Source organism: Papio anubis, chromosome 8, assembly GCF_008728515.1.
Source record: "Papio anubis isolate 15944 chromosome 8, Panubis1.0, whole genome shotgun sequence".
NCBI lineage: Eukaryota > Metazoa > Chordata > Mammalia > Primates > Cercopithecidae > Papio > Papio anubis.
In genome coordinates this window covers 131,464,124-131,752,481 of record NC_044983.1, presented here as the reverse complement: position 1 = coordinate 131,752,481, position 288,358 = coordinate 131,464,124, and the positions used below count along the sequence as shown (strand labels likewise).

The following is a 288,358-nucleotide window of genomic DNA, read 5'->3' as shown; positions in this document are numbered from 1 at the left end:
TAATATAAAAGAATGATCTCTTGATACAAACAACAAAATCTCAAATGAAATATGCTGAGTTAAAGAGACCAGACCATACCTTCTCATTACACACTGTATTATTTTATCTCTATAAATTTATAGAGAATATAAACTAATCCACGGCAAAAGAAGGCTGACCTTTGGCTTCACATGGACAGGTGAGAAGTAGTAACAAAGGGGCAGGTGTACAATTTTAGGAGTGATAGAGGAATATTTATTATTTTGGTTGTACTGGTGCTCTCATGAGTATATACATAGGTGAAAATGTACAATTTATACATGTGCAATTTGTTGTACGTAAATTATATCACATTTGTTAAAAATACACCTATGAAAATATAAAGAAAAAATCAGAATTAAACAGGAGCAAGATAACTCAGTTCCTTACATTAAAATAAAAGAAATGTATACTTTATAGAAGATGAGGCCTTTGAAAGGTTTTTAAGCAGGGCAGTGATCCAGTCCCATTTCCTTGCTAGAAAGTCCACCAGAGATTGCAGTCAGGGTGGGAGAAGGTTGAATTAAAGACTCACCCTCATTCCCATTTGTGCTGCCTGAGTCTTCAGTCTTTGTTGCCATGATTTCCCAGAAAGAAAAATGTACAACTTTCCAGCTGACTTGAGTTATGAATATGGATCTGTGCTCCACAGGCCAGCTCTTTGTTGCATGTCTAATGAGCAGAGCAAGGCTCCTGCAAAAGAAGAAAGAGCTGCAGGTGCAGGTGGGAAGCTGGCCTGGTGATGGGGGCAGGTCCACTCCAGCTGCTTGCCTCAATAAATGTCTTCTCTCTCTTAATACTGCGCATGCGTGTGCTGCACCATCTCTTCTTTCATAAAAGATTATTGATTGATAGTCAATTGCTTAACCCTGTAAGGAAGTGGAATGAAACACATTGTATGTTCACCATTGGAGAAGCAATATTTTGGAAATTTCTTAGTTTCAGGTCTGTCAGGTGTTGGAGCGTGATTACTCGCAAGAAATGTACATTTTAAAAGTCAACATTTGACGCGTCCTCCTTTGTTTGCTAATTTTCATTCTTTTTAATTTTTTCTGATGAAAACTGTATTTCGTCTGTACACAAATCCATGCATGGGCTCATATCTTTGCTCCTACTCTAGTTTTTGTGAGGCTAGGCATGGTGGTTCACACCTGTAATCCCAGCACTTTGGGAGGCTGAGGAGGGTAGATCACCTGAGGTCAGGAATTCTAGACCAGCCTGGCCAAACTGGTGAGTCTCCATTAAAAAAAAAAAAAAAGAAAAGAAAAAAAGAAAAAAGAAAACAGAGAGAGAGAGAGAGAAATGCCTTTTCAGTTTTTACCCTACATTTCTTCTGTAAAATTTTACCCTGATTTTCCCAAACCGCAAGATGTACTTGTCATTAATAAATTGTCCATCTCTTTATGACTACATTAGTAAATATTTATCCAATATGTTCTATTTCCCTAACATTTTTCCAGTCACTGAGAGTGAGACAATGAAAAAATATAGAAAAATAACAATTGTAAACGTGTTTATAATTTTCTGAGGTAAAAGAGAAAATGAAAACAATAATAAATAGCATATGTAGTATATTAGATGGTGAAAAGTGCATGCAGAAAAAACAAAACAGGGCCTAGTATTGTGGTTTATGCCTATAATCCCAGTACTTTAGGAGGTCAAGAGAGGAGGATTGCTTGAGGCTAGGAGTTTGAGGCCAGCCTGGGCAATATAGTGGGACCCCATCTTTACAAAAAATAAATATATAAAAAATAAAATAAGGAAGGATAATGAGAAGTGTTGGGTCTGGGTTGCAGTTTAAAATATGGAAGTGAGTAAGAATGACAGTTAAAATAATAATTTGAACAAAGACCTAGGATTGATTGAACCATGAGAGTATATGGAGTAAAAAGTTTCCAGGAAGTGGGAAACCATTGCAAAAATCCAGGTGTGGAATCACAGTGAATTTCTTTGCAGAAGAGCAAGAAGGCAGCACTGCCGAATTGGAGTGAAGGAAAGAGTGAGTGGTGAGAGATCATGAGAGGCATGACAGACCTTTGCAAGGATTTGTGTCCTTTTATTTTTTTCTTGGATAGACTATATTCGTAAAGTAGTTTTAAGTTCATAGTAGAGTTGAGAGAAAGGTACAGAAATTTTTGATATACACTCTGTCTCCACACATACATAGCCTCCTTCATTATCAACAGAATTTTGATTCTTACTGAGTAAAAAGTATTTGTGTATTTATGTATGTTGTTTTCTATTTATAAGAATGAGCTTACAGGATCAGGCTTCCTTAAAATGGCTGAAGTGTTGAGTACAGTCCAAAGCAGGAAAAGGGCTGCATCAGGAACAACTGGCAGATTGCTGCTGAATTAATATTCCAAACATGAGCAATCTCCAATCAGATTATTTGAGAGATGATGATGGTTTAGATCAGGGTGTTTGCAATGAGAGGATTGGTCAAATTCTAAATATTTTTGAAATACACTCAATCCAGTTTGCTAACAGATTAGGTGAAGGCGATGAGACCAAGTGGAATCAAGGAAGGCTCCAAGGGTTTATCCTGAGCATGCAGCAGGATACAGTTTATATTAGATAAAAAAGCAGAGTGCAGGAAGGAAGGGCAGGCTGGAACCAAAATATCCAGGACTTGTTTATGGACATACTAAGAGTTGACAGATTAATGTCCAACTGGAGATATTCAGTAGGCTATATGAACATGCATTTTGGAATAAGAGTCTGGTATGGAGATAAGAATTCGAGTCCACAATAATGGCATTTTAAGTTATGAATACAAACTATAAAATTGAAAGAAGGAATCTGAAGAGAGAAAGAAATCAAAAACTGAGTGTTTGGGCACTCCAGCGTTAACAGATCAGGGAGATGAGGTCCAAGCAGCAGAGGGGAATTAGAAGGAACAGCCAGTGGCACAGGAGGTAAATTAGGACAATTCCTTATCCTGGAAGCCTGCAGGAGAGACTTTGTCAAGGGATGAGACAGTACTGTCAAATGCTGCTGATTGGTCAGGAAGAAAAAGCACTTGGAATAGAAAATTAGATGGGTCTACACGGTCATTAGTGCTACCTCCATAGCATGTTGGCCTTTATAATTTGGTCATATTACTGCTCTCCTCATTCTGCTAGATTCTGACTCTACCATATCATATAGTCTTAGACTTTTACTTAAATCTGAAAAGTTTCCATGTCTTTATGTACAAAAAACAACATGGTAGCTACATTGTAGAGTGATTATGTGAGGATTAAATCATATAAATCATGCGAAACATTTAGAATCAGCGTTGGCACAGAAAAAGTGCTCTTTAAACATTAGTTGTACCTATTGCTATTATTGTTGGAGAATAAGATATTTACACCATGGTATAGATTTTTGTATCCCTGGAATATAGCAGGGTGTCTGGCACATAGTAGGTACTCAATAAATAAAAGACTAAAATCCTCAAATGTCTTTACTATTTCTTTAATCCCTCTGGTTCTCTATTTCTCTTTCTTAATTCAGAAATGGAACTGGAAAAATCATATATTTAAAACAATTAAGTGGCTACGTGTTAATGTTACTTTAATAGAAAGTGACAAAATCAGCAGTCATCTAAAAAAGTTGTCATGTGAACAAATCAATAATAAAGACTAATAATCATTACAGTTAAATAATTTCAAGAGCATTTTTATATTTATTGTCTTATTAAATTCTCATGCTCACCAATGATGTTGCTAATATTGTCTTTTAGCATCAGGTCATCTAAGAGAGGACTTTTACTTAAATATTACTCAAATTATATTTATTGAGACTATATTATTTTCCAAGAATTAAGTTACACAACTATTACTTATTCTATTTCACTGAATACTCATGGAGAATTAATGAAATTATATTTGGTTTTTCATGATTTGTCTATAAGTGGGAATGTCAAGGTTCTCATATTCTACTCAAAACAGCTTATAGCGTAGTCAAAATTTGCAAACTCAGAATTCCTGACCTAAGGTTAGGTACAGTTATTATTTCTCATCTGAGACTTCTCAACTCCAGAGATACACGATTTCAAAGAGATTCGAGAAAATTTGAAAGGCACCAATATATGAGGAGTAGAACTGGTGCCCAAGTAATCGAGTGGGCCTGTGCAGCCAGCACTCACAGATTTTAGAACCACAGAGACAGGTGCTGCCCTTGGAGTGATTGCTGTTGGAGTAAATACAGTTCAAGGATGAATAAAGTGTGAGAGATGAAACAAGTCCTGGGATATAACTCAAACTTGTTGTAAAAACAGACCTGCGCTAGAACCTGAGAAATGCAGAAGTGACTGCTAGTGCTGTTGTTTGCCGTTCCCTGGTGCCTTCCCAGGAGACATCAGTAATGGCGTGCCTTGTATAAACACCTTCTCCGCCAGAGGCTGTCACAGAGCTTTGGTAGTGACTCATTTTCTTCTAATTTAAAGCAAGCGTCATCTTTTACCTCCATTCTTGTTGCTTACTGCATTTCAAAGTAACTCTAGGCTCCCCAATCTGGTCAAATAACCAATCCCAAAGTCCCATCCCTGAATATCTATTGCTGGAGTCTATGAACCCACACTTACAGCCAATCTGCCAGTGGTACTTCTGCTGCTGTTCCTGCTGCTGGTACCAAAACACTCCTGCTGAGCAGAGTCCCAGGAACCCACAGGGATGCTATTGCTGCTGAAATCACTAACGGTGATGCTGCGGCTGATGCCAAAGTTGCTGCAAAGAGCCTGGAACTGCCTCCGGCTGTTGCTACTGATGGCAAAGGCACAACCAGAAGCTGGGAGAAACAACCTCCTCTCTCTGCCTTCTATCTTCCCATCAATTCGCCCCATTGACAGAACCTGGGGAAAATATTAAAAGGCTTCTAGCTCGCTGAAATTCAGAAAACACAAAAATATGCAAATGAAACTAAAGATCACAGACTAATAATAATCACAACGGTTACACAGGGCTAGTTGAATTCCTTGCACCATTGGTAACTTTTGGTATCACTACTTTTTAAAAACTTTTGTTCAATATTGAGAACCTCAGTCATCTATCCCAGATTTGCCAGAAAAATATAGAATGATAAATTAAATTTCAATTTCAGGTAAACAATGAATAATGTTTGAGTATAAGTAGTATCCATAAAATATGACATATGTCTGTGTATTATACATATATAATATATACATACTAAGTACATACATACACATACAGTCCAAATACTGCATTAAACATTTACACTAAAAAGCATTCATTGCTTATCTGAAATTCAAATTTTAACTGGGTGTCTTGAATTTTAATTTACTAAATGTCACAACTCTATCCCTTAAGGATACATGAGGATTACATAAGATAGTGATTTGCTCATACATTCACTACAGCATTCTGCACACAACTTCTTTCTCTCTCTCTTTCTCTGTTTCTCTTTCTCTCTCTTTCTCAACAGTGAGATTTTGTTGCAGAGATTACGTACTTACCAATATTTAAGTACCTATGTGTGCAAGGCACTCAGAAACACTGAAGACAACACTGGTGGTAAGAGTGGATACTATAACACTTGTCTTCTTGATTCAGAATTGAAATACTCCTTATCTCACCTGCTCAGAGCGTTGAAAGACACTGAATCTTAGTTAAACACCTCCTGAAAAATTGCCTGGAGCCAAAGACAGTTGCCTTGCCCAAGTCATGGCCCCTTCTAGGGGCAAAGCTGCTACCCACCTTAAATGACTGGGTCATGCAGGGGTACCCAAGCCAGGTTTCTTTGCCTCAACACAGAGCAGTTCTTAAGGGACATCCAGGTTCAAAGCTTCCTGTAGAATCAGCTGAGGTCATTGTTACGACTTTTTTAGACCAAATTCTCCCTCTGCTAAACCATGTTTTTCTACAATATTTCTTCTTACACTTTAAGCATGAGAATGACAGCATTGGTTTCCTGAGGAGTCGAACGTACAGAAGTGACTAGGCTACTACTGACTACCTTATGGGTCATAAATAGCCCATTTTGACTGCAAAACAAAATAACCTTTCTTTAAAATCTATTATGTTCTCATTCCTCATTGCTTCTTCAGCTCCTATTAGGAGCTCAGTGCATGATTATTGAATGATTATTGAAAAAATTGCTGGATGAGTAAATGAATGATGTCTATAAATAAGGGGCAGTCACACAGTAAAAGTTCAGTAAAATATTAACTTTATTCTACTGGAAGAACATTTTGTAAATCAAGGAATTTTCACTAAGTAAAGATTCTATGTACCACTTAAAAATTTATGAAATTTCTCTATCTTGGCTTAAACATAAAACCTCTTTGGGAAGCTAACTGAAATGTGTTTCTATAGTACTGCAAAATTGTATCTTTATTGGCTGAAAGGTAAAGTATAACAGAAAAATGTAAGAGGATACAAAAAATGCATGCTTTGTGCTCTTCCATTCTCCCTAATATTCCAATATGCTGCTTTGGCACACTGGCTAGATTTGAGACACTCTGAGACTTTATAGAATGATCAAACCATCATTCTACCCCTCGATAGAAATTTCTGTGAATTGTCATGATATTGAAATTTCAGGACTAATCACAAATATCAGTGGGCAGATTATTCTTCAACTTGCTGCATTTCATGCAGACTTATCATCTTGAAACATTCTACTGCCTTTTATACTGCGTTCTGCCTTATGATCTTGCTTGCTTGATTGTATGTTTCTGACATACACAACCCCTGCACAATTCTTAAATATTGGTATTTCTGTTTGACCGCATTTTCTTCTAACTCTACACACTCTTCCAGGCAGACACCATTCTTACTCTGACCACTTTTATTCCATTACTCACGAATCTGTATAGATAGATCAGGATCATCCCAAAAGCTGCAGATTTATTTATTTAATATATTGCTATAGATCTCTATGGGTATGTCTTATGCATATCCCCAGAAAGTATACAAATCCACTCTCTCTCCTCCACCTGTACAACTCAACTCCCCAACTCTCCATTTTCTGTTTTCCTTTACACCCATTTAAATTGGATTTTTCATTACCACATTTACACATGGTATAATTGACATTTTGTGGTCCAGTTGCATGAATTATATAGTATTTATAAATTTGTGTAAACACAACTCCAATGAGGATACAGAACCGTTCAATCATCCCAAGAAATTATATCATGCTGCATCTAGTACTGCAAATCCTCTCACACCATACCCCTTTGAACCCCAACCCCGCAAAACACTGTCATTTAAATGTAATGACAGTATGTAACGTATGTATGTAGTCACTGAGTCTGATTTATTTCCCTTTGCAATATATCTTTGAGATTCATCTATATATCCATAGCTTGTTCCTTTTTATCATTATTTAGTATTCAATTGCATAGGCCTACCATAATTTATTTACTCATTTGCTCATTAAAAGACATTTGGGTTGTTTACAGTTTGGGCACTTCAGAATAGAGCTGCTATAACATTTTGTAGAAGATTTTGAGTAAACATAAGCTTTTATTTATTTTAGGTAAATACCTAGAAGTGAAATTGTTGATAATACAAAAACTCTTTGCTGACATTTATAAGAAACTGTCAAACTACTTTCCAAAGTGACTCTGCCATTTTACATTCCTACCAGTGACATACCTGCACACACAATAGTGTACAAAGTGGGTTTCTTTCAGACAACATATCCTCTGATCTTGTACTTCTTGTACTTTTTCTTTGCATATTAGTTTTTTTTTTCCTGAAAATGTCTGAATTTTATTAGAAGTGTTTGAATAAGAGCTCTAGCTGCTTCACATCTTTGCCAGCAATTGATACTGTGATTTTTAAATTTTAGTTGTAATTTTGTTTGTGATTCTTATAGGTATGCAGTGGTATTTTATTTATTTTTTCATTGCATTTCCCTAATGTATACTGAAGATAAGCATATTTTCCTGTGCCTATTTGTCATTTCTGTATCTTCCTAGGTGATATGTTTGTTTACATATTTCGTAATTTTTATTTTCATTGAGTGGTTTGTTTATCGTTGAGTTTTGAGCATTTTTTTTTTTTTTTACGAACTTTGGACACGAATCAATTGTTGAATATTTGGTTTGCAAATATTCTCTCTCAGTCTGTATCTTGTATTTTCATTCTTTTAACAGTGTTTTTCACAGAGCAAATATTTTTTGTTTTAATGAAGTTATTAATATTTTATATTTTAATTGTAAATTACTTAGAATGTATTATTTAATTTCCATGTTTCCAGAGTGTATTAGTCCATCCTCACACTGCTATAAAGAACTATGTGAGATGGGGTAATTTATAGACAAAAGAGGTTTAATTGATTCACAGTTCCACAGGCTGTACAGGAGACATGGCTGGGGAGGCCTCAGGAAACTTACAATATTGGCAGAAGGGGAAAAAGGAAGCAAGCACATCTTCACAGGGCAGCAGGAGAGAGCGAGAAGGAGATAAGAGGAAAGCACTACACACTGTCAAACAACCAGTTCACTCACTATCATGAGAACAGCAATGGAGAAATTTACCCCCATGATCCAATCTACCAAGTCCCTCTCTCAACATTGGGGATTATAATTGGGGACACTGAGCCAAACCATATTTTAGAGGTTTTATAATTAACTTTCTGTTATTGATTTGTATTAAAGTTTGCTATGATGAGAATACATACATTTATTGTTTTAATTAGTTTTGTTTTATGACTTTGAATTATGGTCTATTTTTGTAAATATTTCATGTGCATTTTTTAATAATATGTATTTTGCTATTGTTTAGTGGGATGACTTATAAATGTTCCCTAAATTCAATTTATTGATGGTTTTGTTCCATTTTCTATATGCTTGCTGATTTTACATCTGTGTGAATCTTTTTATTAATTATTGAGATAAATATGCTGAAATCTCTAACTAGAAATTCCATTTTTTTCTTTCAGTAAAATGAGTTGATTTTTATATATTTTGAGGCTTTATTTTTAGGTGTCTTTACATTTAGAATTGTTATACGTTCTCAGTGAATTTACTGTTTAAACATTATATAACATTTATCTTTGTGTCTAGTAATTTTTTTCTTTCTCTGAAGTCTACATTGTCTGATGTAGACTTAATATAAACTTAATTTAAACTTTCCAGGTTTCTTTTGACTAGTGTTTACATAGTATATTGTTTTTGATCTTTCACTTTTAACCAGCACATACAATCATATATGAAGTGGGTTTCTTTTAGACAGCATATCCTCTAGTCTTACATCTTGCTTGTTTGTTTTTAAGTTTTTTTCCTGAAAATGTATAAATTTTAATAAAAGTTTTGCTTACATTTAATGTAAATTACATGTTTGCATTCATGCCTGTCATTTTAATATTTGGTTTCTGTTGATTCCCTCTGATTTTAATTCCTGTTTCTCCTTTACTGCCTTCTTTTAAATGCTTTAAATAATTATTACTATTATGTTTTAATCCATCTATTAATTTTCTATGATATCTTTGAATAAAATTTTCAGTGGGTTTTCTCGTGTTTACATTATATATTTAATTTTTCACAGTTTACTTATAATCACTACTTCACTATTCCAGAGAGAAAACTTATCACCATGTATCACCTTTATCTTCTCTTCTTATGTTATGGTTGTCACATGTATTTCACCTGCATGCACTGAAAACCTCATCAGAAAACATTATCTTCTTCTGGACAAAGTTTAGACTTTTGATATTATCACACATGACCCAGGTTCTGCTTATTTTTCTCAAACTATTGTTCTCTCTCTTTCTTCCAATCAGGTAGTTTAAATTGTTCTACCTTCAGTGGGTAATTAGGGGTATTATGAAATCATTTTCTGAGACAAATTGTACTTGCAGAGGAGTTATATACAAATCATGTGCATAATTTTAGCAATATTGTATTAGTCTGTTTTCATGCTGCTGATAAAGACACACCTGAGACTGGGAAGAAAAAGAGGTTTAATTGGACTTACAGTTTCACATGGCTGGGGAGACCTCAGAATCATGGCCGAAGGCAAAAGGCACTTCTTACCTGGTGACAGCAACAGAAAATAAGGAAGTAGCAAAAGCAGAAGCCCCTGATAAACCCATTAAATCTCGTGAGACTTATTCACTATCATGAGAATAACAAGGGAAACACTTGTCCCCATGATTGAATTACCTCCAGCTGAGTCCCTCCCAAAACACGTGGGAATTCTGGCGGATACAATTCAAGTTGAGATTTTGGTGAGGACACAGTCAAACCATATCAGGTATGTAGCTGGAAATAACAATGAGACATCTAAATATAGATATTGTTTTAAGTATAGAAAAGAGCTTAGGACTACAGATAAAGCTATTGGAGCATGAATGACATTCTACGTGACGAATTGGATGAAATTCTAAGGGGAGAGCACGGCATATAAGAACTGTGGTCCTGCCTAAGTATTAGGCATTCATATTGAAACATTTAAAGTTATATGAAGTTCCAATCAGAATTTTAAGAGGAAAAACAGTAAGCAGCAGAGAATGGTGGCATAGAAACTACCAAATAAATAAATAAACAAGCAAATAAAAGCTAACAGAAAAAGAGAGAATGTTCCATAAATGAGGGAGATATTCACATTTGACACATGACCTGGCCATTCGGACCAGGAACTCTCTCCCCCGCTTACTCTGTCTTCTTGGTTCAACATAAATTCCTCAAAATAACCACCATATTCGTTATGATTATGGAACTATTGCCTGAGGCCCCCTATATTAGCTTCACTTTTCAATTCCGTACAGTTTCCAGGACGCCTAACCTTCACAGGGACCCCTTTGAGTGATGCCTTTCTAAGCTCATACAGAACTTGAAAATGGGATTCAGGTAAAAAGGGATGCTTTTATAACAGTGAAATATCAGTCAGAGGTCAAAATGATTGAACACAGTGGTGCTGGAACAAGCTTTTACTGGCTCAGAAAAGCCAAATGTGCACATCTCTTGCCGATGCTGTGTTTGGATATGTCATGTTGGTGACTTGAAACTGTCTTTAAGTAGTATTTGCCACCATAGAAATCAATGAGTGCCATGAATCTTAGCTTTCTTTTTCTTTTCTTTCTTTTCTGATTTTTTAGGAGTGACACAGGCTGACTTTTGTCCCCATAAAGTTCATATATTGAAGTCTTAACCTCCAGTGCCTCAGAATATTACAGTATTTGAAAGCAGTCTCTTTCAAAAGGCAATTAATTTAAAATGAAGTCACTAGGGTGAGCCCTAATTCAATGTAACCGATGTTCGTTTAAGAAGGGGAGGGACACAGATATATAGAAGAGAGACCATGTAAAGATGCATTGAGAAGACTACCCTCTACCATCTAAGGAGAAAGCCCTCAAAGAAACCAATCTTGATGGCACCTTGGTCCTTAGACTTCTCACCTTCAGAAATGCGAGAAAATAACCATCTGTTGTTTAACACATCATGTCTACACTAGTTTGTTGTGGCATCCATAGCAAACTTATACAGAGAGTAAGTTGTCAAAGACTGATCAGCACATCACTGCCAAAGAAACTAAAAATTAAAAACCTTCAAAAGCGATGAAAATGGCTTACATGTTAATAAATAATATGTATAGCTTTAAAAACATTTTTTCACATTTATTGAGAGCTCGTTATGGGCCACCTGTTCTGCTCAACGTGAGTTATCACATTAATGGCAGTACAGCTCTCCTCAACAATGGCAGAGGTGTGTGGGATTTTAGGTGGGCTAAAGGTAGGAGTTCAGGGAGTGCTAGCAGAAATATCTAAAGACAGTAAAATGAGTTCTTATCCTTTGTTTTTACTCACCTGCTGTGCAACCTGAGACTGTTCGTTATAATCTCTAGTCCTCATTTTTCTTCTCTATAAATGGAATGGTGTGATTTGATGAGGCTGGCACCACAGGTCTCTTAAGAGTGCATTCAGCTTTGTCATATTTAAGTTTCTATTTCCATGATCTTAAACAAGGAAACAGCTATGAGTAATGCTGAGTACAGGCAAAAGGTATGGGGCTCCCATGGGGTTTACAGATAATAACCAAATCGAGAAAGATATGTATGAGCACATACTGGGAAGTAATATGAAACAAACAAACAAACAAACAAAAAACCCATTCTTCATCATAGGGAAAAGCAGCTGTCAAATTCCCTATCTTTACTCAGCACCCTCTCACTTAACCAGCACTCCTGCATCACTAATCAAATATTGAGCCACTCACAAAGGGAAAAGGATAATTTTGTTAATTCTCTTGAGGAAGATAACCATCACCTACTGCCTGGTTCCCCAGATTGCATTTCTGCAGCAACCATCTCCCAGAACAGTAGTTCTTGGTTGTTCCACTGGACTGCAGGAAAATAATCTATCTCTACTTTGTAGCAACCATGACCTCAGTCACTGGGATTACTACAGTTCTATGAGAAAACAATCTATTCTTTTCAACTATACACCATTTCTTTGAATGATGCCTGCCTCACAGTGTTATTCTGTCAATTATATCAGAGATTTGTTGGTTAGAATACATTCCACAGGTGTGTGTGTCTGTGTGTGTGTATATATCCTTTTTATTTTGGTTGAGCCTGCTTCGGAAACTATATACCTTCTAGTTTGCCTCTAGAATTTCATCCACAGGTTATTTTAGCCTCCTAAGACTATGACTATGAAATTGGATTCCAATCTCGTGAGGCCTGCCATCTAAGAATTTTATTATTATTTTTAAAAAATATTATTTAAATATTATTTTTAAAATACTATTTTAAAAAAGAATTTTTTTTTTTAAATTTTAGATCAGATGCAATGACTTCTGGGGACAGCTTGTCTACTTGCAACAATTCTAGTTGAATCTAATGGAATAAATATTTTAATTATAAATGGAATGACCATTATAAATCATTTAATCACTTTCTCTCTTTCTCTACCTACCTGCCTACTTATCTATCTACCTACTTACTTATATATTTATCCTTTAATTTCTACCATATGCAAGTCACCATTTTATGTCTTCATCATATAAAAATAAATTTGCAACCATCACTGTTTGCAAAGAAATTGAACTCTATTGAAAGTAGTAGTTGTATAAATAATGACATACCCGAGTCATTTATGCAAAAAGAGGAGCATATGCCCTTTTATACCACAAAGAAGTGATTTCTTGTCTGTACTATTTGGATAGGTCAAGTAAGACTTCCCAAAGGAATGTCAGGCTTTTCATTAGGTTGCACAGGAAATAGTATATGTAGCAAAATATTCCACTTTACAGATGAATACCAAAAATATCATGATGCAAAGATATGAAAATACCAATGGTATCAAGAAAATCTGGGTTCAAATTCCAACCCTGTCATTTACTGATTTAATACCTCTTAATTTATGTTACATTATTAGTAAGATAGTTTTCCCTCCCACAATACAGTAAGTATCACATTCTCAGGAAGTGGGAAAATAGTATCCAACAGGATGGCAATGTGGTATAAATCTTTGGAATACTATTTATAGACCACCTTAGCTCTTTTTGGTACTGTAGATGTTGCAAAATGAGTAACTACCCTTAAGCATTTTGTGAAATCAGGATGTCTTTCATCTTTTGTCCTTGGTTCAATTTGTTCCTACAAGCTACCTCTCCACAGCAAATCACCTCTTTACAGTGACCCACATCACCATTTTTGTAGCAAATTTCCTTGATAGATAAAGCTTCTTTCTTACATCCATTGAGAATATAGGGATGTTTTCAAGCCCATTCATGCAATGTTGGAAGCAAAGGACTTGTGAGAGCAAAATCGTGATTCCTCCCTCCTGTGACACCATACTCTGTGTGGTGCATGGCATTACTGTCCCTAATTCTTCCTTTATATAGCTTTTAATACTGATTTTTCATCTTTTCCCACAAAAGGAACATAGCACATTTGTCTATCCATTGATGATGAGTTTGAGCATGCGACTTACTTTGCCAGTGGTATTTAAATAGACATGTACCCAAATAAGGCCACTACTATTTCTACAATAACTGTAAGAACACATCCATGCTTCCTGGTACAAGGCAGCAAATGAGAAACGCTGACCAGACCAAGTTTTTTCCATTTAGCTCAGCAGAGCACAACCTGAATCAGTGAACTCCAGCCAACATGCAGAGCCATAAAAAATGTTTTTTGAACTTCTGAGATTCCCTGGATGCTTGTTACCTAACATTATCATGGCAACAGATAGCTGATACACTCTCCTATGACTGTGAGTATGAAAAAGCTCCCTAAAAATATGTGGACCCGTCTCAGAATATATTTTCTCTCATCTGTCCAACCTTTAGAGTTTAACCTACTTTAATCATTTTCCAACCTCTGGCTCAGAATCCACATATGTATTTCTATTTGTTCCAAAATGCTTATGTTTCTAACTTGCCATTCATATATGTATGTCATCTGAATCTACCCAATTAATATATTCCAAGTATCCTAGGATGCATCAATAGGAAATCACTAAAGGGACTACAGGCATAAAAAGGATAATAAAACATAAATTACCAAACAGACTCAAGAAGAAATAGAAAAATATATACAATTCTATGATTAGTAGCATTAATTTGTAACTAAAAACATTTTCACAAATTCTAATTTTGAATATGGAATCCTTCACGGGATAATTCTATGAAACATTTAGGAAAGAGATAATATATCCTTATGCATCATTTTCAGAAAATAGAGATGCAGCAGATGGAGAGAGACATATCCCAAATCATCTAGTGAGCCCATTATTATGCTGTTAACAAAATCAAAAAAGAAACTACAAGATACATCTGTGTAGTATGAAAAAAAAATTTTAATTCCAAGAAAGAAATCAACAAATATGTGTCATAAACATAGATCTAAAAATTCTTAACCAAACATTATCACATTGAGCATAGCAACGTAAAACAAATTTAACTTCTTCTACATGGTCAATAGGGTGTCTTAGTCTGTTTTATGTTACTATAAAGAAATACCTGAGGCTGTGTAATTTTTTTTTTTAATGGTTTGTTTGGCTCAGAGTTCCACTACCTGAAAGATTGAGTATCTAGTTAGGGCTCCAGGCTACGTGCTCCCATGGTGGAAGGCAAAGGGGACCCAGGGTATGCAGACCTCATGTAGCAGAAGAGGAAGCAGGGGGAGTAGGGAAAGTGCTGGGGTGATTTTTAACAGCAAGCTTTCTTGGGAACTAATAGAGTGACAACTCACTCACATACCACCATCAAGGGGAGAAAGTAATCTATTTACGAAAAATCTGCCCTCATGAACAAAACATTTCCCATTAGGCTTCACCTTCAACACTAGGGATAACATTTCAACATGGGATTTGAAGCGGATGAACATTCAAACTATAGCAAGGGTTTTTCATAGGAATGCAAGGTTTATTTGACTTGAAAATCAATCAATGTGACTTGCTCTTTTAACAGAACAAACGAGCGAAATAAGATGGCATTTTCAAAAGATGCAGAAAAAGTATTGGCAAAATTTAACACCCATTCATTATAAAAGCCCTCAGTAAACTAGAAATAAAGTGAAATTTCCTAAACCAGATAGGGATATTTATACAAAAAACTACAGATAACATAACCTGTGATGAAAGATATTAAACTTCTCCCCGGTAACAATATAAGCTAGATGAAAAAAATCATCTTTTACTATTTTTATTTAATATTATACTGATAGTCCTAGCAAACGAAACAAAGCAAGAAAAAAGACAAAATGCAAACACCGAAGAGTCAAATAGCCATTCAATGTGTGTAAATGTTAAATTATATAAGACAATTTAGTTCTAGAGGCCTCCTGTATAATATTATGCATATGGTGAACAACAATGTATTATATATTATAAATTTTAAGATAGTAGATCTATGTTAAGTGTTCTTATCACAATATAGATAGATAGATAGATAAATAGATAGATAGATAGATAGATAGATAACAAAACAGTTTTATTTTCTTGGTGGGAAAAATGACTATGAATGTAGTAACCCCTGAGGCATATACACAAAATGTTGTGAGCACTAATAAGTAAATGTGGCGAGATTGCAGAATACAAAGTCAAACTAAAAATATTACATTCCTATACACTAGCAATAAAAAATGCAAAACTGAATTAAAAGGAAAATACAACGCTTTACAATATAATTTCTATTCTTGAAAACTTGGGATAAATTTAACAAAATATACATAAGACATGAAACTCAAAACTATAAAATTGTGCTGAAGATACATAAAACCCAAGCACATGGAAAATAGATCATGTTTTGAACTAGAAGACTCAAAGTTATTAAAATGTCAGTTCTCCTCGCTTTTTTATATAGCTCCAACGCAAAACTAGTTGAGTTTTTCAAAGTGTTCTGTAAAATTGGACACGCTGATTTTAAAATGTATGTAGAAATGCAAAGAACACAGACTAATATAAAATTTTGAAAAAGAAGAGTAAAATTAGAAGACTCTGGTTTCAAGACTTACTATATACACAGCTAAATAATAATAATAGTGTTGTAGCGGTGTTAAGCTAGGCACATAGATCAAGAGAACAGAATAGAAATTTCAGAAATAGACACATTCATGGTCAATTGATTTTGACAAAATTGCTATGGTAATAGCAGAAATAACAGGTTTTTTAAATAAATGTTTAGAAACTAAATATTTGTACAGAGAAAGAAAATTGTAAGCTTTTAACTTCACAACATACAGAATAACAATTAAAAAAAAATTAAGATAGTGTCTAGCTCTGTCACCCAGGCTGGAGTGCAGTGGATCACAACTCACTGCACCCTTGACCTCCTGGGTTCAAGGGACCTTCCTACCTCAGACTCCCAAGTAGTGTGGGGCCATAGACACATGTCATCACTGCTGGATAATTTTTTGATTTTTTTTGTAGAGACAGAGTCTCACTGTGTTGTGCAGGCTTATCTCAAAGTCCTAGGCTCAAGTGAGCCTCCCACTTTGGCCTCCCAAAGTGCTAGAATTGCAGGGAAAAAAAAAAAAAAACAAACCTTGAAATGGATTATAGACCCAAGATAAAAGATACAATTAGAAAACTTTCAGATGCAAACGTAGGAGAAATCTTGTGGAGAGAAACAATTCTGTAAATGAAAAAGTAAAATCATAACACATATAAAAATTGGTGAACTGTATTTCATCAAAATTTAAAAATTTAGACCTAAAGTCATGGTTAGAAGGCAATCTGCAGAATACAGAAAATCATATGCAATCCATATATCTAACAAAAAAGTCATAACCATCAATAAAGAACTCTTTCAAATCAATTATTAGAAGACAAATAATCCAATTAAAAAGTAGGCAGAAACATACACTGCACCAAAACCTATACTAATGTTCAATAATCATATTTAAAAATAGCATTATTGGTCATCAGGGAAATGCAACCTGAAACTACAATGAAAAACCACAGTATATCTACCAGAATGGCTAAAATGTTAAGGCCAACAATACAAGTGCTGATGAACATGTAGAAGAATTTCAATGTTCACACATTGCTTTTTGTTAACATAAATAATACAGCCACCCAGAGAAACGATTAAGTTGGTGTAAAGTAATTGCAGTTTTTGCCATTAAAAGCAATGTTGAAAACCGCAATTACTTTTGCACCAAACTAATGGCAATTTATTATAAAGTTAAGCGTACACTGAGCATATGACCCTGTGATTCCATTCCTCTGTGTTATTGAATGCTTCTATAGAACCATGCTGAAGGTCACTCACATCTCCTTGACTCCCTGGAACTTCAGGCAATATAAGGGTAGTGTCAAAAAGATTATTTTCACTCGCTTTCTTTGCTCCTTTTTTGCTGCATGTCCTAAAAAGAAAACACAGTTGCTAATGGACAAATTAACACGAGCAAATAGAAAAAACAGTCAGTGAACAAGGCAAATTTTCTAGCAAGCTTGAGAAAATGAATTCAAACGGGCCTCATGCCACTGAAAGTGCTATGTACGTCTCAGTCTCCTGATTTTATTATGGAACAAGATGTTAAAAATTTGTCCTGAGTTTTTCTTTTCTAAGAGAAACTTGTATTTTCTGCTGAGATAATTCCTTTTCTCCTTCTTCTTCTTTGTCTTCACCTTCGCCTTCCTCTTTTTCACCTTCCATTTCTTCATCTTCACCTTTGTCTTCTTCAAATTCTATTAAGTTTAATATTCTTTTTCATAATCTTGTCTATATCTAGATATCATATGTGTGCCAAAAGTGTTTTGCATTTTCCCTTCTTTCTGTTTTCATTACTTATATTTTACTATATTTTTATTTTTTACTAGATTATCCCACAATCTAAATTTCAACATGTAATTGTTATATACATGTTATTAATATTATCTTCTAAATATTTAATAATATTTTGCCTCCACTCAAGAACCTCTTAATGATAGCCTACATTTTGGAGATAAGACCTACATCTATATGTCAGCACAAGCCATCTAGTCTTACCTTCTCAGTTGCTTATAATTTGCAACTCAATATGTTTTTATTTATTTTTTTATTTTTTGAGATGGAGTCTTGCTCTGTCACCTAGGCTGGAGTGCAGTGGCATGATTTTGGCTCACCGCAACCTCCACCTCCTGGGTTCAAGTGATTCTCCTGCCTCAGCCCGAGTAGCTTGGCTCACAGGTGTGTACCACCATACCCGGCTAATTTTTTAGGATTTCACCATGTTGGCCAGGCTAGTATTGAACCCCTAACCTCAGGTGATCTGCTCACCTTGGCCTTCCAAAATGCTGGGATTACAGGCGTGAGCCACCATGCCCGGCCTCAACATCTTTAAAATACAATGTATTATTTACATCCCAACAACAGTTTTATTTCTTCATTCTTTGATACTCAAATGAGAATGAGGCATCCAGGATTTTGTTAGGAGGTAGAAAATTGTTCTTCATTAAGTTTAAACAGGACTTATTTTGTTGTTTGAGTCATTAGCACAATCAGATTTTTTATTCAACTTCCCACCAAGCAATTAGGAGCTGTGAGTAGTTGAGGTGCATTTGCCACTAATTTGCTGAGTAGGATGTCTGCCCACCTACCACTTCCATCTCTCGTCATCTTCCTAAGAGTATCATGATTTTTAAAATATCTGTGTTTACCCTCTGTGTCCCACATGTCTCAGGGAAGGCAGACCTCTTCCCCAATTTCAGATCATTCTAAACAGCACAAATCCATTGCTATGGCCTATAATGTGAGCAGGCACACTGGCTTAATCTCATCAACAATGCCCACAAGAAGGTAATTATATCTGCATTTAGGAAATAAGATCTACACACATGTATCTGTTCTTATCCTTTAGTCCTGAGTGTGGACTCAGGAGTAAACATACATATGATCAAGGACGGAACAACGAAAGTAAAGGTAGATAAATCAGATAACCAGATATTTTGTGTGTGTGTGTCTGTGTGTGTGTTTTGACGTAAGCAAGAAGAATTTTGCTTTAAATGCTGCTGGTAGCCACATTGGGATTATAAAAGACGACATCCTCAGTAAATGAACATGCTAAGGAGGACACAGGTCTAAGGTAATCACAGAGAAGAGAGGCAGAGATCTGATGATATTGTTTCTTGAGCCTTTAATAACTTTGGACTCCCTATTATAATAAACAATATGTATCTCTCTTTCATTAAAGCCATTCACAGTTAAACTTTCAGTTACTTGCAGCCAAAAGCATTCTGATCATATGTACAATCATCCTTTAATATTTGAGAAACATTAGTTTCAGGACCCCCTACAGATACAAAAATCCACAATGCTCAGGTCCCTAATATAAAATCAGTTAGCATTTGCATATAACTATGCACATCCTCATACATAGTTTAAATCATCTCTAGGTCACTTATAATACCTAATAAAATGTTAATTTTATGTAAATAGTTGTTATACCATTTGATTTTTAAATTTTGTATTACTTTTATTGTTGTATTGTTATTTTTTTCATATTTTTAAAATTTAATTGTGTTTCTTTTGATTTTTTCATTTAATATTTTATTTTTAATATCTTTGGGTACATAGTATGTGTATATATTTATTGGGTACATGAGATATTTTAATATGAGCATACACTGTGTAATAATCACATCAAGGTAAATATGGTTTGCATCCCCTCAGGCATTTATCACTTCTTTGTGTTATAAACATTCCAATTGTACCCTCTCAGTTGTTCTAAAATGTACAACAAATTGTTGATGACTGTAGTAACCCTATTGTGCTACCAAATACTAGATATTAATCATTCTATCTGATCATATTTTGGTGCCTATTAATCATCTTCGTTTTTTCCCCCACCAACCCCACTACTCTTCCCAGTCACTGGTAACCATCATCAATCTACTCTCCACCTCCATGAATACAATTGTTCCAATTTTTAGCTCCCACGACTGAGTGAGACCAAGTGAAGTTTATCTTTCTGTGCCTAGCTTATCTCACTTAACACGTCCTCCATTTTCATCCATGTTGTTGCAAATGACAGGATCTCATTTTTTTTTTAACGGCTGAATAGTGCTCCATTGTGTATATGTACCATATTTTCTTTATCCATTTGTCTGTTGATGGACACTTAAGTTGCTTCCAAATTGTGGCTATTAGGAATAGTACTGCAATAAACAAATAAACACGGAAGTGCAGGTATCTTTTAAGTACACTGATTTCCATTCTTTTGGGTGTATACCTATCAGTGGGATTACAGGATCATACAGTAGCTCTATTTTTAGCATTTTGAGGAACCTTCAAACCCTTCTCCATAGTGGCTGTACTAATTTACATTCTCACCAGCAGTATGTGAGGTTTTGCCTTTCTCCACATCCTCATCATCACTCATTATTGCCTATATTTTGGATAAAAGCCATTTTAACTGAGGTGAGATGCTGTTTCATTGTAGTTTTTAATTGCATTCCTCTGATGATCAGTGATGTTGAGCACCTTTTCATATACCTGTTTGCTCCAGATATTTTTGATCTATGATAAGTTAAATCTGTGGATGCAGAACCTGAAGATACAGAGAGCCCACTGCAGTCTCCTTCAATAACTCTTCATGGTGCTTAACATTTTTTTTTTTTTTTTTTTTGAGATGGAGTTTCACTCTTGTTGCCCAGGCTGGGGTGCAATGGCACAATCTTGACTCACTGCAACCTCCACTTCCTGGGTTCAAGTGATTCTTCTGCCTCAGCCTCCAGAGTAGCTGAGATTACAGGCATGCACCACCATGCCCGACTAACTTTGCATTTTCAGTAGAGATGGGGTTTCTCCATGTTGGTCAGGCTGGTCTTGAACTCCCAACCTCAGGTGATGCGCTTGCCTCAGCCTCCCAAAGTGCTGGAATTACAGGCGTGAGCCACCATGCCCAGCCACAACATATTAATAGCATATTATCTCTCAGGGTATGGCACTTCCTTACCTCCACGACTGTATGTTCAACCTCTCTCTCTGCTATTCTACACCAAATGTATTATATGTTGGTTAAGCCAAAATAATTTTTATCATAAACTAGACTTCAAACCACATTTTCTCTAAAGTTATATCTAACACAGACAGAGACACTCCTCTTTCTTCAAGTCCAGATTTGCTTACATATCCCAACTTCACCTAAGCCCCTATAATAACCCTAACTTCTTTATATATTTGCTACCTGATATGGTTTGGCTGTGTCCCCACAAAAATCTCACCTTGAATTATAATAATCCCCACATATCAAGGGTTGGGGCAGGTAGAGATAAATGAATCATGGGGCAGTTTCCCCTATATTGTTCTTGTGGTAGTGAATAAGTCTCATGAGATTTGGTGGTTTTATAAATGGGAGTTCCCTTGCACAAGCTCTCTCTTGCCTGCTGCCGTATAAGACATGTCTTGCTTCCCCTTCACTTTCCACCATGATTGTGAGGACTCCCAGCCATGTGGAACTGTGAGTCAATTAAATCTCTTTCCTTTACAAATTACCCAGTCCTGGGTATTTCTTTATTAGCAGTGTGAGAACAAACTAATACACTACCCTCACCAGGCTGTGAAAATCTTGAAGAGAGACTTGTTTCTGTGAGAATCTTTGTGACTCTAGAATTTAATATTGTTTCTAACATAGTGACTGTTCTCAAACTGTTACTTAGATGAACTAAAAGACCAACTTCTAGCTACCAGACAGCTTATAGATTAGAAAATTTAGGGATAGAAAATATGCATTTTATTTTGTATGAATTCTTGGATAAATGTAATTCTTTTTAACATGAAGGATTCAAAAATGAATCATAATAAATTTTACTTTTTAGAGACTTTCCTAGTTTATAATATGTTGTTTTATGAACTGTCCTATGTCACTCTTAACTAATCACTTAATAAATACTTATCGAGTGAATACTATGTGCCTGGAATTTGGCTAGGTTCTGAGGATATGATATTGAACACACATGTAGTATTTGTTTAAAAGAAAACATAAATCAAATGTTCGCATAAACTGGAAAAGTTCTATAAAATAGAATTCTACCTGCTAAAATTCCTGTATAAAAAGGCCTGTTAATCCAGTGAAGGAAGTTAGGAAAGGGTTTTCGTGAATTGAGATTTTTAATGGTGAATAAGACTGATAACTGGGCCAAGGGGTAATAATGTTCTTGAAATATTCTGGACAGAATGCTCTGGAAATGATGTTCCAGAAAGAAGAATTCATTATGTACAAATCTCCTGGGTCAGAAGGAAATTTGCCCAGCTTAAGAGCATTACTGTTCTCCACTAGGGCAGAATGTGTTAGTGAAGGGACATGGTTTAGCAAGACTAATAGAAATACCTTCATTTTCTAAAAAGGGAAATGAGGGCCTAATAAAGTGTGAGTGTCTAGAATCATGATGAGTGGCTGAATCAAAATTCAAAATTGAGTTTGCTGGTTTTAGTTTTGCTGCATTTTTCACTCTAAGCTACTGTCTGTAAGGCTTGATTTGCCTCTCAGACAACTTAAAGTTTAGTGCAAATTAGACATGCAAACATAAACATGCAAAATAGACAGGCAGACGTTTACTACAAGCTAGGATGAGAAAGACACTGTAAGTTAGAAATAACTGAGTTATTATTTCTTACACAGGAGGAGAAGATAAAGTGCTCTTTTTTAAGAAATTTCTTACACAGGAGGAGATAAAGTCAAATTTAATATTAGTGGAAGACTTCAAGGAAAAGTATGCATGTCAGACATATGTCTAAAGCTTCATGATTCAAGGACAATTTACATAGGAACTTAAGTTCTGCAATCCAAATCAAAACATTTAAGGAAATAACCACCTCAGTACATCAAATAAAGACGACAGCAATGGGAAAATTATGAAACAAGCTTCCTAAAAAAGACATTTGCAAGGTGGCCTTGAAGGACGTGACCATAAATAAAAAGAAAGAAGAGGACTAAGAATTTCCAGGAGGACATTGCTTTGGAGAACCAACACCTGGCAGCAAATTCAAAATTATTTTCTTTTTTGCTTAATGGAAACTTTAAGAACAATAGACGTTGGGAAGAAAAAGCAAAGAGAAAAAAATATTGTTAAGTAGGGACTGATGAGAATCTTGCAAAATTAGCTGTGTCAAAATTTGGGATAAGCAACGTATCATTGGAAAATGTATAGTGTAGAAAAAAGAGCAAGAATGAGTACACTAAATACCTGCACCTTCATGTGTGCAAACAGGCACATACAGATACACAACTTCTTTAGTTCTTTACAAGATAGTGGGAGCCATCAATTTATTTCTATTCTTAGTACAGTCCCTGGGTTACTGTCATTCCTTGAAGATCAAGTTCAGGAACAGCAATAGCCATTTTTCTTTTGTCGTGGGAAGTCAGGGACCCCAAATTGAGGGACCTGCTGAAGCTGTGGCAGAAGAACATAAATTGTGAAGATTTCATGAACATTTATTAGTTCCCCAAATTAATACTTTTATAATTTCTTACACCTGTCTTTACTGCAATCTCTGAACATAAATTATGAAGATTTCATGGACATTTATCCCTTCCGCAATCAATACTCTTGTGATTACCTATGTCTGTGTTTAATCTCTTAATCCCGTCATCTTTGTAAGGTGAGGATGTATGTCACCTCAGGACCCTGTGATGATTGCGTTAACTGCACAAATTGTTCATAAAGCATATGTGTTTGAACAATATTAAATCTGGGCACCTCAAAAAAAGAACAGGATGACATGATGTTCAGGGACCAAGGGAGATAACCATTAGGTCTGACTGCTTGGGAGCCGGGCAGGACAGAATCATATTTCTCTTACTGCTGAAAATGGATAAGAGAAATATCACTGAATTCTTTCCCCAGTAAGGAATATTAATAATTAACAGCCCTGGGAAAAGAATGCATTCCCAGGGGGAGGCCTCTAAAATGGCTGCTCTGGGATTGTCTGTCTTATGCAGTTGTAGATAGGGATGAAACACGCCCTGGCCTCCTGCAGTGCCCTCAGGCTTGCTAGGATTAGGAAATTCCAGCCTGGAAAATTCTAGTCAGACCAGTTCTCTGTTCTTGAATCCTGTTTCCTGTTAATATGTTTATCAATGACAATGCATGCACAGTGGGACATGAAACTTCATCAGCAATTCTAGTTTTGACCTGGCCTTGTGACCTTGCCCTGCCCATTTGCCCTATGATATTTTATTGCCTTTGAAGCATGTGATCTCTGTGACCTACACCCTATTCGTGCACTGCCTCCCCTTTGAAAATCACTAATAAAAACTTGCTGGTTTTGCGGCTCAGTTGGCAACACGGAACCTGCCGACATGTGATGTCTCCCCTGTACACCCAGCTTCAAAATTTATCTTTTGTGCTCTTTCCCTTTATTTCTCAGACTGGCTGACACTTCGGGAAAATAGAAAAGAACCTATGTTGAAATATTGGGGGCTGGTTCCCCCGATATTCTTTATTGTACACATATTCTTATATTTTGTTTTTTTAAATCAAAATTGGAAATCAATGAATTCTTCATTATTGTGAGGCAGAATTTGAGTTCTATAAAAACAAATTTTGCAAATATTAAATGAGTTTTAAAGGCATATTTTCATTTGTAAAGCAGAGTTTATTGACCTCAGTATTACATTTTCTTTCTTTGCATTTGCCAGCTGAATATTTTTCTGAGCTTGAATCTCAGCATCTGTTTAATAAGTCACTTGCTGGAATGTGACATGATTATCAGAGGTTTTGTTTTCCTTGTATAATCTCAATACATCACATACAATGACTTTTTGTTAGCCTGGGGAAAGCTGGCAAGTCTGATAAAGGGAGGGAATGAGAAGCAGAGGAGAAAGGAGAAAGTGATGAGGGTGACATAATGGAAGAGGAGACAGGATCTGTTACGTGTTGACCACATGAATCAAGCCAGTTGTTCTTAATTATTTACCTTTTTTATGTGTAGCATAGCTCAATAAAGTACTAACGATACAAATAACATCATTCTCATTTCACAGATGAGTAAAATGATTCCAAAGGTGTAAATTCATTATCATACAGAATGAGTCATAGTCAAAATTTGAAATCAGATATGCTACTTGGAATTCACCTGATGAGCATGATTTTAACAAAATTAAATAAGCTCCTGTTTTAGTATGAACATTATTTTTCTGACAGTACAGACATATAATTATATAATTAATCAGAATAACAAATGATGTAATGTGTAAAATATTTTACTTTCTCCTGTTTCTTCTGTGGTATCTCATGTTCTGATTTGTGAAATAAAATGGTTGTGCTAGATTATTTTTAAAGTCCCTTTAAGTACTAGAATTTTATGACAGATGACTCTGGAAATTTGTGGAAAAAAATGGGGAATAATTTTGTGTATTTAGTAGAGCTACAGAAATTAATCCTGCTTTTTTGGAACCCAACACATATTCAAGAAAACTTAAACACTATATGTGTTCCAGGCTAACTGTTAGTTGCTGGGATGTAAACATAAAAGGAGTTGTCACTACTTTTCAAGAGCTCATTTATCTTAGGTTGGTGAAAGCTGTAATGGGGAGAGGAAGAAGAAAGAGTAAGTAAGGAAGCAAATGCAATTTCAGGTTGTCTTGAGAGCTCAAGGAAACGTCAACACCTACTTCCAACTGCCCTCAGGTTGCCATTAAAATTAACTAGCTTAATGATATCAGGAGATGCATAACCCATGATATTATGTCATTGGGTTCTCAAAATATGGTTGTTAAAGCATAAAATTAATTGCATTTTTGAGTCAATACAATGAATAAAACAAGAAGTGAGGAAACGTGGAATATGCAAACTATTCTGCTTACTTCATGTCGGATGAGAGGAAAGCAAGGATATAAAAGGAGTGAAGAAAAGAGTAAAGGTGATTATGTAAATAATTTTGAGATCTGGTGAGATCAAACACTTTTACAACTAGTTATTACCATAACAGAGTCGGAAGGATAGAGGCTATGGTCAGAAAGTGGGATACTTGATATTGAGATTATGAAAATTGTCAAGTTAAATAATGATAGGGCTTGCAAATGACCATGACATTGCCTTGTTGCAAATGAAGGGATGAAGTTCATGTAAAGGCAGGTATATACTACTTATGTGGATACTGGAATCACCAAAAATTAAAGTAAGAGCAAGGTGGAAAAGAGGGGCAGAGAACGTTGTGCTGAAATCTTCAGAGAATGAAAGGAGTGACCTGGTTGACAGAGTGGTGACCACATCAAGGAAGAAGAGTGAACAGTACAATGTGATGACAAGAGCTACAAATCTGGGTGGCTTTTGAGAGAAGTGGTACTTGTAGGAGGAGTTAGCCTTGGAGTGTAACATGCAGAATAAGGAATTCACTTCCTTCAACTTCTCATTCAGTGGTACTAGGGGCATGGAAGAGAAAATAGGTATTGTTGAGAAAGTTGCAGGGGAAACAGTGCCCTCCAAAAAAAAAAAAAGCAGTTTACCTTAGAGCAAAGAGCATTGTTAGTGATAGATTAAGCTTTTCAGATAGCAAAGTGCAAGCATTTGGGAAGATGATGAAAGGAAGTGGTATTAAATTAGGGATTTTCAGAGCAGTGAGGAGGTGATGACCCATAAGATCTCAGATTCTTATTACTAAGGATCACCCAGGTGTGAGTTCTGATGTTCTCCAAGGTGGATTGCTGCGTGGTGCCAGTTTTCCTAAGGAAGGACAGGTGAGGACCTGGTTAAAAATGGGCAAAGCTCCTAGTTTTCCTTCATCCTGGTCATCAGGGGAAGAATGTCATCACCACGGACACTTCCCATTGGTATCTTACTGACAAACAGTGCTTTTAGAATTCCGGCAAACTGGCAATGTCTCAGGAGACATACATGATATTTAAAACCTTTTCAGAATAAAACATTTCCCCTTTAGAATAGTGCTTTTTAAGAGAATATATAAATATTTCTGTGAGCCATATTGGGACTAAGAGACACTACCTCAAAATATGGCACAGTAGACGTCATTCTTTGACCTTCTCCCACCCTTCTTTTTGAGAGCTCACCATGAAGGAATTACCTGACCTTCCTCCCCTGAAAGCTGGTCGTAAGACTTTCACATGAAATATTCCCCCCTGGCCGGGCGCGGTGGCTCAAGCCTGTAATCCCAGCACTTTGGGAGGCCGAGACGGGCGGATCACAAGGTCAGGAGATCGAGACCATCCTGGTTAACACGGTGAAACCCCGTCTCTACTAAAAAAATACAAAAAACTAGCCGGGCGAGGTGGCAGGCGCCTGTAGTCCCAGCTACTCGGGAGGCTGAGCCAGGAGAATGGTGTAAACCCGGGAGGCGGAGCTTGCAGTGAGCTGAGATCTGGCCACTGCACTCCAGCCTGGGCGACAGAGCTAGACTCCGTCTCAAAAAAAAAAAAAAAAAGAAAAAAAAAGAAATATTCCCCCCAATACCCAGAGGGAAGGAATAAAGACACAGGCCAATAAAAACCTGAAAACAACAAGCCTTGCTAACTTCCCTCAGTTTATTATTGTTAGACCATACCATTTTATTCAATCATGCTTATAAATAGCTGTCCATTCTTCATCAAACCTAAGAATAAAAATAAGTTTTTCAGGGGTCATTAGGTCTTCATTTCTGAAGGTTTCTATGTCACCTAAAACTTTGGTTAAATAAATGTGTTATGGTTTTCTCCTGTTAATTCATCTTTGGTTTTAGGGGTGTCAGTCATCTTTGGCTTTAGGGGTGCCAGCCATGTACCTTGAGATGAGTGAAAAAATGTTATTATTTTTCTCTCCTATAGCCACATAAATAATTTTAAGTTTCCTAACAGCCATATTTTTTAAAAGTAAAAAAAAAAAAAAAGTTAATTTTCACTAGCATATTGTATTTAACTCAAAATATCCAAATATTAAATGTTACTGAAACAGGTCAGGGTCACTGGTCTCACTGTCTAAGATGTTATCCAAACTCGTCATCTCATGACCAAGAGAATTAAGGAGGGTGGACACAAAGGGTGAGGTTGGAGCAGAAGTTTAATAAGCAAAAGAAAAAAGCTCTTCACAGTGGAGAGGGGAGCCTGACTGGGTGCCGTTTTTACAGTGGAATTCAAAAGCTTTATAAGAAACTTCTTTTATCTCTGTAGCTGTTAGAGTAACTTCTCTTACCTGAAAAGCTGTCTGCACAACTCCCCCTTATCTATGTGGTAGTATGTCTCTAGGCAAGCACGGAGTGCCGCTTCTCTTGTTTGTATAACTGCGTGTTTGTTTTAGGTAAGCCCCCTCCTCACGGGCAAGTTCCCATGGAGTCCACTGTGTACATGTTTGAAAAGGGAAGGAAACTTTTTACTAGGAGCCTGCTAATCACACAAGGAACAAACGGCTTCTGTGCTGGACCTTGCCTGTTTATCTGTGCAAGTGCAGCCTGAGTTTTTCCTCAGGCTGCTCTATTTTTGCCTGTAGCTGTGATTTTTCAGGCAGGCTGCTTCTCCGAGGACCAGCCTTAACTGTCTACCTAATTGATTTTTCCTTTTCTTTTCCCTCATTACCATTTAAGCATGTAATCAATACAATGCAAAATTATTAGTGGAATAAGTTATATTCTTCTTACCATAGTAAGTTTTTGAAATTCAGTGTGTATTTTATACTTAATACATCTCCCTCGGACTAGCAACAATTGAAATTGTCAATGTCCATATGTGTCAACCAGATTAAAGAGTACAACTCTAGAACTTTATAGTCTGTTCACTATAGAAGAATAGAACAGTTCTAATGTAAAACACTAATTTAGCATTATTTTTCCAAAGCAGTAAGCATAACCATGGCATATTCCCACTTTGATCTCTCATGTTAAGAATTAAATCTTTTTCACACTTTAATAATGATAATAAGGTGAGCATTATGGAAAGTATATTTTCAAATTCATGTATGAACACTGAGAGAGTACAACCTGGTCAAATGTTAATGAAAGTCTGGGTTTAGAAGTCACCAATCTATCTAGCATGACTGTCTGGATCCTATTCTGATAGCCACAAGTATAAAGGAAACTGATGACCAGTTGATACAAAAACTAAGAAAATAAAGATCATGCATTATTATTAGCTCCTCCTTCCTTTAACCTCCCTTTTGTGTCTCTACCCTCTGGTGTTGGTATTTACACATAGATTCCACTGACACTTTAAAGCCAGCTATAGTTTCCTCTAAGTCTGTAATACTGTGATAATGCATAATATCTAGTGATATTCTGATAATCTTCCCGATACCATCTATTGGTCTGTGCCTCTGACTAGGTTTTGTATACTAGTATTAAACTGTTAAATAAAGTATGGTATTATTATTATTTTCATCATTACTATTGTAACAGTTATTATTATTATTAGGTATAATAATAATTGGTATAACTCAATGATGCTGACATAATTTGGAAGAAATGTCTTTTGTACAAACTATACATTGTTGTAGGAATCATTTTCCTGTTCTCTTGCTGATTTTCCAAATACAGCCTGGAATCTTTCACTCCATGCTTGGCCCATCAGGTAGTCTCTCCTCTTGCTAAGTGATGAGATTTGGGTGTGTAGACATATAATATCTTCCCTTTTTATCCCAAGTTTTGAAAACAACAAGTCAGAGAGATGGGTAACTATTATCAGCTTTATTATTCTCTAATATCAGTTTTTTTTTCTTAAATATTTGACCAATTCCTCAACCCTCTCCACCCAGTCTCAGACAGAGTTGACACTGGTGTCAGTCAGTGAAGTCAGACTGCTTGCCGTGTGACAGGAAGAGCAAGCCTGCCCTGCCCCCTGCATGGTAGAAAGAGAGAGAACCCAGCAGGGACTGAGCTGCAGTGGTACAGTTCTTTGTCCCAGTGTTACTTGGCAGATAAATCCTGTTTTTCTTCCCAAGAAGTAGAACTTTTTTGCTCTTGAGGGAAATGTGAGAAGTGCAGTATAAATGTTTCCTGCAACATCAATAACTGCCTGAGTTCCCCACCTCCCACTTCATGTTCTGGCAATTTTAGGCAGCTACCAGCCACCCCAACACCTTTCCTTCTACGGATGCTCAAGCTGTTCTCTCTGCCTCTTTCTGATTCACCTAGCTCAGTGGTTCTCTCGGTGGTTATGGAACCAGCCCACATCTCAGTGGTCTTACATGACTCGTGTGTTTCTCATCAAGCTCCACATTTGGAATGAAATGGTGGGGGTGAGGGTTGGTACAAGGCTGGGCCTGAAGGCCTTTAGTATCCCTGCATCAGGAGAAACAATTCCGTTCAATCACACACTCACTTTTAAGACTTCTGCATGCAAGAGACAAGCCCCACTTCTGCTCAAATCTCATCAATCAAAGCAAGTCACATGGCTATACCTGACATTAAAGGGAGGAGAAGTTCATTATATCATATGCCCAGAAGGAGCAGAAACCCGGACACATTTGGTGCACAGACTTAATGACAATCATAGGTGGCGAAGGGGAAAATCATATTCCAACACCTGTTACGCCTCTGCTTAATGGTTAAGGGAAATAGTACGAGGCAAGAGTAAAGAGTGAGATTGGGTCCACACCAAGTCCTCTTTCTGTCAGACATATCAAGGAGTCAGTTATTTAACCGATAGCTTCCCACTCTCAAGTTTCATTTGAGATAATAGGGTGATGGCTAATGGAACAAATTTTGGTCTTTCAGGATAAATTTACCTGCCTATCTTTGATTCTCGTTCACTGGTGGTGAAGCCTTATATTACAGACGGAATTATGCCTCCCACAAAAGTTCATAATTGAAGCCCTAATCCACAAGGTGATGGTACTTAGAGATGGGATTGCTGGGAGATTGTTATGTTTAGTTGAAGTCATGAGGACAGGGCCCTCATGATTGGGTTAGTGTCCTGATAAGAAGAGGAAGAGACCGCAGGTACTCCATTCCCATGGGGACAGAGAAGATGACTGTCTGCAAGCAAGGAAAAGAGCTCTTACTAGGAAACTGAATCTGTGGGCACCTTGAACTTAGATGTTCAACACTCAGAAACTGTCAGGAAATTTTCTTGTTGTTTGAAAAACCACTTCGTTTATGGTATTTTGTTATGGCAGCCTGAGATAACTGTTAAAGCAAACTCAGAGGCCTGAGAAGGATTCTGTACCTCTATATTTGAGTACTTGTGGACGAACTGTAACCTAGTTTAATACGCAGACAAGATTGAAAACCTAACTTAAGAGTATGTGCCTGTAACAACAGCTGAGTGTTGGGCACTCCCAGAAGCCATACTTCAACCACTCATAGACTGCTAATTGTTCAAACTGTGTTGAAATAAGGCAAACGCTGAACTGTAACCAATCCAGCTGTTTCTGTACCTCACTTCCTATTTCTGTACGTCGTTTATCTTTTTTTTTGTCTGTAAATTTGTTCTGACCACGAGGCATCCCTGGAGTCTGTCTGAATCTGCTGTGATTCTGGGGGCTGCCCAGATTTGTGAATCATTCATTGCTCAATTAAACTCCTTTAATTTAATTCAGCTGAAATGTTTCTTTTACCATGACTAATACACCTTATATACACCTCTGCCCTTCTCTGATTCTCAGCTCCGTCATTTGTGACAAGAACATCGTCCTTTCCACCCACCTCCCTCAAAGTGTTTTAGGGAGGAACTGAGTAACAAATGAAAACATGTCAAAAAAATTGCTTTGTGACCTATGTAAAAGTTACGCGAGTAGAGACCCTGCCTGTCATTGTGTTTCAGAGTCTCTTGTTTTTCTTTCTTTTTCTTTCTTCTTTGCTTTTTGACATGGAATTTCGCTCTTGTCGCCCAGGTTGGAATGCAGTAGTGCAACCTCAGCTCACTGTAACCTCCACCTTCCATGTTCAAGCGATTCTCCCACCTCAGCTTCCTGAGTAGCTGGGATGACAGGCACCTGCCACCACTCCCGGCTAATTTTTTGTATGTAGTAAAGATGGGGTTTCACCACGTTGGTCAGGCTGGCCTCGAACTCCTGACCTCAAGTGATCCACCTGCCTCGACCTCCCAAAGTGGTAGGATTATAGGCATGAGCCACCACGCCTGGCCTCTTGTTTTTCATTTGATATAGTTTGGTTCTGTGTTCCCACCCAAATCTCTTGTTGAATTATAATCTTTAAGGTTGGAGGTGGGGTTTATTGGAAGATGATTGAATCAGAGGGGCAGTTTCTAATGATTTAGCACCATCCCCTTAGTGCTGTCTCAGGATAGAGTTCTCACGTGATCCGGTTGTCTAAAAGTGTATAGCACTGCCCCTTCCATCTCATCCTCCTGCCTCAGCCATGTGGGATGTGCCTGCTTTCCCTTTGCCTTCACTATGTTTGAAAGTTTCCTGAGGATCCCAAGCCGTGCTTCCCATACAGCCTGCAGATCCGTGAGCCAATTAAAACTCTTTTCTTCATAAATTACCCAGGCTCAGGTAGTTCATTATAGCAATGTGAGAATGGAATAATACTTCATCTATGGAATTTCCTTCTTCCCAGCCTTGACCATCTTCTTGATCCACAGTCACATTTTGCTAAGGAGTGCTGGTGACATTAGGGTAACATGATCAGTGATCACATCATAGATTAAGGAGCTGCAGGAACACCAGTGAAAAGCATTCTTGCCAAGTTTTGTTGTTTAAAGTGAATTAGCATTCTCTGGAAAGTAGAAACACACCAGAGATCCCACAAAGGCCATGCATCAGTGGAGACTATCAGTAGACCTGGGTCAGAAGCAGCCCTGCACTGATGACCCTGTGTGATCTTGGCCAAATCACTTAGCCTCTCTGAACTTCGGTGGTAAAACTTGCTAAATTGAATTAATAGGAGCTCTTATCTTCCAAGACCATTGTGAGGAAAAAAGAAACAAAAATTCAAAGGATTCATTTGTTTGTATGGGGAAGCCCAGGAACGATGCTGTATTGGGAAGAAGGGGAGAGGTAAGCAGGAGTCCAGGCCCTGAAGAGAGCTCCAAAGCCCATGTCAGTAGACGCATGACCGAGGCTGGGGTTTCACCCCTTATCAATGTATCATACAATCACTTCTTTTAATATTATGAATTTTTCAGGTGCTGGAAATACAATATTCAAAATAGAAAAGGCCCTTGTCCTCCTGAGGCAATGCAAACTAATCAAATAAATATTTAGAATACCACGGAGGAAAATGAAGCCTGAGAATGCAATGAGGAAAATGGCATAAACGATGTGTGAGATAGAGCCATGCCAGATCTGAGGTGCAAGCATCTTAAGCAAGGAAAGCAGTTACTGCAAGAGCCCTGAAAGGAAAGAATGTTTATGTAAAAAGGCAAAAAATCTGGTGTGGCTGGAGCAGAATGAGTGAGGGAATGGGGCTGGGAAAGAAGAACGTGAAGGTAATCAGTTTCAAGTTTGTTGGCCTCGGACAGATAGTTTACAATTGACCTTGAAACAACCTGAATTTGAAGGGCGTGGGTCCACTTATATGTGGATTTTTTGCAATGAAATTTATACCAAGTATGCTTGGCTCTCCTGCCTTCCCTTCCACCTCCTTCACCTCTTCCATCTCTGCAACACCTGGGACAGCAATACCAACCCTTCTTCTCCCTCCTCCTCAGCCTATTTAGTGGAAAGACAATGAGGATGAAGACCTTTATGATGATTCATTTCCACTTAATAAATAGTAAATCTATTTTCTCTTCCTTATGATTTTCTTTTTGAGAAGAAGCCTTGCTCTGTTGCCCAGGCTGGAGTGCAGTGGTGTGACCTCACTTCACTGCAACCTTAGCCTCCTGGGTTGAAGCGATTCTCCTGCCTCAGCCTCCAAGGTAGCTGGGATTACAGGTGCCCACCATCACACCTGGCTAATTTTTTGTATTTTTAGTAGAGATGGGGTTTCACCATGTTGGCCAAGCTGGTCTTGAGCTCCTGACCTCAGGAGATCCGCTCGCCTTGGTCTCCCAAAGCCTTATGATGTTCTTAATAACATTTGCTTTTCTCTAGCTTACATTATTGTAAGAATACAGCATGTAATACATATAACATAAAAACTATATCTTAACTATTTCTGTTATCAGTAAGGCTTCCAGTCAATGGTAGGCTATTAGTAGCTGAGTTTTTGGGAAGTCAAGCTATATGTGGATTCTTGACTACACAGGGGTTTAGTGCCCTAACTCATGTGTTTTTAAGGGCCAATGTATTACATGGTTTAAATGTATTTCTGCTGAACGTCATATGTCATATGTGGTGGGTAGAGTTTTGTCATGGTTACATAAAATACCGTATTTGGAAGCACACCATGTCTGAAATCATAAGGCATCTTTTAAAAGGTAAGAAATCAGCCAGACATAGCTCCTGTACCAGTTCCATTCTTTCCCAGTTGAATGACCCACCAGCTACTCTGCTTCCATCACCACTTGAAGTCCTTGAAACCTATTGTAAGGATCATGCACATTCTCTGATTCAACCCAAACTTCTGCCTTAGTTCTTGAATGAAATAATAGCTACAAAGCTTTTAGAAGAGTACCAAGTACATTGATGTTAGCCACTGTCGTGTGTGTGTGTGTGTGTGTGTGTGTGTGTTTCTCCCCCATTGCCCTCGTGAGCTGGTCAGCATAACACTGAACAAAATCTTTAAGGTTCCCTCTTTGGATACCTGTCCCTAAAACAATGAGCAAGGACTGACCTAAATGTCTTTTTGGGTTCTTCTCCTCTGTGTGGCCAACAAACAGAAAGGAAGAAGGCATTCATAAAGTAATTCTGATTAGACTTCTGAAAGATGAGAACTTCAAGGAAGTAGTTTCCATGGAGCCCCAAAATATCTCAATGTTGAGAAAATATGTTTTCTAAGTTGAGAATGAAAAGTAGATATGAGATATGAGAAAGAAAAGGTGTGTCAGTCTCTGAGGGCTGCCTTAACAAAATCCCATAGACTCAGTGGCTTAAACAATGGAAATTTATTTTCTCACAGTTCTAGAGTCTGGATGTCTGACCAAGATATTTGCCAAGAGCTTTCTTTCTGGCTTGCATTTGGCAGCTTTCTGCCATGTTCTCACATGGTCTTTCCTTTGGGCATTCACAGAGAGAGGGAATGGAGGAAGACAGAGGGGGATCTCTGGTGTCTCCTCCTCTTCCTATGATGACACAAGGCCTATCAGCTTACGGCCCCACTAATATGACCTTATTAAATCTTAATTACCCCCTTAAAGGTCCTATCCCGAAATACAATTAATATTAGGGTTCAGAACTGTAATGTGAAAGTTGGGGTAACACAATTCAGTCTAACAGCTGGTTAGCATAGATAGATGATGATAGATGCTAGATAGATGATAGATAGATGATGATAGATGCTAGATAGATGATAGATAGATAGACAGATAGATAGATAGACATGCATACATATAGCTAGCCATCAAATTATTAGTCTTCTGCACAATTGGTTTTTGACATAAGAGCAAACTGAATTTTCTCTCCCAGCAACAACATTCACCAAAAAAAAAAAATATATATATATATATATGTGTATATATAATTATACCAACACATGAATGTTCACCATCAGTACATGTTTTTTATATATTTAAAAGTATATTTTATGGTAGTAAGAAAATTGATAATTTACTTCTGTTTTAGCAATTAATATTTAATGCGTTTAATGTTACAAAATCAAAGTTTTGTTCTTCTGGTGCTTTTACATTTAATTTACAAATCATCTTATTTTTTATTAGTACATCCAGAAAAATATTTAAAAGCTCATAAGTAACCTTTCCAACTTAAGGTTCATGACCTGCTTTAAACTTTATTTGTAAATTTAATGTGTTTATTTTTACTTTTAAGTACTTCAATTTTCTAATAACCTAAGTTTCCCAGATACTTAACCAATTTTTATAAATTCAATAGATCAAAATTATAAGTATCTTGTGATACTTTTCACAGATATAGTAAAATTGTCTTAGACTATTCAAATTAGAATGACAAGCAAAATCAAATTTTCTAATCCACATTTTAAATTGGAATCAAATTAATCTGTTAGATACTTTAGGATGTCAAATTATACTTTAATATGCCAAAGTCTTCTAAGTTATGAGTGATTAAAATGTCAAATAAGCTCAGGTTATTTCCAAACTTAACACAAAAATATTAACACTGTGAGTTATAATTTGCTTCATCATGTTCAGAATTAAATCTAGAATTTCCTGTGTTTAAACTATCACTCAGGCATCAATTTATTCATACAACCTTCAGAGCCTGCCATGTGCCAGGCACCATCTGAGACGCTTGATCTAAAACAGTAGGGAAAAAAAGACCAGTATCCCCAACCTTGTGAAACTTAAATGCAAGGGGGATGCAAAGCAGAAAGACCAACAAAGAACTACAGATTAAATCATGTGGTATGTCAGATGGAGATTACCATGAAAAAAGAACACTGGCTAGGGAGTTCCTGAGTTATTTTGGTGGCACTTTTACATAGCACAGTCAGGAAAGAGCTCCCGTAAATGGTGACAATTGAGGAAACACCTGGAGGAGGTAAAGAAGTCAGCCCATGGATATCTGGGTCGGAAGCACTCCAGGCAGAGGGATGAGCAAACACAGACGCCCTGAGAAAGGAATGCAGCTGGCATGGTGGAGGAGTAGCCCCAAGGCCAGTGTGGCCCAAGCATGGAGAATCAAGAGAAAACAGTAGGGGATGAGGTCAGAGAGAGAACGAGATCTAGGCTGGCTGGAGTTTTCCTGAGCATTTATTCTCAATGAGAAGGAAACTCAGTGCAGTGTACTGAGCATAGGAAAGACATGAGGTGTCATGATTTGATATGAGGTTGGCAGAATGACTCTAGCTGCTGTGTTAGGTGAGACTGTGTGTAGATAGATGGGGAACCCAAGGGCAGAAGCCAGAAGGCCCGTCAGAGGATCCTGCAACATCCCAGATGAATGACCATGGACGTTTTGACCAGGGTAGAAGCAGTAGAGGTGATTAGCAGTGGGATATATTAGAAAGGAGACCCAAAGAATTGACTGCAAATTCTAATCCGTTAGTGAAAGACGTTTGGTCTGAGCCACTGGCAGAATGAAATAAAGAAGACTGTAGCAGAAGCCAGTTTAAGGGAAAGGAGGGAATTTAGTTTGGGCCATAAGTTTAGGAACTAAATTAAATATCATGTGGAGACACAGTGTCGGGGTTAGATTTGTGAGCCCGGACAAAAGCAAAACAAAAATGTTCCATATTCAGCAAACTTGGTATTACCTATTTACCAAGCAAATTGGGGTTTCATATTAACCAGCAATTTCCACAGGGACATAAGAATTAGAGCTGTAAGTAGTAGGAGTGATTTTTTTTTTCTTACAATCTTTATATGGAGAAATATGGAAAAGATCTCTAAGGCCATGATCTGCAAATGATGTCTAACAGTTCACATCCCTGGGATTCAGCTAGATTTAGCTAATCTAGTTATTAAGCCAGTGATTGTTGTTGTTGTTGTTGTTATTGTTATTGCCTTTAACAATTTAATAGGATGCAACTTGTCCATTTATTGTCTGATCCTATCATCTGTTTTACATTCTTCCTGTCTGACAAGGCTATGATTCTCACTGATACTTATTTGATTGGGTTATATATTCACTTCTTGCTCTTTTTGAAATTAAGTTCCTACTTCTGAATGTCCAGTACAACTTTTCATCAGCATTTCTTTTTCTTTTGTTTTGTTCTGATTTTGGAGGTAAGCTCTGTCCTCTCCAGGCTCCTGTTTGAAGATACAAATATTGTGGGAAGGAGAAATACATTAAGATCAGTCATACTTTACTTTTTCTCAATCTGAGAGTTAAGGTGGCAAGAAATCCTTTTGGCTTTTCAAAAAGTGAACAGAAGTGTTCCATGTGAAGAATTAGGGTATCCAAAGAACAACTTTGCCTGATTAATTGTGGTGCTGTTAGCCGGATCAGGAAAGTAAACTTTTTCAGGCTATGACATAGTAGGGACATATATCTTCCCTTAGAGCTCAGTTACCCAAAAGCCTCCACTGTGATCAACATTCTTGAAAAGGAAAACAAAAACAAAAACAAAAAAACTCTTTCTAGAGAGTCCAGTTAGCTTTATGTAAATCCATATGGCAAAGGTGTGTGCTTTACTTGAAATAATTCCCCACCTTCCCAAACCACTATAAGATGGTCTTCACACAAGTTTAACCAATGCTTGTTTATGAGAAGAAAGAGATCAGCTGTTACCGGAAGAGCTATTGGAAGCTGGCGGTCAAATGTGAGCGGAGGCAGAAAGAGTGAAATTTACACACAGATTTAGCCATCTAGAATCACAATAAAATAACATGGATTTCTCAAGTAAACACAAATTTATTAAGAAGAGCCAAAGGCATTTAGTATCATTTACGCAAGGAAGCAGAAACAGGTTTATAATATGTATATGCTAAAAACAAATCTAGTAAACATGGCTGAATGATCAATTTTAGCACGCAATAAGTGCATTTTCAATGATATGGAAAATATTTTCTGAGAATTCCAAATAACCAAAGGTTTGCTATAGAATAATATATTATTGTCTCTAAAAGGATGCTTCAAATATATTTTCTTACAGTGCAAACAGGTCTAAGAAGGTTAGGTGGTGTTTTCAAGATTACATAGCATGTTAATGTAAAAACTTGAATTAAAATTAAGATTTATTCAATCACATTTTGGGTTAAGATTTAACTTTCTATTCTTTTTTTAACCACAATCTGATGGTAATATGATTCTTTATAAGTAACTTAAAATGACATTTACCATTTTCTGTACTTCATAAAATGCTTTATTTTTCCTTGTTTGTGATCATCTGGATGTTTTTTCTTTCAAGGACCATATGCCCTTTAGCCAATTTTAGACTTGGCTATTTTTACTACATCTTTAGTGTTCTCTAATTAACCAGATTGCTTTCTTTTCATTTTTCTTGTTAAGTCCTAATTTTAAAAAGCATTCTGTATGCAGTTTAGTGCATTTCTCCATGAAGTCAATCTGCGTTCTTATTGGTTGGCTGTACTATGTTCACTCCAATTTCTCTTGTATCAAGTAAAGAGCTTAAAAACTATTTCTTTTAATGATGCACTCTGTGTCTTTATGGGCATATATTTTGTTTCCTTTACATTCCCTCTCTTTTATTCTTAGTATAAACTTTTCAGACCTACAGATGAATGTAGGTATTCAAAAGATTAAAAAAATAAAATAATGTAGCACTATATAGGGTCCTTGTGGTCTAATTTCTACATCAAAATTTTTTCATGGAGGTATCATATTGGCAAGTGGAATATTTACAATCTATAAATCTAACATTTTTTCAAAGATACTGTTTCATTTCATTTTAGGTGATATCTGAATCATTTCTACCACAGTAGCACTTACTAAAGCAGGGGAAAATTGTTTATCTTCTATCTATAAGTCCCATGAAGGTAGAGGACTGATCCATTTTTTTTTGATTCCTGACTTCAGAACTGCCTGATACCCACAAGGGACTATATGTTTCATTTTATGATAATCTAATAAAAGAAACATCATTAATATAACAGGGAAGTTCAAGCACCGCCCGCTATATGGCAGTACTGAGGGCTAGCTAGACTTCTCATTTCCACTTCCCCCAAAGCATTCTCTTTTTCATGGTCCTGTATGTGGACTGGTGGTCAAATCTGTCTCAAGTGTGTTTGGAAGACTGTCATTACACTAACAACAACAACATCAGAAATCAAGAATCAACAGAGAAAGCAATATTTTCAGTTGATATTATCTAACTACTGAAAAGTTCATCACTTAATAAAATAGATTTTTTTCTCATTTTAAACATTTGTAATGTACGTAGTCCAGAAATATATCAATCATTTCTGTGTATTTTTTTAAATAAACTGCACATGCTGTAAGCTTTCCATGATGCCTCAAGATCACAATCACACATTGTAATTACCAAGTTATTCTGTCTAACCCATATATCATCTGTGGCTTCTTTTCACTGAAGCTGGTAGATCTGCTTGAACCTACATTCTATACCTTGTGTGAGGTTTAATGTTTGTCTTAATCATTCCTGGCTGCTATAGCAAAAATACTATACACTGGGTAGCTTAAAAAACAAACATTTACTTCTCACAGATCTGGAATCTGGGGATTCCAAGATCAAGGCACCAGCCTTGGTGTCCCGTGAAGATCTGCTTTCTGGCTTACAGATGGTGCCTTCTTTCAATGTCCTCATATGGTGGAAGTTATGAGGGAGGTCCTGAGGTCTCTTTTTTAAAAGCACTAATCCCATCCATGAGGGATCTGCCATCCTATCCAAATCACCTCTTAAAGTTCTCCCTCCAAATACCATCCCCTTAAGGGTTAGGATTTCAATATATGAATTTGGGGGAACATAAACAATGTATAGCAATGTTCCAACCAAAATGTATGCAGACCCGGAGCATCAGTGTCTGCCCTCAGCTGGGTTGTCTTCCCATGTGATTATCTTCTGTCTGCTGTAATCCTGCTCATTCTTCCTCCCAAGCATTTCAGACAAAGAGGGGAGGGGACTACATTGAGTTTCAGTGCAGGAGTTTAGGAGAGCTGGGTTCTTGGCATAATCAAGTTAGCAGAGTGAATTTGCATTTGTTTTTGAGTAGCAGAGGGATGAAGGTAACTAAATCATTTCCACCACATTAGTACTTACTAAAGTTGGGGAAAATTGTTTCTCTTCTATCTATAAGTCCCATGAAGGTAGATGCCTGATCCATTTTTTTTTGGATTCCTGACTTCAGAACTGCCTGATACCCACAAGGGACTAATGACTGAGTGAATGAAGGGAAGAATGAATAAGTAATCAACAGATAGGAATCTATCTCAACTGCTTTACTTATACTCAATCATCACAGCAATACTATAAGGTAAATGCTATTTCTCCCAGTTTGCAGATAAGAAACAGAAGTCCAAACGTTTTAAGTAACTTCCTCAAGAAAATTTACGTATCCAGGGCCCAAACCCAGGCAATTTAATCCTGAAGTCCTGCTTACCCTTATCATTACATGTGATTGTCCCTTCTGCCAATTTATCTCTGTGTTGGCATTAACTCAGACACCTTGAACATGACTCAGTCTCGATCCTTATGCACTGAACTCCCAACACTAAACACACACAAACACACACACACACACACACACACAAACATGCACTCACACATACAGAGTAGCTTTACTCAGTTTGTCCTGTTTTAAATGTATATGTATACAAATTATATTTCTGTGTTCTTAGTTCATATATATATATGTATATATATTTCTTCTCTCTATTGCAGTTAAAGTTACTCTAATTTTTAGGGCCTCCATATTTTATAATTCTAATGACATTTTTATCTAATAAGAAAAACAGCTTTGTACTAAATATACATAGATTCTTCTGTCTTGAGATAATGTGTTTCATTTTGAGAGTTTGATAGTTTCTGCGTTTTTCTCACCATTGTCAGATTGTCAATGCCAGTTTATCATTTCAAACATAAATCTAGTCTTAAATCAGTGATGAAATTTAAAACACTCATGTGCTAGTATTTGTGGATGCTACCATTTTCCAGTTTAGCAAAGATAACCTTTCTATGATTGGCTTGTTTTTCTCCAATTTCTTTTATATTACGAGTCTGTTTCTATGCTCTATGATTTCCAGAATTTTTTATGATGCAGAATTTGGTTTATGGCAGAGAAGTGGCAAAATCAGATATCCAGTTTTAATTATGTTATTATTTGTACATTCATGTGTTTTGTCTTTTATTCCTATGAGCATAGAGACACTTCTGTTTTGTTGGTTGTTCTATTCCCCATGCCTAGAATAGTGCCCAGCACATAGAAATCATTTAATAATAAATAAGTTTCTTTTTCAACTCAATTTATATAAAACAATTACATGTATGCTGTTTCCTAACTATGAGCATGGTGAAATTTAATTTGCCCCGAGAAGGAAACCAAGGTAGCAGAATGACCGATTATTTATTCTATGCCACGTAAACTTCAAGCACTGTGTTAGGCATATTATAGCTATATATAATGTATAATTCAATTCTAATAACTGTCCGGTAAAGTTATAGCACTTAGAAATAGGGAAACATTAGCTTAGATGTATTAGGTATTCTCATAGATTGTAAATGGCAGAATAGAGTCAGAATACCAAATCATTTTTCCTGATTTGTAAAGGTTTTTCATTCTGATGTTTCCAATGTGATTACCATAACAGTTCGACAACAACATGTATCAGTTTTCTGACAGAGACTTTGACCAGGGGAGAAGAAATAACCTGTCCAGCATGACATAGCTGGTAAGTACTTGAACTTGGCCCCAATGAAGACCTTTAATGGCAACCTTGAGTCTTGTCCCTCAAAGTGTAGCATCTCATCTGTATTAGCATCATATGGTAGCTTCCTGGAAACACCACGTCTGAAGCCCCACCCTGCGAGACTGGGAGCCTTCCTAGTGATGTGTCTCTCAAGAACCAAATGAGGTATCTGCATGGTAAGGATACAAATCAGGGTGGCAGGTAAGTAGGACCGTATACCACAAGAATCCCAAGGTAACACATCTGCCCCAAACCCATTCACTACAGTAAGTTGTGCTGATTCCTCAGGACATTACACATCTAATCTTCTGAGACCCAACACGTTCCAATTTAAGGCAGGGAGAATCCTGGCATACAGTTTCAAGACAACGCACACTTTATTACAGGAATTATAATTTCTTCTCCATCTAAAGTGAGATAAAAAGCTGATGGAAGATGCTCTTGGCACTCTGTTAATGGGTGCTAATTAAAGTCCTGCTTTGGGCAAAAGCAAACAGCTGAGGGAGGATTAACACAATAGAACCTCACAGATGGCTCCTGGAATAAGCAAGGTGGGCCGCAGAGGCTATGTGATTAAGATACAACATTATGGAACTTTTAGCAGCTGAAGCTGTTCTGTTCTCCTCATGTATACACAGTATGAAAGTAATTATTCATATGTAAATTGTGTGATTTCTTTTCTGTCTTCTTTAAAAAATGCTTATTCACTGTAAATGCAAACTCCAACAAGTAAATCCAACTGAAAATTAGTCTGTGGCTTCTTTTTTTTTATTTTCTTCTCTTTTTTTTCTGTTTCAAATGCCACCTCTTTTTAGATGTGGCTTTACAAATAGAAAGCACATAACATCTGGAACTGCTTAACATCAATTTCTTTTCTCCTTTATTTTTCTGTTCTATAACTGAAAATGGACTTTCCAATTTGCATCATGCTTTTTTCCTCCCTTTCCTTTATAAAATAAATAAATAAATGCCATCTGGTCTAACAGCACAGTTGCCAATTATCAGCCCGAGGCAATCCAAAACTGCCAGATAGTCAACGCAGAAAATATGGTTTCAAGAAGAAATGCTAACAGAGCCTTTGCTGTAGTATGGCTTGGCACTACGCCAAATTACCGCCCCATGCAAATCCTGTCTTATCTCCCAGGGACTTGCAAGAAATCCTTACAATCTGTGTTCTGGTATATTAGCACCTTGACTTACCTTAATGAAGACGTCTTGAAAACTCAACTGTTTGATAGTGGAACATATTGACAGCTCAGAAAATCAGATCAGCATTCTTCTGATGGAGCTGTGGAGTTCTCAAGTGAATGAATTTTCAGTTTGTTCATTTTACTGAGATCACAGTAGCTTTTTGATCATGGCCAGCAAGGAATAGAAGCCTTTCCCTATTGTACTCAGCTGAGCTACGGCTACGGAATGCAACAGATATTATTAGTCACTGATCGTCTCATCAAGAAATAATCACTTGGCCTATGTGATTTGAGTGCTAATTGGGTTTCTATTTAAAATTACAACAATGGAAGGTTTGGAATCATCACAGAGACCTTACTCCCCTGCATTCTATATATTTGAAACCCACTGAGTCCTAGAAATTCTACTGCCAATATTATTATGCCATTTCAGTCTTCACTGCTACTATTCACGTTCAGCCTAATAATATCCTATGCCTGCTTTCCATTCAAAACCTTCTATATGGTCTTTTATTGTCCAGTCTTCCTTCACAGCCAGTCTTTATTGATAAAAGAGCACAAATTTAGGGTCTTCTGAAAATATGAGTCATGCCATGTTATTCCTCTGATGGAAATGAGACACTTTTTTTTTTTAATTGCATTTAAGAATAAAACCCAAAATCTTTAAAAATGGGCTCAAGGATCTCTGTGATCTCATCTCTTGGACTATTTTGATCTTTTCACTATTTCTCTCCACAAACTGGTCTGTTGGATGTAAAAGATCAAACGTGTCTGCTTTGTTCCTGTCAATCATTCCTTTTTGTAAATTTTACCTAAAAGTAATTTTATCTGTGGAAAGTATAATACCTTTAAAACAACAGATATATGTATTCAACTGCAATTCAACAGATATGGATTGGGGTCTTACTTTGTTCAAGACAACATTCCTGGCTTTGATTCTGAATTATTTTTTAATTTTTATTTTTTGAAATGGGCACATAAAAATAATGCATGTTTGTGGGTTGCATAGTGATGCTGTCATACATACAATGTATAGTGATCAAATCAGGGTAATTAGCATACACATAATCTCAAATGTTTATTATTTCTTTGTACTGGAAACATTTTAATATCTTTCTTGTAGCTATTTGAAACTATGTAATACATTATTGTTTATTATAGTCATTTTACAGTGCTATAGAAGACTAGAACTTATTTTTCCTATCTAGCTGCAATTCTGATCCTTAAATCTCTCCCTATCCCTTTCTTCCCCCTACCCTTCCCAGCCTCTAGTATCCTCTGTTCTACTGTTTTCTTCTATGAGATCAACCTTTGTTAGCTTCCACATGAGTGAGAACATGCAATAGGTAACTGTCTGTAGTAGTCACTCAAATACTCTCTGAATTAATTCAGATTGAATGTTGATTCTGTCACTTCCTATGTTTGCAGTTTAGAAAAATATCCTAAAAAGTCTAAGCCTCAATTTCCTTATATACAAGATGAGATAATTACTCCTCAAAATTTTGCTGGGAGTATTAAAGAATATGCTTGTAAAGCTCAGTCAGTTGGTTTCACAAGAATGTCATTGCATACATTAATGTTAGACAAATATTTTAATGCTGGCTCTTTCACTTACTATCTCCATGACTTTAGTCAAATCTCCTAGACTTTTTAAGCCTACTTATCCATAGACTGGGATAATAATAATTTCAGAAGAGATTCCTTGTGAGCAATTAAATCATAAAAATATGGGTAGCAGAAACTAGCAAATAGTAAGTGTTCAATAAATGGTATAACCACCGTTTTACTATTATGGATTTGTACCATTAAAAAAACAAAAATGGTGAGTTCACTTTACATCACTAGTTTCAGAGAATTTTACTCTTATATTTCCCCCCGGCACCATTTGTTGTGCCCCTCACCTCAGTCCATTAAAGATACAAGGCTACATGTGAGAAGCCTGTACCACCATGTTATCAAAAACTTATTCAGGATCCTAGATTTATAGCTCTCCAAATAATCCTTTTGCTACTGTCTCCTTGCTTTCGGTTCCTATCCCGCCTCTCATTCCCCAGTTTCCTTGGTTCCAAACATATCGTATTCATACCTTGACCCTCCTCTGCTTAAAGCTCCTTAATCAGTGACGTGTGAAGTTTGCCACGTCAGTTTTGACTTTCCTCTAAGATGTTTCTTTCAGATTATGTCTTTCACCTTTTGTTAAGTAACCCACATTTCCAGCCCTGTCGGCGTCCCCTTCGGACACTGTTAGGTGTGCTGTGTGTGCTTTCCTAGCAGCTTCCCTCCATGCCAGCAGACATCAGACCACACATATATTGTCCACTATACTGTCTTCCTTTTGAGGATAAAGAACTGATCTATCTTGTTCACTCTGCACAGTGCCTGCCACGTGGTTTCTAAATCGATATGTGTTAAAAGAATAAAACCACAAGCTTGATATATCCCAATTTTATGTCCCCAAACACCTGTGAGAGACATTCGGTTCTGTTTGAGCCAGTCCTTGCAGCTGATCAAATATACATTTGAACATTGAGAAAAGACCTCTGTACGGGAAGGTCAGTATACACCCTACTTGCAACTTTTGAAAAAAGGGAGGGTGGGACTTATGTCCCTTCTCAGAGCATCATTTCTTCATCTGAGTAATAGAGATGACAGTGGTAAGTACATAAAGTTGTGTGGACTAAAACATTCATAAAGTATTTAAAAGAGAACTGTACATTAATTTTGTTCATCCTTCTTGTATTAAAGTGAAAAGAGGACATCTTACAGAAAGTTATAAAATATGCCAAAAACCATTTTAAATTGACCACTGATATCCATATGCCTGTTTTATAATAGAATGAGGTTGGAGTTCCCATCTTCCTTGAAGTGCTGTGAACCATCTGTATTGCATCCATATATCCGGGTGGAGATAAAGGATGGGACAATGTCCTTCCTGCCACTCACAGAGAATTGCTTTGAGCCTCAGGCATAAGACCTAATTATTGTTACTATCTCACTTTGCATAGATAAAAATGTTGTGATTGCTCATGAAATTAAGCAGCATCTTTTTCAATCTGTTGACATTGATTGGCTTGATGTCTTAAAATAATATAAAGGATAAAATGAAAATACGAGAGAACTGAAATAAATTCCAGGCAGTAGTTTTTATAACCAGGACTTTTCAAATTTCAGGAGTTTAGATGACCACTTTGTACACAGTAAAATCAGTAAGAGAGTGATAACGATAGTTGGAAAACTTGTATTATGTTTGTTAAATTATTTAGCCATCATAAATATTATGGCATTAAAAAAATGTCAATACTAACCAAAACCAAAATTCTTTCTTTCTGCAGGCAATAATGTTGGTATCCATTATTCATTGTGACATAATTGACTTTATCAATACAATGGCTTCCTATGAGGCAACTACACAAAGCACAGCATTATCTCATCCATTAACATGCAACTGGAGAGAACATCTGTTAGGATTGTAGAAGTTTTGAATGAAATAATTGGTGATACATTATTTGTCACAACAGTATTCATGTGCGTATTGCAACTTGAACTAACAAATTATATGTCTTCAATACATTTTATGGAACTTCTTTATTGATAAAAGAGCACAAATTTAGTAACTATTCAAAAATTTACATGGACCTAGTGCCTCCCAAAACATAGTTCTAGTGGCTGAGAATACACAGATGAATAAGTCATTTAAAAAAAAAAAACACTAACAATTATGAAGTTTACTCTTGGGCTAACAAGCAAATTGATAATAGTAGAAATATGTGGTAATTTTTGTCAAAGATATAAAATGTGGAAACACTACAGTGTCATCAAAATGCAAAAGGGGCACAGAAATCTGGGAGTAGGAGATTAAAGTAGGGGAAACTCTAGAAAAAAATATATTATTTGGGCTGAATCTCAATAAACAAATAGCAATACCAGGGCTGGTCATGAGAATGTAAGAGGGGAAGTACATTTTAAGTTTCCCTACTTAAGAAGAATATTTTTTTTTTTTTTTTTTTTTTTTTTTGAGACAGAGTCTCACCCTGTCACCCAGGCTGGAGTGCAATGGCATGATCTCAGCTCACTGCAACCTCTGCTCCTGGGTTCAAGCAATTCTCCTGCCTCAGCCTCCTGAGTAGCTGGGGTTGGATTACAGGCACATGCCACCATGCCTGGCTAATTTTTTGTATCTTTAGTAGAGATGGGGTTTCACCACGTTGGCCAGACTGGTCTCAAACCCCTGACCTCGTGATCCACCCGCCTCGGTCTCCCACAGTGCTAGGATTACATGCGTGAGCCACAGCGTCCTGCCTAAGAAGAATATTCCTAAGAAGAATAATTGAGAAGGCATAGTTTTATCAATTTCCTATATTGAGGGAATTTTAAATCACTTCTGGCTGCGGTGGTACATGTGAAGTAGAGACTGGCAGAAGGTATTACTTGACGTGATACAGACTAAATCATGTAAATTATAAAGGGCTTTCCAAATTAAGACAGGGAGTCAAAACTTTCCCCTGAAAGTTATGAGGAGTTATAAGGATTTTCAGCAGAAATGAGATGGCATTGGATCTTTGTTTTAAATTATTAGTTTGACAAACGTCTGCAAGGAGAATTAAGGAAACCCAGGTGTCAGGCAGAAGCCCAATGGAAGATGATATTATAGTAACTCAAGTGGGAAATGACAAGTCACTCAATAGAGGGATCAATGCATTAAAGAAATAGACTATGTAGAAACATTGAACAGGTGTGGTGGTATTTGGTAAGACTTGAAATTGCACGACTTGATGGGTAGTGCTACAATTATGAAATATGACAGGATGAGTACATTTGGATCACTGAGATGAGGAGATTAAATATTATATCTGAAGACATGTTTTATGCTATTAATTATAGTTGCATATGGTTTTTCAAAATTAAATCATAGTATACTTTCCTTATCTTCTTATGAAATCATTGGGTCTCACATTAGTGATGCTTTGCTTTTGTTGTATAAAAGAATTAGTAATTTAAAGTGAAATGAGCCATCAGGTATTTCTTCAGCCTTATTTTACAGATAACCAAATAAGGTTCAAAGAGAAAAAAAATATGTTCAGTTTCCATAACTCCTGAGAATAAGAATAAAGGCTGCCACCACATTAAATACTGACCAAATTATCTACTAATACAGTGTCAATTAAAGATCAGGGAACTCTACAGACTCGTCCTGATTCTTGCCCCTTTTCTAGCACTCTGAACATAAAACTACTCGTGCAGTCTTGTCTAGGTGTTATTTCAGTTTCTGAGCCAATCCTGAAGAAAGCTGGGAAAACAGACAAACAAAACACAGTCCCAAACAAAACATTATGGGACTTAGTTCAACATTTGTCAGTGGACAGAAGGCAGAATTTCTACGTGAGCCTGAAAACACCTAATAGAGTTTGTCTTCTGCCGCGACCTGCAGTGTTGCTTCTTTAGGAATGATTCTTTTCTTCTCTTGATTTCAGCCCCATTGGAGTTGCTTGCAAAGGGTAAAAGATACAGGCTGCAAGTTTCCGCAGGTGGGAGTTTAACTCCCCAGGGATGATGTTGGGTGAAATACTTATCTACACTTCAGTTTCCTTTTCCATAGAACAAGAATAATCAAGGTGCACGCGCTCAAGAAACGCGGCTGAGATCATACATATGACATGGCATGAGCTTTGGAAAAGGGAAACTGCCCATTCCCTCACTTTAACACCTGCCCATTAACTAATATTATAACTTGGCATAATATTTTTGTTGTTGTTAAACCCTCAAGTTTAATCTCTCTTTCTGTGTGCTTTCACATTACCCTGCACATATTCCTACCATGGTACCTATAAGAAGACATCATTGCAGATATTCGGTGGTGGTTTCAGAATTTAGGAGCTGAACTTCAACACTGAGTTTCCTGATCATCCACTGAACCCATTAATCTGCGTTACAAAAATTATTCCAAGTCCCTCTTTTTCCCTGATTATAGTCTATGAGATCATCTTCCTCTTTAATATTCCACTTTCTAGTTTCTTCCTGGTCTGAAGGCTGGATCTTTACCTGCTTGTCCAGGTCATGAAACACCACCTGTATCTGCCATCATTGAGGTCATTGCAGTTCCCAGTGAGTCCAGGTGCAGGAAGCCACCACATCAAGCATGGTCAGATTATCGTCATGACAACCAAAGCCAACCTATGATGGCTGCCCACATGAACAGTGCTTCCTTTACGAGGGATTTCTTGAGCTGTACATAGTTTTTAAAAATATTCTTTGGACACTACTTTGCACCCCTGGTTTCCATTGCCAGTGCTATCATGAGCCATAGCAGCCTCAGCATTCTCTGAGCCCTGGGAGATTCTCGTCTTCTCCCAGAAATGTTAGAAAGTCAAAGGCATGGGCTTTGGAACCAGACAGATCTGGGTTAAAGTGCCTACTCAGCTTGTGCAATAGCTGAGTGGCAATGTCTTTTAGTTAAAATACTAAATCACTTGGAGTCCTAGTTTGCTCATATTTAAAATGGGCAAAATGAAACTGCCTCACAAAGTTCTGATGAGCACAGGATGTGAAGCTGTAAGTATTGTCCATATACTTACATTCAGCAACACTGCTACAAGTTGTTCAAACCATTGTCTTCATAATGCTGGGCTTCACAGTGGAGTCCCAGCTGGCTTTTTGGGTTCTAGTCTTCACCTAGAAATCCATTCTCCACACAACAGTGTTTAAAAAATATTAATGATGTTAGTTTATATCTGTCTTTAAGCCCTGCCTTTCTTTTTTTTTTTTTTTTTTTTTTTTGAGACGGAGTCTTGCTCTGTCGCCCAGGCTGGAGTGCAGTGGCCGGATCTCAGCTCACTGCAAGCTCCGCCTCCTGGGTTTACGTCATTCTCCTGCCTCAGCCTCCCGAGTAGCTGGGGCTACAGGCGCCCGCCACCTCGCCCCGCTAGTTTTTTGTATTTTTTTTTTAGTAGAGACGGGATTTCACCGTTTTAGCCAGGATGGTCTCGATCTCCTGACCTCGTGATCTGCCCGTCTTGGCCCCCCAAAGTTCTGGGATGCCTTTCTTTCCATTGCATTGGCAGTGAAAAACAAACACACACCAGGCCAAGGCTCCTTCCTCTTGCCCCTGCCCCAGCCTGTTTCTATGACTCCCCACCCTGCTCAATGTGTCTGAGGCACACAGGTTTTGCTCCTGGCCCTTGAGCATCTCATACTAACGCCCAGACATACGGCTTCCTGCAGTTCCTCCAGCAGGAAGGCAGTCCACCTGGCTCTCTCAGGTCTCACCTCCTCTATGGCCCATGTACTCAGCCTTTGCTGCTCATCACCCTCTCTTCTATCTCCTTGCATTATTCTCTGCAAATAACTTCCCATTCTGAATTATTGATTTTTCTGGAAAGTATGCTTTATTGCGTACTTATTTGTTCATGATCTATTTATTTTTCTTTTATGTGAATGTCAGCTTTATGTGAAAAGGGGCTTTGTCTGGCCTGTTCCAGGATAACAGAGCTTTTAAGAATGTAGACACTGGAGTCAGACTTCCCAGGATTAATTCCTAATTTTACCTCTTAATCATTGTGTGGCTCTGGGTAATTTATTTACACTATTTCTCTTCTCTATAAAAAAAAAATCAACTTATTATAAAGTGCTTAACTGACAACAGTGCCTAGCACATAGTAAATTATTTTTAAATTGTATTATTATAATTGTTACTAACATCATCCCACCTATAAGAGATATAGGTAAACAGAGGTACTCAACAAATATCTATTAGCATAGTGTTTGGACCACAATTGGTGATCCAAAAATGGAGTTTGCTCATGTTGCTGTCAATGCAAACAACAATGATAATAATAATGTAATAGGGCCTTTCTATCGCTATCAGCAGAAGCAGCATTAAGTGTGCTGAGTATAAGAATGTTGAAAAGGTGCACAGAAACTATGAAACTGTACTATCTTTTCTTTTGTTTTTCTTATTTTTTTTCTTCGTAATGCCCAGATATTCAATACCTACAAGATGTTTTCAAGAATCAGAAAATAAAGAGGTTAAGAAAATAGACTTGTCCACATGGATAACACTCCAGTGCAGATATGAGCATGTAAGGTAATCACTCTGTTCTTAGAGAGATAGGAAGGGTTTTGAAATCTTAAAGAAAGTGATTCCCGCTTCTTCCTAAGGCGGGTGGAATGTTTTCATAGAGTAGGCACCCAATGAATTGTAGTTGAAATAAAAATTAGAAATTCTTATAGTGAAGAAAATAGAAAGGTGATTCCAGGAAGAAAGCAAAAAGGGATCGTGATGGCATAAAAAAAATTCAAGGAAACATGAGATCTAGGAGGATTTGTAACGCTGCCTAAGGAGTAGAAAACAGGGTATGGGGATTCAATTGCATATGAAGGCCAGACTAGCAACTGTCATGGTTTTGGGATGAAGTGTTATAGTAAATATCAATGGGGCAATATTAAAATTTTTAAAATATAGAATTCTAAAAAATATCTGGAATAATTTAAATATTTTAAATTAAATTAATAATTTTAATTATTTTTAATTAATTAAATAATAATATGCATTTGCTTTGGACAAGGGCAAAGAGAAGAATTTCATTTTGGAAACTTTTATAATATTCATAATTAGAATTGCTGGAAGGCAGCATCTATGAGGAAGATAGAAAGGAAGCAGATTTTAAGGGATTTAGGACAGAAGGTCAAACAAATTTGGCAGCGCTAGGGATGTGAATATTGAGGGAGGAAAAAATCCAAAGAGATACTGGTATTTCTATTTTGGAAGATACATTTTTTTATGCCAGACCTGTATATAGGGACTACAAGGTTAGTGATAGCCCAGTGGTATAATATTCTGAATTTGAAAGTGTTACTTTTGATTTGTGATGAATTGACCTATAAATTTTTAATTTGTTAGTAATTTATTAATGGTTTCCTACGTGAATATGTTTATGCAAGGGCTTTTACGTCGGGTAATTATGTCAGTTTGGTTAGGACAGTCTTTGTTTTTGACTTACCATACTGGAATAATTATTACTATCACCCCCTTTTCTTTACAAATGTTTTCTGCTTTGGATCGTAAATTATATGGTGACTTAAGTTATAAGGAAATACAAAGCTAAAAAGTTGAGAAGTCTCTACCTCTTAGGAATTTATAATACAGCGTAAGAGGTAGACATCTTTGAATAAAATATTTTCTAAAAATTGTTACTAGAATAAAATCAAATGTGTGAAGATTCTAAAGTCTGGAGTAACTGTTAATTTTTATCCCGGCTGCACGGGCACTGCTACCTTGATGCTGAACCAGCAGATGGCATGTTTTTACAAGGACTTCTCACTGAATGTCATTCCAGAAGGATGGCCTCAAGTAAGGCCTAGCATGATGTCCTAGACATCCTGAAAATCCTTGCAAAAACAGTGTGAGGTAGGTATAATTATCTCCACTTAGAGAGCTGGAACCCAAAAAGCTGAGCAATAAACTAACTTGTCACGTGGAGGCAGATTTGAATGCCTGAAGGCTGATGTCAAAGATTCTTACCTTCCACTTTTCTTCTACTTCAGAGGACCACAGCCTTGTCTGGAGAGGCTGCGTGGAGAGATGCATGAATGCAGGTCTCTCAAATGAGGGTCCACGCAGTACGTCGGTGCAGGAGAAGGAAAGAAAGAAGGAAATCACTCTCATCAGGAAGGGTGATTGCTGTTGAGCAAACACGAGTGAAACCCACTTACCATCTATTCAGTTAAGCTGACATAATATTCAAAGTGATCCAGGAGGATGTTATAATCAACAGTGTCAAAAGTAGCATGAAGATCAAGCAAAATTAAAATATTCAAACTGTCAGATGCCAATTGCATTAATAAATCGTTAAAAAGAAAATCTCAGGCAAATGCTGCACTGCTGTAAGTGATAAAAAGCTGGATTCAAATTGCTCTGGGAGATGATGTCTCTTCCTTAAAAAGAACTTGTTATGGCTGGCTGTGAATGTTCTGGTCCAAAGAGGCACATTCAGTACCTGATCCAATGGCTGCACGTAGCACAGTAGTTTATTTCTTGAGACTTAATTGTACTCTTGAAAGAGTAAGGAGGGAAATTCATTCACTGAACAACCATTTATTAGTTTTTGACTCAAATGAGCACGATGACAGGTGCTGTGTGTACAGAAATTGCTAAGATACAACCCCTAGCTTCAAGATACTTATGGACAAGGGGACTCAACATTTTCCTTAAACTTATTAAATAATATAATACTTAATGTCAAAAGAGTAGGGATATTTGAGAAAAGCCGGAAGGAATAGGTATGGCCTCTGTCCTTAAGAGTCTTGCACTCCCTTTGAGAAACAAAAGGAAGTGACAGCTGCCAATTTCTTAAAATATGCTTCGTGGGATTTTACTCAATGAAATAACCACAGCATTTATCATCCAGACGGGACCTTTACAAAAGACAAGGACTATTATTAATGATTACATTAGGACAACAGATGTAAACTAGCACACAATAAATCAACATATAGGCTATGTGTTGATTGCCTGTGATCACCTGTGAATCATAGAACTCAGTATGAGAGACTAAAACTTCCTAAGAATCTGGGATAAGTTTATTTGGACTTGACAAGCAGTGTGAGTGTTACATCCCATACTCTTTAAAAGTCACTTTTCTACCAGGAAAAAAGAAATTTCTCATTTGGTTTTCAAACTGTAAAAAGGTTTTTGATCACTTTTTTTTAGCTTTGAATCAGATTCCAACTCTTTGTGTGATGGAACAATTCTGACTCTAAAGATACAAACTGTTGAACCCATATCACTTTATTTATCCCGTTAGTCAATCATGAAAATTGTTCATGTAGATCTTGCTTTTTGAGAGTGTTTATGAGCTTTTCTAGATTCTTATCAACTTTTTTGTCTAGTGCTTCTATCAGTTGTTCAGAAAGAGGTGTCAAAATCTCCAATTATTAATATTGATTTATCTATTTCTTCTTTCAGTTTTATCTACGTTGCTTCATATATTTTTGCAGGTGTGTGATTTGGTGCACGATTAGGATTGCTATGCTTGTTTTTTTTTTTTTTTTACCCTTTTCTTATTATATAATATATCTCTTGGTCTATGATATTTCTTTTGCTCTGATATCAAGTTTATTTTATATTGATATGGCAATTTCTGCTTTCCTTCATGTAATATCTTCATAACATAGCTTTCCTTATCTTATCATTTTCAGCCTGCCTATATTGTTATATTTGAATTGAATTTCTTGTGGACAACATATTGTTAGATCACATGTTTTAATATACTCTGACATTCTCTGTCTTTGATATATTTAGACCATTTACATTTAATGTCATTTATATGTTAAGACTTGCAACTGCCTTTTTTTCTGCTTGTTCTCTCTGTTTTTCCATTCTCTGTTATTTGTTCCTTCCTGTGGACTACTTTAACATTTTCTTAGAGTTCTACTTTTATTTATTCATAGTGTTTTTGGGTGTATGTTGTTTATAGTATCTTAAACGGTGAATCTAGGTATTGCATAGTCTATGGTGCTGTTATTTTACCAGTTCAAGTGAAATACACAGGATTTACCTACTTTATACCCCTTTGTCCTCTCGCATTTATAATAATGTTCTTAAGTGTTTTCTCTACACTTAACACCTCTAAGATGCTGTTATGATTTTTGCTTCAATAGTAAATAATACTTAGAAAACCTAAGGAGAAGGTCAGACATGATGACTCATCCCTGTAATCCCAGCACTTTTGGAGGCCAAGGTGGGTGGATCACTTGAGGCCAGGAGTTCTAGACTAGCCTGGCCAACATGGTGAAACCCCATGTCTACTGAAAATACAAAATTTAGGCATGCATGGTGGTGCATAACTGTAATCCCAGCTACTCAGGAGGCTGAGGCAGGAGAATCATTTGCACCTGGGAGGCAGAAGTTGCAGTGAGTTGAGATCAAGCCACTGCACTCCAAACTGGATGATGGAGTGAGACTCTGTCTCAAAAAAGAAAAAAAATAAAACCCTAAGGAGATGAAGAGAAATCTAGTGTAATTACACCTGATTTTGCTTATCATTTTTTTTCCTTCCATCCTACTCTTCCAAGGTTCTTACTTGTATTATTTTCTTTCTGTTTAGAAAAGTTTCTTTAGTCATTATTTTTAGGGTGAATCTACTGGTGACAGATTCTCTTAGCTTTTCTTCATCTTAGGACTGATTTCCTCCACCCCACCCCACCTTTCATTGCTGAAGATAATTTTACTCAACACATGATTCCTAGTTGACTTCTTTGTTTCCTCTAAAGACTTGAAAAATATTATACCCCCTTCGTTTTGGCTTCCATTGCTCCTGATGAGAAATCAGCTCTCACTTGAATTGCTGATTTCCTCTAAGTAAAGTGGTGTTTCTTTTTGACTGGTTTCGAGATTTTTCTTTATTTTCAGTTTTTATAAATTTGCTTATGTTACTTGGTTTTCATTGAGGAGGTGGAAGTACATTGTGCTGGTTAGGGTTCACTCAGTTTCTTCTACATCTGAAAATGTATGTCTTTTGCCAAGTTTGCAAAGGTTTCATTCATAGTTTTGAGTGCTTTTTTAGACCTGTCCTTTCTCCTTCCCTTCTGAAACTCTTGTGACACAAATTTTATATATATATTTTTTAATAGTCCCAGAGGTCCTGGAGACTTTGTTGATTTTATTTTTTATTTTCTGCCTATTGATTAGATTAGGTAATTGGCATTGTTTTCTTACCCAGTCACTCACTCACTCTTCTATTCTGTTCATTCTGATGCTGTGCCCATCCACTGAGTTTTTTATTTGTTGGATTCTTCTTTATATTTATTTATTTCCTGGAAGTTTCTAATCCCGTTCTAAAAATTTCTATTTTTTTTCAATTATGTTTGCCATTTCCCATTACAATGTTTTTAGGATGGCTACTTTAACATCTTTGCAGATAATTTTAACATCGCTGTCATCTTGATGTTGACATGAGTATTAGTTTCCTAGGATTGTCATGGTAAATTGGCACACACTTGGTGGCTTAAACCAAATAAATTTATTCTTTTATAATTCTGGAGATTAGAAGTCTGAAATCAAAGGTTCAGCAGGGGCATGCTTCCTCTGAAAGATCTAGGGAAGAATCTTTTCATGTGTCTTCCACCTTCTCATGACCTTGTGGTGGTATAACTTCAATGTCTGCCTCTATCCTCACATGACCTCTTCTCTTAGTGTTTCTGTGTCTGGTAAGGACATTATCATTGGATTTAGGGCCCACCCTCATCCAAGATGACCTTACTTTGAGATCTTTACCTTAATCTGCAAAGACTCATTAATTCCAAATAAGTTCACATTCTAAGGTTTTATGTGAACATAAATGTAGGGGTCTACTATTAAACCCACTATAAAATTTATGGATTGTATTTGTTACTTAGTTGGAGATTCTTCTGGTTTTTGTTATGACTAGTGATTTTCAGTTATAACCTGGACATTGTAGATATTATGTTAGTTATGAAACTATGGGTATTTTGTAATAATTTTGTGTTATCTGACTGATGTTGAAATTCCCAGTAAAGGAAGTGAAATTTAGCCCCGTCACTGCCCAGTAAGGGTAGAAGAAGTTCAGGCTCCCCACATAGTTTCCACTGATAGCACAAAAGGGGGCTAATTACCTCCACTGGAGATAAAGATTTTAGCTATTGCTATTGATTTGGCTTTCTCTGGAACTACTCTAGTGGGAATTTGGAGGCATCTCCCTATAGTCTGGTGATAGTAGAAATCTAGGCTCCTGCTTGGCCTTTGCTGATATGAGTGTGTGGGGTCACCAGTGATTCTGTGTGTTTGGCAGAATTATAGCAATTATTGCCTCAAGTCTTCTCTCTGCAGTGCTGCATGCTTCCCAGTCCTTCGGCTAGAAAGATCAGGCTGCTTTTGTGGCTTTGCCTGCGCCCATGGGAATTTCTAGGTCGCCATCTTCTTCAGTGTTGTGTCAGGGATACGTGAAGCAAAAAGGAAATTCAGAGACCTTGTCACTGTTGTTTCTTAGCTCCTGAGTTTTCCATCTCATCTGCATTTATCTCTCCACCTTCCAGAATGTTCTTATGTCATATGTACACACACACACACACACACACACACACATACATGTATTTCTTGATGGAAGAAATAAGAGAAAAGTACATGTATTTCATCTTTCTGGAAGTGGAGGTCTCTCTGCGTATGTACTTTAGAAATACAGATTCCCAGTCTCTATGCCTAAACTTGACTCAGTAGCTCTAAATCAGAGTTCATGAATCTACAGTTTAAACAGTCTCCATCAAGATATCTAGTCACATCTAAATTTGATCACTAATCTTTGATTCCAAATACTTTAAAGAATTATTTGATTCCTGCAATTTATGGATAAGGGCTCACCTTATCTGCAAATAAGCTCAGCACAAGGAAAAAATAAATCATTAAAATGAGTTCCCATCAAGACCAGGCCGGTTTCATAACCTTCAACAATTTTTCATACATTTGTTTGATTTCTCTAATGGCTTTATAACTTTTCTAAAGAAAAGCCTGGATATCATGTTAATTCTATATTTATCTTTGCCTGTTCTCTCCTTTTAAATTTACTATGTACATAGTAGATGCTTAGGAAATATTTGTTTAATTAATAACCTCCAAATAACTCTCATCTTCACACCATCATGTGTTTTTCAAAAGTTCAATCAGTAATAATACAGCACCTGCCAAAAAACCTTCCCAGAAGACTTACCAACTAGAAATAGCCAGAGAGAAGTTAAAATGTTGCTAAAATTACAATAGACATTAAAATTAATTCCAAATGTTTGAATTTTGGATACGTAGAGATTGATTCTGAAAGTTAGGGAGTCTCATCAGACATCAGAGCATGTCATACCCCACATTCACCTTCCATGATACTCAGAGTCTACACTGGTCAGGAAAAGAAAGAACTATGCCTTTTCTCCTGCTTTGCCCCAGAATGCCACCATCATTCTTATGCAGGAGTTCAAATACTAGAAGAGTATAAGCAGTCAGACAAGGCATCATCACAGTGATGCCGCATAGTTATGAAGTATGTTGCATTCTTATGACACTGTATTCACAGTGCACAGAAATTTTTGAGATAGATAGCCAGAGTTTAAATCTCTATTTCACTATGTCCTATCTTTGAGACTAAGCCAAGCTATTTTTCCCTGAGACTCCATTTCTTTATTTGTAGTAACTTAACAATAATGGTCTCTATCTCGTATGATTGTTCTGAGCATTGGATTCATGTAAGGATATTGATACATGACCAATAATCAGTAAATGTAAGATGTTTTTTCCATGACCATCTTGCTTTAATATAGAGTCTTTTAGAAACCTAAAACTAAAAACCATCCTGGCATGTGTAGTTCAAAGGAGAAAGTTATTGGTTCAGCTAATGGTAAAGTCAAGTGACAAGGGTAGCTTGCAGCAGGCTTGCATTTAGATACTTAGACAATTTGTCTTGTACAGCACCTCTTCATTGTTTCTTCATGTGGAGTCAAAGATGACTCATGCAATCGCAAGGATTTTTTATCATGTGCTCTCGTAAGAGGGAAAATGCAGTCTCATTAAACATGCTAATCCCTGCAAAAAGAGTGTAATATATTTGAATGCATCCCTGGGCCTTGGACAACAGGGTAGAGCAACAGGGTTCTCTCTCTGCAAAGTCTGAATTATGATTTTATCCACTCCAATGGAGGGAAAGTTGGGGGTACTGTGGTTGATAACTTTGCTTGGTGAAGTCAGACAATTCCAAAAAAGTTGCAGGCAATAAAGGAGAAGGATTAGCATATTAAGAAATTGAAGAAAGGGATGTTGGTTAGGAATCAATTAGAAACATCCACTATAGTCCACCTATAAGTCCTCTAGCATAAACACATACCATTCTTTCCAGTTATATAATTTTTTAACTACCTACCTGATATAATACAACCATTGCATGTTAAAACTGAAACATAGTTCATCTATCCTCACGGCAAACAAGCTAAAATCAGCATTGAGATCAAGGCTCAGGCTTTCTGGCACATGTATGTTGAATGACTTTACAACATCCCACAGAGAGTGGCAGAAGAAAATCAGAAAAAACTTCCTGTTTGACAAGGGGAGAAAAGGGTCCTATGTAGCATTGCCCAGCCTGTGGTCCAGGTGGTGCTGATGGAATGACTGCTTGGATCAGACCATCAACAATGCCTCCCAGTTCTGCTCTCCAGGACAATCTCTTTAGTCATTTCCCTGAACAGCATTATTTGAGAGGCCTATTGGGGAGGATTTTCATAACTGAAAAGAACACCAGGAAGTATATGTCTTCCCTTTTGGAGGTTGTGCTGTTTTAAAACGCATTTTCACTGTATGTTTGGAATTCGAGGGCTATCTACTATTTAACAAGATTACATATAAATACACACACACACACACACACACACACACACACACACACACGTATGCACATATATTGGTCTTTGTCCCTGGTTTCTGACACAGAGTTCTTAAACCCAATTTTCGTAAGTGATTATTGTAATAGAAACATCTTTATTATGATATTTGTTTTTTTACAAAGCTTCTAAAACCCTTGAAGATTTCTAAACTGTTATTCATAACAAGCCTTTTTGGTCATACCTGCATTTATGTTAATGGGGTGACTTAGAGTGAGATCCCAAACAGCCTTCAGGTGGTGCTGGTTACCAGAAAGACCAAGTGATCAGAGTCTAAGAATTGACTCTCCCTTTGGCAATCTTCAGGAAAGGTAGGGGTTGGGGGCTGGAAATCAAGTTCTATAAAGCCTCTTGGACAATGAGATGAGCTTCTGAATTGCTGAATGCAACTGCATGCACAGTCACCTTCTCAGGGCCAGAGGTCCTTCTAGACCTTACCTTATGTACCTCTTTATCTGATTGTTCATTTGTATCCTTTATAATTGTTTTAAAAACTAAGAAACTGGAAAACATAAGTGTTTGATTTCTGGGAGCCGTCCTTGTAAATTAATCAAACCCAGGAGGGGGCAGTAGGAATCCTTGTTTGAGCACCTACTATATGCCAGAAATAGACCTAAGTGCTAGGAAGAAAAAATAAGGAAACAGAAAAGAGTCTTATTTTCATAAATTTATAAAAAGGGTTGAAAGAAAACAGATAATCAAGCAAATGGATACTATATTATAAAATTAATAAATTCCATTATATGACTGATGTAATGCAGGAAATGGGGGGTAGTAAAATCACAAAATTTCTGTAACAATCTGAGAAGTGTTCTGTTAGCTCACAGTATTTTAGCCTGAAAATTAAAGATGAGAAGAGGTTAATCATGGAAAGAAGTAGGAAGAGAGAATCCTAAGTAGAGGGAATACTAACTGAAAAGGCCACGAGCAGAGGGAAAACTTAGCAAGAGAAGGTCAGTGTGACTCAACCACATGAGGTGACCACAGTTCTGGAATGAGAGGCAGGTAGATGAATTAAAAGTGAAGATGCACATTGACCTTCTAGGATGCATGGGCCGTATTACCAGTTCCAGTTGAAGACTTCCGTGATATTTATGGAGCCACCCCAATCCATTCCTGGCTCTCATTTTTCTCCTCTGTCAATTGTGCATCCCTTGACCCAATTCTGGTGGTGTGACTGTTAAATACAAGATCATCTCTCTGAAAAAAACTTTCATCCAGGAGATCTCCAAAACAAACACACCATCACATCAGGGTGTAGTTGGGTGGTGACAGTTTACACAGCTTATAAAGAAAGGATAAAGCTGTTGCAGGACTTTTTTCTTAGTTCAGCTAAGAGCCGGGTCCTTATCACATGGCCATGAAAAATTAGGTTCGCAGATGACTTGATGGGTGAGAATAATAGAATTTATTGGGCAAAATGGAAAAAAGGGGGAACGGGAACTCTCCGTAAGGTCAGGGTTCCCGCTAGTGTAGGCTTCCCACATCATAGACTGAATTTCAGGTTCCAACCAGGAAGAGGAAGAGCCAGGTTCCTATTCACTGCCAAGAGCATGAACTTCTGTGGCTCCACCCCAGTGCGCATTCCTCCCAGTGCATAGGCTGGTTGGAGATGTGAAAGGGAGCCGCTTCCCACCTGGCTATCTCAAAACTTCACTGAGGCCCCATGCAGTGGCCCACGCCTGTAATCTCCCAGCACTTTGGGAGGCTAAGGCGAGTGGATCACCTGAGGTAAGGAGTTCGAGGTCAGCCTGCCCAACATGGCGAAACCCCGTCTCTACTAAAAACACAAAAATTAGCTGGGAATGGTGGCGGGCGCCTATAAGGATCCCTTGAACCCGGGAGTAGAGGTTGTAGTGAGCGGAGATTGTGCCACTGCGCTCCAGCCTGGGCAACAGAGCTAGTACTATGTCTCAAAAAAAAAAAAAAAAAAAAAAAAAAAAAAGGAAAAGAAAGAAAGAATAAAACACAAACAAACAAACAAACACCCCATTGAGGAATTCTGTCCTAGGAGGAAGACAAAGAGAGGTCTGTAGAACCTGGAAGGTAATGGAAGGCTAGAGGTTTAGGAACTATGGAGATCTGTGCCCCATTTGCCTGTTGCACCCCTGTACTGGGAAGGTTCTAGTATATCGGTGAAGAATTAATAAAAAGACCAGAGGCCTCTGAGAGCTTTGCTAAGAAACTCTGCCAGCACTGAGACCCGAGGACTTCATTCCAGCGCACCGTGGTGGAAAGAGCAAAGGCAAGGGTGGTGCCCAGCGGTGATTAAAGACCACACCCTTTTTTAATTTTGGAGGAATGGCCTTAGCTCTCAAGAATGACAGGTAGCCCCCATATGACAGACTGAATTAGCCACTGACTTGGTCAGTGGGGGCTCAGGTTTAATTTGATTTAAAACAAACAGAGAAACTATGTTTCCATGGATCTAAATACTATAAGACAAATTATTAGGATCTCTTCAAGGAAAACTAAGACATTTTTCTGGATCACGAATGTTCTTAAATAAGGTAAGAGCAAAGCATGTGTACAGCCAATTATCACCTTAGGAAATGAAATAAGATTTGTCAATGGGTAGGGAGCATGGGGAGAGTTGAGCGAGAAACTATTTAGTTGTGAATTGCCAGATAGGAAGATGGACAAAGTGACCCTGAAATAAATTCCCGATGATAATCCCTGGGACAAATAACTCCTCTGATTTCAGGCAAGGAGGCAGGAAAGGAGAGATGAAGAAAATGCTCCAGAAACCATTTTTGTCTATTTGAAAATAAAGAGAAATACAATAAATAGAAAAAAAAAATCATCTCTTGCTAATTTTTCTATTTCCTACAGAGGGAGAGATGGTAGCAGCTCCCTTACAGACCACTTTAACATGTAAGTAACACTTCGGAACCTTTTGATTTGAGGAATAAAAACCAACTATAGACTCCATCAAATGTCAGAGAAAATTACTTTGTTCCAAATGGGCTATCTTTAGCCACATTTGTTACAATCTATTACTAATTCTATGGACAGTGCATGAATTAGCCTCCCCTTAATTGGCAGTTCCAAAGAAGTCTCCCCAGGAAATTTCCTTCTAAGGGAAGATTTAAAATTCCATTAGCAGCAATGACAATATTGTAGCCAAGAGGAGGTGGAGCTGGTGTTATCTTTTGTTTAAAATATTCAGAGTAATTGATGAGAAAGCTAGAGAGCCGGAGCCTGAGCAAGAGTGAGACAGAGAGAGCAAGAGTGAGACAGAGAGAGCAAGAGTGAGAGGCCTTTGGCTGCGTGATTGATAATGGAACCTTTCTAATTACATCAGCCCTTTCCAGAGGAGACAGGTCATGGAACTTATAGATCCACAGCTGCAAGTTTAAGAGTTTTTTGACAAATAACTATAATTTAAAATAGAATTATTAAAAGATAAGACAGATGTGAACAGCTTGTTTCTTTTTTCATGTAGGAGTCCAAGGGAGATAGGGGAAACTGCTGCTGTAATGGAAGTAAGTGTTAAAACTTCAGTGACAGGGCTTGGGTTGGGTGACATTAGATTACAAAGCACTAAACCAGTGAAACTGAGATTACCTTTAACTCCATGAGACAAATGTATACCCTCCTATTTTCCACCCTCTCAATATGACTTACTTTAAAATGGTATTTTATTGTCTAATTGTTAACAGCGTTCATGCTCCTTATAGAAGTTTACAATAAAATAATAAAATAAAATATCTTCCACAATCAGCTGTCATGGTGAACTTCTGCCAAAGTATTTTTCCCCTTTATAAATCGTTTTAAATAGTTAAGATTTACATAACCCATGCAATAATCTGATTTTGTTCCTACTTGGTACTAAAATACATTTAGTAATGCCATTAGAAACACTTTATACACTTAATTTTAATATGTCCTGAGTGTCCTATTTTGACATTTGAGTTTTGTAAGTCTGTTTTTAAGTTGAATAAAAGAAAAAAATCGACTAACCAAACATACTTTTTAAGATTTGCTATGAGGAGTTTCATTTGTTTACGATTGTAAGTAATTATCTGATAAATAACTTTATTGGATAATATCAGTTTTCCCAAATTGCTTTTCAAAACCTTTGTATCTGTTCTGTACCTTCACCATACCTCAATAAGCAAGAACTAATTTCATATTTGAAGTCTTTCTGGCTCAGGATTTGAACTTTACGAAATTACATGATGTTTCCTCAACCCAAGTCTTGTATAAATTCATCTCAAAGGTGAATCACTAACTAGCAAAGGCATACTCAGGTTTGGAAAACGTCTGCCTTTCAATCCAGGAGTCGTTAGGTTTTCTATTTCAGTCCTAGTTCTCTTCAAATTCCATTGATACGGGAGGGGGGCAGGGAAGTGATGGGTAGAGAAGGGCAGGGTCCCTGGCGAGGGCTCCACCCCCAGGCCTGTGCCCACCTAAGTGAGAATAGGCACACCTATTTTTGTGCCCAAATGTTACATTTTCCAAGACCACTCTGGACTGCCATACCCCCCATCCTGTGCCCATATAAACCTGAGACCTTAAGCAGACACAGACACAAGTAGCTGGCCATTGAGAGGAGCAGAGGAACACACCGGCAGACACTAGCAGACCAGAATGACATGGATGCCAAGGGAAGTTCAGCCAGAGGTGGTCAGAGAAGAGTTCAGCCACTGCATGGCCTGACTCCATGGGAAGACCACCTTTCCACACCATCCCCCTTCCAACTCCCCATCCACTTCCCTAAGAGCCACCTCCAACACTCAATAAACCTTACACTCAACCTTCCAGCCCACTCGTGATCTAATTTTTCCAGTACACTGGGGAAGAACTCAGGCTGTCACACTGGCCTCCTGTGCTTGTTGTAAGTCAGAGGGTCTATTGAGCTGACTAACACAAATCATCTGCAGACGGCACAGCTGAAAGAGCACAGTGTAACCCATGGCCACTTGGGCTTTTGGAGTCCTAGACACTGCCATGAGGCTAGAGCCCAAAAGCACTCCCCACGGTCTCTGCACCTGCCCATCTGCAAGCTCCCACTAGGGGTTTGAGCAGTGGGGCACCCTAAGAAGTGAGCCACACCCCTGTCACATGCTCTTCCTGCGAGGGGGATAAGGGAACTCCCCAGTTCACCATGTTTCATCAAAGTCTTCCTACATTAACTGTAAAAGAAGCAGTAGCAGCTCTTGGCCCTACCTTAAACCATCAGAGTTTGCATGATCAGTCTTCTAATTTTGGAAAGTTTTGCTTCGTTTTTCTCCTTTGTGAGAGAGAGTGTGTGTGTGTGTGTGTATGCACATTTGTGTGTGAGCACGTGTGTGTGTGCATTTGTATATTGCTTGCTGTATTTACTGTTGGACAAGTGGTAATTGATGATTTGTGGAATTATTTGCATTGATAAATATTATTTTTCCTGCTAATATTAATACAAATAATAGCCAATTTGCACTGAGTGCTTTTATGTGTAGGTTGTGAAGCTGGTTTTACCAACCTAGCTGTGGCTTAATACCCTTGAACAAGTTTCTATACCTCTCTGTATCACAATTTTATACTCTGGAAAATGGGAGGCAATACTAGATTTCTTTCTCATGAGTTATGAAGACTTTATAAGATAATGACAATGAGGTTTTGTTTTTTTTTTTTTTTTTGAGACAGAGTCTCACTCTGTCACCCCAGCTAGAGTGCAGTGGCATGACAATGAGGATGTTTTACAAAGAATAGCAACATGATAAATACTTGTTAAAAGGAAAGATGGTTGGATTCTCTCATTTTGCTGATAAACGAGAGTAAATCTTGACATTTGTTCTGACAAATGCACACTGCACATGCTATGTCATTTGAGCTTCATAGCACTGTCTGACATGTATCCTTATATAGACTGGAAAATTGTGACTCTAGGAGATTAAGTCACATGCCCCTGTCCTCACTTGTAACCAAGTCAGTATTCAAAGCCCGTCCCTCTCCCTAGAAGACCCATGGGTGACCCTAATGCATCACTGTTGCCTTTCTTTATCCCCAAAGCACATTCTCCTGCATTTGGTTTTCTTCCAATTTTGGCCTGGGTACTTTTTTTGATTTGTATTGGCATGGCATTGTGGCTACCTAATAGAAGATTTATTTTTTCCTACAATGTGTATCCCTTCCTCTGGAGTTGGGTTCTCATGACATTTCAGTTGTAGAAAACATTCTCTTTGTTCAAGTCTTGTCTCCTGCCTGCACAAAAGTGCTCATAATAATGGAAACTCTCCCATGAGACATGGGATCTGCCTCTACCACAAATCACCTGGGGTATGAAAGCTTAAGGAAATACCATAGGCAGTCATGGATGAATCAGGATATTTTCTGCAAGATTTACCTCCTACATTAATTCTCTAATCAGACAACTATACTTCATATTCCCATAAGCCCAGTTCAATATATTAAATTGAATTGATTATTTTTAATATGTAGTTCATATTTGGAATTGCAATAGTTGCTGTGGATAGAGAGGCTCAAGGCAAATGAACAGGGAGAAAATCCTTACTTTCCAAAGTAATATCAAATTGCTTCTTTGGAACATCTGGTTCAGGTCCCTGGATAATACCCATTCTCCCCCAAATATTTTCTGATCTACAGTCCCATGCAATCATCCTTCTACAAAGGCTACTTTAACAGCAACTTGCCATCCATTTATTCAGGTGGTCATCTGAGTAAATAAATCCTGAATAACTGTTGTGCCAGGCACTGTTCTACTTGCTAGGGAAATATCAGTGAGCCAAACAGAAACAGATCCTTTTCTTTCAGAACTTATATTCTACTAGAGGAAAGGGACAAATAATTATTAATAAGCATGATACATGTGTAGATTAAAAACCATGTAAGAATAAATAAGTGCTTTGGTAACTATGTGCATGGAGTAAGAGGCATCAAAAGACAGACTGTAGAGAACCTTACAGCGGTAACTAGAATGGGTCACATGAGTCTAATGGAAAGCTTGGGCTTGAACAAAGACTTGATGGGGATAGAGAGGAACTACAGCCAGTAGAGAGTTGGGAAAGAGCATGCCTGACAGAGGGAAGACCAAGGGCAAAGGCATAGAATGTTCCAGAATTTGAGGCCTTGCTGGGTAAGGCATGTTGAGCAATATGGTATTTACTTTGAGTAAAATGGGGGCTCATTAAAGAGTTCTGAGTAGAGAACTGATGTGAGCTGACTAATATTTTATCATTGGAGCTCATTGGTGCCATGCTGCTTTGGACTGAATGTTTGTGTCTATTCCAAATTCATAAGTTAAAACCCTAACCCCATGTGATGGTGTTTGAAGGTGGAGCCTTCAGGAGATAATAAGGCTAGATGGGTTAACGAGGGTGGGGCCCTCATGATGAGATTAGTGTCCTTTTAATAAGATGAAGAGGACAGAACTTGAGCTTAGCTCTTTCTCCATGTGAGGACATAGCAAGAAGGCAGCTGTCTGCAAACCAGGAAGAGGGTGCTCACCAGGAACTGGATTGGCTGGCACCTTGATCTTGCATTTCTGGTCTCTAGAACTGCAATAAATATATTTCTGTTGTTTATGTTACCCCATCTATTGTTTCAATTTTTATTGTAGCAGCCTGAACTGACTAAGACATGACCCTTAAATGAAGTTATTGATTTTCAATTATCGACAATCCTGTCAGACAGTAGTAGTATCTCCTCTTACAGATAAGCAAACAAAGGTTTTAAGAGATTAGATGCCCAAGGAGTGATGCCCAAGGAATGACATAAGTAAAATCCAAATCTACTAAAGCTGCACCACACAACACTGCTTCTTACCCTTGTCAATTTTCCATGTGTTTCCTCAGACATCTGCAATCCCACCTCCCAGCTTCTTCTGGGGTCTCCTTATCTTTTAGAGCTGAGCTTAAACTGAGCCTCCTCAGTAGGGTCAATCCAGAAAACCCTGGTTACTGCTGCAAGTTCTCCCCTATGCTGGGCATGTAACAACCACCCCCTCTTTTTTTTCATAGTTCTTATCACAATCTGTATCTATTTATTTGTTTACTTACTGATATTCTATCTGCTACCTCACATATAAGCTAAATTACTATAATTGATTTGTGAATGTTGCAAACCTAGCACAATGCTTGGCATTTTGTGGGTGTTAAATAAGTATTTATGAAAATGGAAAATAATGAATACTTAAAACAATATCACAAGAATAAATGGAAAGTCAGTTTCATTATTTTTACAATTAAAACAAAAATGCCTCTTGTATTAATCAGTTTTCATGCTGCTGATAAAGACATACTCGAGACTGGGTCATTTATACAGGAAAATGGGTTTAATGGACTTAAAGTTCCACATGGCTGGGGAGGCCTCACAATCATGGAGGAAGGCAAGGAGGAGCAAGTCACATCTTACATGGATGGCAGCAGGCAAAGAGAGAGAAAACTTGTGCAGGGGAACTCCTCTTTATGAAATGATCAGATCTCATGAGACTTATTCACTGTCACAAGAACAGCATGGGAAAGACTTCCCCCCCATAATTCCCTTATCTCACACTGGATCCCTCTCACAACACATGGGAATTTAGGATGAGATTCGGGTGGGGACACAGCCAAACCATATCAGTTCTTTACTGTCTACAGACCAAAAGTTCAAGCCCTTCCTATATACATGACCCTCACAGTCTACCACCAAACTCTTGATCTCCCTACTGAAAAATATCTCTGATATGTCTGAGCCATTATTTATCTTTGATGAAGCATGTAATTTCTGATGCATTTGTTTCTTCACTAGAATTAAGTTTCTAAGGTGCAGAATCTGTGGTTTAGTTCATACTTCAAATTTTACTAACTCAATGGACATAGAAAAGTACACAGAAAAATACATTATATATAATGTATATAATGTATGGTGTATATAGTATACTTATATATAGTACAACGCATATGTACATATACACGTATATACATATAGTCATACTACATATAATATAGTATATAGTATATTATATATCTATAATTATAACATATATAGTACATATACTATATTATATATAATTATAATTATAAATTAAAATATATATTATGTAATATCAAATTGAAATGTTTAAAATTAGAAAGAGTCTATTATATTAATGTTGGACATTCATGTTGTTCTTCCATGAACTCAGGATGTTGGTCACTCTCCATTAAGTATTACTTAAGCCACCATTGATTCACCCGAGGGTTCTCTGCAGTAGGTACTATGACTGTAACCTTGTTTTAGAAATGAGGAACCTGAAGTGAAGGAGGTAGACATTTGCCTAAGAACGCCTATGTGGGAAGCAGTGGGAAGGGCATTTGAACCGAGGTTGTCTGTCATAGGAGCCTATGCAGTTAAACACAATGGAACAACTGCCTCCTCATTACACATATAGTAGAAGGTAATGCTGTTCCTGTTTTCCAGATGTGAACTCTATCAGGAATGATAGGGTACAAAAGCCCTTGTTATTTCTGTCAAATAAACTTCCCTGCCCTGGCTTAACTTTGTTGTTTTTGTCTGAGAATTGTAGATTCTAGAATTTTCAAAAGTAGTTACACTGAAATTTTATCAATATGTCTATGAGAAGCAAATACACTGAGCTCTATGCAAGTTTGTGTAAGAGCAAAAAGCCAGTGAGATTTGCCCCCCAGGAACTCCCAATAGAAATGAGACTTGCTGAGCTAAATGAGACTATGTGTTAAAAATGAAAGCGTGGAGGCCTAGAGAAAGCCAGAAACTCGTTGTGTGTCACAGACAATGAGATTTCCCCTGCCTGGGAAGCCAGTTCTTCTGACTTCACTGCCTTAACCTCTACCCCTCCCTGAAAGAGCCAGGTAGATCTGAAACCATTAGTTTGGTATTAGAACAAGCTGAGTCATCCTCTCTAAAGTGACGTTAAAGAGACAGACATGTGCAAAAGGTCAAGTTGCTTAGTTGAAACAGAGACTTTCTTTTATTTGATTATTATGATAATACTGACAGTTATAATAATCTCTGCCACAGAACTGATGCTGGCTATTCAATAACAATTGAATAACGTACCACAGCTTTTTGACACTGCTGCCCTGCTTAATGGAAACACTGTGTAGAAACACACATATACACAATTATGAAAGTCTGGCAAAGGAATTACTGCAAATGCAGAAAATCAAATAGCGCATTAAGATAAATGTTAAGCCTTAAAACTACCAAGAGATTTGAGGAAGCAGGGGGTCTAGAATGCCCCCTACCACTCCTAGTGTGAGAAATCTTATGTAAGAAGATAAGACTGGGTGCAGTGGCTCACGCCTGTAATCCCAGCACTTTGGGAGGCTGAGGCGGGTGGATCATGAGATCAAGAGATTGAGACCATCCTGGCCAACATGGTGAAACCCTTTCTTTACTAAAATACAAAAATTAGTTGGGCGTGGTGGCGCATGCCTGTAGCCTCACCTACTGGGGAGGCTAAGGCAGGACAATCACTTTAACCTGGGATGCAGAGGTTGCAGTGAGCCAGGATCGTACTACTGCACTCCAGCCTGGTGACAGAGCAAGACTCAGTCTAAAAAAAAAAAAAAAAAAAGATAAACAATCAGTGTTAAGAATACTTAACCTGTTCCTTCTGGCCATAGCTCTTGGCTACTCCAGAGGAACCCCGCTATATTGTAACAGATATTTGTCAGAGCCCGGTGTGGGCTGAGCAGGTGGAGAGGCCATGCCTCCAGGAAAGGATGAGTCTAAGTGGACACAATAAAAAAATATGTGGACATGTGCAATGGTCTGTAATGAATGACTAAAAAGAATGCTAAAAATGAGGTTGCTGAAGAAGCACTATGTGAAGACGCTGTAGCTTGAGAGGAAAACGGGTACAGGTTCAAAACTAGAAAATATGTTTTCCAATCATTTTTACAAAGCCCAACATCAACTTTGTATCAAGCTCTTTCAGAGAGTACAGATCAAAATACAAAAAATGCTAAGGCCCCATCTTTAAGAATATTACAATGCAATAATGGGTAGGGAGAAACATAAACATTTGCAATATAATACGATCTTTGCAATACAAAAATGGTGCTCTGTGAGCTCAGAGAAAGAGCCCTTCAGTTTGCCTGAGCGAAGCAAAAAAATTTTTTTTTCACTGGAGAAAAGATACTAGCTTAACACTAAGTTGAATCTAAGACCAAATCAAATAAAAGGGGATGATTTAGAGCATGCAATAACATAGTTGATGGAGGCGGGAGGTCACAGACAGTTGCATGGAGTAGCAGCACACATTTGGGGTGGGGAGTTGTAGGTAATTGGGCAGGAGAAAATTCTGGAAGAGCCAGGGCCACAGGCAGAGGCCTTACATGCTTACAGAAAGAAACTTGCTCTGCTCTAGAGAGAGTGTCGGGGCATGAAAGGGTCAGGGAGACCAGACTAACCCCAAAGGGGAAGTTGAGGACATGGATACTTCTAATAAATGAAATTTCATTTTATAGACTGTATATATTAAAGAATTACAATATGAAGATATAAAACTTTTTAAAGATTATACAGTTTTCATTATTTTCAGCAACAAAATCACACCATGTTGGAAACATTTCAAAGGATCATATACAATATGCTGTGTATTTAATGAGTTCTTGTGGTAAAAGAGCTATTCATCACTAAAATGCCATCTTTTCCCTAAAGATGTGGCTATGGATACAGAGATAGACAGAGATACAGAGATATAGATAAACACGTGTATATAGATATGGGATCTAATATAGATTAAAACATAGATAAAGATTTAAATAGATGTGTAAATAAATAATTATTTGTATTTAACTTCATATAAACATACGTATGTAAAGACAGATAAATATAAACAGAAAAAATTGATATACATTTATCATTACACAGATATAGATATATACTGTACCAGTCAAGCTTTTCATAAATATAGAGAGAAGAGAAAGAAAAAAGATAGAAAAGAATGAGATTTCTCTTAAGGAATTTATTATTGCGATTGTTAAGACTGGTAAATATAAAATCTACATAGCAAGTCAGCAGATTAGAAACTCATGCAGTTTTTCTTGAGGCAGAATTAAAATCTTGAGGCAGAATCCCTTCTTTTCCAGGAAAGCTACGTTTTTTGCTCTAAAGACCTCTAAATGAATGGATGATACCCACCTGTATGACGGAGAATAATCTCCTTTACTTAAACATAATTGATTATAAATGTAAATCACATCTACAATATACCCTTACAGCAATATCTGAACTTGCGTTTCATCAAACTGCACACTATAACCTAGCCAAGTTGACACAAATTTGACCATCACATATATTGCTAAATATAAGATAGAGAGAGACAAATATTTACCTGTTTTAATCAATTTTTAGAGTAATGTAAATATCTATATATTTATATTTATATACCTCTGAGATGAATACTTAGATCTATCCATCTTTGTCTGTATTTAGAGACATAGACATGCAGGCATGCATGGATATCTTTATCTATCAAGATATACATATCTACATCTATCAAACTATCTGTCCATATCAATATAGAAATAGATGGATACATAGATGCAAAGACAGATCATCTGAATTTTTTTTTTGAGATGACATCTGGCTCTGTTGCCCAGGCTCATGTGCAGTGGTACGATCTCAGCTCACTGCAACCTCCACCTCCTGGGTTCAAGCGATCCTCCTGCCTCAGCCTCTTGAGTAGCTGGGATTATAGGCATGCGCCAACATGCCCAGCTAATTTTTGTATTATTAGTAGAGACAAGGTTTCACCATGTTGGCCAGGCTGGTCTCAAAGTCCTGACCACAGGTGATCCACCCGCCTTGGCCTCCCAAGGTGCTGGGATTACAGGGTGAACCACCGCTCTCAGCCAGATAATCAAATCTTAGGTAGCATACTAGTAATAACTACATCTCAACACAGAAAATGCCAACCAGTGTGGGACATTTGTATAGAACCAGGGCTTCTAGTTGACAGTCAAAGCTGCTCTGGTATGTTAAATACATATAATTTATCAACACAGCCTTGACTGGATTGCAGTATTTTAGGGAGGGTTTGAGAGCAGAGTTTGTACCTCAGCTTCTGTGAATGATGTCCAGTAAACACAGAGTTCGTCTGATGATGGTCCCACTGCTGCCTCTTGTATGCACTAGACATCACAGTTTGCACAGCTGCCACCTCTGAGCCCGGGCCTCAGTTTTGCAGTCACGGACACTCCAAAGACTTCCAAAGAATCTGTCATGAGATTACCAAACAATGTCACACAGTTTAAAGTTTGACATCATTGCCTACTATCTCATTAAAAGTCCTTTAAAGAGTCTACTGTTTATTGTCTTTGTTTAATTAATGTCACCATATCAATGACATACTGTGATACTTAAATGACTGTATGTCATAATAGCTCAAAAATGGATACATGAACGGCCCCCAGTAGTTAGACAAGATTGTGAAATTTCCATCCTTCTTTCAGTAGGGTTTATTGCTCCTTGTCAATTCTTGTAGAATTCTTACTATGTTCTTTTCTTAATTTTAGATGGAGAAAATCATATAAATCAAAGCCTTCTTATTTGCTCCCTGCACAATTTACAGAGCCCTGACTTGTGGTGCTGTGCCACAAGGGGCCTGCAGAAACTGAAGGGTTGGAAGAATATTGCTGAGCAAGCAAGAAGATAGAGTGGTTATGGAGAAGCCTGTGGAGAGAGAATGAGGCCAGACCATAAAGATATCTGGACTCCAGGTTAGGAATTTTAATTTTGAATGCGTGTGAGGGACGGGTAGGGCTTCCAGGTTAGACTCCTTTTGTATTTTGTGAGGTCATACTGGCCACAAAGTACATCTTGTGGCTAGAGAATATTTATCATGCTATTACAATGAACCAGGTAAAAGAGGGGTTGGAATCTAGGGCAAGCCTGAGGCGAAGAGGTCAAGGGGTCACTGGAAATCTTATGTAATGAGGAAGCATATTGTGACTGGTTGTTACCTGTGTTTTATAAACTTTGCAGCTGCTTTAACTAAGATGGTAACAGACCCTCTACTTACATATTATGCAGATGCTGGCATAGTGCAATTTCCAAAGTCTATGGGTACTCAGAAACTTTTTCAGAAGATTCTCTCCTCTATGGCACACGAGAACCACAGCCATCAAACGATGCCAAGTGTGTTCTAAAGCATGGTGTTGGTGGCTTCTGCCGTGACTTACCCACCTGGAATAGCACCTAGTATAACACTGGACTCTAGACTCTAATGGAGCAGTCCCATCTCTTGCTCTGGCATTTATTAGCTTTATGATGTTGAGTGAATTTTCTTCACTTTTCTGAAGGATCAGAAAAGATTCTTATCCTCTGATGTTCCCTATACAGTGCAATAAGAATTAAATGGACTGATGTATGTCATAGCTATCACAATATCCAACACAAAGGATGTGCCTTCCACACCATGCTTCCTTTGCACTCCCCTCTTTAAATTTTACTGATATTATATCAATAATCTCATCCTATGTGATTAGAGAACAAAAATATCAGAGCATTGCACAAGCCACACACAGAACAGAACATTTTTTAGAGAGTCACTAAGATTTAAAATATCCATCTTAATTAAACAACAGTATGCCCATTTATGCAAACCTAGCAATAGACTTAACCTGAATTCCATTGTCACAACCCAATAAGTCAAACTAAACAATTACCTTTTTATAGGCATCCTTGTAATTGCAACAAAGCTTTAAGGTCAGATTCTCAGGGAGACCTATGCTGTGAATATTAAAAGCATAGATTAATCATATAAAATTGCTCTTTGTATTGGTTAAAACAAGCAAATATTGGCAATATCGTTTGGCTTAACTTACTACCATCTCTGAGGTGGATTCTGACAATTATGTCAAAACTCAAAAAAATAATGACCTTTCTCTCACCTACATACAGTTTCATTTTTTATTCTTTAATTTTTTGTGGCTACATAGTAGGTGTATATATTTGTGAGGTACATGAAATATTTTGATACAGGCATGCAATGGTTAATAATCACATCATAGAAAACGGAAAACGGAGTATCCATCCCCTCAAGCATTTATCCTTTGTGTTCAAACAATCCCATTGTACTCTTTTAGTTATTTTAAAATGTACAATTAAATTATTAGTGATATATAGATATCATCTCATTGTAGTTTTGATTTGCATTTCTCTGATGATCAGTGATGTTTAGCATCTTTTTGTATGCCTGTTTGCCAGCCATTTGTATATCTTCTTCTGAGAAATGTCTCTTCAAACATTTTGCCCATTTTTCAATCATATTATTAGACAATTTTTGCCTATAGAGTTGTTTGAGCTCCCTGTATATTCTGGTTATTAATCCTTTGTCAGATGGATAGTTTGTAAATATTTTCTCCCATTCTCTGGGTTGTCTCTTCACTTCATTGATTGTTTCCTTTGCTGTGCAGCAGCTTTTTTACTTGATGTGGTCTCATTTTGTCCATATTTGCTTTGGTTGCCTGTGTTTGTGGAGAAATTTTTTCCTAGACCAATGTCCTATAGAGTTTACTCAACGCTTCCTTTTAGTATTTTCATAGTTTGAGGTCTTAGAATTAAGTCTTTAATACATTTTGATTTAATTTTTGTGTAAGGTGAGAGATTTGTTAGTTTTATTATTCTTCATATAGATATACAGCTTTCCCAGCACCATTTACTGAAAAAACTGTCTTTTCCCTAATATATGTTCCTGACACCTCTGTTGAAAATGAGTTCAATGTAGATGTGTAGATTTGTTTCTGGGTTCTCTATTCTGTTCCACTGGTCTATGTGTCTGTTTTTATGCCAGTGCCATGCTGTTTTTATTATTATAGCACTACAATATAATTTGAAGTCAGGTAATATGATTCCTCAAGTTTGGTTCTTTTTGCTCAGGAGAGTTTTGACTATTGTGGGTCTTTTGTGCTTCTGTATAAATTTAAGGATTGTGTTTTATATTTTCATAGAGAATGTCATTAGTATTTTGATTGAAATTTTCATTGACTCAGTAGAGTTCTTGGATAATATGGATATCTTAACAATAATAATTCTTCCAACCTATGAATACAAAATATCTATCTTGTTGTGTCCTCTTCAATTTCTTTTATCAGTGTGTTATAGTTTTCATTATAGAGATCTTTCACTTCTTTGGTTAATTCCTATGTATTTAATTTTATTTGTGGCTATGGTAAATAGTAATACCTTTTAAATTTCTTTTTCAGATTGTTTACTGTTGGCATATAGAAACGGTACTAATTTTCATATGTTGATTTTTTTATCCTTTAACTTTATTAAATTTGTTAATCAATTCTAATAGTTTTTGTGATGGAGTCTTTAGGTTTTTCCAAATATAAGATCATATCATCTGTAAACAAGGATAATTTGACTTTTATCTTTCCAATGTGAATGGCCTTTACTTCTTTCTCTTGTCTGATTCCTGTAGCTAGGACTTCCAGTATTAATTGAATAATAGTGATGAAAGTGGGAACCCCAGATGTGTTCCAGATCTTAGAGGAAAGGCCCCATTCAATATATTAGCTGTGGTCCTATCATTTATGATCTATGGCTTTTATTATGTTGATGTATGTTCCTTCTGTAGGTGGCCATTTTCTTGAGGATTTTTATCATGAAAGGATGTTAAATTTTATCAAATGCTTTTTCAGCATCAATTAAAATGATCATGTGGTTTTTGTCTTTTATTCTGTTGATATGATGTATTACAGTAATTGATTTGCATATATTGGACCACCTTTGCATCCATCGGATAAATCCCACTTGGTCATGATAATTGATCTTTTGAAATGCATTGTTGAATACTACTTTGCTAGTATTTTATTGTGGATTGTTGTATCAATATTCATCAGAGATACCAGCCTGTAGTTTCCTTTTTGGTATGTCTTTTGTCAGTTTTTAATATCAAATTCATAATGCACTTTTGTAGGAGATGAGTTTGGAAGTATTTATATTTGCTCCTATTACAGAATAGTTTGAGTATGATTGGTTTTAGTTCTTTTTCAAAACTTTGATAGGATTCAGGGGTGAAGGCATCAGGTGCCAGGCTTTTCTTTGCTGGGAGAATTTTTATTATGGCTTTGATTTCATTACTTGTTATTGGTCTGGTTAGGTTTTGGATTTCTTCAAGAGTTAAATCTTGGTAGGTTGTATGTGTCTACGAATTTATCCATGTCCCCTAGATTTTCTAATTTATTGCCATATAATTGCCCCTTTTTTTTTTTTTTTTTTTGGAACAGAGTCTTGCTCTATCACCCAGGCCTGGAGTGCAGTGGTGGTCTCAGCTCACGGCCTCCTCAGGTTCACCTGTTCTCCCTCTCCAGCCTCCCGAGGTAGCTGGGACTACACAGGTATCTGCCACCATGCCTGGAGATTTTCTTTTTTTTTTTTGTATTTTTCCCAAGTGGGGGTGGGGTTTCACGGTGTTAGCCAGGATGGTCTTGATCTCCCCACCTCATGATCCACCCGCCTAGGCCTCCCAAAGTGCTGGGATTACAGGCGTGAGCCACTGTGCCCGGCCCATACAATTGCTTCTAATAAGCACTAATGTTCCTTTGAATTTCTGCTGTATCAGTTATAATGTCTCCTTTCTCATCTCTGATTCATTTATTTGATACTTTTCCCTTTTTTATTATTCTTTAGTCTGACTAAGGTTTGTCAATATTGCTTATCTTTTCAAAAAGCCAACTTTTGTTTTTGATTTTTTGTATTGTTTCATTTATTTCAAATTCATTTATTTCTCCTCTAATCTTTATTATTTCTTTTTCATTACTAATTTGAGATTTAGTTTGCTCTTGCTTTGCTAATTCTTTAAGATGAATTGTTAGGTTACTTATTTGAAGTTTTTCTGCTTTCTTGATGCAGGCACTTGTAAACTTCCCTCTTAGTACTGCTTTTGCACATTCCATAGGATTTGGTATACTGTGTTTCCATTATCATTTTTACAATAAATTTTTCAAATACCTTCTTAATTTCTTCCTTCACCCACAGGTTGTTCAGGAACATATTGTTTAATTTTCATGTATTTGTATAGTTTTCTAAATTCCTCTTGTTATTGCTTTCAAATTTTATTCCATTGTAGTCAGAGAATATGCTCGATACTATTTCAATTTTTTGAATATTTTAAGACTTGCTTTGTGATCTAGCATATGGTCTATCCTTGAGAATGATCCATGTGCAAAGGAGAAGAATGTGTATTCTGTACTGTTCAGAGAAAGATTCTGTAAATATCTATTAGGTCCATTTGTTCTGCTTCTTTGTTGATTTTCTGTCTGGGAGATCTGTCTAATGCTGAAAGTGGAGTGTTGAAGTCTCCAGTTCTCATTGTATTGAGGTTTATCTTTCTCTTTAGCTCTAATAACATTTGCTTTATATATCTAGATGCTCCAGTGTTGGGTGCATATATATTTATGATTGTTATACTGTCTTGCTGAATCACTCCTTTATCATTATATATGACTTTTTGGTGCCTTCTTACAAGTTTTGCCTTGAAATCTATTTTGTCTGATGTAAGTATAGCTACTCCTGTTTTTTTTTGTTTTGTTTTTTTGTTTTTTTGTTTTTTTTGGTTTTCATTGGCAGGGAATATCTTTTTCCATCCCTTTATTTTCAGTCTGTGTGTATCTTTCTAGGTGAAGTGTGTTTTTTGTAGGCAACAGATCATTGGGTCTTGTATTTTCACCCATTCAGGCACTTTATGTCCTTTGATTGGAGGGTTAAGTCCATTTACATTCAATGTTATTATTAATAAGTAGGGAATTACTCCTGGCATTTTGTCATTTGTTTTCCTGTTGTTTCATTGTATTCTCTTCATTTTTTCCTTTCTTCCTGTTATCTTTTTAGTGAAGGTGATTTTTCTTCAGTGTTATAATTTAATTTACTGCTTCTTATTTGTTGTGTATCAGTTGTATGTTTTTTGATTTGAGGTTACCATAAGGCTTGAAAATACTACGTTATAACCTATTATTTTAAACTTATGTCAACTTAACACTGATTGCATAAATTAACAAACAAACCAAAAGAAAAACTAATAAAGGTTACACTTTAACTTCACACCTACCACACACACTTTTTAACTCTTTGTTGTTTCTCTTTATGTCCTATTATACGATTTCTTGAAAAGTTGTTGTAGTTATTATTTTTTATTGGTTTCTCATTTAGTCTTTCTACTTATATGAGTACTTGACACAGCACAATTACAGTGTTACAATATACTGTTTATTCTCTGTGCTGTAGCCAGTGAGTTTTGTGCCTTCAGTTGATTTCTAATTGCACATTAATGCCCTTTTTCTCAAATTGAAGAACTTTCTTGTAGGACAGGTCTGGTGTTGATGAAATCCCTCAGCTTTTGTTTTGCTGGGAAGGTTCTTATTTCTCCTTCATGCGGGAAGGATATTCTCACTGGATATTCTATTCTAGGGTACAAGATTTTGTTTTTCTTTTTTTCTTCAGCAGTTAAATATGTCTTGCCACTCTCTCTTGGCCTGAGGTTTCCACTGAAAAGTGTACTACCAGACATATTTGAGCTCTATTATATGTTATCTGTTTCTGTTATATTGTTTCTTTTAGGATCCTTTCTTTATCCTTGGCCTTTGGAAATTTGGCTATTAAATATCTTGAGGTCATCTTCTTTGGGTTAAAATCTGCTTGATGTTCTATAACTTTCTTGTACTTGAGTGCTGACACCTTTCTGTAGGTTTGGAAAGTTCTTTGATATTATCCCTTTGGATAAACTTGCTACTCCTATCTCTTTATCTATTTCCTCTTCAAGGCCAATAACTCTTAGATTTGCTCTCCAGGGGCTATTTTCTAGATTTTGCAGATGTGCTCTCATTGTTTTTTATTCTTTATTTCTTTTGTCTCCTCTGATTGTGTATTTTTAAATAGCTTGTCTTCGAGCTCAGTAATTCTTTCTTCTGCTTGATCAATTCTCTATTAAGAGACTCTGAGACATTCTTGAATATGTCAATTGCATTCTTCAGATCTAGAATTTCTTCTTGATTCTTCTTATTTCAATATCTTTTTAAATTATTTCAATAGTTTTGAGGAATACGTGTTTTTTAGTTAAGTGGAAAAATTCTTCAGTGGCAATTTCTGAAATTTTGGAGCACCCATCTCCCAAGCAGTGTACACTGTAGCCAATGTGTAGTTTTTTATCTCTCACCCCCTCCCTGCTTCCCCTCAAGTCCCCAAAGTCAATTATATCATTCATATGCATTTGTGTCCTCAAAGCTTATAAGGTCCCACTTATAAGCAAGAACATACAATATTTACTTTTCCATTCTTGAGTTACTTCACTTAGAATAATTATATGCAACTGCATTCAGGTTTCCGCTAATGCCATTATTTCATTCCTTTTTATGGCTGAGTAGTATTCCATGGTGTATACATATGACATTTTTTTAATCCACTTATTGATTGGGCATCTGGCTGGTTCCATACTTTTGCAATTACAAATTCTGCTGTTATAAACATGCATGTACAAGTGTCTTTTTCATATAGTGACTTAGTTTTTCTCAGTCGATAACCAGTAGTGGGATTGCTGGATCAAATGGTAGTTCTACTTTTAGTTCTTTAAGGAATCTCAATGCTGTTTTCATAGTGGTTATGCTCACTTACATGATCACCAGGAGTGTAAAAGTTTTCCCTTTCCACCACATCCAAACCAACATCTATTATTTTTTCATTTTTAAATTACAGTCATTCTTTCAGGAGTAAAGTAGTATCACATTCTGGTTTTAATATGCATTTCCCTGATAGTTAGTGATATCGAACATTTCCTTTTCTTTTATTCATGGGCCATTTGTTTACCTTCCCTTGAGAACTGGCTTTAAATTTACATGATAGAATGCTGAATTCCTTCTCTATGTTATCTTGAATTTATCTGAGTTTTCTCAAAACAGGTATTTTGAATTGTTTTTCTGAAAGGTTACATATCTCTGTTTCTCCAGGATTGGTCCCCTTGTGCCTTAATAAGTTTCTTTGGTGAGGTCATGTTTTCCAGGATAGTCTTGATGCTTATAGATGTTCATTGGTGTCTGGGCATTGAACAGTTAGGTATTTATTGTTGCCTTCATAGTCTGAGCTTGTTTGTTCCCATCCTTCTTGGGAAAGCTTTCTAGCTATTTGAAAGGACATGAGCCCTAAGCCTAATAATGCTCTGATTTTTTTTCCAGACTCATACAAGTACTGCCTTTGTGGTCTTAAATTAGATCTAGAAGAATTCACTGGATTACCAGGCACAGACTTTTGTTCTTTTCCTTTACTTTCTCCCAAACAAAAGGAGTTTCTCTCTGTGCTGAGCCACCTGGAACTGGGAGTTTGATGATGCAAGCAACCCTGTGGCTACCATCACTGTAACTGTGCTGGGTCAGACCTGAAGCTAACAAAGCACTAGGTCTTGCCCAAGGCCCACTATAACCACTATCTGGCTACCATCTGTGTTTATGCAAGGCTCTAGGGCTCTATAATCAGCAGATAGCAAAGCCAGTCCAGTTTATAGACTTCCCTTCAGGGCAGCAAGCTCCCTCTGGCCCCAGACAGGTCCAAAGAGGCTATCTTGGAGCAAAAGATTGGAGTAAAAAACCATAGAAATTTACCTGATATACTATTTACTGTGGCTAAGCTGGCACTCAAATCACCAGACAAAGTCTTTCTCACTTTTCCCTCCCCTTTCCACAGACAGAGGAGCCTCTCCTTATGGTCACCACCACCACCAGTCAATGGGGATATTCTATTAGGTCACTGCCAGTGTTCTCTTAAGGTGCAAGGGCTCTTTCATCAGTTCGTGACGAATGCTGCCAAGCCTGGGGCTTACTCTGCATTGGGCTCTCCTCTGCCTCAGGGCAGGTCCAGAAATAATGTTCAAGAGCCTAGGCTAGGACGTGAGGACCCCAAGATCCTCTTTATTGCTCTATCCTACTGTGGTTAAGCTGGTATGTATGGTACAAGACCAAGTCCCCTTAACTTTTCGCTGTGTTTGTTGTTGTTGTTGTTGTTTTGTTTTTGTTTTTGTTTTTCCCAAACAGGAGGAATCTTTCACTGTAGCCACTATAGCTGGAACTGTGTTGGGTCACACCTGAAGCCAGCATGTCTCAGAGCTCAAGACCCACAGCATACAACCTAGGTATCACTGCTGGTTATTCAGGGCTCAAAGGCTCTTTTGTCAGCAGATAATGAATCCCACCAGGACTTGTTTTTTCCCTTCAAGGCAGCAAGTTCCCTTTTGGCCCAGAGTGTGTTTAGAAATACCATCCATGAGCTAGGATCTGAAACAGAGACCTCATGACTCATCCTGGCGTTCTATATTACTGTGATTGAGAGGCAAGACAAAGTCCTCTTTACTCTTTGTTCTCCTCTTTTCAGGCAAAAGGAAGGAGTCACTTTCATTGCTGTGAGCTGTGTTGCCTAGGGTTGGGGGAGGAGTGACACAAGTACTTCTTTAGCTGTCATGACTTGTGTCTCCCTAGGTCATGTGCCTCCCTAGTCCATTGGCTCTAAGCCCAGCCCAGCACTAACACTTTCCTAGAAATTGCAGTCTTTGTGTTCTAGACTGTCTTTCAAGTTTACCTAGGACCCCAGAGCACTTTGGCCCATGGTGGCCAGGCTTTCCAAGAAACCAAAGTTCTGCCTGCTGAGACGGGCAATTCCCTTCTGGCTAGTCCAAATGCTCCCTCCTTGTGTGGATGTTGGCTGAGCCCAGCATGGCCTTTCTCTTCACTGTGACCCGGCAACATTGAATTCAATGTAAAGTCCAGCAGTCATTTCACCCTCACTCCCACAAGTGCATAGACTCTCTGTGCTGAATGGTCACTGCCAGTGGATTGGGGGGCGGGTAGCATTGATTAGTCAAGACTGTATCTCCTATTCTTTTAAATGCCTGTCTCAGTGATGTGAAGTTAAAAACAGGTACTGTGGTTCACCTGATTTTTGGTTCTTATGATAGTGCTTTTCTCTTTTCTGTATGCAGATAGTTGTTAAAATTTGGTGTTTCTGTGGGACTGGGAACAAATTGTGTAGGTTTCTATTATGCCATCTTGTTCTGCTTCCTAAGCTTCTTAATATGATCCTATTTTTATAAAAATTCAATACCCAATAGAATATAGGGCACTGAGTATTTACTACAAAATGAACAAAAAATAGACATGATTTTTATTTCCAGGGAGTTTTACAGTCAATGGCATAAACTAAGAGTTATAAGTGACATTAGCAAGATACCCTACTAAAGTTTCCTGGTGCTAGTCAGCCAACAGAAATAAACCAAGACAATGAAAAAACAACCATATTTCTGTTGGAATGATTAAGGAAATATGCTGGAGAGAACCAGAGGAGTGACTAAATTCTTGTAGAAGATGGTCACCTAGGACAGCAACATAGAATGGTGAGTGAAGCACTCTACCTCTACCATACCATCTCCCAAGCTGGGATCATTGTTAGGCTGGAGACTTCCAGAAGTCCCATTGCAACTGGAGATGCCTGTAGTCCTTGCTACAGGAGAGTCTCACAGTCCTCACAGACTCCAAATCCAGTTCTGAGAGTCACTTGTAGATCATTCAATTGCATTGCCCCAGAATAAGAGCTTAGGTTGAGGACACCCCATCCTTGCAACCCAAGATGGCTCCATCTCGAAACTGAACCCACAGCTACAGTATGTCCTTGCCCTTGGGGCCAATGGCCACTGCTTCTCTGTGTCCCTGAGTCTCCATCATCATTTTACCATGCTCAGGCAGGTCACTGCAGCAACTGGCCATGGTGACATGAAAACTAGGTCTAATGACATGGCTCAGACCCCATGTGTGAACCTACATAGAACCCCAAACCCCAAGGAAAAGGGATACTTGTAGAGTGAGAAAGGTGACACACAGCTGGCTGGTCCACCATGCCTATACACACCTGTGTACATCCACGTACAATATGTCCCACCTGACCACCGGTAGCATGGTAGCTCAGGTCCCTGAAGAGTTAATGACACAGTAGGCCAGTCCATGGGTCACCATGCTTAACAGTCAGAGCAAAGATGACCCCATCCCATGGAAAGCCCATAGCATAGCAAGCTGGTCCATGAAGCATGCACATTTTTGGCCTGACAGCCAGTGTGGCACCACTTCCATCAGCAAAAACTAACTACTGCTCTCACTCCTGTCACCTAAGCCACTGACACCATCACAAATATCACTGATGTGGATTATAGCTGAGGAAACATCACAGAGACCACACTACTGAGTCTAGCCAGAATCAAACCAATGCACTACACCCATCCAACACCCTAGGACCCATCTACATTAAAAATATCTTCATAAAATAAAAAAAGGTGACTGTTCCACTCTATGTGCAGATGTCAAAGTAGGGACCCAAGAAACATGAAAAAACAAGGAAGCATGACACTTCCAAAGAAATACAATAATTCTCCAGTAACAGACCCCAAGTAAAAGGAAATTTCTAAAACACCTGAAGAGGAATTCAAAATGGTGATCTCAAGGAACCTCAATGAGATATAAGACAACACAGGCAATTTAATGAAATCAGGAAAACAATCCATAATCTGAATATGAAATTCAAGAAAGATAGATATATAAAAGAACCAAACAAACCTTGGAGGTGAAGAATTCAATGAATAAAATAAAAAGTACAACAGAGAACTTTAGCAACAGACTAGATCGAGCAGATGAAAAAAAAAAAATCTGAAGTTGAAGACAGGTCTTTAAAAATAATCCAGTCAGAGAAACAAATTAAATTTAAAAAGAATTTTAAAAGCCTATGGGACTTATGGAACACTATTAACTAAACAAATAAGTATTTACATTATAGGAGTGTGCAGAGAGAAGACCTGGAGAAACAAATACATTTAAGAAAAGAAAATTTTCTAAAGAACAACCTAATGATGCACCACACAAAATCTGCAAACATAAGAAAAAAACAAGCCCCAACTTTGCACAATGAAGAAAATATTAAAGCTCAGAGCAGAAATAAATAATATAGAAACTAGAACATCAATTTAAAACATCAACAAAATGAATAATTGATGTTTTGAAAAGATAAAAAGATACATCATAGCCAGATTTATTTAGAAAAAAGAGGAAAGATACAAATTAATAAAATCAGAGGTGAAAAAAGAGACATTACAGCTGATACCACAAAAATACATAGATTTAGAATAGACAATTATGAACAACTATACATCAACAAATTTTCTAATGTAGAAGAAATTCTCGAATACATACAACCTTCCAAAATTAAATTCTGAAGAAATAGAAAATTTGAGCAGACCATTAACAAGTGAGAAAATTGAATTGATAGTAAAAAGTTTTCTAACAACAACAAAAAATGTTCAGGACCTGATGTCTTTACTGAGGAATTCAATGAAATATTTGAGGAAGGACTAATACCAATTTTTCTCAAATTATGCCAGAAAATTTAAAGAAAAGCAATACTTCAAAATTCATTTTCGGAGGCTACCATTACCATTATATAAAAACCAAACAAGGATAAAAAAAAAAAAAAAAGAAAACAAAAGGTCAAATAAACTTGGTGAGTATAGATGCAAAAATTCTCAACAAAATACTAACAAACCAAATTCAACAGCACACTTAAAAGATTATTCATTGTGATCAAATGGGATTAATCTCAGGGATGCAAAGATGGTTCAACATAAACTAATCAATAAATGATTTATCACCTCAACTGAATAAATTACAAATATTAAATGATCATTTCAGTAAGTGCATAAAAAGCATCTGACAAAATTAAACATTCTTTCACAATAAAACCACTCAACCAATTAGGTGTAAAAGAAAAGTGCCTCAATACAATAAAGTCCATATATGACAAACCCACAGCTAATACACTGAATGAGGGTAAGCTGAAAGCTTTTCCTCTTAGATCTATAACAAGACAAGGATGTCCACTTTCACTATTTCTACTCAACATCGTACTGGAAGTCTTAGCCAGATCAATTAGACAAGACAGACAAAAATAAAGGGAATATAAATTGGAAAGGAGCAAGTAAGTCACTGTTTGCAGACAACATGATCTTATATTTAGAAAAACCTAAATACCAAAATATCTCAGAACTAACAAACTAACTCAGTAAAGTTACACTACAAAAAAATTAATATACAGAAATAATTAGTGTTTCTACATGTTAATTGTGAACTATCTGAAAAAAATTACAAAAACACTTTTATTTTAATAGCTACAAAAATAGTAAGATACTGTATGCTGATTTTGTATCCTGCAACTTTCCTGAATTAGTTTTTCAGTTCTAAGAGGTTTTTGATAGAGTCTTTAGGTTTTTCCATATATAAGATCATGCTGTTTTCAAATAAGGACAATTTTACTTCGTTCTATCCAATTTTTATGCCCTTTCTTTAGACTAATTGCTCTGGCTAGGACTTCCAGAGCTATGCTGAATAGAAGTAGTGAAAGTGAGCATCTTTGTTTTGTTCCAGTTTTTAGAGAAAGAGCTTTCAGTTTTTCCCCATGCAGTATGATTTTAGTTTTGGGTTTGTCATATATGGCCTTTATTGTGTCATGGTACTTTCCTTGCAAAATTATGTATATCTTGCAAATATTGTGGTACTTTCCAAAAATTATATATAGTTTGCAAATATTGTGGTACTTTCCAAAAATTATATATAGCTTGCAAATATTGTGGTACTTTCCAAAAATTATATATAGCTTGCAAATATTGTGGTACTTTCCAAAAATCATATGATCATTTCCACAGATTCAGAAAAGCATTTGACAAAATTCAACATCCTTTCATGATATTGAGAGTTTTTGAAAGTATTTTGTCAAATACTTTTTCTGTATCTACTGAACTGATCACATGATTTATGTCCTTTATTCTGTTGAGGTGATATATCGCATTTATTGGTGTATGTTGAACTATTCTTGTGTTCCTGGAATCAATCCCACTTGATCGTGGTGGTGTTCTCTATTTTTTGATGTGTTATTAGACAGTTCACTAATATTTTGTTGAGGAATTTTGCGTCTATTTTCATCAAGGATATTGGCCTGTAGTTTCCTTTTCTCTTTTTTCCTTCCCTGGTTTTGGTACTATCAGGGTAATGTTGGCCTTGTAAAATGAGTTAGAAAGTATTCCTTCCATGTTAAGTTTTTGGTGTAGTTTGAGATGAATTGGTATTATTTCTTCTTTAAAACCTGCATAGAAATCAGCAGTGAAGTTATGCAGTTCTAGACTTTTCTTTTTTAGGAGACCGTATTACTGATTCAGTCTTGCTACTTACACCTTGAAGAAACACTGTCTAACAGTGGCTATATGTCGGAGAAAAGGTGATGATGGTATGTACATCAACTTTCTAAATAAACAGGTGCGGAGGCATGCATTCTTTGGCTGTTACATATGATAAAAAATTTCTTCTGGGTCCTGCTTGTTTGAGTAGCCTCGTTTTCAGCCTTCTTATAATTATTTCAGCTACCAAAAATCCTTTTACTAAATCTCCTTTTTTTACTTTAGTTAGCAAGAGTTGCTTTCTATTGCTTGCAACCAAGAAACTTAATGATAAAAGTCATTATTTAAATGTAATTAGAGTGTGGCAATCAGTGTGCTAGGGCTTTTACTAAAGTTTGTGAATTTAATCCTCACAAATGAAGCTTGAATAGTGTGAATCACTCCCATTGCACAGGAAGAAAACTGAAATGGAGTGGGGGTGTTGCTTAGAAGTTAAAGTCACAGTCCTTGGAGCTGAGCTACTTCAGAACACAGTGAGTTACCATCATTTTTTTCTGGATTGTTTTCATTGTCTAATAAATGGAAATAAAAATAGCATTAATCTGAAAGGGGCCTTATGAAAGTTAATTACTTATACATGTAAACCAGTTAGATCAGTGTCTGGCAATTACAGCTTCTTAGGAAGTATGAACTACCATTCTTACTGGATAGTTCGGCGAAGTCCTTTGAGCTGAAAAATGTCAGAACTGACGTCAAATATGACTCTTCCTAACCCCAAAGGCTGATCTTTTTTCTTGATACTTTTCTAAGAATTCACAAGTCTTACATTCAGGAAAACACTTTCCTGAGTAGATCCCTTGCCTACCTGGAGTTAAGTTTATGGGAATGACTCATGCTTCTGTTTTCCCTGATGTATCCATAGAAATGACAAGAACAGAAAGAATTTGATAAAATATCAAAATTGATAGCAAAGCATCAAGAGTAACAGCTTCCATTTATTTATTGTTTCTATGCGTCAAGATATATTAAAGAGATATACAATTAAGACTTACAATAACACTATGAGGAAGGCAATTTTTTCTTGAAAGATACAAGTGTATTAATAAGTAGAACTCTTCTTTATTTTTTTATAAAATGAAAACAGACTGGCTAATTGACTTATATCAAAAAAGGCACACCTGTAATCCCAGCAATTTGGGAGGCCTAGGTGGGAGAAATTTGTTGATGCCAGGAGTTCGAGACTATCCTGGGCAACTAAGTGAGACCCCCATCTCTACAAAAAATAATATAAAATAAATAAATAAATTAGCTGGGCATGATGGCATGTACCTATAGTCCCAGAGACTCAGAAGGCTGAGCTATGATTGTGCCACTGTACTCCAGCCTTGATGACAGAATGAAACCCTATTATCAAAAACAAAACAAAAAAACAAACAAACAAACAGAAAAAAAAAACGGTATGATTGTGAAGGCTCAAGTATACTCTCTTGCTAGTAAATCTGATGATGAAAAATGTCCTTATTTATGCAGGAAGGTAGACTTTCTGCCACTGAACTCCAGGTTTAGACAAATTGATACACCAAGTAGTTGCAGACCATGAAAGCGGGCTTGAACTCAGGCTGTGTGGCTCCGAACTGTTCGGAATACTATGGCATATACTGCCTGACAACTGTAGTGGATAGGGCTTCACTCAGCACACAAAGTTGCAGACAGAAGACCATGCTCAGAGAATAGCCAAGAACACATTTCTCTATCTCATTACTGGCTGAGGTTCACTTCACTTTCCTTCCACAGTCTTCCCTTGAACGTCTCTCCTGCTGATACCTGAATCCCACTTGTCCCCTCCAAACGGAGCCCTGAAAGTAAACTCTTTCAACTCTCAAGTTGCTTTTCCTGAAGCTTCACTTTCTGCCCCAGGCTTTGCCTATTTCAAAGGTGGTTAAGTATCCACTCTCAAGTGCCAACTGAGACGCACAGATAGAAGCTTTTGCAGGAGTGGAATAGGCCCAGTGAGTGGACACACGGGTGGCCTAGAGTCATGCTGGGTAACTGAATGCCAGTATTGAGACCATTAGACTCAAACTAGAGCCTGCACTTGACTTACACTGTTTTCCTTACTTAGGATTGTTTCAAAAAGCCAGCAGCCTGAAACGAGACGCAGAGGACATCCATGTCTGTGTCTTAGAATAACTCAGAAAGTCACAATCGATAGCCATTTGCATTGTTTTTAACTGTTGTTTGCTTTTAGACCGAAATGAGAAACTTAAGAAATATTTAGCTCCGGAAGATAATGTACATCTCACTGCAGGCAGAAAATCTTGCAACCCAAGATTTGTGCATTTGTAAGTACAGTATATGACATTTATGTGGATAAATAAACACATCAAAAACATCAGAAGAAAGCAGACTCTGAACAGAAAGCTCTCCTTTGTCCAAGCCACCTCCACTCAATCATCTTCAATAATACCACATGAAGCACGAACACCATTCTCCCTCGGTGTTTAGAGTTAGTATTGATCATCTTTAAAGAGTTAGAAGGATGAACATTTGTGGAACACTTATTTAAAAAATAGAATTTTTACTTTGAATAAAGTAAAGCATCATAGGCAGGATTTCTGTATATATTTTTCAGACTCCTTGTAGATAATACCATAGTTTTGTCTTATGACCAGTTCTGATAGATTTCTGGCAACATCTTGGAGGTTATAAGGGATGCGGATTTCACATCACTGTGTAATGTTACCATCTTGTGTGCTGTAGTTTAAAAGGATCCCCTCTAGCTCCTCAAGGGTGGCCAATGTGAAGTTATGAAGAGGTGGGGCCTTCAGGAGGTGATTAGGCCATGAGGCCTCCTCCCTTGTGAATGGGGTTAAGACCTTGATTAAACAGGCTTTACACAGTCATCAGCTCATTTCCCCTTTGCCTTCTGCCATGTGAGGACACAATGTTCCTCTTCTCCAGAAAATACAGCAACAGGCTCCCTCTTGGAGGGAGAGACTGGGCCCCTCGCCAGACACTGAACACCCATGTCTGGACCTGGGATTCCCCAGCCTCCAGACTGTAAGAAAATAAGTTTCTGTTTTTTGTAAACTACTCAGTCAGTGGTATTTTGTCCTAGAAGCACTAACAGACTAAGACAAAAATTTTACTCTTCTATGCTTACACAATAAGTATTCATTTCCTATTGTTTGCATATTATTAGGGTACACGCTTTCTTTAGAATACTTGATAAAAATTAACTGTCATTTAGTGCATAGGAATGTTTTGTAACATTTTCTGAGTTTCTCAGGACATGGCATCTTGTCTTTGGTGAGGAAAAGCAATCTCCCAGGTGCACGTGTCTTTGTATGTTGCTGTTCACTGTTGCTGCTGCGGCTGAGGGCCATTGTGGGCTGGCTGCCCCAGTAAGCACATCTGTCTCCACTAGTGATTGTAGCCACTGCCCTTACTCCAACCAAAGAGATGGTTACTCATCTAGCTCCTTGGGTCATAGGACTCCCAGACAGCTTTGCTATCTAAGATGTGAACATGTCTAGAAACTGGATGTTTTCTGTTTTGCTCATGTTAATTTTATCATGGAAGCTGCCAGTAAGAGGGTGGAGGAAGATAAAGATAAATATGAAGATAAGAAAAAGAGTAAGAAAAGGTGGAGGAAGGAAAAAAAGGAAGGAAAGGGAAGGGAAAGGAAGAGAAAGAGAAGGGGAAAAGGAAAGGGAAAGGAAAATGAAAGGGAAAAGAAAGGGGAAGGAAGGAGAAGGGAAGGAAGGAAGGGGAAGGGAAAGGGGAAGATAAGGGAAGGGAAAGGAAGGAAGGAAGGGAAGGGGAAGGGAAGGGAAGAAAAAGGGGAACAGAAGGGAATGGAAGAAAGGGATGGAAGGATGGAAGGAAAGGAAGGAAGGGGAGGGAAGGAATGAGGCCGAAAATGGAGGCCGGAATGGGAATGGAATGGAAGGAATGAAATGAAGGAATGGAAGGAATGGAATGGAATGGAATGGAATGGAATGGAATGGAAATGGAATGGAATGGAAGGAATGGAATGGAATGGAATGGAGGAAGGAATGGAATGGAAGGAATGGATGGATCTGGAATGGAATGGAATGGAATGGAATGGAAGGAATGGAATGGAATGGATGGAATGGAATGGAATGGAAATGGAATGGAATGGAATGGAGATACAGGATGTAATGAAAATGAATGGAATGTGGAATGAGAATGAAATGAATGGAAGGAAATGGATGAGAAGGAAGGAAGGAAGAATGGAATGGAAGGAAGGAAGAAGGAGGGCAAGGAAGGAATGGAGGGTGGAAAGGAAGGAAGGAAGGAAGGGGAATGGAATGGAAGGAAAGGAAGGAAGGGGAGGGAAGGAAAGGAAGGAAAGGGAAGGAAGGAAGGAAGGAAGGGAAGGGAAGGGGAAGGAAGGGAAAGGGAAAGGAAGGAAAGGAAGAAGAAGGAAGGGTTTTCAGTTGCCATCAGCTTCCAGTATGCTTTGAAGTAGTTGGGTCAGTTCATGCCTACATGCAGTTTTCACAGACGCTGGCCATATTCATCTCCAGAACCAGGCCTATCAATGCCCCTCTTACTCTCTTTTGTTTATTGTTCAGTCCAGACCAAGCTGAATTGATGAGGCCACAAGACTCAGGGAAAGCAAGAAATTCTCCTTGGACTTCAGGGCTAAACCACAAGCACCAGCCCAGGCTTTCTAAGACTCTACATGCAGGCAGTGAGTTTGTACTCTTTTACGTTAGATCAACTTTTTGATTTCTAGTCTGCTATCACTATCATCTTGTATGTCCATAACTCCCTTATAAATCCTGAAAGAAGCCAGATATATCAGTCAGTTGTTACCATAATAATATTCTATAATAGGCAACACAAACTCAGTAGCATAAGACATAAATCATTTATTCTTTCTTGTTCATGTATTTGCTAGTCAGTTTACTGTCCAACTGCAGTATTCAGCCCAGATCTACTTGGTCTTCCTAGAGCCAATGGCTCCCTGGGGTGCCTGTTGTTATGGTGATGGCAGAAGTACAGGAGGAGTAAGTAGAAACACTAGACCTAGTCTTGGAACCTTTGACCAAAATCCCATGCAAACACAGCGTAAATGAGATCGACTTTAGTAAGAGTAACTGCAAAGTCATATGGCAAGAAGCCAGGATACTAGGAGGAATAAAGAACTGAGAACAATAAAGCAACCCACCATAGGTGAGATCAGGCATTACTAGTTGCCAATAATTACTCTATTAAATAGCACTAAACCTTGGCCCATAGCGAAAATTAGGCACCATACAAATCACTGTCATTTTTAAACTGATAGAAAAGTGGGTAGGTTAATAAATCAGAGTAAAACTGTCATTACTTATTAATAATAATTTCATGGAGGATTCAAAACTGAGCCTTACTATTGTAACCCAAATATTTTAAATATATATTTTTATATTCATGTATAAAAACATGTACTATACAATATATAGTATATATAATACATAAAACATATATTTTATTATTATATGTAATTGTATATGTGATATAATGATTAAAATATAATATATTAATATATAATTACATATGATAAATATTTAATTTTATATATATTATATATAAGATGGTACATTATTATATGTAACTATTATATGTAATAGTCATATATAATGTATAAGAATATTGTATATTATAATAATATATAATTATTATATATAATAAAATGTATCATGTGCAACTATTATATATGACTATATGATATATCATAATATATAATTATTACTATATAGCTATATTATATATCATAATATATAAGAATATGATATATCATAATAATATATAATTATATAATGAAATGTATTATATACAACTATATATAATATATAACTGTATATAATAATTATATATTATTATGATATATCATATTCTTATATATTATATATAACTAATATATAATAGTTACATATATAACTATTATATATAATAGTTACATATAGTTACATATTATAGGTGATATGTGATATAATGATTAAAATATAATATATAATATATTACTATATAATTAAATACATATGAGAAATATTTAATTTAATATATAATATATTGTATTATATATAAGATGGTAAATGATTATATGTAACTGTTATATATTATACAGTTACATATGTAGCCATTATATATAACATGTTTTATTATATATATATAATAATTATATATTATTTATAACTACTATATATAATACTATATAAAATATAAATGATACTATATTATATATTATATATTAACTACTATATATAATACTATATAAAGTAAAAACTACTACATAAAATATATAATATTTTATTATATTTAATATATTATAATATATTATATAGTATTATATTTATATATTGCATATATTATGTATTACACATATACTATATATTATATATTATATTATAGAATTTAAGCGATTATATAAGACTATTAAATATTATGTTAGTTATATATTATATAATACATCATATTATATATAACTAATATATTATATAATGTATATTATATAACTATTATATGTAATATATTTATAATATACTTATTATATATTTTTGCTGAGAAAATAAACTAAAAACTAATTTACTAAAGAGTTTCTCTCTTTTTCCCTGAGCAGCTTTTCTTTTAAAGTAAATAATGAACAATATTCTTGGGTAACTTGGAACAATATAAATTTTTTCTGGCTGATACACGTTCTTATTTGTAATAAAATAAAGAGAAACTTCCAGTGAATTTGACTAGTCTCAGAAGGTCTCCAAATAATACATCAGTTGGATAATTAGAAACATCAAATACAGATTGTACAATGATGAATGATAACTTCATAAAGACAAATAAAACCTCTGCTGATTTGTTGGCAAGGAACCTGGAAACTATTAAGAACATTAATGTCTTCAGAAATCCAAGGGTCCACCTCATTCATAGCGCACTTTTCCTTTACTGATCACTGTTTGAACATCCACGGAAGATGAAGACCCTTTCTTAAGAAAGACTGGGTGGGTAAGTAGGTTGTATCCAGGATTAATCAGAGAATAGAAAGTGTGATATTGTATCGTTAAGAATAGCAATGTGGAAGAAATAATGTTAAGAGCATGGTGGAAGGAACAGGACCTTACCTAGATTTTATCACCTATATTAAATTATGGATATAGGTGATTCTGGGCGGAGAGACGAAGTAAAAATTTACTATATAAACCGCAATTCCATTTTATTAAAATTGAATCTCCTTCTAAATTTTCCACTTAAAACTTGCTTCACTTACTCTCTGCATTCTTAATCATGGTAGAATGCTACCTTCTAAATTAGTCTCCCAAATAAAAGGACATCTGTGTGTGTGTGTGTGTATCCTTTTATTCTCACTGATTTATCCTTCTGATTCCCACTTTCAGGTATAGCCTGGGTTCCACTCCTAGAATACAACACGGAGGATATTTCCTTGTTGTATTCTTCTAGTGGAGCCCAGGCTATACCTGAAAGTGGAAATCAGAAGCCTTTATTGAGTGAAACAGGGGGAGGCTGGGTTAGGAACTAACAGATATCTAAGTGAACAGAAAAGATGACAAAACATTACATGTCTTCAGGAGTGATAATATTCCACTAAGGGAAAAATAGAGTAATTTTAGCCATTTGATTTAGGCATGTGTACTTGAATTTTCATTTCTGTTCATTAGTGCTCCAGACCCCTGTTCTGAGTCAGTGAGAGGGGAAGATGCAAGACTCCCACGTATAACCTGCGTGCAGTCCTCAGTGGGTGAGGGAGTAATTAAGATGGACTTGAAGTTCAACACAACTTGATTATATTTTAGACAGCCTTTAATTAATTAATTAATGTTTTCCTGGCCCTCGGCTCCTGATCTCCTCTTTCTTAAAGCATTTACTTCAGAAAATTTTCAATTATAAATTTGTTATCCACTCCTTTTGGGATGTAAATCTTCCAACCAGTTGGACTATCCAGTAACATCTTTCTTAAGGAGTGGAAGTCATTTCTTTGAAATGTAATTGTGCGAGGAGAGAGCACATCCTGTCTTCTGGTATGTGCAGGAGGGCAGGAGCCTAACTTTAATGAGTGCCAATTAGCAAACACAGATAGCCTAATCACACAGACCAGCCTCCTTCCTCACTCCCTCTGGTACCGTTCCACTGGTTCACACCAAACGGCAATAGACTAATTCTGGAGGGAAATAAAGGAAGTAAACTCGAGTGAGACAGATGATCTTCCCGTTCCAACTTGGAGGACAAATAGATGATCAACGGAATGAATAAGAGAATGTGAATGAGGGACACGCAGGCCAGGCACGGTGGCTCACGCCTGTAATCCCAGCACTTTGGGAGGCCAAGGTGGGCGGGTCACGAGGTCAGGAGATCGAAACCATCCTGGCCAACATGGTGAAATCCCCTCTCTACTAAAAATGCAAGAACTAGCCGGGCATGGTGGCGGGTGCCTGTAGTCCCAGCTACTCGGGAGGCTGAGGCAGGAGAATCGCTTAAACCCAGGAGGCAGAGCTTACAGTGAGCCGAGATCATGCCACTGCACTCCAGCCTGGAGACAGTGGGAGACTCCGTCTCAAAAAAATGATAGAGGGATACACAGATTGATATTGAAGCATGGGCCAGCCACATGCCAGCTGAGAAACTGCTTTTATTAACAAGGTACCTCTGTTCTTTTGCTGCAGTAAGGATTCGCTTTGATGGTGGAGAAAATATACCAGATAAAGTTGACGCACCAACAACGTAAATTGAGCAGTGTGGGTGTTCAAGCAGATTAACCTGAGGCCCATCATCTTTCCAGCAAACTCTCCTCCTCCCCTTGGGTCTGCAGTCATTTAAAGGCGTCTCTCCATCGGTGCAGCTTCTCAAGTGGAACCTCCAGGCATCCTGAGCTTTTCCTCTTTCTTTTCCCCGACCTAGGGCTTCCTCTCATTCCCCAGCATAGCCTCAGGGTGATGCCAAAGCGAAGATAATCAGAACCCTTCTCCTGTGTTTTGCTTTCTGAACTAAAAGACACATGGATGAAAAGGGAATCGTTTGAATGTGTAATTCCAGTAGGTGTTCAGTTCGCTTACACATTAATGGTTGACTTCTCGTCCGATAGCAAAAAATCTGCCTCTCCCACTTCCTCCTTGCCTACTTTATGGCTCTAGAAGGCAGAGTGGGAATTTGAGTTTATGAAGAACTATGGTGCCAAGGCTGTGGATATAGTAGTCCGCATACATCATATTTATTTGTCCATTTATCCTGGGGAGAAAAATCATCTCCTGTTTCAAAAGGAAGAAATTAAAACTCATAGGAATTAAGCAATATGTTAGAGGTCATGGAGATTGTAAGAAGCTGAGTCAGGATTTAAAACCAGGAACTCTAGGCTCCAGTGCCAGTACATTTTCCAAGAACCCATATGTAAGACTTTTTCCGGGGTAATTGTCTTTTCTAATATATGCATTTTTTTTCCCTCCACCTCTTTTTCTTGTCTCCCCAGTGATACCTGGGTTCATTAGGATGCTGCCCCTTTAGCTGCAGGTGACTCGTTAGGCATTTGAGTGCCTTGCATTTGTCAGCAATTCAGGTTAACTTGCTCTTTCTAGTAAAATCCTTTCTAGCAAAATTCTTTCCTGTTGCAAAAATTCAATAAAAGCTGAAAGGCGAGGAGCAAGATTAGAAGGCTGAAAAAGGAAACTAGATAACTAAGGAAGAAAAGTCCCAACAAGCCCATATTTCTCTCTCATTGGAGAGTTTGTGAAAGGGCCAGATTGGCAGGAATGAAAAGGAAAGTCCTTTTTTATTAAGCTCACCTGTATAGTATTATCTCTTCAGAGGTGTTTATGAAAACATTCACACACAGTAAAAGATGCCTCTGTAGACCCAGTTTTTATTGAATTTCTTCAGCTCTCCATCAAATTTTAAAATCCCTGTCTATTACTCCATCTCTACATAAATCATACCCCGTGTCCATTAGATTCTGACTTAGCTGCAATTCTCTGCAGCTCCTGGTAATTTGATATAGAATTGTGTATCACGCTGAAAAGGCACCGCTATCCTGGCCTTTCAAATCACCTGGGGATGCATGGCAATTGTCTTGTTTCATTTCATGGGGGAAAAACAAAAACAGAATCTGGAGGAAAAGAAAAAAAAATTACTGGCAATTTTATTACCACAGAGCCTCAATTACTTAAGTGCTAATGACTCATCCTCCTACTTAAACACCATCTTGATCCTGCTGCTGACAGTACTCAGAGGCTGCCTTGGCCTTCCGTGTGGCTGATCTTCACACCCTCAGGAAAGAGGAGCTGGGCAATCACAGAGCTGGGGTGATGGAGCATTATCGTTGTGAGTGAGGGAGTCAAACACAGTGACTCAAAGGAGGTGCCACTATGGATTTCAGAAGCTGAGAGTTGAAGGCCGCCCTGGATATCACTCCCTAGTATCATGCCCTAAACCAGATTTTATCTTGAAGGGCTTTGATGGTACACAATGGGCTGCTAGTCTTCAAAGTTTTACAAATTAAAAAAATGCTAATGTGTTTATCTCCCAAGCCTATTGTCTTCTTATGCTACTTTGCTCATTCATTCAATAGTTATTCATTTATTTAATCAGTTAATAACCACAACGAAACAATGGAGCATCAACCATGTGCCAGTGGAATGTAGGTGCCGGGACGTGATGGTGAATAAAATGGACAGGGTTCATGCCCTTATGTATTTACATTTCAATGAAAAATGCATGTAGGAAAAGTATTGACATACATAAATTCAGCATGTGAATGTTATATAGAAGTCATAGGTAAGGCGAATATGGTAAAAACTTTCAAAGGTCTTAAGTTCAAAAACATGATAAATTATTATTTGTGGGGTATCGTAGAAATCTAACCTGAGTGAGGTCACATATTGACATATGGATTTGTTATTTCCACCAAAACTGTCCATCAAAACAAGAAGGTCAGTGTATCGGTGCAGATGTTTATCAGTGTCTGAATACTGAACTGGCACAAATCACAGATACCACCATTGATCCACCAGAAAGAAAAGCTGCTGTTGTGGGTAAGGTCAAGTAAATCATAATAGAAATCAAGTAAGCATTGACCTCCCTAACTGGAACGGCCCCTGGAAGTTATGTTCTCCCTTCTTTTCTGAATATTCTGTTCTATTGGCGTCACTGCCTTGGGTAGTATAGGAGCATGTTTTTCCCTGGTAAATTTTTTCAAGACAATAGTCACTCACACTTCATGATCCCTTTGATCTCTAGAAGTTATTTTAATTAGAATGAGTCTCTCCTCTGGTCCTCATAGCCCTACTTCCACTTCCTGCCAGTTTCTCCCTTTACTGTGGTGTTCCCTGATGCCTACCTACACTTTTGCTATCTCTTCTGGAGCAATCAGCCTGCATCGTGGGCACTGAAATTGACCAAGAACTTTCCCACTGCTCTCCTCCCCTTCCTCCACTGCCCTGGACTGTGGCTTTTCCTGCTCCTCTTCATCTTTCTACTCATCAGAGAAGCCTGTTTTTAGAAAGCTGAAGTTTCAAAGGACCCTGAAGTAGAGGTGCACTCTGTCCCTCATTGTTCTCCCCACAAAGAGGATGGGATGATAAACAACTACTAGGAGTCTCTCCCCCAGCACCCAGAAGTGATTTAGTGGAATGTCTCACAATAAAAAGAGATGAGCCAAAATACTGAAGCACCTCAGGAGTGGATTTTCTCAAGTAAGTGGTTGTGGGACTTAGAAAACAAAATTTAGAGAAATACACTTTGCCAAGCAGGATTAGTCTTTACCCAGGCAAGAAGAAGTTGAGCATGAAGGCCATAAGCAACTTGGTCAACACAAAGGAATTTTCCATTGTAAGGCAAGAATACTCATAAAAAGTTTCAGAGGGCTGGGCATGGTGGCTCACGCCTGTAATCCCAGCACTTTGGGAGGCTGAGGTGGGTGGATCACCTGAGGTCAGGCATTTGAGACTAGCCTGACCAGCATGGTGAAACCCCACCTCTACTAAACATACAAAAATTAGCCTGGCATAGTGGTTATTGCAATTCCAGGTACTCGGGAAGCTGAGGCAGGAGAATCGCTACCCGGGAGGCGGAGTTCGCACTGAGTGGAGATTGCATCATTGCACTCCAGCCTGGTTGACAAGAGCAAAATTTGGTCGAGAGAGAGAGAGAGAGAGAGAGAGAGAGAGAGGGAGAGAGAGGAAGGAAGGAAGGAAGGAAGGAAGGAAGGAAGGAAGGAAGGAAGGAAGGAAAGGAAGTAGGTAGATAAAAGAAAAGAAAAGAAGAAAAGACTTCCAGAGGACTTGGGAGAATATTCTCTCAAAATCATTATGTCTTAATCAGTCTTGTGCTGCTGTAACAGAACACCACAGACTTGGTAATTTATAAAGAGAAATTTATTTATTATAGTTCTGAAGAATGAGAAGTCCAAGATCGAGGTGCTGTCTTCTGACGAGTGCCTTCTTACTGTATCCTCACATACTGGAAGGTGTGTAGGGGAGGTGGAAGGGCAAGACAGAGATAAAAAGCCGTGTTCCCACTTGGCAGAAGGGAGAGAACCCAAGCCCCATAAGCCCTTTTAATAGTGGCACTACTGCATTCGGGAGGGTGACGCTCTCATGACTTAAACATTTCATCAGGGTCCCTACCTCCTGACAGTGTTCAATTGTGGATTAAGTTTCCAATACATGAACTTTGGTGGACACATTCACATTATGAGTCTGTCATTGGCAAGGGAATTACAGGTCAGCACCATTTGCTGAGTATCATTATTCTCTAGAAAATTTCACTTATGGTATCTTATGCATTCCCCACAGCATCCCTTCAGACTGAAATTACTAGCCCCATTTTTCAACAGATTTCACTAACTCAGGAAAGCCACAGGAGTTAAGCCATTTACCCACGCAGCCAAATACGAAGGGCTGAGATTTGAATTTAAGTCGTGTCTTACTCCAAAGCCTGTGTTGTTTACTTGCTCACATGATCCCTGCCTATCTTTACTTAGCATCTAGTATGCTTAATGCCATTTAATGGGTATAACATCCCATTTACATTTTCATTTCCAAGTAAAATATGTAGAAAGTATGAATATGTCCATTGAATAACTAGGGGAATTAAAGTTCAAAGACTTTAATGAATATGTCCAGATCATAGCACTAGTAGGCAGCAGAACGAAAATTTGAATTTATCTCATGGGGTTACAGAGATAATTACCTCTTTGTTACAAAAAGGTAATTACTATGTGTCTAAGCCAACAAAATGTGTTTTTCATGTACTATTTCTTGGGGTAGCTACAAAATACATTTTGTTAGCTTAGACACTTAGAACAAATGCAGTAATTGTTCATTATTGCAGATATGCACACTTAAGCTACTTTAGATTAATCTATTCTTTGGAAAAATTTTAAAATTCATTCTGCCTGATTATTCCCTTTTTCCCTTTCTCTCTAGGTTCAATTTCATGGCACTCCAGCCTCAAGGACTGTGATTTATTCAAAGGGTGAACATCTCCATATGTAGTATGCGGCATTGAGTAGTGAAACAAATGTGGGCTTCAGGGTCAGACATTTCTGGATGAGTATCCTGATTTCATGCACTAGCTCTTTCATCTTAGGAAAAGCCTTGGACTTCTCTGCCATAGAAAATGTAAAATAGGAAATTTTACCTATCCCAAAACGTTGTTGAGAGTTTTATATCTCAATGTGCCTACCCAAACTTGATGCTTAGTAATACATGTTACTTCTGCTCCCAGCCTCATCCTTACTTGGAAATCATGTTCAGAGACTGAAAGACAGTGCAATAGCCATTGGAACCACTGGTGATTTTTATTTGGTATATTTTTCCAGTTCTCTTTCTGGGAACACAGTATTAGATTGCTCTTCCCTACCTCTGAAAGTTTGTCTTATCCATGTGTCTGATAGATAAATTATCCATGTGACTGATAGATAAATAATCGATGGAAGCTTTTCACCATATTCACCACATCTACCTCACTTCATGGCCATAATCTCCAAGTGTGTATCAAATTGGAGTCTCTGTCAGTGGGTACTTGCACAACTGCAGGAGGCAGGATCCCTCAATGAGCTGGATTAACATGAGGCATGAATAAGAATAATGCTGGTGTTGGGATAAGCTACAGACATTTTATTTAACCACAGTATAACTTAAATATCCTGACTGATACAGGAAACATCTACCGTGACTTTTCCTTATATTTCATTTTTCACCGAAATGGCTGGTGTTAACGACTCACTTCTGTTTTCTTAGCGGCTCAGAGGAGCATGGAAGCAATCTGATCATGTAAGCAAATGATTTATCACTCCCTTTTGGCCCTAAGCAAGGATTAGCCCTGTACCATTCATCTCTCAAGATATAATTGGACTTAAAATTAAAACTGCATTACCTTTTAATTCACTGAGAGAAAACTGGAGGTTTTGACTTAAATAGCAGTTTCAAGCAAGGTATCTATTAGGAAGCTGTGAAAAATTATTCCAGCCTGTTATACTGAGAGCCAACATGGGAAAAGAATTGTTTTTCAAATGGTACACACTGAGCCTAAGGCCCTGAAGACAAACTTCATGATTGGAGGTGGATAGCAGGCTGAGCTCTGTGCCCATCCCCAACTTTAGCCCAAACTGCTTTATCTAAATCTATTATGTTTATTTATTTTGTCATGAGATTTTCTTTGTAAAAAACTGTCATTGCTTATATGAATCCCCTGCAAAGGGCATGAAAGAGGAGGTTGGCTTTCAGGAATCAGGAACAAACCTAGGTCAGCACTGGGTCCAGATAAACCATGACAGTTAAGAAGAGTGATGAATCAGGCCTCCTCCTTTTCTCTGTTTTAAGCTCATCTTAGTCTGTTCCCTGATTTCAGAGATAAGATCAGTCCAATAGGGATGGAACAATTGCCTTTGGCTGCTTCAGAGTTTGGAAACCAAGATGTAAGCTCCTTGTTACTCAAAGTTTGGGCAATAGATGTGCCTTCTAGGTTCTCCAGAAGGCAAGTGCAAACATAAATTTCAGAGTGAAAAAAAGAGTAATACCTATGCAAGGAAAAGAGAGGGGCTGAGAAGGTCAGCGAGACCTTCACAGTACATACAGCAAAGTCTCTGCCAACCCAGTGGGAGTCCATGGAAGAAGGACTCTGCAGCCTGGAGTCTTACTGTGATTAGAAATAGCCAGACCGTTGTCCCAATACCGTGCTCCCTCATTGGCTGGGAGTGCTACCGCTTCATTTGGACAGTTGAGGTGGACTTTGATGAAGCTAATGCTGGTGGCTACCAGCTGGCCACATTCTTCAGCAAGGGGTAATGAGTATTTTCTTGAAGGGGGATCTGAGTAGCACCTGTGTCTGCCAGAGTGAACCACTGGCCTCACCATCACCTGGGAGCTCGTATCCCACTGGAGAACTCCTGCATCAGGATCTGTAGTTTAACAGATATCCAGACACGTTATTTTGCACTTTAGGATTTGAGAGGCACATAATTTGATCTAAGGAATACAAGGAGGAAGATTACATGCTATGGCCAATCAGGAAGAGTCAGAGTTCCTAGAATTCATTTCAGCGACTTGATGAAATAAATCCTTACCAATTTTAGGACACATAAGAACCATTGAAAGAGCTTGCTAAAAATGTAATTCCCAGACCTCAAACCCAAAGATACTGAAACCCAAAGTTAGCACATCTGGAGTGGACCCGGGACTGGTGCATTTCAACAAATGCCTAGGTGTTTCTGAGGTCATTAATACATGTTTTAATTCTGGACAAATGCTGATCTTTTGAGTGGAATTCTATACTTTTCATTACCACATACCAGTAGCTGTGAGGCTTTGAACAAATTAATTATACATTTTGTGCTTCAGTATCCTCAAGTATAAAAATAGTCCCAAATGGTTGCGGTTAGGATTAAAAGAGAAAACATTCGCTTTTACATTGTTAAAGAGGAGAATAAAGAGCTAAAAACAAAGCCGAATTGATTTATTTTTCAATCCAGGGTTTGAGGGTCACTCGAGAAATGAGTTTTACCAAGTCTCTGCAGCCAAAAGCAGAGAACTAAATATAGAAGCATAGAAAGGAGTGAATTCCAAATTGAGAATGATTATACGAGTTAAGTTCATGAAGTTTCCCATGGGACTTTCCATTATTCTGAGCCACAAAAGTGCAGGCATGCTTTACCAAAGGGTGCAGGAAGGACTCTTTCAGCATAATGTGGGGCTCAGCATCTCGTGGAGTCACTTTCAGATACACATTTTTGGTATGTTGACTTTTTATCATGGCAGTCTTTATGCAAACACCTATCGAACACCTACTTTGTGTTAGGCCTAGAGCTGGGTACCAGGAGTTCCATAGAAACAGTGGAGCCCCTGCACTCATGAGCTCACGGTGTGTGCTGTCGTTTGAATATGGTTTGTTTGGCCCTATCAAATTTGATCATGTTGAAATCGGCCCCTTGCCCCCCAGTGTTGGAGGTAGGGCCTAGTGGGAGATGTCTGGATTATGGGAGTGGATCCCTCAAGAATGGCTTGGTGCTATTCTCACAGGAGTGAGTTTGCACTCTTAGTTCTTGTGATAACTGGTTGTTCAAAAGGTAACTCCTCCTCCTCTCTCGCTTCCTCTCCCATGCCATATAATCTGTTCACACAGCTGCTCCTGTTTGCTCTCTGGCAATAAGTAGAAGAAATCTGAGGCCCTCACCAGAAGCAGATGACCGTGCCATGCTTCTTGTACAACCTGCAGCACCGTGAGCAAAATAAACCTCTCTTCGTTATAATTAGTCAGTCCCAGGTACATCTTTCTAGCAGCACTAAATCAGGCTAAGATACCATGGAAGTCATGGATACAGGTAGCTGCAGTCCACTTGTTCCAGGGGAGTAGAAGGAGGCCACTTAAGCCTGAGAGCTGAGGTAAAGAGATCAGACGCTCAGCCACATTCCTAGCCCTGAAAGATGGCTCGGACACTTTTTAGCCGAGTGACACGGGCAAGTGACTTAACTTCTGTGTCAAAGCCTCCTCATCTGTAAAAGGAGAATGATAGCAAGCCTACCTCATATGCACTTTTATGAATATTAAAGGAGCAAATTTACATGAATTACTTAGAATGGTACATGGCATGTAATAAGCACTTAATAAATAGTTGTCATACTAGCAAACATCCATTCATTCAATGGAATAAAATTCAGCCACTGCAGATTATACCTCAGAAATATTCCAGGTTAAAACAATACACTGATATAAATGCTAATGCAACACAGGAAAGTCTCAATACAAAATTGCAAATAGTAAGTGCTAAGAAAGTCTTAACTATTCTTATTACTTAAATCAGATTGGGGAAGTTGTCTCCGGCAGATACACAATAGGTGTTCCAGAAATAGTAGTTTCCCTTCCTTGCTTTTCTTTTTTTTAACTTTTATTTAAGTTCGGGGGTATATGGGCAGGTTTGTTATATAGGTAAACTTGTGTCATGGGGGTTTGTTGTACAGACTATTTCAACACCAAGGTATGCTGCCTAGTACCCATTAGTTATTTTTCCTGATCCTCTCCTTCTTCTCACCCTCCACCCTCCAATAGGCCCCAATGTGTGTTGTTCCCTTCTGTGTCCATGTGTTCTCATCACTTAGATCCAAAATAGCCAGTATAGAATAGAACCAAAGTTTCCTTGGTTTCAAGCGTTAATTTTCATGGGTATCTGTGGTTTTACGTTTAATGGTCCGGGGACACCAAGAAGCTTTCTGTTCCCATTGTACACCCTCTGCTGCCTCCTTCTTTCATGCCTTTGGTCATGATCCTTGAGCATCAGTGCTTCTCAAGCTTCTGGGAGGGTTAATTCTTCCTGGCCATTAAGACTCCTTGAGAGTATCCTGCAGAAAGCCTGGAGCTAGCCCTCCTCTGGGGTTCTTGTAGCCCTTGGGAACTTGTACTTTCATAACACTCACTAAAGCATTGTAATGGGTTCTCTCTGAGAGTCTGTGTCCACCCATAGACCATAGTGTTCCCAAGAGCAGAACTATAGTTTGTCACCTCCACAGCTCCAGGCACTGGCACCAGACTGGTGTATTTTTCAGTAAATGTTGAATAAAGGAATGAATCTTACTTCGAAAAAGGGTGACCTTCACACTTCCACACTTACCTTCTTCATCTATATCTTCTCAAGTCAATACTTATAGCCTAGTTTGCTATTATATTTCCCATTTTCCCACCTTATTTCAAAACCCAACCTTTGCTTGGAAATCTTGTCCACAGTCTGTCTCCCTACAGGTATAGGTTTTAGAGTTAGTCATACCTTGCTGAAAATCTGGCATTAGCCTGTTCTTGCTAAGTAGCCTTGTGCAAGGATTCTCAATCTCTTTCTATTCCTTTGGTTTTCCTAAATAGGGGAAAAGTGAGAAACACAAGAAAACGTTAAAACAGAGAACTAAAAATGCACGTATATAGTGTAATAAATATTGATATTTAATTAAATATGCTTAATATAAATATGTAAAAGTATAAAGATACCGGTACTACAATGTCCAGCATGTATTAAGCACATTTGCATTACAACTGTAACACTGCTAAAATGATTAATCTACTATTGCATTTTCATAGCAATGGTTCAGCATTATTCTTTCTCCTAATTTCCATGTGAATATTTCTCTGCATAGGTCACAATTACCTCAAATGTAATTATCTAAAACTACTCATAATCATTCTTCCAAACCAGTTTCACCTAACTAGCTAATGTCATAATCTCCTTTCCTGCTGCTTAGACTTGACAACTAAGACTTGTTAACACCTCTTCCTCTCCATTGGCCAAAGTTCTAAGCTACAGGTAACAGAATGCACTTTAGCAATTTTATGTGGAAGAAACTTATGAAGGGACACTGACATAACAGGGTCGGGGGATGTCTGTAGGGAATACCCTTTCCAGGGAGGAGGAGTATTTTAACACTGAGATTGTTTGGAATTGCTGATATGTGATGATAATAAAAAGCAGACTAACTTTTGGTTAATTTCATTATTGATTTTAAATTCTCTGCAAATATTGTACCTGCTTATTTCCTGAACCTGGGGAAGACTGTTCTTCCTGTCCCTGCACCTATGATATTCTGCTGTTAAGTGATATTTGGTAGTTCACAGAATATTTGGGATGGACTTATGAATACACACACACACACACACACACATACATATATATATAAACACACACACACACACATATATATATATATATATATCCAGGGCTTTGGGAAACAATGCCCCCCCACCATCTGGTATTGTTAAGGGTACTATTTTTGCTAAACCCCCAATAGAGAATTCCTCTGCTCTAGTAGAAAACTGAGCAATGCTATGCATTACCTCTAATTCTAGAGACCTTCTGCAGTATATTAGATATGCTACTATGTCAAAGGAATAAATGCCCTATGCTTAATCTATATTTTCAAAAAGCTCATTTCCAAATCAAACACTCCTAGAGAAGATCAAGCTGGAACAACCAACATCTCAAACCTGCACACTAGTAGCATGAAATGTAGGAATGCAGTATGCACATGTACACAGGCAGTTCTTACTTTCCATAACATTGTATTACCTGAAACTTGTACATATTAGAACTCTGTCTTTGTGTTTCACAGTTCCCTGATCACTGCAAGAAAACCTGAAAATCAAGAACGTAGCTTGGATATGCATGAGTTTCCATTAACATAGCGTCCTACCAAAACATGGAAAGGGGTTCATACAATTTAGAACATTCATAAATGATGGATTTCTACTAAATTCTCCCAAACATCTTCCAGATATTTGTCACATTTTGTCAGCTCTACCTCCAACATGTTTCTGCCTTTCTGGTCTCCTCTCATGATTGCAGGTCAGACCCTCGCCCCACATCTCACTGACACCTGCAGTAGCTTTTCGTCTTGCCTTTCTGCCTCCCTGCTTCCAGAGTAAATTTTCTGACTCATGATTGTGATGATGCCCTATGATCAGTGATGTAACTCCATCTCCTCTTCATTATCTGTGTAACACCATCTGTATTAGCACCACATTGGGTATCACATTTTATTTCTTTAAGTAAATCTCTCTTAGTCAAAAAAATTAAGGGTGTTTATTGTAAGGACTATTGAGTAGCTCACTAAACAAAAATAATTTTTGAATAATTAGACATCAAATAATAGAAAATGGTGTGGTCCAGGAATCTTAGGGGTGAGAAAAGGAGGCTAGATAACTTTTGACTCTACTGTGGTCTGTCTTAGTAAAGACTTGCTTCTTTCTCATGAAAAGTAGACCAGATCTCTAGCAACACCTGGACTGTATCTCCAGGAAGAGAGAGAAGTATTTGTTTACCTTGTTCCCTTTTTTATAATAACAAACATTCCAGGAAATAATATCAAACTTATATAGCATTATGGAAGTGCTTGGCACTGTTTTACATTTTTTAACCTATGTTTACTTATTTTTTCTTTTTCTTTTTAGCTGATACATAATACTTGCACATATTTATGGGATTCAGAGTGAAGTTCTGATGCATGTGTGCAATGTGTAATGATCAAATCAGGGTAAATAGCATATCCATCACCTCAAATGTTTATCTTGTATTTGTATTGGGAACATTCAAAATCTTCTATTCTAATATTTTTTAAATGTACAATAAATCATTGTTAACGATATCCATGCTACAGTGCTATTGAACACCAGAAATTATTTCTTCTATCTGTAATTGTTCATAACCAACGTCTCCCTTTCCTCCGCTCTAATGACCACAATTCTGCTCTATACTTCTATGACCTCAGCTATTTTTGACTTCCACATATAAGTGAAAACATGTGCTGTTTATCTTTCTGTGCCTGACTTATTTCACTTAACACAGTGTCCTCTAGGTTTATCCATGTTGCCATGAATAACAGTGTTTCATTTTTTTAATGGCTGAATAGTATTCAGTGTGTGTACATATCACATTTCTTTATCCATTCACCTGTTGATGGACATTTAGGTTGATTTCATGTCTTTACTCTTGTGAATAGTGGTGCAATAAACATGGGGGTACATATATCTGTGGAATATACTATTTTGTTTCCTTTGGATAAAGACCCGGTAGTGGGATTGTGGGATTGCTGGATTATATGGTAGTTCTATTTTTAATTTTTGAGAAAGCTTTAAAGTATTTTCCATAAATGCTGTACTAATGTATAATCCCACTATCAGTGTATCAATGTATGAAATTTTTTATTTCTGCATCCTCTGCAGAATTTGTTCTTTTCTGTTTTATGATAGTAGCCATTCTAACTGGGGTGAGATATCTTTTAATTTTCTTTCTGTCTTTTTATTTTTACTTTTTTGTGACAAGGTCTTGCTCTGTTTCCCAAGATGGAGTGCAATGGTATGACCACAGTTTACTGTAACTTCAAACTCTTGGGCTCAACAATCCTTTCACTCCAGCCTCCTGAGTAGCTGGGACTACAAGTGAGCATCACTACAATTGGCTAATTATTTAATGTTTTATTTTGCAGAGATAAAGGTCTCACTATGTTACCAAAGTTGATCTCAAATCCTGGCCTTAAGCAATCCTTCTGCCTCAGCCTCCCAAATTCCTGGGATTATAGGTGTGAACCACCTCACTCAGCTGTGAGATAACATCTCACTGTGGTTTCGATTTTCGTTTTCCTGACGATTAGGCATAATGAGTATTTGTTCATATACCTGTTGGACATTTGTATCTTTACTTTGAAGAAATGTCTATTGAAATCATTTGTTTTATTTTTTTAATTTTTTTAATTTTTTATTTTTTTAGATGGAGTCTTGCTCTGTCTCCCAGGCTGGAGTGCGGTGGTGCAATCTCAGCTCACTGCAACCTTTACCCACTGAGTTCAAGCGATTCTCCTGTCTCAGCCTCCTGAGAAGCTGGGATTACAAGTGTCTGCCACCACACCTGGCTAATTTTTATATTTTTAGTATAGACAGGATTTCATCATGCTGGACAAGCTGGTCTCAAATTCCTGACCTCAAGTGATCTGCCCAACTCGGCATTCCAAAGTGCTGGGATTACAGGCGTGAGCCACCACACCCAGACTATTTTTTAATTGAATTATTTGTTTTGTTACTGTTGAGTTGTTTGAGTTCATTGTATATTACGGATATTAGTTCCCTGTTGAATGAATAGTTTCAGATATTCTCTTCCATTCTCCAGGTTGTCTCTTCACTCTATTTATTGTTTCTTTTGCTATACAGAATCATTTTAGTTTAATACACTTCCACTTGTCTATTTCTATTTTTGTTGCCTGTGCTTTTAAATCTTACCCAATAATATATTTGTCTAGACCAACATTTTGAAGGATTTTTTGGATTTTTCTTCCAGTAGTTTTGTAATTTTAGGTCTTTCATTTAAGTCTTTAAGTCGTCATAAGTTGGTTTCTGTATATGGCGAGAAAAGGGATGTAGTTTCATTTTTCTGCATATGGATATCCACTAATCCCAGGACCATTGAAGAGGTTATCCTTTCCCCAGTATGTATTTACTGGCTCGTTTGTGAAAAATCGGTAGACTGTACATACACAGGTTTATTTCTGTGTTCTCTGTTTTGCTCCATTGCTCTATGTTTCTGTTTGTACCCCAATATCATGCTGCTTTGGTTACTATATCTTTGTAGTATCTTTTGAAGTCAGATGGTATGATGCCTTCAGCTTTTATCTTTCTGCTCTGGATTACGTTAACTATTCAGGTCTTTTGTAGTTATGTATGCATTTTGAGATTTTTTTGTCTATTTCTGTGAAGAATGGCATTGGTAATTTGTTAAAGATAGAAATAAATCTGTACATTGCTTTGGGTAATATGGCAAGTTTTCACAATAGAAATTCTTCCAATTCATGGGATGGCTTTCTATTTTTTTGTGTATATTCTTTTTGATTTATTTCATCAGCATTTTGTAGTTCTATTATAGAGATATTTCATCTCCTTGTTTAAATTTTTTCCTAGATATATTTTTGTAGCTGTCATAAATGGGCTTATATTTACAATTTCTTTTTCAGCTAGTTTATTATTTGCATACAGAAATGCTACTGATTTTTGTATGTTGATTTTATATCCTGTAACTTGACTAAATTTGCTTACCAGTTCTAAGACATTTTTTGGAGATTTTTAGATTTTTCTTTTCATAAGATCATGTCATCTACAAAGAAAAACAATTTGACTTTTTTTTTTTTTTTTTGGTTTCCCAATTTGTTTCCCCTTTTTTCTTTCTCTTCCCTCCTTGCTCTGGCTAGGACTTCCAGTACTATGTTGAATAAAAGTGGTGAAATGGACATTCTTGTCTTGTTTCAGATCTTAGAGAAAAATCTTTCCGCTTTTCCCCATTCAATATGTGAACTGTGGATTTGTCATATATTGCATCTATTGTTTACATATATTCTTTCTAGTATTATATTTGTATGAGACGATATTTATCATGATAGAGGATGTATGATATATTTACTAAATATATATAGTCTTTCATTCTGTTCATGTGGTATATTGCATTTATTGACTTGCATATGTTGAGCCATTCTTACATCCCTGGAATAAATCTCACTTGATCCTGGTTCATTATATTTTTATGTACTGGTGGATTTGCTTTGCTGGTATTTTAACAATTTTGCATCTAAGCTTATTAGAGACATTGGCCTGTAGTTTTACTTCTTGTTGCATCCTTGTCTGGTTTTGGTTTCATAGTAATGCTGGCCTCACAGAATGTGTTCATTGAATGGCCTCAAAGAAAGAATTTCTTTGTTTTCAATTTTTTATTATCATTTGAGAAAAATTGGCATTAGTTCCTCTATAAAAGTTTGATAGAATCCACCAGTAAAGCCATCGGATTCTGAGCTTTTCTTTGATGGAGGACTTTATTATTGATTCAATCTTGTTATACATCATTGGTCTATTTAGCTTTTCTATTTCTTGCTGGCTCAGTCTTGGTAGGTTATATGTGCCCAGGAATTTATCTATTTCTTCTGGGTTTTCCAATTTGTTCCTGTATAATTAATACACCAACATTCACAATATTCTCTAATGATCCTTTGTATTTCTGTATTATCAGTTCTAATGTGTACTTTTTTGTTTTATTTATTTAGGACTTTATTTTTTTTCTTAGTCTAGCTAAAAGTTTGTTGATTTTGTTTATCTTTTCAAAAAAATAACTTTTTGTTTTGTTGATCTTTATATATTGCTGATTTTGTCTCTTTCTGGTTTAGTTTTGTTCTGATCTTTATTATTATTCTTTCTTTCTATTATCTTAATTTTGGTTTGTTACTGCTTTCCTAATTCCTTTAGGTACAATGTTAGGTTGTTTATTTGAAATCTTTCTCCTTTTTGGATATAGGCACATATTGTTAAAACTTTCATTACTGCTTTTGCTGTATCTCATAAGTTTTGGTATGTTGTGTTTCTATTTTTAATTTTTTCTAGTTTTTTTTTTTTAATTTTCTTCTGAATTTATTTATAGACCTATTGGTGATTCTGGAACACATTGTTTAATTTTGATGTATTAGTACGGGTTTCAAAATTCCTCATGTTATTGATTTTTAATTTTATTCTCTTGTGGTCTGAGAAGACACTTGATATGATTTTGAGATTTTTAAATTTGTTGAGACTTGTTTTGTGGCCTAACATATAGTCTGTCCTAGATAATGTTCCATGTGCTGATGAGAAGAATGTGTATTTTGCAGAATATGTATATGCATTTTTGATGAAATATTCTGTAAATATAAGTTAGGTCCATTTTGTCTACAGAACAGTTTAAGCCCAATGTTTCTTTGTTGATTTTTCTTTCTAGATGTTTTGTCCAGTGCTGTGAGTGGGGTACTTAAGCCCCAAACTGTTATTTTATTGGGGTCTGTTTTTTCACTTTAGTTCAAATAATATTTGCTTTAGAAATCTGGGTGTTCCAGTGTTAGATCAATCTATCTATCTATCCATCTACCTACTTATCTATCTACCTATCTATAATTACAATTGTTATATACCCCTGCTGAATTTATTCCTTTATAATTATATAATGACCTTTTTGGTCTATTTTTTATTTTTTCACTTAAAGTTTATTTTGTCTTATATAGCTCCTCCTGCATACTTTTCATTTCCATTTGTGTGGAATATCTTTTTATATCTATTTGTTTTCAGTCTATGTTATCTTTACAGGTGACATGAGTTTCTATAGGCAGCACATAGCTAGGTCTTGTTTTCTTTCTTTAAAATCCATTCAGCCAGTCTACATCTTTTAATTGGAGAATTTAGACTATTTAAACTCAAGATTGTAATTGATAGGTAAAGAGTTACTCTTGTTCTTTTGCTAATCCTTTTCTGATTGTTTTGTATATCCTTTGTTCCTTTCTTCTCTTTATTGTTTATCTTTGCAGATTGGTGTTTTCCTATGGAGGTAACCTTTTGTTTCTTTTTCATTCTCTCTTGTGTATCTGCTCTACCAATGAGTTTTATGTTTTTGTATGTTTTTATGAATGTGAATGTCATCCCTTGCTTCCAGATATAAGACTTCCTTAAGCATTTCTTGTGGGGCTAATCCAGTGGTAATGAATTCTCTTAGTGTTTGATTCTCTGGAAAAATATCTCTCCTTCATTTATGAAGGATAGCTTTGCTGAATACTGTATTCATGGATTGTAACTTTTTATTTTTTTATAGCATTTCAAATATATTATTCTAGTCCCTCCTAGCCTGTAAGGTTTACACTGAGAAATTTGCTGTTATTATGATGGGAAATCCCTTATATGTTACTTGACACTTTTTTCTTGCTGTTTTTAGAATTCTCTTTTTGTATTTGTCTTTGGACAGATTAATTATATTGTCCCTTGGAGAGAGATCTTTTTAGATTGAATCTATTTGAGGCTTGTTTTTAGCTTCCTGTATCAGAATGTTTATATCTCTCCCAGGACTTGGGACGTTTTCAGCTATCATTTTATTAAATACGCTTTCTGTACCCCTTTCTATCTATTTTTCTTCTGGAAGACTCGAATGTAAATATTATTTGCTTAAAGATATCCTGTAGATAATAAACACTTTGTTTCTTTTTTTTTTCCCCCTGACTGGGTTATTTTTAAAGGCCTAGTTTAAAGTTCAGAAATTCTTTCTTCTGTTTCATGTAGTCTGTTGTTGAAGTTCTTGATGATCATTGCATTAGTCAGGCTTCTCTAGAGGGACAGACCTAATAGAATATATGTATATATGAAAGAGAGTTTAAAAGAGAGATTTAGCCCATACGATTACAAGACAAAGTCCCGCAATAAGCTGTCTACAAACTGAAGAAGAAAGAAGGCAGTAGTGGCTCAGTCCAAGTCCAAAAGCCTCAAAGGCAGGGATGCCAACAGTGTAGCCTTCAATTTGTGTCTGGAGGCCTGAGAGCCTCCCAGCAAACCACTGGTTTAAGTTTAAGAGTCCAAAAGCCAAAGAACCTGGAGTCTGATGTAGGAAGAATGGACAGGAGGAATGGAAGGAAGCATCCATCCAGCATGGGAGAAACACGAAAGCCAAAAGACTCAGCAAGCCAGCTTATCCCACCTTCTTTCTCCTTTCTTCCAGCCATGCTGGCAGCCTATTGGATGGTGCCCACCCACATTGAGGGTGGGTTTTTCTCTACTAATTCACTGACTCAAATGTCAATCCCTCTGGCAACACCCTCACAGACACACCCAGAACCGATACTTTACCAGCTAGTTAGGCATCTTCTAATCCAATCAAGTTGACACCTAATATTAATGATCACAAGTATATTGTGTATTTCTTTTATTGAATTATTCAGTTGTAAGATATCTCTTTTGTTCTTTTTTTATAGTATCTATCTCTTTCTTAAATTTTTCATTCAGATTACGATTTATTTTTCTGAACTTTTAAATACTGTAAATCTATGTTCTCTACTATCTCATTGAGTTTCCTTAAAATCATTATTTTGAATTTGTTTTCTGGCATTTTATAGATTTTGTCTTCTCCAAGGTCTATTGCTAGAGAATTATTGTGTTCTTTTGGCAGTATCATGTTTTCTTGCTTTTTCACATTTCTTGTGTCCCCATGTTGATATCTGTGATCTTGTGTAACAGTCACTTCTTCCAATTTTATGGGGTAGCTTTCATAGGGAAAGACTTATTTCTATGGGCATGTGCTTCTTTCCTTGAGTATGTCTATTTATTTTTATTTAACTTTTATTTCAGTTCAGGGATACCTGTGTAGGTTTACACAGGTAAATTTGTATCATAGGGGTTTATTGTACAGATTAATCATCTCCCAGTTATTAAGCCTAGTACTTATTAGTTAGTTTTCCTAGTCCTCTCCCTCCTTCCATACTCCACCCTACAGTATGTCCTAATGTCTGTTGTTTCCCTCTATGTGTCCATGTGTTCCCATATAGATGCATTTATAGTGTCAGTTGAGTTGAGTGCTTTGTCTTTGGCTTTGGGGTGATGCAGTAGTCTAGTCTTTGTATTATTTCTTCAGCTTTAATCATTTTCAGAGTTCTTCAGTGGCTTATGTTGGTGGGATTGCTGAGGGGCCTTACTAGGAATGGAGACAACAGATGGTCTGGTCCTCAGGCTTCTGGAGGGTGAGTGATGGTGGTGGCAGTGATAGGCACTGTTAAGGTCAGTCCTTGTCTATGTTTATTAATTTAATGTTTACTGTAAATTTATAAGATAGATACTATTTTCCCCATTTGACCAATAAAGAAATCAAGACATAAGGTTAAACAATTTGCTTGCATTTCTGACAACTGGGCACTTGTATTACTAACCACATTACTTGTTCCTAACCACCTCACTATACTATTTCTTAAGGGTATTAATTTGCCAGATTTAGGAAACATGCAATCTTGCAACCTAAACCAATTACAAGTATAGTAACTGTAATATTATTAACAAAATATCAGCTTAGACCACATATGGAACATCTATGAGAAAATATTTTCTACAGAAATGGATAATTGTTCCTGAAAGAAAATAAAGGTCCTGGTTATAAGAGTCTCACATTATAATATACGTTATACATTTAATGTATATTAAACTTCTCTAAACTATCTCTTTCATCTTGTTTCTTCTCAATTCTCTCTCATTTACTCTTTCTTTTGGCCTTCTTACACATTCATGCCACTTGTCCTGATGGGGTACAAGGTTCTCTTCTTTCATAAACTTCCATTCTCTTACTTCTCTTCTCTCTTCTTTTTCAAAAACCACATTTAACTGGCCCTTAACCATTGAGTTATTTGTCTTCCTGAGGGGCCTAAGCAGTCTCATATCATGCTCTACTAGCACATAACACACCTTATCCCAAAACATTGCAATTGTCTGATTCATCCATTGGACTGTGTTCTCCTTTTGACATTTACTCATCTTTGGACTCTGTAACCAATTGATTATACCAGATGATTGAATAAAGAGATGAACAAAGAAATCAGATGAAATAGTAGCTGTTCAATAAAATCTCTTAATCATTGACTTATTCCTTACTTCTTAGGGTACGAAAAAAAATAGTTATTACACATATACTAGGTTCTATACCACTGTGCAAACTTAACCTAAAATGGATAGCTTTATGAATCTTCTTCATAATCAATAAGTTACAGATGGAAAAAATAAACTCAGAGAAACTAAAGAAGTTATCTAAAGACATATACCCTCTGGGTCACTAATCTACAATTGAATCAGGGTCTATTAGACTTTAAAATATAGTTTTCTTCCATAATACTGCACTTTATATAAGAATAACCATAGGCTTCTCTAAAGAAAAGTGATTCTGATCAATGATTTTCCAACTTGTCACAAACTCTCTAAGCACATACAACAGAGATATAACCTGATCATCTAGTTAACAAGTAATGTATTGATTAGCCAATTGATAACCAAGAAACCACAAAGCAAACCCATTAACTTGGGGATCAAATCACAAAGGAAAACCTGTTGTTTCCAAAAATGTTTCTATTTGTTAATTTGTGTAGCCTGAACTTAGAAATTTATGCACTGTATGTGTGAATACAAAGTCACCATGTTTCAAATGATAATGATATCAAACTACTCAAAACCCTGAGGTGCAACTGTGGCACAATATCCCTTAGCTGTGGTTTTCAAAGCCAGTGGCATGTTTTATAATTGAAGAGTCATTTGGAACCCAGGGAGCATGCTTCCTTTGTCTTTACTTATTTAAAAATCTCATGTTGTCCTGTTTTCAAATAGGCTTTATTCTTTCCTTTTTTTTCCCTTCCATTGTGTGTCTTCAGTAGAGGAATATACCCCTAAGGAATGAGCTGCTAAATGAACCTAGTTTTAAAAATCCTAAATATGAACGGGCATTGTTTTAGATAATTATTTATTTATTTGTTGCCATGATACTGCAAATGCTTGCTATGCTACAAGAAGTGGGAGTCCAGGTGTAAACACAAGAAATCCTGCTTTTAAATTTGCTGTGCTATGAATTTTTCAAAATTTAATATGCATCCAAGCATAACTAGTACAATTCAAGGAAAAAAATCTATAAATCAACTCATGCAAAAAACATCTGCTTACAACAACTTCCACCCTTTAATAGAAAATCCTACAAAGACTCAATCAACAAGACAAGACTCACACAATAGAAGGATAGTCCCTGCTCATGAGAGATGAGGCTGGAAAGGCAAGCTGCATCTGCACATCTCCACCTGGCAACACTGTGAAATGTGGGTGCGAGTCAGTAAGTGAGGGGTGGTTATCTCTTGGATTTAGGGTCCACCTGGACAAGTGTGGGTGCTACAGAGACTGTTCTGACAGAAGCATACAGAAAGAACTTATCTGAATCAGGGGCAAAGTAGGAAGTGACACTGGTCCACATTCTTAATTGCAAACAACAAAATATTTGGTAAATGTAAGCAGAAAATGTACTTATTAAAGGATCCTAAAGTATCTAACACATTTCTGGAAGATTCAGAGACTTAGGCTTGAGTGTCAGCAGTCAAGAACAAAGGATACCCATATACCTCCAGACTCTCATCCTAGTTTGCCATGACTGTCTCTAGATTTAAAACTGAGAATCCCATGTCCTTGCAGCCCCATCAATTCCAGAAAAACACAGAGATTTGGTCACTATCATGGCAGAACTGGGTTCTGTACCATCTTAGATACTGAGCATAGAATCTTCCACTACAACCACAGATAACCATTCCTCTAGGAAGTAGTTGAGGCCACTGCTACTACTTTCATTACTAGAATTAGTCTGGCAGGGCTTTTGCTTCTTGGTGTTCCTAGTTTCTGATCAAGTTGGGAGCACCTAATTAGTAGATCCTGGGACCCATCAGTAAGGCCAGATGGGAAAGAGTTTACCTGGAGCTCACTGGTTAAGAATAGGAGGATTCTCTAAACGCATAAGAGGGATTTACATGTTGGATTGTCTCAAACAATGACAACTCTCAACTTCAGTGGCTCTTGCAATGGACTCAGTGAGAGACCTGTGAATATTTGAACAAAGACTTGAAAAGGATGTCAATTGTTTGAGAAAGATTTAGAAGGAAATTTCAAAAGTTCAACTGGATAAATATGGCTGAGGCAGAAGAACCAATTGTCACCTCAAAATTTCTAGATTATATATCAGGATGTATTTTGTTGTAACCTACTAAAATCAAGACTTTAGGAGAAAGGTAATGAGGTTAGTGTCCACTGAGCTTGAGATGCCTCTCAGGCATTCAGGTGGAAAGGCTCTTTTGGCTGAAGCTAGCAGAAGTGCCAAATTATCCCTAAGTCGTGGGTGGGGGATGAGGATTATTGCAGCTAATAGACGGTATTTAATGCAGCCAAGGTAATGAAGGTAGAAACAGCATTTGAACCTAAATCTGATTCTAAGCACCTGTTTTTCCCTGTACTTCACACTACTAAAATATTAACAACAAAGACTTTGCATTATCTGTGTTCAATGGCATACATATGTAATTTCTGATTTCAGAAGAGGAGAAGGAAAGCAAAAAAAAAAAAATAATAATTGTCTTGAAAGTGACATTTCTCTATGGCAATCATCTAAAACAAATTCAAACTGAAATATTATTTTTATTTTGCAAATAATAAAAGTGAGCTTCTGCAAAATTAATTTGCTCAACATTACCTAGCTGGTAAACTGAATTAGATGAACTTTTATTCCTCTTTTTTGTATTGAAAGCTTATGACTTACAGTGGCAGTTTTGAAACCCTGGACTCTGGACCAAAAGCATCAGCATCGCCTAGGAACTTACTAGAAATGCAAATTCCCTGACCCCACCCACATCCCACTGAATCAGAAACTCTGGGAGTGGTGCCCAGCAATCTGTTTTAGCAACTCTCCAAGTGATTCTGACGCATGCTCAAGTTTAAGACTACTGGTACATTTATTACATCATCCCAGATATGAGGACAATTAAAAAGTGACTTTTCTTTTCCAGGTTTGGATGAGATAAATATTGTAAATGAGATGCCATTTATAAAGCCCATAGCAGAGTGCCAGGTATATTTTAGATTCTAAATTACTCTAATTGAAATATGATGAACCTAATAATTCAAATAGTAAACTAAACTCTACCAAAGGCATTTTAATATACTTAAACTAAAATAAAAAAAATATTTAGTTTAAATTTAATATACATTTAGGTGTTTGGATTTTCAATTTTTTAATAAAACTTTTCATGGCTTTCACTAATGTAGAAGTGTTGCTTTACTAAGTCTATTTGTCTTTTGGCTTCCTTATCAAACCTTTATATAACAAGAGTTAGGAGTCTGAACATCTGAAGTGGATTCTAGGATTCTGAGGAGCCCAGTTTTATTTGTTTCTGCTTCTGATGAAGTTCTGTTACTAACACACGTTCATTTTCTGTTAATACTGGAAGTCTAGCTCCAGAGGTAGTACATTTTGGCTCACTGAAGACAGTTAAGAAAAGACTTCACATCCCCTCCAGCACCTGTTGTTTCCTGACTTTTTAATGATCTCCATTGTAACTGGTGTGAGATGGTATCTCATTGTGGTTTTGATTTGCATTTCTCTGATGGCCAGTGATGATGAGCATTTTTTCATGTGTTACTGGGTATATACTCAAAGGATTATAAATCATGCTGCTATAAAGACACATGCATGCATATGTTTACTGTGGCACTATTCACAGTAGCAAAGACTTGGAACCAACCCAAATGTCCATCAGTGACAGACTGGATTAAGAAAATGTGGCACATATACACCATGGAATACTATGCAGCCATAAGAAAAGGATGAGTTCATGTCCTTTGTAAGGACATGGACGAAGCTGGAAACCATCATTCTCAGCAAACTATCGCAAGAACAGAAAACCAAACACTGCATATTCTCACTCATAGGTGGGAATTGAACAATGAGAACACTTGGACACAGAATGGGGAACATCACACACCAGGGCCTGTCGTGGAATGGGGGGAGAAGGGAGGGATAGCATTAGGAGATATACCTAAGGTAAATGACGAGTTAATGGGTGCAGGACGCCAACATGGCAGATACATACATATGTAATAAACTTGCACGCTGTGCACATGTACCCTAGAACTTAAAGTATAACAATAAAAAAAAAAAAAAAAAGAAAACGCTTCATGGCCACTTTTGTCGGTAATCCAGAGGAGATTCATGAACTGAAAATAAGAAAGCATGAGATATGTTTTTAGATCCCCTCCAAACTTGAGAGTCCAGTTTTCACCGAAGTGTGTGATACAATGAGAGGGATGTTAATCAGACATACTTCCCACATTCTGGGCTCAATTTTGCTCCATTCTACCTGGGAAACCTTGGTGCGGTAACATAATGCTCTACTCCTCAGAGTCTTCCTTTATGAAATGAAGTACTTGGTAGAACAGCAAAGGCTCCTACTAGTGCCAGCATGACTCTTGAAAAGAAAGATTTACCAAATAATAAAGAAATATTATATAAGGGATGGAAGAGAATCTAATCACTACCGTGTTGTGTTTTACAGAACAGTGTAAATTGTTCACCTGCAGATGCAGATGTTATTCATTACTCTGTAGATAAATTCAGAAATGTAGTTTACCCTGATTTAGCATTATGCCTAATTGTTTTGAAGGCTAGTGCAATGAAGTCAGCCCTATGTGCTGCTTTGTTGTAATATTTAAAAGTGAGTGCTGCACTGATTCCAGCGAAGTTTCTCTGTAGGAAAATCTTCTAGGTTTGTAGCCTCAAGACTCAGAAATGAAGGAATTGCTACACTGGAGGATCTAATTATAAGAGGTACCTTTTTATTATTACTATTCCATCACATCCTTTGGGCCATTCAAGTTCTAAAACTCAGTATGTATATGTATGGTTTCTAATTCTCAGCATAACTGTAGAGAATTTAACAACCCATCTTGCAAATGAAGACATTATATCAAAACAGAGAAATGAGCTGCTGAGTTTGCCATAGGAAGTAGAAGATATAACTTGGATTTAAACTCACTTCCACTTGACTCTCTCTCCCAAAGATGAGAAACTAAGCAGACTCAGTTGAGCATGTACGATCTGCTCTATGCCAAACCTTTTATATTTATTTACCTCTGTGGCTGCAACACCTTTCAGTAGGTCTTACTACTAGCACTATACCACTGGATAGGAAACAATTTGCCCAAGGTCACAGCCTTGGGTAAGGTGAGACTTGGCTCTAAATCTAAATGTTGAAGTCCATTCTCCAAATGCAATGCAAAGCATATATAAAGTCCAGCAGGAAAGTCACTGATTAAATAATGAAAAATAATCTATGGGCATCTAGCCAAGAATGAATATAAGGGATTTTGTAATTTCTTCTCACACATGGTATTTTGCAATATTAAGTAATGATGAAGCCTGAGAAAATATTTCACTATACCAGAACAAAGATTTTTGAAAATCACCTTTAAGATTAGTTGCTTGCCTTTTAGTAGATATCAGGTATTCCCTGCCCTTCAGGGACACATAGATCACATTCCAGATAAAAAATATGTTTGAAGAGAGATGTTGTGCCTCAGTACGAGCCTTTTTCCTTCTGATTACGTCTGTTCTGGAAATGCTAAACAACTATTCCATTTTGTTGCAAACAATTGTGGGTGTTGAGTTACCCATAAGAAAAAGTAAAGAAGATTAAATTTTACAGTTTTTAAAAATGAAAATAAATTATTTGAAATTTGAATTTGCGTCCCTGGGGACTGTGAATGTATCTTTTTCAATGTTATTGGTGATATTATTAGATAAAGCAGTTTTAAGCCTAAAATAAATTGGGCCAGTTCCTTCTTCACTTAACAGATGAGAAAAATGGTTATATCCTATGTAACAAACCTGCATGTTCAGCACATGTATCCCAGAACTTAAAGTAAAATAAAAAATAAAAAAAATTAAAAAATGGTGACATCAGGTTGTTCCAAGGTCATAAAACTAGTTAGAAGTGTGACTCACTTGTTCTGTTAGTCTTAATCATACCAAAATTTGGATTTTATACTGCCATGCAATGTAAAGAACTAGGCTTCAAACCCCAGCTTTATTTATGTACAAGCTGAATATTTTATATGATATTTGCAATGATTAATTGTAGTTGTCAATTTGACTAGACTAAGAGATACTCAGACAGCTGGGCAAACATTATTTCAGGGTTTATCTGGAAAGAAGTTGCTGGAAAAGACTGGTATTTGAATCAGTGGACTAAGGGAGATCCACCCGTATCTAATGTGGGCAGGCATAAACCAATCCACAGGAGGCCTGGGTAGAACAAAAGGGCAGGAAGGCAAATTTGCTCTCTTTTCTGAAGCTGGGAAATCTATCTTCTCCTGCCCTTAGACAGCAGACGTACTCCAAGTTCTCCAGCCTTTGGACTCTGGGATGTGCACCAATGGCCCTCCAGGTTTGCAGGCCTTTAGATTCTGACTGAGAGTTACATTACCTGGTTCTCAGGCCTTCAGACTTAGACTAAGCCATGCTACTGGCTTCCCTGGATCTCCACCTTATAGGAAGCACACTGTGGAACTTCCCAGCCTACATAATTTTGTGAGTCATTATAAATTATCTCTATCTATCTATCTATCTATCTATCTATCTATCTATCTATCTATCTACTTATCTATTGATCTATCAATCTATCGATCTATTGATCTATCTATCTATCTCCTGTTGGTCATGTTTGTCTGGAGAACTCTAATACAATATTTACCTTTTACTAAACTAAATTTTTTTAACTTTAGGACATGTGAATAATAAATACTTCATAAGGTTTTTGTGACAATAAAATAGTACATGTACATATTTTTGGTACAATAGAAGAGCTCAAAAACTTTTAAATCCTTTCCCTTCCTCCCATTTTTCCCACTAAATTATAAATAGTTACAAAAAATAGTATACTGCATAAATAGCTCTCTGAGTCAACCAAGAGTTTCCTGAGCATACCCACATAGCATATCTGTTGTTTTTAAATCGGGATGTCTCTTTGTATTTCAGAAACTTGGAGCAAACCTCTCTTGACAGATAAACTCTCTTGGCAGCATATTTATTTCAGGGATGCTCATCTCTGGCCTGCATAGTGGAATTACACAAGTAACACAGAACCACTTGATATGGTAAGCACAGATGACAAGTGCTGATGAGGTTAAGGAAAGACTTTGAAAGGAAATTAGATAATCTCCATTGAAAAGGAAAATAAACCTCAGGGTTATATACTTCACAGAAAGATTATGTCCTTAAAAATTCATGAATAAAAGGCTCAGCAGAGAAGAACCAAGGTAATAGTAAGTTGGAAGAGCCCATGGGCTCTGGTACCATAGAACTAAGGCATGAGTCTGAGATATATAACTTATGCAAGTTGTGGAAATGTGTCTGAGTGTATCAGTTAGCTATTGCTGCATAACAAAATACCTCAGAACCTAGTGACTTAAAATAATGTTACTTATTTTTTCTTAAAAATATATGGGTTAGCATGGTGGTTTGATAGATCTAAGTTGGGGTTGGCAGAATTTACTCATCCATCTTTGGTTAGCTGCAGGTTAAGCAGGCAGCTTTTCTTATCTTGATTGGTCTTTCTCAAATGTCTAAAGTCTCAACTGAGATAGCCAGGCTGACTCAGCTCTGTTCCAGATGTCTAACCTCTCCCAAAGGCTATCATGTACCTGTTATTATACTGAAGGCAGAAGAACAATGGAGATAAAAGAAATACACAAGGCCTGTTGAAGCTTAGGCATGAGACTGAGAGAAAGTGTGTTGCACATTGGAACTGCAGAGTCAGTCTGCACGAATAAGATCCAGATTTGTGTATTTCATTATAATAATTATCATTACTATTTTCTGGATAAGGGAAATGAACACATGTGGATTGAGAATGGAGGGAGTATGTGTTTTTAAAAGGAAATCGAAGCGATATCACCAGAAAAGAAAACAGAGACTGGGTAGTCAAAAAAAATAGCAATTGTCTACAACAGATGATATATTCTCCATCTGCATTTCCACAAAATGATATTATACCCCTTTTTATGCTTTTGTAATCATGTATTTTATTCTCATGTATACAGTGTTTATCACTTTCTTGAGCACAAAGAAAATGAACTATATCTCATCATGTTGGTGTCCCTATCACTGTGCATGACACATAAGTATGTCTTTGTTACATCTATTTTTTAAAGCTATCTTGTTAGGAGTTTTAATATCCAATTCCTTGGTTGTTAAACTCAGAAGAGACATACACATGATTCTCTTTTTTCGTAATTTTTATTACCTCTGGATTCACCCCTATATTTTTATTTGGTCTGTAATCCTGGAGAGTTGGATGAAACAGAAGCCACCTTGGCCCTGATGAGAATCAAGTCAGGCTGCCTGATTGTTGGGGTTATTCTACATATTCTCAAGATTGAGACTCACATCTCAATCTTGAACAGACAAGTTCAGAATTTTATTTTCTTAGGGTGCTAGTAAATAAAAGAAGACAAAATGTTAAATCCTAGAACAAAATCCTAGAACAAATCTGGTCTATGGATACTACTTCTAAGTTTGTATATGTTGGTTTCCCATCCTAATTTTAGATAGTTTTTCAAGCAGATCAAGATTACCTCACTAGGAAAAAAAAAGAAAAGAAAAAAAAATCTGATATCACAGTGCTAGCTACAATGGAAGGAAGGAAGAAAGAGAGAAAGCATACCAACAAGGGTAGCTGATCAAAGTTTGCAAGAGAGAGTTAACCATAAGAAGAAAAACCTATTAATATTTTCACTTTTTCCTGAAAGTTTCAGATACACTATATCACATAACTTTATTCCCTTCATCCAAATCAGAGTTTATCTCCTTGGCTTCTCCTGCCCAAGGTCCTCTTTGGACTCTTGTTAAGCCCCCACCACTACCATGGTGACCAATTCTGCAGGGACTAGATTAGTCAACATTGAGGCAACCCAATGTAAACGTGACTTATCCCAGCTGATACAAAGGCACAGTTCTGAGATAACAACTAGGATTCGAATTATTCCCATCAATACTAGGCCTGAGTAACACAGCTTACCCAAAGACTTCTGTAGGAAATAGGATTTGTCTCTGTTCCTCTGTAATGAATAGGATCCAATGTGTTCAAGCAATTTCAAGTTATCAACTGCTTAAGAATCCATGCAAATTTATATTTATGGCTATATCTCTGTCTAGACAAAATAGATAATCTAATGTATCACTTGAAATTCTGTCTCCTGGGGAGGTTGTCAAAACTGGGAAACTCTGAAGTAGGGTTGTTGGTCTGCAGTTATTCATGTTTGTGCTAGAATATTGGGCTGAACCATCAGTAAAACAAGCCTGAGTTTGTCCACACCAGGTCACATAAGCATAAATTAAATGAGAACACGTAATGTTGTGGTAATCTGTTTTGAAGGAGCTGACTTTATCTGTGCAAATAATTTTCTTGTGCCCTTTAGACCAGCTCAAGTCTAATTTCCTGTGCACTATTTTCCCCTTGACAATTTTTTTTTTTCATACACTCAACTTTATGGTTTGGTGAGTCAAATAACAACCAGAGCATGATAGGAAACTCTGCTTATATGGCCATCTGATGTCCCATATTAAGTATTCAGCCTCTACTATGACCCAGTAGCAAGCCAAGGGCTGTGTATAAAACGTAAATAGTTATCCATAGAAGATGGCATGGATTTATTAGAGGGAGGCTTGCTGTGTGATTTTCCTATTGGTTCTTTTGAGAGGTTAAATATACCACCTCTACCAAACCACAAACACATTCGCTTTGCTGGATCTTAAGGACCAGTTAGGAGAAAAGCTTGCATTGAAGCTTGGACTTGGTACAGAGCCTTCTCTTATTCTGTTTATAACTGATGTCTGGTAAGTTTATGGGTGACTCTAAAGATTGGCCACAGAAACATACTTAAATATGTTATGTGCTGCCTCTAAAATCCAGAAAAAAGGCGTAATAAGACTTGTGCATCCTTTTGGTTTTCATTTTTGAGGTAGATGGTACAAAAGGCAGCAACTTGCCTATTACCTTTGAAGAGCTATCTTTACATGCTCTTGACTATTCGACTTCTAGGAATTTCACTGAAGTAGTGAACCCTTGAAATTTTGTTCAAATTCTCTGTTTCTCTGGTTCTTGTAAGTACTACCTAGGCATTTAGTATAATTCTGCTCATCGGATCCATAGTAGCATAGATGTGGAGGATGGGTATGATGATCTTGGAATGTCAGAATGATCAATAACTCCGCAGACTATGTTAGGCAGAGAAAAGAAGAGTTGGTCCAGTCCTGTAACAAGATTCTAAAATGTATACTGTTAGATCTGGTATATACTATGAGACTGCTTCTGATGCTCCTTGAAAATTGCAAAGGGAGAAAAACCATTCGGCCAACAGCTGCATTTTGAAAGAGACTGTTTTGATTTGCTTCCCAATTATAATACATATGTAATATCAGCAGCGATTGGATTCATAACTTGGGTATATTGGTGCTAAGTCTCTTTCAAGACACATTCAACTTTTGCACAGGCAAAAGACGCAAATTAAGTGCGAATATCATATGTTTTTATAACCTTGCGTATTTCAAGTATTTGATCCTCTGCAATTTCCATGAAAATAAAATATTGCTCCTAGATTAACATGCATTACCATAATTAACATTACTATAAAGAGAAAGCTACAGAATCTTTTTCTTACCCCTTCCTACAGTAATGGCCACTACCCAATAGGTGAGAAAGCCAAAATGGGGATTCTACAGATTTCCAGGTATTTCTGTGCCAATTATTAATTTAGGAATTAGGAATATAACCATATATTGATATAATAAAGTCACCGACATCCTGCAATTTTAACTTAAGCTAATATTTCATTTATCATATGATTGCACTAAGTATCCTCTTTGGTCAGTTAAATTAGCATTTTGGGTTCCCAGGAATTAGGGTCAATTTTCAACCCATGTTTAGTTGTTTCCCCATTGTAGCCACTCTAGAAAATGGCTTCAGGTCCCTGCAGGAAAGGCTTGCAAGATTAGTTAACATTACACACTGTGAAACTGCTAGGGGATATTTTCTTAATATGATCAAGTCTTTGAACCAGCTTAGATTAAAAACTCGCAAAGGACTATGAGTCTACACTGTTGCAACTTTGAGTCAGGTTTTTGGCTTCCAGACCTAGAAAGCCTTGTGCTATAACTATAAAGTGATACTCCAGTAGGCTACCTATTTCATTTATAGGGAAACTGATCAAAGACACAGTGATTCACCAGTGTTTTCCTGCTGGTTTTACATTAACTGTGCCTACCTTGGTTTTAGGGGTTTAGTGCTGCCACCTCATCTTTCCCAGCCTGGTATCCCATCATCCCCATTGAAATTAGATGAATCTATCTTAATGGAACCATCTCGTCTGGTAAATGTGACCCAATAAAGGGAAGCACCTTAGTCCATTTGTGGAGCAATAACAGAATGCCTAAGACGGGGTAATTTATAGCAAACAGAAATGTATTTCTCACAGTTCTGGAGGTTGTAAGTCCAAGATCAAGGCACAAGCAGGTTTGGTATTGGGTGAGAGCTGGATCTGTGTCCAAGATGGCATGTTAGAGGGGAAGAATGTTGTGTTCTTACACCTCAAAAGAGGCTGAATGGGCAGAGAAAAAAAAAAGATGAATTCCCTCTGTCAAGCTCACCTGTAAGGACACCTAATACCATTCATGAGGGTGGAGTGCTCGTGGCTCAATCACATTCCAAAGTCCACGCCTCCCAATACCGGAGGATTGTTCGATTGAGGATTAAGTTTCAACATGAATTTTGGAGGAGACAAAAACATTCAAATCATAGCAGAACATTTCAAAAATGAAGGTGCTCTACACTCTAATGTGTTTTTCTACGTCTCAGTAAAAAGAATGTCTCCTGGGTTGTCTGGAAGAATATAGTGAAGAGGTGAGGGTTCAGATTGCATATGGTAAATCAACTAGAACATTTTTATCTTTTGCAGATAACAGATTCCTTCTTTCACATCATGCCAAGGAAGCTTTTGCTTCTTTGAACAAGTGAATTTTCAAGCCACTTACTACCACATAAATTAACATATGAAATCCAGAATCTCTACTAAGTGACTCCATATCAATGGATGTGTCCCGGACTAATATTGTGCCCCATTCTCTTTGGTGTAATCTATACTCACACCTAATTTCTACATTTACATTGGGGTAAATACACACACACAAACACACATACACAAATATATAATACAAACATTATATACATACATATATAATAGTCTCTGAAGATGTTCTGTGAGGCTTTGCCATCAGTTGTGCTTGTGTGGAATCTGTGAGCATCTCAGAAACGTACATGATTTTATTTATTCTCCATTCCTCCCTGACTCGCTCACTTTCCTGGGGTTGTATTTACAAATACAGAGTGAACATGCAAGTTTTTGCCATGGGCTCCATTTCTAGGAAACATGGGTTAATACAGTGGGCCATAGGTATTCAAAATATTCCATTAGTAAACAAGTAAATAAATAAATCAATGGATCTATGGATTACTCAACAAATTTTTAGAGTTCCTACTATGTGTCATATATTGTGAATGTATTATAAAGAATACAAAAATAATTGAAACAAAAGTCCTTAGACTTTTGCCATGCTACCAGAGAGATAGGCATATGTAGAGATCAGCATCCTAAGCAACATCCCATGGTGAGACAAGAGTAAGTCAAAGGCAATTGAGAATCAAAGGAGGAAAAAAAAATTCATTCATGGATTGATTCACATGTTCAATACACCTGTTCTGAAAACTTAATATAAGCAGACAGTGTGCTCAGTTGGAGACACAGGAATAAAAACGTGATCCCTTTTCTGAAGATTTTTTTTAAATCATTTGACAACCACATTCCAGCATAAGCCCTAAAAATAGAGGTATGATTGAACGTCATTGGAGCTGGGAGAAATAACACCTAATGTAACTGGTGGAAACTTCATAGAAGAAGGTCCTAAAAGAGCAGTACACAAGCTGGCAGCCATTCTTTATAAGGACATAGAACTGATGGACTGGAGAACTGCAAGACACGTGATTTCACATATGATGTATTATGAAGGTCAATTTGCAGAAAATGTAAGTTGGTTGAATCACACTACAGGACTGAAGATTTGCTGGGGTGATGGGATTCTACTCTTTGTGTAATGGGTAACTTCTAAAAGATTTTAGGAAAAAGTGACATCATCTGGTATTTATTTTAGTAGAAATCTCCCTAGTTGGGAAATGGTGAAAATAGATGTGAGGGCACAAATATCGGGGCAGAGAAAACAGGCTGTTGCAATAATGTAAGTGAGTATAATGAGTGTAATATTACCTGTAAGGTGCAGGGGTGGTGGTGGTGGGGTCCTGAGAAACATGAGACAAGTGGATTCCAGAGATTTTAGAAGGTTGAGTCAACAGAACTTGGCAACTGATTGTGCATATAGGGCGTGATGAAAGAGTGTCACAGCCAGGGACAAATACCAGATAAAGGCAGGTCTGTAAATTTACTGCTTGGAAGAAGCAAGGTAATGGGGATCATCAGAAAAGCTCCTGCATTGGTGATGAGTTTGTTTTTCATTTATTTTTTATTTTTATTTCAATAGCTTTTGGGGAACAGGTGGTATTTGGTCACATGGATAAGTTCTTTAGTAGTGATTTCTGAGATTTTGGTCCACCCACATAACCCGAGCAGTGTATACTGCACCCAACGTGTAGTCCTTTATCCCTTAACCCCCTCCTGCCCTCCCTCCTGAGTCCCCAAAGTCCATTTTATCATTCTTATGCCTTTGTGTCTTCATAGCTTAGGTCTCACTGGTAAATGAGAGCATACAATGTTTGCTTTTTAATACCTGAGTTGCTTCAGTTAGAATAGTTGTCCCCAACTTCATCCTTATTTCTTTTTATGGCTGAGTAGTATTCCATGGTATATATGTACCACATGATTTTTATTTTTTTTTCTTTTTGAGGTGGAGTCTCACTCTGTCACCCAAGCTCCCAGGCTGGAGTACAGTGGCATGATCTTGGCACACTGCAACTTCCATCTCCCAAGTTCAAACAATTCTCCTGCCTCAGCCTCCTGAGTAGCAGGGACTACAGGCATGCACCACCACGCCTGGCTAATTTTTGTGTTTTTAGTAAAGAAAAGGTTTTGCCATGTTGTCCAGACTGGTCTCAAACTCCTGGCCTCAGGTGATCCACCTGCCTTGGCCTCCCAAAGTGCTGGGATTACAGGCATGAGCCACCGGACCTGGACCTACCACATTTTTGTTGTCCACTTTTTGGTTGATGAGAATTTAGCGTGGGTCCATATTTTTGTAATTGCAAATTGTGCTGCTATAAACATGTGCATGCAAGTGTCTTTTTAATATAATGACCTCTTTTCCTCTGGGTAGATGCTCAGTAGTGGGATTTCTGGATCAAATGGTAGTTCTACTTTTAGTTCTTTAAGGAATCTCCACCGTGTTTTCCATAGTAGTTGTACTAGTTTACATTCCCACCAGCAGTATAAAAGTGTTCCCTTTTCACCACATCTATGCCAACATCTATTATTGTTTTATTTTTAAAGTATGGCCATTCTTGCAGGAGTAAGGTGGTATTGCACTGTCCTTTCGATTTGCATTTCCCTGATAATTAGTGATGTTATTTTTAAACGTTTGTTGTTGCATATCTTGAGAATTGTCTATTCATGTCCTTAGCCTACTTTTTGATGGGATTATTTGTTTGTGTCTTGCTGATTTGTTTGAGTTTCTTGTAGATTCTGAATATTAGTCCTTTGTTGGATGCATAGGATAATTGACACTCCACATGTAGAAGAATGAAACTGGATCCCCATCTCTCATCTTATATAAAAATCAACTCAAGATTTATCAAAGCCTTAAATTTAAGACCTGAAACCATAAAAAATTTAGAAGATACTATCAAAAAATCACTCTTCTAGGCATTGGCATAGGTAAAGAGTTCATGACCAAAAACCCAAAACAAATGCAACAAAACAAAGATAAATAGATGGAACTTACTGGAGATGACTTTGAACTGACATCTCAAAGATCAAGTGTCAGTGATTGGTGATTTTCTATTGTTCTTCCTGAGACTGAGTGGTGTCTCCTCCACATCATTTTAAATCACCGAGGGCAAAAATACCTTAGTAAGCCCCAGGGGAAACAAAGTCACTCCTAAACCATGGCAATTATTTTTTAGTTGGTTATTTTTGACTACCTGAAAATTAGCCCTATTTAGGGAAATGGAGTTAGAAGAAGGCTTAGTGGAATATCTAGAACTTGTGTACAAGTGATAAGCCTCAGAAAAAGTATTATAAAAATTATTAGCTAAGAGTCAGGGTAAATGATAGAGTCAGGAGTTGGACCGAGACTGTTCAGATTCCATGCTCATTATCTTTCATCTACACTTACTTTCTCTTAAGTGAAAACAGAATCATAGACTAAGTTCCTATTTTTAGCACTAACATTATTATCATGCTCAACACAAGACGGCCCAAATATATTTCTAGGAGTTAGGCATGTTGCAAAAAAAGTGAAAATGACAGCTATGACATGCTGCTTCCAGACTAGCTATTTTCTTCCATCTCCTTCATGGGACATAATTTCTATATATGGGCAAAGCCTATCTTTGTATCCAGTCCATCAGAAGTAGCCCAGCTAGTCAGCAAAGCTCATATGCTAAAGAGACAACACTTACACAAGAACAATTCATGGTTCAGAGCTGATTAATCACACCTAATTAGCTGGCCTACTAATTGATCCCAGAGGCTATCACCATTTGACCTCTGGTAAAAGGGCTCAATACTTTCAAACTCTTCTGGAGACAAATGACTAGAAGCTCCATTGGTTGAAACCACATAATTCAATTAACTCATTTAGTGAATTCAAAGGTTAGTCAAACCATTTAAATGCATATTGAGCTTCAAGAAGAAATTGACTTGAAATTTATCTTTTTCTTGTCTTTTGATAAATACTGTCTACATTTATGTCCAAACTTCAAGAAAAATTAGCATAAAATAAGGTTGGTCCTGATCTATACTGGGATTTATTCCTTCTTGTATTTCGTTCCTTCCTTTATTTTTTTCTTTCAATTTTTCCCTCTTGTTTAATTTTCAATATCCTGCAAACCCACATTTTTTTCCTAATAAGAAGGGTCTAGATTCTTTCATCAATCTATGAAAGGACTTGAATGTATTATCATCCAACATTACAATATAAAAAGGTAAAGAATAAATTGTCAAAATATATTACAGATAATGGATCAATATTTTTAATATGTAAAAAAAATCAGTGAGGAATTTTAAATACATAATAGAAAAAATGAGAAAATGTATATTAATATTTCACTTGATTAATAATAAATGGAAATAGCCATGAAATATATAAAATATATCCTTTTAAATTCTTATCAAAGAAGTCCAAATTAAAGCATCAGTAAGACCATACTGTGTCAAAGGGCCAAGTCACTTTAAGCTTTTCCTGCATTAACAAGTAACCTGGTACAAAGATTCTACCAATTTGCAGAGCAACCAAAAATATAAATAAATTTCAGTTTCCCACATAAGGTTAAGTATGTACGGACATGTGGAGATGTTTAATATTTTTTTCAATTTTCAAGTACCAAATAGTATGCTACAAATGACTGTACACAACATGATAACATTTCAGGAATTAAACCAATAATTTATATATATAGGCTAAAGAGACTGCAAAGAGCTGATAGTGCTACTTTCTCTATGATGAAATTATAGGTATTTTAAAATTTATTCTATTTAATTGAATCTAATATTTTAAATGGGTAAATATTACCTTGAGAATATGAAAAGTTATGCTTTTTATTAGAGGATGTGAAGAAAAAGCCAGTGGCAATGTTGACAAACTGATATGGTTTGGCTCTATGTCCCCACCCAAATCTCATCTTGAACTGTAACTCCCATAGTTTCTATAGGTTGTGGGAGAAACCCAGTAGGAGATAATTGAATCATGGAGGTGGTTTCCCCCATACTGTTCTCGTGCTAGTGAATAAGTCTAGATGGTTACACAAGGGAAAACCCCTTTTGTTTGACTCTCATTTTCCTTTTTGCCTGCCCCCATGTAAGATGTGACTTTTGCCTTCCACCATGATTGTGAAGCCCCCCAGCCAGGTGGAACTGTGAGTTCATTAAATGTCCTTGTCTTTATAAATTACCCAGTCTTGGATATGTCTTCATCAGCAGCGTGAAAACAGACTAATATACAAACATCTCTAGAACTGTGTCTGGTTTTGCTTCACTGTGGTTTCACTGGCCATCTCTCACCTTCCTCTGTCTGACCTTCCACTTTTCATCTGGTTCTGTACAAGGCCTTGGATTTTCTACCCAGATCCTTCTAGATTTTCAAAAACATAGACTCAGCATCGGCCCTGTGAACAATCTAGGCTGTCTCTGCTCTCCCATATTTCTCAGTGTTGATCCCCTAAATTGCCTTGGTCGCTCTAAAATCGGTGGAACATCACACTCAACAGCTGGAAGAAAAACATGAAAACAAAGCACCAAGGAGAAAACAGTTACTTAATTTACTTTCTGACTCCACAGAGAAATATTGTGCCTTGGCTCGTTCAGCAGAACTTACATTCAAGAGTAAAAGGTACCTGTGTAATCTTGGGACTCAATATAGATATTTTTTCCACAACTCAGTTTCATTAAATTGGAACAAGCTGCCCCAGGATATTTAGAATCAACATATTCAAGAGTATAAATATGTTAAGTGCTTACTCTATTGGACACTTGGGCTTGTAGTCTTGTATTTATTCCTGACAACCATCTAGTAAGTTGGGCAGTATCTCTGTGGGCCAGTACAGCCAGGGAAGCTCAAAATTGTGAAAAGATTCAATTAGTATCACTGAGTAAGTGGCAAAATCAGAATTCTGGGGGGTCTTAAGACACTGTTTCTTTTCCCTGCTCCACAAATAATTTCAGAATAGAGTTCAGTGTCAACATGGTAAACGTAAGGCTTATATGGCAGGGAAAAACAGTGTCAGCACTAACAGAATAAAAATAAGGGAAAAACAGCAGCAGCTCAGGAGTCTTATAGCAAAAGCAATGAAGACGGGCCTCGCAGGACAAGGCTTCACAGAGGAAGGGATGAGACCCTGTTCCGTTCTTTGCTGTATTTTGCTAGAGTCACTGTAACAAATTATCACAGATTGGGTGGCTTTCACAATATAAATTTATTGTCTCACAATTCTGAAGTTTAGGCATCCAAGATCAAGCTGTCATGAGGGTTGGTTTTGTGAAAGGAAAATATCTTGGGATCTGAAAATCACTGAGCTAACAGGAAAATTCAAGTTGGGAACTGTTTAGGGCAAACCTGCCTCCCATTCTATTCAAAGATATCCCTCTGCACACTGAGATAAATGCATCTTATTGCCTTCTTTGGAAAGGTTAATCAGAAACTCAAAAGAATACAACCAGAACCTACAAAGAGCTCAAACAAATTTACAAGAAAAAAACAACCCCATCAAAAATTCGGCAAAAGATATGAACAGACACTTCTCAAAAGAAGACATTTATGCAGCCAACAGACACGTGAAAAAATGCTCATCATCACTAGTCATCAAAGAAATGCAAATCAAAACCACAATGAGATACCATCTCACACCAGTTACAATGGTAATCATTAAAAAGTCAAGAAACAACAGGTGCTGGAGAGAATGTGGAGAAATAGGAATACTTTTACACTGTTGGTGGCATTGTAAACTAGTTCAACCATTGTGGAAGACAGTGTGGCGATTCCTCAAGGATCTAGAACTAGAAATACAATTTGACCCAGCTGTCTCATTACTAGGTATATACCCAAAGGATTATAAATCATGCTGCTATAAAGACAAATGCACACGTATGTTTACTGCGGCACTATTCACAATAACAAAGACTTGAAACCAACTCAAATGTCCATCAATGACAGATTGGATTAAGAAAATGTGGCACATATACACCATGGAATACTAAGCAGCCATAAAAAAGGATGAGTTCATGTCATTTGTAGGGACATGGATGCAGCTGGAAACCATCATTCTCAGCAAACTATTGCAAGAGTAGACAACCAAACATCGCATGTTCTTACTCATAGGTGGGAATTGAACAATGAGAACACTTGGACACAGGAAGGGGAACATCACATACCAGGGCCTGTCATGGGATGGGAGGAGTGAGGAGGGATAGCATTAGGAGATATACCTAATGTAAAGGACGAGTTAATGGGTGCAGCACACCAACATGGCACATGTATACATATGTAAGAAACCTGCAAGTACCCTAGAACTTAAAGTATAATAATAAATAAATAAATAAATAAGAATACAACCATGTGTCTCTCACCTACCTGTGATCTGGAAGCCTCCTCCTGCTTCAGTTATCCCGCTTTTGCTTTGGGTTGTCCCACCTTTTTTGACCAAACCGATGTTCATTTTACATGTCTTGATTGATGTCTCATGTCTCCCTAAAATGTATAAAACCAAGCTGTGCTCTGGCCACCTTGGTCACATATCATCAGGACCTCCTGAGGCTGTGTCACGAGCACATGTCCTCAATCTCAGCAAAATAAACTTTCTAAATTAACTGAGACCTGTCTCAAATTTTCGGGATTCAGTTTCTTCCGAGGCCTCTCTCCTTGGCTTACAGCTGGCTGTCTGCTGCCTGTGGCTCCACGTGGGATTGCTTTCCTGTGTATCAGTTTAAATTTTCTCTTCTTCTGAGGCATATTGGATTGAGGACAACCCTAGTTGTAGCCAGTGGGCTGGTTCAGGTTCTTGACTTCACTGCACAAAAGAATTTGAGAGTGAATCCAAAATAAAAGTAAACAAGAGAATTTACTGCAAAGGGAAAGTGTACTCTGAGAGCTGGTCAGAGTGGGCTGCTGAAAGGTAAGATGGCACTGACTGACACTGGGGAGTGTCCCTTTATGAGACGCTTACGAGATTATTTATAATGTGCGGGGGAAGGGTTGTTGCTATTAAGCATGTTCTGGGTGGTCCTCCGGATGTACATGTGCTATTGATGTACATGCCAGTACATACATCGCATGTCACATTGGCATCTTAAGTCTCCACCCAGGGGTGTGTGTTTTACTATTATAATGAGCAACAGGTCAACCCAAGGACATTAATCATGGGTTTCTGTACTTTCATGAATTTGGAGATTTCCCCTTCTCTTCTTCTACCTCCTTGCTGCAGGATACTCTAACCATAAGCCCACGATGTGGTTTGTGCACTGTTGGGCAGTTTTTCCTCTCCATCTATTTGGCAACTTTGTTCCCCTTTAAGGGAGGTTATGCCCATCCTATCTAATCCACCTCATAGCGACTTCTTGTTAACATAAGTATATCTTTAAGGAACATATTTCCAAATACAGTTGCATTCTGAGGTGCTAGAGGTTAAAAATTTAATATATGGCTTTGCATCTTCATAGCTGGAGGGAGGTGAGGGATAAAAGACTACAAATTGGGTACAGTATATATTACTCTGGTGATGGGTGCACCAAAATCTCACAAATCACCACTAAACAACTTAATCATGTAACCAAACACCACCCGTTCCCCAAAAACCTATGGAAATAAAAGATTAAATAAATAAATAAATAAATATGCAAAAAGCCCCTTTTCAAACAGAAAAGAAATACTTACTTTTAATAACAATTAAACAAAAATTGAAAAAAAAGGTTAATATATGAATTTTGAAGGAACCCAGTGCAGCAATGACCCTCTTTTTCTATGTGGAAGAAGATGTAGTATTTCTATTATTTCTCTTTTTTAAAGAGATTTTCTGTGACTTCATCCTCAGTACATGACAGTCAATGAATCACCCTATTCATAAAATAAACATTTAATTACATCTAGATAATTGTATTTCGTGTGAATCATTTTAGACTGTATTATGTATCAGTATTATTTATTTTCAGTCTCCCTCATCGTATTTGTAATTCTTTCAGGATATGTTATCTTCAGTACCTAAAATGGTGCAAGTACACAGAAGAGTTTGTCATGAATAGTTCTGGACTAAGTCAGTACAAAATAAAATAATTTGCAGTGAAACAAATGGAAAAATGTTCAAAAAGTCCCAAGGGAACTATGAATCCTTCTTTGAATTCATCTGGCCTCTTGCGGACATAGGCCTCAGAAAGCTAAGAGTGGACATCAGAATAAAGGGTAGTCATTAGTAGAAACTCAAAATCAAAGAGGTAGGCCCTATGTGCTATGTACAACTCGAAGACAATGACCATGTTTATTTTGTTTATACGTAAATATTCAGAATCGAATATAAGTCATAGAAAATGATGTTTTTGCATAAATAAATGAATGAATAAACAAATGAAGTCAAAGAAAAATACAAAGAGAATCAGAGAGGTAGGGAGATTTTTGTAAAGGCAGCAGTAGATAGTCTGTGTCCCTAATGAGCTGTATTCATCCTTATTGTTGCCAAGTTCTCCCACCTTGTTCGGAAACATTCCAAAGTCTGAGAGGACATGACGAACCTAGATCATCTTTGCAACATTTTAGGAGGTGGCTGGGTGAATGATTTGAAATCTTGCCTTCCTCGTCCACTTTATTTTAATCATATGGACCTGATCTAGGCTTCAGGTTTCTGAAATAAGCACCCTGAAAGAGTTCCATGGCGATCTCCCTGGAGATGGAGTGAGAATTGTTAATACATCTTTGGAAAGAACGACTCCCAGACACTGTAACTCACATTAACGTGCAATATTCCCGACCGCTCACTCTGCTGATGGGAATGCAAGGTACTCACCCTGGTTTATTATAAAAGCATTAAAATGTGTACTGTTGGTTAATCACAATGACACTTTCATCTGTTTGGGGGGTTTTGAATTGTTTTTGTAGAATTTAATAATATTCTTTTTGAACTTTACCTTTTAGAAGAGTCTAGGACATTTGGTACTGGCTTCAAACAACACATGTCTTTGGCATACATATTTTGGCAGATAAAAGTTTCCATTCCAAAACTCCTTTCAGAACCACAAAACTTTATTTAATCAGCATACACCTACTGTGTGCTGGTTAATGGGGAAAATACGTAGAATGTGACTGCTTGCAATCTCTCTCCAAAGTTTCAAAACAATATGATGAGGGAAAGAAAAAATGTATCATTTAGCAGATGAGAAAACTGAGGTTAAAGATTTATTGGTGAGCTCAAGTGCATTGCACATGAGTCTTCTTTCTTTCTTCTTCACTGTCTTGATACTTAGACAGTCCGTTGGATGACTAGGGATCACTTTTCCATAAAAACTTGGGCTTTGTTCTTTGCTTTTATTTATATTAATTATATTATATTATATTATATATTATATTATATTATATTATATTATTTATTTTTGAGATGGAGTCTCGCTCTGTTGCCCAGGCTGGAGTGCAGTGCCGCAATCTCGGCTCACTGCAAGTTCCGCCATTGGCGTGAACCCTCGGGTTCACACCATTCTCCTGCCTCAGCCTCCCAGGTGGCTGGGACTACAGGAGCCCACCACCATGCCCAGTTAATTTTTTGTATTATTTAGTAGAGACGGAGTTTCATCCTGTTAGCCAGGATGGTCTCGATCTCCTGACCTCATGATCCGCCTGCCTCGGCCTCCCAAAGTGCTGGGATTACAGGCATGAGCCACCATGCCTGGCCTATTTATATTATTATATCGATATAATCATATGATGCTTGTAAAGTTGGAGGTCAGAGAGGAGTTGACTTGTGGGGATTCATTCCTTGCCATTTTCAATGAGTTATAAAGGGATCTGCAACTATGTAACACTTCAGATGTTGTCTAACATCTCAATTTACCCGTTTTCCTGCCACTCTCAGTTAACATGTAAATTTACAAGTTTGTCAGATTTCAAAGAACTTTATTTACATCTCATTTGAGTCTCACAGCTTTTTTATTTTGACAAGACAGATAGAACTCTTCCTCTAGGTTTTAGCTGAAGATGCTGACATTCAGTGATACTGACATTCAGTGAGTATTAAATGATTATTCATGGACATAGGATGAAATCTTCAATTTAGTAGTGGTAAGTCCTTTTTGGATATAATGTTTAAAATGTTGTTTTAATGCCTATATAACAGGAAACCCTCTAATTTGGGAGTTGGCAATGTTCTCTGTAAAGGGATAAACAGTAAATACAAGCTCTCTGTTGCTATTATTCTGCCATTATAGCACAAAAGCAGCCACAGAATTCCATACAAATGAAATGCAACACGAACAAACATCCTGTACTCATGAAGGTTAACATTTTTACCTTTATGTACTTTCCACGTGCCTTTCAACGTTATTCTTTTGAAATAAGTTTTCAGCCATGTGAAATATAAAAACTCCTGTTAGCTGAAAGCTCATGCAAAAACAGGTAACAGGCCAAATACTACCTGTAGGCTGCACTTTGCTGACCTCTGATCTAAATCTTAGAGCTTTAACAGAGAATGCATCAGACTGAAAACCCCTGGAACATTTGGAGCTTACATTCTACTGAGGGTAAGTGAGGTTGAAAAGAAAAAAGTCCAACATAAAAGAAAACGTTCAGCAAAATCGAAACAAGTTAGAACTTAAGAAAATGGTGAGTGTGTAGATGCCTCAGGGAGTGTATTAGCACGTGTCTGCGTGGGTCTACTCATTTCTAGGGGAGATACTGGTAGGATAGCAAGGTTATTGAAAGCTTTAAGAATAGAACTAACCACGGGTGTGGTGGTGTGCACCTGTGGTCCCACCTACTCAGGAGGCTGAGGTGGGAGGATGACTTGAGCCTGGGAAGGTGAGGTGCAGTGAGCTGTGATTATGCTTCTGCACTCTAGCCTGTGGAGGCTGGAGGACAAAGCAGGACCTTGTCTCCAAACAAAACAAACAAAAACTATTCGGTCTAGCTAAAATTTAATTGTAAAATTTTCCCCTTCTTGTGCTTTGTTGGGCTTTGTGCACCATAATCACCGGTCATTACCCTGAATTTTTGTAAAAATCCACTATACATAGTGGGTTGTAATGAGTAGTGCTTTGTAGAATTGAAGGTAAAGGGGTTATGTTCCACATTTAGGTCAACACACAGTGACCAAGAAAGAGAAGCAGTCGCCTGAAGTGAGCTGTGTGACAGAATTTAGTAGAAGCTGAAAATCAGTGCTGAATAAATCCAGGAGTAAAGATTCCTTCATTTTACAATAAATCAAAAAAGTTAGATATTGGAATGGTAGTGGAGATTCCCATGAAATGTGAAAGGGCATGATTTAATTTTATATAAGACTACTGCTAATAGCTCAGCTGCATAGGAAATACTATTTTATATAGATATTTTCATTTAGATGCTCCTGTTTCAGCCTTTCAAAAGTCAATGAGGTGCTTGGTACAAATGTCTCACTTGTATATTACAGATAACTCTGTCATTATTACTCTGGGACTCAAGTATTTCCACTGGAATGTAAGCTCCATGAAGCAAGGTATTTTCATTTTATTTTGTTTGTTGTCTGTTTTATTCACTTCTGTATTCCCAGTGCCTTAACCAGTATCTAACACAGAGAAAATACTTAATAAATAATCTTAAATGAACAAAAGATAATGGATGGATAGAAGAATAAGTAAACAGATTAAGTGAGGGCTCTGACAGAAAATGCCTGAATTGTTGAATTTTGAGTTAAAATGAGGGAAATTTTCAGGCCTTTAAATGGCTTAATAAATGAGAAGTCCTGAATATGTATTTTCTATGAGATTGCTTCTGTGCCACAGAAGATCATCTTTTGAGATTTTGTAAAAGGATGATGTTCTCTAAGGAAGTTATGTCTCTTCTTGTGTAGAATGTATCATGAGGATACATCTGCTTGTTGAGTTGTAGCCTTAATGTCTGCATCTATTTCTTCTCCGAGAAGTTCCTTTGTGAAAGTACAAAAGTCTCACAGAATTTATGGAAATCTCAGGATTTGATATTGCCAACATCTCAATCTCTGTTATTATTTCTGCATCTTCCTCTTAGCAAACCAACTGATTTCTCCAATCTGATCCATGGTGATCTGTTAGGTTATGGGGAATACAAGTGATAGAGGCAGGAGGCAGATGGTGCAGGTCCCCAGTGAAACCTCACCTTCAACTAGAAAAATCTGAAACCATGGCCCAAAGAGAGAGCTTCCATTCCTGTTTACTGGCTAAATCATGGAATAAATCATGGAAGTAAGTACCTTAGAACAGATTTTGGTAAGTGTTGTCAAGAAAAATAAGAGGCATATATAAAAAGGTATGATATACAAAGAATGGAGAATGACTAGAGAAGAATCTCTCAGGAAGTCTCATATAAACTACACTTGGTAGAAAGATCAGTAAGAATTAGCTATTTACTTAATGAACTGCATTGTGAGGTCACTCACATAAAGGTCTTGGAGCCCATAAAATATATAAATTCAATTCTATTACTTTTTTAATTTTTACTTAAGTAAAGCCTTAGTTTTATGCTCTTGATTGCTAAAATAAAACACACTCTGATTCTATGCCTTGATTTCCTACCCCATGAAGTGGGATTAGTCATAGTAACTAATTCTTAGATTTTTAATGAGGACTATGAGTTACTACACATCAAGTGCTTAAGACTGTGTCAACATTACTTTAAGTGTTCAATACATTCTAGAAGTTCTTGATATTGCTATTTAATTAGTAAATACAAATTCCTACCATCTTTGTACATTAATCAAATGTATATTCTAAATGAGTACATAATATCTCTCCCAGATGAGTAACAAGACATCAGTGAGTTAACTTATGCTTGTGATGCCCCATTGGGCCATTTCTTTTCTGATGGTGTTGCCTGACTTCTCTATCCCAAAGGCTCAAACCATGAGTTGGGAAGGTTTGAAGAGAAGGCTGGTCAGTCATTTTCACTGAACCAGAATGTACTGATAGAACTGATAACAACTGATAACCACAGAATAACAATAGACTGTGTTCAGGAAATAAGAGTAGAATAAGCCAGAAGAGTCTGCCCTCAGTAGGCTTGAAAAATCACACACACATTGCTGGAGGATCACTAATCAAGGCATCGTGCTACATGAAAATAGAAGTGTTAACAGAACACAAATTAAAAATTCAAATATCTCTGAACGGAACCCCCAGATGTCCATCAGTAACCAATATTTACCATGTGCCACTTCAATGTGAAAAGCCCCAAAAGAAGTTGGATGCACATCATTGGGAATAAATAGAAATTAAATGAATAAAAATAATTAGGCATTTCAGAAATCATTTTAGAGATATACAACTGCACAAACCAAAGCCCAGAAGGTGAGCAAAACATGATAGTTTCAGAGAACCAAAAGTAGTGTGGAATGCCCTGAGGTTATGGCACAAAGAAAGAGAATAGACAAAGATGAGGCTAGTGAGGATGACTGGAGTTAAATAATGAGGATTCTTGTGCATTATGCTGAGAATCCTATTAGGTCAAACAGTACAAAAACATCCCCTTGAGAATTCTATTGTTAGTTTTTTCTTAGAGTGACTACAAGCTTCTCATTCAAATGGAATGGACAGGAAGAGTGGAAGACACAAAATTGTATTTTTGCCTGTCTCCTAGGAGATACTCATAAGAGCAGCTAACAGAAATAGTGCCATAGCCAAAACATCACAACGTGAACACGCGCGCGCGCGCACACACACACACACACACACACACACTCCCTACAGCCTGATTAAGCATAAAATGGTATCTGTAACAATGGCCAAGAAACACAGAGAATTAGTACATTAGAATACATCTCACGGATTGTTCAGGGTTTCAGGTTGCACATTTGCATCTTTCAAAGGTGTAATTATGTCAGATAATATACCCTGTGCTAGAGGTTTTACATAAACACTTGTGGTTTAGTTCAGAGTTATCTCTACTGCATGGAGCAGCTGTTGGGAGAAAAATATAAGCCATTAAAAGCAGTTTGAATTAGATGTGGTCTACTTGCTTAAAATATACAATGTGTAGTCACTTAGCAAGCAGGACAGTGAGTTACTGTTTATTTATTATGCAAAACATGTGCTTGGATAAGGTATACAAATTAAGTAGCTTGTAGAGGAGCATGTTACCAATTCTGCAAGAAGTTAATAGCAAGTCACTTTAAATATACATTGCAATTTCAGATAAAGTCTATATTCATAGACCCACAAATGAGAAACAAATATTGAAGGCCTATGACCAGAGAATGAAGCAATAGAAATGTCCTCCTTTTTTTTCCTAATGGTCTTTTAATTTCACTTTATGATCACAAACACGATAGCCCTGCTTTCACTAAATAATCTTTAGAATAGAATAGAGAGGATATTCTAAAATTTGTGATTCATTTAAGGTTCAATTAGGGAAGCAGAGGCAGTGTAAGTATTATGAGATACAGACTTTATATCAGGAATTAAATCTCATACAATTGATGGTGAAGTTGGGGAGGTAAAATTATAGAAAGGATCAGAAAAGAGTCCCAGCCAGCCCTGGCATGGATGAGCAAGTCACGCTTTTCGGAATGCAGCTGCCGGATTTTAACCATGATGGGCAGGTATAGAAGTGGATGTGCGGGTCCTGATCTTCATGGTTCTGACCTCAGTGAATGCAGAGTAAAGCACACAGTGGCGGTCCTGGAGAGACTTTGACCAGCAGAGCTAAAGTAAGGAAGGAGACCATTCTGCCCCTCACCTTTTCTAAATAACTACAACCTTCAGATTTATTTTTAATTAATAGATTATTTTTACAACAGTTTTAGGTTTAGAGAAAAATTGAGCAGAAAGTACATTTTCCATATATTCATTTCCTGCCCCCAGTTTTTACTAACATCTTGCTTAGTGTGGCAGAAGTGCTGTAATTAATGAACCAGTATTGATTATTTTATTAACTAAATTCCCTAGTTTACAATGGGAATCACTCCTTATGCTGTAGAGTTGTGTGGATTTGATGTAGGCATAATGCAGTGTATCCAATATCACAATGTCATGCAGAACAGCTTCCCTGCCCTCAAACGCTTCCATGTTCCACCTACTCTTCCCTCCCTCTCCCAACTTCCTGGCAACCACTAGCATTTTTTGTTTTTTTCAGCCATCTCTATAGATTTACCTTTTCCAGAATGTCTTGTAGTTGGAATTACAAAGTCTTCCAAACTGGTTTCTTTCACTTAGCAGAATGAACTTAAGTTTCCTTCATATCTTTTCATGATATAATATCTCATTTTCTTTTTTTGCTGGATAATATCACATTGTGTGGATGTACCATAGTTTGTTTATTCATTCAACTATGAAAGCGCATCTTTGTTGCTTCCGGGTTTCAACAACTATAAAGACAACCTCCAGATTTCAAAGGCTGGGCGTTTCATTTCTGCCACCCAAATCCCACAGATTTTTTTTTTTTCTTCTGGCCAGAAAAATCCTAAGGAAGTTAATTATAACTTAGACAAGTTAACACAACACACAACCACCACAACCCACTCTTGTCCACTTTCCGTCCTTAAATATCTCCGTTAACTGACGTAACTTTCAAATGAAAATACTAATAAAATTTTGCTTCTACCCAACGAGATGCAAATATCCCTCCTGCAAACAAAACTGTGCTAACCATTTCCCCAAAGAGAATATCAAGTCTCATGTGTCATCTTATTCATCTTTCGATGATGTACTTATTGCTTTTTGTACTTGATCACACACCATTTTATGTCTAGTAACATAAGTACTGAGATATAACATTAATTTCTATGACTGTATATACAATTAGCAGATGGAAAAATGAAAAATTATTAAAATATTAACAACTGTATTCATATTAAAATTAAAAATAAATACTCAATATAGTGTTTCTTTCTGCATCTGGTCATATATTTGCAGTATTAATAGTTAAAACTTCTCTCTACCTCCACTATTACATATTTCCTTTTCTCTTAGCAAACATCTTAGTTGTTTTTGGTTTCTCAACTAGTGGGGTTATTGAAACCTTTGTTTCTTAAGAGTCTAGACTATTAGCAGTCCTATGTGTATTGTGCTGTGAGTTTTCATTAACTTTTATCTCTGGATTTGAAAATATTAAGATACATCCAAGGAGATTTCCTGCATTCAAGACATAATCTTCCTTATTCTTCTTGAACATAGCAACAAAACTCAAAATCAATTACCCCAGCCAAGGTAATAATGTCATTCTTTCCTGTTTGATTCATGGACCTGAGAAGTAGAAAGTGGTCAAATGACACCTTTACTTTCCAGTTTAACATACTATTAATATGCTTCCTGCTAAGAACTTTCCTTTCAAGAAACAAAGATCTTCAAACCAGAAACCAAAGTTGTGGGGATAAGAGGCAAAAATTTTACTAATGCATCATTAGAGTTAATAGTGAAAGAGGCCACTCCCATTTCTCTCCTTGATTTTAGACCCATAGGTTCTGGCTAGAGGAGCTATAATTCCATATTATTCTAGCTAGTTTGGAGCACATATGCATCCTATAGAATATTGCATTGCCCCTAAATCATGGTCACTCATCTGGCACTGTAATTGAACCTCCAGAAAGAACATTCAATTTTTCTCTCAGCTTTCATGTGATGGGTGACATTAAAAAGCATGTGAATTTTATGCGCAAAAGTCCATCATTGCACTTCATATTCTGTAAAATGAATTTCTTGGCCATAAAGAATTCTAAGTGGAATACCATGATAATAAACAGGACATTCTCTAAGTCAAAAGATCATGGTTTGGGCAAAGCATTTTGAGCAGAGTAAGTGCCCATTCCAGTGAGAATAATCTACTGCTTCATCCAGGATGGACATGGTAGAATATAAACTACCTACCCTCACACTGACTGATCCCTTTGGGGAATAGTATTGGTCTATGTCATTAGCAGGTTGGCCACTCACCAGTGGCTGTAGCCAGATCAGCCTTGATGAGTAGAAAACTATGCTGCTGAGCTCATGCATAACCTCCACTCCTGTTGCCATTTTCATTTTGTCCATAAACCCATTGTAGACAAGTGTAAGGACACGTGTAGCTGAAGAAAAGTTGACTGATATCCACAGATGAATCAACTTGTCCACTGATGACTAAAATTCTGAGGTCATTCACTGGCACACAAATATGTTTACATTTTGTTCATATTCAGAAAAGTTTACATAAATATTTCTTTCTCATAGCTTCATATAATCAGTTTTCCATTTATATTCTTTCTAAGTCCATGAGATTCAGCCCAACTATTAGCTACTGATTACAGATCAGTGTAGATCCACACCTCTAACCATTTCTCCTGAGGCAAAAATGAGCAACTTGTTCACTGGACCTAGAGCTGTTCCACTTACCCAAATTAAAGAAAACTTTAATTGGCTGCCTACTAAATTTTACCTAAGGATGCAATGATCAACTAGTCAATATTAAAGAGCTCTGCTAGTCAAGCCGTTCTAATTACCTTATCATATCATCTCTTCTGCCTATTGCAGTAAACATGTCCATGCTTCTCTGGCTATTAAGAGCACCATTTGACCCTTGTTGAATCTTACCATTTCCATTGAATCTAGAGTGCCTGGGTTGAAGAAAACATTCCCTGCTGTTGTAACTAGCCTGCTGAGAATAACTACAAAGCTGTTAAAAAATGTGTGCTTCCCTCATCAATGTGTCAAAAACAATACGAATATTTTTATATTTTTGCATGTCATGTTCTTCTGAACAAAAAAAGTTGGGATGCTATGAAGATAGAGAATTCTTTCTTATTTCCCCAGAACCATTTGCTCTTCTGATTGTAAGAGTAATAGATATGAAGACATTTGTCTCCTTTTTGGTATAGCCATGTGCTCTCATTCAAAAGTAATAAAGACTTTCTTATAATCTCCAGAGCTAAATACTTACATTCTGAGGTATGGACCGTCTTCTACTCTCCAGAAAGGACTTGAGTACATTAAAGAACAAAGGTCTTTCTTCCTGTCTCTGGAGGTGAGGTGGGGTAGATGTGCAGCAGTTTCTGTGTAAACTCCAAGTTTCATAATTTCAAGGTTTCTTTCCTATAGAACCAATCTATACATGCAATGTGATATCCCCCTTCCTAGCATTACCTCAGGAAAGAACTTGGGCATGGAAAACCAACACAAGGTAAACATTCCATAATTAAATAATGGACTGAATCTGGTTTAGAACTTCCTATTTATTTCCAAGAAAAAATAAATTAATGGAGATACATTTTTAAAATCTTATAATGATGTCTCTCTACAGTCCTTGTGAAGAGTTTGAAAGGCATACTAATGAAGTAAGCTGGCTGTGTCCTCCTTGGCTTTATAGTTAAGTAGGGGCAAACAGCCCAATTATAATAAATCTATTCTTGCTTCTAATTTCCCAAACCTTTAGATACCTTTCTATACAGCGAGCAAGAAAGTGCTGACATTTGAATTTTATTTTGTGTGGACCAACTTAGGGTTTAGGTTTTAGTTCAGAAAGGAAATAAGCCAACTCTAAGAGACATTCCCAGTACTCAAATGAACACCTGAGATCCAGTAATCCTGCTCAGTGCTCCTGTATCAATCAATTAGCCAAATCAATATTCTACTCCTTGCTCCTGACACAACACATTTAGAATTCATTCTCCTATATGATCCTTCTTATCTTTCAATATATACTAACAAGATCATGTACTGCTTTTGCTGTGAGTGTCTCTCAGATTTTGTACCTCACCCTCTGGGGTAGATCTAGAATTGAGAAATGAGAAGTGAGGAGTGACAGGAGCAGGTGCTGTGGAGAACTAGCAATACCCTGCCAGACTTCTATCTCGGAGGAAGCTATTACAGGTTTCTTTAGGCAAGAAGAGATTAAACTCATAAAACAAGAAAAAGTGCTTATTTCCATTGGTAAAGAGGTTTAGTAAAATTTAAGGTTAAAATGTCTTCAGAATCTGTCCATGTTGACTTAGGGGGTTTTGTACTTTTTTTTTTTTGCAAACGATTCCCTCACTTTGATATATGATGTTGTGAATTCAATCTGTTGTAATTCAGCTGCCACTCATCCAAAAGATAGGACTTTGGGTTTTGGGTTCAGAAAATCTGATTCCTGTGGTTATAAGAGACAAAGTTTTCTTCAGGGAAGCCCTAGAAACTCTTTGGTCTCTAAATCAGGTGCTGAAGTTGAAATTTAAATAGCTGAGCTAAACACTTACTTACTCCAAGGTATTCTGCAACCAAGAAGCCATTAATAACTCCATTATTGTTAACTTATTCTGCCTAAAATATTCCATGGTGGCAAATCCTTGGCCAACCAAAAGCTTGCCTTCTACAAGCACTTGGTCATTTCAGAGGAGATAATTTATGTAACCATTCTCTCATACTTCACATATCTAAACAGTGAAGCATAATATTCTGACCCTAATTCCAAAGTCTATATTGAATTTTATATGCTATGAACTATCAATGTCCCTTTATCACTGGCAACATGGACATCAGGGCCTCTAAATATAATAAAATTGGAGAGCTAATTCCAGATTCTCATATTTAAATTATGTTGCACTGGAAACAGTTCTGAGCTATTAATAATAACAAACATTTAGGGCCCACTCAGAGCAGCTGAATAATAAACTGTTTTGTTACATAAAACAAATTGTTAATATACAAATTAAATATACAATTGTTGGAAATACTTGGGAAATTAAAGGTCATAAAATAGTTTCAAATATTACTGAGCAGCCCAGGAATGGATGAACAAATTGAAGACTGCAGGAAGCTACACATATCCAGTTTCTGGAGTGGAACTTCCATGGGTTAAGGTAGAAATTTCCATTGCTATTGCTTCTCTGAGCTTAGAAAAACACATTTGGTTGTTTCCTCTCAGTCAGTAGGCCTGGTATTTGAGAAGGAACCCTGGACTTAGAGTACAAACATTTGAAGACAAACTGGAACTTGCCAGACCCCTGTCTCTGTCTCTAGCCACCTACAAACAAGCAGGGCTATGAAAGTACAATGACTTGTGTTGGAGATCAAGGTGAATGACATTTACAGGACAGTGTACTGGAAGGAAGGATAGCTGAGAAATATGAAGAACATCCTCCTCAATGTATTCAGCTCAACACTGATCAGAACATCCCACAGCCTAATGCTGTCGGAAACACCACAGAAAGAATTCATGGGAGTGGTGCTATGGGAATTCCAGACTGGGAATAGTACTTGATCCCATAGGACAGAAAGGAAAATCTCATAATTTATGGATATTGGGCAGAATACTCAGTAGAGTCTTACCAAAGTGGGATATTAACTTTAGAGTAAACACAGCTGTAGTATTGTATAAGAAATATTGTGATTAAGATCAAACAGAATCAAACTACTTTCTGGTAACTGACTATGTCCAAGATCCAAGATCAAGAATATCTGTAGACATACAAAAGTATCTATCACCTGTCAAGATAATGCCCAGAATATCTGGAACCTAATAAAATATTACCAGGCTTCCCTCAAAATCAAGTTAGAAAGTTCAACCTATAAGAAGAAGATAAACTCAGTTAAAACATACTTAATCATGACACGAATGTTAGAATTATCAGATAAAGACATTAAAATAATTAGATCTATATTCCTTATGTTCAAACAGTTAAGTAGAATTAAGGAGTGTTGTGTGTGTCTGTATGTGTGTGTGTGTCTGTGTGTGTACACATATATATGATCCAAATCAAACTTCTTTTTTTAAAATTTTTAAATCAATTATCAAACTTCTATATAAGGTGACTACAATGTCTGAGATGAAATACACACTGCATAGGATTAACAGAAGACTAGACATTGCAGGAGAAAATATTAGTGAATTTGAAGGCACAGAAATTCAGACTATCTAAAAGGCAGGCTAGAAGGAATAATCAATTTTAAAAATGACAATAAGAGCAGTGAGTTATAGTAAAACTTCAAGAAAACTTAACAGACATGAAACTAGATTGACTGAAGAAATTGAGGGGCAGAAAATATATTTTAAAAGACCCCAGTTTTTTCATTTGATTAACAAAGGATATATGGGACAAGATGGAAAATAAATAACAAGAATACTGACTTAAACTTGTCCATACCAATAATCATAGAAAATGTAAATTATCTAAACACTTAGTGAAAAGGCAGAGATTGTCATATTGAATTTTTAAAAAGCAAGGCCAAGCTATTCACCACCTATAAGAAACACATTTTCAGTGTAAATATATAAATCTGTTAAAAATACAAAAATAAAAACGATAAGACGATCAAAAGAAAATTGTTGAGGTGATATTAATATCATAAAAACTAGTTTGAAGAGAAGTAAATCCTACCAAAGAAAAAGGCAATAATTTTATGGTATTAAAAGGGTCAATACATCCAGTGACTGCAACAAATTTAAATGGTTGTATTACTCAAAACAAAATACATAAAGCAAAAACTGTTAGAACTGCAAGAAAATATAACCAAGCAACAATTACAGTTAGAAATTTTCATGGTCCTTTCTCAATAATTGATATAGAAAGTGTGAGAAACTCACTAATGATATAGAAGACTAGAACAATACTATGTATATCAATATGATTTAATTTATAAGACACTCCAAAGAAAGAAAGTAGAGTAAAAATGCTTTGCAAGTATAAAACCAGAACAAGATAAGGATGCCCTCTTTCACACTCCTATTAAACAGTACTGGAGGTCCTAGCCACAGCAATCAGGCAAGATAAATAAATAAAAGGCATCCAAATAGGAAGAAAGAAAGTACACTATGTCTATTTACAGATAATATAATTCTGTAACTACAAAACCACATAGTCTCTGTCCAAAAGCTCCTTGTACACCACTTCAGCAAAGTTTCAGGATAAAAAATCAATCTACAAAACTCAGTAGCGTTTATATACACCAACAATATTCAAGCTGAGAACCAAATCAAGAACACAATCTCATTCACAATAGCAACACCAAAAAATACCTAGCAATACAGCTAATCACAGAGGTGAAAGACCTCTATGAAAATTACAAAAAGCTGCTCAATGAGAACAGAGACGACACAAACAAATGGACAAGCATGTCATATTCATGTTTGGGAAGAATCAATATTGCCAAAATGGTTGTACTGCGCAAAGAAATTTACAGGTTTCATGCTATTCCTGTCAAACTACCAATGACATTCTTCACATAATTAGAAGAAAAACTATTTTAAAATTCATATGAACCCCTCCCCCACAAAGGAAGCCTGAATAACCAAGGTATTCCTAAGCAAAAAGAACAAACCTAGAGGCATCACATTACCTGAGTTTAAATCATACTACAAGTCTACAATAACCAAAACAGAGTGGCATTGGTATAAAAACAGACACAGATAGAATGGAACAGAATATAGATCCCAGGGATAATGTTGCCTACCTACAACCATCTGATCTTTGACAAAATCAACAGCAACAAGTGATAGGGAAAGGACTCCCTATCAATAAATGGTGTTGGGATAGTTGTCTAGCCATATGCAGAAGACTAAAACTGGACCCCTTCCTTACACCATATATAAAAATCAATTCAAGATAGTTTAATGACTTAAATCTAAAACCAACAGCTATAAAAACCCTGAAGTGTAACCTAGGAAGTATCATTCTGGACATGAGACATGGGAAAAACTTTATGACAAAGATGCAAAAAGTGATTTCAATAAAAACAAAAATTGACAAATGGAACCTAATTAAACCAAAGAGCTTCTGAACAGCAAAAGAAGCTATCAACAGAGTAAACAGGCAAACTACAGAATGGGAGAAAATACTTGCAAACGCTTCAGCTGACAAAGGTCTAATACCCAGAATCTATAACGAGCTTAAACAAGTTTGAAAGCAAAAAACGAACAACCCCATCAAAAAGTAAGCAAAGGACATGAACAGATATTTTTCAAAAGAAGATACATATGTGGCCAACCAACATATGAAAAAATGCTCAATGCCACTAATCATTAGAGAAGTGCAAACCAAAACCACAATGAGATACCATCTCACACCAGTCAGAATGACTGATTCAAAAGTCAAACAAAAACAAAAACAAAAACAAAAACACAGATGCTGGTGAGATTGTGGAGAAAAGGGAATGCTTGTGCACTGCTAGTAGAAATGTAAATTATTTCAGTCTTGTGGAAAGGAATTTGGTGATTTCTCAAATAACTTAAAAGAGAACTACCATTTGACACAGCAATCCCATCGTTGGATATATACCCAAAGGAATATAAATCATTCTACCACAAAGACCCATGCACATCTATGTTTGTCACAGCACTATTCACAAAAGAAAAGACATGGAATCAACCTAAATGCCCATCAAAGGCAGACTAGGTAAAGAAAATGTGATATACACCTATGGAATACTATGCAGCCATAAAAATCATGAAAGCATGCCATTTGCAGCAACATGGATGGAGCTCGAGGCCATTATCCTAAGCCAACTAACTCAGGAACAGAAAACTAAATACCACATGTTCTTATTTATAAATAGGAACTAAACACTGAATACATATGGACACAAAGAAGGGAACACATAAGGGCCTACTTGAGGGTGGGAGGTGGGAGGAGGGTGAGGATTAAAAAGCTGCCTATCAAATATTAGGCTTATTACCTGGGTGATGAAATAATCTGTACACCAATCCCCTGTGACATGCAATTGACTGATATAATAAACCTGCATATATACCCCTGAATCTAAAATAAAAATAAAAAACTATGTGTTTATGTATATATATATACACCAAGAAATGCTGTTTTATCAGTTATAAAATGTATTTATAAATGTAAAATGATTCAAATTAAATGAAATATGTTTTCTGGCCACAACAGAACTAAATTGGAAATCAATAAGCTGAAAATATTCCTGTAAATATTCTAAACATTTGAAATTTAAATAAATTTTTAAAAATATCCATGGGTCAATGGAAAATTAAAAGAAAAAATAGAAAGTATTTTGAATGGAATCAAAAATTAAAAAAAAATAAAATTTGTGAGATGCGGCTGAAAGAGTATATAGAGAAAGAATTATAACTATGCTAGAAAGGAAGAAATACCTAATCAATGATCTCAGCTTCCTCATAAACTAATAAAATAAGCATAAATGAATATGAAAGTTAAAAGAAGAGAGAGAATACTAAATAGCATATCAGAAATCAATAAAACATAAAATACAAAGTGAATAAATAAAAGCAAGTCAAAAGGTATTTTTGTATATAAGTAAATAAATACAAATGATATAACTTTAACCGCAATGATCAGGAAAAAATAAAGGAAGACCGTAAATGACTAATATTAGAAACCAGAAAGGCAATGTAACTACACAGTCTACATATATCATAAGACTGGTATGGTAATATTACCAACAATTTTCTGTCAATAAATGATTAGAGGCTATAGACATATTTTTGAGATACACAAACTATAAAAACTCATTAAAGAACAAATGATAATATGACTGACCCTAAAGTCACAATCCTTCCCACAGAAAAAATTCCTAGCTCACAGGATTTCATTGTTGTGTCCTAGTAAACATTAAAAAAAATACTAATTCTACACAAACTCTTTCAGAAAATTGAAGAGGAGGGAATATTTCCAAACTCACTCTATGAAATCAGAATTATTCTAAAACAAAAGCAGAAAAAGACACTGTGAATAAAAAGAGAATATGCAAATATTTTTCATGAATATTGATGAAATTTTAAAACTAAATTTTAGGAAATAGAATTCACCAATATATAGACAATATAATGCCTCATAACCCCAAGTGCATTTGATCCCAAACATGTGTGCTAGGTACATTAAACATTCCAAATCTAATTATTATAATTGAACATATGACACTTAGCAAACTAAGAAAAAAAAAAATAGCATGTAATCATTTCAGGAAAGTAGAAAACACATTGGATACAATCTAATGTCAATTCCCAGTAAAAACTCTTGAAAGTAAAAATAAAAGAGTTCTTCTTCAATCCGAAAACGAGTACCTACAGTAAACACACAGCTAACATCATGCATAATGTTGAGAGACTAAACATGTAAGTCAGGGTTGAATTGAATAGAATCTAGTGGATGTAATGGGTATGTTAAGGGAATATTCTAGAAAAGGCCTGCTGCTATCGGAGTCTTCTAGTTGCACTTTCAAGGACTAGCTTTATGTACAAAAATTATTTTGTAATTATTACCTAATATTGCTATTATTTGTTGCTAACATATTTTTGTATATATTTTATTACTGTTATCTCTATACGAAAAATCTAAAGGTAAGAGAGATTTTGATTTGTGAAAAATTAGATAGAAATTCTGTCTTACATTACCTAAATATTTTTGGACAGTTGTTAAGCATGTGTCTGAGTTGCACAAGGAGCAAGAATCCAATACTTGTTATGATGTAGCACTTGCCGTCATGCAGCTCCCAGTTTACAAAAAGAAATAAGTCAGTAAGGTAGATGTTAGGCAGCACAAAGTATAGAGGCCAAAGGGCAGAGTGTATATCTAGCCACACTTGGAAGATATAAATACGCACATTTTACAATAGGGAAATTAGGTCTTAACAAAGATGACTTGCTCACTGTGCACAGCTACCTGGCAGTGGAAGGTGAATTCACTTCTGATTATTAAAAAGATCATGTACTTTATTTTACTCCTTTGTTTCACTATAAATGAAGTTCACTCCTACAATTTCACGTATTGTTATCTTGATACAGTACTGAGCCCTATATCACTTGATTCATATTCACATAATGTATAAGGCACCTAACTCAGCATCTGCACATCACATTTTAGGCACCTAACTCAGCATCTGCGCATCACATTTTATCCTTTGAGACTGACCACTTAATTATCGCAAGGCTTTGGTCTATTCTCATTATCGCTTAGAATTTCAATTTGCCCAATTGGTAAAATGAAGGGAAAGCTATTAGCTTTTTTTTCTCAATTTGTTTACAAATTGAGAAAATAAATATTAACAAATTGCCTAGAATCTAGAAAGTGTTCAGTTGGTTATAATGCTCTAGTCTTCTCAATCACCTCCTTTATAAAGTGTTTGAGGAGTTCAGATTGGAAAAAAAAAAGTTTGTGAAAGGCTTTATAACATATGAAATGCTATCTAGATCATCCGTTATTAATTAGTGAAATAGCTCAACTCAGCCAACATGGAAGGGTCTGAGTAAATTCCAAAGATGAAGGTGCATTATTCCATTTTGTGCCTGTGAGACTCATAAAGTTTGTGCTGCCTGCCTCTTGAGAACCAACTCTCTCAAGAGATGCTGAACACTTCCTTGAATAGCTCTGGACCAAAAATACTTCTATAACAGTTGTCTTAGCTGAAATGAATCCCAGTAGGAAATGGAACACAGGAAGCAAATAAACAGCGTCTGTGAAAATATCATTTAACCTTAAAATATGTCTGTTTGGAAATAACTTTTCTTATTGTATGGCAACATAGACATTTTCTAGGCCATTTCAGTAAGATGGATCATTAGACTCTGGGCAAACTTTATTCTTGCCCCACTTTTCTTGCTTGCAGAAATGATCCCTAAAAGAAAGTCTAAAATTGACAAAAATGCTTTTTAAAAAAATCTCAAGGGTTGATTGTTTTAATCAGAATTCAAATAAATTTCACACATTTTTGTTGTTGTTGTATCACATAGGTATATTTTAGTTTATAGATTTCTTCTCCTGTCTCTTTAATTTTGATTTTTGTATGTTTTTTTGCCAAAGACATTTGGTTATTTCTGTGATAAGCTTTTCCAGAATACAGATTTTACTGATTGCATTCTTGTTGTGCAGTTTATCATGTTTCACTGTTCTATGCATTCTATAAAAATTGGTAATTAAATCTAGACGCATGATCAATTGTAATCTCTTTAGCAAGACCCTTCATCTGGCAGGAGGTATAGGATATCTAACTGCTTGTCTTTCAGTGATGTTCACACAGATATTAATGATTATTAGCTAGGTCCATTAATTCATTTGCAAAGTAGTCATAGTCTAATTTTCTTATTCCCTCTTTGTTTATTGGGTACTAGCTACTGACCAATTAGAGACACATGAGAAGTCTCCTAGAACAGGGTGGGGGCTTCTGGGCAATATGTTTCTTCCCAATTAAAAGAGGTGCCAGAGGAGAGTGTGTTCCTATCTTCCTCTTACAGGCATTATTGTATGACGATGTAATTTGTGGAACTGCCACAGCCATCTTACAACCATGTGGTGAGACATTGCTGAGAGACAAAGGAGGTAATTAAAAAAAAAAAAAGAATTGGAATGACTGGGAACTTCGTGACACTTTTGAGTTGTGAGCCAAGTATCTGGACATCTCTCTGTCTGACAAAAAAAAAAATAATATTAACCTGTGTTGCTTAAGCCACATTTATTCAGTTATTATCTTACTTGCAGCCAGAAGCATGCTGAGTAACACGATCTCAGAGGCAGGCTGGTTATATTCTTATGGACCTCTGGTGAGCTGGTACACTAATATCCATCCCTCAATGAGTATTATGTGATGTTCCACAGTGTACTCTATTTTGTACTTGAGTTACATTAAGTGATCCAGCAATCCTTTCTGTTTCCATTTATATTGGATCTAATACTCACTCTAAAAAACATTTGGTACTTTGATCCATACAATTGTAAAGTTTAAGTGTCTCATGGAATACTTTATTTAGAGCTAAAAGGGGTCAACAAATATGGCCTGCTCCTTATGTAAATAAGGATCAAAAGAGTAAAATGATTGTATGCCCGATATATGGGAACAACAAGGTTAGAACATATTCACCCAGTGTTCCATAAATAATAAGACTTGTAACACAGCATTACTGTTATTTACTCTGTGCCTTCTCATAAGTGGACACATTGCCAAAATGTTTGTTTTGATTGAATCTATCAGATACGTTTGCATTATCAAACAGATACATCATTGAAAGTGCAATGTCTGTTTTGATTGACTCCACCTCTCTCCATGTACTGACTTGTGACTCTTCCCATTTCAAAAATCTATGACCCAGATATAGTTCATTGCCTCACCCAGTGGAGGTACTCAGAATTCTTTCTATTTCTGAGATCCTAGAGTTATCTAATATAGAAACAAGGGGTTCTTTCAACTAAAAATAAATGATCTAGCCTCGGAGAAATGTGTAAACTCTTTGTGAGTACAGTCTTTTTCTCTCCATTTATGATAGGAAGAGAATTTCTAAGCTCTCTCCATCTTAGGCCAACTTCTGCCCACTTCCTCATAGGTCACTTCCAGGGGAGAAGTTTCTGATTGGATTGGTCTAAGTCTGAAACACTCACTGGATTGTATTTAGTGGTAGGTTGGGCTACTGGGTCTTAAAGAGCAAGTGTAGACACTCTGCCTCTGTCTCCACCACTTCTCAGGACCTTCCTAGTTCTCAGCAGCCACATAGCTGGTTGAGCTAAGACTTCAGGGTCTCTGAAGCATAATGATTTTGCGTTCATTTCCTTCTCTACTTCCTTTCTTCATCTGATGACCAAGAGGATGAGAAAATTCACATGCCTTAGACTGATAGGAGAAACGGGTGGTCAGATCAGAAGCATACAATGTATCACACAAATCAGGCTTTATGAAAGCTCTACATCATGATTTGAGGATTTATGCATCTTTCAAGAAAGAAGCACTTTGATTCTTCTTTGTTGGTCTTTCTATGTTTAACCTTTACTGAAACTCCATTAAAAGGAGGCTATTGTTTTGGCATTTCCTGTTCCCTGGCCATAATTATATCACAATTACTGAAACTCATCCATGATCCATACCATATTTGTTCAAGACATAGGGCAGAGGCAGAGCATGGAGGATATCGCTCATTCCTCTTCCCATTTGGACAGGTCAAAGCCCTAGTGTTAGTAAGTGCAGATCAGCGATTTCCTTCCTTCCTTGTCATTGACAGAATCCCATGCAAAGCTCCCTCTCAAACAGATTGAGTGTTGTTAGGGTGACTTTTTCAGTTATTCTAAAAAGCCTTTTTTGGGTGGAAGAGATTTGTTGTTAGGTCTTTCTTGACTGCCTAGTAGCAATTTAACGTTTTAGTAAACTTTAATTTTTAAAGTAGTTTACACAAAAATTATGAAGATTATACAGAGAGTACCCATAAACCCTACACCCAGTTTCCTCTATGTATGACATATTTACTATATTTGGTATGCTAGCTATAATCAATGATAGTGTTACAATCACCAATATTGATATCTTATTTTTATATTAAGTCCATAGTATATTCAGAGTTCCTTGGCTTTTTTCCCCTCTAATGTTCTTTTCCTGTTTAGGATCCCAACCATGATGTCACATTACATTTAGTTTTCATACCTCCTTAGGCTCCTCTGGGCTATTATTACAGGTTCCCATATTTTTCTTGTTTTAAATGACCTTATGAGCTTTGAGGAGGACCAGTCAGTATTTTGTAGAATAACCCTCTATTAAGATAATGCCATTCTCTTCAGATCATGTCAAGTGTGCGTGCTATGAACATAGTTTATCACTATTGTTGACCTTGATCACCTGGCTGAATAAGTTTACAGGCTCCTTCACTGCAAAGTTACTGTTTATTTTCTATCTTGTAATAATACTATATTATTTGGAAGGAAGTCACTATGTGCCACCTATGCTTAAGGCATGTGGAGTTATTTTCTATCCCTTTGTGGGTGTAGCATCTATATAAATTATTTGGACTTCTACATGTACAATTTGTCTTTTATTATGTATTCATTCATTCATCCATTCATTCATATATTTATATCAGTATTTATGGATATTTATTTTATACCTCACATTATAATATAAAACTAATTCATTTACCTTGTAGCTCAAATTGTTCCGGATTTGACCACTGGGAGCTCTTTAATTGCATTTTGTGTCCTTTTGAAATTTCTCTTCATCGTGGGTTTTGGTTTCTATTTGTTTTTTGTTTCAACACTTTTTACTCTTGAGTACTACAAGATGTTACTGGCTTATCTTGTATTTTTTTATGCCCCTGTCATAGAGTAAGTCATTTCTCCAAGGAGCTCTGTTTCCTTTGATTGGAGAATGGTATTAGAAACCAAGATCTGGGAGCTAGATATGCTTCCCATTTTAATACTAATTGTAGATTAATCTTTTTCTTTTTGACTCCTTTTTGCCTTTTCAAATTAGTGTCAATTTTAATTATTATTTTATTATTAAATTATCTTATTTCTTATTCAGAGTTAAGGTTGTGAGACTTAGCAAATAAAAATGCACTCTGCTCAATTAAATTAGAATTTAAAATAAATAACTATGTTTAGAATAAGCTTGTTCCACTTATTTTGGGAGCTATACTTATACTACATAAATATTATTATTTATTTATAATTCAAATTTAGATGTGTGTTATATTTTATCTGGTAATTCAAATCAAAGCTGAAGATTCCTCTGCAAAAGGGGGGAAAAAAACAGTGGTAAATTTTAGGACTGCCACAGAAACAATAAATGTTATTGAGTCCCAGGAAACTAAATTGTGAGTCAAGGTAAGCTTTGAGAAAGAAGTATGTGGTAGAAGTAGTTTTGCTTGAAAAACAGTGCAGTGCTGTGATTAAGAGTGCCAACTTGGCTTCCAGAGCCTGTAGTTTCTTAATTGGCCTCTGACATTACAGACTCAAGAATGTGAACAGCAACAGCTCAGAGCTAAGAATGCTTCCTTTTCTCACAAGGGTTGAGAAGACATACATGGCCACACAATTAAACCTGATGGAAACGCTCTCTGCACTGCCATTACATCTAGATAACAGGCTGGGGAATGATCGGGAGATGAGAAAAACTGAAAGCAAGAAAAGCTTCTACTTATTCTCTTCATTCTGTCATCCTTTGTCAAGTTCATACTGCAGTCTTTCCTTTGGCCTTTGCCTGATAAAATTCTGCAGGACTATTGGAGTCACAGTTGATTCAAAACAATAGGCGGTATGGGGTGTGTGTGTATGTGAGTGTTGCGGGAATATAAATGAGGGTCAGTGAGTCTGCAGATACATACATATGCGTTGATGATGAGTAAAGAGAAATGTGTCTGTGCTGAGAGTGTTTGTGGCATGTAAGTGTGCAATGTAATTGTGTCAGTGGGAGCTGGTACCTGTGTCTGAGCGTGCAGTGCTGGGTAGAGACATGAGGATGTATGCAGTGAGTAGATGGCTGTGGAGCAAGCAATGCAATAGTGTTAGCTTTTCATTGATCTTTTGAAATTCTTTAAAAAATGGCTAAAATCTTCACAGTTAAGTTTTCTTGACAGTTAACATTTATTTAGAATTTTGTTGCAAAAATATGTTTTGTGGTTTCTCTCTCTCCCCTCTCTGGTCTTTGCTGCTCTGGCCTCTTTCCTCTTCTTCTATTTCTCATACTGCAGGCCAGACATTAAATGTATGAAAACAAGCAAAATAAGGCACTGTTGAGAGATCGTATATTTAACCAGAGAGAAAAGAATTGGTTTAGCCAGGATCCTCATTCTGGAAAATAGGTACATTTTGTCTGAAGTTATGCTACTGAGGACAAGAGACTTGAGAAAAAAAAATTGATATTAAATTGTGGCAAGTTTTAGACAGGGTACACTAACTATGGTTAAGTTTCAAGCAACTCAGCAGCCAGGTATACAACATCTGCAGCAGAATATGAATATTCAGATGAACACATAGCTTTTATCACACTTTCTCTTTTGCTTTCCTGTCCGTTGAAATATTCTCAAATGCAAGAAGAGACATGGCTTGAATTAAAGAACAGCCATTGTTGAAGGCTTATATCACTTAGAGTACATGGGACAACAACATCAATTATTTACAGCATAAGGGATAAGGCATTAATATTTTATTTCATGTCAGGAACCACATGGCAATGTAAAAGGCAGATTCTAAAATGAGTTTCATAGGTACTTGAAGGTAACATGTGAGAAAGTGCAAAATGGCAAATGTGCAGTTTCTTTTAAACACAAAATATGCACAGTTTAGAAGCGTTCGAATCAATCTTCCAAAAGCAATTTTTCAAAATGATTCGAAGTACGGTTCTTACAATAGATAGTTAATTCACAAGCCTTCTTCTTAGTACCAGATGGCACAGTGCACTGTGCAAAGCCATGAGGGCGGGAGCACCATTGTTAGGACACTGACAGGAAGAGGAGACTAGCCCAGGCCTCTCCATTCCAGATTAAATGGAAACACCAGCTCCAAGGCAGTGCTGGTGGCCTGACTGCACAGACTTTGCCTATTGAAAGGCAGAAAAAAATATTAGTGAAGAATTAAATGTATTTAAAAGGTAATTTATTGGAGAAAACAAAAAATAAAATAAAACTCTAAGTTAAATAAATTAAATTGATTTAAAAGGTATTCCACACAGTAATTACATAATTTAATTTTACAGTTTTATATGTAGATGCTCCTGGACTTATGATGGGGTTATGATCCATTAAACCATTGAAAATTGAAAATATCCTAATTTGAAAATCCATGTAACACATCTAACCTACCAAACATCGTAGCTTAGCCTAGTGTATCATAAACATGTCCAGAACACTTACATTAGCCTATAGTTGGGGAAAAATCATCTAACAGAAAGCCTATGTTATAATAAAGTGTTGAATATTTTAAATAATTTATTGAATACTTTACTGAAAGTGAAAAACAATGGCTGCATGGGTATTCAAAGTACCGTTTCTATTGAATGCATATCGCTTTTGCACCATCTGAAAATACAAAAACATCATAAGCAGAACCATTGTTAAGCAGAGAACTGTCTATTTTATTTTATTTTATTTTATTTTTAATTTATTTATTATTATTATACTTTAAGTTGTAGGGTACATGTGCATAACGTGCAGGTTTGTTACATATATATACTTGTGCCATGTTGGTGTGCTGCACCCATCAACTCGTCATTTACATCAGGTATAACTCCCAATGCAATCCTTCCCCCCTCCCCCCTCCCCATGATAGGCCCCGGTGTGTGATGTTCCCCTTCCTGAGTCCAAGTGATCTCATTGTTCAGTTCCCACCTATGAGTGAGAACATGCGGTGTTTGGTTTTCTGTTCTTGTGATAGTTTGCTAAGAATGATGGTTTCCAGCTGCATCCATGTCCCTACAAAGGACACAAACTCATCCTTTTTTATGGCTGCATAGTATTCCATGGTGTATATGTGCCACATTTTCTTAATCCAGTCTGTCACTGATGGACATTTGGGTTGATTCCAAGTCTTTGCTATTGTGAATAGTGCTGCAATAAACATACGTGTGCATGTGTCTTTATAGTAGCATAATTTATAATCCTTTGGGTATATACCCAGTAATGGGATGGCTGGGTCATATGGTACATCTAGTTCTAGATCCTTGAGGAATCGCCATACTGTTTTCCATAATGGTTGTCTATTTTAAATTACATAAGTTGCTTGAGAATACATTTTCATATAAAGCACTTTAATGGTATAGATATAAGTTCCTCTCTTGTATATCTTGTATACCTTCACCTACCAAACTAAAGAATGAATATACATAAAATAATTATGGATCAATGTATTTCATTTTAATTGTATAATATTTGCTTTGAAGTACATTAAGACTTGAAATGTTTTCTGGGTAGCACACAGAGCTATAATTCACATTCTACAGTTTTGTTTTTGTTTTCAATATGGATTCATGATAGCTAATTTAAATCTTGCACTTTTAGTAAAAATATAAAATGATGCTTTATCAAATTTCAAATCCACTATTATTTTATAAGCAAGTATAGATATGTAGGTGTTTTATCAACTTGTCCAGAACTGACATCATTAATTTTTTAAAAAATACCAATCTACTTTATGTTTAAAAATTAATTCATAATTTAAAGGTTCTTGATTAGTAGTTTTGTTAAGCATCTTTTTTTTTTTTTTTTTGCACTTTACAAGTCATATTTTCCCTTCTTTAAAGCATGTTTAAATTGTGGGACTTTTTAAAGTTGTATGTTTTTCAAACATATTTGAAGACGTTCTGTACATATTTTCGACAATTTAATATATCCCAGCATATATTTTTCTCAGCATTTTTTGTGTCTTTTAATATGTGTTCATAATATCATTTTCTCAATTAATGAAGGTAAGGGTGATTCACTTGAATTTTTCAAATCTTTTCTTTATTGATTTTGATTTTTGGTGTCCTTTTGAAGACAGCTTCCTTACAGTAACATTATAACCATATTCTTATGTATTTTTAAACATTTTTTGAAGTCCTTATTTAAGACTGAGTGCTTTGATCCATCTTTTATTGATTTGGGCAACATATAAAGTTTCAATCAATTTCATTTGTTCTCCAAAGATATGGCTTAATGTTCACAAATTATTTATTGGTTGGCTTACTGTTTTTCTAAGGACATAAAAGCCAGCTTCCCTGTGTGACCTGGCAGGTCATGTATGGCCCACCTCACTAAGGGTCACTATTCACAGGGACCTTAATATGGACTGCACAACTCAGGGCTGTATAGCCATTGTCTCCCTCTGAAATGTCAACTTTATCATTAACCAAATTTTCAAATGCACATGGACTCTCTTCTGTTCTAATGGCCAGTTTATAATTTATATCAATATCATCTTCCTTTCAATACTAATTTTCTCTTTCTCAAATTTTAGAAATACTTAGTCAAACTCTATAAAAACTCCTGTAGGGATTTGAATAGCATTGCCTTGAATGTATAGAACCCCTTGGGGAGGAAGTAGGTCTTTACAATATTGATTTTTGTTGTCCTTGAACTAAGAAGATTTATTCATTTACTTGGACATACTTTTTTGAATGTCCAGTTAGATAGGCTTACTTTGTTTTTTTTTCTATAATATTTAAAAAGATAAAATACATTGATACATTTTATAATATTGAATTATCTTTGAATTTTTACAATTAAAGTCTTTTAGTTTGGGCTTAATATTTTTGATATATTGCTAGATTGTATTATTAATGCAGGGATCCCCAGTATCTAAGTATTCATAATGTGAGTTGGCATTGCAAGTTTTCTAGAAAGGACCAAAATAAAATTTTATTTATCTGGTAAATTATATTGATCTCCACTCAAATGTCCCTCCCTGTTTAACACTCGGTGTCTATCACAGCTCATGCTATAAACGTTAAGTCTATCTCTGATTGTCAGAAATTCTAGTTATTTGACAAATATAATATAAACAGATTGTACAATAAAATCATAGATATCACAGAAGATGTAGAAATTTAGGGGTTAGTAAAATTCATGGTTGAAGGGACAAGTAATTCATTCAATAAATAATGAATCAACTACTGTGTGTCAGGAATGATTTTATTTGTTTGGGATATAACTGTGAAACCAAATGAATAAAATCTCTACATGTTATAGATATTACGTTCTATTAGAAGACACAGATAAACAAATTATACAAAAATAAAGTGCCAGTTAGTGACAAATATGACAAGAAACTACAAGGCCAAATACAAAGCAGAGTAGGAGAACAGAGCATGAAGGTAGGAAGAGGAGTGAATTTAGACAGGATGTTCAGGCATATCACAAAAAAATTTAAAAAACAGTTTCATATTTCAACCAGGTAAGAAAATCGAAGACAAAAAATACCTAAGGTAAGATGTATACTTAAATGTGAAAAGATTAAAAGGTTATTGAAGAAAGTGATGAAACTCTCAAAACTGTTTTGTAAAAATGCCTTGCCCACATGATAATTTGCAGCATGCAAATGTTGAGTAAAGAGAAAGCAGTGGAATTCTGGCATGTCACGGCTTTAGGAAAACAACAATAATAACAGCAATAATGAATATCTTGGAGTGCTAATGCTTAATATGCTTAATAATGGCAACAGAGCAGTCATAACCTGAATTTTGTTAAATATGACATTAAATTATGTTCATAATTTTAATTGTGTTTTGTCAAATTTAAACCTAAATAAACCTTCCTTTACAATCTTCTCTAAAATGTTGGCCATTTTGTTTTAAAAGCATTGCAAATTAATAGCATTTCCTCATTTAGACTCAGATCATGAAGGCCTCTGATTTTTTTTGAAATTTATGAATTTCAATATATGTGACTTTAGCTTATATTTCTTCTATTTCATTTCAGTTTTGGCATTGAAGTTGTACAGGTCTTGTAAAATGTGTATGCGAACTTTTTAATCATTTTCCCTGTTCTAGCAAAGTCTATGCAATATGGGATAACAAAATATTTTTAACAACGGATATAAATTGCTTATGAATCAGTTTGGGCTGGCACCTTTTGGGGATTAATAATTGACAAAATTTTAAAGTCTTTGTTTTTCTTATCATATTCAAGTGTTATAATTGGAATTGGGTAATGTTGATATTTTCTTAGCAAGGTGTTTGTATTGGTTATTGAAATGTAATTCTACTCTATTGTGCACATATAGGGTTTTTGAAGTAAACTTTCAATACAATGAAATGTATAAGTCCTAACTGTTTAGTCTTCCCATTAATGGAATCATACATAGTGTAGGCTTTTGTGTTTGGTTTGCCTGTAAGTTTAATCCTTATTGTTGGGAATTTACTAGTTTGTTACTTTTTATTAACAGGTATTATTTCTTTACATAAAAACAATGCAAACTGTACATCCATTCTTTTGTTAATGGGTATTAGTATTTCTTGTTTGGTGTTATTGTGAATAAAGGTGCTGTGAATGTTCTTGTTGTAGTCATGCTATGGATATATGTTTAAATATCTCCTCGGAAAGTTGGAGTGAAACTACTGTGACTGTGTAACAACACAAGAAACTTCAAACTTTCCCTAAAATAGTTAGATCATCGGTATTCCCACCAGTAATATAAAAGTGTGTGGTTCCTATACATCCTCTCCAACTTTTGGTGCTGTTAAGGTTTGTATGTTTTTGTTTGTTTTTTGTTTGTTTTGTTTGTTTGTATGTTTTTTGAAATTTATGAATTTCAATGTATGTGACTTTAGCTTTGTTTTGAGACAGGGTCTTGCTCTGTTGCCGAGGCTGGAGTGCAGTAGAGCCATCGCAGCTCCCTGCAGCCTCAACTTTCCAGGCTCAAGTGATCCTGCCACCTCAGACTCCCAATTAGTTGGAACTATGCACATGCCAGCATGCCTGGCTAATTTTTACTTGATTTTATTTTTTGTAGAGATAGGATCTCACTATATTGCCCAGGCTGGTCTCAAATTCCTGGGCTCAAGTGATCTTCCTGCCTCATCCTCTCAAAGTACTGCAATTGCAGGCATGAGCCACCTCACTGGGCCTGTTGTTTTTAATTCTAGCATTTGAATGAGATTATATCAGTAACTTGTGGTTTTAATTCGCATTTTCCTCACAAGTAATGATATTTAGCAACTTTTTGTGTATACGTTGGTAACCTATTCCTCTGTGAAGCTTTTTGGCCATTCTTGTGTTGGGTTGCTTGTCTTCAACTTCCTTACAGTTGCTTCAACTTCCTTGCAGTAACATTATAACCATATTCTTATGTATTTTAAAACACTTTTTGAACTGTTTTGAACTGAGATAACATGTTTTGAGCTGAGAGAAAAAGACTGTACTCACAAAGAGTTTACACATTTCTCCAAGGTTAGGCTATTTATTTTTAGTTGAAAGAACCCCTTGTTTCATTGAACTTGTTTCAAATGAACTTACTAGGCTTTCTGATGTTAATATTGCCACTCTACTTTTTATTTTTTGCTCACTGATAATTTACTCTCAGTCTACATATGATGTTTTTAAAGTGCTTCTCAATAGTAGGAAGGTTCATCAAAAAAACTAAAAGTCAAACTAAGATATAATACAGTAGTTCCACTACTTGGTATATAGTCACAAGAAAGGAAGTCAGTATATCAAAGAGATGTCTGCACTCCAATGTCTATTGCAGCACTGCTACTCAGGATAGCCAAGATCTCAAATCAAACCAAATGTCAAGCAATGGATTAACGGATAAAGATAATATGGCACATATATACAATAGAATATTATTCAGACATAAAAAAATAACATCCTGTCACTTGTAGCAAAATGGATGGAACTGGAAGTTATTATGTTAAGTAAAACAAACCAGGTACAGAAATCATAATTTCTCAGTCATATGTGGGAGCTAAAAAAGTGGATCTCATGGAGAGAGAGAGTAGAATGGTGGTTACCAGAGGCTGGAAAAGGAAGTTGGTGGGTGGGAGAGGATGAAGAGAAGTTAGTTAATGGGTACAAAACTACACTTAGCTAGAAGAAATAAGTTCTAGTATTTGATAGTACAGTAGGAAAATTACACTTAACAATAATTTATTGTATATTTCAAAATAGCTAGTAGAAGAGAAGTGTAATGTTCCCAACACAAAGATAAAACTAAATGTTTGAGGTGACAGATACTCCAATTACCCTAATTCAATCATTACACATTGTATCAATATATGTACTCCAAAAATATGTATAAACATTACATATCATACCTTGGTTATTTAAGGTTCTTTGAATTTGCATATGAGTTTAGAATTAGGTTGCCAAGTTCTATAAAAATTCCTGCTGAGATTATGACTGAGTTTGCATTAAATATATTTACTGAGGTGTGTTGGATTTCTCTCAGCAATATTTTATAACTCTCATGCAGATGTATTGCATATTTGTTAAATTTATCTCTAAATATTTTATATTTTATCATGCTATTATAAATGGAACTTAAACAATTTCAATTTCAAATTTCAACTCTTAGTACCTAAATACATCATTGATTACTGTATATTGACCTTATACTTTGCAATCATGCTAACTTTACTACTTTACTCCAAGACATATTCCTCATTATTTTCTCTATCCATGAGCATGTCATCTGTGAATAAATAGTTTTACTTTTTCCTTTAAAATCTATATGCCTTTTACTTATTTTTCTCAGTACTGTATAGGATTTCTAGTAGAAAGGTGAATTGAAGTGGTGAAGTAAGAGTTCTTGAATATTTTTCAATCTTGGTGGAAATAATCTACTCTTTCATCAATAAATATGATGCTAGTGATATCTTTCCAGATGACCTTTATTAGGTTAAGAAATTTCCTTTCATTCCTTTTATATTGAGAGATTTTCATCTTGAATGAATGCTAAATTTGTAATAAGCTTTTGCCACATTTACTGAGATGATTTTGATTTCAGGAAGATACACATTTAAATTTTTATATCTTCCTCATGTACTGCAGCTTTTGTTATTACAAACTGTCCTTCACATGTAGTAATATATCTTTTCTTGAAATCTAGGCTTTCTGATATTAATATTGCTGCTCTGCCTTTTTTTGTTTGTTTGCTTGTTTTGCTCACTGATAATTTAATCTCAGTCTACTTATGATTTTTTAAAGTGCATCTCAATAGATATATTGTTGGATATTTTGGTTTTATTAAGTCTAACAAACTTATTTTCCATTGGAGTACTCATATATGTCTATATAAATTTATGTCAACTGTTTTACTATTTATTTTCTATTTTTCTCATCCATTTGTTTAAATCTTTTCTATGCTCTCTGCTAAATTAAAATATTTTCAGTATTAAATTTTAAGGCCTTTTTGTCCTTTAACTATAACCCTTTGCATTAATTTTAGAGGTTTTTCTTTTAAATTTAATTAGAATCCCTTTTGAGTGAATATTGGACTATATCATGTAGAATTTGGAAACCTGAAACAGTGCAGTTGCACCTCAACACTTTTGTGCCATTTATGTTATTATCACATATAGCATACCTAAGTGAATTATATTCTTTATAATCAGTGTTATAACATTCCAATAACAAAAATAAGAGCATAAAGTAAATAACATATAGACATAATCTTGTACATTTTCCCACATTTACCATGTCTGTTGTCTGTTTCTTGTCATTGATTCCTGCAAATCTGAGTTAGCCTCTGTGTCATTTCCTTCAGCTTGAACTTCCTGTAAGCATTTATTTTAGTGAAGGTTATGGGCAACCCATTTTCTCAGTTATTCTTTACCTGAAAGTGCCTTTATTTCATCACTGTTTCATCTAGCAAAAATAATTTTGCTAGATACGGTATTTGATGTAAACAGTCTTTTTCAGCACATAACAGACTCCATTCAATTTTCTTGTGTCTTCCATTGCTTCTAGTGAGAAATCAATTGTTACTTGTATCTATATTCCCCTTTTTGTAATGTGAGCCTTCACAGTTTCTGCTTAACATTATCTTTCCACAGTTTGAATATGATGTGGCTAGCTGTAGTTCTCTTTGTATTTATCATCAGTGGCATTTGCTATGCTTCTTGGATCTGAAAGATAAATGTTTTTTTTCTAAATTTGGAATGTCTTGGCCATTCTTTCTTTATTTTGTTTTCCAGCTCCTCCCTGCCAACTACTTTTGATGATAAGATTACTATTACGTTGAACTGATTGATATTGTTACATAAGCCTCTCAGGCTTTGCTTATTTTTTTCTCATCCATTTGTCTTTGTTCTTGTAACTGTGTTATTTCTACTGATTACCTTTAAGTCACCTGTAAAACAGTTTTACATTCTATTGTATCCCATCAACAAGCCTATCTAGTGTGCTTTTTATCTTATTTATTGTACTTTTCAGCTCTAGAATTTGTATTTGGTTTAACTTCTAGTGTCTATAATTCATGAGGTAGTTAATTTTTCATCTATTTGTTAAAGTATATTTTTGTTTAATACTTGAAAATATTTACAGCAGCTGCCTTAAGGTTAGTGCATCTTCTAGCTCATCTCAATGACTGTGTCAATTCTTTTTCTTTCCTTAGGCATGGGTCATATTTTACATTTTCTCTCTCTGGTTAGTGACTTTTAGTTTTTTGTACAACACTGTGAATAATATGTTATTTCCCCTAGATTCTACTATATTCCCCCGAAGTATCTTCCAAACTCATGCCCACCATTCAGCAAGCAGTTCACTTGGGTGGATCCTACAAATACAGTGCCCTCTCCCTTTCTCTCATTCTCCCTCTCTCTCTCTCTATCAATGAACACCAGCTGAAATCTGTTCAATTATTTCAGATTTCAGCTTCTGTTTGTTCACTGGGTCTTGTGGCTCTCCGAGGAACTCTCACGCATAGAGGTCAGGGTTTATGTATAGGTTATTTGTGCACATCTCCTATGTATTTCCTTCTGTTCCAGATTTTTCTCATTTCAGCTTTCATCTGTTCTCCTAGCTCCTATTTTCTGTACACCTCAAGCTAGTAAGACTATGACTTTTTACCATACAAACAGCATGTTCCGATTAAGTAATAATCTTATGCAAAAAAGGAAGCCACAACTATCAAATCTCTTTGGTACAAATGATATATTTCTCCAGTTGCTTCCCACTTTTAGTCACTTTCTAAAAAGTTTGTTGTTATTAGCATTTTGTCCATGTTTTATAAATGTTACTTGTGGGCAAGGCAATTTACCCAAATCACTCCACCATTACAAGAAGATGTAAGTATATTACATTGTTTTTAAAATCTTCTTTCCAGCTAAACCATAAACGTTTTATCTCCAAGTATCCATGTCTTTGACTTTTTGTTTTACTTCATGGGTGCTTTTCTTTGCATTTGTCTTCAAACAGTTGTATTGCATTGATATTTATTTCTATTTCAAATGACATTGTTCTCATTTTTTAGAGGCAGTATCTGCTCTAATCTTTCTGGGAACATCAATCTTTTTCTAGAAGTTTCATTTTATATGAAACTTAAATATTTCACATAAGAGGCACCAGAGATTGGGAGAATTAGGAATTGGATTTGGGTCTATATTTTATCTATAGTTCTAAAAAGGTATGAAAGTTTGGAAAGCTGCTGCTTAAATGAGTTCAACCAAAGGAAATAAAATATTAGCCATAAATAAAATAAATGAATTATACAAATGGAATTAGATTCATAGGTGATGAAAGAGGCTGAGAGGTTGAGCAATGTAAAATGAGGCAACTAAGATATTAGCAAGAAAAGATGCCTCTGTTATCTCTTAGTGGGGCAAAGGAAGGAGCTATTGTTATTAGAGTCTATGCAATAACCTGAAAGCACAAATCAAGGTGGATGTGTCTGCTGAGACATGAAGCCTCACCATGGACATTGAGGCTGTCTCATAATGCAGTAGCTAGGTATACAAAATATACAGTATACCTTGTGCTCAGGGCACAAAAGGAGAGGGAGAAGCGTCTTTGCTTTCCTTTCCTCCTGACTTTTGACAGATTTCTAGTGCCTCCATTGGCCAAACTTCCTGGGAGATAGCTGACATTGCTTTTTGGGAAATATGGCCTGATGTTACTGATTAAAAGAACAAAAGGACCAGGAGTATATATGAAAGCAGACAGTACTATAGGGACCGCATATCTATTTAAACTTTGATCTATTTTGCTTTGAAATAATGATCTCAATTCCTAACATTAGATGCTTGAGGGAAGATTAATACAATAATACAAACCATTTCCTGGCTCATAAGCAAGAAATTAAAAATGTTAGGTAATTGTTACTTATATAAATTCATGCAGCCATTTTTACAATGAGAAGAGATATATTAATGTCACTGAAAGAACTAAAACATGTATTTTTATGGTAAACTGCAAAAAAAATTGGCTACAAATGCCTCCCATTCCTTTATGCACATGCTTTCAAAATGTGAGTTTGTGAGACATTCAGTTCCTGATATGACATGCAGAGCTTGGAATTTGTCACTCCCATCCTCACAGAAAAAAGTTGAACAAACTGAAAATCAACAACTACTCTTACATTCTTTAAGGATTGAGGTCAATGGGCAAACTACTGTCTCCAAAACTGGAAGGACAGCTGAATGCAGAGCATCAAAGCTTGTCAGGAGCAAGAGTCCACAGCTGGAGACACTGTTAGGATCATTGCTAGAGGTACAAGGTTTACCAGTTTGTGAAATAAAAACCCTAAAGGGGCCCAATGCAGATGGACCCCACACTTTCATGTTTTACCTCCAGGAATCTAACCAGGTACTCATTACAAAAATTACAGAAAAATGTTATTATGCTTCCAGCGCTGGGTGAAGAAAATTAACCATTCTGAAATATGTCCAGAGCTTACTATTTTCCTGAACAAGACCTGCTTTCAAGAAAAAAAAACTATTTTATTAAAGTCTGTCTGTGATTTTTCCAAAGCCCTCCCTACCCAACCTGGGAGAATAAAAATACCCAACTCCAGCCCATTCTAGTATTCAACTTGAATAAACAGAAATATCCGGCTCCAGCACCCTTCAGCCTTTGACGTGGGGGAAGGAAAATATCCAACTCAGACTCACTAACAGACTGAGACCTCATTGTGTGATGACAGAATGGCTCCCTCCCCTCACATACACCTTGCCACCACGTCAATTTGGATCCTGTAGAGCAGAGGATTGCATATAATAGAACTGCAAGTCTCAGACTTTATGTAAGGGAGCTCTAGGAAAATCCAAAGACAACAAAGGAGAAAAAAACAAGGACACAGACGTAATTTTAGCTTCTGACAACACAGCTCTACCAAACACTAGGCACAGCCCAACTCCAAGCTGGATAAACATAAAAGTTTGCTCTAAAGGCTTGACTACCTCAATTCATTTTACCCAATACATCATGTCTGACTTAAAAAACAAAACAGGGCATGTTACAAGCAAAACTACAGTATCAAGTAAAAAAAAAAAAAAAAAAAGTCAGAATCAGATTCAAATATGACAAAGATCTGGGAATTATTAGAATGGGAATTCAATATAATTATGATTAAAAAGCTGACGTTTACAGAGGACAACTAAACATGTGAAAATATCCTCAACATCATTTGTCATTAGGGAATTGCAAATTAAAGCAATGAGATACCATTACGTACCTGCTGAAATGTTTAAAGTGCAAAATACTGACAACACCAAATATGAATGAGGATGTGGAGCAACAGGGATCTCATTCATGCCTGATATGAGTATAAAGGGTATAGTCACTTTGGAATACAGGTTGTCAGTTTCTTACAAGATAAACACAGTCTTATTATACAGTCCTGCAACTGTGCTCCTAAGTGTTTACCCAAATAATTTGAAAAGGTATGTTCACACAAAACCCTGCATATAAACGTTTGTAGCAGCTTTATTCATCTTTGTCAAAAATTGGAAACAACCAAGAAGTCCTTCAAAAGGTGAATGGAGAAATAAGCCATAACGCGTCTACTGAATGGAATATCATTCCACGATAAAAACAGTGAGTTTTCTACTTATGAAAAGACATGGAGGAAGCTTAAAAGTTTATCATTAAATGAAAAAAGCCAGCCTAAAATAATTGCATACTATATGATTCCAGCTATGCGACCTCTGGAAGAGAAAAGATCTGTAAAACTATGGAGAAAGTGAAAATATCAGTGGTTTCCAGTGATCAGTGAAAAGAAAAGAATGTATAGGCAGAGCACAGAGGACTCTTAGGACACTGAGATTTTTTTTAATAATACTATAATAGTGAATACATGACATTATGCATTCGGACCAAACCCAAAGAACTTGACAACAAATAGAGTTAACTCTAATGAAAGCTATGCACTGTATTTGATCATGAGATATCAATATTGGTTCATCAATTGTAACCACACACATACCACACTAATGCAATATATCACTATAGAGGAAGCTATGAGCAAGGCTTGGGGGAAAGTGAGTGTATGGAAACTCTACTTTCTGTTTGATTTTACCATGAAATGGAAACTGCTTAAGAAATAAAGTTCATTTAAAGATAAGTTTACTTTTGAAGAAAATTTGACTTTGCTTTTTCTTTCATCAACAGTTAAAGTCTACCTCTTTATCCATTAAACCTGTGCTTAATCATGTGATGTGAATCAGCCAATAGCATTTTAACGTGTGTTAATTGAAATGTGCTTGTGAACTGGGGATTATCTTCTCTACCACAGGCACCTCATAGCCACCAAGAGAAGACCAAGGTAGTTTGTGAAGAATGAGAACACAGAAGGTCAAGCACGGTGGCTCATGCCTATAAGCCTAGTACTTTGGGAGGCTGAGGTAGGAGGATTGCTTAGCTTAGGAATTCGAGGCCAGCCTGGGCAACATAGCTAAACCCATCTCTGCAAAAGAAAAAATTTCCAAAAATTAGCTGGGTGTGGTGGCATGTGCTTGTGGGCCCAGCTGCTCAGAAGGCTGAGGTGGGAGGATCGCTTGAGCCAAGGCAGTTGTGGCTGCAGTGAGTCATGTTCATGCCACTGAACTCCAGCCTAGCAAACAGAGCAAGACCCTGTCTCGAAAAAAAAAAAAAAGAGAGAGAGAAAGAAAAAAATGAGAACACATAAAACAGAGGTAAGCCACCGGAGTGTAGGGCTCCTAGACCAACACACCCACCAGCTGATTGTGACCACAAGTTACTCCAGGTGAACCCAACAGGAAAACTAGCCTGCGGAACCCAGCCTAAACTGTTAACCTACCAAATTATAAGTAAATTAAATGAAGGTGGGTAAAGGCACTTAATTTTTTCAGTGATTTCTCAGGCAGCAATAGATAACTGATACATTTGCATACCAAGTTTTGGTTACAGCTCTTTTACCAGCAAATCATGACCTTGGGGAGCCACTTTACATTGTAGTTCCCAGTTTTTGTTTGCTTGTTGACTGTAAAATAATATAGCAGGCAGGGAGCTGAGAGAGGCTGCACTTCTACATTTCTAGTTTTCTTCCAAATCTGAAATTCTATAATTATGACAAAGAAAATTTGGTCAGTTTCTTTTTCATTCCATAAATGTACTCAAAGATCTCTTCTCCCTTTCCAAATTTGAAGTACTCTTTATAGATATCTCATTGTGATGGCATAGATCTCCTGTCAATAAAATGAGTTTCAAATGTTGACATTTAAAAATTTACAAGAGTTTTAAAAACTCTCACAGCTACATCAATACTAATAATGTCTGTTTCCAATGTTGTCATCATTGTAGCATACTGAAGGAAAGGGCATGATTTTAAAATCTGACTGATTTAGGTTTTAATACCAGCCCTATGTCTTTGTAATATTGAGAAAATTACTCAACACTTGGTTACTGGCCAGCAGATACATATAAACATATAAAATGTCTTTCTCGGCCGGGCGCGGTGGCTCAAGCCTGTAATCCCAGCACTTTGGGAGGCCGAGACGGGCGGATCATGAGGTCAGGAGATAAAGACCATCCTGGCTAACACGGTGAAACCCCGTCTCTACCAAAAAATACAAAAAACTAGCCGGGCGCAATGGCGGGAGCCTGTAGTCCCAGCTACTCGGGAGGCTGAGGCAGGAGAATGGTGTGAACCCGGGAGGCGGAGCTTGCAGTGAGGTGAGATCCAGCCACGGCACTCCAGCCTGGGCGACAGAGCGAGACTCCGTCTCAAAAAAAAAAAAATGTCTTTTCAGGGAAAGATGAATAAAGATCATGAGACACCATTCCTCATCCATTCAAGTGTCAAAAGTTTAGAGGTAAAAATTCCAGTGGTAAGAAAGGTTGTGCATCATTAGAGTACTTCAAAAATGCAAAACAAAACAACATAAACACTGGGAAATAACTCAAATTCTCATTGACATAAAAGTGGGTAAATGACTTAATGTACATTGAATATAGTGCTATAACTATTGAATAACTGCAGCTCCATTCAATGGCATGGATAAAACTTAGCTGCATGGTTACTAGCAGTGAAACCATGCAGGTCTGTAGCAACCTCAACTCTTGCCTTCTCAGAAGAAAGAATTCAACCAAGGGGCGTAAGGCAGAATGAGAGACCAAGGCAAGTTTTTGAATAGGAATGAAAGTTTGTCAAAAAGTTTTAAAGCAGGAACAAAAAGAAGTAAAGTACACTTGGAAGAGGACCAAGCAGATGACTTGAGAGAGCAAGTGCACTGTTTGACCTTTGACTTGGGGTTTTATACATTGTCATACTTCCCGGGTCTTGCATCCCTTCTCCCATAATTCTTCCCTTGGGGTGGGATGACCACAAGCGTAGTGGCCTACCAGCACTTCAGAGGGTCCACATGCACAGTGTATTTACCAAAATTGTGCACATGCTCACTTGAGGCGTTTTCCATTTACCCGTTGAGTGTTTTTAGAGGAAGGTCATATACCAGTTCAACTCTACCATTTTACCTCTTAGTGTGCATGCTTCAGCACACTCACCTAACCCCTAAGATCTTACTGGGAAGCTGCTGAACACAAACTTCAGATGTTTGTATCTATTGGGAGACTGTTTTTCCCTTGTGCTGCCTGCGACCAATTACTATTTTAGGGAGGCAATTTAACAATCACATGACCATCACCTGATGACTTCCTGACATTCCTGGTAGGAGGTGAGAGGGGGCCCTCTCCTGCCCTACTCATGTCTGCCTGACTACCTACCTAAGAGCATAATTTTAATAAGATGAGAGTACCTAAAATATTGCATACAGTATGAGATCTTTTAAAAATAATGTAAGAAAGAAAACCAAATACTCAAATATACTTTTTTGAATACAGTATATATGGATGTGACAAAATCATTTAAACTTCAAAGCAAGGGCATGATGAACACACAATTCAGAATAGCAGCTGTTCTGGGTCAGGAAAAGAGGAAAAGAAGATTAAAGAGGATCACAGAAAGGGGTTTAAGTTTTTACATAGGGTATGGAGTCAAATAGTGTTTAGAATGAAGTAAAGACAGCCTTGAATGGAATGATGAAGAGGGCGTAATATACCAAGACTTATAACTAATTAATTTCTGTACATCTGTTGATCTTGAATCCACAAGAAAGGAAAGGTCAATGACATGAAACTATATATCTCCTAATTTTAAATGGGAAAAATACATTAAAACATATATGCAATAGGACTCCAAGGTCATATAGTAGTCAATGATGGGCAAGGGGAGAGCAAATGGGAGGACCAAACACTCTCTGCAATCCAGTGATAAATTGAAAGGGTTTTGGATGAATGAGGCTGTTGTTTTCTGCTACCTTACTATGTTTCACTGTCGATATTCACACACTTGATTTTTTTTCTTCAGTATACCCTCATCAGTGACTGGCTCCAGATTGGTAAACAGTAATTATTAACCTTCATTGAATGCTTAAAAGCAGTATATATTGACTCATTCAATGTATATAAATATTCTTTCTTTATCATCATTTTACAGAAGAGGAAAATACAGCTCAGAGAGGTTAAGGAAAATGCCCAAGGTGTTATTACTAAGATGAGGTAGAGATAAACAAGATGCTAGGCAGCACACTCCAGAGACTTCACTCTTAACCAGCAGTTCCTCCTGCCTTTTGGTACCACAGTTTCTTCATCAATACTGCATGGATAGATAAACAAACCCAGGGCCCATGATGCTTTGATGAACACAGAGAGCTTCTCCTACAGAGAGACTGTGTTAATAGTTCCCGAATTCTTCAAATAAACGCCAGCTCTTCACCTGGTTCTCACTGCTGAGATCCCAGCATGCTTGTGCCCATATTTACACGTCATATTATTCCTGACACGCACAAGACAGAAAAATTCTTCTGAATATTTTCAGAATAAATGAATAGCTTTGGGAATATCCGTTCCCGGGGCCCAGTATCTGAAGCTGCTGTGGCCTTCCTGAGGAGGAGGCCGTCCCAGTCTGTTGTGTAAATTCACTATTGTCCTCAATAGACACTGCCCTGCAGGTGCAGATGACCTGAAGCCATTAGCGCTCAGTATTTGTGCCAGAATCTTTCTGTCAATAGAAACATCCCTGGTAATATCCAAGAGGAAATGAACCACAAGATCTAGCAGCACATAAAATCCAGGTGCATAAAGTGTCATTACAAACATTGGAAAATGCACTTTCTTTTTGTCCCTCAACTTCTCCTGCTCAAGAAGTGGGTATCGAGGTGCTGGATGCCCTCCTAGATGCAGCAACAAGACAGCTGTAGCTGCTGAGGCCCTGTATGCCAGAAGGCAATGAGATAAAGAAAGCTAAAACGTTGATAGGCAGATACTGAATCCTGACAACTCTGCTTATTGGCAATATGTACTTAGGAAAATCACTTAGCTTCTTGTAGCCTCACTTTCCCCTTCTTTTAACCAAGAACTTCTTATAAAACAGAGATGTGTGAAACTAAATAAGACAAAGTGTGCAATTAGTTCCTGCCCTCTTCAAAGAAGTTCTGATGCAGTGATCTGCATATTTAGCAAATGCTTGTGGAGGACTCTCTGGGAGTCAGGCCCTCTTCTCACTGCTTGGGATTCGAAGGGAAGAGAACAACCTCTGTGGAACTTGTATCCTAGAATTGAAAATTATAGGAGAACTAAATATGTGTATATATATGTATGGACAAATATTGTGAACTTTCAATATACAATATCTGTGTATAAGTACATAAATATGAAAATATGTGCTTATACATGTGTGTATATGTATGTGTGTACACATATACACACACATATATAATCACAAAAATGTAAAATATAATAGATGGGATGATTTGGAGGAAAGGTATGAGTTTTATAGTCAGGCACACGATCGAATATTAACACTGGCTTTTTTGTGTGTTTCTTTCGGCTTTTCAGAGTCTCACTCTGATTGCCCAGGCTGAAGTGCAATGGCATAATTCTTTCTTTCTTTTTTTTTTTTTTTTCACTGCAGCCTTGAATCCCCTAGGCTCAGGTGATTCTCGCACCTCAGCCTCCTACTGGCTGGGACTACACATACTTGCCATCTCACCCAGCTAACTTTTTGTATTTTTAATAGAGATAGGGTTTTGCCATGTTGCCCAGGCTGGTCTTGAGCTCCTGGACTCCAGCAATCTACCCGCTTTAGCCTTCCAAAGTGCTGGGATTATAGGCATGAACCACCACACCCAGCCCAACACTAGCTTCTCTGGAATTGAGTCAAATCAGTTTGCTTCCCTACCCTCAGGATTGCCTCCTAGATGAGACAGTTTCAGTGAAAACATGGAGCATAGTGCCATGCTCTTAATGATGTAATAAGTGCATATTTCTTACCTCATGCCTTTTGTCCACACAAAAGCAGTCTAACATTTCTTGTAGGCATCAATGATCTCAGTCAGGCCTAGCCCCATTCCCTATCTGATTCCAATCAACCAGTCAGTCATGACAGTTTGCTTCATCTTTAACTCTGAACCTAAACAGGGTGATTGTGCATTTAAAGAGGCTCCTGTCCCATGAATAGGGAGAGTTTTAAATGGACCTCCAGTGTCTCCATCCTTCTTTAGGGGACGGGTAATCCCCTACTGTGATCAGACCTTTGCCAGCCATACAGCCAGATTTTCCAGTGGACTTTCTGGTTACCTACATGCACAGATCTTTTGGATAATAATAATTGATAGCAGCCAATATTTCTTGAACCATGAATAACCATTATTAGAAAACTACTATTATCCCTCTGCATTAAAAGAGGAATCTGAGGCTTGGAGAACTTAAGTCACATGCATAGAAAATTATGCTGCATTGCTCATTATGGTAATGATGATTATACTACATTACCGGGTTCATTATATTATACTACTTCATACTCTACTAGAGTTTTCGATTCATGCTATACATTTTAGGATTAACTATACATGAAAATTTCACAGTATCTGCTTTTAAATCCAAACCCTTGACCATTTACCCCCAAGGGTGATCTAACCCTAATTTAATATATATAGATAGACCCATATTCTACCAGAATTTGTCACTCAATTTTTATTGGCTTTGATTTTCTGCTTTTCCATAGGTCTCCTTCCTTCTTGTATATCTCATCTCCATAGTGGTACTGCCACCATAGCCAAGTGTGATTATTTGAGCTTGGTTGACTTAGCATCCTTACAAATATAGTCTCTCAGATTCATAGCATCCTCTTCCTCATCCCCAGCAAATCCTAGATTTGGTTTTGCACATATTAGTATTGATATTCTTACCCTATTGTTTCTGCATCCCTCTGGAGGAATGAGTTAGTTCTTGGGGTCCCATGTCATGCATGTCTCTTGTCTCCTAGGCTAGATCAGTACATATCCTGCTTCTGAGCCTACTTTCTAGTAACAATGTGAGTATGGCATGCACTAACACATGTATATACAGTGCTCAACACTACACAAACTTCATATATATGCATCTAAACACACACACATATATGCATATAAGCGAATATATATGTATATAAAAACACATTAGTGACTATATATGAATATAAACTACTTCACAAATAGAAAAATAAAATATGTGGAAAGTATAAATAAAAGAAGACATAAAGAATTCCAAGGAAATTTACAAGATATGCTGAAAATAAACTTTCTTGTTTGATTACAGCAGCAGAGGTACTCATATATTTTGGCATCACATTAATTTAGAAATCTAATTTGGGTTCCAGCTCTGCCACCCACCTGCTACATGATTGGGTAGTAAGTTTCTTACCTTCTGTAAGTTTCCACATCCATACACACAAATCATGTCAATCCCTCAAGGGTACACTGCAGATTATATCATTTACAATAAATGCCCAGGTGTATGTTTTGTATAAGTAATCGAGAATTATTTCAGTTTTATATTAAATAAGTAAGATAATTGCAGCACAGAAAATTCAGGGTTCTGCAAGGTCATACTGTACATTACCATTCTTTCCTCCAAATCAGAAATGAGCAAGCTTTGCCCATGAGGCATATCCCATCTTTGTACATAATTCTCTATGGGAACATAGCCACTCTTACTTGTTTAGGTAAAGTCTGTGGCTGTGTTTGCCCTACAGTAGTAGAGACGAATAATGGTGACACTGAAGCCTAAACTATTTAATAGTTAGGCCCCACTAAAGCCTAAACTATGTAATGTTATCTATCTAACCCTTTAAGAGTGAGTTTGCTGCGCCCTGGTTTACACTGTGCTGACCCTAACCTCCTCTGCATCACCCTGTGTAGACAGGGAGCTCAACACTGGATTCTTGCGTCAGTGAAACCCAACATAACTTTCTTTCAAGTCAACGTTACTTGACTTTCTTTGACATTTTAAGGCATGGTCTCAGCTGGGCCTCAAGGGCCTCCCAATGTTTTCAGTTGCACTGTCTTAGAACCCAGGAGGCCAGTTTGCTTGGCTGCATAATCTTTGAATCAGGTTATATTTTTGATTCCAATAAAATCATGAGTCAGAAACAAAGGGTGATAAGAAAGTTGTTTTTTTCCTCTCATGCCAAAATGAAGACTGATATATGCAGAAAATGTGGAACGGAAGGAAAACACAAAAGAAACTTAACAAAGGGGTATTCCTTCTTCCCTCCAAACCTCACAGAGCTGCCTCTGGCTGGGGGCCAAATCTGGACCTACTAAATGCTCAATAGGCAAACCCCAGGAAGGGGATGGAGCCCCTCCCAGTCTTTGTGAGGGACCCTTGCTGCAGGCCCACTGGTTCCCACTCCTTTGTTAATGTCCTGTTTGCCAGACCTTCTTTTCCTTTCTCTAGAGAGTGAGTGTCAGGGAATCATTGTGTCCCAAAGTCCTTGTCTGCCCAAAGAAGCCATCATGATCCCTGGATGCTATCAAAGAACACTCCTTATTTGGCAATTTCAAGAAGCTTCTTGGAAGTTCTTTGCTGTAAAGAATTTGCAATTCCTCTGAAGACAAACAAAAAAAAAGTGAATGAAAATCACATCTAGTAATAGAAAGAGAAGTGTCTTTAAACATCAATTTATTCACCCAGTCATTTGCTCGGTAACTACTTACTGAATACTTACTCTATACAAGACAAACTGTAGTGAGACCCGGGAATGGCAGTCCTGACACAGCACATATGTTAAGTGGGAACAGATATATTTTAAATAACAAAAAGCAATTGCTTGATTAAATTTGTGATTAGAACTCTACAGTAAACAAATGAAACCAGGATGTTTCAATTTCATAAAACAGCAGGACTTGAATTTAAAAGAAATGACATATAATTTGAGTCCCGAAGCTTACGATTGGTAGTTATGAAACAAAGAATAGCTAGGCAATGAAGCCTGGATGCAGATCCTAAGACATGATAATACGAAGAATGTTGAGGAATAGGAAAAACAAGGCTTATAACCTAGGAAGAAGTACTACATATATCAATTATATATATAATTTTCGATGCACAAAGATAGCTAGAACTTTGAAGATGATCTGAATGGACTGCTTTGGATGCTTAATTCTGCTTGACGCACCCCAGACAAGATATCAGGCCATTCAACTCCTGCTTAAAATCTCCAGGAATTGGGTGTCCATTTCCTTAGGCAACAGTTTGCTTCCTTTTGAAATATTTTCAACTAGAAATGCCTTCCTTATATTAGCATGGAACCGCTTGCCTTTGGCCTCAGCTCTACTTCTACCAGGGAGTTCTAACTCATCTTGCACATGGCCGTTTCAGGTCTTTGGAGGGAGCCTTTGTATCCAACCACAGGCAAAGAATCCACTAATCACTCCACGCCAGGAATTTCCTTTGTTCACTTATTTTAAATGTGCTTAAGTGCCAGATGCTGTGATACGGACTAGGAACACAGGTGACAATTGAAACAATGTCCTATCTGGAGAAGTTTACATTCTAGATACAGGAAGAGAGAAACAGGTTCAATCATGTTATAGTTTGTACTACTGGAGATGTAAGCATGAAGTACCATAGGAGCAAAGAGAAATGTGCATCTCATTTCCAGGTGTTAGATGCTTTGCAAAACATCTAGACAGAAATACCCTGAAGAAAGACCCACTACACAGATGTGAACTTTCAGCTTCAGATTAAGTGAAAAAGAATGCAACAACAACAAAAAAAAAGCACCACATTAGCTCTAGGAAGTCCCTTTGTACCTGAATTATAAAAATTATTTCATATTAATCCTTCTTACACAGATAAACAAACTTGCTAAAGGCACGTGTGGCGGGGGGTGTGTGTGTGTGAGAGAGACAGAGACAATTAGGGGCTCAGAAAAGGTTGTATAGGCAGGAGATAAGTATGAGTTGTACTTTCCAGCACTTGCATTTCCTCCACAACTGGTCAAAGTGCTCTATTTATGAGTGACAAAGGTGCCCACGCCCATCTGTCAGCTCAAATATGTGTTCACCAATACACATTCCCGTAGTTGGTTTAAAATAATCTCAGGCTGCAAAGACATATTGTGCATCTGAAATATGTTACGTTGCTTATATAACTTTTTTCTCCAAAATTACCCCTTGCATTGCCAGTTCAGAGGGAAGCAGCAAAGAAAGTAGGTCCTGCCATGTGGTTGGAAGGAGCAGGGTGGGTCATCACCTCTAGACTCAAACAAGTCTGAGCTTCTGTCTTCTCTCTGCCATTTATGAGCTCTCTGACCTTGGTCAAATTGCTTAACTTCTCTAAACTCTAACTTCATCAAAAGCCTTGGATGTGCCATAAAACTCTGTGGGTGTTATTTTCACAAAAAAATATTGAGATCATGCATATGGAAATGCAGCCTGATCAAGGATGTATTTTAGAAGCATCCTTCTGGCAGGAGTCTGTCTTTGAGTAAGGACAGGGGCTGGAAATGGAGAGATCATAAGCAAGTTTAACAGTCTGTTTCCATTTTCTAGGTGAGAGTCTATAGAAAAAAAAGCTTGGGTTTTCTGACATCGCTACACCAGGCTACCTGATTGTAGCAGGAACACAGAAGCAAACGGAAACAGCTTTTCCTGAAAAAGGCAGGGACAGCTTCACAGTGAAGGTTATATTTAGCCAAAGCTTGGTCGACGAATAGGAGTTTCAAAAACAGAAAAAGAGGGCAAGGTATTCCGTGAAGAGGGGAAAGAGCATGTGAAGGAACAAAAGCACAGAAGTAGATGCCTTATTAGGCGAAGGTGCAATTATTTTAGTGAGACTGGAGAGAGCATGGCTCTTAAGATACACGGAGGGGCTGGGGAAGGATAAATGTAGGCAGCAATAAAGCTGAAAATGAATAATATGATTAAGGCCAGATTATAAAGATTCTAATTTAGCTTCTATATTTTGTTTATTTATTTACTTTTTCAAAATAGACTGATTCACTTACAGATCTCTGCGCTGCCGACTCGTAAAAGCAATTTCCAACCACTGTGCTCAACACTTGGTCAGGATATCACCCTCACCCATGAATGGTACGGCTTGTTATCTTTCTTAGGTTGCAGACACATGTTTTTCCCCAGATTTCAGAATTGCTTCTCTCTGTTTCCCCTACCCTCCTGAATTTTGACAATTCCGGGTGCATTTGTGGCATGTTTCTAGTAAGGACGATTTGGTACTTTGTGCCTCTACAATTCCATGGGTCTCAGATGACCTTTCACCATAGCAGTGGCCAGACCTGTGGAGCCTAGCTTCCCAGTTTTATCTAAAGAGCCATCTCCCACCCCAACCCATTCCCACGGGAGGAAATAGGCAAGATCTCAAAGCCCCATGACATTCTTTCATCACTTCTGATTTGAGGTCAATTGAAATGAAAAGGGGTGCGCTAGCAGAGCTCGGAGTAAGTGATGGATAAGGAGGAATCATATTGCTCTCACCCTATCCAGAATCATCTTGGAGTTTTATTTCCAAAAGATATATGCTTGTTTAATATAGATCATTATTGCCCTCGGCAGCTGAGATGGCATATTAATGACTGACTGGAAGACTCTTCAGGTAATCAGTAGATTCACATTTCTCTCAGCCCCTGCTACATGATTCAATGACTAATGTGATCCAATTCCTCATTCCTTCCGGAATGTCTTAAGTTTGCTTAGGCTGACTCCCACCTGTGGACTTTAATTAGTCTGAATGATTCCAATATTAGTAAAATTATGGCACATAGATATTAAATCCAGCACTAAGCATCCTCCTTTGGAAATCACTAAGGGCTGATTTATCCAATATTGGTGAAAATAATTACATTGAGTGGTTTTTCACACTATGTGTGCATGTGTCTAGTAAGCTGGTACCCCATACAAACCATTCACTGGCACACATCATTTATCTGCTCGCAAATATTACACATTTTTTGCAGCTTTTTTCATTCTTCATACAAAGAAAATAAGCATGATTAGATGATTTTCCCAATGTTACTGGACTAGTTAGTGACAGCATCTTCAGGTGTGTGTGTGTTGGTGGGTGCTTGCATGTATATTGGATGCATGTCTGTGCATGCACATTTGCATGTGTGTGTGTTGTGTGTGTCTGCGTGTGCATATGTGTGCATGTGTGCATAAGCGTGTGTGTGTGTGGAGAGAGAGAGGAGGGTGGGCGAAATTTTTCCCTGAAGTGAGTCAAGTGCTCTCTCTACTAAAATATGCTCTTTCATCAAATTCGTATCTTCTATCCTCACATAATTCATCATAGATCCTGGAATCTAGGATGTCTTTAATTTTGGTACCTGTTATATTAAAGATAAGACATACGCTTTTTTTTTCTTTGAGCCTACATTTTTCCACTCACTGTTAAAGAGAGAGACCAGTGAGCTGACCATGCTGTGACTGTGAATGTGAGCAGAATGAGGTTTTGGTACTGGGAAAAGTACTCCCTTGAGACAATAACAGTTGGGAAATTAAAACAATTGGCTCAACCGTTCTGGATATGACGGAGGTAGGGGCTGAAGGGAGGGCACTTTTACCGGGAAATAATAGCAAACTAAGTAAGTTTTGACCTGAAGCAAGAGAATGTAAAGTGTACTCTGGGATATCAGTAGAAGACAAGAGGGGATAAGTGCACAACGAACTTTCCAAAGCACCATGTTTACATGACAGAACTACATTAATTTGTTTTATATAAAGCGTTCTGTGAAGAATGATTATTCCGTTGTTTAAATAAAAATGTTCTGAAATCACTGTCTGAGAAAGTCAGATTTTTTACTCATCTAGTTAAAAATATACATAAACTGCATGATAATAAGTGTTAATGACAGTGTAGGCAAATAGGTATTCATTCACTGCCCGAGGAGATGTAGATTTATATAGCTACACTAGAGGTACTTTTGCAAAATATACTACAATATGAAATTCACAGATGACAAGCTCTAAACTATACATTTCTGCAGGCTATTATTCTACAGGAAAAGAAGGAGATGTGTACAAGAATGCTCATTAAGGCACTATTTATAATGCTAAGCATTACAAACTCATATAAAGGCCTAACACTAGAGGAATGGCTAAGTAAACACATATTTATTCTTTGTAATATCATTCAACAGTTAAAAATAATGACTTACAGCTATATGTATGGATATAGAAAGTCAACCAAAGAATATTACTGGGTGACAAATACAAATGGAGCAATAAGTACAATGTGAAATATATATCCAAACACACACATTCATATGTTAAATACTATATATATACCCACACATACATATATATATATATGTTTTTGTTTTTGTTTTGAGACAGAGTCTCTCTCTGTTGCAAGTTCAAGGAATTCTCCTGCCTCAGCCTCCCGAGTAGCTGGGACTACAAGTGCACGCTACCACGCCCAGCTATTTTTTTATATTTTTAGTAGAGATGGGGTTTCACCCTGTTAGCCAGGATGGTCTCCATCTCCTGACCTCGTGATCCACCCACCTCGGCCTCCCAAAGTGCTGGGATTACGGGCTTGAACCATCGTGCCCGGCCTTTTTGTTTGTTTGTTTCTTTCTTGTTGCCCAGACTGGAGTGCAATGGCGTGATCTTGACTCACTGTAACCTCTGCCTCCCAGGTTCAAGCGATTCACCTGCCTCAGCCTCCCTAGTAGCTGGGATTACAGGCACCCGCCACCACGCTCAGATAACTTTTTGTATTTTTAGTAGAGACAGGGTTTCACCATGTTGGCCAGGCTGGTCTTGAACTCCTGACCTAGGGGATCCGCCTGCCTCAGCCTCCTAAACCGCTGGGATTATATGTGTGAGCCACCACACCCAGCCCATACTTTATATTTTTTCTAAAAAAAATAGATGTAATTAAAGGTCTAGAAGAGTATATACAAAACCCAGAAAAGAAAGGAAGTTTTCAAAGGGATTTTAATTTGTCATTGATTGCATTATTGGCCCCAATTATTCACCCTTCTCTATACCTGTGGCCTGGGACAACATGAGATGTTTCAACCACTCTTACTAATGGGCAGAGTTCATTTTCTTGACACTTGACTCTGGTTTGAGCCCTGCTGGCTTTGGCTAATATAACAAGGTGGAGATAACTACACCACACGTGAGGCTAGGCCTTAAGAAACCTTACATGTTACTGCTTTTTGTCTTGCCATCTGCCATCCCCATGATAAGAACGTTCCTGGGACAGACTACTAGTCACAGATGAAGGATGAGATTTTAGACCAGAGCTCCTGCGGCCAACCTCAGAACTGCAGTGAAAAGCAGAGCCGCAGAGCCAAACTCAAACGAATTGAACCTACTGAGCTGCGTATGCACAAGTGTTCACAGAGAGATGCTTTAAGCCATTGAGCTTTGGGGTAACTTAGAATGCAGGGTCATTGTATTAGCTGGACAATTATTACAATAGTTGACCAATCTGTAGCTTACTTATGATGTTTATTTAAAAAGCAAGTGAGAAATATGCATTATAAAAATATTAAGATAAAGAAAGTCAGCTAACATTTGGCTATTCCCATTTTAGGAGGCCATTTTCTTTCTGGATGTGAGATGGCAGCCTGTCTTTTAGAAGCCAGGGTAGAAAGGAAGCACTATCTAAGAATGAAATTTGTACTCCTATTTGTGTATGTGTAGGTACACTTGTATATTCTTTTACCGATGACCATAGTACTTGGTCTGACCATGCACAGATCATTTACATTTCTAGAACTTATTTTCTCTGCAAGAAGAATGGAGACTAAGGATGGGGCTTAGTGATCTAAATTCTTTGATACGCTTCACATTCTAACATGTTACAATCTGCCTTTGAGGCTTTACTGGGACATAGACATTTGCTGCATTCTCTGATGGAACAGCCTCTTTGTTCCCTTAAGGGAGAGCATTTGTTTTGAAATACTTTTCTCAGAATCTTACGATTTCAGAGTTTTCATCCTTCAGGATGTCAACCTTTGTTAACTCAAAAAGAAAATTTTGAATTTTTTTTTCTTTTTTTGTCATTGTTTTTGTTTTTATTTTTTGCCTTTTACCCTCTCATGGGGCCATCGTAATGCCGTTTTTATTTTCATGGAAGAGAATCAAAAAGCACACATATAGTCCTCCTTAACATATTAGAAAAGGGAATGAAGAAATGTATATTTATTGAGTTCAAAGCCCTTGCCAAGCTACAGGCAAGAACATTTCACATAGACTAGAAGCAATGTGACATGGTTGAAATAGCCGGATCTTATGTCTAAATGATCTCAGTTTGAAATTCAATTGCACTTCTAACCAGCTGTAGACTTTTGAAACCTTACTTAACTTCTCTGAGGCTGTGTGAAACCTTACTTAACTTCTCTGAGGCTTCTCTAACTTGTGAAAGGAAAAATAATAACATAGCCCTCAGTGGATATTTTAGAGCACTAATGATACACGTAAAAGTTAAAAATATAGAAGAAGGCAAAAGTATAATAATAGAGTATCAGTAGCTCTATTGTCCAACACTCCTTATAATAAGAATGTGAAGTAATTTTACTGAACACATTTTGAAGATAAAAAATATATAATCCCCAAAATATAAACATTTCTAATATTAAATTTCTAATATTAACATGGGGTCAATTGCATGGTTACAGTTAAATCTCAGGGACTTCCACATCTAGCCATGTAAGAAAAACAGGACAAAAACTTTTCTTTTGGCATGCGTTTCAAGAACACTAGATGCAATATTGTGAGGGGAAATGTGGTCAGACATGGAAAAAGAAAGTTGTTGAAGACTAGATGAAAGTGCGGGACCATTATCCCTAGAGAAGAGAAGTAAACAACGCAAACCCCATAGTCGCCTCACCTTCCTTCCAGGAAGAAATGTTTGGAAAGCAGAGCACGGGGGTCTCACCGAGATGAGTAACAGATCAGAGTGTGGGGAGAAGGATGCTAGTATTCCCGGCACATAAGAGCATTTTAGAAGAAGCTGTATAGATAAAAAGCTCCAGAAATAGACATGAATGTCACCTGAGTCTTTGGCAGGGCATTAAGTTGTCCAGTCGTAGAGTGAGACTTCCTTAAACCTGAGCAAAAGGCACCCCGCAGAGTTATAGGCAGAGCTCCAAAGGGGCATACCTCAAAGAAGAATAAAGTAGGCCTGGAGTAAGGTTCTGCTAGGGGGAAAGAAAAGCTTTAAAAAAGCCAAAAGACTTAAAAAACATTCTGTGGCTAACTTAACTGAACTCCAGAACTGGACTCAATACTCTTTATGTGAAGGCAACAAAACACTGACATTCAGATTTAAAAACTCACAGTGTAAAAGAGCTAGACATAAAAGCTGCAGCAACGTGATTCACACAAAGACAACTCATTTAACAAACACGCATTCAATAATGATAGAGATAATACAATTAGCAGACAAGGTCTACAGAAGAGCTATAAAATGTTTGGCAAGGATTAAAAAAATATTAACACAATGAGGAGAGAAGTGGAGGATCTGAAAAATAATCCCAACAACTTATTAGTTAAAAAATCAGACATAAAACATTCTACAGATGATAGTAATAGTAGATTAGATAATAGCAGAAAATCAGGGAACTTGAAGACACAGGAATAGAAATTACCCAATTGAAGAACAAAGAAGAAAAGTATCTGGAAAAAAATGGATCTTTACTGATGTCAGGGAACTCATTGAGCAGTATTTGGGATCCCAAAATGGAGAGAAAAAAGAAGTGAGGTAAAAAGCCATGAATAAACAATGACCAAAAACATTCCAAATTTCATAAAAACCGCAAACCCACAGATCCAATCATCTCAATGTAGCCTGAACAAAATAAACATTGAAAAATACACCAAAGAACCTTACAATCAAATTGCTGCTGAAAACAATAGATAAAAAAAAATTTTGAAGCAGACAGAGACATTAAAATACATTAGGTGGAAAGGAGAAAATCGAAATTAGTGCTGCATTCTTACTCAAAAAACAATGCAATTTGGTGAACCAGGGAGATGTTAAAAATAATAAATGAATTAGTGATAAGTATAGTAAAAATAATAATAGGAATAATAGCAAACTTAGACACTATAAAAACTATGCCAAAATAATTTTCAGATAAAAGCTTAGAGCATTTATTGGCTACTCGCTTGCACTAGAAAAATATTAAAATAGATTCCTAAGGCAGAAGAAAAATGATACCAAATGGAACTATTATCTATACCAACACAGAAATCATAAGTAGCAAACATGTATGTCAATAGAAGACATGTTTTACTCACTTCAACTTTTTAATTGACAGTATGAATGTTGCATTGACAGGTTATTATATATGTAGAAATGAATATGATAATATTGTAAAAGATGAGAAAAATAAATGAAATTATACTTTTGTATAGTCTAACCCTATATGTAAAATAAAATTGTATTTTTTGAAGGTAGCCTGTGAAGAGTTAAGAAAGCATACTATAAATTTGAGACAACAATTGAAACGTAAAATAAAAAGATGCAGAGCTATTAAGCATGAAAAATCAGTAATATAAAATAATAAAACAAATAAGAAATAAATCTTCCCAAAAGAATTATGGAAATGATAAAAAGGAGAATCAAGGCAAAATTGGCCAAATAAAGAAAAAAAAATTAAGATAAGAGATTTAAACACGAACTTCTCTATAATTACATAAGATGTACATAGTCTAAGTATCTAAATACAAAAATTTAAGAGAAAGATTATGTCAGGCAGGATAAAAGAGTAAAACCAAACTAGAACCTGTCTAAAAAAGTGTGTTTTAAATATAAAGACATAGTTTAAAAGCAAAAGGACAAAATAAGATATTCCATATAAATACTGGCATTACTTTTTCTGTTATTATTGTAAGGCATCCAAATCATACAGGAGGAAATAAAAATGTCTCTGTTTGCAGACAACATGATCTTACATATAAAAAAACTCTAAGGACTCCTTAAAAATACCCTTCTTGGCTGGGTGTGGTGGCTCATGCCTGTAATCCCAGCATTTGGGGAGGTCAAGGTTGGAGGATATGTTAGGCCAGGGGTTCAAACCAGCCTGGGCGACATAGTGAGACCTCTTTTCTACAAAAAAGAAAAAAAAATAACTGGGTATGGTGGCATGCCCCTGTAGTCTCAGCTGTAGTTACTCAGGAGGCTGGGATGGGAAGATTGAGCCTAGGAGGTGGAGGCTGCGGAGAGCCATGATAGCACCAGCGCACTCCAGCCTGGGTGACAGAGTGAAACCCTGTCTCAAACACACACACACACACACACACCCCACTCACTAGAATTAAGACATGAATTCAGTAAAGTTACAGAATACAAAATCAATATATAAAAATCAATTGTGTTTCTATACGCTAACAACAAAGCATCCAGAAAAGAAAATTAAGAAAGCAATCCCATTTACAGTACAATCAAAAAAAGAATACCTAGAAATAACTTAACTAAAGACATGAAAGACTTGTACACTGAACACTACAAAACATTGATTAAGGAAATTAAAGGAGACATAAATAAATAGAAATAAATTTTGTGTTCATAAATTGGAAGACTGATATATTGTAAAAATGTTCATACTTTCCAAAGTAATCGTCAGATTCAACACTATCCCCATCAAAATCCCAATGATGTTTGTTTTATAAAAATAGAAAAAACAATCCTAAAATTTATATGAAAATATAAAAGATCCCAGATAGCCTAAGCAATCTTGAGAAAGAAGAATAAATCTGGAAAAATCACACTTCTTACTTCAAAATACATTACAGAGCTACATTGATTAAGATATTATGGTACTGGCATAAAGACAGGCATATAGACCAAAGGAACAAAGTGGAGAGCCCCAAAACAGCTCCACACATACAAGATCTTTGACATGGTGACAAGAATACCTAATGGAAAAAGGATAGTCTCTTCCACAAATGATGCTGGGAAAACTGGATATTCACTTACAGAAAAAAGAAAAAAGAAAGAAAGAAAAGAAAGAAATTGGACCTCTACCTTAAAGCATACAGAAAAATCAACTAAAATTATATTAAAATTTAAAAAAGACTTAAACATAAGACCTAAAAATGTAAAACTCTTAGAAGAAACAGAAGGAATAGCTTTGTGGCATTGGTCTTTACAATGATTTCTTGAAATTATGCCAAAAGAACAGGCAACCAAATATACACACACACACACACACACACACACACACACACAAGTTGAAATACATCAAACTAAAAACTATCTGCATAGCAAGCAACACAATGAAAAGGCAACCTAGGACATAGAAACCAACATTTGTAAACCATATATTTAATAATTGGTACATTTCCAAAATATATAAGAAACTCCTACATCTTAATAGCAACAATAAAATAAAATAACAACAAAATAAGATAATCTAACTAAGAAATGGGAATAAGACTTAAACTGATGTTTCCCCAAAGAAGATATAGAAAAGCCCAACAGATAAAAGTATTCAATGTCATTAATTATCAAGAAAAGGCAAATTAAAACTGCAATGAGATATCACTTTATGTCTGTTAGAATGGCTATTACAAAACAAAACAAAACAAAAAATATCAAGTGTTAGTGAGGATATGGAAAAATTGGAACCCTGGTACCCATTTGGTAAGAGTGCAGAATGGTGTAGCAGCTGTGGAAAACTGTATGGAGATTACTACAAATAAAAAATAAAAGTAGGACCACCTTGTGATCCAGAAATCTCACTTCTGGGTGTCTAAAAGACTGAAATCGGTATTTGAAGGGATTTCTGTATTTTTGTGATCATTGCAGCACTAATCACAACTGTAAAGACTGTAAAGACATGGATGACACCTAAATGTCCATCTGCAGATGAATGGATAAAAAATAGTATTTCATGGTATATCATGGTTCATCTGTCAATGCACATTTGATGGATATTTATATGTACCATGAAATACTATTCAGCCTTCTTAAAAAGGAAATATTGCCATTTGTAACAACATGGATGAACCTGGAAGGCGTTATACTAAGTGAAATAAGCCAGGCACAAACACTGCATCATTCCCCTTATATGAGGTACCTAAAATAATTTTCCTGGTTGCCAGGAGCTGGGAGGTAGGGAAAATAGGTAGCTGTTCAATGTGTGTAAAGTTTCAGGTATGCTAGATGAATAAGCCCTGGAGATCTTTTGTACAGCACAGTACCTACAGTTAACAATACAGTATTGCACACTTCAAAATCTGTCAAGAGGCTAAATCTCATGTTCAGTGTTCTTACCAAGAAGTGTTCTTACCCAAAAGAAAACAAGACAAAACAAAAAATAAACAAAAACAAAAGGACCGAAGGAAACTTCGGGAGATGTTCAGCATATCGATTACCTTGATTCTGGTGATGGTAACATGAGTGTTTGTGGATGTCCGAAGTCATTCAGTTGAGCACATTAACTGTGTGCAGTTCTTTGTATATCAATGATACCTCAAGAAAGCTGTCAAAAAGAAAACAAGCAAACATAGACTTTAAAAATCAGAGTGACTTTGATACTGAAAATTAAACTAAGCCTGTATTTGATTCAGAATCCAACTGCACCGGAGTGAAGCATCTTCTCAATCGCTTCCCTCTTTCATCTGCATGATTGGCTGTGGACTGAAGTTGGGTCTCTTCTACAGGCAGTCCAGTGAGACAGCACAGGACTCACACTCCCTCTAGAAGAAAGTGCCGCTGCAAAACCTAAGGAGATGGGGGTCTTTCCACCTCAGTCAATTTGGTGATATAATTCCAAATATTTTTCTGTCATTTCTTTTGGAATGTGTGTGTGTGTGTGTGTGTGTGTGTGTGTATTATCCTGAACTATCTCATTAAAAGTGAGCAAGTTTCAACAAGTTCTTAGTCTAATGGTTTGTAATAATCATAATTATCTCTGAGAACCATAACCACATGCAAAGGGGACCAGAATATTCCTGCTTTAATGTGCCTTATTATTATTTTTTTTAATGTAGTTGTCTAACAATGGTGGTATGGAGCCTGAAAAGATAAAACAATAAGAGTTTAACTTAAAGTATTAATATTTCATTTCACCGTTTCCACCTTTTACTGTGGCAATGTGAATGATTCCATGTCTTTTAAATACAGAAATGAGAACAAAAATTGATTTCTCACAAGTTTCAGCTAATCAGGTCTAGTAAAGTTTGAGGATATTTCATTGAATGTATTGTTAAATATGGTAAGTAGCAACTTTACTTACTTACTGTTGCTCGCCAGTTCCTGAAGCAAAGCTGCAAAACCTTATCTGATCCACTTTGTAAAATCTCAGAGGAGCAAGTGGCTACCATGACTCATCAATTTCTTCAGGAAATAATAGGTATCTTAAGCCTAGTTTCAGTATTTAGATTTCACTAAAACTTCAAAAGACAAGAACTTTGCCCTTGATAGTATTTCACAATTCATTGCATGATTTCCTCTCTACTCCTACTCCCTAAACAACATGAAAATAATGGAAAGATGAAGAGGAGGAGCAAATTGAAGTGAATAAATCTCTCTAAAACAACCTTCATCCCCAGTTCAGCCTCAGAAACCAAGCATCTTTTTCTTTTCCTTCTTAGTGTTTCCATCATGTGGCCAACAGGACCCTTTATTGAATATGTACATTTTCCAGCACTTTGACACCAAGAACTTTTGGGTTCTTTCAGAAGCCCAGCTTTAACAAATTAAGATAAAAACATTTAAATTGATATTTTCTACAACTTAAAAAAGGGAAAGGTGAAAGCACCACATAATAAAATAAAAGTAATGTTAGTAATTACTACAGGAACTCTGCAAATACAAAAGCAACAAGCAAATTCAGGAATATATATTTTCATCACAATGTCTATATAGTGGAAAACATCCTAGTTTGGTTCCCAAATGAATCCCTCTTCAGTAATAAAGACTATTGCAAACTAAACCTTCATTATTTACTCATTTAGTCATTAAAGCATGTTAATAAACACATTCAGACATACATATTCATATGTGTATGAATATGAATGTATGTTTTACTAATGATAAATGATAAAGCCATGCAATGTAATAGTTTATGCTTAAACTATGACATAACTGCTTATCTTTTCTTTCACAACTGATATGTTTTAAGTAACTAGGTAAGTTATTTATGGAATCTCCCAACCTCTGATTGTTGACTCATGGTGTCATTTAACTTGGTCCTCTATCCTCCGTATTTCCCATAAGCTAGAGGTCAGGACTAATGTCTCATTAGATTAAGAATGAGCTTTTTGTTGAAGGAAAGAAATATTTCAGGTAATGCAGCACCGCAGGAAGGACATAGCATCAAGTAGTCCCAACAATAGTGATGATGACTGGAAAATCTTGAGCAGAGTAAATATTTTTTCCAAACTTTCTTATGTGCAATCATTTTAAGCATCCACTAATGATTTTTACTTGAATGGTTTCAATAATAATTGTAAAATTATTATTTTTAATTATAACGTTCTTTCTACAGTTATTGACCGACATTCTTGGGTTAAAAAAAAAAGAAAATCACCCTTGTCTCATCAGCTGGGTGTGAACCACAGTTCCTTCTGAAAAAGTCAGAGTATGTATTACTTCTTTCCCTTTAATTAACATTTTTCAGTTTGAGAAGTGGTATATTTGTCACCTCCAAGAGCGGCAATTTGTGATAATTTTTTAATATTACTACAGATTAATTTTTAAAATGTAATTGGTGTATTACAACCCTTCATGGATTAAAAAAATTTTAAACCAAATGCAGTATGTGGATACTGTATGATTCCTAATTTAAAAATAAAGGAACTTTTTAGACACTGGGAGATTTGAATATGAATTAGATTTTAAATAATATTAGTGAATTTCATTATGTTTCTTAGAGGTTACAAGAAAAATGAGATAACTTAGAAAAATGCTTTTAGAAGAGGTATGGTTAAATACTTTAGGCTAAAGTTCCATACTGTTTGATACTTATTTTTAATAGTTCAACAATATGTGTGTGAGAGTGTGTGTGTATCCATGTGAATCGTAATTCAATTTATAGCTAACATGTAGTTCTTTCAATTTTTTGCTGATAATTTTTGCAATAGTTGGCAAGAATCATGAGAATTGATTTTGCCTAATTGAGCTAAATATTCTGGAGCACTTAAATGTGAAACATGTGAGTTACACAAAATAAAATTAAGATCTTCAGAACTGATCATCTCTACTCAGGACTAGTGAGCAAAAATGGCTCTCAATTAGCCACCTAATCCTTTCTGGTATTATAGAGCCTGCATTGCTGGCTTCTTGCCTGTCTGACTTTCATCCTCCCTATGGATTCAAGGAGCAGATTGAAGCATATCCAGAACCAGCTACATAATTTGCAGGGCCCAGTGCAAAATGAAAAGTCAGAGTCCCTCCTTCAAAAAGTATTACAAATTTTGAGACAGCAACAGTAGAGCATTAAGCCAAGTGAAGGGCTCTTCTGAGCTGAGGACCCTGGGTGACTTCACAGACCACTAGTGATAGAGATGGCCCTAGGGCTGCCTCTTATTTGAAACACTCCCCATGCTTGGGCTGATAAAATTCAAGCTTACTTCAATGCTTCATTAAAATGCTGATAGAAGACAATGTGATCCTCCTTGAGAGCAAAATACTGAATTATTTCCTCTTCATGCTTGTACGTTTGGCATTATGTTTTACACTTTGTACGCCCTTAAAGAAAGAACAGAGGAGAAGCTTAGTAAATTTACAAAGGAAGGAGTTTGTCAGGGACCACCACTTAGTATTCATTTCTGACAAATCACTTCAACTCCCATATACTCATATTCTTGACTCCTAAAAATAGATAATATCTCCATTTCACAGAGATTTTATGTGAGAAAATATGAGATAACTCTATTGACTTCTTAGAACTAAAATACTTTATTAATACAACTCACGGTAAATGTATGAATTGCTTGATTGATATACATGGAATCTATATCTACGGTGTCCCAAGTGAGAAGGCAGAAGGAAACATAACCGTGTGACTGGTGGAGATGGCCAAATCCATAACACACATCCTGGGATTCCCTTTCATCGGTGTAACCAAATAATCACAGCAAAATCCAACCCAAATTGTGCTGCCCAGGCTCACACGGAGAAAAACAATACGATTTTTCCTGCAGAAGTAGACAGCAGGAGGCAACGTGACAGAAAAACAACACATTCTCTAGTTACCACTGATTCCTTTGAGTAACTATGAAGTCCTAAGCATGTGATGTAACCTTTCTGAACCTCTTATTCCTCATCCGTACAGTGAGCATAACAGATGATATTGTTCACTATGACCATTAGACACTATACAAGTGCCAAAATATTAGCCTTAGGTTAATGCCATATAAATGGTAGTTTATATAATAATAATAATAACAACAACAGAAACAAAACCAACACCACAACATCTATTACAAGGTTATTTTTCTTTTTTTTCTTTTTCTCTTTTTTTTGAGATAGAGTCCTGCTCTGTCACCAGGCTGGAGTGTAGTGGCGTGATCTCGGCTCACTGCAACCTCTGCCTCCCGGGTTCAGGTGATTCTCCTGCCTCAGCCTCCTTAATAGCTGGGAGTACAGGCACATGCCACCACATCCAGCTAATTTTTGTATTTTTAGTAGAGATGAGGTTTCACCATGTTGGCGAGGATGGTCTCCATCTATTGACTTCATGATCTGCCTACTTTGGCCTCTCAAAGTGCTGGGATTACAGGCCTGAGCCACTGCAGCTGACCGGTTACTTTTCTTTACAATTGCTGTAGTTTAGATATTTGACCGGTTACTTTTCTTTACAATTGCTGTAGTTTAGATATTTGTCGCTCCAAACCTCATGTTGAAATGTAATCCCCATTGTGGGAGGCAGGACCTAATGGGAAGTGTTTGGGTCCTGGGGGCAGATGCCTCAGGAATGGCTTGGTTCCATCCTCAAGGTAATGAGTGAATTATCCCTCTGTTGGTTCCTGTGAGTAAGACCTGGTTGTTGAATGAGCCCGGCACCTGCTCCTTGTTTCCTCTTGTACCATATGATCTCTGAACGTGCTGGGTTCCTTTCCTCCTTCACCTTGAATGGGAGTGGACTGAGGCCCTCGCCAGATGTAGATACCAGTGCTGCTGCATCTTGTGCATGAGGCAAATACACCTCTTTTCTTTATCAACGACCCATCCTCAGGTACTTCTTTATAGCAACACAGACTAAGACAATAGTGAACAGAGAACAAGAGCACTAGACCACATTGTCCACCAGCTCTCACAAGATCAAAACTTTCCCCTTGCTTTCACCTTCTCTTCATGCTTTAAATTTCTCTTAAAACAATTTGGCTAAACAGAATCAATACTTTTCTCGCTTTCTCTTGTCTTATGGGTACCTGTGTTATCCTGTTGGTGGTTAAGGAGCTGAAGTTCCTGGGTCTTATTCGTGATTCCACTAGGTAATGCTTGCTAGAATTCTTGTTAATGTCAGACTTAATTTAGCTCAGTAGTTTCACAGTTCAGACAGTGATTATGGTGGTATTTTTTTATGTTGCAAACCTTAAGTATATCATTTTATACTTTTTAAAGTATCATTTTAAAATTAGTGGTCACCTTATCCATTATGATCTAACGGATAAAGGATACACTCTCTACAGTACATTGGGATATTTTTTCTGCTTAATTTATTCTGGAGAGAATACCACGTTTTCCAAATGCATAGACTAATTTTCATAGAGAACCACATTCAGAGACAAACATTTACTTTCATTCACTTATGCATTAGATTTAGTAATTCATTTATTCCTCAGTAATTCAACAGAGATATATAGACTAGGCATCCAGCACTGTTTTTATGTGTTATTTATACAAATAAAATGAAATTACCTGGCTTTTTCTGTAAGAAGAATCACAGAGTCTAACACAATGTATTCTGAGCACTAATGAAGGGCTTTTTTACAAGTGTAGAGAGATCCAAGAAGGAGGAATGCCTAAGTCTACTTGAGGGCTTCAGGATCCGAGACTTGAAGTCTGAAGAGTTTGCGAAAGGCATAGAACCAAGGAAGAACAATGGCAACACCACAGTATAAGTTATATGCATATAACTATATCAATTAGGTCTGTGCAATAATGTAAAATGCCGTCGCATGCAGTAGTAAGTCCCTTGTGTTGACAGACATTTATACAAAGTCTGTCAATCTAACAAGCATGCTGAAAAAGATAGGGGGTCCATAAAAATCTTAAATCCTGAGATTTCAGACTTGGTTAGATTGGCCTGTAGTACACCCCTGAGTCAGCCTGTTCTCACATTGCTATAAGGTCACACGTGAGACTTAATAATTTAAAAGGAAAGAGCTTTAATTGGCTTATGGTTCTGCAGGCTGTACAGGAAGTATAGTGGCTTCTGCTTTGGGGGAAGTCTCAGGAAGTTTCTAATATGGAGGAAGGCAAAGGATGAGTGAAGCTTCTCACATGGCAGGAGCAGGAATGAGAGAGAGAGAGTGAGGAGGAGGGTGCTACACACTTTTAAACAACCAGATCTCACAAGAACTCACTCACTGTCATGAGGACAGTACCGAGGGGGGTGGTGCTAAACTGTTCATGAGAAACCCACCCCCATGATCCAATTACCTCCCACCAGGTCCCACCTTCAACACTAAGGATTAAAATTTGACATGGGATTTGTGTGGGGACACATATCCAAACTATATTAATACCCAATCATTAGTGGGAGCAAAGCCAAATAATAAACTGCAGTCATGATTGAAGATAGAAAGCTTTGGTTAGGTCTAAAATGTTGCACTGAGAGTCTGAGAAGTGAGGTCAGATGGTGATCAGAAAAATGAGTCACAAAGCCAGAAACCAAAAAATTCCAGAAAGTTCTTAGAGGTCATGGTGAGAAGTTTAAGACAGAAAAAATAGATAATGTGATGACATCAAAAGTCTCAGTTTTATGTGGCATGAATATATTTATTTGGGGATTAACTAGGTTACTAAAAGTCACTGAGAAAAATTATACATCTGTAGTTGGCTTAGCAGAGGTTACAGAGGTGAGCGACTCGGGGATCTGAAATTATGAGCCAGATATGGGTAAAGCAAAGATGATACCCAACACAGATTATCATCATTATTACCATCAAGATACCTCACAGTACAATAATCACTTATGCAAGGTCCCATTAGCATCAGATTCATCCAAATATTTACATAGACCTCTGTAGTTTTATTTTCATCATACTTAATCTTCACTAAAGGTAATTTGTCTTTTCTGATATTTCCGTGGGCCAGCAGAGAAACCTCTAGAGAATCTCTGTTGGTTAGGGTTGTACCCACCGGCACATAACTTACTCATCTGTGCTTTGGAAGGCTGTTCTTAAGTATAAACCTAAAATTCTCCACTATATAAACGTGCGGAAGTTAATTAGCCTCTCGATTCTCTGCCTCCACATCTCTAAATTGGGATGGTTTATTCCTCAGTGAGTGTGAGAATTAAATAAGTTATTGCAAATAAAGTGCTTAGCATGGGGCCTGCCTTAAAGTACATTAAAAACTCGTGAAAGAGAAGCTAATAGCAATCATTGTCTTTCAGAACTTTTCATTAAACGTGTAAACAGAAACACACACACACATACACACATCCCTCTTTCCCAACCCAAAGTCCTTCCGACTTCCCAAATCACATGCCTCTTTCCTTTCAATGAACCCCAAACTCTAGGACAGTAAATCAGCAGATTCAGAAATGAATGAAATTGTACCCCATAAAATTCAGGTGATATTGTCAAAACTGGAAGGCAAAATAATCGTTTTTAAAATATTCAAAGAAATTTTAAAAAAAATGAGTCCACAGGTAAGTAGAGGATATTATTTTTTTAACAAGAACAAAAATATTTCAAAAACGCTTCAAATAAAAATGCTGGAATTGGAAAGTTATAGTCATTGAGATAACAACAACCGTAACAACAGTAATCGTAATCAACAGATGGGTTAAAGAGCAGATGTGAAACACTGCATTAGAAGACGAGTGTGAGGAAATCACCCACAACTCACTATGGCAACAGAGTGAAATAGATAAGAAGGTTTAGATGTTTACCACGGAAAGAAAGGATTAAAAAAACTCTCAAGTTCTGACCCTTTTCCTTCTCTTCTTCCTTTGTGTTCTCATCCTCTTTCTTCGCCATGATCTATTTTCCCATTAACTACTTTTGGCTGAACCTTTATAGCTTGTGAAAAACTTTGAAATGCATTATCTCGTCGTTTCTTCACAGCAAATCTTTGAGGTAATTGGATTTGAAGTTTTAAATTTCCATTGAACAGATAAATTGATTGAGACTCTTGAAGAAGAAAAGAACAAAAAAAAAGTGCTAAGGCCAAACCAACTTTTATATATTCACAACCTAGTAGCATGCATGACTTGGGATAAATCATCCATAGTGTGGGCCAATATGCTTTAAGGCAGTCCCCGTGCTAAGCATTTTATTTTCAATAACTTATTTAATTCTCACACCCACTGAAGAATAAACCATACCAATTTAGAGATGTGGAGGCAGAGGATAGAGAGGCTAATTAACTTCCACACGTTTATATAGTGGAGAAGTTTAGGTTTACACTCAAGAACAGCCTTTCAAAGCACACGTTAGTAAGTTATGTGCCAGTGGGCACATCCCTAACCAACAGAAATTCTCTAGAGTTTTCCCTGCTGGCCCACGGAAATATGAGAAAAGATGAGTTACTTATTTTAGTGAAGATTATAGGATTTTATTTCACCATAATATTTTCATTTACAAGACATATGAACAAGTTTTGGAAAAAGTGTTATTGCTTCCTTGTTCTGAAATCCATTGTCTTACACACATTTCAGCTACATGTAGAGAAGAAGAAACTGGAATACATGTGAACAGAAGGTTCCGATCTGGGGAACATTGAAGTACTCAGGAAAACCTGAGAAAAATCCCTCTTATCCTGGAGTCGAAATTCCTTATAAAAAGGAACACTTAGGGTTATTGCAAAAATCATCTAGACCTAAATTTATAAAGCTAAACTTTATATATGATAACAAAATAGTTGGTGTGAACACATGTGACACTTACGATCATCACAAAAATCATCTAGACCTAAATTTATAGAATCAAACTTTATATATGAGGACAAAATAGTAGGAACGTGCGAACGGTTACTTGGTCAGATCTCAGTGGAGAGCGGACCAGCTGGACACATCTGTGAGTGGCTGGTAGAAACCAGGCTAGCTTCATAAGAAGAAAAAGTGCTTTGTCTCCCTTCTGGCTGGGACGCCCCAAGGCATTAGACTCTATCTGCAGCTGAGCTGTTGCTGGCAAAGCTGGTGCAAACACTATCAGAAGAGCTGTCTTAAAGAAAGCAGGGATGGGGGAAGCTCAGCACCTCAGAGACCCACAGGAATCTGAGGAGACCTTCACATTCATGATGCTTGGATGATGTGTGCCGACCACTGCTGGCAGACGTGGGATATATGCCACTTGGTAAGACATCTCACTCCACCTCCGTATGAGTCGAAGGGTGGTGGGTGATGGCAATGACAGCAAGCTTGTGGGTTAAACACATAAGTGTGGATATAAGTGCATCCTATATTATTAGGCTCAACTATCCATACATTACCCAGACATATTCAACACAAGCCTGGAAACGGAGTGACTGCCCTTGAGCAGTGTAAAGCTTGATCATGTAGGAAATTCCTACATGGGTGGGTATTCCACCATTTTAAGCCTTGGAGTTTTAATCTTAAAACCATATGTCATGAAACAAATGGGTATATGATGTTGCTTCTAGTTTAAACGTATTATGTGTGTAGACCTTACATCATGTGGGAAAATGTATTTCTGTGGTTCTCAAGTAAGAGCCCATAGGGTGGTCATGAAATTATTAAGAGGAATCTTGGACTTAGTTTCAATTGTTTAAAAAGCCAAATTGAATAATGTATTTAACCTTGAAAAAAAATCCCTAAACAAAATGCAAAGTATTTTGTCTTGCCAAGAATTTCCAAGATTTGGTGTAGTAAACTCAGTCATCTTCTGCTGGCCCAGAGATCTGTAAATCACAAATGTGTCTGATAAAAATATGAAATTAAAACATTATTAACTTTCTATTTTGTATTTATTTTAAGTAAATGTAGAACACAGTTACAATAAATATAAGGTGAGTCAGCTACTATTATTGTCCAAATTTTTGAAAACTGTTTTACATTTTAAAATTCAATATTTGTTCCAGTAATCCTATTTCTAAAACTCTATGTAAAGAAAATAATATAAAAGACAAGGCTATATACATTTCGGTCACTTTCATGATCAAGTTCCCTTTAAATTTTGTTCAGTCTGTCTTGCTTTATTTAACAATCTACAACATGGGCTTCATTTATTTATTCATTCCCTTATTCAAACTCATACAGAGGGATGTTCACTCCACTTGAGCACCATACTTGATATCAAGAATGAAAGAGCAAGGCTGGGCACGATGGTTCACGCCTGTTATCCCAGCACTTTGGGAGGCCGAGGCGGGTGGATCGCTTGAGGTCAGGAGTTGGAGACCAGCCTGGGACATGGTGAAACCCCGTCTCTGCTAAAACTACAAAAATTACCCAGGTATGGTGGTGGGTGCCTGTAATCCCAGTTACTCAGGAAGCTGAGGGAGGAGAATCACGTGAACTTGAGAGGTGTAGGTTGCAGTGAGCCACTGAAATCCAGTCTGAGCGGCACAGCAAGACTCCATTTCAGAAAAAAACAACAAATAGAATGAAAGAGCAAAATATATGACCAAGAAGGAACTGGCAAAATAAATTCTGCCACAAGCATATCCTGCAAGGTTGTGCAGAAATTGCAAATGTTAATTAGGAACAGCATGTGGGAATATAGAAAATAGTTCTATTATAATGTTTAAAATTGAAATGTAGATAAAATTGCATGTGCATTATAACTATGTCAAATATGCTATAAAATAAACTGGAAGGAAAACCAAAACATAGATAGCTTTTTTCTTAAATTGATATAGATATTAAAATATATATATAGAATATGTATATGAATATAGAATAAATTGTAAGGAAAAATCCAGATCTGAAAGTTATGATTTTTTATTTGTTTGGATATTAGTAATAGTATTGTTTCTTTTGATTAATGTGAATATCATTATGATTTTTTATTAGTGTGTTGTTTGTCACTAGTGGATATATTTCTCTTGATTTTTAAAATGTTCACAGTTCCCCTTATGTTAGTGTTTTTATAAGTAAAATACTAAAGTAAAAATTGGAACAAAATTTAATTTATAAATAGATTTTATTTAGTAAAAGATTGCAAAATACGGGGACTGTTTGAGAGAAAATAATAGAATCTGTGACGCAGAAAAAGTGGACAAACTATGTTTTCTATCAACCTGAGACCTCTATTAGTGACATAACTTCGTACTTGACAAGAAGCTTCCACATCCGCAGTTTAGCATCACGCATGGCTCAGAGAGGGGGCTCAATATTTGCTAAATGTTTGTTACTGACCTATACTCCTAAAGCCCTCATTATGTGAGACTTGAATCATGAAAGTGAAGAGACTTGCTCAGTCCCACAGCGGGGGCCACAGTGGACACATTGGAAGAAAATGCAATTTCCCATATCCTTCCCCAGCAATGTTTTCATTGCACTAAACTCTCACTTTTTGCAAAGGTATTTTTTCCTGTAGTGACATTATAATTAGGAAATCTTTCAGCCATTTAGAAAGAAAGACCTTCATTAAAGTTTAAAACCCTTCCCCAGGTGAGAACACTCGTAGCTTCAAACCTCATGACTGTTTTTCATTACAAGAAATGCCATTGAAAAATTGACATTCTTTCAGATTATGCCAACAAAAATTGATTTTACATGTATAAAAGTTTATTACCAACTCTTAAAGTTCTACCTCCCTCTGTCACCATGTCTAAGGGAGTTGGCAGGATAACTGTGGATGCAGAAAGGTCAAGATGGAAAGGGATTATAGGAATGAATGGCAGTTCAGCTCTGTCTTTCCTTCTAAAGTAATTAAAAATTAAAATGAGAAACAGGACCCAAAACTGTATCAGCCCCTGACTAGTTCTTTGCTTCTGTTATTATTAACTTTACACACCTGAAGACATGGCCTCATCACCTACTGGCTTGGTCTAATGTGCTCTATGGAACCAATCCTCACCTGAGTTAAGTGTGATCACTTGGGTCATTTCCAGGATCATTCCCTTTAAATTTTGTTCAGTTCATCTTGCTTTATCTAATGATCTACAACATGGGCTTCATTCATTATTCATTTACTTATTTAAACTTATGATGTCCTTCATATATGCCAGACTCTGTGAAAGGAAGCTTCTTGTCAGATCAAGTTTAATGCAGTGTTTCTCAACATCTCATTTTTAAATAGTAATACTTCCCTAAGAGGCAGTTATATATATATTTGTAATTTTTTTCTCTAATCACCCTACCATGTTTATGTACTGGGGCCCTTGAAAGGCCCTTTAGAGGGTCACAGATCATTGTCATAGCTAAGATTTTAAGAATTTTTGCCACAAAGAACTAATTTTCACCGCTAGATGACATCACTCCTGTTGAGAATACACAAGCTAATGACAGAAAGAAAAAAGAATATGTATATATTCAGTAGTTGTCTGACATATGCTTTGGAGAAGGACCACGCAGCTGCTACAGGAGCAGTGAACCGGGGTTATATATCCCAAACTGGAGACATCACAAAAGGATTCTACAGTAGGCGGGAAGGAGTCCTAGAGTGAGTTTGAGTGATGACTGAAAAGGGGTAAAGCAAAGACCAGGGCCAGTGGAAGGTACATCATCGACCTGAAGACAAACGTCCTATGATGGCAAATGTGTTCTCTAAGAGGCTGCCATCAAATTTTTGGCTTTTAAGGCTTGTTTATTTCATTATGCACCACTTGGCTTTATGCTTTGTTAGGAAAAACAAAGCGAAACAAAAACCAACAAAAATTCTGAAAATGTCCAGAATAATTTTCTATATTCTCTCCAGCCTACCTGTTCCAAATTCAATCATGTGTCAATTGAAGTCTACTTTCTCGTTTGCTATTTGTGATTGATTTTGTTCAAGCCATTTGTGGCTTCTGCAGGAAGTCTGTATTCATCCCAAATGATGGTTATTTAAATCTCTGCCTAAAAGTGGCACATGTCACCTTCACTCATGTATCACTGGCCAAGACAAAACACATATTTCCCATGTGGTTCCATCATCTCTCTTTTCTCTTCTTCCGCAGAGATGGCAAAACCTATGTAAGAGCTATCTTTCATCATATGTTCCAGAACACACCATACATATACGGAGTACAGTCAGACAATCCATAACATCCATGAACAAGAATGAGAAATGAACTTTGTTCTGGAATGTCATCAAGATTATGACTCATTTGTTACTGAAGATTAACTTAGCCTACGGTGACTAATACATTCTTTTCTCACTGCTCTGTGTTGGCTAATGCATGTGATCTTTTGAATAGTTAGACCTTAGTCTTTTTATTAATATTTTTATTCAGATTATTCTTCTGTGTGTGGCGTTCTATAATGGCAAAAACCACAATTAATTTTGCACCAACCTTGTATACTAGTTTTTACAGGTACTTAGTACCAGACCTATATATGAAGAATGCTGCAGGTGTGGACTACTGTTGATCGGACATTCTTCTAGTCAATTCATTTCATTTAGAAGGTGATAGAAGAACGTGAATGTCATATCCTTTCTCTATAAGCAGATGTTTAAAATATAAGTTCAAAGGTCATAGTCCGTTGCTCATGTATCAGCTGTCAATTATGTTGAAATAAATCACATTGAAATGAACAATTTATGAAAATCATAGAGTTGATGACTTGAATTAAGACTAAATTTCAAACAGGATCATTGACTTTTTGCAATAATACCCATTACATTTGTGTAACACATTATCATGTACATGTTTTCACATGCATAATTTTATTAAACTCTTACAATCTGATGTAGTACAAATTTTTAATATACTATTATACAAATAAATAACCTTCGGGTCCCTAGGATGTATATAAGAAAATCGTTATGGGGCAAGAAAATTGTTATGGGGTAAGAAAATAAGAGGAAATTAATGTTAACAATAATGTCTGTACAAATTTTAAATAGAATTTGGGATTAATGTCCAAAATATTTTCCAAATTATGTCAGAGATTATGTACTAGAGATTGTGAATAAAACAAGACAGGCACAGATCCTAATTTTATATGTTAGAAGTCAACAGAAAGATATCTTTAAAACCCTCAATTAAGTGTCTGAATTTAACTTTTTAATTTTAACTATAATAAAACAGAAATATTGGGTGCATGACAATAGATTTTAGGGTCCTGACCTGTACTGGGATGATCACAAATGTTTTCTTCAAGAAATGTCTGAGTTTTGAAAGATGTATTCAAGTGAATATTCAGGGCTGGGTGGTGAAAATATATCTGCAAGTGGTGCAAGTACATGCAAAATTCCTTAGGTGGAATGGAACATGACTCTTGGAAAGAAAAAGGAAACCAATGTGGTTACAGGGCAGAAAATGACAAGAACAGTGACATCAGCTGCTGGTGGTGAAGAAAGCAGGGGGTGGTCCCACCTGCTTTGTAGACCAGACTAAGGATGGTAACCTTTTTCTTAGAGCTATGGAAAATTATTTTAAGTAGAGAAATACATGATTAAGTTTGCATTCTTAAAAGTTCGTTCTTGATGTAGTGCAAAAACAGACAGGAGAAGGGCAAAAATAAATTTAAGAAGACAAGGTAGGAGACCAGAAACGGAAGAATAGTTTCCTGTCACAAAGAAGACATATTTGAAAGGAGTAGTCTACTCAAGACTTAATTGTGAAATACTAGCTCTATTATCATTATAATGAGAATCAAAGCATGGACGTTGGGTAACACTTCACAGATATGAGAAATGGAAAGCATGGAGCTCAAGGTGCTATCCCAAACTGAGGAATGCAGAACTTTAGGCTGCAAGAGGTGAAGTACGTGTGTTAATGTTCTTAGGTGCTGTCGGCTAGGTACTCAATAACAGTTAGTTTCCTTGATTTTCCCTTTTCTGTCTGGACACACTAAGAAAAGACCTGTATTCATTGTGCATTTTTATTTTCTGTATTTTTTATGCGCTGGCATCTGGGGTCTTGCTGGAGACACTGCTCTTCTCAGACCTAGTTCATTCCTAGTGATGTAAATGACTCATTCTAGAGTACCTCTTTCATATGCAAATGAACCCACCCAGGACCCAAACCCCAACCACCTCCTCTACGGGCTCTTATGCTCTGGGCCACTATTCATCTACTGTAGTCACCCAGAACGAGGTACCAGATAACTAGAGACAAGTCCTACACTCCAGAGGCTGTGGAAGTTCTTCAAACTTGCCAATTCGAAATCCATATACCCGCCTCACTTATTCCTTCCCACAGAAACACCAGTCAAGGCTCTTCCCCATTTTTCTTGCCTGTCTGCCTTCTGACCCACACCTTGTGTGACCCTGTGTGACCCTGTGTGGTGTGGTGTGTCATCTTCTCTTGGGAACTATGAATATAATAAACTATCTTTACAATGATATCATCTAATCTGTTGGCCTCAGCATACCTGGAAATTTAAAAAACAAAAATAAACAAACTGCATTTTAAAATAAGGCCTGCAGCAAACTTGAGCCTGCAAGTAAAGGCCAACTCTGGAGGAGGTCCTGCCTCATATTTGCAGAGGGCTTGTTTGTGCTAGACATGGTTGCTTTCACTCAGCTAATCCTAATGATACCCCATTATTTAGGAGGACTATATTGATCCCATTATACAGATGTGAAAACTGAGGCACAGTTAGATTAAGTGACTCTCTCTACATCACAAAACTTTTAAATGGTAGCACTGGGCTCCAAACCCATTTCTATCTGACTCCAAAGCCTACACTCTTGCCTCCCTGCTGTCATGACACCACATTCTTCCAAGAAATGCAGAGGTGAGAATAAAGAACCTTCTTCAGAGAATGTATGTTAGAAAATCAGTACTGCTCTCAGAGTGATGCCTACTGATGGGGTCATAGATGAGAAAACAGGAACCATGAAAGCAGTTCTACGTGTTCAAACAGAAAAACAGTGCAGCACAAATTAGGACATCATTGAGTTTTTCTTAAATAGGCACCCAGGCCAACATGGTCACTCTCAGAGGCCACATTTGCCTTTTGGCCAGTTCCAATGATTAGAGTTGATGCTTCCTATAGGTAATTATCCAGGCTCAGGGACTTGTCTCAGTCCATAACCGGAGTGCAGGGAGCTCCCGCAGGGTTATTCACACGGAAGTACTCACTATATACTCTTGCTCCAACTCACAGACCACATGGCCTGAACGGGAGCAATAAGGCCTCTGCAAAGCTGACCCAGTGCTGTTGAGCAAATTGCAGAGCTGATCTTTCAGCATTAAGAGAAGCCCATTAGTACAACAGAGCTACTGTGGCTGTCAGAACCACTGGGTGCCTGGCCATGCCTGCGTGCTCTGCGGAGACTGGCTTGTCAGGGAGCTGGCTATGCCTTTGAGATAGATCAAAGTTAAGTTGTATGTACTCCACTCACTCCGACTTCTCGAGAAAGGGAGCTTTTTGCAGGCTAGGTGCACATAATAGGAATCATTCAGTGGCTTTGTAGCTCCTCTTTGGTGCATCATTACACTGTCCCAGAAAATGTACTAAATAGGAGAGAGATTCAGAATAATAAAAATCAGTATGGCTCAGGCATCAGCCAGTCGTAATGAGTGCAGCCCATTGACCTACTGGTGCAGCTTCCCCTGCAATGAGGGCAGGGGAGAAACTCCCAGGAGACAACATAAGTAACCCTCAGCCTGTCCTGGTACAAAATGGTCAGTGGTAAGATAAATAATGTGACACACAAGTCCAATCTGCTCCCTATTTTCTGGACTCGTGTTCATATTGTCTTTTCCAGTGTGGTCTCTAGACCCTGTCTCCCTCATGCATCTTCTGCAACACACTCTAAATGCTCTAAGTTTCCGTCAGCATCTTCCCCCAAAACACTCTGACTGAGCCCTCTACGATCAGAAAATGAACCACCCACCCCCAGCATATTGCCTTCTCCTCCTCAATATCCACCTTTCACAGCCCTATCCTTCTGGATATGGGAAAGTTTTAGGCCTGATTCTCCTGGTTGAGAAACATCTCCAAAACCTTGAGAATTTTTCTCTCTTTTATCTATTTTTCTACTTCTCGCTGCTGTTTCTTTCTATTTTCACCATATCCTTTCACTTTGCTGTAATAAGATGCTGTGTAAAAAGGATGGCTTTCTCTTGCCTGTCTTTCCAGGCCCTTATTTATCTTCTGGTTTGCTGCTCTCCTCACCCTAAGCTGAATCTTGATTGTGTTGAATAAAGACAAAGACGCTAAGAGTCTCCACAGCAGTGAAGGAGACCCTGTGTTTCTGAAGCTTTTTTTTTTTTTCTTTTTTGTGATTTTTTTTAAAGCTACACTGGTACCCAAACATTTCTAGGGCGTTGTGACTGCGGAAGCTGCATCTTTTTTTTTTTTTTTCTTTTCTTACTAATCCAAACCAAACACTCTTTCTGTTTGCCTTTTAATTTGCATCTGTAAAAAAGATAAATTGCAGTTCACAATTTCTGAAAAGTGGGTGAAAAAAGACATTTTAATAAAGTGAGATCATGGAAATAAATCACAGCTCCTAAGAACCGTCAGAATCAGGTGAAAATGATTCTTCGCTATACAACTTTATTGTGTGTTTTTGTTTCCAGAATTTTCCGCCAGTGATATCCTGGAAACTTATGGCTGGAACTCAAATTAGGTTCATACACCTGTCATGCTCATTTACCCTCTAGGCGCATGTCTGTTACATAGACAGAGCAACAGAAGTATCTAGCAAACGTGTGTTAATGTTAATTTTGCATCTTTCACATTCCTTTCTGACAGAAACTATCCACTCAAACCACATGGACTATTCTCTCCTTAGGAACTATCTTCTCAATCCGGATTTAGCTACTTAACTGGATCTCAGTAAATTAATTCAGAGTCAATTCATGCATCTCATAGAGAACATAGTTTTGTCATTTTGTAGTTATGTGATGTGTTTAATTCCAATGATGTTTTCAAGTATAATAAGATCATTTTATTCTGAAGATCTAGGTTATAAGCTTTTTCTTAAACACACATATTTCTTCAAAGATTGAAAGACTGAAGAGCTACAACTGATGAAATTTAAAAGAATATGATGTGGAATGTCGAAACATTTTGAGGACAAGAATAGAACTTTGAAGGGGACAATTTAAGTGAGACATCTGGCTTTGAATGAGTAAGTCCTTGAACGTCTAATCTGAAAATGCCAACCAATGTTCCTGTGAAGTGAGCACAGTTTTTGAAAGTAGTAAGTCCTGGAGATTAAACCTATCCTTGACCTTGAAAAACAAGTGGCTTAACTTACCCAAAACTTTAAAATTTTAAGGTATAAAATGAGGTAATCATCTATGGTGGATAGAGTTATTGTGAAAATCAGAGCCACCTATAAAACTGGATCACTCAAACTCAGTCAAGAAATAAAACCCAGTGAATATTTCACATAGAGAGGATCAAGCACACAAATACGGTTACACAGGTGTTGGAAAACTGATAGAGCAAAAATGAAAATCAATGACTGCAGAAAGCTGTGACTTTCCTTAGATTGAAGGAAGAAGAGAGAAGAATGCATGTTGCCTGAAACTGGAAGCAAACAGTGGGGTGCATTTGGGGGCTGGTACTGAGACTGCTAAGAAGAAAAAGCAAACCCAGAATGTTGTTGGCTCCAAATGCTTGATTCTACTTTCCAATCTACTGATTGGAGGAAGACAATGAAAATGTCATCATTGCAATTAAGACACTGCTCTCAGGCTGTCTGGGTTCAAATCCAACTCAGACACTTTCTTGTCCTGTGTTTTTGAGCCAGCCATGAGACCTCTTTGTTCCTCAGCTCTGCCTCAGTAAAAGGGGACAATAATGCTACCCATCTCATAGGGTTGGTCTCAGCATTCGGTGTAATGCTTGACACTTAGGAAGTGCAATATGAGCATGTGCTAATGTTGCCAGCATTATTATCATTACTCTTATCTTTTAACATTGTGACAATAGAAGTTCCTTTCCTACCATAGAAACCTGGAAGATTATAAAGTAAATATTGTCTCTTTTCACTGGGTGCTTATCTGTTTTGTGATTAGCTGTTCCCAACTTGACTATTAGCTCCTGAGAGCAAGAACCATTTCTGTTTCACACAAAGATGTCCCTGGTGTGTGGCACTGTGCCTGGCGTATGAGGCGAATGCATTTAATGCCTGACCACTTAATGCCTGAATAAAATATGTGGCAGCTCCTAATGGCTGGATTGGGGAACTGAATGGACAATGTGACAGTCCTTCATACAGAGCCACTCTGAGGGAGATCAGAGAAACCCTGGCATATGAGTTTATGAAACTGAATGAAGTTACCCCAAAAAAATGTACAAAATGAGAAAAATGGAATTTTTTAGCGTTTATTTTATGTCAGGCATTGTTCTAGGTATTGAGGGAAAAGCTGGGAAATGGAAGAAGACAAAAGCCCTTGATCTCCCAGAGTTTACGTGGGTGAGGGGGCACATTTTGACATTAGACATGATAAACGAGTAAATCACATAGACTATTTAGGGTAAAGTAAATGCTGTGGCAGAAGCTGAAATTTGAAATATGGTTATCAGCACAGGCCAAACTGAGGACATTTGAAGAGAAAGTTGGAGGAAGTGAGGAAGTGAGCCATATGGATATCCGTGAGAACACTCCAAGAAGATGAAGAAATAGCAAATGTGAATGCACCGAAATAGAAGCTTATTTGATGTGTTCTAGGAGGAACAAGAAGGCTGTGTGGCCACAGCAGAGTAAGCAAGGAAGAAAGTCGTAGAGGATGAAGTCAGGTTAGTGACTAGGTTACACTGAAAACAAACTTCACTGTGAGTGACGTGTGTGGGCGTGGGAAAGGCTGAACAGAGGAATGTCCTAATAGGACTCACATTTCAAAATGACTGCTTTGCCTGGTGAGTTCTTAGTAGCACTCTGGGCAAGGGTGGCTGCAGGGAGAGAGCAACTAGGAAGTAAATGTAATAATTAAGGTACGAGAGAGACACTGGCTTCGACCACAGTGACGGCCGAGGAGGTTGTAAGAAGCAAGTCAGTTTTGGGCAGATAAAAAGGCAAAGCCACGCCAACAGGATTTTCTCAGTGATTAGATGTGGGACTGTAAAAAAGTAAATTTTTGAACATCAACAATTGTTCAGAGGTTTCTGACCCCAAATGCTAAAAAATTGAATTGCCTTTATTGTGTAAGAAGCAGGGTTGTGTGAAAAGCAGGGACTTCCCCAGCCATCAGATACGCTGATACTTAAGGGATGGACAAAGGAAGACAAGCCAATAAAGACACTGAAAAGGAGGGGCCTGAGAAAAAAAATAAAACAAATCCTGAAATATATTTCTACTGAGAGAAAGCAAGTGAATGATACTTCACTTCTGAAGTGGGAAGGTGGAATGTTAATGGCATTTTCTGAGACTATACCATTTAGCCTAAGGGTGAGACAGTGCGTTTGTCTCAAATAAGCAGAATAAGTTTTACTTACAGAGAAGAACTAACGGTTGCTTTGCAGATGGGCAAACCTTCAATACTGTATTGTGCAAAAGAAAAAGTGAAGAACAAAATAATTTAACCTGTATTATCCTTATACTGTAGGGATCTACCACCTCGGGATTGTAATATGGTCAGTGCTGGCCCATGCTTTGTCTCTGCAGGATGATGAGAAGTATCAAGACTACACACAATGAAAATCTTTACAGGAGGAAAAACGACTTGAGATAAGTACACTAGCTTTCTATTGCTTTTGTAACAAATTACCATAAACAAGTTACAAAAAAACCCACAGAATTTTTTTTTTTTTTTCTGTCCAGTTCTGGAGTTCAGAAACCCAAACTGGGTTTTACTGGACGAAAATGAAGGTATCTAAAGGGTTATGCCCCTTCTGAAGTCTCTAGGGAAAATCTTTTCCTTGACTTTTTCACTTCTGGGGGCTTCTTGCATTTCTAGGCTCATGGCCCCTTTCCTCCATCCCTAAGACAGCAGCAACCCCTGCTTTCTTTTGCATGGTTTCTCTCTGTCCTTAAAACTGGCCCCAGATTTCATACAGAATATCTGAATGAAACAAAGGCAAAGCTTTACTGGTGAGCATGAGATGACAAGTCTTTGCTTCATAATCGTCATAACAGAAAGAAACTGTACCCATCAGCTACCCAGCAGGACCTTGACCTCTTTAAGAACCAGGGATGGGTTGACAGGAAAGGAAAGTGGAGTGTAGACCAGTGCTTCAAAACCAGCAGCTGCCACAAACTGTAGTGACCTTTCAGTGTCCCGCCGACTTCCACTCTCTTGCTTCCAGCAGGAGTTAGAATCTAACATTTCTTTACAATGGCCTCTCTAACTTCTTGGACTCAAGGTAAGTGAACAAAAAACACTAAAGGAGTTAACAGGGAAGTCAGTTGCTGCCATGGAGAGTGCAGAGGCATGGTTGTCTAGGGTGTGGTTAGTGAATCGATACGACATCTAGTCCTCTTGTTAGTGATAGAGTTTGGCAGAATGGAGAAAGTGTGGACCTTTGAGTTAAACAGGTCGTGGTAGGAATCCCAGGCAGTCTTTCTACTTATGTTGTCTTTGGCAAGTCACTTACCTCCTTGAGTCTTAATTCTTTTATTCATAAGATTAAGAAAAGAATACCTCTTTCAGAGGGTTGCTGTGAATATAAAGGAAGTAAGTTACATTAGGAGCCCAGCGGAATGTGTGACATATGGTGGATACTTGATATTAGCATGCCTTCCTTAATGATGGAGTTGAGCAGAATCAGACAGGGTCAATTTGAATTTTGAGGGTAAAGGAGAAGGTAGTTAGGACAAATATGTTAATGGGGCACAGGACACTGACAGCAGTGCATGGAGAGGATAAATGCAACGACAGTGATTGGGATTCTCCCAGAGTTCTCTTTGGATGAACAAAATGGCACCCAAAGGAAATACCTATTGGGAAGTACAGAAGGGGCAGTACCAGGCATAGGGCTGAGATATTCGGCCATGCCAGCACACTATATGGAGAAGAGGTTACTTGAGTGACTTAAATACTAAGCAGTGCTTACCTCCCACTCTGCAAAGCTCCGTAGTGAAAATGGCAGTAAGTGAGTAGAAAGAGGATAGAAGGAGAAGCAAAGGAGGATGCAAAAAAGGAAGAAAAACAAGAGGAGTCAGAGATAGAGTATAAAGTAAAGGAGAATGTGTTTAAAACGAAAATATGTTTTAAAAGTGTTTTGGGCAGTGCATGCTACATACATAGTAGCAAGCCACTATGTATGTGAGTTATTGATATTGGCTGGCATCACTGTTGTTAAGTGAACACACAGTTCACACCCAGGCCTGCCTGCCTTCTAAGCCCACGTTCATTCTCTTTTCTCATTCAACCTTCTAAGTGCTTAGGGAGGAGTTGAGGTGGAGAAATCAGAAGCAGGAGGTAAACCAGTGTGTGTTTATGGCTCAACGCAGAGTCAATTCAAGTTTTAAATGAATTTTTAAACCCTAGGGTAAAAGAAAATACGAGATGAAGTCAAACCAATTGAGACTCAAGACAACGCAGTAAAGGAGGACAGAATATAGCAAGAGCATTCAAGATATTTACTAAACCCAAGGTCACAGAAGCCTGTTTTTTTGGAGACAGGGGAATGTCACTGAATGGATGAGTTATCTTTATTGGAAAGCACCATATCACATAGATATGTGTTTGGAATGGAAGTGATTACACCAGCCCACTGTCATGTGGGTGTGGGAATTCTTTAAGGTCTACATGACCTCTGACACATGAAGGGCATAGTTATTTATGTGTGCAAAAACTAATGGCTGGATTCATGCCTTATCTTGATGAGAGCTGGGTCATTGCCCATTTTTGAGGCCTTTGAATCCCTTTATCTTCTTCAGTATAAACTTTTTCTTCTCTTCTGGGAAATCTTCCTACTCGGAACTGTGATTTAACGAACTGTCACACAAAGAACTCTCTTCAACATTCTTACTTGTTACACAATAGCCAATTACAGTGCTAATTTCTCCAACAGGGTGATTGGTTCAAGATAGTCGTGAAATCAGCAAAACTAATCAAAACCTTACCTGAGATGTCCTTTGGAAGAGGAGAGGGTTCTACTTCTCCAGAATATCAAGCTGCATGACCCCAACTGTCTGCCAAAAACCACATTTCCTGATCACCTGATTAATGACTCACCAATATGAAGTCATTTCACAGAGAAGAGTGAATCTGAAATAGAGAGAGACACAGGTGACTCATGACATCCTGCTAACCCGTGATTCCCTGATCCTCCTCCTGACAAAAACCAGATCAATTCCTGTACTTTCCACCCAATGCAAACCAATAACTCCCTCTTTCCCTTCTCCCATCCCTCCCTTCTTTATCATTCAGTTTGAACTAGGTGTCTATTACTTGAAAGGAAAAGGTTTCTAATTAAATTAGGAGAAAATATTGAAAAATTAATAACATTTATGTTTGGAGGCCTTTGACTCCAACCAGTGGTACAAGGATATATTAAGAGGTATTTTTAGTATCTAAGATGTGGGCAGAGGCGAAGAAAGCTGAAGGCTGCAGTGAGAGAGAGAAAAAAAATAACCTCCAGTTCATTATTTATAATAGTAGAATTCAGGCACTGCATGTATGAGAATTTATGGAACAGCAGAAAGGAATGTTAACTAATTGCCAAGAATTAGGGGTTGAAGGAAACCACCCCATCCTGGTCAAAGCTCTACAGCAGAGAAACCCCTGCCCAGCAGAACAAAACTAAAACCACAATGAAAGGCAGCTCAACATGAAGGAGTTAGAATTCATCACAACTAGATTAGAACATTAAAAAAAAGTAAATCTCATCCCAATATTAGGCAATTTAGAGGCATGGTGTGCATGGACCCTATGCTCTTTAACCTATCAGTTTGCAATTAATGACAGTGAGAAATTGATCACTTCAAAGATAAAATAAAGAATATTCTATTTGCATTTGTCTTCTTCACTGTCCACCTACAAAAGCTGGAAAGTGCAGATTGGTTGTGGAAGGTGGGGAACCACCTGAGTCAGTGACAGAGCCCAAGGGCTATAGGCGACAGGTGTTCTGGCTCCTGGGGAATGTGAGCCAGTTCCTAAAGTGCTCCTGAGGCTGAGAGGCCTGCAGCCAGGGCAGTTCAAGCGAGTGTTATGACTGGAGTAACACAGGAAGTGGAAGTGTTTACCCAATGCGTATACCCCCATTGTATCTTGAAAGTAGCTAACTTGTTTTTTGATTTTACAGGCTCATCAGTGGAAGGGATTTGCCTTGTCTCAGATGAGACTTTGGACATTTTAGTTAATGCTGGAATGAGTTAAGACTTTGGGAGACTGTTGGGAAGGCATAATTGTATTCTGCAGTATGAGAAGCATATGAGATTTGGGAGGGGCCGGAGATGGAATGGTGTAGTTTGGATATTTGTCCCCACCCAAATCTTGTGTTGGATTGTAACTCCCAGTGCTGGAAGTGGGGCCTGGTGGGAGGTGTTTGGGTCATGTGAGTACATCCTTCATGGCTTAGTGTTTTCTTAGAAGTAGGGAGTGAGTTCTGGTGAGATATGGTCATTTAAAAGTGTATGGTGCCTCCTCTCCTCCTTGCTCCTGCTCTGGCTATGTGATATGCTTGCTCCTCCATCACCTTCTGCCATGATTATAAGCTTCCTGAAGCCTCCCCAGAAGCCAAGCAGATGCCAGTGCCATGATTCCTATCAGGCCTGCAGAACTATGAGCCAATTAAACCTGTTTTCCTTATAAATTAACCAGTCTTAGGCATTTCTTTATAGCAATGCAAGGACAGCCTAATACACAACTCATCTTTTACTACCTTTTTGTTCTCCTCCCTCAGTAACCTCACCTCTACTTAGTAAAACTCACCTGCATACAAGAGGAAAAAAGCTGTATTTGTAATAAATAAGGATGGCAATCACTAACATAATTAAAGCCCTTTATCTTAAGATAATTTCCTAAGAATTTTATATGAATAAACTCACTTTATTTAATTCTGTCAACATACAATCTGTGAAGCAACTAGTATTATTAGTCCCATGGCAGTTCATGAATGTATTGGATCATGAACCCAAACCTGTATGACATATTTAGAAAATATAAATTAGAGAAGCATTTATCTTGCTATTGGCTGGCTCTATTTTTTACAAAACAAAACTAAGCAAGAAATTGTTCCAGGCGAGAAGACACTATTTGAGGTGTGCATAATTGACATCGTTATCTGTCAAGTGGCCTGAATAAGTCCGGCAGCTATTATAAGGTCATTAAGAAAAGGGTAGTAATAGGTTCAGAGGCCCAATTGGCTGTGTTCTAATCACAGGAGAAGCAGCATCCTTGACAGGGGCCTTGGGGGAAAATGTACTGAAGCAGCAAGAAGTGTTTAATGACCAAATCAGGCAGGGAAATCAGCACCTGTGCCCCAGTGAGAAGGATAATTTCAGCTGGGGGTGTGGATGAGCTTAGAGACAGGGTCCCTGTCACCGCTTTATTTTCCTCCTTCTTCCTATTTCTTGATATTACAGCAGCTACAGAAATCTGAGAACTCTCAAAGAGATATCTGAGCAAAGACAGAAGCAAAAGAAAGGAACACACTCTCCTTCCATGAATTAAATAAGCTGACTTGGCTCAAAAGCTCAGTGCATCCTAACCTAGCCCCAGGTCCCCTCCCGCTACTGACACAAGCTGGTTTTAGTACACAAATTTTGTACTTTTGTTTACAGAACTCAAACTTTGCTTTGAAGAGGGGTAAGGCCTCAGGAAGAGAAAGGGAAACAGCCTCCTAATTGAAGCAGAATGTAATTGTAAAAGCTCCTTTTCAGTAGGCATCTACATGTTCTGTTTTAATGCACCAATTACCTGTGGTCAATTGCCTGCCCAGCAGCCTAGGGAGAGAAGAGCTGGAGAAGAAAATGATATAATGAGAACCAGGCCTAGGACAAGCTGTAAGTGCCTCACACAGGAGCATCCTGCTCAGTAGCAAAGAGCTCCTAATTACAACATAGCTGAAATCACCACGGGACGAGGGAGAAACAAATAGATGCTGGCGTCCCTGAAAAGTTTCTTCTCCATGCTTTTTTACCCACCTCTGCAGGGTGATTATATTGGTGGTAAAAGTACAATATTTTGGTTATAGTACATTTTGTAAAGAGACCCTGAAACTTCCCAGGCTGAGTAAGCCTGATTCATTCCTGTTCTAAACTCCCACCAAATAATCTTTTTGCAATATATTAAAATCTTTTAAATATATAAATAGATTTATATTTATGTTTATATAAATAATATATAAATATATAAAATATTTAAAAATGTTAAAATGTTTTTAAATGAAAACCCTCTTTTATATTTTCATTATTATTGTCTTAATTGACAAATAAAAATTTTATATATTTATCATGTATGCCATGGTATTTTGATATATGTATACATTGTGAAATAATTAAATCAAGCTAATTAACATATTCATGATCACATATATTTATTTTTTTGTGATGAGAACATTTAAAATCTACTCTGTTAGCAATTTTCAAGTATAGAGTACAGCGTAGTTACCAAGGGCTGGGGGCACAGGGAATGGGGAGATGCTGGTTAAAGGGTAAAAAGTCCCAGTTAGGCAGGAGGAATGAGTTGTGGAGCTCTAGTTTACATCGTGGTGACTAGAGTAAATAAGAATGCATCGTATTCTTGAGGTATTATTATGCCCAGTTTACTAAGGAAGACTGAAGCACAGAGGTTAGGAAATTCACCAAAAAGTACACGGTTTGTAGTGAAAGTTTACCTTTATTAAGGTATACCGTGTACCAGACATGGGGATAAGCACTCTACAAGAGACTATACCACTAAAACCACAGCCGTCTTTCAAAGTGAAAATTATTACCATTTATTTATTTATTTATTTATTTATTTATTTATTTATTTGAGACAGAGTCTCGCTCTGTTGCCCAGGCTGGAGTGCAGTGGCACCATCTCAGCTCACTGCAAGCTCTGCTTCCTGGGTTCATACCATTCTCCTGCCTCAGCCTCCCGAGTAGCTGGGACTCCAGGCGCCCACCACCACGCACAGCTAATTTTTTTTTGTATTTTTAATAGAGATGGGGTTTCACCATGTTGGCCACGATGGTCTCAATATCCTGACCTCGTGATCCGCCTGCCTTGGCCTCCCAAAGTGCTGGGATTACAGGCGTGAGCCATCGCACCCGGCCAAATTATTTTTTAATCTTTTCCAGCACCTGAACAGTCAGAGACTCAGAGTGATTCAATAACCTGTCCAAATTCATACAAAGAGAAAGTGGTGTGTGGGTAGAATACCAGCAGGCTAACTCCGGGGGCCTTTCTCTCGAATTTCAGCCTGACTTGCTAGTTCACAGGAGTGGTTTTGAAGAAAGATCTTCTTACTACAAATGAGGATTTACTAACTTCAAATACAATCCTGTGCAATACACAATTGGATAATGTCAGATATAAAAGTATTTAATGTGTGAATCCTCTAACCTGAAGGTTTTCAGTTGTTATGGTTTGGTTTGTTTTTGGCTGATGGGTTTGCAAGTGTGGAGCTGTTTCAATGCCCTTATACTCATTGACATAATAGAAGCTTGGGTGGTTTAGAGAACACAATGGAAAGTCACGCCTCTCAGAGGAAGAGAGCTAGACAGGAATGGGTAAAAGGAGAAGCAGACATATTTTTGGCACTACTAAGGATTCTGGAAAGAACATATATGTCTAATAGGATCTAGTGAATTTGCTTGCTGGGGGATCTGCAGTGAGGGCCTACTCCCACATTTTCCATGGAAATGTCAACAAAATTCAGAATAATTATTGTGTTTGCTACAACTATGTTTCCTTTTTTAGAAAATATGAGAAAGTAATGAGCCCTGTGTCAAGACTGTTGGGAGCACATGGGGACAACTGATTCTCCCTTTTAAATTAACAGCACAACTGACTCTCAACCTAATTGAAAGTTGAAAAAAAGAACTAGCAATTGCATTAGCTGATCAGTTACACTCACAACCCCCACACCCGTACATAACACATCTACTTCCTCCAAGGTTATGATGATGCTGTCTTTAGTTAGCTAACACACATTTCTTTCATTCTAAGTGCCTGCCAAGCATTATTATTATTTCCAAGTTTCGAGAATATAACAAACAAAACAGTCAGGATCTTGATCTACATGGAACTTCCACCATAATGAGGAAAGAAAAATACATAGCATAAATAATTTTGGATCTTAATAGATGCAATAAAGGCTTATGTTTTTGATATGGTAAAGAATGACTGAAAGTGAAGAGAACGCTTTAGAGTGGTCAAGAAAAGCTTCTTAAGAGAAAGAGACATTTGACAACAAGAGGGAAAAGCATTTCAAGTCGAGGGAAGACCAGGTTCAAAGGCCTGGAGATGGGAATTGAGCTTGGTGTAGTCAAGTAGACCAGTGTGGTCACAGCACAGCCAACAGTATGGGAAGCAGAAAGATATGGAATTGGAACTTAGGGAGAGGCCAAATCATGTAGTATTGGGTACACAATGATAGGTAGTTTGTATTTTAGTCTTATTGTAATGGATAAGTCATTGTATAGATAGAACTTAATAAATCCTTTGTGAAAAATGAATCAGAGATTGGTATGAGTGGAAACGGGGAATTCAGTATTACAGGTGAGTGGTGAGGTGCAAGACCGTCTACAGAAGTTTCATTTAGGATATAAGTTGGTTACAGATTCTAAAAAAGATTAGTAAAATTGGATGTTGGGTATGAAAAAAACTACTAAGTATGACATTAGGGTTTCAGTTTATCAAACTTAAGTTAAACTGAAATTGATGCTTCTGTAAGTTGAAACTGAGCTAAAAGTAACATGACCTCATGGAATTGGATAAGAATTGAGATCTGCAAGGCCCCATAAAGTCTTCCAGCCTGGGACTGCTGATGTGTATTGTACATATCCTGGAGTTCCAACTAGTCAAGGCAAGAAAATCAATCATAATCCATTAGAATGGAGTCTATGATGGGAGAGAAAAGAGCAAAATTCAAGAAATTATCTAACTAGAGAAAAGAGAACCACTTCTTCTAAGTGGCATTTTAGCCACATTAATGTAACGCTTGACTCAATAGGAACTAACATCTCTTTTTCTTTCAATGAAGTTCAGGAATAAACTGAGAAAACAACTCCTAAGTGAATGTTATCGGTAAATATAAAATTCATTATCACAACAGTCCTATGAGGTATCATGTCTTAGTCTGTTTGGGCTGCAATAACAAACTATTACAGACTGGGCACCTTATACACAACAGAAATGTATTTCCCACGTTTCTGAAGGCTGGGGAGTCCAAGATCAAGGCTGATTCAGCAACTGGTCAGTGCCTGCCTTCTGCTTCATGAACTGCCATCCTCACACTGTGTCCTTACATGTGTGAACGGACAAGGGAGCTCTCCAAAGTCTCTTTTATAAAAACACTAATCCTATTCATGAAGGTTCTTCCCTCATGTCCTGATCACCTGCCAATGGCCTCACTTACTACTACCATCATGTTGAGACTTAAGATTTCAACATATGCATTTTGTGGCGACGTGTACACTCAGTCTATAGCATTCCACTCCTTGTCTCCCAAAATTGATGTCCATCTCATATGCAAAATATGTTTATTTCATCCTAACACACCGCAGACTTCCAACTTCTTTTAGTGTTAACTCAAAACTCTAAAGTACAAAGTCTCAATAAAATATCAACTAAATCAGATACGGGTGAGACTTGAACTATGATTTATGCTGGGGTCAGTTGCTCTTCAGCTGTGAACCCATACAATCAAAAAAGTTATGTACTTCCAAAATACATGAGCAGGATGGGCATAGGATAGACATTTTCATTTGAAAAGGGAAAAATAGGAAAAAGAAAGAGGTATCAGATTCCAAATAAATCCAAACTATAAAGCAAATTTCATGAGATCATAAGGCTCAAGAATAATCCTCTTTGGTTCAATTCTATATCCCAGGCCTACTGGGGTAGCCCTCTTGCCTTCCAGACCCACTGGGTCAGGGGTTTAGCCTTCTAGACCCACTGAGGTGAAGGTTCTGCCCCAACAACTCTACTCAGCAGGGATTATTTCCCCATGGCTCTGGGTGGCCCCAACCCCACAGCTCTGGGCAGAGACCTTTTTTCTTATTGAAAGCAAGGTGGTGATCTACCCTTTTGAAACTGAGGAGGCATTCCCTGATGATCTGTGAATCACTTTCAGGGGCATTCTTCCCTTGTCTTGAAGAATAGCCCATGTTCTCAGCTGAACAGCTTCCTGGTCCTGTCCTGTAAAATCCAAGAAGTCTGACAGTCTTCCTTCATTTTTTCTCATCTCCTTCTCCTTCAGTTCGATTTCTTCCTGGATTTACTTGTTAAGTCTACGGTTCACACCCATACTGATCCTTCTATCAAATGGATGCTCATTCACACCCTAAGTGTTGTAATTGTTTACAATATGGCTAGATTAAGAATTTTCAAAATCTTTAAGTTCTACTTATGGTTTGCTTAAAATTTTATTTTTTTTCTTAAAATTTCATTGCTTTAACATCACTCTTGGTATTAAAATCTATTTTAGGCAGGGTTTTCCAAAGAAACAAGAGGCCTGGGATGGGTAAAGAGATAGGGAGTGTGATGGTTAATATTAAGTGTCAACTTGACTGTTTTGAGGGATGCCTAGATGGCTGGTAAAGTGTTGTTTCTGGGTGTGTCTGTGAAGGTGTTGCCAGAGAAGAGGACATTTGAATCAGTGGACTGGGAAGGGAAGACACACCTTCAATGTAGTTGGGCCCCATCCAACTGGCTGCCAGCATGGCTAGAACAAAGCAGGTGTAAGAAAGGGGGATAGATTTGCTTGCTGAGTCTTCTCACACTCTCTCTTCCTGTGCTGAATGTTTGCTTCCTCTCCTCCTGCCTTTGTGATTTCCATAAGATACATCTATAATCCTGACCTCCTAAAAACTATACACCCTAACTTCAAAATGCTATGAAATGATTGAGTCTAACTAAGAAATATGTACTATAAGCATATACTAAGAAATGGGTTCTGTTATGGATACAAGTGGTAGGATTCAGAAATACTGGCCCATAAGCAAGGGCAAGGCCCCAAGGTTTATAAAATCATATGTGACTTCAGAGATTTCAGGCTACACCAAAGATTTCCTTTGTCTGCATGGAGGCAAGAGGCAGGTGGAGCTGGCTTGACATGTTTTTGCAAGGCTCTTCACTCATCTACTCACCTAGAGGCTAAAATTATCATACAAGGAAAATAGGAAAGCTGGGAGAGGAATACTTCCATGAAAACAGGGTGCTGCCACTCAAATATCCTGTGATCCATTCCTTAGGAAGTGGTTTCAAATCACTTGAAGAAGGAGGTTTTAAGGAAGAAGACTGGATCAACATTTTTTTTTTTCAATCTAGATAATTATCTTTCCTATCTCACAGGGAGCAGCTCTGGTAACTAAAGGGTCAACTATGTTCATACTGATATAGAGAAGCCATCATCAGTGAGGACCTGACTATCCCCTTCCCATACAAATAATCTATATTCTTGAGATACTTGTTAACCTACACTTCCTGAGAACCCGTTTTTTTCACACTTGCTGTTTCCCCTGTATTTAATGTTTTCCCAATCCCTTCTTCACATGCTCTCTTATGCTGATCTTTCTAAATTTTTTTGACATACCATCTCTCTGTGTACCCTATCTTGAAACCTTTCTTTCTTATATCAAAAGCTTTTCCAGACTTTTAGAGTCCAGATCTTTTCAAACCACTATAACATCATTCTCTGAGATGTAGGAGAATGAAGTCTTCTTAATGAACAAAATTAATTATCAGTAGAAATAAAAGCAGCAGTTGTCTGTAATGTGTGACTGAGTGGTTCATGAATACCCAAGTTATAAACAAGGTGGAATGAATATAGTTTCATGCAGACAGAAATAAATGTGATGGTAAGGAAGTCAAGATAAATTTAATAAATTAGGTTTTTCACTGTGTAGCTGAGATGGAACTATCAGCTTGCAAAACAGAACCAAAAGTACAAAGAGTCCATGGGAATTATTCACAGACCACCATCCAGCAGAGAGCCTGGGCCTGGTTTGTGAACTCAAGCCCTGTATCCTCTGGGATGTGTTCCCCTCCTTACTGAAAGATAAAATCATGCAACACATTATTCAGTTACTCAATAGGTCACTAACTCATTGATGTACATAATAATAATAATAAGCATTTATTAAGAACTTAATATATGCCAAGTATTATACTAAATATTTTATATATGCTTTACTAATTTGATTCTCACTCTAAACTTGTGAGTAGATACTGTTTTATCCCTGTGTTATAAACAATGAGATTAAGATGCAGAGGATTTGACAACCTTATCCATAGGGACATCGGTATTCAGTGCCAGAGGTGTGATTTGAACCTAGAGCCTTCATTGGGCACCTTCTCTGTGTGAGGGTCTGTGCTTGGTGCTAGGTACTAATCAGACATTGACCAGAAGTGGCCAAAAGAGTGTCTCTCATTGTCCCAGTGTAGGTCATTTTTCATGTTCTTTTTTCTTTTCCTCGAATAATCTGATCCTTCATCCCACTCTGTGTCACCTGAAGCCTGAGATAGCTCTTACCCATCGTTCTCAGTTCCCTGTTAGGCATTGCTCAGAGTTCAGTCCTTAGGATTCTGAGGCTTCACTAATTTTGTTTTTAAGTTTAGCAAAGGCATTGTAAACCTTCTCTACTTCATTTTTATCACTTCATTCTCTACTTCCAACTGGGAAAATCCAAACAGTGCATAAAGCCTTGAAAGTACTAGGGAAAATCACTCTTTGGAGATAACGTTAAACTAGACTAATCACTGATGGGAAACCTTTTGTCTTGTAAGCAAACATTTAAGCTTTTATAGTTGTTTCTGTGTTCCTTGCAGTATTTGTTGGCTGGGCACGTGGTGAGGCTATTCCGTTATCTGGCTACTAGGAAGTCACACATCATTTATGCCAGGGGTTGGCAAACTGTAACCCACGGGTCATTCCAGCTACCTGCCGTCTTTTGTACATAAAGTTTTATTGAGATATAGTCATGCTTATTCAGTTACATATTGTATGTAGTCACTTTTGTTATAACAAAAAAAGTAGACTTATTGTGACAGAGGCCACATGGCTTGCAAAACTGAAAATATTAATTACATTGCCTTTTCCAGAAAAAGCCTGCCAATCCCAGCTCAATGCCACAATGATAATATTTGTGAAAGTTTTGCTGATTGTAAAATGCGATGTTGTAAGGACCGTGGCACAATATGGGAAACTGCTTATAAGAAATTCAATCCCTAAGAGGAGATCAGCTTTCTTTAACAACTCACTGCATGCCTTTGCCTTTGATATACCTATATTACTTTAGCAGACGTGAGAGTCCCTGAGGAATTTCTATGATTGTCCATGCTAAATGTTGCATATCTCTATTGAATAATGTAAAATACCATAATTGAAGAAAAAGAACAACTTTACTGAATGCCAACTATGTTCCAAGTCTTTTATTTACACATATCATTTTATTCTACCCTTAGCTTGGCCAGGTAAAGTGAGTATCTTCATCTCTCTTTTACAAATGATGCTAAGACTAAAATAAAGAAATGTATTTATGCTACACAGTTATTAAGTGGAAAGGAAAAGCTGTACACCCAAGCACCCAGACCTCTGAAGAACTTACTATTTTGGCTCCAAAGGCTTTTCAGTAATAATGTCTTTCGTTTGTGATTTGTATAATTTCAGCACATATAACATTGTCTCTAATACCGTGATCCATCGACAGAACTGGCAACACTCTCTTTGTTTTACAAGGGACTTGCAATGCAGAGAAAGTCATTAAGTTCCTAAGAAAGAGTGTAATGTTAATGTAATTGTACAGTCTACAAAAAAAAATTTCAAAACAAGGCAGAACAGCATAGATTCATTGTTTCCACTTGTATAGATGTGGAAATAGGCTGAGAGACCCAGTAAGATGCTGAAGTTCACACACCTGGCAGTGGTGAGTCTAGGACTTGCAAGATTGTGGACTCCAAATTCTTTATTCTTTGTCTTACCTTAGCACATCACTTGGAGCCAACTAGGCCTCAGTAGTTACTGTTAAATACATGCATAATTAGTAGCTTATTTTCTCTTAAAGTATTTAGAAGAAAGCAAAGACATTTGGCTTGACTTAATATATCTGAAACATATACTTACTAAAAATCACGGAAGCATAGAATTTTCTCTCTTTAATCTGGCAATGTACGCTTTTGTCTGATGATGAGATAAATCTGTTTTCTTTCTGGAAAAGCTATGCAACCCATTTACAAATGTGGCTCTGTTGGCAAGACCCAATGTTTGTTCCTGAACCCTTTACTGAGTTTCAATTTGAAGCAGACAGGCAGAATCATCATCACTCAGCAGAATCTATTTCCTATGAAAGTAGACACATCAGTGAGCATTTTCTCCTTAAGAATAAGGCATGTAAGGAGTGTCTGGGAGAAATCTACATTTTTCTTCTAATTAAATTTCTTCAGGCTGTTTAGGGTAGTTATGGAGGTTTCAAGCTGCAGGACATTTTCTTTGTCACATTTTGTTTTTGAATTCAATTCTACACAGAACAAGAGTTGATTGAGTACACACATTGTGTAACATATTGCACTAGGTCCAGGTTGGGAGACAAAAGCAAATCAGACATAGTCAGTGCTGACTAGCATCCCACCACCTCCGTAGAAGCAAAGATTTGGAGAGATGCTCAGAGCCACATGACAAGGGAGGTAAATAATAACCGTTTGTATGGTATAAAATATGGTGGGAAAATAAAGAAAAACAGTCGTTTTGTGGGTTGAAGCCTGTTAGCACAGGTTATAGTCTTGGAAGTGAGTAAACTGCTTGCAGATGGAGGTGAGAATGACATTACAGGAGCAGAATCAGTGAGGTCATAGCATCAACAAGCGCAGGTATGAGGGAGGATGCTAAGTAGTCCCTTGTGACTGTAAAATCCATGTACACAGGAAACGTTTCAGGTAATAAGATTAGAAAGTCAAGCTGGGGCTATGAAAGAGCCAAAGATGCCATGCTAGGGAGTGAAACTGTCTTTTGTAAACAGCTCATGATTTTCCACAGGCAACTACTGTACCCAGTGGCGTGTCACACCCATCACCCCGTGCAAATGGCCTATCTCCTATTGCACTGCATTCCCATGAGGATATTCCATGTGACTTCCCAGATCTGTCCTCTGCCTTTCTCTTTCCTGCTTATGATCATCTACAGACTGACCTTTACAGGTTGGATCACATAAACTCCCTTGCATTCAAGCATCCCATTGGGTGGAACCAGTATAAGGCACTGTCTGTAGACAAAGAGCTTAGTTTCACCTTATCCCTCTCCCATTCCCATCCCTCCTTAGCTATGGCTTGACACTGGTTACAATATTCTATGTAAGTCGGAACAGCTGAGTTCACTCAGCATCCTGGATTGCTTGGGACTGAGAAATTTCTCACGATGCAGGACTTTCAATAATGAAACTGGGATAGCTCTGGGCAAGTCAGGAAAGTCCCCAGCCAACTCCTATCCGGTGGCCTCCCTCACACAGCCACAGTTCAACTACATCTTCAAGGGTTTTATTGAATTCTGGTAATTCCCTCTTGCCTCTCCAGGCCTGTGTGAGATGATGGCTTCCCTCAATTGATAGTGCCTGGGATCTTCATTATTCCTCATTAATTCCCTCTGCTGTGCCTACACTTCAGGAAACAGTCTCTTCATTGTATTCTTTTCAGATACTCCTTTGAATGTGATGTCTGTTTCCTGCAAGAGTTTGATAATACTAATAAAGTAAAAAAAAAAAATTCCATAATCTGTCTCATGTTTAACTGAGTCCACTACCTTTCCTCATCTCTAACATCAGGAGAAAAGCATTTCCTTCATCTGACTCCTGAATGAATAGACAATACAGAGAATAAACAAAGCATGGGCTTTTAAACAAAATCTGAACTCCCAGTTTTTGTAGCCTGACGACTGAGTGGGCCTGAACAAGTTAGTTCATCACAATACGTTATTTGTTCATTATATGAGGATAACCACAACCATGGCATGGGAATTTAAGAAGAGAACCAACATTTAATACATAAAGCCATGCCTCAATATATAACAGCCAATTTTAGCTCCCTTCCTGTTACAGAGTGCATTAAATGAGATCACTGATTTGGGAAGACAGCTAGCATTTATGGATATTTAGGGTATGGGCAGATTGGAGGAGAGTACAAACGTATCCATACAAAACAACAACAGCAACAACAACAACAACAAAACATTAATTGCAGGTCAGCTACGTGGTGAGCACTGTTTTAGGTGCTAGTTCTTTTGAATTCTGTTCAGTGTCCACCATATGGCAGACACCATACAGGGGTGTTGCTCTCCAGCCACACATGTCTCTTCCCTTATGCCAAGCATATCAGGTAGGTTCTTGTCTTTTAAATATTTGTACTTGCTGCTCCCTCTCTTTGGAATATTCTCCCTCCAGATATTTAAGTGCTACTGTCTTCCCTTCATTCAGATCTTTGTTTCAATGAGACCACTGCAGAAAGAGTCCCAAGAGCACTAACCAAGAATAAAAACCTGGGTGGGCACAGTGGCTCAACCCTGTAATCCCAGCACTTTGGGAGACCAAGGCAGGCCAATCACCTGAGGTCAGGAGTTGGAGGCCAGCCTGGTCAACAAGGCAAAACTCCGTCTCTGCTAAAAATATAAAAATTAGCCGGGCATGGTGGTGGGTGCCTCTAATTCCAAGCTACTTGAGAAGCTGAGGCATGAAAATTGCTTGAACCCAGGAGGCAGAGGTTGCAGTGAGTCTAGATCAAGCCACTGCACTCCAGCCTGGGTGACAGAGAGAGACTCCATCCAAAAACAAAAGAAAAAGAAAAAAAAAAGATTAAAAACTGCTCTTTATCATTCCCTACCCCTGACTTCATGGCACTTTAATTTATCTGGCATTATATTTTCCATTTATTTGTTTGTTTATTGCCTCTCTCTCCCCCTAGAAGTAAGCACAATGGAGGCAAAGACTTTGTTTTGTTCCTTACTATCCCCATCCCTACATGAACAGGGCTTTGCACGAAGTCCATACACAATAAGGTTTTGTTAAATAAAGAACACAATGCTAGAAATTAGGAGCACAAAGATGAATATGATATAATTGGACCGTTGTGATGCTGACAGCCTGGTAGAGGTAATAAATTAGAGGTTGGGAGATATAAAACAGGAGAGGAACTAATGGTCTTAACAATTCTGTAAGCCCAGCTAAGAGATTTTGATATTTAAGAGAAAAGAGCCTGTTTAAATATCTCTTTTCTTATCAAACGGAGAGGGCAATCTTGAATATGGAAGATTAAATTAAGCCTGGCAAATCCGTCTTTAATTGACTGTCTCTTGAATGAGAGGGACCTAACTGTAGTCAAATGAACACGAGTGTAATGGGATTGTGAAACTGACTTACAGTTAACTGATGTTTCAGCATGGGGAAGCCATGTTGAAATTTACACACTGGAAAGTTCATCCTTCCATTTTTGGAAAAGACAGCTTATAGAGATGCCCTTTTATCTCTTTGACCCTTGCTTTATTTATAATTAGATATAAAATGTGCTCTGCATAATATCCCACTTATTCTTACCAGCCATAATCTATCCAAGGAATAGTACACATGATGCATACAAAAATGCAGTGTGATGCATCATGACTAAAAGTTCTAGAACTGTGTTTGGCTCCTCCAAGTGCCAGCTGTGTGAATGAAGGAAGCCCATTTTTACCTTTGCATATCTCAATTTCTTTATCTCCATCACTGAGGTGTAAATTTTACATGAATATTTGTGAACTTGTCTTGTGAAGTATAAAATAGGATTTCTTTACAAGAGTTTATAAATCCCAATTGTATTTATGGTTGCACATGCTTTGGAGGTACCAAAAATATGGAATAAGATTATATATATTGTGTGTGAATGCACAAAAGTGTATTTTTTTTTCCTGGGTTTGGACACTAACGACATGTAGATACTAAAGATTTTCTGAGATTCTCAAAGCATTCCTAACCCATCAAAACCTAAACCTCCCTGCTGCAAAATAGTATAAAAACCAGGAGATTTGGAGCAGCAAGAGTAGTATCATTACCTTTGGTTAGTAAAAAGAACAAAAGCCAATTTATATAAATCAGTCTTCAGAATTCCTTGGGTTATTGCTCAGTTTTCTCTTCTTGTTTTATAGCTAGCCAGAAGTTGTGGAAAGCAAATTACATACCAGTGAGCTTATTTAGAAAGGCAGGGTCTAATTCTGACCAACCAATAAATTAAACGAGTCATGCTGCTAACTAAGGCAATCACAGAAATACCTACATGCCCTCTTTCCCTTCACTTCTTTATGTCTATACTTGTTTTCACTACCAGATATGTTTTCTTGGATTATTTGAAATCTTTTGAGCATGTCCAGCTTAATTGTTACTCTAAGAGCTTATTGGTATAATCATTTTATAAGGATGAACTAGTCAATTCAGCAAAGGCAGTTGTTGGTCTTGATATACTGACATCCCTAAAACCAGCCAGTTGTGAGTTTGGGGGATGAGCTGCTGACTTCCAGTGGCTTTAGGTTTTTCCACAGATAAGATGAAGGGTTCAAATGAGATTCCTGTTTTCAACCACTCGTGAACAACAAATCGTCTTCTATGACTTTTCCACAACCTTCTGCCACCTGATCTTATTCTCTGTTCTCTCTGTCTTCATTCAAAATGCTTCCTCCAGCTGGATTGCACATCTGCCTTCTCCACCTATGGAAATTCCAATCTTATAAACTTAAGTCAAATGCTTTCCATTCACAATGCTTTGCTCTTTTTGCCGAATTATCCTTAATGTGTAAACTCTACCTCTCTTTTTCTTTTCTTTTTTTTTAAGACAGAGTCTTGCTCTGTCGCCCAGGCTGGAGTGCAAGGGCACAATCTTGGCTCACTGCAAGCTCTGCCTCCCAGGTTTATGCCATTCTCCTGCCTCAGCCTCCTGAGTAGCTGGGACTACAGGCGTCTGCCACCACGCCTGGCTAATTTTTTGTATCTTTAGTAGAGGCGGGGTTTCACCATGTTAGCCTGGATGGTCTCGATCTCCTGACCTCATGATCCACCCGTCTCGGCCTCCCAAAGTGCTGGAATTACAGGCATGAGCGACCGCACCTGGCTGCTTTACCTCTCTTTTTCAAAGTTCCTATACATACTAAGTGCTCAATATACGGTTATGCTACCTTTATGTACAAGAGTAGATCAACCTAGATATCCATTTGTCACAATAAATGGAGCCTCGACATGCTTAATGATTCAGAGTTATTAGTGAGACAACAAAGCCTGGAACCCGTGTCTCCTAATTTTAGTATGTCTGGTCAGGAAGGAGGTACTATGACCTATTAACTAAACAGAGAAGAACATGCAGAACTGAACCAAGAGGAATGAGATGTTTGGAAAACTAATCCAGTTGTGTGTATCAATGCTTCAAACAAATGGGCTGGCCTTGGGGTGAAGTATCAGTGCTAATGGGAAAGTGAGATACTTAAAGGAGAAAAGTCAGCAAGGCAATGAACAACCACTCGGAGATGGAAGAAACTCACGTCCATAGACTGGGTCAGTAAGGGGAGGGGCAGAGAAGGCAGAAACATAAAGCATTCCTCGAAGAAAAAAAAAAGCATGGGTCATGGTTTGAATCCATGCTCTTTCCATTAGGTGCTGGGTGGTGGTGAGCACATTGCTTCACGTCTCTAAGCCTCAGTTATCTTGCCTGCAAAACAGAGATAAACATACAGCTCCCAGCTTTGAAAATTAAATGCTATAAATGTATGTGGCACAGCTCAATATCTTGCATAGGGGATATAAAAAATGAATGATTGCTTTTATTCTTATTGTTGCTATTTGCCTTATTCTTAGAATAAAAAAATTGCTAATAACATTTACTTCCATTTGGAACGTGATGATAGGGTTGAGTTATTGGCAGGTTCCCACTATACATAAACTTTCTCCACGAACTGGAATGAACTTGGGTGGCATAGGGGCACATAGGTTGACCCCTCTGTAGATAGAGTTGACAGCATGTGGCACAATGATGGTGAAACAGCTGCATAAGGGCCTATTCCAGCCGAAGACTTGTGCCATTATATCATGCAAAGAGTGTTGTAAAGTCTTGATCTCCATGGTAACCTCCTCTCCCTACACAAGCACACCAACATCTGAGAGTCTTATTTTAAGCAATAGCTATTTTTCTTCTTTTTATTCATCTCCCTAGAGTTATAAACTTCTGTAATGCATGATAAGTTGCATCTACCTAATATCATCGACAAACTATTCTTCCAGGAAAAAAAATACCCAATGAAAGCAAATCAATTGGCCATGGAAGTAGCTCTTCCCAGCAGTGACCTAATCTGCCTGTTTCAAAAGAAGGTGAGGAAACTGTAATTCAGTAGCAAGCCAGGATTACTGGAAGTGATCATTTGATTTGCAGCACTGCCTTTGTGATCTTGTCATAGAGGCTATAATGTCATAGACTTTGACAAGGCAGAAGAAGGATAAGTTGTAATGGACCCTGGTGTTTGCCTGCAGAATTAATCTGCTCAATCATGTCTCTAAACCTCAATTTCCTCATCTGTGAAATGGTAAGAATGATAGTTTCCCAACCTATCTGAAGAGGTTGTCTATTTGTTTTTAGGACATTCTAGGTGAAAGCTTTTATACACTTTACATTGCTATGTAAAATCTAAGCTCTCATTATGCATCATTCTTTGATACCTGTTTAACTTTTGGCAGGAGCCTAAAAACGAAAATTGCCTCTTCTTTCTCTTTTTTGCTTTCTTCAGCTGAGAGAACTGCTAAGCAGGGAAGAGCATACACATTTATTTAGCACACTAAAGGCAAAAATTTTATTCTGCTTTGTTTGCTGCTATAACCTTAGCCCTAGAACAGAAATTAACTCATGTATACATTCATTCAATTTCTTGCATGGATGCATTTTTGTCTTGGTTTGGTTACTATAGGGGCAGACTCTAAGACAAGGCTAGGATGTAAATAGTTATTTGGGAAGTGGTCTCAGGAAACACCAGTAGGGAAACGGAGAGTGAGTCAGGGAAGGGAAGGCACCAGTGAAAGGTATATTGAGGAGAAAGCAAATTCTACTGTTGTCATGTAGAACTTGGTCCTGCTAGGGAACCGTGAGAGTCAACGGAGGACACACACCTCCAAAGCACACTGGAGTTGCTGGAGTACTAATTGCCTACCCATACTCATCATTTGAGTGATGGCTTCTCCCAGGCACATTATTCCCCCAAGAGGTCTCTCCACCCCTCATATACACAGAAGTTCTGCAGCCAGAGAATGACCACTGGCAAAGAATTATAGGTGCTGGCAGCTGGAAGTTGGGCTGGCATCACAAAAATAGTAAGAGGTTATGGGCAGGGCACCACTGACATCTGCTTCAATTGTTTATCAGGAAGTCTGTGTAAATCATCTTAATTTCTGTGACTCAGATTGAGTTTTTTTTATTCAGTGATTCTAACAGTGATCTATAATTTGATGTTATCATTTTAATTAATGTTGGATGTAGGAGAAAGGAAAGATGAAGAGGCAATATCTCGATTGCTGTGACGTTGGACCACCTGATGCTCTGATTTTTATTCTAAAATTGGGACATGTAATACAAGCAGTCTGTGGTATGTTGTGACTAAAGATCATGGTGTTTTGGTGAGATAAACAAAAATAGAAAAAAAATGCAAAAAGGGCGTTAGATTTGGGTTCAAATGCTTTCTTTGTCATGAACTGATACATGATTGCAGACAATCTCTCCTCCACTGCAAAATTAGAATCTTGAGTCAGGACAGAGACAATAATTTCAAGATATGTGCCACCTCTGCAGCATTGATGTGGCTGCATCAAGCACCCTGTTGGGAATATTGACACTGTGTTCAGGTTTATAGTAAACAAGTCCCATTTTTTTCTGCTGATGTTGACAAGGAGCTTTGAAGAACTGCCTATGCCATTCTAGTTCTAGGTGCTTGCTATATATAGTCACTGCAAACTTCTTTCACCCTGTCCTGTCTTCTCTTTTTCTGTAATAATCAACTTAATCATATACTGAGATATTTTAAAACTCTCAAATGTAAAAAACTAGAATGCAATTAGCACTCACCAAAACTATATTTGTATCATACCTTCTTCCCTTGAAAGTTTGAAAATCCCTTGCAAGCTAACAGTGCTCAGGATCAAGAATCCATTCAGAAAGCATCATATCTGTGTGGTTGTGTAGAAGAGGAAGTTAATACTGATTCCCATTTCATGACAAATAAACAAGCTATTATTACACATGGAGGCAAAGGCCAGAATTTGAAAAGAATATAGAGCATAATATAATGAAACAGAGGTCATAAAACCCTAGGAAACATGATCTAATATCTTGTACACTCGCTGAATAATTACATTGATTTATAATTTTAAGTAGACTTTTGCATGTATTTTCTTATGTAGCCCTTAAATAAACACTAAGATAAATAACAATGTAAGCCCAGAGAAGGTGTTGTCATGTATCTTTTATCTAATATTATATCCCCACCACTTATCAGAATTTCAAATGTAATTTTTACCCTCAGTAAATATTTGTTGAATCAAAGTCTTATTTTCCTTTTTCTAGACAAGAAAAAATATTTTTCTCAGATCACACATCTTGTAAACAGAAGAATCATTGCTTTACCACAGACTTTCAATGTATGTACCAGATATTCTACCTGCCTGTATTCAGAGTTAATTATCAGGACCATCCTGTCAAAATTGCATCATGTATTGTTTATCTCCTCAGTTAGATTCTAAGCCCTTGTCCATCTTTTTCACAGCTGAGACCTCACTACCTAGCTTAATGCCTTAGATATGGTAGGTGATCAAAACTGAATTGTTAAAAGAATTTCTATTTGAAAATGTAAACAAAAGGAAACTTTTAAAGAAAAACAAAAATTTAAAGGACTAGATCAAAATCACATACAGAATAAATGATGGAAAGCTTGTCTAGAGTTCAATGCTCCCTAAGTACAGATAGAATAATAAAGAGGATAATTTGAGGACAATTTACTGATAAGCATTATCATATCAGCATGCAACAACATTAGCTACCCAAGTTCAGGTTCTGTCTGATTTTGGATATTAAAGAAATAATGCTTTCAAAACTATCAGCTGCTAAGTATTTTGGAAAAAAAAAAACTTTTTAAAAAATTGCTCAAACATTCACTGTGAGTTGACAACACTATCAATTTGGGGTGACATATGTTGCCTTTTATGGTGCTCTCTGGCCTTATAGAGCCTAATGGATGGTGATTCCAAATGTCAGATTTTCCTCTTTCTCACTTGACCCTTGGGTTTTGGAGTGAATTACATTTATCACGAAAAGGTCAGCAAATACTTTGAAGTAACATGTGTACAGAGAAGAAGGGAAATTTAATGGTTAATAGAAATTGACTTTTCTTTATACTGAAGTATAACCATGTTATCTGTAAGCATGTTAGGCCAAACTTTTAGCTTTACAGAAGAAAAACAGAGCTAAAGCCCTACTAAATAAATATATGCATCAATTGAGTGTTTGTATCTAAACCTAAGCTGATCCCAATAAGATCGGTTCCTTCTGAACTTATGCTACATAATTTTTCCCCAAGAAAATTAGTAGTACATGCCCCCATCCTCTTGGCCTACAGCCCCTTCACCCACCTTTTGGTTTCAGTCATGGTTGTTAGGGACAATTCAGATTCGCTTCCAACTGGTAGGTTCCACCTTAAGCAGGATTTGCCTGTCTCTCTATCATGCCCTGAAGACTTCTACACTCCAAAAGAAATAAGCCTAAAAATAAGAGAAAGTGGAAGAGTGTGTGTCCTGGTATTAATGGATAAATGTTTTAGACTCTCATCTTTCAAAGAGATCAATCTATGATGTATGTGTGTGTGTGTGTGTTCCATTACCAGAACTGGGGTACAGAATAAAATTCCAGTAACAATCGTGAAGACATTGATTACATGTCTTCAGGATATACTAAGTTCTGGGTTTATAAAGATGACCTCGGATGGCCTTTAAATTGTCAGAACTCAACATCCAGTAGGTGAGAGATGTCTGAAAATATATATCCCTTTGTTGTGTTAGCAAACTATTCCTCTGAAAACATGGGTCAGAAGTCAAGTCTTTTAGAAAGGTTCGTCTGACACCCAGATCCAGAATCTTCATGTTCAAATGTCCTTACCAGATGTTTTTGCATTTATGAGTATATGTTTGCCTTCTTAATAAAAGGTGAGCTCCTTTAAAGAAAAGACCCTGCTTTATTCAGCTCTGTATTCCCAGAACTTGTATCCATCAGGTCCTCAATAGAGGTCTGATTTAGGGAATAGTATGTAATTCTATATTCTTGAAATATCTAACAAAGTTTCTTATACATCTGTACCAAATTCTCAGATCTTAGCCAAATATTTTATTTCTTTTTTATTTCAAGGCAAGTGGATGTTGATTCTTTCTATTGCTACTCCTCTGGACAACTTCTGTATCTTTGCAGTTTCCACAAATAAGCCTATCTCCATTCATCTAAAACCATATGTGTTTTTAGTGTTCTTGGAGAACAGTAGATTGAATTTCTGACACTGTACCTTGGACACCCTTAGAATTCAAAGCTCCCATGGAATTGATTTTGGTGCCTGCAATTTCCAATAAACAAACTGTTGAAGAAGATAGTAAGTAATGCCAACCACAAAAGAAGAGGATAACAGGCTGATTGCCAAATGCTGCTATGAAGTAAGATAAAACAGAACAGTTGGCCCCCAGGCTTGTGGCAAGGTGGAATGGCATAGACAAACAGGATCATTTTGCAATTTCTCCCTCATCTAGCAACATTAATGCCATCTTGTCCCTACGTCTTCATTTCCTGGCACCATTGCTCTTCTCTCTCCTCCCATACCTACTCACCATAATAACTACATGTAGTCAAACACAAATGCAAGTCACCTAGCCCAGTGAACCTTTGAGAACCTTTGCTGTGTACTTTCAGCCACGTGTGTTTCTCCTAATGTCACTCATCAATCACAGCTGGATAATGTAGGGGGCAAAATCATATTGTCTTTCGGGAGCTGGATGTGTGTCCCATGTTTCCATGGGCTGACTGTGGATCATTTTCTTTTTGAATGAAGGAAGTCATCCTGAACACACATTCATTTCTGGTAATTGCTTTTTAAAAATATATATCACAATATGCCGGAGGATGTATTTGTTTTGTTTTGGTTTGTTTTCCTTCTGTAGGTTCCACTGCTTTTTAATAGATTTTGAGTTCTGCATCCTTAAGTTTATTTCCTGATTTTGGTCAGGGACTTTTACAGAGAGCAGTGCTGTATTTGTTTAGGTGGGAGGACCCCGAGGGCAGGTAAAGACAAGATCCTTGGTCAAACAGCCAGCTATAAAAAAAATGCACTAATAGACAAGATCTATTTTGCCTTTCTCAAAAACCCTGTTAGATCAGAAAATTAAGTTTTATTATAATGCTTTATAGATGAAGATCTGACACTGGGAGGTTGAAATGACTGGTCATAGTCATGCCCAAGGAAAGCTGTGTATCTTGCTTGTGTTAGAATCGAGTCCTACCTCCTGTCAGTCATTTTTCAATAAACTAACAAAAATGTTACACTAGTAAAACAGTTACATTAAAAAAATAAGAAAGACGAGCCATTAAGCAAGTAGTATCAGTTACTATCTAAATAATTTCCTATGTTATTTTTTAATTTCAATTTTTAATTACTAGTAATAGTTATATATATTTATGGGTTATAATATGATATTTTGATATATGTATACAATGTAGAATTATTTTATCAAGTTAATTAACATATCCAAGCTAATAATAATGTATATTTCAAAATTACTAAAATAATAGATCTTAAGTGTTCTCACTATGAAAAAGAAGTATATTAGGTGATAAATATTTTAGTTAGCTTGATGTAATCCTGTGTTTTATTTCTAATGCTCATTTTAATATGAGGAACATTATAAATGAAGATAGCGAGGCACTAATAAGGAACTTGTTCAAAGTTCCATTGTTTTCAATGCATCTGTACTTAGATTAATTTAACTGTGACCAAATTTAATGCTGATATCCTTTCACTTCATTGACACTGACTTATAGTTTGACAGTAAAATGATCAAGTTTAGTGAAGATTAAGTATTAAGTAGAAACCAATGAGCCTAGAACCTAAAGTATAGAGACGATAACAAGGGTGTTGTTTGATTTTGATTTACTCTGCAAAATAAAAGGATTAAAACACAAACCAGAGAAATAGAAGACCAAAAATAATTAGGCACAGTGTTAGCAATTAGCCAGTGATTTTAAACTGGGGAACTATTCTCCACATGTTGGGAATAGGTAGACAGATGATGTAAGCATCAGCTTGGGTTTTTTATTAGTCCATTCTCAAGCTGCTATGAAGAAATACTCAAGACTGGATAATTTATAAAAGAAAGGGGCTCAATTGTCTCACAGTTCAGGGTGGCTGGGGAGGCCTCGGGAAACTTACAGTTATGATGGAAGGGGAAGCAAACATGTCCTTTTTCACATGGCGGCAGCAAGGAGATGTGCAGAGCAAAACGGGGAAAGGCCCCTTATAAAAACATTGGATCTCATGAGAACTCACTCACTGTTATGAGAACAGCAGCATGGAGTAACCACCCCATGATTTGATTACCTCCCACTGACTCTCTCCCATGACTTGTGGGGATTATGGGAACAACAATTCAAGTTGAGATTTGGGTGGGGACCCAGCCAAACCATATCAGGTTTCTATACCAAAATATCATAGTCTGGGTGGCTGAAACAACAGACATTTATTTATCACAGTTCTGGAGGATGGAAGTCTGAGATCAGGGTGCCAGCATAGTTGGGTTCTAGTGAGGGCCCTCTTCCTGGCTTGCAGACAGCAGCCTTCTTGCTGTGTGCTCACATGACCCCTTTGTGCCACCTCAGGGAGAGATCACTCCCTTTCTCATCTTACAAGGGAACTAATCCCTTCATGAGGGACCTATTTACCTCCCAAAGTCTCCATTTCCAGATACCATCACATGAGGAATGAAGGCTTTAACATGAATTTTGTGGGGACACAGACATTCAATTCATAATGAAGGAAATGATATAGGAAAACTTAGTGGGAAATCAGATAGAGACTTAATAGAGAAACATTATGCAATCAGGAGACAACTTGCTTCAAAAAGTACTGAATGCAGGTACTAAAAGTCTCTATACACTGTTTCTCCTCCTTTCAAATCGGCCTCTCTGGGCTCTGCCTATCTTATCTGTGGCCTCATTTTCCCCACCTGCAACTGGGTTTTTAACTTTATTCCAAAAAACATGCACTGTGACACCCCCTCACTTGCACTCATTGAGCTTTTAACCTAAGGAACAAGTACTTCATTATCTCCAAATCAAAGAACCCAGAAAAAGAGCTCTCTTTGCCCAGTTTGATAACAGGCACGACCCAGGACTTACATGTTGAGATAAGACAAATAAGTGGCCAATGAGAACTGGGTCACATACCCAACCTAGGGCAGGAGAGTGAGATTCTATGATTGGTCACTATTTAATAATCACATTATTGTACATAGTTGCCCAAAGTAATGAGTTTCTAGATGGACAAAATTAACTAATATGCACTACAGAAATGTCCTAATATGGTTATAAATGGGTGAGAAATGGAAATAACATAGAGGAGTATGAAAAAAGAGAGGATTGGGAATCAGGTAATCTGAGGTCTCTATTCTTTTACTTTCTATATGTGAACACTTTTTTTTTTTTACCTCTCTGGAGTTCAACTTAACTAACAATAACATGAGGAATCCCAAAGTTGCTGTGCATAAGAACTGCTTTGAAGATTTTTCAAAGTGTATGTTGCCAGAATGTCTTAATGGGAAAACTCTATGTATTTAGTGATAGGAAATAATAAAAAACAATTATCTCTTGGCCATCACTCAGGGACCACAAAACTGGATGACCTCCTTGGGCCTTACTTGTTTTAATACTTGATGATTATAAGTGACAGAGAGAGAGAGAGAGAGACAGATGGAAACAGAAAGAGAGAGAGACAGAAAGACTGAGACAGAGAAGATGTGGAATAAGATGAGGATGAGGATTAAGAACATATGCAGTTTTGCAGCTGACTAAAGAGATAGCTGTAACATGTGCCACTCAATAATCCCAATACAGTCTCTGCTTGCTGATACAGTGAAAACCTGCCACCCGCTTTCAAGCAAAAAAGATTCTCAAGACTTTCCAAATAAAGAGCTATGGGCTCATTCTGCATGCAGACAATATCATCAACGGAAACACACACCATAGAAATAGACTACTCCCCATGGTTTCCTGCCCTCCAGCTTTCGTAAAGTCATAACAGATGCTCGACAGCCGAACAGAGCCCAGACTGGTAGCAGCTGTGCATTGACTCCTGCTAATTAAGCCACCTATCACCTGACCAACAGTGCATCCCACGTTGGGATTGCTCTAGGAGAGGCAACAGTCACACTACTCCTTCACCTTGAATGGGGAAGATTTCAGGAACAAAACAAGTTTTCTTCTAGCACTGTCTGCTCCTACAGGAAAGACAACAAGCCCCATATGGAAAGTAAGAACACAATTTACTGGGGATTAGTGTCATAGCTAGGTTTCAGTGTGAAAATAAATAGCGTAGGGACCATTTAGTTAAGGCATTCACAACTAAAATATGCATTTGAATTATTTGTGGGTCCTTTGAATTACAGATTCCTGGACCCCAACCTAGATCTTCTGAATTAGAATCTCATAGGTGTGGACAGTATGTAAACTTATATAAATCCTTAGCATACTCCAATGTGTGTGTGTGTGTGTGTGTGTGTGAGAGAGAGAGAGAGAGAGAGAGCGTATGAAGCTCGCCTGATGATGGTGAGGTGCTTCCAGTCTTAAGAGGAGCTGAGTTTCTCATAGAGCTTCCCGGTTCATGTACAAAAGGGACAGGGTGCCCAGACCTTCATCCTCTTCCCAGAAGAATCCCCACCTCTGTAACAAATAAAAAGCTGATGTTCACTTTAATATGAGGTTGAGACTAGAACTCACACCTTTCGAAAATTAAAAAGAGAAAACAGGGAAAAAAAGATAAGATGAAAAATGGTGGGCTGAATCTATTAAGTTGCAGTTTTTCTTAAAAGTTAATTTAAAAATATATATATATTCTCAGATAGAATAAAAACACAGTAAAGGTAATGAACATCAGTCTGAAATTACATAACTGGTTTATATCATAGCCTCATTTTGTACAATAATATAAAGACAAACAAACACATCTAAAAGTTAATAGTGTTCTTGGAGAGAATTACATGGGTTTGAATTTCAACCCCATCACCTTCTGTGATATCTTCTGCTAGTTAACTTCAGGGTCTTCAACTGCAAAACTGGGATAATAGAAGTGCCTACTTTATAGAATTGTGAGGTATAATTTTTAGCAAACCATAAATGAAAAGAACATTGTTCAGTGCTTGGCATGTGTTTGGCAAGTGCCATCTGTGATCATCATTCCTGGAAAACATGTTTCTACATACAGTAGACACCAATGTCTAGACCACCCAGGGCTAAATCCTCACCATGCCACTTATTAATGCCATGATTCACTTGCAAGCTCTGGTCAAAGAAGGGAGATAGAGCAATTATAAATCTGAAGGAGGCTAGTAGAGTGGAAACTGCAAGCCAGGAGCCAGGAGCTGCGAGGCTTTGCTCCACAAAGTGTGGACCGTGATGCCTCAGGAGCTTCAGCAGCTTCAGCATTAGTTGGGAGCTCATTAAAAAGCAAGAATCTTCAGCCCCACCCCAGAACTAGATTCAAAATCTACATTTGAACAAGATCCTTAGGTGACTCATAATACAGTAAATTTTGAGAAATACTGCTTTAATGGTTCAGGCCCCAGTAAGGTAAATGCTGGAGAAACAGTGTAACTCAGAGCAAAAACTACAAAACAAAAATAGAATTCTCCAATGGTGAGTAAAGACAGTTACAGGGTAAACCCATTGACAGGTAACTGACAGGTAATTTTACAGAGACAGCGCCAGTAAATGGAATTCTAGGAGAGAAGTTTTTGCTATCCAAGACTGTTCTTCAGGGTCAGTTCACTTAAAAAGATCTGTATTCCTAACCAGAGAAGTCAAAATACTGAGCAAACTTAGAAAAATGTAACTGACTTCATGCATCAGAGGCAAGGTGAGAAGTTAAAGAAAAATCTTTGAGTTGCAGGTTGTTTTGGGTAAGAGAAAAGCTGAGAGATCAGAGGAAGAAGAGATGAAGTAGTAGAAGAGGATGAAGGTCTGGACACCCTGTCCCTTTTGTACATGAACTGAGAAACTATGAGAAACTCAGCTCCTCTTAAGACTGGAGGCACCTCACCATCATCAGGCGAGCCTCATACACACACACACACACACACACACACACACACACACACACACACACACACACACGGTGTTTCATACTCCCAGGAATTCTGTGTAATTATCAGGAAGAAGATGCTGGCTTCTATTTCCCTAAAACTTCCTTCAGGTGATGCTGACATTCAGTTCAAGTGAGAAGTGTTTTCAGGAGTGAGAGAAGCCAATTTAAAATAAGATATCAACAAAAGCAAGTCATCAGCAAAGATAAATCAGAGCAAAGCTGATAGAATAAGCAACAGAAGTAAGAGTGTAAATAGGCCAGAGACCAGAGAAAGTCCATTGACTCAGTTGTGGGGTTCCAGGTGCACTTCTTTTTCTTGGGCTTAAGAATAATAATAATCTGTGTTCATGTGTGTTTCACATAAGATGAAACATGTATTTCTAAATACCATACGGAATGAACACAAATTTGTTAAAAGTTCTATAATATCACTACTCAAAGAAGTTCCATAAAAATTCTTATGCATAGTGGAAAAATTAAAACTGCCTTGAATTATGCGAAAAAAAAAAAAAAAGAGGCCAGGCACAGTGGCTCACGCCACTTTGGGGGGCGTGAGGCAGGCAGATCACAAGGTCAAGAGATCGAGACCATCCTGGCCAACCTGGCGAAACACCGTCTCTACTAAAAATACAAAATTTAACTGGGCATAGTGGTGGGTGCCTATAGTCCCAGCTACTCAGGAGGCTGAGGCAGGAGAATCACTCGAACCTGGGAGGTGGAAGTTTCAGTGAGCCAATATCAGGCCACTGCACTCCAGCCTGGTGACAGACTGAGACTCCGTCAAAAAAAAAAAAAAAGAAAAAGAAAAAGAAAAAAAGAAAGAAAGAAAAGAAAAATATGTCACCTTCTCAGGCAATTCCTCAAAAATAATCACTGTTAACAAGTTCTTGTAACGGCTTCTAGAAATCTTTCAGTACTAATGCTACTCCAGGTTTATATGCGCATATGTATATATTTTGTATGTTTACAGTTACCAACAACTAATGCATATTGCTGAAGACCTTGCTTTTTTTTGGTTTAATAATATACTCTGATTATTTTTCCATATTAGCATGTACTTATTTATTTCAATTCTTTTAAACACCACATTGTATTTCATTATTTGGATATAAAGTAGGCCCCCTTATCTTGGCTTCCCTTTCCATGGTCTCAGTTACCAGCAGTCAATGCAGTACAAAAATATTAAATGGAAAATTCTAGCAATAAGCTGATCTAGCTTAAGTTTTCAGCTTCATGCCATTCTGAATAGCATGATGAAATGTCTTACCATCCTGTCTCGCACCCTTCACCCAGGATGTGAATTATCCATTTGTCCCGTGTATCCACACTGCATCTGCTACCTGTGCATTCTTCACTTAGTAGCTGCCGGGGTTATTAGATTGACAGATCACGAGAATGGTAAATATAGGACAATAAGATATTTTCAGGGAGAGAAAGAGAGACCACATTCACATAATTTTTATTACAGTAGATTGTTCTCATTGTTCTATTTTCAGTTTTTGTTGATCTTTTACTCTTTCATAAATTAAACTTTATCATAGGTATATATGTATATAGAAAAATCGTGGTATATACAAATGGCCTCTGACTTAAAATGATTCAACTTACTATTTTTTCACTTTATGATGGTGGAAAAGTGGTATGCGTTCAGTAGAAATAGTATTTTGAGTACCTATGCAACCATTTCGTTTTTCACTTTCAGTACAGTACTGAAGGAATTTATTAGATATTCAACACTTATAATAGGCTTTATTTTAGATTACTTTGCCCAACTATAGGCTAACATAAGTGCTCTGAGGACACTTGAGGCAGCCTAGGCTATGATGTTTGTTAGTTTAGGTGTATTATATGCATTTTGAATTTATGATATTTTTAACTTGTGATGTGTTTATTGGGACCCAATCCCATCATAAATCAAGGAGTATTTGTATGATGTTCATTACCCTTTGTGATTTCAGGCATCCACTAGGGGTCTTGGAATGCTTCCCTTATGGACAAGGAAGCACTATTGGGCCGTAAATTATATATTCATTTCCTTTTTGAAGGACATTTTGTTTCCAGGGTTATTTGCCCTCTTATTACAAACAAAAATGAAATAAACATCTTGTGTATCTTGATTATCCTTTTCTAGGATATCTGTACGTGCAAGATACAATAATCAGTAGATACACATTGTTAGGTTCCGGGGAGTCAGCGGCAAGGGGTGAGCAGCTGAAAGAACACTCAAGAGACCACAGGTAGGTGGGACATGGCTTTATGCAGCAGCTCACTCACACTGTCGGTGCTGCATTTATGCATGTCACACACAATAATGGCTCAGAGCCAGGCGATGAGCCCTCCCATGTTATGGCTTCATAACTGTGATTATATCATGCATGGGACTGTGCAACTGCACTCCAGTCCTATTGTGTCATGCCATCCCGGATGTGTACTTCGGCCTACACTTGACTACAGTCCATCGTCCTTACACACATATCTCATCATTTGTAGATGTTTTCTAATACCTTCCACAAAACAGTTGATAAGTGTCTACCTTTATTGATTATGGATGGAGAATGCATGTTTTCCTCACATCATTTCCAGCAATGGGTATTCTCAAACTTTAGCATTTTTGCCAACTTGAGGGGTGAACACTGCCTCATTTTGTTTGGATTTGCACTATTTCACAATATGAGTACCTTGGACCTTAAATATCTCAAGAGACTCTCCTGATAGTTATTTCTCCTACTACACTAGTGAGTCTTGCTTAATTGCTTTTCTCCACCCGCACCCACACTCCCCAGTATTCCGGTGCTTGGCATAATACTCTGGCACAGAGAAGCTTGTAAACAGTTGCTTAACTGATTGACTAAAATTAATCACCAACTGTCCAGAAATGGTTTTACTTCGTGTGTGTGTGTGTGTGCTTTACCCAAACCCTAAGCCAATAATATCTAACATTTATTGAGCATTTTTAAAATTACACTGTTCTAAGTATCACATATATATTATCTTAGTTAATCTTTATAACCACCTGTAAGGTAGGTACAATTATTATTATTACCAGTTGATTGATGGAAAAAAATGAAACACAGAAAGATTCAATACATTTTCTTGATCTATAGGTATGGGCTTACAGAGATAAAATTCAACAAGGTAGGGATGAGTAATCGATACATTTAATCTCTGTGCTACACACTGCCTCTCAGCTACTAAACTGCTATTTTCTTATTTCTCAGGCAAATAACATCATAAACTTGTGCTGGTGTAGATTTCTAGGTAACACCCCTCAAAATTTGATAATAAACTTACGGTTCTGTTAGTGGGTGGAGGTAAAATCTGCATAAGTGAAACGGGAATAAAGCCAACATGTATATGAATTCTAATACATGCACTTATCCGGCTTCTACTGGAAATTTGTTTGTTTTTAATAGGGTATAAAAAGTGACTACTCTTGTGATCTTGAAGATTCTGCAGAAGTTACAAATGCTAAGAACAAAAAAAAATTGATTGTAAAACACCACAGAAGTGCTGGTCTTGCAAATGGAACGGCCCACCGGTTATGGCCATAGCAGAGTTAGCCCACCAGATAAATAGGGGAGATCCGAGCCTGGGGACTGGAAGGGCTGCTTCAGAGAGGGCTGCAGGTGTGCAGAAAACTCTTGATTGCCACAGGGAGAGGAGAGCCTTCTGCTTTTCCACCTAAAACCAAGTGCGGAACTTCAAGAGAACTAACTACCAAGATGGATGTGTGTTCCTTGAAATTTGGGGCATTTGCAAATGGCTATCTGATTCAACCCTGAGAGTGTCTGAGGGTAAAAGGTGGCGGTTGGAATGAATGTGAGAGCATCTGAAAAACAGAGCAGCCAGGGGAGGCAGCCAATGAATTAGAGTTACCTATATAGGGAGGTGCCCACCTGGGGAGTCTTCAAGGAGCTCCAGGAAGGAGGGATCAGCTTACAAATATCTGCAAAACACACACACACACACACACACACACACACACACACACACACACACACTGCATAAAACAGCATTCCCAGGTCTCTGTCCATTACCTCTCCTCTCTTTCTGCTCTATCCCTGGAGGATCAGAGACCACACAGTGAATGAGTGAGGAGGAGATGAGGAAAAGTCTAATGAAAGGGTAAAGAAGCCCACCCTGGCCTCTTTCCTGCTGCAGATGTTCTAGTTGGAGGCACTAAAAAGGCTGAAGGGTGGAGGGAAGCTCTATGATGTATGAGACATTCCATGAGGGGAAACTGGACATTGTAATCCCTGAAAGTAACCAGAAAAACTATGGAAACCAGCCCAGATTCCATTCACAAACTAAGAAAGCTCCAGCAGAACCTTAAAGAAGCAACTTATAGCAGGAATACAGGTCAATTTCACTCTCTGGCAACTTCAGAATGGGGTAGGAACTCAGCTCATTTCTTGACTCTGGAGTCTGGACACCCTCTATTAATTCCCAGCTCAGTGTCCATCCCACGTGCTTACCCAGTCCTTTCAGATGGCATACCATGGCCACACACCTATATTCTGGTCTCTCATTTTTCAGGTTATTACAGGAAAAGATTGGAAAAGAAGAGAAATATGACAGTATTGTCCTGTTATTATATCCAAAGCTCCATTCAAAGGCATGTAAACATGCACTAGTGTCTGTATAACCACACATTTGTATGTATTATCATGTGCTATTAGTTTTATTTCTTCTATTTTAAATGTTATTATCTGAACAGGCTGGGCACAAGCTTTCTGTACTTGTTCCACCATAAATAAACAAAAATGCCTAAACACAATTTGTAAAATGTCATCTCCAAACCACAGCTAGGATGCTGCATAACTAGGAAACCAAAATTAAATCTAACTGGGCACCGTGCCCAGACCACAGGCTTCCGGCAAACAGACACAAAGGGAGGAAAAAAGGAAGACACTAAATTGCAAAACAAGGGTGGACTCACAGGGAAAGCATAGCAATTAACCCTAAGACCAGTTTGTCTGTTCTGGGATCCACCTTTTACTTACCTTTGGAAAATGAATGTTGAAAATTATTCATTTGTATTTGAAGTGAGTCTGTATTATTGGCATTGCCTTAATGTAAAACTAGAGAAACAACACTTTTTAAAAAATCTGCAGGTGTTGATCATTTTCTGCAGCCACTCACTAGTACCAAAAATAATAATAACGACATCAACAGCAGAAGATTCAACAACCACAGTAACAAGAGCTGCTCCCCCGTACTGGCCAACGTGGCAGATGCTGTTTGTGCCTTGCCCCATACCCTTCAGCACATCTGAATTTACTTAGAGCTCTAATCCTTGGCAAGCTGACAGCTTCCAACCTCAAGCATTGATACCAAGCGCAATCTAGGAAAGCAGTTGGTAAGACAGGGCTTTAGAACAAAGCCACTCACAGTCTGGCTGGCAATAAGTGCACAATAACAGTAAAACGTGAGTACAGGCCAGGCACGGTGGCTCACACCTGTAATCCCAGCACTTTGGGAGGCCGAGGCGGGCGGATCACAAGGTCAGGAGATCAAGACTATCCTGGCTAACACAGTGAAACCTGATCTCTACTAAAAATACAAAAAATTAGCCAGGCGTGGTGGGAGGCACCTGTAGTCCCAGCTGCTGGGGAGGCTGAGGCAGGAGAATGGCATGAACCTGGGAGGCGGAGCTTGCAGTGAGCCGAGATCACACCACTGCACTCCAGCCTGGGTGACAGAGCTAGAATCCATCTCATAAAAAAAAAAAAAAAAAAAAAAAAAAAAAATGTGAGTACAGGTAGTTCCTGATAGAAATTTGTGGTCCAATGGTTAAATATTTTACTGATGAATTAGGAAATTGCATGGGAAAGGGATTCAATGACTGAGGATCACATATCAGGAACAGGAGACAGGTAAATGGAGGAAACAATGCCTATTTTCTTTACTTAAAATCAGCTGATTGTAGATGTTAAACCTATCCAGAACTATCTATGCGGCAACACCTAAACTAGTGTTGGATTAAGTAACTTGGTACTATATCCTAGCGAAGTTTACACATAAAACAAACCATCATGAAGGTTCTTTGTTAGAGTAGGGTCTTATGGATGTCAGATGATATCCTGGAGTCCTACTCAACATCTAGCTTACAGGGATCCATGATATCAACCACAAAAATGATTCCAGCGGTCACTTTTCTGGTCCATAAAATTGAAATAGACGGATTGGGAAATTGACACAAAATCTCCATATTGGGATCTGTGGGGTAAAAGCAGTGGAAAAGGCCAAGTAGAAAACTGAAATCATCAACACTGTTTTCCTCATACCCAAGATAAGATATTAGAAACAATACTGTATCCCAAAGGAAAGGGGTGATTAGTGCCATTCCTAAGGAAAAAGTTTCGGAGTAGTGAGTGATCACAATGATAGCTTTTCTAACCACATTAAACAACATAGAAACGTAAGAATCCTGGAGGATTACTGTAGATTACTTCAAGTTCAACCAAGTACTATCTCCAATTGGAGCCATCATGCAAATAGTGTCTTTGAATAAGGATATAAATATGTCCTCAAGTAAGTGGGGCGTGGACTTGGCTGTTGTGCTCTTTTCCAGCCTTATCAGAAAAGATGATGAAGGCGGTTTGAATTTTCATGAAATAAAACACACACACACACACACACACACACACACATGCACGCATACAGTCACACAGAGTTTTGCCCTGGGAATGTGCTAACTCTCTATTGTCTGTCATAGTAAAACCCAACCTGGCCTTGATTTTATGGATATTATGGCAAGCATCACATTGATCAATTACATGATAATACTATATTTATTGAGCTGGATGAGCAAGTAGTGGCTAAAAGCTGGAAGCCTGTGTAAGAAACCTATGCTCCAGAGGATGGAAAATATGCCAAAAAATGTTTGGAGACTACGCGTGTCTGTACATTTTAGGGGTTGAATACTTAGGATAATTGTAATGTTGTGAGATCATGAGATCATGAGAACATAAGATCATGATCATAAGATCATGCTTTGGAAACACGGCTTCCAAAGCAAAAGATAAGTTACCATGTCAGACCTCCCACCATGAAGAATAAATCTCCATGCCTCGTGGGACTCTTTGGGTTCTGGAAGGAACGTGGTCCATTGCTAGAAATGCTGCTTTGGTTCATCTTCTGGGTAACACAGAGGCTGCCAGGGCTGTTGGGGCCTAGAGAAGGAAAGGGCTCTGCAGCAGGTCCAGGCTGCTATGGAAGCAATAGTGGAGTTTGAGCCATACCGGCGCCCAGTATGGACCATATAATCTGGCATACACTACGGTGTTGGAGACTTCAGTGGTGGAAAAAGAAAATGTCATTAGGAATTTTTGGCAAGATTCAATGAGAAAAAAAAATTCAACACAAGCCATCAGAGTTTAACAACACATCCAAGCCACTGAAACAAATAATTGTAAGTTTTTGAGGAACAACCCCAGATGAAAACAAAATATCTGACCACAGGACATTCTATGACAATGTAGCCAAAACTACCCGTTGTAAACTTGGTTTTGTCAAGTATATGAGGATCAACCCAGGAAGCCCAACAATTGTTTTTAATAAGATGAAAGTGTTGCATCCAGGTATGGGAGTAGTACCATCACAATGGAATGTCCCACATTCTGCACCATCCAGACACCAGCCTGAAAGAGGATTGAATGTCCTGCTCAAGGCACCACTGAAGTGCCAGTTTAGGGGAAATACCCTGTGAAAAACAGTGCCAGGATTTTTATAAGCATTTAAGCAAGATTTTACGTGGTGATGTGTCCCAACAGAAGAATACATGGGTTTAGGAACCGAAGAATAGAAGCAGGCATGACCCCAAGTGCTATCACGCCAAATGACTGAGAATTTTTACTTCCCATCTCCAAAACCTTGGAATATAGAATTAGAAATCTTGGTTCTTAAAAGGGAGGCACTTCTTGCAAGGGAATTATGCAACACTTCTGTTTAATTATAAGCTATAGCCGCTACCTGAGCAGTTTGGGCTTGCGGTGTCAATAGACTACCAGGCAAAAGGAATTACCATTTTTGCAGCAGAAGTAATTGACTCTGATAGGCAGTTGGAGGCTCAGCTCCTGTTTCAGAATGTGACCAAAGAGGAATATCTGTGGAACTCATACAATCCACTTAGGTAGGTCTTGGTGTCTCTTCATTGCTAATTGTGATTGTAAAATAGCAGGTTTGGCAATGCTGGCCTAATAAGGACATTGTAACCAAGGACTGAGGCCTCTTGGTGATGAGGTCTAGGTCATGCCACAGATAAACCCCTGATGATAGCAGAGGTGAAGGAGAATCTAGACCGTATGGTGGCTAAAGGAGGACAACACTACTGTGTAACTGAAACTTGTTGTAGTATCAGGGGCTATAGTTCATCATTCTTACCTGCCTCTTAAGTTTCTTCTAAGAAAGACAAGTCCACTGGAATCCTGAAGGAATCATATCCTGAATATATCTTAAGAAATGGACTTCAGCGTTCTAAGACATAGACTGTGGTAGACACAGGGAGGAGCAATGCAGCTCTCTCTTCAAGAAAGGACTTTCCTTCCCAGCTACAGAGAGTGTGGTTAGGAGACCAACTCCAGCTGTCCCTCAAAACGGAATTGCCTGAGATCACTGTCTCTGGACAGCCCACATTGGTGACTGAGGGAGGAAGGTATGTGAAGACCTGGCCATTTTGGCTCAATTGGAATGATTTTGACTGGCATTACCTGTTTGGGCCTGAGGCTCTTTCCGGCTGTGCCACAGTTTGACTTCTTCCTCTGCACAGTCCTGCTTTCCGCCCTGTTCCTTTTATGGTATCTATTGATCCCTAATTAACACCTTCCCCGTGACACTTCCATTTTAGCATCTGCTTTCAGAGAGCCCAACCAGCTGCATGCTCCTAGAAGTATAAGCGAATAACTGTACTCACAGGAATTGGAAGGTGGCTTTTCAGAAGTTCTACCGTGCCTGGCATGCAGTAGTTATTTCATAAACACTGCTGTCTTGAACTGAAATGACACTGAAGCTGGATGTTTGAAATATATAGTATTTGTTGTCATGACCTAAATAATCATACTCCCTCAGTAGTCATATTCAGAACTCTAAAGTCTAGGCATGTAGGGAGTTGGCGGCGGCGACTGTAGAAGAATAAGTTGTACACATTTGTAAGAGAAAACTTCTCCAAGTGGATATCTTGACCTAAACAATAGGCAAAGAGATGAGTGCAGATGAAGGTGCAATTTGTGTGGTGACAGAGGAATTAAATGTAAGCGAAATGGAGTAATAAAGTAAAAAAAAAAAAAGGAGAAAATGATGGAGCCCTCCAAGACAATGACCAACGCCAAACACTTGTCATACATTCTCTCTTTATTTCTAGTAAAAATGGTATAAAAGAAGTACTATCATTTAATATGTTACCTGTGAGAACCTGATGCTCAGCAACAGTAATACATTCTTTGTGAAACTACTTGAGAGGTAGCACTATCAATCCATAGTACAGAGGAGCAGACAGAAATAAAATTTGGAAGTTGTGACACCATTGGAAGATGTATACTAGAAACCACCTGCCCTCAGACTTCTGTTTACATGGAAATTAAAAAGCCTTATTTGTTTAAGCCATTTTTAAGTCCAATTTGTGGTTAGCTGCAGCTTAAATCATTCCTTACTGATTAATTGGGGGCAATTACACATTTAATGTCAATTGAAATCTAATGTGCTGTTAAAACTTTCTCTTTTACTAGAAGGCTATTGCAAACAAGATCATATGCAATGCCTAAAAGAATCTTTGAGTTTAATGGAAAATAATGAAGTATAATTAGCAGACTTGCCCAATTCATTGTTTTTGTTTGGTTAAAAAAAAAATTTATACAAAATACCTCTTTAGAGTGATAGGTTTCAGAAGTGATAAAATAGGATGGAGGCAACCTTAGCACCACCACATGCCTGATTCAGGCATCCCTACATCTTCAGAATGCACACCTATCCTTTGCTTGAACATTTTGTCAGTGCTAATGAACCACCGTGTGGGACAGCCTGTTTCCTGAAATCAGAAGTGTGATATTTTATAAAATTATTTCTTTGTGAAAGGTTAAATTCAATTATCTATTCAGAGCCTCATCTATTGAGCCTATTTCTGAAGCTAAATGTAAATTTATTAGTTCTTCTGTACTTCATAAAGATAGATACACTATCTTTCTTTCCCCCAAAGTCAATATATCATTTCATTCACCTAGTATATTTTTATTTACCATTTACTATACCCAAGAGACTATTTTAGATATTGAGAAGGTGGTATTGAGTAAAATGACAGTGAACCTACTCTTTTAGGATTAAATTCTAGAAGAGAGAGGCAGGTGTTAAATGACTAAACAGGATAAAAATGAGTGTTATGAAGATTAAAATCAAAAATAGAGAAGAGTGTTATACAATAAAAATATTCAAGGGGAACTTCTTTAGATGAAGTAGACAAGGAAGTCTAATCCAAGCAGGAAGTGTGTAAGCTGAGCCTTGAGAATGGTAAAGAGTAGCCAGCCATGTGAAAATCTTCAGAGAGAATTATACAGGAAGATAAAAAAGCAAATGTAAATTCTTCAAGGCATGAATAAAATTGGTCTTTGTAGAAACAGCAATAACAGAGATGTGTGAGCCCAGTGAGTAGTGAATGAGGGGAAGGTAAAAAGATGGCACTGGAAAGAAAGAGCAAGATTAGGTCAGTAGTTATGAGACAATGCGAATTTTGGATTTGATTAGTAAGGGTAATGAATGGGGTAAGTTATCTCATACCTACCCTGAGATAACCTTGAGCCTACCTTGAGCCTACATTGAGGCTTTCTCAAGTTCCTAGGAGCGTCACCTTATAGGCATCACCAAGCTCAAGCTACCGTTTTCTCCTTTGTGAAAATAAGAGTGTCAATTAACCTACACATTCTTTTCAAGGATAAATGAGAGAACACTTGATGTGTAAGTTATTTGTCAATTTAGAGGACCGGATATATGGGTACTATTTTTAGCATTACGTTTTTCCTTTTTCTAAACTGAATATTTTGATTTCTCTACTCTTCATTATATAGATATTACATAATCCTCTGTTTCTTCTTTATCCTGGTGTCCCACTCTAAGAACTAAAGTAATTAGGGTAACCAACAGTGTGATTCCAAGCATTACTTTGCTTTGTGGTCGTTCAAGTCTGCCTCAGACTTATACAAAGAACATGGTAGGGTAGCCTATGATGTCTGAGAGGGAGGACAGAAAAATTTAAAGCCACCTTTATCCTGTATCCAGAAACGGCATCCTCTTTTATGGAAACCTGACACATTCGCACTGATCTTACAGACCACTTTGTCCATTTGTATAATGGGGATAATAGCCTTCTAAATTAATTGGATGAAATAGCTGTGAGGAGGAGTCCTGAACTTCAGGTACACAAGGTAATACCAATACTACCCTGATCCCTTCCCCACAAAATTAGCAAATTGTCGCTTAATGGATTTGAAGCTACGGATACCATTTAGCGTCCCCACAGCAGTAATTTATTAAATGGAACCTGGTGTCATGACCATGATATTCCAATGTAGCACCTGACCCACAGCAAAGTGTGCTTTCTTCTCTTACCAGTGATCTCGGGAATGTGGAATAAGGAAAATGAAAGATAAAACAAACTCCAAACTTACAAACGCATTAAAAAAGAATTTATATTTTAGTAACAATTTCTCTAAAAATAAAAACTTGCATACTTATAAGTTACAAGCAGTGACAAATTTTATACGTACACATTTAGAGCATCTCTAATCCCCAAAATCTGAAATCCAAAATACTCTAAAATAATTTTTTGAGGGTCATTGGCCCTCAAAAGCTTGAAATACTCAAAAAGTTTGAAATGCATAATGTTTCAGAACATTTGAGATTTTGGGCTTTTTTAGATTAGGGACACTGAACCAATATATAATGCAAATACTCCACTATCTAAAAAATTCTGAAACCCAAAACACTTCTGAACCCAAGCATTTCAGATAAGGCATACTCAACTTGTATGAGATTTTATATGTATATACATTATGTATATATGATAGATCCTTTATCCAAATTCACTCCCATCTATTAGAAATCTTTTATCCACCCACTAAAGAAAAAATAAGAACAAATGAAAATAGAAAATGGGGAATTATTAGATGTGTGAGAGATTACATTTTAGTCCTATGGAAAAAAATACATATATGAAGCCATTCCCCTTCTGCCAATCAGATTGTTTCAAATGAACCACCAGCCAACTAAAAGCAGGCTTCACTGTCCCTCACAAGACTCAACCTATTCCAGAAGGGAGAAATGTTGATAGCCATTTTTTCTAACCCAAATTAAATTATGCAGAATTTCTACCTGTTTTATGATAGAGTGCTGAGTTTTTAAACTTGCAAGTAAGTTATTATATTTATCTATACCCCTGTTTCTCCATCACCTTGTTGTGTAGGTCACATAACACACGTTACGGTGCAGTAATAAGCAACTCTAAAATGTCGGTGGTTCAACACACAAACAGAAGTGCATATTTTTGCTCATGTACATGTTCCTGTTGTTCTGAATTCCAGTTTATATCTAGTGAATGAGGCTCTGAAAAACTCTATGAAATTGTCACTGCACCATTTGGAGCACACAGCGTCTTCAGCTGATACATCAGGGGAAGAGAGTGCTGGAGGACCTCACATCAAAATTTAATGCTTGACTGGGAAATAATACACAACCTTTCTGCCCACAACTATTTGCCCAGAACTAGTCAGATGGTACTGCTATGACCAACTAGCAGGGAATTATGCTCCTGCATCCCAGAAGAGGAGAACCAAATAATCTTAGGTAGTAGAAGTATCTACTAGAGCTGGTGATTGTGTAGTAGCTGTTTTACTAAAAGTAGTAATTGAAGAAGTAGCTATTGTTCCACCTTTGGAACAATAGTCCTCGCAGATTCTTTGAATACCTTCCATGTCTCAGTTTCTTCTTTTTCTATCTTTATTTTTCCTAAACATCATTTTAAAGACATAACACATACACCATACTCTGCACTCATTTAAGGTGTTTTTCAGTATACTAAGAGTTGTGTAACCATCATCGTAATACAATATTAGAACTTTTTCATCAATCTGAAAAGAAACTCTGCGTTAGCAGTTAATCTCCGTTTCTTATGTGACCATCACCACCCCACTTCTCACACCCTAGGAAACATCTCATCTGTTTTGTGTTTCTACAGAATTTTTTATTCTGGACATGTAAAATAAATGGAATCATACAACATATAGTCGTTTATGACCAACTTATTTGATATACTAATAAGTTTTAAAGGTTCATTCATATTGTTGCCAAGTATCCGAAATTCATTTCTTTTAATTATGATTGAATAATATGTCACTATGTGGATATAATCCATTTATTTACTACTTAATCAGTTGATGGTCCTTTGTATTGTTCCTATTATTGACTATTGTGAATTGTTTTGCTATAATCATTTGTGTACGAGTTAAAATGTGGACATATACCTTCATTTCATTTAGGAATATACCTACAAGCAGAATTACTGGATCATATGGTATTATGGTTTGGTTGTGTCTCCACCCAAATCTCATCTTGAACTGTAGTTCCCATAATCGCTACCTGTTGTGGGAGGGACCCAGTGGGAGGTAATTGAATCATGGGGGCAGTTATCCTTATGGTGTTCTCATGATAGTGAATGAGTTCTCATGATATCGGACGGTTTTATAAGGACTTTTCCCCATTTTACTTGGCAATTCTCCTTCCTGCCACCATGTGAGGAAGTGTTTGCTTCCCCTTCTGCCATGATTTTAAGTTTCCTGAGGCCTCCCCAGACGTGCTAAACTGTGAGTCAATTTATCTTTCCTTTATAAATTACCCAGTCTTGGGTATGTCTTTATTAGCAGCATGAGAACAAACTAATACACAGAATAACATCATGTTTAATATTTTGAGGTACTGCTAACCTGTTTTCAAAGGGGCTACTCAATTTTACAGTCCCATTAGTAGCAGATGAGAGTTCCAATTTTTGTTCATTCTCTCCAATACTTGTTATTTCTATCTTTTTACTATAGCTCTACTAGTGGGAAAAAAGTAATATTTCACTGTGGTTTTGATTTGCATTTGTCTAGCAATTAAAGATGTTGAGTATTTCTTCTGGCCATTTATATATATATATTCTTTAGATAAATATCAACTGAGTTATGTTACTCTTTTTTAAATTGGGTTATTTATCTTTAATGATGGAGTTGTGAGAGTTCTTTATACATTCTGGATAGAAATGCCAGTCTCTTATTCGATATAAGATTGTAAATATATTCACCCATCCTAAGGTTTATATTTTTACTGTCTTGATAGTATTAGTTGCAGCACAAAAGTTTTAAATTTTGATGAAGTCCGCCATAGGTTTTGTTTTATGGGTGTTTTTAGTGTTATATCTAAGAAACCATTGCCTAGCCCAAAGCCATGAAGATTTACTCATGTATTTCATGTGAAAAGATTTGTATTTTAACTCTTACCTTTTGGTGTATGGTCCCCTTTGGGTAATATTTGCATATGGCATGAAGAAGGGGTCTAAATTTATAATTTTGCACATGGATAGCCAATTGTCCCAGCAAAATTGTTGGAAAGTCTGTTCTTTCTCCATTTTATTGTGTTGGCACCTTTATCAAAATCAATTGGCCATGGATGCAATGGCTTCTTTATGGATTCTCATTTACATTGATATACATGTTTATTGTGTACCACTCTTTCTTAATTACTATAGCTTTGTAGTAAGTTTTAAATTTGAGAAGTGTGAGCCCTCCAACTTTGTTATTAAATACGAATAGCAAAGTCATTATCCTTTCCATTAAATATGAATTTAAAACTTGGCTTGTCAATTCTGGGAGGAAAATAGCTAGCTGAGATTTTTACAGGAATTGTGTTGTATCTACAGATCAATTGAGGAATACTGGCATCTTAACAATTTCTGATTAATTTCATCTTAACAAGTTCTGATTAATTTAAGTTCTGATTAATTTCTTTCCTTTATGTTTTATGGTTGTATCAGGTTTTATTGCTGCTGTAACATTTTACAGCATACTTAGTGCACTTAATAGCTTAAATCACACAATGTTTTACAGTTATTTTACATTTTTGTTTGTTTGTTTGTTTTTTAATCATTGGTCCATTTCGGTGTCACAGGACTCAATGAAGATGTCAGCATGCTACATTTCTCTCTGAAAGCTCTGGAAGAAAAGCAGTTTCTTTGTCTTTCCCAGTGTCCACAAGCTGCCAACATTATTGGCTGATAGCCCTTTTCCATCTTCAAATCCAGCAATGGTGGGTTGAGTTTTTCTTTCTCACATTACATCACTCCTACCTTGACTCTTATTCATTCTTCTGCTTTCACGTCTACAAACCTTTGTGATTACATTGGAACAATCAGATAACGTAGGATAATCTCTCTATCATAAAGTCAGCTTATTAGCAACCTTAATTCCTCTTTGCCATGAAGCAAAATATATTCACAATTTCCAGGGATAAGGAGATTATCTTTGGGGAAGCATTATTCTGCCTGCTGCAGTAATTCAATGTACTTGTCTTTCACTCTTTGTTAAACTCATCCGTAAGTATATTTTTCTTTTCTGTAATATTGTAAATATAAATATCTTTTTAATTTGTTTGAGGTTATTTATTTATATTACTATAAAAGCAATTGATTTCCACATGTTGACCTTGTATTCACTCATGTTGCTGAGCTTGTTTATTAATTCTAGTAATGTTTTAGTGGATTCCTTAAGATTTTCTCTTTAACAAGATCACATCACCTGAAAATATAGAAATTTTCACTCCTTCATTACAAATATAGATAACTTCTATTTATTTATCTTTTTCTAATTTCCCTGACTGAAACCTTTGCACAATGTGAACAGTAGTGGCAATAGTAGTCATTCTTGTCTTGCTCTTGATTTTAAAGAAAAAATACGATGCCTTTCACCTTTAAGTATGATGAGTATGTGAGATTTTTCATAGAAAGCATTTATCAAGCAGTTGACTGTTCATATTTTTTAACAATACCCTGGGGGTGTAAATTGCTCCACTATCTGATCCAATTAAATAGGGACTCTTTTAAAGGGAAAGGGTGCTGAGGCTTTGAGGTTGCTCAGACCTCAGGGAGGCTTTTTTTAGCTGTCTCTTTCCCTGGTTTTCTCTGGTCATCTTCAACCGCTCTACCAATTCCCCTGTTGCTGTAAGATCTTGTAGCTATCAGTCTCCTTTTAGTTGCTCACCACTAAGATATCTATTGTTTTTGGCAGTGCCCTTGGGCATGATCTTTCCCATACTGTTTTAAATAAAGCCAGTGTTGTTTGGGAGAATTATATTCATGTCCTATTGCCACTGTAACAAATAACTGCAAACTTAGAGACTTAAATAACAAGTATCTATTCTATTACAGTCTTTAGGTAAGAGTTTAAAGTCAAGGTGCTGGCAAGGCTACGTTCCTTCTGCGAGTTCCACTGGAGAATCAGTTTCCTTGCTTTTCAGGTTCTAGAGTCTATTAGCATTCCTTGGCTTGAGGCCTTCTTTAAATTACTCCAACTCTTGTGTTTATCGTTACACATACTTGTGTCTCTCCCTCTGACTCTCAGGTTTCCATCTTATAAGGACCCTTTTCATAACAATGGAACCACTCAGGTAACCCAGGATAATCTTTTCATCTCAATATCCTTAATTTAATCAAATTTAAAAAGTGTCTTTTGCCATGTAAGGTAATATCTTTGCATGCTCTGTGTATTAAGACATGGACATCATTGGAGAAACCTTATTCTGCTTCAGTTGTGAGGTTCTTTGTGCTTCAGTCTTGTCTCTTTCCATGGGCAGAAAATCCATGTCATTGGATGAGATAGTAGCCCACTTCTCCCGGAGTAGCAACCCTGATCTCAGAGGAGATTTTAGACCCTAGTCTTCTGTGCTTGTCCCTCCTCATGTGGAACTTCTGCCCTACAAGCAAGCCATGGCAGACAGGTGCATTCAGGGCCAAGGATTGTTTACCTGATTCACCTAGAGCAGAGCCTTCACCCTGAAAGTGGTGGCTGTATCAGGAAAGAGCTCTGGAACAGAGTTATCTATAATCTGGAACTGAGACTATTGCCAGGGGTTCCTCGCTCCCAGAACTCCCAAGATGGTGGCAGGCCGCTTCCAAGATGGTGGCAAGCCTCTTGTTCTCTGACCTGGGGTTCTTGGCCTCACTGATTCCAAGGAATGGAATCTTGGGCCATGCAATGAGTGTTATAGCTCTATTAGAAGCCATGGGTCACGGAAGAGAACCATGGAGCCCAGCAACTAGTGTTCAGCTTGCTTAGGATGAACCCGGGGACTTAGCCACGCAGGAACAATGATGAGTCTTTAGCCCCATCGGGAGCAGCAATGGGCATCTCACTGGATCAGGAGCACAGCGGACACCCTGCCAGATCCAGAGGGGTGGAAGTCAGTGGAGGGCCTGCGATGGCAGCAAACAGCAATGGTGAACGGTGAGTGAAAGCTCAGCTTGAGCTGTAAGAAACATGGACCAGAAGAGTGTGCAGTTGTAAGATTTAATAGCGTGAAAACAGAGCTCCCATACAAAGGGAGGGGACCCAAAGTGGATAACTGTTGCTGGATTGAATGCCTGGATTTATATCCTGATCATTGTACCTTCCCCCTTTTGCTCTCAGGCGATAGACTGGCTATTTCTTCACCTCCCGTTTTTGCCTAATTAGCATTTTAGTGAGCTCTCTTTACTACCTGATTGGTCGGGTGTGAGCTAAGTTGCAAGTCCTCTGTTTAAAGGTGAATGCAGTCACCTTCCCAGCTAGGCTTAGGGATTTTCAGGTTGCCTAGGAAATCCAGCTAGCCCTGTCTCTCAATACTATGAAATGTGCCTCCGGCCTACCCTCCCTGGTTTAACTGCAGTCTTCAACTGAAAATTTGGTGAAGACATAGCCCCATGTTCTTGGTAAGCATGTCTGGAGTATAGCTTCCCTCACACTCAGTTGGGGAAAAGAGGGAGTGGCATGAGTGGATCATGGCTCAAATGCCAAAGCTCACTGTTCTTACCAAGATTTAGTAGATTTTCTTAAGTCTATTTTTCTTCTGTCTACTGTATGCCCTTAGGACTATTTTTGGAGACTTTGAATGCTTTAATTTGTCTTATTCACAATTTTCATTGGTTAAGTGATTGCTTCACTGGCAATAGTGCCCACCATGCTTTTCCTGTTACCATTACAGAAGTTTTTCTCTAATGCACCCTTTTATGTTGTGACAAGCTATGATTCCCTCTGCCCTACAACTCCCACTCACTCCAATGGAATGGAACCACCCATTCAGGAGATGCCAGAGACATTATTACCAAAGTTGTTTCTTTAGAAAATTTGTTTTATTTCCATAGGTTATTGGGGAACAGGTGGTGTTTGACTATATGAGTCAGTTCTTTAGTAGTGATTTGTGAGATTTTGGTGTACCCATCATCCGAGCAGTATACACTGCACCCAATTTGTAGTCTTTTATCCCTCACCCCTTTCCCATCCTTTCCCCCTGAGTCTCCAAAGTCCATTGTGTCATTCTTATGCCTTTGCCTCCTCATATCTTAGCTCCTACTTATGAGTAAGAATATATAATGTTTGTTTTTCCATTCTGGAGTTAGTTCACTTAGAATAATACTCTCCAATCTCATCCAGGTTGTTACAAATGCCATGAAGTCATTCCTTTTTATGGCTAAGTAGTATTCTATCTCATATATATATATATATGTGTATATATATATACACACACACACACACACATCACAGTTTCTTTATCCACTTGTTGATCAATGGGCATTTAGGTTGGTTCCACATTTTTATAATTGCAAATTGTACTGCTATAAACATGCATGTGCAAGTATCTTTTTCTGTATAATGACTTCTTTTCCTCAGGGTAGATACTCAGTAGTGGGATTGTTGAATCAAATGGTAGTTCTACTATTAGTTCTTTAAGGAATTTCCACATTATTTTCTCCATAGTGGTTGTACTAGGTTATATTACCACCAGCAGTGCAACAGGGTTTCTTGTTCACCATATCCACACCAACATCTATTATTTTTTATTTTTTTATGATAGTCATTGTTGCAGGAGTAAGGTGGTATCACATTGTGGTTTTGATTTGCATTTCCCTGATCATTAATGATGTTGAGCATTTGTTAGGTTTGTTGACCATTTGTATATATACTTTTGAGAATGGTCTATTCATGTCCTTAGCCCACATTTTGATGAGACATGATCAAGAGAGTTTTATAGCAGGAATGCTGGGATGGTTTAACATATGCACATTAGCAAATGTGGTACACCACATAAACAGAATTAAAAACAAAAATCACATAATCATCTCAATAGACGTAGAAAAAGCATTTGACAAAATCCAGCATCCCTTTGTGATTAAAACTCTTAACAAAATCAGCATACAAGAGATATATCTCAATGTGATGAAAACTATCTATGACAAACCCACAGTCAACATAATACTGAATAATGGAATATAATCCTCTGAGAAATGAAACAAGACAAGGATGCCCACTCTCACCATTTCTCTTCAACATAGTACTGGAAGTCCTAGCCAGAGCAATCAGACAAGAGAAAGAAATAAAGGGCATCCAAATCAGTAAAGGGGAAGTCAAACTGTCACTATTTGCTGATTATATGATTGTATACCAACAGAACCTTAAAGACTCCTTTTTAAAAAATTGTATTGGGACGTGCCTTCCATATGTTCACTGACAGATTGTAAAAAATCCATGTCCAAGATCTTTAAGATGAAGCTACAGAGGAAAACACAGTGATTTTTTCCCGCACTTCACATGCTGACTAACTCAAATCACTGTTTCCTGATGTCCGCCCTGAATTATGTTATTTTCGTATGCATGCTTCTTTTCCCTGAGCCAAAGCTCATAATTTCTTTGCTCCTTTTAAATTTCACTTTGGGTCTTTAACTATATTGTCTCTATTCTGTCTTTATTTCTTCCTTTTAGCACTTCCTTTCTCTACTGTCTTATTAAAATTAAATATCCTCTCTATCTGTAATTCACCTCTTATTTATTTCTCATGTTCAAGGTTTTTACATAGCAATTAATTATCAGGTAATCCTGAAATTAGGATTGTTGATGTCCTTGTAATTCCAAGAGGTTTTGAGGTACCAGGTGGGCCCAGAGACTCTGAAATTTACTCCAGTTCTATCTCTTGTTGCTAACCTCCAATAGACACTTGACATACAGTTCCTTGCCTTATTTATCATTTTCTGCACTGATACTCTCATACAAGCATTTCACAGGGGTTTAAAAAGAAAGGTTAGGACAGTAAGGAATGAATGTTGACTTCAAGGAGAACTCAAGAGGTAGTTTAGAGAGCACAGAAGCTTAAAAAAAACAAAACTTTTTCAAAGGGGACTGATTTGATAAGAAAAATAATAGAAGGGTGGGTACAGGGAATAATAAATTTAGGAGATTCTTAAATGATTCAACTAATCTAGATGAAATAGAAGAAGATTGAGGAGAGGTTCTGGAGCCTAGAATATTAGGCTCTGGGATCTCAAATTCTCCCTCTCAGCAAAGTCTTTTTATTCCATCCTTCCCTTCCTCTTGTCTCCCAAAAATATGTCACAGAGATAGAAATAAACAAAGAAAGGTTAAGAATCGTACTTAAGCATAGTGTCAGAATTTATCTTATGGAGGAGACTGTCTTTTGATTAGCAAAACAAACTGGCATAACTTTTTAACTGAAAAATAAGCTTCAGATTATTTCCTAGTCGGGTGGGGAACAACCTAAAAAACAATAAATAAATAAACAGAATACATTGCTTAATAAGCAACAGGAATAACAATAACTAGCATTTAGTGAGGTCTTACTATGAACCACATATATTTACAGGCCTTACATATGCAACAATTTATTTAATCTTCACCATCCTGTGAGGTAGGTATTTGTAGTAGTCTCATTTTATAGATGGAGAAGATAAACCATAAATTGATTAGTAACTTTCTCAAGGTCACCAGAGTAATGATAGGCAGGGATTTGAAAACTTAGTATTCCTCCATTCTGTCCATAGCAAGAAATATAGAAAGATCCTTGACCAAAAGATGGCTGGGAAGAGAAGTGTGGGAACCCTAATAAAAAAATAATGGAGGAGAGCTGACCTGAATCAGAGGAAGACAAATGTGGAAAGATGACCATGACTGGAACTTAGCACGTGGAGAGTCAGCTGGTGAAATTCTGTATTCACCAGAAAGATAGATTTTTTTTTTTTTTTTTTTTTTTTTGAGATGGAGTCTGTGTCTGTCGCCCATGCTGGAGTGCAATGGTGCAATCTTGGGTCCTGCAACCTCCACCTTCTGGGTTCAAGTGATTCCTCTGCCTCCACCTCAGCCTCCCGAGTAGCTGGGATTATAGGCACGCACCACCACACCTGGATAAATTTTGTATTTTTAGTAGAGATGGGGTTTTACTATGTTGGTCAGTTCTGGGCAAAATGGCAAGACTGACTCTACCAAAAAAAAAAAAAATTAAAGAAAAAAATTAGTTGTGGTGGTGTTTACCCATAGTTCCAACAACTCTGGAGACTGAGACAAGAGGATCGCTTGAGCACAGGAGATTAAGGCTGCAGTAAGCTGTGATCATGCCACTGTACTCCAGCCTGAGTGACAGACAAAGACCCCATCTCTAAAGAAAAAATAAAATAAATAAACGTATAAAATTTTACTGTGGTAGATGATTTGAACAATGAATTAGGGTGTGACTAAATCAGGGTATAAAATAACACTTTTTTGGTGTTTTGGCTAGATATTAAGAAATCTATTTTTCCTTTCTCCACCACTTCTTTCCCAGAAAGAAAATATATGCAGAGCATGAAAAACTAACCTTTACATATTATGCAAGATTTTAGGTGTAAAACTCCACTATAGAAACTGGTAACTTCACCTAAACCATTTGGTAGACTCCTTTCATGGATACCAGGAAGGATGGAATTTTACTGAGAAAAAGTTTTTAATAAGATAGGATTAAGGTATTTCTCTGCTATCACAAAGCCCGAAGGTCAGGTATAATCACTCTGAAGCAAATCAAGTCGAAGTCAGAGAACATTTGCTGGCACCTATGTTCCTTGTAGGTGGGAGGGCAACCAGATAATTTATCCTGTTGCATCAAATGAGATGACTGGAGCCGTCTGCTCCAGACCCAGTCGTCTGAGACAGCCGACTTGGACCCAGCAGCGTGTCGAAGGACGGAGGGAGAAGGCGAGAGAGAATATGCACAAATCACCAAGCTAGAGAAGCCTCAAGTGTCCTCTCTTAAATGCATGCAAAAGGAATCCTGAAAAGAATGAGAGAAAGATAAATAGTCAAGCCTGCTTTTAGACCACACAGACATGTGCTAACCTGTTAATGTCCTTGAAATCTTTACCCCTAGAAAACAGAGTACAGTCAGTGCCATAGACTTGGACCAGCTTGGTTTGTGACTCACTCTCCCTACTGGTGGGAAGTAGAATCATGACCAGAAACCTTGATCTTGAGGAGATCACAAAAACAAAAACACAGAACAAAGATCAAGAACAAGGGGGGTAAGAGCAAGAAAGACTCAAGCATCCCCCCCATAGTAGAGGAGAAAGTTACAAAAGAGTAGAGGTAATCCTGATGCCCAGAAAATGAGCAGAAGCTGGCTGGAAATCATTCCTTTCATAGTCTCTGCCCTCTTGGGCAGCCTGGCACTCCTGGGAACCTAAAGCCCAGTCCCATTTCTTCCACCCGGTTGCATGAAATAGCCCTAACATTTGTAATTATTGCCTAAATTTTCTTAAACTAGCAGAAGCAAGTTTCTACTATAACCTCAATTTGTAAATGGATATAAACTCTTGCTTTTTGTGAGGCTATGCCAGTGGGTAGTGTGATAAAAATGAATTGGCAAACCTGCCTTTAAAAATTAACAGTAGAGAGGATGGGCAGATAGTTAAAAACCACCATGTCCAACCACTGAAGGACTATCATTATCCCCAAGCTTCAGATGAAGGAATTGAGAATCCAAGTCATTCAATACCTTGCTCAGTGTCCACAACAAGAAATTCAGGGTTGAGCACCTACCAGTCCCAAAACACAAGCTAAATCCAGGGGAACCAGGAGGCAATTCCAAAGTGAGCAGCTCCCTTGGCACTGCTCCTATCCAGAGTCTTTGGACCATGGATTCAACATCCTTCCATGTACTCAAATCTCTTTATTTTGGAGATACCTTTAGAGAGCAAAATGACAAGTTTCTCAGAGGCATGGCTTATGAGAAATTTAGCTTACCTGGCTTATGAGTAATCAGATGATCCAGTGACTTTTGGGGTGAAATAAGCACTATGCTTAAAATGGAAAAGGTTTCGTGTGTGTAGTTAAATGGCCCTATAAGGGTAGCTACAGAAGTTCAATGTGTTTAAATCCACAAGTTCATTAATGTTCTGAAGATAGTCTAGGGAAGTCATACATCCGTTAGGTGTGGGGCAAATAGCCCTGGGACACAAAAACCCTGAGATCTAATATTGCCCTGAACCGTTTTCATAGGATGACTAAGGACAAGCCATTCATTCTTTCTAGAACTCAGTTTTCTCATCAGAAAATGAAAAGACCAGACTGGATGAACAGTGGCTCCTTGCAGACGTGCTAATTTGTAAAACGTTATACTTACACGCTGTTAAAAATGAGGAATGAATTCAATGTTGGTGCAATCTATTTTCTTTCTCTCCTCTTTCTACAAGAGCACCAGTATGGACCCAGGAAGGACTGAAAGGCAGTAAAGGGCACACTAGGACTCTGTATGAAGAGAGAGAGAAGATACAGCGTCTTGCTATGTGTGATTCTCTTTCTTCCTTCCTATGTGGATAGCTGCAGTGGTAAATGAGTCCATTACGACCTGCTATTGATTAATGTGTCCTTGTCCTTGGAATGTCCTTTGCAACCAAAATAAGTTTGTGGGGCAAGAAAACAGAATGAACAGCTCAGGGTGTCTCTACATTATTAGAGAATTTGGGGAGTGTTGTATGTGCCCCATGAAGTTACAGTTGAGATGGAAAAATTGGGAAGATGGAATTACTGGAGAGGACGAGGACGGAAAGGAATAAAGAGCGTGCGGTTGTTTTGCTTGTCTCCCACCTTATACCGACAGGACCCGGCGCGAGGAGACAGGGAACAAAGAGTTATTTACAAGGTCCTGGAAATTTAGCTTATCTGGAAGCCTGGGTTTAACTGTAATTGTCTGCATTAAGCCTGCTGAGGATACACACTCTTGGTTTCAGAATAGGCCCAAGAATAACTATATTCAAGCATTTCAATTCTTTCCATTATGAATACAACACCCTAGGGCAGGTTTCTAAGGGCCCTGACAACTTGAATTACTGTCTTTTCCTACTTGCCTGCTTGCGACTGAGCTTACAAGGAAATGACTTTAAACAATGTCACACCTCTTTACCCACAGACACAGTTTACAGGACCACATTCGCATTCCAATGACAATGAAAGGAAGAAGCAAAGAACTCTGTTCCCGCAACCTTGGCAAAGTCATTTCCCAGTTCCTGCACTCACTTTCCTTATCGTGGCAAAATGAAGGGCTGGATTAGAAGAGAGAATCTTTACAAATCTTTCCAATTTTTAACTCCATTCAATTCAACAAACATTTGCCGAGTGGATACTATGTTGCAGTCACTGTGCTACACAGCTCCCAGCTGTATAATTTTTGTTTTATTCCATCGAAAACTAGAGTCAGGTAATTTTCATGCAATTTTTAGCACGAAATCACCAGACTGGGAGCCACAAGACCTAGGTTCTGCTTACAGCAACATCATTAAATATTTGTGTGATCTTTACAGTTATATTAGACATCTGGGTTTTAGTTTCATCATCTGTAAAAGGAGAAGGAAACATGAGGGTTATGTTGATAGTTCACAGGCAGTCTGAAGTATTTTGTCATCCACCAGTTTTTTTTTGTTGTTGTTGTTGTTGTTTTTGAGTGGGTGTTTTGCTTCTTTGCCTAGGCTGGAGTGCAACGGCATGATATCGGCTCACCGCAACCTCCACCTCCTGAGTTCAAGCAATTCTCCTGCCTCAGCCTCCTGAGTAGCTGGGATTACCGGCATGTGCCACCACACCCAGCTAATTTTGTATTTTCAGTAAAGACGGGATTTCTCCACATTGGTCACACTGGTCTCGAACTCCCAACCTCAGGTGATCCAACTGCCTTGGCCTCCCAAAGTGCTGGGATTACAGGCGTGAGCCACCACACCCGCCCTCATCCACCAGTCTTATAACTACCATGCACTGAAGGCATATTCTGTGCTAGGCTGTCAGATAAGAACGGAGGATTCAGAGAAAAGTAAATAACCTGGATAGTTCTTTCAACAAATTAGAAGGAGTACTTAGATTTTTTCTCTTTTGATTTTGCCTTATTAGGAAAATCTTCCCTGAGGCATAATCAGAATTTTTTCTCCTCCCTCTTTTTCTTGGAATCTTGAGCATTGCTTTAGTAGGGAGTTATTGTACAGCATAGATCTGTTTAACTTACATTCCTGTCTTCCCTTTCAGTCTGGGAGTCCTTGAGGACAGATCTTGGCCACTAGGTTCTCTGTATTTACAATTCTTATACAGGTTCTGCAACCTAGCAGGTGCTTAATGTAAGTGCTTCGTACTGATTCCCTACCACTTATTACTCTATTCCAGGTGTCAGTTTGTTCCCAACATACCAGACAGAGACAGCAATTTTCACCAGAGAAGATCTCGATGTGTTTTGTGCTAGATCTGACTTTAATTAAGTGTAAGTTGATTAGTTAACTTTACATTTGTTCATTCACTTGGAATATGACAAAGCAAAGCCTCATTCTCCTTTCCTTCCCATTGTAGGTAGACCATGCTCCCATCAGTGCTGGAATTGGCCCGTGTAACTTGCTTTAGCTAATGAAATGTTACCAAACACAACATGATCAAAGGCTTGAGAGATGATTTCCCTCCTGTGCTTCCGCAATTGCCATGGAAAGAACATGGTCTGGTGGTCCCTGATCCCTAAAGAATGAAAGATACATGGAGAAGGCTTGGCATAAATGTGCAGTTTGGAGTCAAGCCCAACCTAGATCAGACAACATTTAGCCAACCTTCAGATTCATGAACAGTAATAAATAATTTTTGTTTTAATTCACTGCATTTTGAGATAATTTATTATTCAGCACTTTGATAACGAAAGATGACTGATGTGAGTAGAAAACCATAGCTGAATCACTCCTTTAGACATCTTGAGGCTTCTCTCTCCATTACCTCGCCAAATTCTAGAGAATATATTTGCTCAATAGAGATTGAGAAAACAAAAAATGTAGGATGTTGGGTACAGAGATTAAGGGCACACTCATTGCCTTCAAGGAACTCACAGTCCTGTTGGAGAGGCAGATAAGTAAACTGACGAATACAGTAAGATGTTACATGTGCTTTGATAGGCTGAGGTCACACATAGATGGGCAGTTATGAGGGATACCTGAACAAATCTAGCAGGTAAGTGAACTCACTGAAAAACTTTTAAGAAATGGTAATGTTAAGCTGAGTTTTGACAGATCAGTAAGAAATAATCAAATGTAGAGACAGTAAAGGTGATAAAGCAGAACAAGTAATATGTGCAATCTCTTGAGTAAAAGAAAGCATGGCATAATGAAATATAGAAAATATCTCAGACTTTGAAACCAGAAGGGTAGTGGGTTTACATCTTGACTCCACCACTTACCAACTATACTAATTTGCATAATACTTAGCTTCACTAAGACTCAGTTTTCTTAACTATAAAATGGGAATAATTTTACACTTCTTGCAAAAGTAGCTGTGAATGTTAGATATAACACAAGCAGAAGAAAACGTACAGAGGTAGCTAGTGATGAAGAGGAGGGCAGCAAGAGAGTGAAGAAAAAGAGGAAGGGAATAGAGAGGAAGAAGAGGGAAATAATGCAGTTAAACTTTTCTAGTGCATCAAAGCAAGGAGGTAAATCTCTTGTACACCCTTTAAAATGGCTTTAGAAAGAAATGAAACAAAATTTTTCTAGCAGGGATGAATAACCAGCAAGCTTTATTTCTGGCAGTGTGGCTCCTACAGAAGCAAACATCTCTAGCTTTCCACAGTGCTTGGAGTTGCACCATGCCTGCTCAGTCGGCTCCTTAATCACCTCTACCATGCTTTGTGAGGGTGCCCCAAGTCTGCTTTGATTGGGATCTTCAAAATTTGGAGCACTGTCATGTGAGGAGGAGATTTGGGGTATCAGAATTTAAATTGTCACTACTCACCGGTGCTACAATGCCGCAGCTTCCCTCCATCTACGAACACAGCTCTTGTCACTCTGCCCCTTACTCACTAGCTTGCACACGCATGGACCATCCTTTGACTTCTCATAGACACTGAGCTTTGCTCTTCCTCAAGGTCTTCGCCTTTGCGGTTTACTCTGCTTAGAATTTTTCTCCAGAGTTTGCATGTTTGTTTTCCACAGCTGACTCCTAGTCAAAACTCAGGTTCTAATTCCAACAACTCTCCCTCAAAGACATTTTTTTTCCCTGACAACCCACTTGTCATTATGCATTTCAAAGAGAATTTATATGAAATCATGCATTTCAAATGTACACCTTTACTATCTCTTTCCTATTCATACTCAATCTGACTTCATGAATGAGATTTTCTAAGTCCTGAAGCCTAGAAAAATGACTAGAAAACCATAGGTGTCCAATAATGATTCTGTACACACACATACAGAGAACTAATTGGTACAATGTCTGAGGACACAGGGTCAGCTCAATAAGAGGCTAGTTTATCTAACCCAAATCTTCCTCAAAATAGAATGGGGGATATTCATGAAACTCTGAAGCAGAGTATAAAAGGCAAGAGCACAATCTGGATTGGGGTGAGAGATGAGGCAGGAGATGTCCCAGAGGGTAATTCACATAAATTCTTAACTGTCACATTACTATGTTATATTTTATTGTTTAGATAACATAGAGTCTTTGAACAGTGTATTAATCAGGACCTTTGTTTGAGAAATAAAATCAATCTAGCTATCTCAAGCAGGAAAATAAATACTTATTATACTACAGCATTCACAGAGCCTCTGAGAGGATCAGATGTCTTGGGATTGGTGTTACACAGCCATTAATAAAGCAGCTAGGACATGATCCTCTGCACACACCATGGGGGTTGTTTAGCAGAAACGCTACTGCCACCACGGCCATCCTGGGCAACTGACTCTACAACTGGGTATAAGAAATGTCAGCAGAGCTGTCTCAGAGTGGGTGATCAGGTTGCTCACTTCAGCTTTCTGATGTCACAGGTGTACATCTCCTTTGCAGGATCTTGGACCTACATGAAACTTTAGCTGCAAGACTGTCTAGGTATTGTAGCTCTTCTCTTTCAAACCTCTCCAGTGCAGAAACATATGTCAGGAAACCACGAGTGGGGTCGAAATGAACCAGCCCACTCTCTTCCACCAGTCTTATCCTCACAGAACATTAGTCCTGGAGGAGATTCCAGGGAGTTTTGCACTGTGTAGAAGGTGGGAATAGATACTTTCTAAGGTATCTTCCAACACTGGGATTCTGTGACTCTTTGGGGGTCAGTTTCTTGAAAAGAATATAGGTTAAGGGAATGGTATCATTTTTTATTAAATAACTGTCATGTTTCCCAACACTGAGCCAAAAGTCTTGCCTATGTTGATTTATAAAATCCTCTCAGAAATTCCATCATGTAAGGGATGAAAATTCCATCAGATATTAGTCTGTTCTCACTCTGTGAATAAAGACTTGTCCAAGACTCGGTAATTAATAAAGGAAAGAGGTTTAGTTGACTAACCATTCCACACGGTTGGGGAAGCCTCACAATCATGGTGGAAGCAAAGGAGGAGCAGAGTCACATCTTACATGGCATCAGGCAAGAGAGCATGTGCAAGAGAGAGCTCCCCTTTATAAAATCATCATATCTTGTGAGACTTATTCACTATCAAGAGAACAGCATGGAAAAGACCCATCCCCATGATACAGTTATCTCCAACTGGGTCCCTTTCACAACACATGGGAATTATGGGAGCTACAACTCAAGATGAGATTTGGATGGGGACACAGCCAAATCATATAAAGGACCATCTCTTTTTTTCACTCACCTTCTGACTTCCTGTCCATATATCTTTCCTGAGTTGGGATTCTGTATCCTAAATGAAGAAAAGTTGATTTCCAGAATTCAGAATATGTATTAAGCTGTGTATTTTTTCCTATGTGGGTGCAGGGTTGTTGGCCTTTAAACGTCAGCACCAGGCCAAGATGGCTGAATAGAAACAGTTCCGATCTGCAGCAAGACCAACACACAAGGTGGGTGATTTCTGCATTTCCAACTGAGGTACCCCGTTCATCTCATTGGGACTGGTTAGACAGTGGGTGCAACCCACGGAGAATAAGCAGAAGCAGGATGGGGCATCGCTTCATCCGGGAAGTGCAAGGAAGTGCATAGAGCCCAGGGACCTCTCTCCCCCAGCCAAGCGAAGTGGTGAGAGACTGTGCTACCTGCCTAGGGTACTATGCTTTTCCCACGGAGTTTTGCAATCCATGGATCAGTAGATTCCCCTGTGAGCCTACACCACTAGGTCCTGGGTTTCATGCACAAAAACGGGAGGCGGTTTGGGCAGGCTCTGAGCTGCAGGAGTTTTTTCATACTCCAGTGGTGTCTGGAACTCCAGTGAGATAGGAGAACTGTCCACTCCCCTGGAAAGGGGCCTGAAGCCAGGGAGCCAAGTGTCCTTGCTCACTGGATCCCACTCCCACAGAGTCCAGCAAGCTAACAGCCACTGGCTTGAAATTCTCAGCGCCAGCACAGCAGTGTGGAGTCAGCCTGAGACAATTGAGTTTGATGGCAGGAGGTGCAACCACAACTACTGTGGCGTTAGTAGGCAGTTTTCCCTGACAGTGCTAAGGAGACTGGGAGTTTTGTATGGACAGAATTCACCACACCGCAGCAAAGCAGAGACATGAAAAGCCCTTCAAAAAAATAAATGAATCCAGGAGCCGGTTTTTTGAATAAATGAACTAAATAGATAGACCGCTAGCCAGAATAACAAAGAAGAACAGAGAGAAGAATCAAGTAGAAAATAGACACAATAAAAAATGATAAATAGGATATCACCACTGACCCCACAGAAATACAAACTATGATCAAAGAATACTACTATAAACACTTCTATAAAAATAAACTAGAAACTCTAAAAGAAAAGAATAAATTCCTGGACATATACACCCTCCAAAAGCTAAACCAGGAAGAAGTCGAGTCCCTGAATAAATCAATTACAAGTTCTGAAATTGAGGCAGTAATTAATAACCTACCAACCAAAAAAAGCCCAGGACTAGACAGATTCACAGCCAAATTCTACAAGAGGTACAAAAAGGAGCAGGTACCATTCTGAAACTATTCCAGACAATTGAAAAGGAGGGACTCCTCCCTAACTCATTTTATGAGGCCAACATCCTGATGTCAAAACCTGGCAGAGACACAACAAAAAAAGAAAACTTCAAACCAATATCCCTGATGAGCATCAATGCAAAAATCCTCAATAAAATACTGGCACACTGAATCCAGGAGCACATCAAAAAGCTTATCCACTATGATCAAGTCAACTTCATCCCTGGGATGCAAGGCTGGTTCAACATATGCAAATCAATAAATGTAATCCATCGCATAAACAGAACCAATGACAAAAACCACATGATTATCTCAATTGATGCAGAAAAGGCCTTTGATAAAATTCAACAGCCCTTCTGGCTAAAAGCTCTCAATAAACTAGGTGTTGAGGGAACATATCTCAAAAGAATAAAAGCTATTTATGACAAACCCATAGTTAGTATCATACTGAATGGGCAAAAGCTTGAAGCATTCCCTTTGAAAACAGGCACAAGACAAGGATGTCTTCTCTCACCATGCAATTGGAAGTTCTGGCCAGGGCAATCAGGCAAGAGAAAGAAATAAAGGGTATTCAAATACGAAGAGAGGAAGTCAAATTGTCTCTGTTTGCAGATGACATGATTCTATATTTAGAAAACCCTATTGTCTCAGCCCCAAAACTCCTCAAGCAGATAAGCAACTTCAGCAAAATCACAGGATACAAAATCAATGTGCAAAAATCATGAGCATTCCTATATGCCAAGAATATAGACAAGCAGAGAGCCAAATCATGAATGAACTCCCATTCACAATTTTTATAAAGAGAATACAATACCTAGGAACACAGCATATAAGGGATGTGAAGGACCTCTTTAAGGAGAACTACAAACCATTGCTCAAGAAAATAAGAAAGGACATAAACAAATGAAAAAATATTTCATCGTCATGGATAGGAAGAATCAATATGATGAAAATGGCCATACTGCCCAAAGTAATTTACAGATTCAATGCTAGTCTCATCAAACTACCACTGACATTCTTCACAGAATTAGAAAAAACTACTTTAAATTTCATATGAAACCAAAAAAAAAGCCCATATAGCCAAGACAATTGTAAGCAAAAAGAACAAAGCTGGAGGCATCATACTACCTGACTTCAAACTATACTACAAGGCCACAGTAACCAAAATAGCATGGTACTGGTACCAAAACAGACATATAGACTAATGGCATGGAACAGAGACCTCAGAAATAACATCACACTTTTACAGCCATCTGATTTTCAACAAACCTGACAAAAACAAGCAATGGGGGAAGGCTTGCCTATTTAATAAATGGTGCTGGGAAAACTGGCTAGCTATATGCAGAAAACTGAAACTGGACCTCTTCCTTACACCTTATACAAAAATTATCTCAAGATGGATTAAAGACTTAAATGTAAAACTCAAAACCATAAAAACACTAGAAGAAAACCTAGGCAATACCATTCAGGACATAGGCATGGGCAAAGACTTCATGAACAAAACATCAAAAGCAATTCTAACAAAAGCCAAAATTGACAAATGGGCTATAATTAAACTAAAGAGCTTCTACATAGCAAAAGAAACTAGCATCAGTGTGAACAGGCAACCTAGAGAATGGGAGAAAATTTTTGCCATCTACCTATCTGACAAAGGTCTAATATCCAGAATCTACAAGGAACTTAAACAAATTTACAAGAAAAATAAACAACATCATCAAAGTATAGGCAAAGGATATGAATAGACACTTCTCAAAAGAAGACATTTATGCGGCCAACAAACATATGAAAAAAGACTCATCATCTCTGATCATTAGAAAAATGCAAATCAAAACCACAATGAGGTACCATCTCACTCCAGTCAGAATGGCAATTATTAAAAAGTCAAGAAACAATAGATGCTGGTGAGGCTGTGGAGAAATAGGAATGCTTTTACATTGTTGGTGGGAATGTAAATTAGTTCAACCATTGTGGAAGACAGTGTGGTGATTCCTCAAGCATCTAGAACCAGGAATACCATTTGACCCAGCAATCCCATTACTGGATATATACCCAAAGGAATATAAATCATTCTACTATAAAGACACATGCACATATACGTTTATTGCAGCACTAGTTACAATAACAAAGACATAGAACCAATCCAAATGCCCATCAATGATGGACTTGATAAAAGAAATGTGGTACGTATACACCATGGAATACTATGCAGCCATAAAAAAAGAATGAAATCATGTCCTTTTCAGGGACATGGATGAAGATGGAAGCTATCATCCTCAGCAAACTAACACAGGAACAGAAAACCAAACACTGCATGTTCTCATTCCTAAGTGGGAGTTGAACAATGAAAACACATGGACACAGGGAGGGGAACAAAATACATTGGGAACTGTCAGCGTTGGGGGACAAAGAGAGGGAGAACATTAGGACAAATACCTAATGCATGAGGAGCTTAAAACCCAGATGACGGGTTGATAGGTGCAGTAAACTACTGTGGCACATGGATACCTATATAACGAACTTGCATATTCTGCACATGTATCCCAGAACTTAAAGTAAAATTAAATTAAATTAAAAACATCAGCACCACTCACTCCCTTGCATTCTTTGTTCTGACAATGAATTCCCACATAAAGGAGGTTTCTCTGTGCATGCTCTGGGCACATAAGTGGCCAGCAATTTGAGACATGCTTACTTCCTCAGAACACTCAGCCATTTGTCTAGTGCTTCTACATGTATCATATCCTCTTTGGAAGTGAAACTATATGGGTAAATCAAAGAAAAGAAAGAGAAAATGCATTTCCACTTAGACCTCAAGCCTCAACCATGTTCTATGAGTCAGCTTTACCCAAGAGTTCCTCATCTGTAGTGTTAATAATTTGGCCAGATGCTAATGGAGAGGTCCTGTCTCTCTGTGAATGTCTCCTTCAGATGAGAATTCTACAGTGAGAAAAAGTGAATGGTAGAATACAGGCTTCCAAATGTCACATGGAATCCTTAAAAGCTGACGTTTTATTATATTGTGTCAATGTCATTTTTCTGTGATATTGTGATGTTGTAATAGTTATATAAAATGCCATCATTGAGGGAAATGTGATCAAAGGTAAACAAGACCTCTCTGTTGTATGTCTGTAATTTCTTTTGATTCTATGATTAGTTTAAGATTTAAAAATATTTAATGAGGTTGTCAAAATCAGCCACAAAAATGTCACAATCATTTGCCTTTTCCGGTTCAAGGAGGGCTCAAACTTCAAAGAACAAAAGGGCCTGTTTTCCATTTCTTCCAGAAAGGGAGATATTTTCATTACTTCCTGATCACATGCACCAGACAAACAAAGAAGTTGTTTCCAAGTTAAAGTAGGTGATATTTTCAAAACAATGAAAGAAAGAAAAAGTAAATATGTTGTGTCTACAATTGCAGAAATAGAATGTGTGCATTGCTAAATAACTTATTCAAAATCATAGTTTAAAAGTGACTATGTTTGGATTCAAACTTGTATATTTATCTTTTTCACTCATTCTAACCTGGGAGTGAGGATATGGCAGGTAAAGAGAGCTCTTCACTATCTGTCCAGAAGGATGCCCAGATAATATTATCCATGACATTCAGGGAAGCATGAAGCCCAGGAAAGCCAACTGTACAGTTTCCAAGGGGATTGCTCATAGCCAGGAGTCTTTGATCCCTGAGAGCATCTGGACCAGAACATCATGAGCATTTTTCTCTGTCAGAGCTATTTCAGAAGCCTGTTTATGAGCCATGCGGCAGCCACATCTTGCCAAAAATAAACCAGTGTGAACACCCATAGATTGTAAATGTGAGTCCAACAGCCACCTCTATGATTTGTGATTGAAAGGACACAAAGACACAAAAATGCGTACCCGCTCCCCCGCTACACCCTATTGCTAAACCCTTTGTTCTGCTCTCTAATCTCTGCACGTACCAGAGATTTCGTAAGTTCTGTAAGTACCTGTTTTTCTTTCTGAGGCCGGGTCACAAGACGTGTTTAAGTAAGATACACTCATGCTGCCATAAACCGGTTGTGCAACCTGACGCAATATAATTAACTGCCTTTGTGTAAAACTGCTCTCCCGCCTCAAGGGTTGAACCGAAATATCAGAAATGGCGGGAACCAATCATAGTTAGCCAAATCGCCTTGTTCAAACACTAGCCAATCATACATCTGATTTCTATAATAATTCTATGCACTTTTCTTAAACTATATAACACTGTTTGGAGCTCAGTCGGGGAGCTCTCCTACCCGTCTCGTTTCGCGAGCGAGTGAGAGTTCCAGGTTCGAACCTGTAATAAAGATCCTTGCTGCTTAGCTTTGACTCTGGACTCTGGTGGTCTTCTTCGGGGAATAAACGGTCCGGGCATAACATGATAATGCCATAAACTTGCAGACACTATTGTTCCACAGAGGGCTTCAACAGATTGTAGAAGGAGAAGGCAGCCAAAAGTAAGATGTGATCTGAGGAACTGGAAGTAAAAACAAGTCCTTGCTCCATTAAAAACTAAAACACCCTGTAATCAAGTCTTTTTTAAGAGAAACCTTGCCCTAAGGATGTCTATTCAAATGGAAATGTATTGCATGGGTGGAAGAGAGGGCTTACAAATCTATGAGATTTAAGCTAACATCTAGTTTATAGGCATATTGTCTTTTAATATGTTCAGTATTTAAACACAGGAGAAATAGGTTCCTGAAAAGATTTTGATTAGAAAATGTGAACAGAAGGGGGAAGTAGGGAAATTCAGTTGCTAAAGAAAGAATAACAAGAGTGAGTTAGGAAATATGGTTTCATGACCTTTTTCAGTCACTGTGGGACCTGGAAGAAGTCCCTTCTCACTCCCTTTTATACCATATCATCATGGAACAATTGTGAAGATCAATAAACTAATATACATGAAAATAATGTATAAAAGGTAAATAATGATGCAAATTTAAGCAACTAAAATACTGAATTTTTTGGTCAGAATGTGGGAGCTCATGCCTGTGATCCCAGCACTTTGGGAGGCCAAGACAAGAGGATGGCTTGAGCTCAGGAATTCAAAACCAGCCTGAACAACATGGCAAAACCCCATCTCTACAAAAAAAACAAAAAAAATACAAAAATTTGCCAGGTATAGTGGCACGCGCCTGTAGTTCCAGCTACTCGGGAGGATGGCATGAGCAGCAAGACAGAGGTTGCAGTGAGCTGAGATGGTAGCACTGCACTCCAGCCTGGACAACCGAGTAAGAACCTGTCTCAGTGAAAAAATAAAATGAAATACTGAGTTTTTTTGGGATACATACTGTGTGCTGATAGTGTGCTGTTACTTATGTGATGTCTCTAAGGACACCATCTATTCCTATGCTCAATGTATTCTCACATGTTTTTCCCTCTTTCCACAGATATAGATGATGGGCTTCCCACAGATATAGATGATAGATAGATAGATAGATACATAGATAGATAGATAGATTTGCTTCCTTCTCTTATTCATTAAGTTCTTTGCTTAAGTCAGTTCCTCAGAGAGTTTTCCTAGGCCATCATGTTGAAAATTAAAATCACATAAATCTCTCTCCCACTTTCCTGCTTTGTTTAGTTCTGTATTTATAATTTTATTTTTCAAAGGGAACTGAAATCAGTAGCATTTTCCTATATAATACTATGGCTGACATTTACTGAGCACTTATTATGTGTCAAGCTCTAATACAGGCACTTAAAATATTTTAACCCATTATCACAAGTCTGATTCATTTGCAACCATAATTTCTTCTTTAAGTGATTGTATTAGTACATTTTTATACTGCTATAAAAAACCACCCGAGACTGGGTAATTTATAAGGAAAGACGAGTAATTGGCTTGCAGTTCAGCATGGCTGGGGAAGCCTCAGGAAACTTACAATCATGATGGAAGGCAAAGGGGAAGCAAGGCACCTTCTTCACAAAGCAGCAGGAAGGAGAATGAAAGCAGGAGGAATTATCAAACACTTACAAAACCATCAGATTTCATGAGAACTCAGTAGCATGCCCAAGAACAACATGGGAGAAAGCGCCCCCATGAATCAATTACCTGTACCTGGCCTCTTCCTTGACAGGGGTATTATGGGGATTATAGCAATTACGATGCAAGATGAGATTTGTGGTGGGGACACAGTCAAACCACATCAGCTACTAAACTATTAAAGGTGGAATGCATCAAAGACGAACTTCACCTGTTTCATAAATTTGGCAGAGGCAAGGTATGATAGATAGTGATGAGTCATGGCTGTTTACTTACCTACCTCTCCCACCTAATTCTGTCTCATTGGCTGTAGACCAAAAGACCCAGAACTCTGTTTGGTATGCCATTAATGTCAGGGTCATTGAATGAAATTAATACATGGTCATCAAATGAGAAAAAGAAGATACATTGACTGTAAATCAGCCTGTACCATGCCTAGCACTTCGTAGCAAAATACAATAATTTGCATTATAATTAAGTTCTTCTGTGAACCTGGCACTGCATTCTCTACTTTTAGATGCATGATTTCATTTGAACCTAGCACTAACCATGTCAATAGATATGGTGATCCACCTTTTTTTAAATTAGAATTCTGACATTCATAGGGGTGAAGTCATAAGCTGGAAGAAAGCAGAGTTATTAAAACCAACTCTGTCTCTGTGCCTAACTTTTAAAATTCTACATTTGGTTTTCCTTGAAAATTCAGATTCAAGCAGACTAACGCCATCTCCTTCACTGGTCTTGATGTCTTTGAATAGAACATAATCTGCCAAAGAAAATCCATTTCACATTTCTTGCTTGTCAATTTCCTCAATGTTCACTCAACAGAAAACACTGAGTTTGTGCTCTGTGCCAGGCAATATGCTAGGCACTGGGGAAATAAAGATTATTTATAACCCATTACTACCGTCAAGAAGTCTTCAACCTAATGAAAGAGATTATTACACATAAAGAAATTTTGATGCAATGTGGTCCAGATGTTTAGTGAAGATGTTCCAGGCATGGGTGTAGCCCTAAAGAGGTTAGCCTGGTCTCGATGCTTCATCTGATGCACAATTCTATGACTTCTCTTCCAGTCACCCAACTCCCTCCCTCCATCTACTTTAGAAAAAGTCATGACTTAATAATGCATGAGAGAACATTACCTTAAGGTATAATTATGCTTTTCCACAAATGACCTATGCAATTACACCAGAGTGGTGAACAGCAATTGCAGAGGGAAGTTGGAACAAGTGCACGGGGATATAATACTACAAAATGATCCCTGTTTCAATTTTCCTTCTCATAACTACATAAAAATTACATTTGCTTTTATCACAGAGATGTGCAGTAAAAAATAAAAAAGAACCATTAGGTTATCCACTCTCATCTCCTACTAGAAAGTTTTTTTTCTGGTCTGTGATAGGCTTTCTAGGGACTTTATTCTATTCAACTATTCCAAGATAATAAGGGTAATGATGAAGGAGGGAAAGGTACCTCACTGCTCAGTGTTTATACTTTGTAAATCTGCATGTGAGACAAGATTTGTCACCACTATGGCCAGAATATGTATGGATGGAGGCCAGAGCCAATGGTAGGAATCAATCCAGGAGACCCAAGGCAAGTCTTGGATTATAAAAACAGAGACAATATTAGAGTTAGGATAAACAATCCATTGAATAAAAGAAAGGGCTATTTAATAATCATGTGCAGTTTCTGATCAAACCAAGGGTTTGAGATAGGCATGGTTGAGGTTAACATGGGTATAAATATAATATGGATGTACATATAAATATTTTATGAAGTTTTAATCCTACCCCCAAAGTCTTCTAATTTTGTTAATTTAATATTATTGTTGGACATTAGGTTCCAATTTTTATCTTTTTCCCTCTTTTAAATATAATTATAATGAACATCTTTGAGTAAGGAGCTAAAAATTGTTTATCCATTTTAACTCAGTAAGCCATAGTTGGAGATCTTTTTTTTTTTTTTTTTTTAGATGGAATCTCACTCAGTTGTCCAGGCTGGAGTGCAGGGGTGCAATCTCGGCTCACTGCAGCCTCTGCCTCCCAGGAGTTCGTAATTCTGCCTCAGCCTACTGGTGGCTGGGATTACAACCCCCACCACATGCCTGGCTTTTTTTTTTTGCATTTTAGTAGAGACAGGGTTTCACCATGTTGGCCAGGCCGGTTTCAAACAGCTGACCTCAGGCAATCCACCTGCCTCGGCCTCCCAAAGTGCTGGGATTACAGGCATGAGCTACTGCACCTGGCCAGAGATATAATTTTAAAAGAAAACAAGATGTAAAGATGTATGTATTGTTTTGTGTGTGTGTGTGTGTGTGTGTGTGTGTGTGTCAGGATTCAAAATTGTTGTCTGATTTCAAAGCTCATACCATTAATTTTGCCATATCACTGTTCTGTGTGAAACATTTGTTTAAAAATAAATAAATAAGAGATTGAAAAAGATGCTGACCTGTGTAAATTCTTGCCTAAAGCAAAAAAGCTGCTTTTTGATCACAGTGATCGATTTATGAAAGTGTATAGACTCAGAACCCAATGAACTTGTTTCACCCCCTGCCTCAAATGCTTACCACCATGGTAAACTTAAAGGAGACGTAATCTCCCTAATTATCAGGTTCTGTATCTGGGATTTTAAAAAATTGTTAGAACCTGACATTATCTGTGCAAAGTACCATATAAAAGTTCTAGGTACAAACTTGGAACCTAACAAAGCTAATCCTTGTTCACCCCTTCCAGGTCTCCAGATAATGCTATTCCTTGTACCCATGCATTTATTCATTCGTTTATTTCCTGTCAGTTAATCATACTCTTCAGCTTCACTGGTCCTTGCAAATTTCCTATTTTGTTTTTTATGTTTATCCTTTTTTATAACCAAAGGTAATTTGTTCTTTCTAACTGCTACATAAATTTATACTTGTGTAATTTAATTTATTCTTTCTTTTCTAGCTTCTTACAGTGAAAGTTTAGATAATTGATTTTATATAGCTCTTCTTTCCTAGGAATTTAAAATTATTCATTTGTTCGATTTGATTAGAAGTGTGTTTCTTTAAATTCCAAAGGTTTAGAGATTTTCCAGATATTTTTAATTGGTTTTTTATTTAATTATATTACTATAGAACTTACTCTACATTATTTCAGTTATTTTAAATCAGATTTATTTAGTTACTCATATTTTGCCTATCTTGGTGAGTATTCCATGTTCCCTTAAAAATAATGAGCATTTAACTATTATTGCGTGGTAACAATGTCAATCAAGTAAGGCTGAATTATGGCATTATGTAAATTTTTTATATTACTGAATTTCTCTGTACTTACACATTACTTACTGTGTCAAACTTTTCAACTGTGGTTATAGACTTTATATTTTTCCTTTATATTCATTATTTTTATTAATATGTCTTAAACTCTGTTTTTGGGTGTAAACAATTTAATATTGTTGTATCTTTCTGATAATTTTGACTCTTTTGTCATTATGAAATATCCTTCCTTATCTTGGTTTGTATTCTGAAATTATTTTGTCTAATATTGATATAATCACTCCAGTTTTTTATAATTAATCTTTCTCCAGTGTGTAATTATTTTCCATCTTTTCACCTTAATCTTGGTCTTTATGTTTAAAAAGGATTTCTGATCAACAGCAAATACTACATGTTGACTGCTATTAATTTACTTTGACCATCTAAGCCTTTTAATTCAGGTGTGTTTGATGTAGATATTGATATGATTTGGTGTAGAACTGCCCACTTGATATTTGTTTTCTGTTTGTCCCATCTGCTCTACCTTAATGAATGTTCCGTGTTCGTTTGAGAAGAATGTGTATTCTGTTTTTGTGGGATACAGCATTACATAATTTTCCATAGGTCAAGCAGATTGACAGTGTTAATCAAATTGTGCATTTTTCACATTATTTTCATCTTTATCTTCTTATGTTTCATACACAGGGAAATGTTTCCATTTTTATTTTCTGAATGATTTTAAGGTTTTCTCATTTTCTTTTGATTTCAGGTGTTCCATCATGACATGCCCAACTTTGTGTTTTTTTGCTTTTGTGTTTTTTTATACTTATTAGAATTTTCTGAGCTTGGATCTGTGGGTTATTTTTTCATTAATTTCATGTAGGTATTGACTACTATATCCTCTCTTCCTCTATGTTTTCTATTTATCCATCTTCTCTTTTAACTCCTTCTGGGACAGCAATTACACATGTGTTGGAAAATTTAATATTTCCTCACAGATCTCAAATATGCTGTCATTTTTCTTTATACTTTTTTCTTTTTATTTCTGTTTGGATAATTTCTATTAGCCAGTCTTAGTGTTCACAAATTATTTATATTGCTTTATTCAGTATGCTGATTATCCCCTTCATCTCAGATAGCATGTATTTTATATCTGGCAATTTCATTTGGTTCTCTTTTTTATAGTCCGTCTTTCTGCTGAAATAACCCACCTGTTCAAATATGTCTTCTACCTTTTAATTTTTGTTATAGTTACTTTAAATTACTTGACTAACAAATTTGTACAATCTCATCTCTGGGTCTGGTTGTATTGATTATTTTTTCTTTTGATGACGTGTCATATTTTCTTGTTTTTCTGTGTGTTTTTAAAATTCGAATGTCAAAAATTGTATGTCAAGAACAGTAAGACTGAGGGAAATATTTCCTCCAAGGAAAGAAAATTTCTCCTCTTACACCATATAGTTAGTGAGGGAGTTTGGATAAATCTAGTATATCAATAAGCAGAATGCGTTATTGATGCTTTACTTACATTTAGGATAGCACAAGCTTGTGTTACTCCAATAGTAGACCACTACTGCTGTCTATTTAATGTTAGACCCAGGATTACAGAGGAACTTTCTCTGATTTCTCCATTACACATCTAAAAATGTTTTGGTGAGATTTTTTTCTCAATTTTTATTTTAGATACAGGAGGTAAATATACAGATTTGTAACTTAGATATATTGCACTTAGGTAGTGAGCACAGTACCTAAATAGGTAGTTTTTCAACTTATGACCCCCCTCCCTCATTCTCTCCTCTAGTAGTTTGCAGTGTCTGTTGTCTCTATGTTTATGTCCGTGGGTGCTCAATATTTAACTGTCATTTACAAGTGAGAACACGCAGTACTCCGTTAGTGAGAACACATAGTACTTCATTAGTGAGAACACGCAGTACTTTGCTTTTTTCTCCTGTGTTAATTCACTTAGAATTATGGTCTCTGGCTCTATCCATGTTGATGTTAAAGACATGATTTTATTCTTTATTATAGCTGTGCAGTATTCAACAGTGTACATTTACTATATTTTCTTTTTCCAATTCATCATTGATGGGCACCTATATTTATTCCATGTCTTCACTATTATGAATAGTGCAGCAATAAGCATAAGAGTGCATGTGTCTTTTTAGTATGGTGAGCTAATTTCCCTTTGGCATATATCCAGTAATGGGACTGCTGGGTTGAATAGTAGCTCTGTTTTAAATTGTTTGAGACATCTCCAAACTGCTTTCCATAGTAGCTGAACTGAGTGTTTAGGAATAACGTTGAGTCTGTAAACAGTTGAAAACAGGTCACTGGAAAAGATATGTAAATAGCAAATAGCACAATAAGAGATGTTCGTTCTTAATAATATTTATTAGAGAATTGCAAATTCAAACCACAATGATCCGTGGCTAAATTTTTTTTTTTTTTTTGAGATGGAATCTCGCTCTGTCGCCCATGCTGCAGTGCAATGGTGCGCTCTCGGCTCACTGCAACCTCTTCCTCCCAAGTAGTTGGGATTACAGGCACGTGCCATCATGCCCGGCCAATTTTTGTATTTTTCATAGAGATGGGGTTTCACCATGTTGGCCAGGCTAGTCTCGAACTCCTGACCTGAGGTGACCCACCTGCCTCAGCCTCCCAAAGTGCTGAGATTACAAGCCCAAGCCGCCACGTCCGGCCTAGGGAACACTTAAAATATTCATATCCCAAGGCTCTACCTCCAAGATTCCTTAGGTCTTATTGTCCATGTTTATAATGCAATGCTCAGGCAATAAATGCAGATATTTTCAAGACCACATTTCAAAAAATATTCATCTACATACATTGACCTAGTAATCCCAAACCTTGCCCCTGTACTCTTGGATGGGCTTTTCTCTTAGATTTCCCAGACATAATTTTATATCAATGATAGAGGGTGACTCAAAATCAAGTTCATACCAACTTTAGGGGCTTGGTCTTACATCTCAGATACTCTGACATTACTCCTGTGCATTTTAGCTAAATCACATTTTTCACCATCTGATTTCAAACTGGCGCTGATGGCAATGATGAGAGCTTCTACTCATTTAACGGTATCCATTACTGTCTGCTTAGAAGAGTGCTACTTCAGGTAGAATCATCTATCAATTGCTTTCTAGAGTATTATTCTTACTTTTCTTCATACAAAATGTAAATGGAACTTATTTTTAGCTAGGAGCAACAATGAATCTACAGGACACACAGAATAGGAAGAAATTCTACACCTGTGCTGCTTCCTTTAAATCTAACTGCAGTAGAAATAGACATAGAAAATTTGAAATTCGTGCAAGGTAAATCTAAAAATTAAATAAACTATCTACTTCTTTGATGGAAGTTAGTTTAGTCTTAAAGTTAAAAGAACACTGAAAAGGGAGGAACCTGAACTTTGTGTCTTATTCATGTCCCTCCTCATTATTTTCTTCCACCTTCTCTTTCTGTTCCTTGTCTTATTGTGCTATAGTTCACAAAGTGCTTTTGTCATGAATGCTCCATTTATGACTCATGACAACCCTATATCATATGCAAAACAAGTACCATAGTTGAGGGAATAGAAACTAAGGGGGTAAGTGAACTGCTAAAGTTATGCAGTGAGTGAGAGGCAGAAAAGATATTCAATGCAAAAAATAAAAAATAAAAAGATATTCAAAGTAAAATCATTTGCTCCAAATCCATTGCTAATATATCTTGCAAGTAGGATTTTAATCTTTTAGAAAACTTTATAATTAAGAATAAAGTATCCAGTGCTATGGTACAAAAATACAACCTGTTTTCTGGGGAAAAAAATAGAGTTGTGATGAGTCTCAGTGTTCAGGGACAGGATGAGGGTACTAGATTACATGCTTTCATAGCACAGAATGATGTCAGATGATGTCAGATGATGGATGCTTCCAACTGAGTATCTGAAGATCACACAAGGTTGGCACAATAAACAATGACCAAAGTAAAGATGTAACCCAAATCACTGCCACTGACAACTCCATAATTTTTATGATGGCCTCCCAGCAAGGCACCTTAAGTCAGTCATTACTCACTGTTCAGCTGTGTCAAAGGTGAATATGATTGTGCTTCTGACCTCTGAAATCATCTCAAGGCTGCTCCAAGCTAGGGTCTCACTTACGTCTTCCATGAATGTTGATCTAAAACCTAAGTTCTTATGATTACCAAGGAAAGATTTGAGTTTCTCTGTGTTATTAAAAAATGCTTAAATATAAAGCAAAAATCAAAATTGAAATGCCAAAAACAGACATATAACTAAACAACAACTCCCAATTACTAAATATCCAACAAATTTAACAAAATTGTGCAAAATATATTCCTTATCCTTACAATGCACTTTAGGGTTTTTGAAGCTACCTCCAATATGATATAAAGCAACTGGAGATCAAAACGTCTAAGTTGCTTGCTCAAGGTCAAATATCTGATAAGGGAAATAAATAAAATTTAAGCTCAAATCTGAGTGCAAAACATCTTATTATATTGCCTCTCAGAGCAAAGAGCAAGCTAATTAGTAACAAGTGAAATGAGGTACATGATATTCATCAGAGAAACAAAATAAACTAAACAGAAAAAAATGACTCATATTTATAAATGGTGGCGACCAAGACACCAAGGCAAGGTAGTGGCAAACTCTTCTACCCAGAGAACACATTTTTGGATTCCATTCTGTAAGTTAGGTTTAGATGTGACTTTCTTTATTCCCTCACAGAGTCTTTAAGTCTGACCAAGGTAATACTTGGAAAGACAGAAGCAGGCTCAGATTCCCGAGCAAAGGCCTGGGAGGGTCAGGATTAAGTCTCCTCATCAAAAAGTCATAGAATTACTGACTAGGCATGGTGGCTCACGCCTGTAATTCCAGCACTTTGGGAGGCTGAGGCAGGTGGATCACTTGAGGCCAAGAATCTAAGGCCAGCCTGGCCAACATGGCAAAACTCACCTCTATTAAAAATACAGAAATTAGCCATGCGTGGTGGTGGCATATGCCTGTAAATCCCAGCTACTCGGATGGCTGAGGCAAGAGAATCACTTGAACCCAGGAGGTGGAGATTGCAGTGAGCCAAGATAGTGGCGCTGCACTCCAGTCTGGGCAACACAGAGACAGAGATATAAACAAAAAAGCAGAGTTTTTAATTTTTTAAAAATAAATTATATACTTTTTTTGCACACAATTCAGAATTTGCACACAATTCTGATCTCTTTAAGGAGCATTTTTAGGCCTGAATCTATGACTTTTTTTAAAAAGTATATAATTTACTTTTTAAAAAATTAAAAATGTGTGTGTGTCTGTGTGTGAATTTGTATGTATATAAACATGTAAACACCTTAAATTTAATACAGGCTACTTCTTATGTCAAATAGGATAATGATTTAATAAATATACGAGGTTTGATTTCTTAACAACTACTTTATAGAAATTTTATTAAATG

The 288,358-nt window shown here is 37.3% G+C and overlaps 2 long non-coding RNA genes across 4 annotated transcripts; one reads left to right on the top strand and one right to left on the bottom strand.

The window, feature by feature from the left end:
• Positions 1 to 135,353: 135,353 nt before the first annotated feature.
• Positions 135,354 to 272,107, bottom strand: LOC110744020. Of its 3 annotated transcripts, none has more exons than XR_004185958.1 (5): positions 270,531 to 272,107; positions 215,762 to 215,906; positions 196,133 to 196,250; positions 192,932 to 193,038; positions 135,354 to 135,582 (listed from the first exon to the last, which is right to left on the bottom strand). It is a non-coding gene; the product is annotated as an uncharacterized LOC110744020 (long non-coding RNA). The 3 variants fall into 3 exon arrangements; XR_002524044.2 differs by lacking the exon at positions 270,531 to 272,107 and adding an exon at positions 226,400 to 229,396; XR_004185957.1 differs by lacking the exon at positions 270,531 to 272,107 and having other exon boundaries at positions 215,762 to 216,017.
• Positions 203,104 to 206,377, top strand: LOC103887166. The gene is made up of 2 exons (XR_004185956.1): positions 203,104 to 203,149; positions 205,800 to 206,377. It is a non-coding gene; the product is annotated as an uncharacterized LOC103887166 (long non-coding RNA).
• Positions 272,108 to 288,358: the final 16,251 nt, after the last annotated feature.